This window comes from Eschrichtius robustus, chromosome 20 (genome assembly GCF_028021215.1).
Source record: "Eschrichtius robustus isolate mEscRob2 chromosome 20, mEscRob2.pri, whole genome shotgun sequence".
In the NCBI taxonomy this organism is placed as follows: Eukaryota; Metazoa; Chordata; class Mammalia; order Artiodactyla; family Eschrichtiidae; genus Eschrichtius; species Eschrichtius robustus.
Window position 1 is genome coordinate 12,472,984 of NC_090843.1, and position 279,786 is coordinate 12,752,769.

The 279,786-nt window shown below is 53.2% G+C and overlaps 8 protein-coding genes and 1 non-coding gene across 32 annotated transcripts in view; 2 read left to right on the forward strand and 7 right to left on the reverse strand.

The window, feature by feature from the left end:
• Nucleotides 1–1,107: 1,107 nt before the first annotated feature.
• RFNG (RFNG O-fucosylpeptide 3-beta-N-acetylglucosaminyltransferase) lies at nt 1,108–4,634 on the reverse strand. The gene is made up of 8 exons (XM_068531171.1): nt 4,326–4,634; nt 3,614–3,662; nt 2,946–3,048; nt 2,660–2,813; nt 2,270–2,358; nt 2,015–2,180; nt 1,388–1,473; nt 1,108–1,314 (listed from the first exon to the last, which is right to left on the reverse strand). Exons 1-8 carry the CDS (start codon nt 4,617–4,619, stop codon nt 1,233–1,235), a joined length of 1,023 nt encoding a protein of 340 aa, XP_068387272.1. The 5' UTR covers nt 4,620–4,634; the 3' UTR covers nt 1,108–1,232.
• Nucleotides 4,635–4,714: 80 nt separating this feature from the next.
• On the forward strand, nt 4,715–9,971 carry GPS1 (G protein pathway suppressor 1). 5 transcript variants are annotated; one of them, XM_068529732.1, is made up of 14 exons: nt 4,715–4,791; nt 5,667–5,759; nt 6,264–6,445; nt 6,885–7,049; nt 7,219–7,354; nt 7,457–7,534; nt 7,717–7,774; nt 8,217–8,302; nt 8,520–8,614; nt 8,723–8,828; nt 8,909–8,989; nt 9,073–9,210; nt 9,281–9,415; nt 9,498–9,692. In XM_068529732.1, the coding sequence occupies exons 1-14, from the start codon at nt 4,759–4,761 to the stop codon at nt 9,570–9,572; spliced, it is 1,461 nt and encodes a 486-aa protein (XP_068385833.1). In that variant the 5' UTR covers nt 4,715–4,758; the 3' UTR covers nt 9,573–9,692. The 5 variants fall into 5 exon arrangements, with proteins under 5 accessions (XP_068385833.1, XP_068385837.1, XP_068385834.1 ...); XM_068529736.1 differs by having other exon boundaries at nt 4,730–4,791; nt 7,714–7,774; XM_068529735.1 differs by lacking the exon at nt 4,715–4,791 and adding an exon at nt 4,948–5,170.
• Nucleotides 9,972–10,217: 246 nt separating this feature from the next.
• Nucleotides 10,218–17,245, reverse strand: DUS1L (dihydrouridine synthase 1 like). Of its 2 annotated transcripts, none has more exons than XM_068531399.1 (14): nt 17,117–17,245; nt 16,010–16,256; nt 15,421–15,529; nt 14,854–14,904; nt 14,331–14,383; nt 13,698–13,780; nt 13,389–13,492; nt 13,017–13,161; nt 12,328–12,424; nt 12,160–12,248; nt 11,563–11,708; nt 11,037–11,074; nt 10,706–10,781; nt 10,218–10,604 (listed from the first exon to the last, which is right to left on the reverse strand). In XM_068531399.1, the coding sequence occupies exons 2-14, from the start codon at nt 16,244–16,246 to the stop codon at nt 10,465–10,467; spliced, it is 1,368 nt and encodes a 455-aa protein (XP_068387500.1). In that variant the 5' UTR covers nt 16,247–16,256; nt 17,117–17,245; the 3' UTR covers nt 10,218–10,464. The 2 variants fall into 2 exon arrangements, with proteins under 2 accessions (XP_068387500.1, XP_068387499.1); XM_068531398.1 differs by having other exon boundaries at nt 14,331–14,443.
• A 2,041-nt stretch (nt 17,246–19,286) lies between these two features.
• On the reverse strand, nt 19,287–19,360 carry TRNAE-CUC (transfer RNA glutamic acid (anticodon CUC)). Its single transcript has one exon. It is a non-coding gene; the product is annotated as a tRNA-Glu (tRNA).
• Nucleotides 19,361–28,924: 9,564 nt separating this feature from the next.
• Nucleotides 28,925–47,698, reverse strand: FASN (fatty acid synthase). The gene is made up of 42 exons (XM_068531691.1): nt 47,616–47,698; nt 45,529–45,666; nt 44,585–44,737; nt 43,152–43,325; nt 42,737–42,937; nt 42,500–42,622; nt 42,299–42,414; nt 42,074–42,208; nt 40,973–41,435; nt 40,700–40,887; nt 40,422–40,611; nt 39,677–39,771; nt 39,410–39,544; nt 39,102–39,305; nt 38,838–38,953; nt 38,417–38,589; nt 38,153–38,344; nt 37,991–38,071; nt 37,689–37,874; nt 37,324–37,503; nt 37,044–37,247; nt 36,100–36,404; nt 35,397–35,789; nt 35,150–35,314; nt 34,935–35,053; nt 34,695–34,849; nt 34,337–34,540; nt 34,014–34,164; nt 33,749–33,927; nt 33,544–33,663; nt 33,217–33,339; nt 32,884–33,107; nt 32,604–32,805; nt 32,317–32,468; nt 32,113–32,204; nt 31,753–31,904; nt 31,414–31,659; nt 30,983–31,171; nt 30,481–30,711; nt 30,148–30,368; nt 29,962–30,060; nt 28,925–29,872 (listed from the first exon to the last, which is right to left on the reverse strand). The coding sequence occupies exons 2-42, from the start codon at nt 45,653–45,655 to the stop codon at nt 29,483–29,485; spliced, it is 7,548 nt and encodes a 2,515-aa protein (XP_068387792.1). The 5' UTR covers nt 45,656–45,666; nt 47,616–47,698; the 3' UTR covers nt 28,925–29,482.
• Nucleotides 47,699–51,615: 3,917 nt separating this feature from the next.
• On the reverse strand, nt 51,616–166,705 carry CCDC57 (coiled-coil domain containing 57). Of its 13 annotated transcripts, none has more exons than XM_068529723.1 (21): nt 166,546–166,705; nt 163,602–163,676; nt 162,460–162,585; nt 151,649–152,063; nt 150,348–150,456; nt 141,273–141,374; nt 139,694–139,851; nt 139,456–139,530; nt 137,939–138,139; nt 130,958–131,116; nt 128,791–128,953; nt 128,257–128,391; nt 122,028–122,250; nt 121,210–121,362; nt 115,530–115,633; nt 112,357–112,557; nt 106,930–107,116; nt 90,330–90,430; nt 83,684–83,803; nt 83,037–83,253; nt 51,616–51,956 (listed from the first exon to the last, which is right to left on the reverse strand). In XM_068529723.1, exons 4-21 carry the CDS (start codon nt 152,053–152,055, stop codon nt 51,754–51,756), a joined length of 3,018 nt encoding a protein of 1,005 aa, XP_068385824.1. In that variant the 5' UTR covers nt 152,056–152,063; nt 162,460–162,585; nt 163,602–163,676; nt 166,546–166,705; the 3' UTR covers nt 51,616–51,753. The 13 variants fall into 13 exon arrangements, with proteins under 13 accessions (XP_068385824.1, XP_068385821.1, XP_068385823.1 ...); XM_068529720.1 differs by lacking the exon at nt 166,546–166,705 and adding an exon at nt 164,551–164,581; XM_068529722.1 differs by lacking the exon at nt 166,546–166,705 and adding an exon at nt 164,203–164,540.
• Nucleotides 166,706–178,953: 12,248 nt separating this feature from the next.
• On the forward strand, nt 178,954–190,642 carry SLC16A3 (solute carrier family 16 member 3). 2 transcript variants are annotated; one of them, XM_068529909.1, is made up of 7 exons: nt 178,954–179,065; nt 185,705–185,836; nt 186,543–186,602; nt 186,942–187,189; nt 187,659–187,802; nt 188,100–188,864; nt 189,787–190,642. In XM_068529909.1, the coding sequence occupies exons 4-7, from the start codon at nt 186,967–186,969 to the stop codon at nt 190,038–190,040; spliced, it is 1,386 nt and encodes a 461-aa protein (XP_068386010.1). In that variant the 5' UTR covers nt 178,954–179,065; nt 185,705–185,836; nt 186,543–186,602; nt 186,942–186,966; the 3' UTR covers nt 190,041–190,642. The 2 variants fall into 2 exon arrangements, with proteins under 2 accessions (XP_068386010.1, XP_068386009.1); XM_068529908.1 differs by lacking the exon at nt 186,543–186,602 and having other exon boundaries at nt 178,955–179,065.
• Nucleotides 190,643–193,906: 3,264 nt separating this feature from the next.
• CSNK1D (casein kinase 1 delta) lies at nt 193,907–228,077 on the reverse strand. Of its 4 annotated transcripts, XM_068529911.1 has the most exons (11): nt 227,743–228,076; nt 222,265–222,312; nt 221,376–221,486; nt 204,756–204,904; nt 204,258–204,486; nt 203,765–203,935; nt 203,145–203,293; nt 201,004–201,175; nt 200,274–200,413; nt 197,185–197,249; nt 193,907–196,050 (listed from the first exon to the last, which is right to left on the reverse strand). In XM_068529911.1, the coding sequence occupies exons 1-10, from the start codon at nt 227,816–227,818 to the stop codon at nt 197,217–197,219; spliced, it is 1,278 nt and encodes a 425-aa protein (XP_068386012.1). In that variant the 5' UTR covers nt 227,819–228,076; the 3' UTR covers nt 193,907–196,050; nt 197,185–197,216. The 4 variants fall into 4 exon arrangements, with proteins under 4 accessions (XP_068386012.1, XP_068386011.1, XP_068386014.1 ...); XM_068529910.1 differs by lacking the exon at nt 197,185–197,249 and having other exon boundaries at nt 227,743–228,077; XM_068529913.1 differs by lacking the exon at nt 222,265–222,312 and having other exon boundaries at nt 227,743–228,073.
• A 35,549-nt stretch (nt 228,078–263,626) lies between these two features.
• Nucleotides 263,627–279,786, reverse strand: part of LOC137754499 (uncharacterized) — an 18,395-nt gene continuing 2,235 nt past the window's right edge. The window contains exons 2-10 of one of the 3 annotated variants that reach the window (XM_068530215.1): nt 272,523–272,676; nt 272,023–272,337; nt 271,408–271,440; nt 270,992–271,155; nt 268,435–268,531; nt 267,297–267,371; nt 265,726–265,848; nt 265,349–265,482; nt 263,627–264,551 (exon numbers count right to left, since the gene is read on the reverse strand). In XM_068530215.1, coding sequence (XP_068386316.1) covers nt 264,417–264,551; nt 265,349–265,482; nt 265,726–265,848; nt 267,297–267,371; nt 268,435–268,531; nt 270,992–271,155; nt 271,408–271,440; nt 272,023–272,337; nt 272,523–272,610 — 1,164 coding nt within the window. In that variant the 5' untranslated portion in view covers nt 272,611–272,676 and the 3' untranslated portion in view covers nt 263,627–264,416. Of the gene's footprint in view, nt 264,552–265,348; nt 265,483–265,725; nt 266,041–267,296; nt 267,372–268,434; nt 268,532–270,991; nt 271,156–271,407; nt 271,441–272,022; nt 272,338–272,522; nt 272,677–279,786 lie in introns of all 3 variants that reach the window. The other 2 variants (XM_068530213.1, XM_068530214.1) reach the window with 2 other exon arrangements.

The following is a 279,786-nucleotide window of genomic DNA, read 5'->3' on the forward strand; positions in this document are numbered from 1 at the left end:
CTCACCCACACATGCACGCACACACGCTAGTTCCACAGTGTGCTGAAAAAGCAAGCATGACACTCAGGCAGTTTGCCTCCTGGGGCAAGGTCTGTCATGTTTCCATCGTTCCCTGCAGGTCCCCCCCCACACACACATACTCTTCAACTCACACTGAAGAGCCCAGTGGGCAGCTTAAGGCTTGGCTGCGCTGGCAGTGCCGTAAGGAACGCAGATCTGCCTGGCGTGGAGCTGGTCTGGGGCAGAGCCTTCAGGGGGAGGAGCTGGATGCTGTGTGGCCCTATCGGGAGCTGAGCTGCCAGGTGCCACTGGTTAATTAAGACAATGACCGACAGAGAGTAACAATCAAGGCTTTATTCACTCGTTGCAATAGCAGAGCGAGAGACCAGAAGGCAGGCGCTGGCTCCCCTTGTTCTGTTTCCTCCTCCCATGGAAAGGCACCGTCAAGGTCAAGGTGGGTCAGCTGGTGGGATGGGGATGCCTCACTGCAGAGAGGGCCCCACACAAAAGGCTCCTGCTGTTTCATGGACTTGGGGCCCAGGGCGGAGGAAGGGAGGACAAGTACTGAGCAATGAGTCAGAGTGGAGAAAAGTTCTTCAAGTTCCCTCAGTAAGAACCCCTTGGCCGATGGCCCCCAAGAAGGTGGCCTCTGAATGGAGATGCCCTGGCTAGCAGTAAGCTGTGCCCAACAGCACAGCCAGCCAGAGGGCCTGCATCCTTGAGTGCGGCTCCCCTCGGAAACAGAGAGGCCCTGTCTGGGGTCCAAAGCCTGGTGTGGGGAGGGCGGCTTCCCAAGAGAACGGAGAGTGAAGCATCTGCAGTCACCTTTGCTAAGCTGCAGCATCTCACACACGACCCTGGCCTGGAGTCCCCTCTCCAACAGGTGAGGGGAGCAGGACGGAGCCCTGGGAGTCAGATGTCAGCCCCCTCCCAGGCCCCCAGACCCTAGGGTGAGACCTTTCCTGTGAGAGCTGGGGCTGGGCCCCTGGGCAGGCACACAGCGCTGTCCTCCTCTCCCACAGTGCCAGGTCACCCAGGCCTGCCCGGGGCTGTGGGGAGGCCTCCAAGCCAGTTGGAGCATTTGCTGGGCGCCCTTATCTCCCTGGATGAGGCCATGGCCGTGGCCGCCTGGAGCCCAGGAGGGGAAAGCACTGTTCCTGCTCCCTCAGGCAGGCGGCGCCCACTTGCACCTGGGGCAGAGCCAGAGGCATATTTGGGTCGGACGTCGAGGTTCACCGAGAGGCGAGGTCACTCTGCTTCTGCACAGGACACCAGTCCGTGTCCGGGTAAAGAAGGCAGTGGACAGACTTAAACCTGGGAGGGAAGTGGGAGTCAGGCTGCAAGACGGGTGGGCTGGCCCCAGCACTCCTCCCCACTGCCGGCTCACCGCGTGGGGTCCTGCTGCAGGCTGAAGCCTCCGGCCACGTTCACCACATTATGTGGGTTCTCAGGACCCCCGTAGCTCAAGGTGACCTGGGAGAGAGGAGGAGGGAGAGTCACTCTCCAGGCCAGTGCCTCCCATCCCATCCTTCACAGGAGATGCCACTCGGCCTCCTGGTTCCCTAGCACCCCCCACTCAGCGCTCTCAGGGCAGGCTCAGGAACAGCACTGAAGAGTGATGGGGAATGAGAGGCGTGGCCAGCACAGAAGACACCTCAGGGAGGTGGCTGGCGCAAGTGTAGGGGCGAGAGGTCCCCCATCCCCTGCCCAAAGCTGATCCCCCTCCCTGGGCCAGGTCTGTAACTCCTGTTGCCCCTGAACCACTGCCCATGGCCCTGGTGCCCTGGGCCTGCCCGCCTGGGAAGGCGCAGCAGCTGTTCTTTACAAAAGAGCCCCCACGTGAGCCTGGGAGCCCCCTACAGGCAGGACCCTGGGTCACAGCAGCCAGGGTCCAGGGTCCACGGCAACTTTGCCGCAGCGCTGGAACCCACCCCCGCCCTGAGCCCTTGTTCAGCCGGGGAGCCAAGTGCAGGCAGGGACACCTGCGGAGGCAACAGGGGCCCAGCGCGCCTACCTGCTGGAGCAGGGTGTCGGGCGGCAGCCTCTGCAGGCTCTCCAGGTGGGAGTGGAACAGCGAGCTGTGCAGCAGGCGGGCGCCCAGCAGCCCCTCCACAATGTAGCCCACCGTGCAGTCGTCCGGCAGCCGAACCCGCTCGGCTGTGCTCATGAAACTGCCCAGGCTGGGGAGCGGAGGGGGGACAGGTCAGCGCCTCCTGAGCCCTGGGCAGCTCCACCTGCGGCAGCCAGCGCCTGCCTGGCCTCCACTCACCTGGCCCATGGGCTCATCTTGAGTGCAAGGCCTCTGCTCAAGCAGAACCCGGCCCCTCCGGTAGCAAACCAGAACTTGACCGTGGTCACCTGAAGGGAAGGGAGCCACCAATCAGGTCTCCTCACCCCAACTCTTCATCTGGGCACGCCAAGGGTCATCCTTAAGCTGCTCCTTAATGACTCCCTGGTCGATTGGCAGAAGCTTCCCAGGGCACAAGGGCACTGGGGCTTCCACAGCCCAGTTGCCTGTGGCCCCAGCCCCTCCCGCAGCCCCACCTCACTTACCCCAGTTCCTGAAACACTGCATCTGGGTGGATCGGGCACCTGTCCCAGCCCTTCCCTGCTGGGGTCTCCATGGTCTCAGCTGCCCCTCCCCGGCCCCAGCACTCACGGTTCCACCTCCTTGGACCCTCTCTGTGGCCTCGATGGGGTGGTCCAGGCTGGGCCGCCCCAGGTAGACGTCCTGGCTGGGTGAGAAGGTAGACAGCAGCTGCAGCAGGCCTTTGGGGTTTACGTAGTTGTCATCGTCCACATGGCAGAACCACCTGGGAACGTGCAGTCTCTGGAGCGAGCTGGGCCCAGGGGGTGGGGGTGGGGGAGCCCCTGGCCCAGGTGGGGGCCTGGACTCTCACTCAGCTCTGGGGTCTCCAGGGGGCACGGGTGTGGCCACCACATACTTGCGTCCAGACTCAATAAACTTGTCGTATTCCACTGACATCTTGCAGCACAGAGCCTGGCGTGTGTGCACGGCTGAGCAGTTGGTGTTGACGACGTGGCTGCCTGTCCATTGGAGAGACGGAAGCATGAGGGCTGGGGTGAGGCCCGCTGCCAGCCCACCCCACTGAAGTCGGGCAAAATGCGGCTGGCTGGTCGGCACAGGGCCTGTCCTGTTCAAGGCCCGGAAGTCGGACCCAATCACAGCTCTGTCTTGACTTCCTTCAGCTGATCCTGTTGCTGCCCTCCGAGGTCCGGGCAGATGACAACCGCTTGGAATCTCATGGGAGAAAACCCACCAGGAAATAGGACTGGGGCAGGACCACACTGCTCTGGGCAGGACTGGAAAGGATGGTTCCCTGCTGGCCCATCTTCAGGGGACATAACTCCAGCCAGAGGCCCTGGGAAGTCAGCCAGTGGCTGAGGGAGGCAGAACATGGCTGGTAGGGTGGGGCCCTGGACTCCAGGCTCTGTCCTCTACCAGCTGTGTAACCCTGGGCAGGTGCCTTAACACCCCCCCCCACCCCGGGCCTTTGTACACAGCAGGGGTCCATGTGGCACTGAACCAAGGGATAGCTGAGAAGGAGGCCCTCGGACATGCCAGCAGGGCTCGGCTGGGGAGGGCACTCACCTTCCTGGAGCTGTAGCTCAGGGTCATCCCCGTCGGTAAAGATGAACGTCTATAGAGAAATAGCCTGTGAGGTTTCAAGAGGCACCTCCCAGGGACTCTGGGCCTGGCAGGGCCTTGGCCCTGTGAGCAAGGGTGAAGCTGGAGAGGCGAGGGTGGGCTTGGACGGGATGGGGTCCAGGAGGAGGGAGGGCGGTGTCCCAGTGACAGTCTTCTAGTATCCTCAGCATCCCCAGTGCTGCTGGGGCCAGGCTTGCTCTTGCTAGAGGAGTTTCTGTGGTCTCAGCCCAGTGTCAGCTGGGAAAACCCACCCAAGCCTGGAGCCCGAAAAAGGACAGGAAAGGGTGGGCACTGAGGGTCCTGGGTCCCTGCATACTCAGGCCTGGGGCCTGACTGCCATGCTAGGGACACAGCAGTGGGTAGGGGGTCCTGGGGTGGGGATCCTGGGTGGGGTCCAGGGCGGGGTTGCCAGTTTGGGGATGAGGGAGCGGGGTCCCAAGGCAAGGATGCCGGGGTAGGAGTCCCGGGTGGAGGATCCCGGCGGTGTAAGTCCTGAGGGCGGAGTCCGGGGGGCGGCTGTGCCGGGACTAGGGATGGGGGAGGTCCCGGGCCCGGGGTCCCAAGGTCAGGAATCCGGGGAGCTGGGATCTCGGGGCATGGGAGGGTGCCGGGGGCGGGGGTCCCGGGGTCCGCGGGGTCTCGGGACGGGGCCCACCTGCCGTCGGGCCCGGGAGATCCAGGTGCGCAGCAGCAGCCCCAGGCGCGGCCCGTGGTTCTTCCGGGTGGTCTTGACCGCGATGAAGACGTCGTCGGGCCGCAGGCGGGGGGCGGTGGCGGGCCGGGCAGGGGGAGCGCGTGGGCCGGGGCCGGGGCCGGGGCCGGGGGCCGGGGCCCGGGTCGGGGCCGGCGCGGGCGCGCGGGGTAGCGGCAGTGGCAGCAGCAGCAGCGCGGCCAGGGCCGCGGCCAGCGCGAGGCAGGCCCGGCACAGCGCCCCCCTCGCGCGGCTCATGCGGCCGCGGGACCCGCGGGCACCGCCCAGCCAGGCGCGCCGCGGCCCCTTTAAGAGCCGCCCCGCCCACGCCACGACCCGGAAGCGGCGGCTGCGCTGCCCCGGAAGTGAACGGCGCGCCGCGGCGGGGTGGGCGAAGATGCCGCTGCCGGTTCAGGTGTTTAACTTGCAGGTAACGAGCCGCGGCCGGCGGCCCCCCGCGCTCCCGCCGCTGGGCCGGAGCGGGGCCGGCCGTGCGCACCCCCCCGCGCGGCGTCCTCCCTGCGCCCGGGCTCCGGCCGCAGCGTCCCGCCCGTCGGCCCCGGCAGCCCGGCAGGCCCGGCGCGCTAACGCTCTCTCTCCTTCAGCAGCCAGCCAGCTCTGTGTCAGGGTCGGGGGGTGCAGAGAGTCAGGACAGAATGCGGGGTGGCCCGGCCCCCCGCGCGGCCGCGTCGTCAGTGGCAGATGTGCACTGCGCCCCTCCCAGCGGTAGGTCAGAGCTCTTCCTGCCGGGCACGGCCGGGGACTTCAGCCTGAGCGCCAGCCTGTCGGCCTGTACGCTGCTTTATGAGGTACCTTCCAGGACAGGGGCCGGGACCAGCCTGCACGCCCGCCGGGCCGCGCAGGGCGCCCGGGCGGCCCCCTCCCGCCTCCCAGTCCATCGGCGGTACTCGCCCGGCGCTGCGGCTCCGGCTGCTCAGCCGCGCCTGGGTCGAGGCCGCCCATGTTTTCCCTATGGCTCGGAGGAGGCTGCGTCAGGACGGTGGCTGGGAGCACGTAGGGACCCTCTGGGGTCCCTGGGTAGTGGTCTTTCGGCTCTGGTTCCCGCCCCACAGGTGGGCCATCACGGTCGGGCTGAGCGTTCTGCTCTTGAGCCAACAGTCTCGCTAGGAGCCCCCTCCCTCATGTGGCGGCGCTGGACTTGGCGGGCAGTGGGGAGGGGCTCCGGGGACAGGATCCCACCCGCCCGGGAGATGGAGGGCAGAGCTGAGCGGGGCACAGTGAGGGTCACTCGCCCTCCCTGGGCGTCCCCTGCTCGAGGTGCCAAGGTGCTGGCCCGTGTTGCAGGGGGCCGTGGAGCCTATGCAGATTGATGTGGACCCCCAGGAGGACCCGCAGAACGCGCCCGATGTCAACTACGTTGTGGAGAACCCCACCCTGGTACGGAGCCCGGCGGGCACTCCTGGGGCGTCGGGGACTGCTTGGGTCTGTCAGTCCTGCTGGGAGGTCCAGGCTAGGCTCCCCACTCCCACCGCATCTTTTTCTGACTCAGAAACTTTTAGGGTTTCTAGTTGCGCGCTTATAATGGGTTGCTAGTCGGTTCCAGACTCTGTACCTGCTTCTCCGCCACACGGAGGAGCCCTGTGTGCTAGGCCACCCTGCAGGTCGAGTCTCCCTGCGAGGACAGGTCTTCCTTGGGACCCAGCCTGGGAAGCACTGTCTCTTCACTGTTCAGCTTGGTGACTGGCTGCCCATGTGGCTCTGGCTGTTCACCCCCCAGGGCAGAGATTTACTCCAGAGGCCCTTGCACTGGCCCATCCCGAGTGGCCTTTCATCAGCCCCTGGACAGTGGTTTATTTGGTGCCCACATGCCACTACTCCTGACTCACTGGCTGGGGCTTGAGGTCTAGGGTCCCAGCTTGCACAATCCACCCCCGCCCCCAGGATCTGGAGCAGTACGCGGCCAGCTACAGTGGCCTGATGCGCATCGAACGACTGCAGTTCATTGCTGACCACTGCCCCCCGCTGCGGGTGGAGGCCCTGAAGATGGCCCTGTCCTTCGTGCAGAGGACCTTCAACGTGGACATGTACGAGGAGATCCACCGCAAACTCCTGGAGGCTGCCAGGTGAGGCCGGGGCTCAGTGAGGTGGGGCAGGGATTGTGTGTGCTGTATGGCCAGTCTGGGCAAGGGCCTTCCCTGTGCTCCTGCAGTGCCTGGCCCCATAACACAGTGATCTGGCTTTCTTGTTGAAAAGCCAGGAGTGGCAGAAACGGCCCAACGGGCTAGACTCTCAGTCTCCTCGCTGAGAATTCAGGCTCCCTCCACATTTGCATGCGTGTGCAGTTCCAACACCGAGCAGACCCTGTGGAGATGGCAACGTGCTTTTTGCTTCTCAGCACGGCTGTGTGACTTATTTCTCGCTGGGCTCTCCCGCCAGGCTGCGGGCTCCTGCTGTCACAACTGCCCCTGTGCCAACTGGGCGCCCTCCCGATGGGGGTGAGGGCTGCTGGGAGGCAGCTGCCCGCCCTGCACATGGGCCCCTAATGGCCAGGTCCTCCCTTAGGGAGCTGCAGAATGCACCCGACGCCATCCCTGAGAGCGGTGTGGAGCCCCCACCCTTGGACACGGCCTGGGTGGAGGCCACGCGGAAGAAGGCCTTGCTGAAGCTGGAGAAGCTGGACACAGATCTGAAGAACTACAAGGGCAATTCTATCAAGGAGAGCATCAGGTGTGCCCAGGGGCTGGGGGGGTGGGCTCCATCAAGGAGAGCATCAGGTGTGCCCAGGGGCTGGGGGGGCGGGCTCCATCAGAGGGAGGATCAGGTGCACCCTTGGGGTGGAGGGTTGGGCAGCCAGGCCCATGGACCGACCGGTGTCCACTTGCGGCCGGACCCACAGGCGTGGCCATGACGACCTGGGTGACCACTATCTGGACTGTGGGGACCTTAGCAACGCCCTCAAGTGTTACTCCCGGGCCCGGGACTACTGCACCAGCGCCAAGCACGTCATTAACATGTGCCTCAACGTCATCAAGGTGGGCCCTGGGGTGGGTGGCATGGGAGGGGGGCATAGGGCAGCAATGCCCGTGGGCCAGGAGGGGGCGCCCCGGGCTGAGTGCATTCCACCTGCCCACCAGGTCAGCGTCTACTTGCAGAATTGGTCTCACGTGCTTAGCTATGTCAGCAAGGCGGAGTCCACCCCGGAAATTGCCGAGGTAATGATGGCTCTGTGCCCCTTGGAACTTGCCCCAGGATCCCTGACCACTCCTGGCCCTGGTGGGCCTTGTCCTCCTGGAGTCGGCCTCTGCTGCTCTTAGGCTGGGACTGGGTGCCTGGGGGCTGATGAAGGTATGGAGGGCGGGGGGTTGCTCACAAGTGCGACCTTCTCCTGCAGCAGCGTGGGGAGCGTGACACCCAGACTCAGGCCATCCTCACCAAGCTCAAGTGTGCAGCAGGTGAGGGCCCTGGGGCACAGGGGCAGGAGGGCACCCCAGCTGACCTCATCCCAGCCAGGGAAACCCATAAGCCCCACACCTATGCTGTACCTGACACCTACCCGTCTCAGGTCCCCCTTGGGGAGGCTAGGGAGTGGTGACCAGTGGTTGGGAGTAGAGGCAGTGCCTTCTTTCTGACAGCTGCTGCCATGGCTGGTTACCCCTGCTCCCACCCCTACCCCGTCAGCTGAACAGCTCGGGTGCCCTTTGCAGTAGGAATAGCAGCTGCTCAGCCTCCCTGGGCGCCTGGCTCACGGAGCGTGCTGCCGGTGCTCACTGGCAAGGTTACTCCTCACTTGCCAGCGTTTGTCGCAGGTGCGCGCCCGTTGATGGCCCCCACAGGGCCCTGGCAGCTTCCTCTGGATGCCGGGCTTCATCCTTTTTCCCCCTGCCCCCCCTCCAGGCCTGGCTGAGTTGGCCGCACGCAAGTACAAGCAGGCTGCCAAGTGCTTCCTGCTGGCTTCCTTCGATCACTGCGACTTTCCCGAGGTGAGGGGCATGAGGGTCTCTGGGGAGGAGAACTTCACTGGGGCTTGGGAAGCAGGGTGAGGGCTCGAGAGTTGGGCTTTCTGTTGGGCGGTCACCCCCATGGGGTCCTAGGCATTCTGAGTGGGCGGTGGGTGAGGTAGGGTGGACCCAGCCCAGACTTCTGTACTGACTGCCAGTGACCCCAGGACTCTGACCCATCTCCCTTCTTGCTCCTCAGCTGCTCTCCCCCAGCAACGTGGCCGTGTACGGTGGCCTGTGTGCCTTGGCCACCTTTGACCGGCAGGAGCTGCAGCGCAATGTCATCTCCAGCAGGTGGGTGGAAGGTGGGGTACTGGGCACTGCAGCCCTGCTCCTGTGCCCCCAGCCACCTTCAGGCGGGTGGGCAGGCAGGGCCGGCTCTGAGGAGTCTGGCATCTGCAGCTCCTTCAAGTTGTTCTTGGAGCTGGAGCCACAGGTTCGGGACATTATCTTCAAATTCTATGAGTCCAAGTATGCCTCGTGCCTGAAGATGCTGGACGAGATGAAGGTGAGGGGCCTGGCCTGGCTTGGAGGTGGGCGAGTGCGGAAGGCCTGGGGCAGCTGTCCCTGACTGGCTCTCCTCGCCAGGACAACCTGCTCCTAGACATGTACCTGGCCCCCCACGTCAGGACCCTGTACACACAGATTCGCAACCGGGCCCTCATCCAGGTAAACGCAGGGGCAGAGGCTGAGGCCGAGGCAGGGTGCTATGCATGTGCCTGCGGGTAGCTCATGTCCCCTTCGCTTTGCAGTATTTCAGCCCCTATGTGTCAGCTGACATGCGCAAGATGGCCACAGCCTTCAACACCACAGTGGCGGCGCTGGAGGATGAGCTGACGCAGCTCATCCTGGAGGGGCTCATCAACGCCCGCATCGACTCCCATAGCAAGGTGGCCGGCCTCAGGGCTGTGGGGTGTGGGAGGGAGACTCTGGGCCCCACTGAGCCCTGCACCTCCACAGATCCTATATGCCCGGGACGTGGATCAGCGCAGCACCACCTTCGAGAAGTCTCTGCTGATGGGCAAGGAGTTCCAGCGCCGTGCCAAAGCCATGATCCTGCGGGCGGCTGTGCTACGCAACCAGATCCACGTCAAGGTGCGGGCAGGGGGGCCCTGGGGTTGGAGGGATGGGATGGGCACACGTGCCCCTCTGGGCTAAGTGGCTGTCTCCACTGCAGTCCCCTCCCCGGGAAGGGAGCCAAGGAGAGCTGACGCCGGCCAACAGCCAGTCCCGGATGAGCACCAACATGTGAGGGCACCCTCGGCCTCCAGGATGGTCTGCACACCTCCCACCCTGCCCCGCCCCCCACCCTCGGACTCCTGGGCCTCCCATCTGCTCCAGCAGCACTTCCAGAGGTGTTGCCTGTGGCCCACTTGTAGGGGCCTGGCTGCTGGCTGATGCTAGCCCTCGGCCCCCTGCCTGGGCTTCCATGTGCCCAGATTCTTGTGCCCCACCTCCCCCTTGCTGCACCCTGTGCTGGGGGCGCTGGGGAGGGGGTGGGCTTTCCTGGAAGGAGAGGCCTGCTGGGCTCACCCACGTGGCGCTGGGGCCCCCACCCGGCAGCACTGTCTCCCAGCCTCCATGTTGATGTGTCATTTGGGGTTGTAGCATTATTGAATCTTAGTCCATTAAAGGGCAGCCTGAGAACAGCCCCTCGCACCACTCTTTCCTGTCTCCATGGGGCCCCCTGGCCCAGTCCCCACCTCCTTGGGCTCCCGTTTCTCACACTCCACTTGGCTTTGCAGGGCTGAGGCCAGTGCATGGCCCTCCTTTAAGCAGGTCTCCATGGTTAAGAAAATGAAGGCAGGAGGTGCCTTGCTCATTCCCCCTGTTCTGACGTCCCTACTGGCCCCAACGACACTCAGGTCTCAAAGAACCTGAGTGAGTGGGAACGTCGTGTCTTTGAAATGATTTATTGTTCATCTTGAGCACACGTGGGCCGTGAGGACGGGGCAGGTCCAGCCTGGGAGCCTGCTCCCTGGTGCAGCATCTCTGGGCCCCCAGCATGGGCTGAAGGGAAGACCAGCTTGTCCTTCCGTGTGAAGTAGCAGGAGGTTCCCTGAGTAAAGGAGTTTCCTTAAGCGGGACGTTTCAAGGCTTCAGCAGCGGGCCTGGGGGGTGGCACATGGGGCTGCAGCTGCCCTTCAGGCCAGGGCACTGCCCACGACCTCCGGGAAGCCACCTGGTTCTCCAGGCCTGGCCTGCTGTGGTTCCTGCAGCCGCGGCTGGGCCCCCTTCCAGGCCAGCGACTTCTCCAGTTTGGTTTTAAAAAGCAGTCCATGACCTGGCAGAGGGGCAAGAGGAGGGAAATGGGGCTCAGGAGGCTGAGGGTCCACGGCCCACTACAGTGGGGGCGGGCACCTGGCGGCAGCGGGCACGCCTCACCTGGACAGTCAGCCGTCTCTTTGAAAGCTCGCTTCTTGCAGCAGCCCCGGCACAGGTTAAACACACACCTGTTGCCCTGGACACAGGAAAGCTTGTGAGCCTGGGGATAATGCTCCTCCCCTGGCCGGGCTGCAGCCTGAGTGAGTGGGCCCCGAGCACAGGTGGGGCTCTCCTGAAGATAGGCAGAGCCCCTCACACGACAGAAGCCAACCCACCTTGGGCTGTGCCCAGGCTGCCCCCAAAACAGACAGGAAGAAGACCTCTTGCACAGGTTGCCCACCCCTCCGAGGGCTGAGCTCTGCCCTGGGCGGTGTGGCTAGGACGGACTCACCTTTGGGTTTCCACACTGATCACACTTTGCATATTTTGCTGGGAAAAGAACAAAAGGAGGTGCTGGTTGAACTAGGTGAGCCCACCCACCACAGCCATTTCCTACATGTGGCCCCTGGCAGGTATCCCTGCTCCCTGCAGCTGGCCAGGCCAGGTGGCTTGCAGAGGGCAGAGGACGTAGTACTCACGATTGCGCTGGGAAACCTCATCCCATCTGCCCGAGATGCACGGGCTCCATGCCCACCCCCTCCCACCTGAAGGTCCTTCTTGGGAAAGCTGCCCCAGGCCCCACTCCCTTCCTCTCCAGCTGCCTCAGGGCAGCAGCTCAGGGACCACAGCAGGCAGGGAGGCTGGCTGGCTGTGGCCTTGTGGGACCCGCCAGTCTCCTTGGGGGCACATGGAAGGGTCACAGGGCCCTTCTTGGTGTACTCTCCATGGCTTAGGAAGCAGCAGAGCCACCTGACCCTGGGGGACCCGGGGCGGGGGGCTGGCCTCCTCCCAGGGCTCCAGTGGTGGGAGCGTCTTACGCTTCAGCGAGGGGTCAAAGGTTTTGTGGGGGTTCCTCAGTTTCTTCTTCTGCTTGTTCTTGGACAAGATGTCTGTACTGCCCTCCTCCTCCTCCAGGGCCCGCTTGCTACGGGCACCCCCGCTCTCCTTGCTCCCCTCCCTGGGCCTGAAAGGGAGAAGCAGCGGGCAGAGCTGAGGGACACTCGTGAGAGGCAGCCCGCCAGCTGCAGTCCCCGGGTGAGGATGTGTGTGCAACTCCGCTGAGGCCCCAGCAGCCGGCACGGAGGCTGGGACACCAGTGTCTGAGCCACTGAGTCCTGGGCGGGGCTGTGGCTACAGATGACAGCCTAGCCTCACCTCAGAAAAGCCAGAGGAAGCTAGGGAGGGTCAACCTCTTGACCCCAGGACAAATTCACTCAGGATCAGAGGAGCTTAGAGAAGCATCTTATGAAAAAAGCCGTTTAAAACCTGAGCACAGGCTGACAAGGAAGAGGCCCCTGGCCCCTGAGGGATGAAGCACCCCAGCCAAGGAGGGCAGCAGGCAGAACAGCCCCCTCCACCATGTAACCCCCTCGCACCCCCCCACCCCCCTGCCAGCCCACATGCGGGAGGCTCACCCTGGCCGGAAGTAGGGCTGGCAGATCCAGTGGAAGAAAGGCAAGCCGCCTGAAGGCTTCTCTCCCTCCTTCTGCCTGGATATATCCTCCTGCAAAAGCCCAGAGGGCCCTCAGTCAGAGGCCCAAGGCCCAAGCCTCTTTCCCACTACACAGCAGCCCAGCACCTACCTGACACCGCAGCTTCAGGTCCTGGCTCACCGCGGCAATGCCCTCCAGGGTCTTCACTTTGGCGAGCTCCTCCCGAAGCTGCTGATGCACCTGCAGCCTGATACAGACGCCCCATCAGAAAGCCAGCCCAGCACCCAGCTCCCAACCACCAACCCTGAGCCCTGGGCACAGAGGAGCATGGTCTCTCCTCCCATCCAACCTCACCATGTCACCGCGGCCCTCCCAGACTCGGTGGCAGGTGGTTTTGTAAATGTTTGTGGAGAGCTTGTCTTAAAAACCCCAATGCAGGGCTTCCCTGGTGGCACAGTGGTTAAGAATCCTCCTGCCAATGCAGGGGACAAGTGTTCTAGCCCTGGTCCGGGAAGATCCCACATGCTGCGGAGCAACTAAGCCCGTACGCCACAACTACTGAGCCTGCAGCCCGCGAGCCACAAGTACTGAAGCCCGCGCGCCTAGAGCCCGTGCTCCGCAACGAGAAGCCATTGCAATGAGAAGCCTGCGCACCTCAAAAAAGCGTAGCCCCCGCTCGCCGCAACTAGAGAAAGCTCACACGCAGCAACGAAGACCCAACGCAGCCAAAAATAAATAAATAAAAATTTTTAAAAACTTCAGGAAAAAAACACAAACAAACCCCAATGCCCCAGGCAGGCCTCAGACCAGACACCGTTTGCCCTCGGGGGGCAACTCACGTGTGGTGCCACAGCTTAAAGAGATGGGCCCGGACGTAGGACAGAGGGCAGGGGTGCTGCCGCACGATGTCCAGGTATTCCTCGGCCAGCTCCCACACGGCAGGACTGCGGCCCTCAAACAGGGCAGGGTTGTGCAGGTTTCCCTCTGCAGGAGGAAGGGAACGCGAGGCTCAGGGGCCCCCGTGCCTCGCCACTCCAAGGGCAAGGCTAGCCACTGGCCTGACAGCTCTGGCCCATCAGGCAGATAGAGACTTCAGTGATGACAGCGTGAAGCCCGAGACTCTTCAGCTGGGCCAATGGTGCCATGATGCGAACAGGCCCCTCCAGCATCTGCCAGTGGTGGCCCAGCTGTGGGCAAGGGCACAGCCTCACCTGCACTCATGACCCCTTGCACCCCCGTGTCCTGGATGCAGCGTTCCACGTCCCGCAGGCACTGGATGTTCCCATTGGCAAACACGGGGATGGCCACTGCCTTCCTGTCGGGGAACAGGATGGGCAGACGCTCAGAAGGATGCTGTTTCCCCCCACAACCCTGGGGGGAGGGCCAGGCCCCCAAACTCCATCTTCCCACTGTGCTGCTCACCCCCAGGCCCAGCACCCCTCCTGGTGCCCAAAGGGCTGAGGGCCTTGCCTTGGGGCTGGGCTGTCTCCCTGCCCTGGGTTCACCCCGTGTCCACTCACCGCACAGCCTTGATGTGCTCCCAGGACGCGGTGCCCGACAAGGGCCCCTTCTGCTCCTTGGTGCGCCCGTGGACAGTCAGCAACTAGGACACAGCAGCGCCTGGCTCAGCCCCACTCACAACTGCGGCCCCCAAACCAACTCCAGGGGACCCTCTGCCTTTGGCTTTTGGGGTATCAGCTTCCCATGCAGAGCAGAGGAAAGGCCGCCCTGTGCCTCGCTCACTCAGTGCTGCACTTGAAGCCAGCTGACACCCTGGGGGTGCTGCCTGGGGCTTGCACGTCAGAGCCAGCCTACTACACCACCCAGGATGTGGAGGTGAGAGGCCCAGACCCTTTCAAAGGCCAGTCCTCTCTGTAGTGGCAGCACCCCCGCTGCCCAAGGCCAAAGGTGTGAGGGAGGAACAGGCACCAGCCTGACCCCAGGGCTGGTGGGGGTGGGTGGGAAGGTGGTTGAGGCCCAGCACCTCCCCCTGCCCAATACTGGCCTCCTGGGCCCAAGCATGGGGCTCCCCTCCCCTCGTCAGGCCTCACCTAAAGGTCACTGATTCCTGCCCACCCCAGAGGGTAAACCCTCAAGGGGCACTCCTGGAGGCGGGGGAACAGTGCAGGGCCCTGGGAGCCCATAGCCCTCACCTGGCAGCCAGCCTTTTCCAGCATCTGGGCGTACCTTACGGTCTTGTCAATCTCTGGGAAGACACGGATCTTGCATGTGACAGGGACAGAAAGTTTTTCGTGGGCTAGCAGAACTAGGGAAAGGCAGAGTCAGCTCCTGAGAGAACTGTGGTGCCACCTTCAGGCAGGCTGTGGGGACCCATGGCTAAGCCCCCAAAGGAGCACAGGCCCTGCAGACGCCCCGCGCTGGCTCCCTCTCGATGGCAGCTGAGAGTTGCACCTCTGACCCTAGGGCATTGGAGAGGCCAGGACCGGGCGAGGATGCCGCCCTCCAGCACCTATTATCTGGTTCAACGGGGGGGCAGCAGGAGTGGGACAGGCGACTTCACAGCCACCTTCTACAGTGGAAAGGCGCGGGGGTCGCCACAGCCAAGAGGACTCTGCCAGCCACTGTCCTCTCCTGAACCCTGCCAGGCTGTCTCAGGCCTGCCACCCAACCACAACGCGGCCCCAAGTCCCCGCAGGTAGTGTGTGGCCAACTCACTCATTCTTTGGAGGAGGTCCCACTCCTCCTGCAGGAAGGCGCCATAGTGACCTGCGAAGAACAAGCATGCCCTCTGCACCACCCTCTCGAGTCCACATGGGCCTCGAGCTGCCTGGCCAGGTTCTATTAGCCCGGTGGCCTGAGCTTAAGGGTGCTGAATGGAATGCCCACCCCACACGGTCTCTGACCAACCAGCAACTCCTCAGGCCCAGTGAGGGAGACAGGCTGAAATGCCAGGGCAGCAGCCACTGGTCCCTGAGGCAGCACGAGGGCATGGTGGGGACTTTTCAGCAAAACACATTTATCCAGAGGGAGCCCAACAACTTCCCCGGACGTGATGAGCCCCTGACAACCAGCTGAACCCTGTCCCCCGCCCTCAGTGCCTGAGAAGGGCCGCCCTCCAGAAAGAGGAGCGAAGAAAAGGGCCGGTGGCCCCCTGAGCTGCTGCCATCAGAGGCAGGGCCAGGCCCCTGGCCAGCTCACCCACACACTGAGCACCTCTGGGCTTGGAGCCCACCCCAGCCAAAAGCTTGTGCAATGACACAGAACCCCAGAACGGGAACTCACCTCGCTTGGCTATCATCTGCGGGCAGCCCAAATTCAGGTCGATGGCGTCGCAGTAGTCCTGAGCCAGGAGAGCTGCCTGGACAAACACCTCCGGGTCATTGGCACAGAACTGGAAGAGACACGAAAGTCACCACGAGCCCAAGCCAGTCAGTCCCACACGGGTTCATAGGTGACCAGTGGGGGTGTTGCCCAAGGGGATGACCACAGGATGGCATCCTATCTTAGATGTTTACAATGTAACCAAGCTAGGATGCGTTCCCATGCCACCAGGAGAGCGAGTTATGAATTCACACAGTTCTCCCAGTTGTAGCAGAAAGCCAGTATCACTGACTTTGCAAAGAGCAGAGCCATTCTCTCTAACTGTTCTGATAAAGAGGGAGCACTTGGGGTGATGCTGGGGAGGGGGCTGCGAATCTTCCACGACCTCCACGCACCCAGGTCGTCCGTTCACCAAAAGCCTGAGGCAGCTCCCAGAAGAAGTCAATCTCTGGGAGAACTGGCCCACCCCCGCCCCTCCGATCTCAGGAAGCCTTTTCCGGAAAGGCCCAGGGAGAGGTGCTCGGCCAGCATTCTGGGCCGGGCCGCCCACCTGCACAATGAGAGGCCGGTCCTCGGGGCACACGTCGCAGTACAGGTTCTCCTTGCGGTAGTTGGCATCTCGAATGAAGACCTGGGCGTGCAGCATGGGTGTGTAGCACAGCTGGGCCCCGTGGCGGCGGCTCAGCAGCCTCCAGGCCAGCTCGCTTTGGTCCACCATGGGGGCCACCACGTGGCGGGCCCCCCCCAGGGTACAGCTCCAGAACTCGAAGCCCTGCAGCTTTGGCATCGTCTCCACACTGAGAGGTAAGACCAGGGGCTCAGCCGCAGCCAACGGGGCGCAGGTGTAGGAGCCGACCCTCCTCGAGGCCGCTCCAGTGCTGCCCGATGGTCACAAATGTGGACACTAAGGGTGTCAGCTGGTGCAGGCCAGGAACTGAAGCCCCAGTGCTGGTCGCCTTCCAGTGGAAACCTTGGGCAGGTCACTCAACCTCTCTGAGCTTTAACCCCTTACTTCTTAGCAGGATTAAGATGTCTGCCTGGCAGGACTGGCGTGAAGAGTAAATGGAACAGTACGTCCTGTCAGTGCCTAGCCCAGAGGAGGCTACCTTAAAAGGCAGCTACAACCCAGAAGACTCGGGGACCCCCACCAAAGCAGGACCACCCAGCGGCGACACTGCTGGAAGCCTAAAAATGCCTGCCCTCCCTGCCCACCAAGGGGCCCAGGGCAGTCACCTGGACACTCTGTGCTCTCCTCTGGGTGTCAGGTGTATAAAAGCACTAAGAGTACTTTCCCCTCTGTCTTATCTTACCTATGCCCGGCCAACCTTGTAGGAGCCATCATTCCCTACAGAGGCTTAACAGGTGGTAGCCGAGAAACGATTACAATCCGAAACACCGGAGAACGGACTATGAGGGAGGCTTACTTTCAGAGAACACTCACCTCCTGTACCTAGTTTGGGAATTATTAAGCATGGTCATCGGCTTAACAACTGCCTAAGTGCCCAGCTGTGGGTTTGAGAATTTCGGAAATTGTGAAGTTACATGTAAAAATCACCTAGGTCGCCAATGTGTTGCCCAGCGGGGCACCCTCCACCCCCACCCGAAGGAAGAGCCCCGGGAACCCGAGAACCGCGGGTCAAATCCGCAGGGAACCTACTTGGGCGGACCCGGGCCACCTGAGCGCCCGAGCCAGGCTGAGGCTCCTCCCGACGCAGCTACGCCCTTCGGAGCCGGGGGCGGGGCGGCCTGGAGCTCCGGGGGTGCGGCCGGGGTCCCGCGGGGTGCGGCTCCTGTGGTCACGCCGCGTCCTGAGACCGCCACACCTGGGTTGCCGCCGGACCGCAGCCGAGCCCAAGGCTCCGCGCTGGGTCCGCCGGAAGGTGCTCCGCCAGGGCGGTCCGGGCGGCCCGCGGTGCGGCGAGAAATGCGTCCCCGGGAAACCGCGCCCGGCGGCGGGGGGGGGCGGTGTGCGGGGTCGTGGGTCGCAGGCCGGAGGTTGGCTCCGCCCGGCGCGGTGGGGCGGGTTCGCGGGGGTCGGGCCGGGCCGGGCAGGGAGCATCGAGAGTCGCCCATCGCTCGCGGCGGGTATCGCCCGGCTTGAGCTCCCGCCTTTCCCCTCAGAGGAGCTCGGAGCTAAAGTCCTCGTCTCGGCCCTAAAGTCCTCGCCTCGGCCCCGTGCGCGGAACCTCGTAAAAACCTTCGAAGGACCGAAATCGCTGTTTTATCGCGGAAAGCAAACAACTGCGCGAACTTCCTGGCTCCCATAGCGCGGCGCTCGGCTGCCCAGACCCACAGAATTCTTCGTTTTAAACCCAAGACGTGCGAGTCACCTGCTTAGCAAATGTGATCACAAACTTACCTCCTGCTTGTTCCCCTAAACACCCGCTTCTCTTTCCTAAAGAAACCGATTGGTCTTCTCTTTCCCCTCCGTCCCTTTCTCCTATTACCTGAGGTACAGAAACCCCTACCTCTGATTACTGCGTGCACGTCTTCTGTACCCGCCAGAGGGTGTGAATACACTTTGCTTTCTTCCTGTTCACCTGTCTTTTGTCAATTTAATTTTCAGGACCTCCAAGCACAGTCCCAAAAGGGAAGAGGGAAAGTTTTTCCTCTGGCAGAACCAAGTTTCATTGTATCATTTCATCCTTAAGTATTTCAACATCCCCAAAGGACAGGAGTTTTTAGAGAAACAACCACAATATCATTAACACACCTGAAAAATAACAATTTCCTAATATCAAATATCCATCCTTGTGTGTCCAATATGGCAGCCAGCTGTCATATCTTGAGTGCTCGAATGTGACTGGTCTGAATTAAGACGTGCTGTAACAGTAAAAAGACACCAGATTTCAAAGATTTAGTAGGAAACAAAAAAAAGTAAAAGAATTCATAATTTAAAGAATATTGATGACATGTCGAAATAATATTTTTATATTAAGTTAGGTTAAATACATTATTGAAAATAATTTTATCTTTTTATCTTTCTCAACGTGGCTACTAGAAAATTTATATTTATGCAGGTGGGTGGGATTTCTGGAATAGCAGATTGAGGAGCTCACCAAATCTCCTCCCCAAAAAGCAGTGATAAAACTGGGCAGAACTGTTAAAAGCAACCATTCCAGGACTCTGGAAGTTGACCAAAGGCATACAATATTTGAAAAGCACTTATTAAAAAAAAAGTACTGAACATCTGTAAGAAGAACAATGGGAGTCTGTGGAGTTTTAGTATTGAACTACTTTTATTTCCTCCCTCCCCATGGTAATTCCACCGGAGCCAGGTAGGCCTTGAGGACCTCAAGTTCCTACAGACACTGGAGAGAGCTGGCTTGATTGGGGGAGGGGGAAAGCCCCAAAGAACAATTGCAATCACAGTAGCAAACAACTGGGTAGAGACCTGTATCTCAGCTGCCCGCGGCCATGATAATGGTTGGAGCAAGCAATAGTCCAGCCAGAAATTTAACAAGGAAATTCAGTAAATGAGATAGCCATGGTGGGCCTTGATAAGATAGTAGTCTGCAAGGCTGTGCATGTAGTAAGGAAAGACCAGAGATGCCCCAGTTATATACTCCTCTCTGGCTGAATGTGAGGCTTTGGGCAAGGAAAAAGCCAGGCCCAAATTGTAAACTGCTTAAACCAACCCATACACATAGCTGTCAGCAAAGGGTGGAGGCCTTACTGGTTCAGTAGACTTAAGCATAATCTCTAACCAATAACTGGCTGGCCATTAAACTATAATGACCCAGGGGCAAGTCTTGGGAAGCCAAGCTTACATATAAAAAAAGATTTTTTTTTTTTTTGGCCACGCCGCATGGCTTGTGGGATCTTAGTTCCCCAACCAGGGATTGAACCTGGGCCCTCTGCAGTGAGAGTACAGAGTCCTAACCACTGGACTGACAGGGAATTCCCTAAAAAAAAGATTTTTAAAAAATCTAGTAGAGGACTTCCCTGGCGGTCCAGTGGTTGGTTAAGACTCTGCACTTCCAACGCAGGGGGCAAGGGTTCAATCCCTGGTCAAGGTACTAAGACCCCACATGCCATGCAGCGTGTCCAAAAAGAAAAAAAATCTAGTAGAGTTATCAGTGACCACACACTGCAGAGGGGACAGACTCTACAGAATTCATCCAGGCCAGGTACTGAGCAAACAAATACTAGCTAGCATCAATAAAAACATCCAGTAAGGTAGGAAGGGGGTCAGAATCCAGAGTTTCTACAACATATTATAAATGCCCAGTATTTAATAAGAAAGTATGAGACAGTCAAGGAAACAGAAATTTAAGCCATACACAGGGAAAAAAGTGGTTCCTAGAAACTGTCCCTGAGGGGGCTCAAATGATGGGTTTAGCAGACAAAGAATTAAAGCAGCTGTTGTAAATATGTTCAAAGGACAAAAAGAAACCATGTTTAAAGATTTAAAAAATATATATGACAATGACTCATCAAGTTAAGATTATCAATAAAAAGAAATGATTTTAAAAAGCCAATGGAGGGGGCTTCCCTGGTGGCGCAGTGGTTGAGAATCTGCCTGCCAATGCAGGGGACACGGGTTCGAGCCCTGGTCTGGGAAGATCCCACATGCCACGGAGCAACTAGCCCCGTGAGCCACAATTACTGAGCCTGCGCGCCTGGAGCCTGTGCTCTGCAACAAGAGAGGCCGCGATAGTGAAAGGCCCGCGCGCCGCGATGAAGAGTGGCCCCCACTTGCCGCAACTAGAGAAAGCCCTCACACAGAAACGAAGACCCAACACAGCCATAAATAAATAAATTTAAAAAAAAAAGAAAAAAAATTAAAAAAAAAATGTACTCTTTCATGTTTGGCTTCTTTAAAAAAAAAAAAAAAAAGCCAATGGAGGGACTTCCCTGGTGGTGCAGTGGATAAGACTCCGTGTTCCCAACACAGGGGGCCCGGGTTTGATCCCTGGTCAGGGAACTAGATCCCACATGCATGCCACAACTAAGAATTCACATACCACAGCTAAGGAGCCCTGGAGCCACGACTAAGGAGCCCACCTGCCGCAACTAAGACCAGGTGCAACCAAATAAATAAATAAATAAATAAATAGTTTAAAAAATAAATAAAGTATAAAAAAAGCCAATGGAAATTAAGAGTGGAAAAACACAATAACTACAATGAAAATTTCACTAGAGAGCCTCAACAGCAGATATGAACTGGAAAAAGGAAGAATTAGTGAACTTGAGGATAGATCAGTAAATATTATCCAATCTGAAGAACAGAAAGGAAAAAGCATAAAGAAAAATGAACAGTACCTCAGAGACCCACGGGATACCATCAAGCATACACATACAATACATTCACATCCAGAAGAAAGGAAAGAGAAAGAGGAGCAGGAAAAAGGGTTTTGAAAAAGTAATGGTCCCAAACTTTCCAAATTTGATGAAAAACATTAATTTACCAATCCAAGAATCTTAATAGGATAAATACAAATATATTCACACCTAGACACATTACAGTCAAACTGCTAAAAGACAAACAGAATCTTGAAAGTAGTAGGAGAAAGCAACTCATCAGATACAAGAGAACTGCAGTAAGATAAAAGATGACTTCTCGTAAAATAATGGATATCAAAGAGCAGAGGAGTAATTAAAATTCTGAAAAAAAAACAGTCAAGCAATAATTCTACATCCAGCAAAATTATCTTTCAAAAATGAAGGCAAAATAAAGATATTCCCAGATAAACAGAGATGGAGAGAATGTGTTGCTAGCAGACCTGCCTTACATAAAATACTAAAGGAAGTCTTTTAGGATAAAGGAAATGACATCAGATGGTGCCATGAATCCACATGAAGATAAAAGGAACACCAGTAAAGATAATTACATAGATAATTATCTTAAAATGGTATAGGGACTTCCCTGGTGGCGCAATGGTTGGGAGTCCGCCTGCCAATGCAGGGGACACGGGTTCGAGTCCTGTTCTGGGAGGATCCCACATGCCGCGGAGCAACTAAGCCCATGCACCACAACTACTGAGCCTGTACTCTAGAGCCTGCGAGCCACAACTACTGAGCCCATGTGCCACAACTGCTGAAGCCCATGTGCCTGGAGCCCGTGCTCCACAACGGGAGAAACCACCGCAATGAGAAGCCCGTGCACTTCAACGAAGAGTAGCCCCCACTCGCCACAACTAGAGAAAGCCTGTGCGCGGCAACGAAGACCCAACACAGCCAAAAAAAAAAAAAAAAAATAATAATAATGATGCTGCAATGAATCTGCTTGTGTATGTGTGGTACGGTTTTTTACAAAAATTGCTGTAGATATACATTTAGGATAAATTACAAGACATGGGAATGCATAGGTAATCTTTCTGCAGATTGCCAAATTCCTTCCAGAGGATTTGTGCTCTTTTGCATTGCCACCAGCAGCGCACGAGTCCCTGTCTCCCCACGGCCTCACCATCAGAGGATGTAGGCGGTGCTCTCAATTTGTGCCTGTCTGATGGGTAAGGTATGAGATAGCTCAGTGTGGTTGTCATTTGCATTTCTCTTAGAATGAGAGAAGTGTCTTATTATATGTTAGGTGTCTAAGTGACTTTTATTTGGTATATATATATATATATATATATAAACTTTTTAACAGCTTTATTGAGGTATAATTAACAGTTTAAAACTGCACATAAGGTGACAATGAAATAAGTTTTGACATGTATGTAAACAGTAAAACTACCACAATCAAAATAATGGAAGTATTTATTATCCCCCATGCTTCCTCTACCCCTTTGTAAGTCCTCCCTCCCCTCACCCCTCCTATCCCTAGCAAGAACTGATCCATTTTCTGTTGCAGATTAGTTTGCCTTTCTAGAACTTTGTATAAATGGAGTCATATTACATGGACAGATGGTCCCCAACTTATGATGCTTCAACTTACGATTTTTTTACTTTATGATGGTGTGAAAGCAATACACGTTCAGTAGGAACCATATTTCAAATTTTGAATGTTGCTCTTTTCCAGGCTAGCAATATGCAGTCTGGTCCTCTCCCGTGATGCTGGGCAGCGGCAGCGAGCGCAGTCCCCAGTCAGCCCGCGATACGCGGGTGAACAAGCATCCTGGACCCAGACAACCATTCTGATTTTCACTGTCAGTACGGTATTTAATCCGTTACGTGAGATAGTCAACACTTTATTATAAAATAGAGCTTGTGTTAGATGATTTTGCCTCACTGCCCACTGATGTTGGTGTTCTGAGCACATTTGAGGTGGGCGAGGCTCAGCTGTGATGTTTGGTAGTTTAGGTATAGCAAATGCATTTTCAGCTCACGGCATTTTCAATTTATGATGGGTTTATTGGGCATAATCCCATCGTAAGTCAAGGAAAAGCTGTGCTCTTCTCTGGTCTGGTGTCTTTCACTCAGCATAATTATTTTGAGATTCATCCATCATGCTTCTGTGTGTATCAGTAGTTCATTCCTTTTTATTGTGGAGTGGTATTCCATTTCAGAAATGAACCACAATTTGTCTGCCTATTCACCTGTGAAGGATTGTTGTTTCTACTTTTTGGCTATTCCAAATAAAGCTGCAGGAAACATTCACAGACAAGTCTTTGTGTGGACATATGCTCTGTTTCTCTCGGGTAAATGCCTAGGAGTGGAATGGCTGGGGCATATGGTAGGTGCGTGTTTAACCTTTCAAAGAGATTGCCAAACTGTTTTCCAGTGTGGTTCCACCATTTTGCATTCCCACCAGCAATGTAGAAAAGTTCCAGTTTCTCCACATCCTCACCAACACTTAGTATTCTTAATTTTAGCCATGCAAATACGTGTGCGATATCTCAGTGTGCTTTTAAAAAATATATATTTATTTATTTGGCTGTGCCATGTCTTAGTTGCGGCTCGTGGGATCTTTTAGTTGCGGCATGCGGGATCTAGTTCTCTAACCAGGGATCCAACCTGGGTCCCCTGCATTGGGAGCGCGGAGTCTTAACCACTGGACCACCAAGGAAGTCCCTCAATGTGCTTTTTGGTTTTGTTTTTTTTGGCTGCATCGGGTCTTTGTTGCGGCTCGAAGGATCTTTTGCTGAGGCACGCTGGCTCTCTAGAGTTGCCCTGTGGCCTGCGGGATCTAAGTTCCCCAACCGGGTATCGAGCCAGCGTCCCCTGCATTGCAAGACGGATTCTTAACCACTGGACCACCGGGGAGGTTCCACTCAACGTGCTTTTAATTTTCATTTCTCTATGACTAATAATGCCATCTCTTTATGTGCTTATTTGCTCTCTGTATACTTTCATCGCTAAAATGTGTTTCAAATCTTCTGCCCATTAAAAAAAAATTAAACTGTTCTCTTCATGTTGAATTTTGAGAGTCCTTTATCAGATATGTGATTTGCAAATACTTTCTAACAATCTGTGACTTATTTTTAATCCTTTTAACAGTGTCTTTCAAAGAGTAGAAGTGATCAAACTTTGATGAAATCCAATCTAACAATTTACTCTCTTATTTATTGTGCTTTCAGTGTCCTATCTAAGAAATCTTTGCCTAACCCAAGTTAACAAAGATTTTTTCCTATATTTACTTCTAGAAGTTTTATAGTTTTAAGATTCACATTTAAGTCTATGATCCATTTTGAATTAATTTTTGTATGTGTTGTGAGGGACTGACCTAAGTTCTTTTTCCTTTCTTTTTTTTTTTTTTTTTTTGCATATGGATAGCCAATTCCAGAACCATTTGTTGAAAAGACAATCCTTTCTACATGGAATTGCCTTTGCATCTTTGTTGAAAATCGGTTATCCATACATGTGTGAATCTATTCCTTTACTGCTTCATTCCATTGATCTACTTAGGTATCTTGATATCTATAACACACTGACTTGATTATTGTAGCTTTATAATAAATCTTGAAAAACCTTGAAATCAATCAATGCAATGTCTCCAGATTTGTTGCTCTACATCAAATTGTATTGTCCATCCTAGGTCCTTTGTATTGCCATAGGGATTTTAGAATCAGCTTGTCAATTCCTACAGAAAGCCCGTTGGGAACTTGATAGAGATTGCATTGAATCTATAGATCAATTTGGGAAGAATTTACATCTTAATATTGAATTTTCTTTTTTAAAAAATCAATTTTTATCAATTTCTGGGCTGTTATTTATTTACTTTAAAAGATTTATTATTTTTATTTATTTATTTATTTTTGGCTGCGTCAGGTCTTAGTTGCAGCATGCGGGCTCTTCGTTGTGTCGTGTGGGTTTCTCTCTAGTTGTGGTGTGCGGGTTTTTTCTCTTCTCTAGTTGTGGCGCACAGGCTCCAGGGCGCGTGGGCTCTGTAGTTGTGGTGCGCGGGTTCCAGAGCATATGGGCTCTGTAGTTTGTGGCATGCAGGCTCTCTAGTTGAGGCGCGTGAGCTCAGTAGTTGCGGCACGCAGGCTTAGTTGCCCCACAGCATGTGGGATCTTAGTTCTCTGACCAGGGATTGAACCTGAGTCCTCTGCACTGTAAGGCGATTCTTTACCACTGGACCACCAGAGAAGTCCCAATATTGAATTTTCTAATCCATGAATACAGTGTATCTATTTACTTGGGCCTTCTTTAATTTTTTTCAGTGATGTATTATAGTTTTCAGTGTAGTCTTACACATCTTTTATTGTATTTATCCTTATTTCTTATTTTTTGTTGCTGTTGTAAATGGTGTTGATTTTTAAAATATCAATTTCTGCTTGTTCATTCCCTGCACATAACTATATAATTGGGTTTTATATTTTGATCTCTCCTGCAATCTTCCTAAACACACTCATTAGTTCTAGTAGATTTTGTAGATTTCATCAGCTTTTCTACAAAGACAATTATGTCATTTGCAAATAGGGGAAGTTTTATTTCTTCCTTTCTAATCCGTATGCCTTTTATTTCCTTTCTTGGGTTTACTGCACTGGCTAGAACTTCTGATACAATGTTGAGTAGAAATGGTGACACTAGAAATCTCTGTTTTGTTCCTGATCTTGGACAACATGTCATCTTTCACCATTAAGTTTGATGATAGCTGTATGTTTTTCATAGAAGTCTTATCAGGTTGAGGGAGTTTCCTTCTATTCCTAGTTGGTTGAGAGTTTTTCTCATAAATGGGTGGTGGATTTTGTGTATCTGTGTTCAATAGATCCTGCTTTCTACATCCACTGAGATGATCATTTTTTAAAAAAATTTTTGTCTGCGTTGGGTCTTCATTGCTGCGCGTGGGCTTTCTCTAGTTGCGGTGAGCAGGGTCTACTCTTCGTTGCGGTGCATGGCTTCTCACTGCGGTGGCTTCTCTTGTTGCAGAGCATAGGCTCTAGGTGTGCAGGCTTCAGTAGTTGTGGCACGTGGGCTCAGTAGTTGTGGCTCATGGGCTCTAGAGTGCAGGCTAAGTAGTTGTGGCACATGGGCTTAGTTGCTCTGTGGCATGCGGGATCTTCCCGGACCAGGGCTTGAACCTGTGTCCCCTGCATTGGCAGGCAGATTCTTAACCACTGTGCCACCAGGGAAGTCCCAAGACGATCATTTTTTTTTATTATTAATATGGTGAGTTATATTGATTGATTTTTGAATGTTAAACCAGCCTTGCATTCCTAGGAAAACCCCATTTTGTCATAATGTTTTATACTATATGATTCTATTTGCTAAAATTTTTTTTGAATTTTTGCATATATGATCATGATAGATATTGGTAGTTTTCCTGTAATGTCTTTGTCAGGTTTTGGTATCAAAAGTAATGCTGGTCTCACAGAAGAGTGGTAAATTATCCCCTTGCTATGGACTGAATTGCGTCCCCCTCTCCATTCATGTGGAATGTGACTATTTAGAGATGAGGCCTATCAGGAGGTAAAAAGGTTAAATCAGGTCAAAAGGTCATAAGGGTGGAGTCCTGACCCAACACGATGGACGTCCTTACCAGAAGAGGGAGAGACACTAGGGCTTGTGCTCACTCTGCCAAAGGACACAGCGAGGCAAAAAGGCAGCCGTCTGAAGACCAGGAAGAGGTGCTCTCACCAGGAATCAGATGGGCAGGAACCTTGATTTTGGACTTCCCAGACTCTAGAATTGTGAGAAAACAAATTCCTGTTAAGCCACTCAGTCTGTGGTATTTTGTTATGGCTGTCTGAGCAGGTGAAGACATCCCAAAAATATTTTATATAAGTTGAATTCTTTTGAACTTACCGAGACTCGTTTCCTTTCTAAAATTCTGAGAGTTTGAGTAGAATTGGTAACATTTTCCTGTTAAATAGTGGGTAGAATTTGCCATTCAGGACTGGAGTTTTCTTTGTGGAAAGGTTTTTAACTACAAATTCATTTTCTTCAATAGATGTAGGGTTATTTGGGTTGTCTATTTCTTCTTGACTTTGTGTTTTGTGTGGGATTTGTTCATTTCTAAGTTGTCCAATTGTTTGGCATAAAGTTGTTCATAATATTCCCTTAGTAGCCTTTTAATATATGTAGAATCTTAGTGATGTCACCTCTGTCGTTCCTGGTACTATTGGTAATTTGTGTTTTTTCTATTTTTTTTTCCCAGCTCAATCTGTTTTAAGGTTTATGAATTACTGGTCTTCTCAAAGAAGATTTTAATTTCATTTTCTGTTTTTCTGTTTCCTATTTGACTTTCACTCTAGTATGTATTATTTCCTCTATTCTGCTTAGTTTGGGTTTCATTTGCTCCTTTTTTAGTTTCTTAAGGCAGAATTTGAAGTCATTAATTTGAGAAATTTCTTCTTTTTTGACATAGGCCTTTATTGTTATGTATTTCCCCTACACTGCTTTAGCTGTATACTACAAATTTTGGCATGCCGTCTTCATTTTCAGTCAGTTCAAAATATTTTCTGATTTCTCTTTGATTTCTTCTTCAACCCATGGGTCATTGGAAGTATGTTATTTGGTTTCTAAATATTTGAGGATATTCTAGAGATGTTTTTGCTATTGATTCTAGTTTTATTCAATTGTGGTCAAAGAAAATATTTTATAGAAGCTGAGTTCTTTTCAACTTATTTAGACTGGTTTTATGACACAGAATGTGAACCATCTTAGTAGATGTTCTATGTGAATCTGAAAAGAATGTACATTCTGCTATTGTTGGCTGGTCTATAAATGTCAGCTGGTTGATTGTATTGCTCAAGTCTTACATATCCTTACTGATTTTCTACTTGTTCAGTTATTGAGAAGGGTTTTGAAAATCTCCAACTGTAATTGTAGGTTGCCTGATTTTTTTTGGCTGCACCATGCAGCATGCAGGATCTTAATTCCCTGACTGGGGATTGAACCCACACCCCCTGCAGTGGAAGCATGGAGTCCTAATCACTGGACTGCCAGGGAATTCCGATTCTTCTTCCAGATCTTTTACTTTCTGTAATTTGGAGCTCTGTTATAGGAGTACGAGTTCTCACGTCCTTTGGATTAGTTGACACTTTTATCATTATGAAATGATCCTTTATATCTAACCTATTCTTTGCTCTGAAACCTTTCTCTGATATTAACATACGTGCTCCAGAAACCTTTTCACTATATTCTGATACATGTTGTAGCATGTATCAGAACTTCATTCCTTTTTAAGGCTGAATAATATCCATTATGTGGGTAGACCACATTTGTGTATTCATTCATCTGTTCACAGACTCTTGAATTATTTCCACCTTTCAGCAGTTGTAGATGAGTAACACTGCTTACTATGAGCATTGGTGTACAAGTATCTGAGTCCGTTTCCAATTCTTTTGTTATACCTAGGAGTGGAATTACTGGCTCACATGGTAATTCTATGTTGAACTTTCTGAGGAACATATAAGGGCCCCTGGATGTTCTGGGTTCAACACATCCTTCTAGAAGTCTAGCAGTGGGCCTGCTCCCCTGGCCCCAGATTCAGTCCTGGCCCATTGCAGGGCTCACCTCTCTCCCTGCTCCAGCTCACCTCTGCTGTTGGCCCAGAAGCTTCCAGCCCAGTGTGTCCACCTCATCCCTCGGCTTGGTGAGGTTCAGATGCTCAGGGGCCTCCCTGCCCCACTACTTCCTTCCATGCAGCCTTCATTCCTTCTGCCTAAACCTGTGTGATGGTCAGTCTGCCGCTGGACTAGGCCAGTTAAGCAAACACTCACCTAGGTGTTGCTGTGAAGGTATTTGGTCCGTGTGCTTCACGTCTATGATCAGGTGACTTCAAATAAAGTTTACTCTCAATAATGTGAGTGGGTATCCTCCACTCAGTTGAGGCCCAGGAGAGAAAACCTGAGGTTTCCCTGAGGGATATGGAAATCTGGCAAGGGTACCCTAGGGGGTACCCCACAATTAGGCCAGTGGATTATCAGACTGCATACCTGTCTCCTCCTGGTCAAGCTTCCCTGATAGAGGGGCCCCTGCCTCAAGGTGTCCAGCCTGCTTTCAGGAGCCAGGCGTTGCCCCCTCCCTCCTGATGGGAGCAGAGGGTGGTCTCCTCCAGGCCACCAGGACTTGGCCAGGACAGCGCAGGCTCACAGGGCTGGTCAGGGAGGAGGGAAGAAAGGATGCCCAGAGGCCAGAGCGCACGTGCGGTTTAATCGTGGGGAGGCTCCAGAGTAGATAACATTTCTACCAGGTTGGTGTAAAAATGAAACAGGGTCCAGACATGGTTCTTTACACAGACAATTACAGTAAATTTCAAAATCCAAGCAGCAGTTTGAATGTTGTTTCTTGAAAAATGAACACAGACGAATAGGGTGGGTGCCCAGTGCCTGGGGCTGCTCCGCTCCACTGCCGGCATCATGGGGCCCCGGCCCGGCTCCCGTGTGCCGGCCTCACAGGTGGACCAACCGGCATCTCCCTGGCGACCCAATAAATAGGAGAATCCAAACGGAGAAACGACAAATGGACCCGCGTGGCAGAGCCCGTGCGATTCAGGAAGCTCGGCCTGGCTGGCGGCTCAGCCGACTCTTCACAGACCGGGCAGGTCTCCGAGTCGGTGGCGCGGGTCCCAGCCCCGCGCCCAGGGCAGCCGGGGTGGGGGGTGGGAGAGGGGAGGGCGCTGGTCCTACTGGTGGCTGCACGTGGGGTGCGGGGGCCGGCGGGGTGGGTCCCACATGCAGGACCCTCTGGCCTAGCCCTCCCGCACGCTGACACGTGGCTCGGCCAGGGAGCTGTGGATGATGCTGAGGATGGATTCCAGGCCGCTGCCCTCCAGCAGCGTGCGGTGGTCACCCTCAATGACGTGCACGGACACCTTGCCGTCGCACACCTGGGACAGGTTGTAGTCAGCGCCCAGGTCCTCGCCGTAGGTGCCGCCTGTCTTGGCACGCAGCAGTGTCACGTTGCCATGGTAGGTGGCCTGCGGTGTGTACTTCTCGGCTGCCCGCAGCTTCTGGTAGAAGGAGCGCGCCGCGAAGCGGACGGCATGGCGGTCCAGGCCCGCATGGCTCTGTGCGATCAGCTCCACGGCGGCCGCCACGCGCTCCTCCAGGCCCTCAAGGGGCAGTAGCGCCTCCAGCACCTGGAGGACAGGACAATGAGTGGCGCCAGGCACAGGAATGGGGGGCAGGGGTGTCGGGAGGCCCGGCCACGCGGTATCTGCAGACTCACCCTGCCGTGCTCCGCGTCAGTGAACTGCTGTACGAAGAAGCACATGGCCTCGGCCTCGGCCTCCGCCTCGCAGCCAGGGGTCATCTTGGCGCGGTAGCTCTGCAAAGGGAGGAGGGGCTGCTGCAGTGGCGGCACAAGGGGCTGGGACTCCAGACCTGGCCCCAGGGGCGCCGTTGCCGCCCTCACCTGCGTGTAGGCCAGCACGTAGGTGTGCGAGCCATCGAACAGGAAGAGGCTATTGTTCGTGGGGCCGGCGCTCTGCTGTGCCTGCAGCTGTGAGCACATCTCGAAGGCCACGCAGGCCCCATAGGAGTAGCCAGCGATGCGGTAGGGCCCCTCGGGCTGCACCTGCCTGATGCACTCGATGTAGTAGGTGGCCAGGCTCTGGATGCTGTCCAGGGGTGCAGCTGCAGGGACAGCACGAGGCTTAGCCCTCGTCTGGACGTGCACGTCACCCCCAACCCACTGGGGGACGGAGGAGGCCCGCTGTGGGGACGGCCCCGCAGGACCCTGACACACCTCCCGTGCACTGCAGGCCGTAGGTGGGAATGCTGAGCTTGGCAGCCAGGCTGTGGAACACCGTGATGGAGCCCTCGATGGGGTGCACCAGGAATAGGGGCCGCTCGGAGCTCTGCACAGAGTTGAGCGGAGTCAAGGTCGGGCCCTCGGGGTTCACCAGCAGGGTGCTCAGGTTCAGCTGGGCCTGCTGCCGGGCCGGGCTGTCCTCCTTGGGTGTGGGGGCCACCAGCTCTGTGAAGAGGGGCAGATGCCAGGGAGGGCTGGGGCCACATGGGGTCCCCTGCTACAAACCCCCAGCATGCACACATATACACTCACACACCTGACTGGGGCTGCTGGTGGCTAGGGCAGGAGGTGGGTGGGGGCACTGGGCTCCCACTGAGGGTCTCTCAGGACGGGGCCAGATGGACGAGCCCTGACCTGGGGATGGTCCAGGCTGCTCACAGGCCAGCAGCACTGAGAGGACCTGTGCTGCTTCGGGGATACCCCTCTCCACACCTACCATCAGCTGTGCCAGCCTGCGAGGAAAGTTCCTGCAGCTTCCGGAGTGTGAGCTGCTGGATTTCGCGCATGGACAGCACCCGGTCATGTTCTCGCTCCAGCATCTGGCGCACCTCCACGCCCATGAGTGAATCTAGGCCCAGGTCTGCCAGTGAGCTGTCCAAGTTGACAGTGGCCAAGTCACGGATGCCTGGGGAGAGGCACTCAGTTGGCAATGGGGGATGGGCCTTGGTGGGTACTCTACCCTGGTGGCTGGGTCTTCACAAATCATCACCACTATGGTCACGGCACGCAGCACCCACCCAGCTCTGCACAGACCACCTGTGTCTCTCCCTCCATGAGCAAGCCGGCATGCCCCCTTCTGCAGCCAGGGAGACCAGACTCAGGGGAGCTGAGTGTCTGCCAGTTGGGGGGTGCAGGGTGCTCCCTCACCCAGGATGTGAGCCACAGCCTTCACCAGGTCCTGCTGGCTGCCGCCGTCACCATGGGCTGCGGCCTTCTTCTCCGCCAGCACAAAGCTGCTCAGGACGGGGTGGGGCTGGTTCAGGAAGAGGTCCAGCACCTCCATGCAAGAGATGATGCGTTGGGGCAGCGTCCCGCCAATGACTGTGTCGTTGGTACCCATGGTCTCCAGCACGACGCCCACATCGCCAATGGCGCCCCACTGCACGGCGAGGCCTGCAGGTGAGGGAGGGTGGGGGGCTGGGGTGAGAAGGGGCACAAGTGAGGGTGGCACCGCAGGAGTGGAGGAGGAGGGGCGGGCGGGCCCACCTGGGAGGCCGTCATGCCGGCGCTTCTCACATATGCGCTCCATGGCGGAGTTGGCGAACCCGTAGTTGGTCTGGCTGGCGTTGCCACGCCCGCAGCTCACCGAGGAGAAGACCACGAAGTAGTCCAGCTCGGGGCATGCCTCGCGGGTCACCCTGTGGGTTCTTGAGTCACCCCCAGCCGGCCTCCCCAGCCCACCGGCCGACATGCGCAGGATCCCTGGCTTGCCTGCCAAACCGCCTCCACTTCCCCGGACCCTTGGTTCAGACCCCGGCAGAGGCCTGTGGCCTGGTCTCTGGACAGCAGTGTGAGGGCCGTGTAGGGGAGGGCTGGGAGAAGGAGAGAGAGAAGGGAGGAGCCCACCTGTCCAAGTTCAGGGTGCCACTGTACTTGGGTTTGTTGACGTCCTGGAAGAACTCAGGGGTCTGGTTCTCCAGCATGGCGTCTCTCAGGACCTGGGGTGAGGGGATCTTAGCACCTGCCTTTGCCCCAGGGCTTTGGAGGGCTTGCTCGGGGCGGGGGGCTTCCCTGGGCAGCTGGCTCCAGCCCCTTCAGAGCCGTCCTCACCATGGCCAGGTTGAAGACGCCTCCTACAGGCCCAAGCTGGGTGGCCTCAGTGATAAGGCTCCGGGCACCATCCAGCGAGTTGGCGTTGCTGGTGGACACCAGGACCTGCACACCCTGGCGTCTCCACTCACGGACCTGCCTGGCCTGGTAGCCTGCGGGACACAGATGGTGGGGATGGGCAAATCAGGGCTCTGGCCCTAAGCCCAGGTGCCCGGAGAGCAACATGAGGGGGAGCTGACTGAGGCCTCTCCCACCGCCCCACCCTCGTGCTCCCTGGGGCCGGTCACCTGTGCGGATCCCGGAGCGGGAGGTCAGCACCAGCTTCTGGGCCCCTCGCAGCATGAGCCACTGGGACAGCTCTAGGCCGAAGCCACCCAGGCCCCCTGTGATGATGTAGGTCTTGTGGGCTGGGCAGTAGGTCTTGGACAAGGCCGCCGTCAGGGTGGGCTTGGTCCCTTGCAGCACCGCCTCCTGCTCCTCCTCGCGCACCTGCAGCCCAAGCAGCATCCCTGTTCACACACTGCCGGCAGGGGCCGGAGCTGGGGGTGCCTGGGGCCCCCTACTCACCTGGAGGACCACTTTGCCGATGTGTTTGCCCTGGGCCATGTAGCGGAAGGCGTCCTCCACCTGGGTCTTGGGGAACACGGTGCGCTTGAGGGGCTGCACCACGCCGTCCCGGATGCCCGCCTGCAGCAGCGCCGACACCTCCCGCCAGGTGGCGCTGTCTTCATCAAAGAGTGCGTCCAGCAGGATCCCGTGGAAAGTCACGTTCTTCAGGAAGATGGCCATGCCTGGACAAGTGGGCAGGTGGGGGCCTCACCACTCAGCTGACAGCCCACCCTGTGGACCCCTGCTCTGCCCAACAGCCCCCTGCCCACCCGGCCTGCTGCCCAGCCTCACCCAGGGGGTGGTTGTTGGAAAGGTCAAATTTGCCAATTTCCAGGAATCGACCATGCTGGGCCAGGCACCGCACGCTGGCCTGCAGCTTCTCTTCCGCCAGGGAATTCAGGACGAGGTCAACACCTTGGGGTGGGGGGGCAAGAGGGGTCCTCACAGTCAAGACCACTGCCCAGCCAACGTGGCACAAGTCCGGAAGGCCAGACCCTGTCCCTGCCTGGGCCGGTGTCTCCTCCAGCTTGGCCGGAGAGGCGGGGGGGGATGGGAGGAAGAAGGAAGGGGCTGAGAACATGGGTGGATGGTGGTTGGCTAGTGATGGGAGCCACTCACCCTTCCCGGCCGTGTGCCAAAGCACGTGCTGCTCGAAGGACGTGTCCCGGGAGTTGGCAAAGCTGGCTTCGTTGAGCTGTGGGAACCTGGCCTGGAGGTATGCCCGCTTTTCAGCTGACCCTGGTGGGGAGAGACGCTGCTGGTAAGTCTGGGCTTCAGGCGTTGGAGGGGCAGTCCTGGGCTCCGGGAAGGGCTGTAGGCTTACCCACGGTGGTGAAGACGCGGCAGCCCAGGCTGAGAGCGACGGCAATGGCGGCCTGACCCACACCGCCCGAGCCCGAGTGGATGAGCACTGTCTCCCCAGGCTGCATGCGTCCGCGTACTACCAACGCGTAATAGGCTGTGGTATAGACGACGGGCACTGAAGCTGCCTCCTCCAGGGTCCTATGGGCACAGCGCAGGGGTCAGTTCTGGCCTGACCCCTGGCCACATCCATGTTGGGCCCCAGGTCACAGCCCTGACTGACTCACCAGTTGGAAGGCACGTCCCACAGGAAGTCCTGAGACACCAGAATGGAGGTGGCCAGGCCTTCGGCGGGCACCAGCCCCATCACACGCTTGCCTCTGGCATCTCGGCCGGAGAACTCCATGCCCAGCATGCAGTCTCGAGCGACCCATTTTCCTGGGGGCAGATGGCGGATGTGGCCCTCATCTCCCCAGGAGGACCCCAGTGTGTGAGCTTGGGTTCGAGGAGCCTCCCAGGTTCCTGAGCATTGCGGGGTGAGGACCCCCTCTTCCCAGGTCCTGGCCCCGAAGGTCTCTGTTCTGGTCCCCCCACTGTGTGCTGCCTGTACCTGGGATGGCATCGGGGGACAGCTTGCCCGTGGCCAGCATGATGTCTCGGAAGTTGAGGGAGGCATAATAGATGGTACAGAGCTGGACTCCAGAGCCAGTGGGCTGGGCGTGGCGCAGAGGAGAGCAGACCCAGCGGATGGAGGAGAGGTCCCCTCGGGTGAGGATGTTTACGAAGGCGTGCTCCGTCTGCTCCTCTGGCCGCTCTGTGGGTGACAGAAAGTGGAGCTGCCACAGGGTCATGTGCAGCCCTGGGCTGGGCAGGGCTTCCGGCCAGGGTCCCCCTGCCCTCTCCTTCTCAGCCCACCCAGCTGCGAGGTGAGGAGCCTGGGGGGGCAGGGTGGCACATTGGGGGCTCACCCTTCTCCAGTGGGAAGTGGCGGAACGCCCCCCAGGCCCCGTCCCGGTAGACGTTCATCACCAGGTCCCCCTGCAGCACCTTCTGCAGCTCCAAGGAGTTTGGGTCCATCTCAGGGATGGGGGACGTGCTACTGAGGTTGGACACCAGGACGCACCTACGGGCAGCCAGACAGGTGAGGGGAAGCTGGGGGGGGCTTGGAGGGCAGGAGCAAGGGGCATGCAGCTCAGTGGGCATCTCACCGAATCTGGTGCCCGCCAGGCTCTTTTCGGAGACAGTTCACCATGCCCACGACACCTGAGGTGGTGCAGCCAACGGCCATGAGCCACACGGGCCGGGAGGAGGAGTCAGCCAGGATGTTCTGTAGAACGAGGGAGGGGTTGGCTTCTGGGGGCTCCCCAGGCCCCAGCGTTGGAGCTGCGTCAGTCAGGCCTGGCCAGGGCTGGGAGGGACTGACCTTCAGTGAGTCGACCCATCCGAAGCTGGCGTCCTCCACGGACAGGAAGACTGGGCTGTCCTGCGGGGCCGGCCGGCGGCACAGGAAGAGCACAGAGCCGTAGAAGGACCTCTTCAGGGCCACCAGGTGCAGGGATGCCCCGGTAAATAGGCTCTCCCACTCGTCCTGTGCGTTGGGGGGTCAGTGCTCGGCAGCCTCCTGGCCCCTCCCCATCCCAGCCCCTCCCCATCCCGGCCCCGCCCCACACCTGGCTCAGGAGGTGCTGCCCCCCTTGATGCGGCTCAGAGCAGGTGAGAAAGGCGACAGTCTCCCCCAGGGAGTAACCTCCGAGCAGCGTGTGCAGCAGCAGGAAGCCTCCCTCCTTCAGGGTAGCCGCCATGTTGCCGACGGCCGTGGCCGGGTCACCAAGGGTGGCCAGGGCACAGTTGCACACCAGGAGGTCAGCCCTGCCCAGGCTGCTGGGGGCCGGGTCCACAGGGTCCCACTGGCCCTGGGTCAGGTCGAGCTGCTGCAGCTTGGCTTGGGCAGCCTCCAGGGCCTGGGGGTGGCGGTCAGTGGCTATGTAGTCCAGCTGCATCAGGGGCTGGGTGTTAAGCAGCGCCGGGATGCGGGAATACAGTCGGCCGTCACCAGCCAGCACCTGGGGTGGAACAGCTTCTTGGATCAGCTGCCACGGGGCAGGCGCACCCACCCCCTCAGCTGGGCGTCTCCCAGAAAGACCCACCCACCAACTCCGCTGAGGCCACTGGCCAGCGCTGCCCTGTCCACAGCACCCGCGGAGCCCACCTCAGTCCCTTCTCTGTCCCCCTTCGCCTTCAGTGTCTGAGCGGCCTCAGCACCATCTCAAGCTGGGCAACCTCGTGTCAGAGGGGCCCCGGCCCTCCTTATGCTTGGGGCTGCCTGCGTCTGGGTCCACATGCACAGTGCTTGCCTCTGCGCTCGGCACCCACCTCCACCACCTTCATTCTGAGGCTGGCCGTGTTCTCCAGGGCAGTGTCCACGCACGCCTTGAGTGCTGGGGAGTCGAGGAGGCCGCTGAGCAGGGGGTCGTCACACAGCAGGGGCCTCTCCTGGGCCAGGACCTGGCCCAGTTCCTGCTGTAGGTTCCCATTGAGTTGCAGTTGGCAGGCGGCGGCCAGCAGCCGAGGCAGGCCCTGCTGCGGGGCCTCCCTGGGAGCCTGGGCACTGTCCAGCCCGGGCACCACCATCTTCATCCCCTGCTGGGCCACCTTTGTCTGCAGTGCCTGTGCCAGCCCTGGGGAGGAGAGAGACGGGTGCTAGGGAAGAGCCTCAGCTGGGCTGGGGGGTTCCTGAAGGTCCCCCAGCAACTGGTGTCTGCCTGGAGCAGGGACTCGGAGGTAAGCAGGACCCACAGCCCGGCTCTGCCCACTGACAGCAAATAGAGGGACGGAGTGGGCAGTCCAGTCCTCCAGGGCTAGAAACTGGCATCAACCATCGGGACCACTAGGTGGGTGAAGGGCTGCTCTGCCTCCCACCCAGGTGTGAGCCCCACAGAGGGTGGATTCTGCAGAGGGCGGGTTCAGTGCCTTGACAGCCCTGCTGCCCCTCCCCAGCTCCCCCCACCCACCAGCTTGGGTGTGAGCCCTGTGTAGGGAGCTGTCTCATGGCATTACGCCTGTGCGGCTGGCTGGGGGCACAGATAGGAGGGAACAAATCTGTCACCTATGTGTCCTAGGCCTCCTCTGAAGACATCAGCTCTGGGCGGGGGGAGCCAGGCCTGGGGGCACTCACGAGGGGAAGGCAGATGTGGGCTCCACATGAAGGAGGGGCTGTGACGGGGCGATGAGGGGAGGTGATGAGCTCCCCTTTGCCAGACTGGGCACAGGAACTGGGAGCTGGAACCCGGGATGAAGGGGGTGGGCGCAGGCCTCACCCCTGCACAGCTGCAGCTCCTCCTGCAGGGCCAGGCTCCCAGCCAGGCACCCGCTCTCCACGTGCGGTGTGAAGCAGAACTTTTCCAGGATGGGTGCCAGCTGCTCCTGCTGTCGCCGAGGGGCCACCGAGGCATGGAGCCTCGAGATGTGGACGCTGCCGGCCACTATGCTGTTCAGACACCTGTTCACTACCACGTCGGCCACTGCGGGGACATGCTGGGTAAGTGTGGGCAGCGCCTGGCGCAGGGACACAAGTGTGCGGGGCCAGGGCAGGGCTACCTTGTGTCTCGCCCTGCAGCGCGTACAGCTTCTGCCGGTGGGTGGTGGGGTCGATGTGGATGGCGGTGATGCGTGTGGGCAGGCGCAGGTTGCGATGGCCCGGGACCAGGAGGGACATTTGCAGCATGGTATCCAGGAAGGTCACCCAGTTGTCCTTCCACAGCAGCCGGCCTGTGTTACCTGGGGTGGAGGGACCGTCAGCTCGGCCAGGTTGGGTCTCTCCCCCAGTGGGCCCTCTCCTGCATGTGGCCCCCTCGCACCAACAACTGCCTTCCCTTCACCCGGCTTGGGCATCTAACGCTGGGCAGCAGGAGTTAGCCCCAAAGCACGTTCCTGGGTATAAAGTGGGGCATCCTTGCACCCACCTTCGAGGTTGGCCTCGAGGATGCCCTGGAAGTGGGGGCCGTAGTTGTAGCCCCGCAGCCGCAGCTCCTTGTACACGTCGCTCTGGCTCAGGTGGAACGCAGCAGTGGGGTCTACAGGTGTGGGGTCCGTGCCATACTGGTTGTCAAAGAGCCTAGGATCGGGGTCCTTCCACTGGTGTATCTGCCCTGTGGGCGGGGGTGGCAGAAGGGCCTGAGGGCAGGGCCGGGCTGAGCTGGCAGCCAGGGTCCACCCAGAGACCCCCACCAGGGACTCTGCAGCCTGGGCGGGTGCCCCTGCTCACCGCTCACGATCAGGTTGCCGCTCTCAGACACCTCGAAGGTGCACGAAGCCTCCAGAAGCCGCACTTCCAGGGCTACGGTCCCTGCAGGCAGCAGGGTCAGAGGTCAGCAGCAGGGGTCAGCAGGCAGCACTCCCGCCCCGCATCCTGAGCTGCCTGCCTCACCTGTCTTGGGCAGGATGGTGGCCTGGTGTAGCGTCACGTCCTCGAACACCACAGGCACCTGCTCCATGTTTTGGTCCAGGGCTCGTGCCAGCGTCTTCCAGACCAGGAATAGGTAGCCAGTGGCGGGGAAGATTACGCGGCCGTCGATGCAGTGATCCAACAGGTAGTGGTCAGGGGTCTCAGGGCTGGCATCTGTGGGGCATGGGCCTTAGTGCCAGCGACCAGGAGGAAGGAGCCGCCCCTGCCTGCCCGCATCTCACTCACCGATCTTATAAACAGTGACAGAGGAGCAGCTGGAGCCGCTGGGGAAGTCCTCCACGGCGGGCACATCCCAAGTCTGGCTGTGGTCCCACTTGATGTGGGGGGAAATGAGGGGGGTCCCCCGGGGAGCCGGGAACTCCACGGGTGGGAACAGACCGTTGGGGTTGATGTCAATGCTGGAGGGTGGAGAGGGGAGATGTGAGGAGCACACTTGTCCCCGGGACCACCCTGCTATACCCACTGCCGACCCACTGCCAACCATTCTCCCCTAAGAGCCCAGGGATGACCGAGACAGGGTGGGGTGGGGGCTGCAGCGAGGGTGTGACGGTGGCCCAGCACCCACAGGCCCACTTCCTGGGGACGATCTCAAGGCCAGCCTGTGGCTGAGGGGCTCCCAGGGGTCAAGCAGGGAGAGGGGACACACCCCATCAGGTGGAGCCTGCCCACGTTGCCGAGGAAGAACTCCAGGTTGTCCCTGTGGTCCTTCTTCATCAGCGGGATGACGGTGCAGCTGGACTTGAGGCCTCTCTTCAGGATAGCCTGCGAGGCAGAGACAGGCTGGGCCTCCCTCTGACTAGCTCCCACCCACCCCCACAAGGCCACACGGAGCCCGGCCAGCCTGCCTCCCTGCCATGCCCCCGACCGCCATCCCTCCTGGACCTGACCATCCTGCCCCACCAGCGCGCACCTGCAGCAGGGCATGGGGGGCGATCTCCAGCACCACGGCGTGCTCAGGCACGTGCCTCAGTGCCTCTTGGAATAGCACGGGGCTCACCAAGTTGTTAACGTTGTACTCAGCTGAGAACGTGCGGGCCAGGCGGCCCTGCCACTGGCCCTCGGGGATGGAGGTACTGAGCCAGCACGCGGAGCGGGGCCGTGGCTCCCGGATCACCTGCGCATACGGCCAGGCTGGGTCGGCGTGAGGGAGCTTGGGCCCGCCTGCCCGCCTGTCCTCCGGGAGGCCCCCGCCACGCAGCCCGTGGGGCAGCAACCCACCTTCTTCAGGGCCTGCAGCAGCGCAGGGGCGATGGAGTCCATGAAGTAGGAGTGGAACGCTATGCCACCTGTCCGCACCTCCTTGGCAAACACACCCTCCTGCTTCAGCTGCTGCACGAACTCGGACATTGCGGCCTGGGGTGGGGGCAGGGAGGGGGCAGGGGCGCTGGACGAGCAGTCCTAGGCCTGTGCCCGTCTCCCCATGCAGAGCTCACCCTGAGGGATAGGAGGGGACTTGGGGATGAGGCCTCGCCTCCCAGGGCCCACCTGAGGTCCGGAGATGGTCACAGAGTCCTCAGAGTTGTGGCAGGCAGGCACGATACCAGGCGGGCAGCGCCGCTTACAATCTTCCCAGGACAAGCCTGAGGGCAGAGACAGCCTCAGAAGGTGGCCACAGGGAGCCGGCACCCTCACTTGGCCCCTCCCCAGGAGGAGGAAGACGCTGCCGGGGTGGCCCTAACGACAGAGAGCGGCACCTTTACGAGGCGCTTTCACCCCTGCCGTGTCTGATCTCAGGCAGAGGTGTCGTTAATGCTACCCCACAGGCGGGAGCCAGTTTCGGCTCAGTACTGACGCCAAAGGCTCCTACGTCTGACCAACCACAGAGGACCTTGGCCTCACTCTCCTGCCAGTCCCTCAGGCTTTCTCGGGTGTCCTCCCATCCCCAGCCCTGTCTGCCTGAAGTGCGAACAGGCCCACTCCTTCCCCTGCAGCCCCCTAGGGGTTTAGCTCAGGCTCATGGGAAAACCAGGCTGGCCTCTACTGATGCCCATGGGCAAGTGTGCCGAGCACCAAGGCCATCAGGCTCAGGGAGGCCATACAGGGCACACTGGAACAGGCTGTCAGGGTCGCTCTCACCCTGAAGTGAGGAGGACGGTGACTGGCGAGTCACCCCAGGACCTTGCCTCTGCCCAGCACCAACGTCGGAAGGTGCCAGCGTAGACGTCCCCTCCCACGGAGACCCTCAGGCCCATGGGTGGAGTGGGGTGGGGGAGCACAGGGCAACACCTACCCACAGCTGCCATGGCCCCGGGCGGGATGTTGGCCTCCTTGATGCACTGGGCCCTCCAGTAGGCAGCGAGGACAGCCTCCTCCTGAGAGAGGCAGCCGTCGGCGTAGCCGCAGGCCACCTCGCCCAGAGAGTGCCCAATGATGCCGTCAGGCCGCAGGCCCATGGAGGTCAGCAGGTCTATGAGGGCAATCTGGGGGAACAGGGTGTGTCACGCCAGTCCCGGGGACGCCAGGCTGACTGCCCTGCCGGCCCGCTCACCCCAGACCCCAGGGGTGCACCTGGATGGCAGTGAGGCTCACGAAGGACTGGACGGTGTCATCAAAGGTGGCCTCATCTGTGCTCAGCAACAGGTCCGACACCTGCAGTCCCAAAGGCTTCACGGCCTCGTCTGAGCGCAGGATGGAGTCGCGGAAGCTGTCCAGGCGCATGAGGCTCAGCCCCATCCCGCGCCACTGTGCGCCCATCCCTGTCCCAGTGAGAGGCGTCAGGGCAGGGCTCTGCGGCCCTGCCCCCACTGCCCTCGGGGACAACCTGGGGAGCCGGGGGCTCACCGGAGCAGATGAACCAGAGCGGGCGCTTGCCAGCCGGCACCTGGTGCACCTCCTGGTCGCCGCCCTGGCCGCCCAGCACAGCGTAGCCACGAAAGGGCATGGTGGCCATGGGGGTGGCCGCGATGTCGTTGAGCATGCTCACGAAGGCCAGGTCCTGGCTGTGCTGGAGGCCCTGCTCCAGCAGGCCCTGCACAGCCTCAAGGGTGCGCCCGCTGGCCCGCAGCAGACGGGGCAGGGCAGAGTGCGGGGCAGGCGGCGGGGGCAGCTGGGAGTTGGGCCGGAGGATGACATGCACGTTGGAGCCGCCGAAGCCGAAGGAGTTGATGCCCACATTGCCCCCGAGAACGGGCAAAGGCCGGTCCACTACCTGCAGCTGCCCGTCTTGCAGTGCTGGGATCTGGGGGTTCGGGCTGTGGAAGTGCAGGTTGGGGGCCCAGACCCCGTGCTCCAGGGACAGCAGCACCTATGGGTGCCTAATGGTCAGTGGGGTGGCCAGCCCCGGGCTCCCTGCCCTGCTGGTCAGGGTGGGCTTCAGGTACTTCCCTTCCTGAGGACACTCTGAGGCCACCTGCCCACTGCAACAGACTTCCTTCCCCCAAGCCTTGCCCAGCCCCAGTGCAGTGGTCTGGTGACCAAGCCGCAGGCCCCTTCCCCTCTCGGCCTTGGGCCTCACCTAGGGCCCCTGCCACCTCCAGACTAATGACCATGGATCTAGACACAAAGGTCCCTCAGCCAGACCCCACCCCAGGTCCCGATCTAAGAGCTGCGGACAGGTGGCTACAGTGACCCAGGGAGCCTGAGCAGTGGTGACCCGGATGCTCTGGGTTACCAGTTGGTCAGCAGGCCATGGGGAAGGGCAGCCCCGGAGAGGTGGGGCCGCCCCGCTGCTTCCGCACCCTCTGGCTTGGTCTCTTGTGGAGCAGTACTGGGCAAAATGTCTGGCCCGGTGAACTAGGGCAGGGAATGGCTACATGCTGGCACTCTGCTCTCTGGGTCTCAGTGGCCCACACTCCACAGCACAGCCTGTGGGGATCCTCCCCCGACCGGGCAGCAGGAAGCTGAGGAGGCAGGGGCAGGATGGCCCCAGACCCGCCCGCCTACCTTGACCAGTGCTGCAAGCCCTGAGGCAGGCTCCGCGTGCCCCATGTTTGACTTGGTGGACCCGATCAGCAGGGGGTCCTGGCGGGTGGTACACAGGGCCCGCGTGATGCTGTTCAGCTCCTGGGGGTCACCCACCTGTGGGGGACTCAGGGAGGTCAGGACTCCACCGCGGTGCCTCTCCGGCGTGGGGTGTGGGGTGTGCACAGGGTCAGGCAGGGCTCTCACCTTGGTGCCAGTGCCATGGGCTTCGATATACTCCAGGGACTCAGGGGTCAGCCCGGCCGACTCGTACAGGGAGCGGATGAGCTGCTCCTGCACCTCTCCGGAGGGGAAGGTGACTCCTGTGGGTGGGGCCAGGCCTCAGCACACCACCAATCACCTAACCGTCTGCAGCCCCACCCTCACCCTGCCCAGGCCCACTCCCACCTTGCTCTTTGAAGCCGTCAGTGTTGGTGCCAGCATTGAGGATGGTGGCATACACCCGTCGGGCCAGGGACTTCTTGGTCAGCAAGACGGCCACCACAGCCTCTGCACGGCAGTAGCCGTCCCCTGGGGGCAGAGGGCACCTCAGGCCTAGGAGCTCAGGGCAGAGCTCAGGGGCTGGTGTAGGGTGAAACGGGGGCTGGGGGTGCTATCCTGTGCTCCCACGCCCTCCGCCCTCACCTGCTGCGTCAAAGGACTTGCAGGAGCCCTCAGGGCTGAGCATGCCCAACTTCATGAACTGCACCGAGGTGTTGGGCTTCAGCAGGATGTTGATGCCCCCCACAACGGCCGCGGGGCACTCTCCACTGCGGATGGCCTGGTAGGCGCTCTGCAGGGCCAGCAGGCTGGAGGAGCAGGCTGTGTCCAGGGCAACGCTGGGCCCTGCAGGCAAGGGCATAGTGCAGCTGTGGGACTCCCCCAACCTTGGGGCCCTGGCAGCTTTAGCAGGTGCCCTCCATGTGGAGCCTATGACACCGGGACCTCGCCCCTGCAGGCCTTCCTCGGAGAGGGGAGGTCAGAGTCTGGAAGGTCTCAGTTGCCGTCCGGCCCCACCCTGCCCCAGTCTGAGGCCCAGAGGAGCTGTGTGTGCACCCACCTTTGAAGTCGAAGAAAAAGGACAGGCGGTTGGCCATCATGGCGCGCTGGCAGCCCACCATACTGTAGCCCATGAGGGTCTCAGGGTCTCGACTCAGAGCCTCTGAGGCCTCAGAGCTGCTCACACCCACCCAGACACCGGTGTTCGTCCCACGAAGGGAAGCTGGGTTGATGCCTGTAGGAGACAGAGGTCAGCCCTAGCTGCTGTGACGCGCCCAGCCCACCACCCAGCTCTGGGAGGTGAGGCCTCGTCTCTCAGCCTCTCTGGCTTGGGTGAGAGGAGGCTCCATCTCAGCCTGACCCTGGAGGGGACGAGGTGGGCCAGGGAAAAGAGAGCAGAGCCACAGTGGGGCGGCCAGCCCAGGTCGGGCTGAGGACGGATAACCAGGTCACAAGGAACCGGGGCCCAGGCACGGGCGGGGTGCCAGGTGGGGCTCCAGGCTCTGGGTCAGGCAGCGGCCAGAGACAGCTGGAGGTGGGGACAGAGGGCAGCATTGTCCCTAGGCTACTCCCCTGGCCCCTGGTGTTGCTGGCAGGGTCTGGTGAGCCCTGAGGGCGGCCTGCCCTGGGCGGGCCAAGATAAGAAGACAGAGAGAGACAAAGGCCGAGTGTCCAGGCTTGGGAAGGAGGGAGGGACACTGGCCAGCCCCTGGGGAGCAGCATCCAAGGTCTCCCGGTGGGGCCTGGGCAGTGGAAAGGCCTCCACTTTCCCCTACCAGGGCCCTCTCACCTCCCCTCCACTCCACCCCAGGCAGCACGTGTCCATGACCCCGTCACGCTCAGTGTCAACCCCAGAGACTACTTAGCATCTGCTGCAGGACAAGAGACTGCAAGGTCAGGATACCCACCCTGGGGACCACAGGTGGGAGCAGGCAGGCCCCAGGTTCCCCCTCAGAGCTGAGCTCTCACCACTCACCTACTGAGGGGCCTCACCCACATGGCAGCCTCCCCTCTCCCACCTGGCAGGACTTCTATGTCCCTGGTGTCCCTGGGACAAGTCTGTGCCCCGGGACAAGGGGCAGCTGGCCTCGAGGCACTTGTCCAAGGCCAGACACAACCCGGCGGAGAACAGTGTGGAGGGCAAGAGTCCTGGGGCCAAATCTCACCTCCTACTCTGCCTGGCACCCTGCCCTCGCCCCCAAGATCAGCCATGCAATGGGCAGTGAGGTAACTGGGGCATTAGGACAAGCCTGGGACACCTCTGGTGTGCACTTGTGAAATGTGACCTGCCCAAGGCAAATGCCTCCCCAGCCCATCGGCCCCAGACCAGGACTCCGCTCCCTCCTCAACAGCTTCTATGTTTTGGATGTTTTGTTATGAACACGTGCTGCTCTTAGAAGCAAAATGGAGAAACGCTTTCAAGAGGGGCAGCAGGAACCCCAGGGATGGGCCCTCAGAAGTCCCAGGTTGGCTGTCAGCCTCCTGATGACCCACCTCCGTCCACAATGGCCTCATAGGTGACCTCCAGAAGCAAGCGCAGCTGGGGATCCATTGTGTTCGCCTGCTTGGGGTGGACCCCAAAGAAGGAGGCGTCAAACCGGGACAGGTCCTTCAGCTTGCCTAACCGCCGGGGCAGGCCATACAGTCCTGTGGAACACACGCAGATGGAGGGGCCAGCCACAGAACCTCACAGCCCCGAGTGACTGACAGTGGCGTCCCTGCGGCAACAGGGAGCCAAGGCTCCCCGGGATGGGTGGGCCCACTTCTGAGAGGGGGCCCTAGGGGCAGCCTCATGGGTGGTGCCCCAGAGCACAGCACTGGCGGGGGAGTGCCCCCTCCTCCTACCCACCACTGTCCTGTCCCGGCTGGAGACCCCCTGCCTGGTCTGCCACTGGCCCCAGAGGCTGAGGCCAGGCCAGGCTCCGCCACACTGACTCACATCCCGTAGATCAGGTAGAGCCGCTCTGCAGAAGAACCTACTGGGCGTGAGGGAGTCAAACCAGCTTCCTGGGAGAGCCTGATGTCTTATCTGACAGTTTGGGACACGTGGGCCAGCAGTGGCTGGCCAGGCTCTGCAGGGACCAGGTGGTGGGCAGTGGGGCCGGAGGTGCTCACCCACCTGGCCTGGCCCTGGATCTGCCCCCTAGCAGCTTACCTAGCTCATCTGTGAAGTGGGCAAAGACCATGCCCAGGGCCAGCCCTCAGTCTCCTGCGGACTGGAGTTCAGTCCCTAGCCCACCGGCCAGAGGCCCCAGTTTCTCCCTCGCCCTGAGCCTTCTCCTGGCACCATCTCGCAGGAAGAGCCCGCAACGTGGCCTCACCTTGGGTGACCGTTGGCTCTGCAGGTGGGACGGGAGCTCAGGCCAGAGTGGGCCTGTCCCGGTAGCTTGGAGACTGTGTACCCAGCGGCAGCGAGAGGAGAACCCAGGCCCACTTACCTGCCTTCCACCGCCTGTCATCATCCGTCACCATGTCCACACCGCCGATGAGATTGGCCCAGAACTCCTCCAAGTTCTCCGACTCAGGCAGCTTCCCGGACATGCCAGCGATCACCACCTCCTCCATGGCTGCTCTCTCTGCAGGGAGGGTGGTGTGGGGGTCCGGACACTGGTCAACCTCAGCTCCCACATTCCCAGTCTGCAGCCTCACTGGAGGCCCAGCTGCTCCCCCGGCCCCAGCTTCCTGACCCCCCTCCTCCATCTGGCCCACCCAAGGGTCTGAGAGCAGCAGCTCAGAAAGCCCCACAACAAAGATCCACATGGCCAGCTCCTGCGCTGTGTGCCAGCCGAGACGGATGCCCTGGGTGAAGTATGTGTACGGTGGTTGGGAGGCAGGGAGTCCACTCTGGTCCAGCCTGCCTGCACCTCTCACTGGGAGTGTTGGGCTCTCTGGGCATTGGCCCTGGCCTGGGATGACCCCAAAACGGCCCTGCTGCAACTCCCTGCTGCAGTGGTCCCAGGAGGGGGCCTCACAGTGGGAGGCAGGCAGGGCCAGCCCAGAGAAGGGCCCAAACCCTTCCTAGGAAGGGGCTGCCTGGCCGTCAACCTATTAACAGCTGGCTAAGGGAATTTAGCAGGTGAAGGAGAAAGGGCAAACATGGGGGTGAGAAGGGGCGCCCACGCTGACTGGCCGACTCTGCACTCAGCACCCCACACTGTCCTCCATGCTGGGGCCAACGGCTCGGGCACTGAGAGTGCCAAGGCCTGATGGGGCTCTGGAGCAAAATTGGTCCCTGCCCCACAGTGGACAGACCCAGCCTGTATGGCCACTCCAGTGAGCTCCGACCTGGAGAACTACTCCTGGTCAGGTGCCAGGCAAGTGTTACCCAGACCCACACACCTGCACAGGTTGAGGCCTCAGAGTCCTGCTTGCCAACCTCCAGGCGGCCTGCCTGCCTACCCAGACCCAGGTCCCCAAGGCGCCAACGAGGGAGCCTAGGCTACCGTGAGACTGTGGGTCCAGGATGGAGGCTCCTGTACAGCCCCTGAGGAAGGGGGCAAGGCCAGGGTTGATCCTGCACACTTCCGCCAAGGCTCCAGGGCCTCATGGCGCTAATGACCGCTGGACTCGCCAACCAGCGGCCCTCCAGCGTCTCTCTGAGCAAGGGAAAGCACAAGCAAGTGGAGAGAGCGTCTTCCTTGGGTGCCCTGATCGCCCTGCTGTCCCGGCAGAGAGGGAGCCCCCTCCCCCAGCGCCAAATAAAGAGCCCTTTGCCGGCCCAGAGGCACCAGCTCCCGGGGCGTCTGCTTCTCCAGAAAGCGCCCGCTCTGTTCTCCCCCTACTTGCTATTCACGCGGAGTCCGGCGGGACGAGGCAAGGGGGTGGAGACCCCTGCAGAGCGCACGGCTTCGCATGCGCCGCCGCGAGGCTGTACGGGGCAGGAGCCGCTCTCCCCCCAGAACTTCGGGGGCTCCAAACGGAGCCCACGTGGTGGGGAAGCCGTCCTCATCCGGCCCCGCGCTTCCTCCACCCACCACCCTCCTTTCTTCTTAGGCCCTCCGGTCGGCTGAGACTCGGCTATCCCGCACCCGGAGGTGGGGGGACGCCGCGGATGGAGGGGCTCGGCGGCCTGGCCCGAAACGAGGCCCTTGTGGGCGGCGGGAGCTGGGCGCACAACGGGAGGCTGGGGGCTCCTACAGGCCCTGGAGGGTCCGCAGCCGCCCGGCCCAGCCCAAGACCAAAATGGCTGTTCGCGGCTCTCTTGGGCGTCCGCCCCTCGCCATCCGCCCACCTGCCCCGCCGGGCCTGGGGCATGCCGCGAGGGCCTTTCGCCGCCCGGCCTCGGGCGCCCCGTGGGGCTCGAATATCCAGACCGGGGGCTCGGACCCCGAGACCAGGGCAGGCTGTGCGGGGCGACCCCTCACCACTGCCGCGCCAGACGACGCGCGCCCAAGGCCGGAAGATGAGGGCCGGCGGCGCCCCCTCGAGTCTGACCGCACCACCCACGCCCCGGCCCCTGCCCGGCCCCAGGACTCCGGTCCCCGGCAACCAACTCCCGACCCCGGCCCGGCCTGGCCGCTCGTACCTGGTCTGGGCGCGGGCGGTGGCGTGGGCGGCGGAGGGAGAGCGAGGATGGAGCGCGCGGCGGAGGGGAGGCCGGGCCGCTTCCGTCTCTCTGGCTCCCTCTAGGCCCGCGCCGGCGCTATTTAACCGCTGCCGTCCCCGCGCGGACACGCCACATGGGCTGACAGCTTGGCTGCGCCGCCCAGGCCAATGAGCGTCAGGGCTGCGCCCCGGGACCAGGCGCGCCGCCGCCAGTGGGGTGATGCCGCGCGCCGCCGCCGGACGCCGGGACTCTGCGCGGGGGCGCGCCAGGGGGGCGCCGGGCTGGGGACCCCGGGACTCTGGGGGCGCCGGGGCGGGGCGCAGCGTCACCCCCGCCCCACGACTTCCCTTCTGCGCCCCACGCCTCCCGGGGCCGCCCCCACCCCCGGGGCCTCGGGGGCCACGTGTGCACGGCGCGCAGTGGAAACGGGACGGGGCTTGCTTGGGTCACTCTGGGGGTTATACTGGGGCCACACTGGGGGCCGGACGGACCCCCGGGCCTAAGGACTGAAGGGCCGGCGTCCGGGCCGAGCAAAGCCGGGCCGGGGGCGTGGCTCGCTCTGCAGCCGCAGCCAATCGGGGGCCGGGGGCGTGCGCGCTGGACCAATGGCGGCGCGCGAGTGGGCGTTGCTAGGCGATAGGGTGATGGGCCGGGCGGCCTCTGGTGCTGCGCGGGCCGCAGCGGGCGAGGGCGGTCGTTGACCCGGCCGAGGGCGCCCCGCGCGGGGTTACTGCCGGTCACCGCAGCGCAGCGCGGCTGGTCCTCCCTGCCTCGCCTCCCAAATTCACAAGGCGGGCGCGGGAACCGGGGGGACGCTCCCGAGGCCTGGCGGGGGCTCCCCGCAGCCGGCTGCGGGGACGGGGCGCGGCCATCTGGCGAGCGGGCTCTGTACGGACACCTCTTGGTGTGATTTGAACAAAGGATTCTCCCTGGGCAGAGGCACTCGCGCGCGCACGTGGCCATTCTCACCCGCGGGCGCGCACACGCACCGGCGGAACTCTGCGTCTCCGCTCACCGGCGCGCCCTCCTTTGTAATTCCCCTGCTCAAATGTTTACCGAATTTACAAAAAACCCTTAACTTCCAGACCAAAAAGAAACAGACATCCCGTCTTGGGGTCAAGTGAGAGTCCAGGAAGACGGCCCTCCCGGCCTGGTGGCCACGCCCTGCACCGCCCTGGCTACCTTCTGGGGCCACAGACAGACCCTTGTGAGGCCAGAGGAGCCCTGGCAGTTCCCTGGGGCTAGTGCCCCGCAGCCTCATTGTCTTGAAATCAAACGATGCTGCGCTCCTCGCCTGGCTCCTTGGCAACCCCTCTTGCCTTGCCCTCGGAAGCTCAGGGGCTGTCAGTGGAGTGTGGCACTGTCCGCGGATGTTCAGGAACAACACAGAACGGGACTGGCACGTCAAACCAGACAACATGGCTTCACGTGGCCACACGCCGCCCCTCCCCCACCCCGACACACACACACAGTGCTCCCTAGGCCCCCAGGTAGTCCCAGGGCAGCTCCATACTCCCTGCTCTATTCTTCCCCTTGGCTTCATCATTGGGGGCTTCTGGTTCGCACACTGTGGAATAAAGGGCAGGACAGGAAAAGGGGAGAGAGGGCCCCGAGATCCCACAGCTGAATTGCTGTCCCGAACAACCTTTCTGTGGGATTTTCTTTTCCTTCCTACTTAAGAGCTTTTCAGACACCTGGTAACCTGGACCAGGAGAGGCTGGACCGTGCTGCACAAACACCCTCAAACCTTGGTGTCTTTTTTTTTAAAGACCACGTCTTATTTATTTAAAAATATTTATTTATTTAGGCTGCGCCGGGTTTCAGTTGTGGCACTCGGAATCTTTGTTGTGGCATGCGGGATCGGCATGCAGGATCTAGTCCCCCCACCAGGGATCAAACCCAGGCCCCCTGCATTGGGAGCATGGAGTCTTACCCACTAGACCACCAGGGAAGTCCCCAACTCCTGGTGTCTTAAGCTTTCCTAGGCTCACTTCCTGCTGGTCAGTGGGGCTCTGCTTACTGCAGCCTGCCAGGACCCCAGGTGATGGGACGATTACAGGCTGCGTGGCTGGGATTGAGACCCTGGTTTGCACCACAGAGGGCTGGAGACTCATGGGCTCTGAAGTGCTTCTAGGGAAAGCAACAGGGCATCTCTCCTCACTTTTTCATCTAAAGGAAGTCATGGCAACACCTCACTTAAAGGGCCACATGCCAGACACAGCAGAGCACACAGACCCCTGCCACCCGGCAGCAAAGCTGTTCCCAGCGTGCTCCTTCCTGGCACATCAGAAGTGACCTGCCATTGCCTCCGCAGCTACCCAAGCACTGCGCCCAGGATGAGCAGTGCATCTGTGGTTAGGACATCAATATGCCTGTGTAAATTTTGATCTTCCCTCATTCCACAGAGATCAAAGCCTGAAAACCTGATAAACAAGATGACATTCATGAAAGGTACACTTTCAAAGGGACCCGTGGGGGCTCTGCCCCCAGGGAGGCCAGGCCGGGCACCCAAGCATCGCTGGAGATCCTCGTGGGGAGGGGCTGCCCACCTCTGCACCCAGCCGGGGTGCAGACCGGCAGGCCACACGCCTCGAAGGGCTGCCCTCTGCTCCTTCTTGGCGGGGGGACAGCTGTGAGTGAGGCAACGCTCTCCTCTTCCACAGAAACGTGCCCCCTCGGGAGGGCCGCCAATTGGCCACAAGCACACTGGCTGCCTGTCTTGTTCCAGGCCCCGTGAGTCCGGACCAGGCCCCAGGTGATGAGCCTGAGGACCCTGTGGGCCGCTTTGGGTCCCCACCCCCGCAAACACCACCCCCCCACCCCCTTTGGGAGGAGAGGCCAGCGACAGACGTGCCCTGCAGGGCAGGCAGCCAGCGCTCAGGGCTGGGAGTGAGCTCTGCGCAGACCTACTGCGTGCCCGGTAGCTCCCCACAGCTTCTCTGTTGCTCCCTGTCTGATTTCAGCCCAAGTGGGAGGCCTGAGGCTGGCAAGGGGGCCAGGAGGCCTCTCCACGGGCCTGGGCCGCCGGAACGACTGACCGTGTGAGCAGAAGTGTGGCATTTGCAGAGTGCCGCCACGGTGCCAGGCCTGGCTCTAGGCGAAGCTTCCCGGGCACACACCCGCCTCACGCCTGGCCCCTACACGGGGGCTGCAAGACCTCCGACCTGACACAGAGGTGGTACAGCTGGGCCAAGAGCAGAAGTCCAGGACCGTCACCTGCAGCAGCTAGGCTGGAAGTAAGAATGCAGCTCTTGCCCCTCTGTCAGGCCTCCCTTGGGCACTGCGAAGAGGAGGGCGCCCGTGCAGCTCTGAACGCCTGAGCCACGTCCCACCCCATGAATTGGGAGCCCCTTCTGTAGATGGCTGGGCTTTTCTGCCCATCTGCAGAGTTCCCTCCGTCCCCACGTGGACCAGGGAGGCTCAGCCCTGGTCGTAGAGTGAACCCTGAAACCCACATGTTTGTAGCAGGGTCTGTGGAGAGCTAAATACAGAATTTTACGCTATGAGATTTCCTGCTCACTTGTGTGTGACATCTGTAGTTCAGGATTGTAACTGGCTCTCTCTTTTACACTAAAATATAAACAGAGTAGCATGTGTAATGATGCCAAAAGCACTCACAGTCGAACATTTGAATCACAAGAAACCTGGCCACGAGAGCCACACATGCAAAGCCCAGGAAATCTTTTACTGTCCTTCCCAAGTTAAAAGAACAATTCGGGGCTCTGCGATCAGTCCATGAGGTGCCTTAGCAGCACTGGGGAGGCTGCTCTTCAGTTCACTTTTCCCACCCATGCGCGTGCGCACACACCCACACACACATGCACACACACACACACACACATACCCCTGATATGGAGATAAAGCCACCAAGGAGGAGGAGGGGGAAGAGACCGAGAGATGGATTGGAAGGGAGGAGGAAGGGGAAAAGGGGAGGGGGGAAGGGGGAAGAGGAGGAAGGAGGGGATGAGAAGAAGGGGGAGGGGGAGGGGGAAGGGTGGGGGGAGGGGAGGGAGGGGAAGGGGTGGGGAGGGAGGGGGAGGGGTGGGGAGGAGGAGGGGTGGGGAGGGAGGGGGAGGGGTGGGGAGGAGGAGGGGCGGGGAGGGGTGGTTCGAGGAGGTCAGTCCTTGGAGTTGTAGTTACGAATCTTGGGGGGCCGCTGGCAGCCTTTAGGTTTTGCAGGATGAGCCCTGGGGTGTCTGGCAGGCTTGCCCCTTGCTTGGGCTTTCATCTTCATCCCTTCGACGGCAAAGGCCGCCCATGGCGCCACGGGGCTTCCCTTGGGGTGTTGGAGGCTGTAGGCTGCTGGAGGTGCTGGGTGCTCTAGCAGGTGAAGAGAAAAGAGAAAGGAGGGCGCATCATCATGGGGCAGGAAGGGGCAGGACGCGGTGCGTACAGAGAGCTGGGTTCACTGAGTGCAAGTGGCTGAGCTGCTCGCCAGCAAGAACCAGAGACCCCATGCCTTCCCTGGTTCCTTGCGTGGGCCCATGCAGGCCAGTGTCCTGCTGGGGCAACAGCTGTACCTGGGGGTCCTGGCCCTGGTGTCCCCACACAGAAGGTCTGTGTGGGCACGTGCTCTCCAGATGCTCTGCAGGGCCTGGGCCTGCTCCTCCACTGGGCACTCAGGACATTTGGCCCTGAAAACGACATCTCCTGTCGTGCTCATTTTGCAATAGGTCCCACGGAGGTACCAAGGTTAATGGTTGACTCACGACACTTCCCAGGCATTTCCCAGGCTGTCAACCACCCCCTGCCCTCTGGCCATGCTTGCCGGGCATCTCCAACTGCCCAGCAGCCCTGACACGTGTGGCCAGGCACAGGCCAAGGACCCGGGAGCTGCATCACGTCACAGGTATGGGCCAATGCTCCAGGGCAGCCCTTCCAAAATATTGGCAACAACTGTCTTTGCACTAGGGCACCATAGGTGATTTTTTTTAAAGTTCTTTGAGCTCTTCTCTATTTTCCTAGTTTTTAGAACTAAGAATGTATTTCTTTTCTAAAAGTACAAAGAAGAGGGCTTCCCTGGTGGCGCAGTGGTTGAGAGTCTGCCTGCTAATGCAGGGGACACGGGTTCGAGCCCTGGTCTGGGAAGATCCCACATGCCGTGGAGCAACTAGGCCCGTGAGCCACAACTACTGAGCCTGCGCGTCTGGAGCCTGTGCTCCGCAACAAGGGAGGCCGCAATAGTGAGAGGCCCGCGCACCGCAATGAAGAGTGGCCCCCGCTTGCCACAACTAGAGAAAGCCCTCGCACAGAAACGAAGAGCCAACACAGCCAAAAATAAAAATAAATTAATTAATTAATTAAAAAAAAAAAAAAAGTACCAAGAAGACGTACAAGGATGTACTGTACAACATGGGGAATAGAGACAATGTTTTGTAATAACTGTAAATGGAGTGTAACCCTTTAAAAACTGTATAAAAAATAAAAAATAAAAATAAATAAAAAGCAATTGTGAGATGCAAGCTCAGGGGCGGCTCTCCTTCTTGGGCTGGCCTAGCAGGCAGGGCCGGGGTCTGGAGCTCCAGGAGGGTCTGCACTAAAAGACAATGCTGGGACTTCCCTGGCGGTCCAGTGGTTAAGACTCCATGCTTCCAGTGCAGGGGGCACAGGTGCTATCCCTGGTTGGGAACTAAGATCCCACATACCACGTGGTGAGGCCAAAAAAATAAATAAAATAAAATAAAAGAGAATGCTGCCTCAGGGTGTAAAGACATGGTAGGTGGGGCCTGGCCAACTGGCACTGGCATCTCACACGTGTGACACACACTGCAGTGATGCACACCGTCTACCCAGTGTCACCGAGCCCACCCCCATGGGTCTGGTGGTGGGACACTGTGGGGAGAGGTCTGGAGGGCCTGCCCAGCGCATGGCCGCATGCTGCACAGGTGGATGATAGGAACCAACCTGGGAAAGACTTGAGGCCGAGGACAGGCCAGCTGCACAGCCTCTGGAGGAAAACAACAGCGCTGGTGTGGAGCTGGGAGATGGGAAAGGACTGGGCTTTGAAAGCACACACACAGGGCTGTGTGCCGGGCTTCTTCCAGTGACTCCAGCACCATGAGCTGGGGGTCTGCCACGAGCACCCAGGCCCTGGCCCCCTCTCTCATCTTGTGCTCTTTCTGCTCCTCTGGACTCTGGAGACATCTGGAACCATTCCTCCTTTCCCGGAGCCTCCAGGGGTCGCACCCAGTGGCCTCCCCAGAGCCCTCAGCCCCAAAGCTGGGCCAGGTTCTGCTCTCCTCCTGCCCAGTGCCTCCGTGCGCCGGGTCCTGGAGTGGGGTGAGGATGTGCGTCCCTGGACGTCCCCAGGCTCCCTTCTGCTTCCTCTGGCCATGACTGCTTCTCCCTCTCTGGGAAAGCGCCTGTGTCTTTGGTTCTTAAACCCCAGATGAATTCCTCCTCTCTACACAGAGACACTCCCACCCCAGATGCCTTTACAAGTACTTATAAAGGGATCTCTGGTCAGCTCCATCCTGCTCACTTGGTTTCCTTCTGGAATGCAGCGGCCACTTGGGAGGGGCAGGGTCAGGACCCTGACCACTGTGATGCTGGGGGTCCTTCCCTATAACTCGAGGGAGCAGCCCCTTCAGGGGTTCTGTGGGCATGACCTGAGTCCATCCCAGAGTCTCCACTTGGAGGCTCCTGGAGAAAGTGAGGCGTAGGGAGAAGGGCCAGCCCAGGCCCCAAGACCTTTGCTTGGGAGGCCAAGCTCCCTGTGGCCGGCTGTCAGGAGCTGTTTGCCAGCTCAGCCGGATGCCAGGCAGGTGGTTCCACTGTACGCTGGGAGCACAGGCCAGGCAGACCCACCCATCTGCCTGGGGGCAGGGCCTCTGAGCCGAGGGTGAGAAAAAGCCGGGAGGATGGCACAGCCGGCCTTGCAGCCTCTGGTTTTTGTCCCTCTTCTTGCAGTGTCGCCCGGAGGGGGTGACTGGCTCATCCAGGACAGGCTTTCAGGGCAGGGCAGTCCTGGCTCAGCCATGAAGCTGGACATGTCAGGCCTGCTCTCCTCAGGACACTCCCTGTGCCCGAGCCGTGGTCTCCGCTTGATTAATCTGCACCCTCACTCAGACCAGGAGCTGGTGTGTGGAAGCGAGGCTCCCACCGTGCTCTCTGCCTTCTCTCCCTTGCCTGACCTGTTCTGCTGTCTTTCTGCACTGGTTCTGATCAGGCTTCAGGGAAATTGGGGGGCACAGCACTTGCCTCTCATGGGCTGCTGGTCCAGCTCCAGCTCTCAGGAAGGTTCAGCAAGATGTCGAAGACCTCCCAGTATGAACCCGGGAGCAGGACTGGGGGCCCTGCAGGGGCTGACAGTGCCAAGGGGGGTGTGGGCTTGCACTTTTGGTGGGTGGCCTTCCCCGCAACCTTCCTGGAGCCTGTAATGACCTTGAGCCTGGAAGTTCTCGTGGACCAGCGCCCCGGGGGAAGTGGGCTAGTCTCCTGTCTCAGGGCCTCCTAGGGCTCTTTGAGCACAGCTCTCTGGAGGCTCGGAGCTGCTGCTCAGCTCCCTTCTGCATTGGCTTCTAGGCTGCCTGGCTATCAGGGTGACCCTGAGCACGCCTGCCAGGCCTCTAAGGGCAGTTGGAAGGGCTGGGGACTCAGCTGCACTCCTGAGAAAGGGGATATGGAGCCATGTCTGTCTCCAGAGCCTTCCCTGGAGCTGGGCGGCTGCTCTAGACGCAGGTACCAGTTGTGGCCTTGGCCACAGGGGACAAGGCCTTCTCAGGCTTACTTTAGCCTCAGCTGCTCTAGCCAGTCCTTCCCTCTCCTCTCTGGGTGACCACCTCTGCGTGCTGACGGCCCCTCGTTTCTGTCGAGACCTCTCTCTTGCTTCCCTGGGAGCCCCTTAAGCCCCCAAGTTCAACATTTCTCAAATTGGGGGAATCACACCCCCAGGTCTCCTCACCCTCACCCTGGGCCTCCTTGTGGATCAGTGGTTAAAAGTTAGATTCTGTTACACTCCCCACCCCCAAATCCTTCCAAGGCTTCCCACCACTGTTGGGATAGAGCCCCAAGCCTTCAGTGTATGATGGGTGTGGATGGTGGGTATGACCTGGACCCTGAGCAGCCCTGCCCTGCCGGGAGCTGCTGCTCGCCCCTGGTGCAGAGGCTCTGGGAGGACACTCCCAGGCCTGACTCTACTCAGCAGGGTGGAGGAGGGGCAGGCAGGAAACGCCAGATCCTTCAGGGCCCTGCAGCCACTCCCAGCCTTGGGCTGGGGACGCTGCCCAGACCAACCTGGTTAACAGACCAGCATCACCACTCCTCCTGCCCCCTTCCTGAAGTTAACGCCTGACACTAACCCCTAACTGCTCCTTCTTACCATCATTTTGGGGGGCACCTCCTCCCTGGTTCTGGGCTCATCCAGGACTGTCTGCTAGCGTCCCTCAGTGTGGCCCAGTGTGGTTTCCATCCTGGGCTTTGGGAAGGGCTGCCGGGCCACAGGGTGCCAGGACTTGGGCAGGGGACTTAGCAGAAATACTCTGTGGCAGAGGACGTGAGGAGAGCTGGCACCGCCTCCATGGTGACTCTACCCCTTTTTGGGGCCTGTCTGAGGCCCAGCTCCCCAGAGGAGAGGAGCTGGCAGAGGCCAGGTCAGGTGGGCAGGCGGCAGGCGCATGGGTGCAGGCGTGGGGAAGGAGGAAATGGCGCCAGGACAGAGGTCAGGACAGTGGGGGCTGGGGTCAGGCGGCAGAAAGCAGAGGCTGGGCCACCAAGCCTGGCTGGGTGCCCCCTTTGGAGGGAAGAGGGCTGGCGGGGCTGCCTGGCGGTGGGGGGTAGCCGAGCGCCCAGGCTGCACCCAGAGAGCCTGTGTCCTCTGTAAGGCATGTGTGGGGACAGCAGGGAGGGCACAGATGAGCACATCGGGTGGGGTAGATTCTGATCTGCCTTCTTTCCACAGAGATCAAAGCCTGAAAACCTGATAAATAAGATGACATTCATGAAAGGTACACTTTCAAAGGGACCCGTGGGGGCTCTGCCCCCAGGGAGGCCAGGCCGGGCACCCAAGCATCGCTGGAGATCCTCGTGGGGAGGGGCTGCCCACCTCTGCACCCAGCCGGGGTGCAGACCGGCAGGCCACACGCCTCGAAGGGCTGCCCTCTGCTCCTTCTTGGCGGGGGGACAGCTGTGAGTGAGGCAACGCTCTCCTCTTCCACAGAAACGTGCCCCCTCGGGAGGGCCGCCAATTGGCCACAAGCACACTGGCTGCCTGTCTTGTTCCAGGCCCCGTGAGGACCGGACCAGGCCCCAGGTGATGAGCCTGAGGACCCTGTGGGCCGCTTTGGGTCCCCACCCCCGCAAACACCACCCCCCCACCCCCTTTGGGAGGAGAGGCCAGCGACAGACGTGCCCTGCAGGGCAGGCAGCCAGCGCTCAGGGCTGGGAGTGAGCTCTGCGCAGACCTACTGCGTGCTCGATAGCTCCCCACAGCTTCTCTGTTGCTCCCTGTCTGATTTCAGCCCAAGTGGGAGGCCTGAGGCTGGCAAGGGGGCCAGGAGGCCTCTCCACGGGCCTGGGCCGCCGGAACGACTGACCGTGTGAGCAGAAGTGTGGCATTTGCAGAGTGCCGCCACGGTGCCAGGCCTGGCTCTAGGCAAAGCTTCCTGGGCACACACCCGCCTCACGCCTGGCCCCTACACGGGGGCTGCGAGACCCCCATCCTGACACAGAGGTGGTGCAGCTGGGCCAAGAGCAAAAGTCCAGGATCATCAACCTGCAGCTGCTGGGCTGGAAGTAAGAATGCAGCTCTTGCCCCTCTGTCAGGCCTCCCTTGGGCACTGCGAAGAGGAGGGCGCCCGTGCAGCTCTGAACGCCTGAGCCACGTCCCACCCCATGAATTGGGAGCCCCTTCTGTAGATGGCTGGGCTTTTTTGCCCAACTGCAGAGTTCCCTCCGTCCCCACGTGGACCAGGGAGGCTCAGCCCTGGTCGTAGAGTGAACCCCAAAACCCACATGTTTGTAGCAGGGTCTGTGGAGAGCTAAATACAGAATTTTACGCTATGAGATTTCCTGCTCACTTGTGTGTGACATCTGTAGTTCAGGATTGTAACTGGCTCTCTATTTTACACTAAAATATAAATGGAGTAGCACGTGTAATGATGCCAAAAGCACTCAGGGCTGAACCTTTGAATCACAAGAAACCTGGCCACGAGAGCCACACATGCAAAGCCCAGGAAATCTTTTACTGTCTTTCCCAAGTTAAAATACAAATCCCTCATTTCCCAGGATTAGTTACATTGTTATTATGCTTACTTGAGGACTGAACAGCATTCTTACAGGATGTTGATGGAGGACAGAATTTGGATGAGGCCAAACTTATACAAAAACTTCTACATTTTTGTACTGAATTCTGTCAAACACAAACTTTAAATCCCTACAGGGATACAGGCACGAGGGGTTCTCAAACAAGCGGGATAAAAATTCTGGTTCAGTATAAGGATCCACATTGAGAATACTCTTGGGAGGAGTGCTTACAGAAGGAGAAAAACAAATCCAGAAGAAGCTTCCAGAGACGTTAGAAACAGAGAAATCAAACCCATACAGACCCACAACGACCCAAAATGAGAATTCCAGACACCGTGGCTGATGATGGGGTGGGGTGGCCGGTCACGGGGAGGAGTGGAGTGTGTAAAGAACGTGCCTATGGTGGGGGAACAGGAAAGTGGTAACAAGTGTGAGAAATCAGTAGGGCTGCGTGAACACGGGTGTGAGTGAGTGAAATTATCCTAGGGCAAAAGTAGAATATGTAACTTACAGTGCAGCAGAAGAAAACTTGATTTCTCCAATGAAAGGCAGGAATGTAGAAAAGAAAAACAGAAAGTAAATAAATGGGAAGTAAATAATATGTAGAATTAAGCCCAATGATAAGAACTAAATGAACATAAATGGGTTAAGTTCACCAACGAAGAAAAAAATTCTCAAATTGGATTAAAAAAAACAAACAGGACTTCCCTGGTGGCACAGTGGTTAAGAATCCGCCTGCCAATGCAGGGGACACAGGTTCGAGCCCTGGTCCGGGAAGAGCCCACATGCCGTGGAGCAGCTAAGCCCGTGTGCCACAGCTACTGAGCCTGCGCTCTAGAGTCCTCGCGTCACAACTACTGAAGCCTGCGCGCCTAGAGACCGTGCTCTGCAACAAGAGAAGCCACCGCAATGAGAAGCCCGCACGCCGCAACGAAGAGTAGCCCCCGCTCACTGCAACTAGAGAAAGCCCACGTGCAGCAACGAAGACCCAATGCAGCCAAAAATAAATAAATAAATAAATTTATATTAAAAAAAAAAAACAAGAGCCAACAAGATATTGTATAGAAGACCCATTTAAAACAAAAGACAGGGAATTCCCTGGCAGTCCAGTGTCCAGTGGTTAGGACTCTGTGCTTCCACTGCTGGGGGCCTGGGTTTGATTGATCCCTGGTTGAGGAACTAAGATGTCCCAAGCCATGTGGTGAGGCCAAAAAAAAACAAACATAAAAATTGAAAACAAAACAAAATAAAAAATAGAATTAGGCACAAAGTGTCATAAGGGGCAAAGAAGAACTCTGTGTTCTGGTGAAGGGACAACTTCAAAACATATCAAATGACATCTGACAGAGCTGCAGAGCAAAATAGATAATCCAAAACAGGTAGGTGAATGTTTTAATCACCCCTGTTGATCACAAACCCACACAGAGATGGCAAAGACTTAGTCAATGGAATTAATTACCTTGAGTTATTAAGACACAGAGACGTCTAAACTACTAGGCAGATAATACACTTTTTTTTTTTTTTGCCAAACACAGACCACACACAGAATCAGACCACATATCAGGCCACAGAACAAGTCTCAATTCATTCCAAATAAAATACAATAAAATTAGAAACCAACATCAAAATCCCCCCAAATTTCTTCTGCTTTGAAACTGACTAATGTATTACTGAATAACCCTTGAGTTATACAGGAAATCAAATAGTGAATTAAAAAATATTTAGAAGTGAATCTCAGAATTTGTAGGACAGAGCTGAAACAGCTTTAAATACACTTATCTGGAAATACTAACAGTTAAAACTACCAGGAGATGAGCTAGCCTCCAATGGGAGAAGTAGGAGAGTAAGGAACAGAACAAACTTGGGAACAGGAAAAAGGATGTCACAGCGTTAAAGGCAAGTTTCAGTGACATAGAATCTCCAAGAAAACAAACAGCGCAGAGTATCAACAGAACCCAAACTGCTATCTGCAGAGATTAATAAGATTAACCTCTGCCAAGACTGATCCAAAAAAGGGAGAGAAAACGAACATGGCAGGGGAATAACTGGGTAAAAATGAATGTTATAAAGACCTATTCATGAGTAAGTTAATAAAATCTAGATGAAATGGAAAGTTACAAAACCATTTGAAATGTCCAATAATTATTAAGAAAATTGAAATGATGATCAAAAACTTCCCTCCCCAAAGACCTGTGGCTCAGACGGCTTTACAGGAGGTTCTACTGAATTTTCAAAGAAACCAAAATTTCAAGGCATAGTCAATTTCTACCTTATTCCAATTATTCAGAAAAGTAGAAAAAGAGTGAAAGCTACCCAGCTCATTTTATAAGTAATCTACATTCCCAAACCAGATAAAGACAACCCAAGAAAAAATTACAGGCCTATTTAACTCATAAATGTAGCTATAAAAACTGTATATAAACATTAGCAAATCAAATCAAATAAGTATTAAAAATATATCATTATCAAGTATAGTTTATCCCAGTAATGCAAAGCTGTTTCAATATCAGAAAATCTACCACCATATTTCACCACAATAAGCAAAAAAAAAAATATGATTATCATAATCAATGCAGAAAAACACCTGATGAGGTTTAACACTTACTTATGATGAAAACTCTTAGTAAATCAAGAATGTAGGGGTTTCCCTGGTGGCTCCAGTGGTTAAGAATCCGCCTGCCAATGCAAGGGACATGGGTTCGAGCCCTGGTCCGGGAAGATCCCACATACCGCAGAGCAACTAAGCCCGTGCACCACAACTACTGAGCCTACACTCTAGAGCCCGCGATCCACAACCACTGAGCCTGCGCTCTAGAGCCTGCAAGCCACAGTTACTGAAGCCCACACGCATAGAGCCCATGCTCCGCAACAAGAGAAGCCACCGCAATGAGAAACCTGCACACTGCAAGGAAGAGTAGTCCCCGCTCGCCGCAACTAGAGAAAGCCCACACGCAGCAACAAAGACCCAACTCAGCCAAATATAAATAAATAAATAAATAAATTTATATTAAAAAAAAAAGAATGTAAGGGAAGGGATTTCCTTGGTGGCGTAGTGGTTAGGACTCTGCACTCCCAATGCAGGGGGCCGATCCCTGGTCCAGGAACTAGATTCCACATGCATGCCCCAACCTAAGAGTTCACATGCCACAACTAAGGAGCCGGTGAGCTGCAACTAAGGAGCTGGCGAGCTGCAACTAAGGAGCCTGCCTGCCTGCTGCAACTAAGACCCAACACAACCAAAAAAAAAAAGGAAAAATTTTAACTTGATAGAGGTTATATTTTAAAAACACACAGCAATCACTTTATTTAGTGGAAAACTAGCCTCAATCTCTTCAAGTCAGAGAATGAGACAAGATGTTCATGATGACACTCCTGTTAATATGGTTCCAGGGCCCCAACCAGCTCTGTAAGGAAAGCAAACTAAATAGGACTATAAGTACTGAAGGGAAGGAACACTCACTATTTGAAGACAGCAAGATCATCCACTTAGGGAAAAAAGCACCAAAGACAAACTATTAGTGTTAATGTGGAAGTTCAGCAAGGTGGGTGGACAGATCAGCCTGCTCACTACAGAGCACTTCTCTACAGAACTGTAACCATCTAGCAAATAGCATAAAGTGATGGAAATAGCAAGAAAACTCTAAACCAGCCTGCCACCTGTTCTGTAAATGACGTCTCACTGGGGTGCAGCCGGATGCCTTGTCATCGTTGTCTGTGGCCAGAGGGTGGCCACTGTTTCCACTGCTGCTTCTGCCACCAGCACCTGGGGGCCTTCCCTCAGCGAAGGAGGATCTAGGCCACCCTCTCTTTACAAAGTGAGTGTGAAATCTGCAGTGTTCTCCAGAGAGCAAATGACCGCTTATGAATCAAGAAACCAGAAGTGGGTTTGTTCTATACACTGATTCTAATGGTTTTTAAAGTTGAGGTACTATTTCTTTAAACAAAATCTTGAGTGCAGGCCTGCAGGGAAGGGCAGCTCTGGCTGGGATGAGGGTAGGAAGCCAGAGGCTCCTTCATCCCTCCCACCCCCCAGGGCTCTCGAGGCCCTTCTGAGAGGCCCTGGGGCCCGCTGAGAGGGCACTGTTGACAGTAATGACCTCCCCTAGGAGTCCTGAGTGCCACAGTGGAGGATAATTAAGAGAGCCTGAGTAAACTGATAGGAATTACAAGAATTCTGCAAGGACCCGCAGCGGCCATCAAATGTGAGGCAAGTTGACACTGGTGTCTTTCTCACTTTGGCCCTTCTTGGTTTTGCCTGTGACAGACGCAGATCTCCTAGACTAGAAACTGAGACTGGAAGGGACCATGGGGCAGGAGAGAGACAGAACATAGACAGCAGAAGGCTAGCATTCTCCAGAACTTCCTGGTCCATTGCTGCTCCCAGCTGCTGTCTGGGTGATGCTAAACACAGGAGATCCTTTGCTGTTTTTTTAAAAAAATAACTTCTATTGAGTTATAATTTACAAACAGTAAAATGTACCCATTTTAAGTGTGCATTTCAATGGGTTGTAGAAAATGTATACATCCATGTATGTGGAACATTTCCATCACTCCAAACATCCCTACCCCCGGCCCTAAGCAACCATCAATCTGCTTTCTGTCATTACTGACTATATGGGTCGTTTCTAGAATTTCACATAAAAAGAGTACACTAGGTACTGTTTGATGTCTGGTTCTTCCAGAGATCAAAGAAATGTTTCTGAGTTCCTGTTGTCATATGTATCGGTAGTTCTTTTGCTTGTGGAGTAGTAGTACATCATACGGCTACACAGTAATTTGCTTTTCCATTTATGTGTTGATGGACATTTGTGTTGTTCCCAGTCTGACATTCGTGTTAAGGCCATCCCGTGCGTGGATGTTTCTGTTTCTCTCCCACGGTTACCATGGAATTGAACGGCTAGGTTGTGTAGTAAGAAAGTTTTTTTTTAAGAAACTGCCAAGCTATTTTCCAAAGCAGTTGACCATCCTGTGTTCCCTCAGGCAGTATGAGTTCCAGCTCCTCCACATCCTGGCTACCACTTGATACTGTCATGTTTTTGTATGTTTTCGGTTATCTGAGTGAACGTGTAGTGGCACCTTGCTGTGGTTTAAATTTGCATTTCCCTGATGACTAACAATGAGTATCTTTCATGGGCTTGCTGGCCATTCGTATCTCTTCTATTGTAAAGGGTCTTTTCTAGTATTCTATTTTAAAAATTGGGCTATTTATTTACTACTGAGTTGTAAAGTTCTTTAAATATTCTGGACACAAGTCCTTGATATGTGTTCAAATATTTTTTCCCAGCCTGTGGCTTACCTTTTCATCTTCTTGACAGTGTCATTGGAGAAGCAGAACTTGAACATTTTGATGAAGTCCAATCTATCAAATTTTTTTTCATTTATGGTTGGAACTTTTTTTAATCCTAAGAAATTTTTGCCTATCCCAAAGTCACAAAGATTTTCTCCTATGCTTTCTTCTAGAAGTTTTATAGTTTTAACTTTAAATTTAGGCTTATGATAGATTTTGATTTAATTTTTGTATTTGGTAAAAGAGTTGAGATTTATTTTTTCCCCACATGGATATCTAGTTGTTCCAGCACGATTAATTGCATAAACAATCCATTCCTCTTAAGTTACATTAATTGAAAAATCAATCACCATATGTGTGTGTGTGTGTCTATTTTTTCTGTCCTTATGCCAACAACACACTGTCATGTTTACTAGAGCTTTATAGTAAGTCTTACAATCAGGTAGTTTAAGTGACTTCAACTGTTCTTTTTCAGGATTGCTTTGGATGTTCTGTTATCTTTTGCATTTCCATGTAAATTTTAATTTTCAATTTCAATTTTAAAAGCCTGCTGGGATTTTAATTCAGATTGTGTTAAATCTATAGATAAATTTTGTAAGGAATGACATCTTAACATTGAGTCTTCTGAGCCATGAATATGCTATATCTCTCCATTATTTGGGTCTTAATTTTCTCTGCAATGATTTTTTTTTTTCAGTGTACAGATATTTGGTTTAGTATGTCCCTAAGTATTTCATGGTTTTGGATGCTATTGTTAATGGTATTTTTATTGCAATTTCCAGCTTTTCATTGCTAGATACATAATTGATTTGGTATATTGATCTCATATCCTGGGCCTTTGCTAAAGTCACTCTTTAGGTCTAGTAGGTTTTTTTTTTTGGTAGGTTATTTACAATTTTTATGTACTAGATAATGCAGTGTGTGAATGAAACAGTTTTACTTCTTCTTTTGCATTCTGTATGTCCAGCCTCCCTGCTTTTTTACATGACTAGGATTACCAGCAGTGTGGAATGCAAGTGCTGAAAGTGGGATCAGCCTTTTTACCATCAAGTAAAATACTAGCTGCAGGTTTTTCATAGATTCCCTTTATCAGGGTGAACAAGTTCCCTTCTATTCCTAATTTGCTGAGGGTTTAGAAAATCATGAGTGGATGTTCAATTCTGTTAAATACTTTTTCTGTATTTATTGAGACATATCATATGGTTTTCCTTTTTTAATCTGTTAATATAGCATATTGATGTTTTAATGTTATACCAACCTGTCATTGCTGAGATAACACCCACTGGGTCAGGATGTGCTATGCTTTTCACGTATCATTGGATTTGATACTCTAGTATTTTATTAAGGATTTTTTGGTCTGTATTCATTAAGGATATTGGTCTAGAGTTTTCTCTTCCTGTAATGTCTTTGTCTGGTCTTGGTATCAGGGTAGTGCTGGTGTCATAAAATGAATTGAATATCTTCTTTCATCCTTTGTTTTTTGAAAATGAGTTTGGGTGGAATTAATAATATTTCTTTCTTAAATGTTTTATAGACTTCACCAGTGAAGCCACCTGGCCTGGAGTTTTCTTTGTGGGAAGGTTTTAAGTTAAACATTCAAATGCTTGAATAAATACAGGCACATTCACGTTTCTATTTCTTCTTGAATCAGTTTTGGTAACTTGGGTCTTTCAGAGAACTTACCAATTTTATCTAACTTAATTTGTGAAACTATTGGCATGTAGTCGTTCTTATTATTACATTATTATCTTCTGTTTTTCTTTTGGCCATGCTGCACAGCTTGTGGGATCTTAGTTCCCCAACCAGGGATTGAACCCGTGCCCCCCTGCAATGGAAGTGCGGAGTACTAACCACTTGACCACCAGGAAAGTCCCTTATTTTTCTAGCTTCTTAAGGTGAAGGTGTAGAGATCACTGACTTCAGACCAATGTTCTTCTGTAATGTAAGAATTTAAAGGTATAAATTTCTAAGCACTCCTTTGTGATTTCTTTGTTGATCCATGGATTATTTAGAAGTGTTCTGTTTATGTTCAAAATTTCTGGATATTTTTCTAGATATCTTTCTGTTATTGATTTCCAGGGGAATTCCTCTGTGGTCAGGAAACATATTCTGTATGATTCCAATCCTCTTAAATTTATTGAGACCGGTTGTTATGGCCCAGTATATGGTCTAGTTTGTTGACTGTTCCATGTGTACCTGAAAAGATTGTATATTCTGCTGTTATTGTCCTGAGAGGTCTAAACATGTCAATTAGGTCATGGTGGTTAATAGTGAGGTACAAGTCTTTTCTATCCCCAATGATTTTCTGTCTACTTGCTCTATCAATTACTGATAGAGAAGCACTGAACTCTCCACTTATAATCACGGATGTGTCTATATCTCTTTTCATTCCTGTGAGTTTTCACTTCATGTGTTTTAAAGCTCTCTTATGAGGAGCATACACACTTAGGATTGTTATATCTTCCTGATTAATTGACTTTTTTTTTTTTTTTAATGTTTAATGTTATGTATCAACTTAGCTGGGCCACAGTGTCCAGATCTGTGGTCAAACATTAATCTGAATGTTTCTGTGAAGATTTTTTTTTAATTTAATTTATTTATTTTGGTTGCTCTGGGTCTTAGTTGCAGCAGGCAGGCTCCTTAGCTGTGACTCACAGGCTCCTTAGTTGCAGCTTGTGGGCTCCTTAGTTGCAGCTCGTGGGCTCCTTACTTGTGGCATGCGAACTCTTGGTTGCGGTATGCATGTGGGATCTAGTTCCCTGACCAGGGATAGAACCCGCATCCCCTGCATTGGAAGGCGGATTTTTAACCACTGCACCACCAGGGAAGTGCTTAATTGACTTCTATATCATCATAAAATGTCCCTTTTTATCTCTGGTAACATACCCTGTTGGGACGTCTGCTTTGCCCGATTTTCTTAATCTGTGTCTTCATATTGAAAGTGGGTTTCGGGACTTCCCTGGTGGCGCAGTGGTTAAGAATCGCCTGCCAATGCAGGGGACATAGGTTCGAGCCGTGCTCTGGGAAGATCCCACATGCCGCGGAGCAACTAAGCCCGTGCACTGCAGCTACTGAGCCTATGTTCTAGAGCCCTCACGCCACAAGTACTGAAGCCCGCACGCCTAGAGCCCGTGCTCCGCAACAAGAGAAGCCACTGCAATGAGAAGCCCGCGCACTGCAATGAAGAGCAGCCCTCGCTCGCCGCAACTAGAGAAAGCCTGCTCACAGCAACAAAGACCCAATGCAGCCATAAATAAATAAAAATTTATTAAAAAAAAAAAATAAAAAAATAAAGTGGGTTTCCTGTAGACAGTACAGGAGGCTTGCCTTTTTCCCCCAGTTGGCTTTTTAATGGAATGTCTAGACTATTACATTTAATGTTATTATTAACATGGCTGGTTTTAAATGTATCTTCTTGCTAAATTGTTTTCTATTTATCTGATCTGTCTTTGTTCCTCTTTTCCTGCCTCCCTTTTTTTAAAAAATTTATTTATTTATTTTTAAAGTTTTTGGCTGCGTTGGGTCTTCATTGCTGCGCGTGGGCTTTCTCTAGTTGCGGCGAGCAGGGGCTACTCTGTTGCAGCGCGTGGGCTTCTCATTGAGGTGGCTTCTCTTGTTGCGGAGCATGGGCTCTAGGTGTGTGGGCTTCAGTAGTTGCGGCACTTGGGCTCAGTAGTTGTGGCTCGCGGGCTCTAGTCCATAGGCTCAGTAGTTGTGGCGCACAGGCTTGGTTGCTCCGAGGCATGTGGGATCTTCCCGGACCAGGGCTTGAACCCATGTCCCCTGCATTGGCAGGCAGATTCTTAACCACTGCACCACCAGGGAAGTCCCTTCCTGCCTACTTTTGAATTTATGTTTTTTATCCCATTTTATCAATATCTCCACTACTGCTCTATTAGCTATACTTCTTTGTGGGTTTTGTGTGTTTGTTTTTGAATGGTTGCACTATGGTTTATGCATTTTTAACTTATCACATTCTACGCTGAAGTAACATTATACAACTTCACGTATGAGAGCCCTACAGGAGTGTACTTCCTTTTCCCTTTCCCACCATTTATGCCATTTTGTCATACATTTTACTTGTACATGTATCACAAACCCCATCATACACTGTTATCATGTGTGCTTTAAACAGCCAGTGATCTTTCAAAGAAAAACATAAGCCTATTTCTGTCGTCTACCCACAAACCCACCCTGCTGCCTCTACATTTCTGAGGACCCCAGTTTTCATCTGCTGTCATTTCCTTTGCCCGAAGAACGTCCCTTACTAGTTCTTGTAGCATAGGTCGGTTGGTGATTAATTCTATCTGATTTGTTTGTCTGTGAACGTTTTTATTTTGCCTCCATTTTTGAAGGATATTTCTGCTAGATATAGAATTCTATTTCGGCAGCTCCTTTTTCTTTTGGCTTAGAGATGATGATCCCTTGTCTTCTGGCATGTACAGTTTCTGAAGAGAAGCCTGTCATAATTTTTATCTTCATTCATCCCCATATAATGTGTCTTTTATTTTTCTTTGATTGCTTTTAAGATTTTACTTTATCACTGACTTTCAGAAACTTGATTATGATATTCCCTGGGTTGCATTTGTGCCCATGTGTCTATCCTGATGCTTGGGGTAGACAAACTTCTCAGATCTGTGAGTTAAGAGTTTTCATCAAATTTAGAAAAAAATAGCCATTATTTCTTCAAACACTTTTTCTGCCCATCTTTCTCTCCTCTCTGTTAAGACTAATGGATGCTATCTTCCAGGTTGCTGGGGCTGTTTTCTATCCCCCATGTTTTCTTTCTGTGTGTCATTTTGGGTCGATTCTATTGTTATGTCTTCAAGTTCCCTGTATTTTCTTCTGCCATCTCTATTCTACTGTTAATTCCATCCAATGTATTTTCTTTATAAAATATTGTATTTTTCATCTCGAAGTTTTCTTTGGTTCTTTTTTATATTTTCAGTTCTTCTCATTATGTACGTATTTTCCTTTAAATACCTGAAAATAGTCGTAACAGTCCTTTTAATGTCTTTGCTTGTTTCCGCATTTCTGTCATTTCTGGACCTCTTTCTATTGAATGGTTTTCCTCTTGGCTTTGGATCACATTTTCCTGTTTCTTCAAAAGTCTCATAATTTTTAACTGGCTGTTGGACATTGTAAGTATTGTGTTGAAATTTCGACTTTTTTTTTTTAGAGTGTTGGGCTTTGTTTTGTAGGCAGTTAGGTTCCTCATTTGGTCATTTCAAAGATTGTTTTTAAGCTTTTCTAGGGTAAGTCTAGATGGGCCTGCACTTCAGAGACAGTTAGCTCTACGACCAAGGTGTAACTTCTCTGGGTCTCCACTGAATGAAGGCTGGAGCTTGAATATCTACCCACCCCATGAGAGCTCTGGAAATGGCTGCGCTTATAAGCTGTCTTTCCTTTGCCTGGATTTGTGGAGTTTTATTCTGTACATCTATGGGCTAGTACACAGTAAGGACTCAAGACAACCCCTATTCAGACTTCTGGAGCTCTCTTCTGCATATCCCTCCCCGCGCGTCTCTGGACTCTTCCCTGCAACTTCCAGCCCCTCTGGCTCCCCAAACTCCAATTCCTGTTTCCTCCACCCAGGAAGGCACTGAACCCTGCCTGGTGTTCCCCTCCCTGTGCCTGCAGCAGAAAGCCAGGGGAACCCGAAAGGTGCCTCATTTGTTTTCCTTCTTTCAAGAAGCACACTCCTGTGCTACTTATTTTCCAATGTCGGAAAACAGTTGTTTCATATATTTTGTTTATGGAGGGATGTTAATGTCTAGTCCTTAGCCTGGCCAGAAGCAGGAGTGACTGCTGGTCATGCTGTGGCCCCAGAATAAACATCACTAACGTATAAGCTGATTTGGCTATATCTTAAAGTATTTACTGTGTTTTAAAAGTTATTTCAACACAAGTTTTTTCCTAAGTGGCAGGAAAAGTTGTTTCATCATAACAACTTCAAGAAAAGAGCTAACAAAGATCTATTTGACTATCTGTTTCTCAAAAAGTTTAGAGGATACTCTGTACTTCCTAAAAAGTCTCAGGTTATAATAATCAGTAAAGGCAGGAAGCTGGAGTTGCTCACCTAATTCAAGATACTGCACTGCTCCCTCCTTTGACCAGAACACTGGTTCTTAGATTTCTTTGGCTGCAGTTACAGAGGATACTGACAGGGGGTGCACACTGGTGAACCTGGCTCTCATTCAGTCCCATCTTGAGAGTAGTAATGGGCAGAGCCAAAAGGACAAACGTGATGCTGGCAAAACAGGGCAGGACCCCTTCGTCCCCCCGGATCCTGGAACAGTTCTGGTCACGTTGCTCAGTGAGCCTCTGGCTGTGCTCCCTTGGGCAGTTCCCATTACCATCCACCCCATGAGGCCGCTGTGACAGTGGCTGCTGAGAGTGTGGGCTGAGCCTTTCTGATGGCTCGTGTTCCACCCTCACACGTGTCTGGTGTGGAGGACGGCCCCTCCCCAGGCTCATGCTGGCCTCCCTCCCCATGGATCAGGCTTGCCAGTCTCCGAGCTGGGTCTGCCATCTCACTGTGACGCACCAGGGGCCTGGTGCCCACCTTCTAGGACAGAGTCTCAGACCCAAGGATAATTCTTTGGTTTGCACACAGGTATGAGGACCACAGATGGGGAGAAGAGAATGTAATATTCCAGGTGTGTTTACCCTGGAATCACAGACTGTTCTCTGAGGTGAGATTTCACCTTTTCTTATCACAAGTCCAACCACAAGCAGCTGCTCCTTCCATCTTTCACTCAACGCAGCGCTGGGGCATCTGAATCTGCTCTCCTGTGCTTGGCCCCTAGGTTTACTGAGAAACACAAAGCACGTGTGGGGAGGCCAGATGGTGATACTCCTGGTCTTGAGGGCGTGCAGACTAGGTGACTCTAAGGTCCTGTGTTCGGAGTATGTTTCTATGTCCTCAAGAGCACAGCTGGGCCGGCAGAGCCGTGGCTGAATCACAATCTGCCTTCAGAGAAAGGCCCCAAATGCTGTTTCTGAGTCCAAGCATCCTGCAGGGAAGGTCCGGAACAGTCTCCACTCAAAAACACACAAGACCAGGGTGAGCTGGTGTCCTGGGGGCCCACTTAGCCCTATTCATAGGCTGGTGACACCGTGCAGAATGGCCCACTAACCACGAAGACGAGACTGGGGGACTTGGCGCGTTTGCTCTGCAGTCAATCATGTGTGACTCTCAGAATAGGAGAATCTCAGTTTACTTGGCAGTCATTTTATTCCCGGTCTGGGAAGGGGCTTTGCTGGAGGAAGTCCCCTGGGGCTGGAGGCCACACAGACCACGTACCACTAGGCATGGCTGGATCTGGCTCCCAGGGGTCTGTAGCTCACAGACTGAGCTGCAATTTGGCCCTACTTTGATTTTTAAATTAGTTGCCAATATTCAAAAACCGAAACATTCTATGTAAAAAACAAGATTTCTATCATCTTGAAAAACTGGAAGATCTGGCTTGCGGGACCCACACTGCCATGGAAGGGCAGCCATGGAGTAGAGTCATCAGCTGCCTCTGCCGGACAGGCCAGATGGCCGGGCCGCCACCCGCCTCCACCGAGCACTGCCCTGTAGTCCGCACGGCTCTGCCGCCTTCACTCAGCCACCTGCTGCCTGGTGCCGGGGCACTGGTGTCTGGGACCCTTCTCAGCCAGGTAGGCTCATGGGCTAGAGTCGGACAGCTTGGATTCTGATCCTGATCCATGAACTGGGGGCTGTGTGACCTTGGGCAAGCAGCCTAGCATCTCTGGGCCTGGGTCTCTTCATCTGTATGTCGAGCCCCGGCCTCCAGGAGCTGCTGGGAGAGGAATCCACTGTGGCGGGCAGAGTGAGATCCGGGCTAATGGTGATAACCGGGCACTATGTGAGCAAACACTGGGCTGAGAGCAGGAAGTGGTTGTTTGTTGGCTTCCTGGATCCTCAGAACAGCCTGGCAACTATGATTTAGGTGTCATCCCTACAGTGAGATCTGCATAGAAATGTTCTCACTACAAAGGGCTTAAAAATAACTTCGGATTAGCAACCAGTTAACAGGCCCATGCATGCTCCATCTTAAAATCTTATGCAACCCTCGTTAAAGGAAAAAATTTTAATTTCAGGAGAAACTACTATGATTTTCAGAAGAATAAAAATTTAAAGAAAAAAACCTCAACACTAACATTGTACCCTTTAAAAACTTTATCCCCTTTCACTCCCTCATCCTCAGTGGGTGGGGAGCACCCAGGGGAAGAGTCTCTACCCAGGAGAAAGCAGGGTGCACGGCCGGACTGCTCAGGACCTTCTCAGACCCCACAGCAGAAACCTAGGGACCTCACTCCATGCCAGCCCCAGCACCAGCCAGGCCACAGGGGTGCTGGGCCGTGCTCAGAACACTGAAATGGGGGAAGGTGTGTCCGGCCCCCAGGGCAGGGCCAGCCGGGTGCCTCTCTTTCTGAAGGAGTGCTCGCATTCCTCAGGAGCTTCTGCCCATTATCTGTGTGACCCCAGGGACAACCTTGGCCCCTCCTGACCTTCTGCCCTGAGGATGAGGTCAGGCCTCTCCCCTCTGGGACTCCAGGGGGTGGAATGAGGGTTGGGACTTGGGAACTCCGGCCTTGGGCGGTGAGGCATCCTCTTTTGAAAACGGGACCCAGTGGCTGGATGGCATTGGTTTACTGTGGGAGTGGCTGCCTTAGCACAGGTGGGCACTCAACAAATACTAGCTTCTAGCTGGACTCCTCTCTTTTAAAAAACCCATTCAGGCTGCATTTATTTGTAAAAGTCATGTCCAGCCCCTCCCCGCCTCCCACGCCCAGCCCTCTTCCCAGAGCAGGGGCCACAGCCCCTTCTAGAGCACTTTTCTACCCTCTGTGTCCTGACTTCAAGACCACAGCGAATATGCATTTTCTTCTGTTGCTACTTTTCATAGTCACCTTAAAAAAGGGTACAAACCTGAACGACATACAAACCACACATAAAATGGCCAATCTTACCCATCATTTAAAAACTGCAAATTAAAACCCATATTTTCACCTATCAGATTGGCAAAAAAAAGAAAATGCTTGATAAAAATCCACCAGTATTGGAGTGAGGAAAGATGCTTTACACCCTGTGGCCATGAACATGAATTGCACCAACTCTTTGAGGGTGATTTGGTAACACCTCCCAGAGCTCAGACCACTCACACCTTTGACCCAGCGATTTCACTCCTAGACACTCACCTGGCCACACACTCCCACAAGCAACCACCCACACCAGCAGACTTGCTGAAGTACTGCAAACTACAAGCGACCTGAGTGTCCGTGAATGTGAGACAGGTGAAAGGAAGCACTTACGCAGAGGACCACTGAACTACTGAAAAGATCTGTGAGCTCTGTGTCCACCAAAATGGAGAAACACCGCAGACAGCACTTTACACAGCAGGAAGAGGAAACGCACACACATTTAAATACATGCTTCCGTAGCCATGGAGTGCAGAGCGTGTCCGGAGAAGAGCAGGGAACAGGTGGCCAGGTGGGCAGGGGAGCGGAGACGGAGGAAAAGACTTTCACTGAAAACCCTCTGCGCTGTTTATTTCTTAGCCACAAGGAAGTGTCACTCATGCTGGACGAGGTCTGGAGCGCCTCTGCTCCAATGGACGCGCCATGTCGTGCCAACCTGGGCCGCCTGCACACGCAGCACAGACACTAGGGAGGCTGATGACTCCAACCACCCCTGGGGCAGATTCACCAATAAATGCCCTCCAAGAAGGCCAAGCGGCTGGGCCGCCCCCTCTAGGCCCAGGATCAGCTCTCCAAGGGCTGCTTTGCTGGCAGGTCAAACACTCATATTTTTTGGTACTGCCCTGGCTGAGTGTTTCCACCCCTGTACATCTGGTCAACCTGGATGAGTTATTTATATATGACTGACCTTTGTCATGTTGCTTCAGAATATCTTTCTAGTTGGGTTATTTTTGAGGTTAAGAAAGAATACCTTAGAAATCTGTGATTTTTAAGTCACATCTAAGGTTATAACCTTCTAGTCATTGGTAAATAGTTCCAATTGTGCATATTTTTAGGTTTGATTTTAAGGCATTTAACTGTGCCTGGGCTGCGTTTTAGTGTGTGGTCTGGATGCGGGCAGTGAGGATGGAAGCATGCTGTGTCCCCACCTTGCCGTGTCTGGGCTCTGATTTGCAGGCTCTGCTGGGGAAGGGCTTCTGCTCTGTGCCTGCCACCCAGCCATGAGGCTGGGTCTTGCTACTCCCCCTTCCCCATGCATTTTATTGCTCTAGAACTTGAAAATCCACTTATTTTAGCTTCAAGAGAAACTCTGTCCATATTTTGTTAGAATTACAGTAACTGGTTACTTCAATTTGGAGAAAACAGCTGTCTTTATAATATTTAATACTCCATCCAGGAAGAGTCTGTCTTTCAAATCTTATACTTTTTAGACAATGCTTAGTAGTTTCTCTAATCACATGCGCTTCCTGAGCTTCTAGATCCTTGAGCTGCGGACCCAAGGCCTTGCTGGGCTCCCATTCTTCCCAGTTATCTTCCTGCACATCCTGATTGAGCACCTATTGTGTACCTGTCTGTGCTGGCCAGGGGTCAAGGATCAAGGAAGATGCCCCCACCCCTACATTCTTCCAGCAGACAGAACAGAATCAAGATAAATGAGAAAAACAGCACGTGGTCTGGAGGCTAGTGCTAAGGGGGAAGGAAGCCAGGTAGGGGGTGAACTTTGGCAAGGGAGGGATTCAAGGAACAGGCAGGTGCTAGGGAGAGGAAGGTAGAGGGTGCCTATACGTGCACAGGGGTCTGCAGGTATGGGGTGGGGGTGGGGGTGCGTCCACAGTCCACAGGTGGAGGGAGCTGGGCTGCACGTGTCTGGGGAGGAGGGGAGACGGGGTCGGAGTCCTTGAGCCACTGCTGCCAGGAAACGGGGGCAGGGGGGAGGGGAGGGGGGGAGGGGAGGGGAGAAGAGGGACCGGGTACTGTCCGGATGCAGCAAGAATTAGGGTGAGAGGAGGCTGGGCATGGAGAGGCCACACCCCGCAAACCACAGATCCAAGAGGATGGAGGAGGGGGCTATAGTGGCCCTGGGATCTGGGGTGCGCCGGGGCCGAGGGTGTCAGGCTGCGGCCCTGCCTTAAGACCAGGTTGCAGCAGGACTCGGTCAGGGCGGCAAAGCGGCAGCTCTGTGCGCGTGGGAGGATGCGGGAGGACGTCAGGGAGGGGCGGGGCAAAGGTAGGAGGGGCGGGGTATGAGTAGGAGGGGCAGGGACAGGTGGTGGTGGGGTCAGGGCAGAGGTGGGAGGGGCAGCTCTGGCCCCACCTCAAAACCATGAGGAGTGTGGCCTTTCAGCAGGAAAACCTCCCTCCATCCTGAGAAATACCACGTAGTTATTCATGTTATTAATGCAGATGCCACAAATTGTTAAACTCTCTCGTTATCACTTTTAACTCAGTTCATGACTGCTAGGTCTCACAGTTTGCTACTCAAAATGCGCCGAAAATGTAAAAAAAAATGCAGAGGATAAGACATCCCACCTTCCAGAATGGAGCTTCCAGACTGCTTGACTGCTGACTGATGCCCACGCAATCCTTTATCATAAATACTAACATGCTTACGTCTTAACCAGAGTTGTGGTTATCATTTAAGTCACCAATAAAGTTTTAAAAAGTACTCTTACACAAAGTAGGAATATCAGACAGGTAGTTCAGTTATGCATGCTCAAATATTCAAGATACAAGGAGAGCATAAAGAAGCTTTGCGGGAACTTAAAACTAAACTGCATTAATTTCAACCTTTCTTCCCAACCAAATCTTTCACAGGGCGAACCAAAAGCCTAGGCAGCGATGTATCATTCCTACTCTTTTACTGCAAAGTGCTGCTGAGAAGTAGCAGCTTCAGCCCCTCTGTATGGGTGTCTCACCACCTTCCCCTGCATAGACCCTGCTGCAGGCCCACCCACAGCACAGCCCTTCCCCAGCTTTCTTGCCAAGGAACCCCAATACCGTTTAGTTCCAGGCAGCAGGTTCTCAGGGTCTAAGACAATCTCCCAGTGACTGGTCAAGGGACGCCATGTGACCCTGGCAGCCAGTGAGATAGAAAAGGGAGTCTGGGAGCTCTGGGGAAACATTTCCCTTTCCAATGAAAAGAAACCGAAGCAGGAGGAGAGAAGTATGCCTTCCATCTCTGGCCTTCTGACGTGATGCTTGGAGCTGCTGCAGCCATCTTGGAACCTTAGGAGGAAAGAGTCCCAGAGGAGCTAGCCGTAAGCTCATTTACCTCGGCCTTGATGTGCAAGTTCTTGGTCAGCGTGTCCTGCTGCTGTGCATGCACACTGTGTGTCGGGAAGGCTACCATGATGCTGGCCACCTTGGCTCTCTCCTCCTCATTCAGTGACCATGTGTGATTTTCTATGGGTGCCATGATGAGATAAAGGTTGGGAAACTCCCGTATGTTACTTTCATCAGGCTGTGCTGTGACTTGTAGCCAAAAGCATTTAAACTAATACACACCACCCCCACCTTCCCCGCCCCCCCAAGCCAATTCCACTGCTGGGGGCGGTGTTTGCAGTGACCCTTCCCTCCCCCCCCCAGCACGGTCCCCATTTCCACCTCCAGCCACCAGTGGGCTGTTCTCGCCCTGATCCAGGCCCTGCTATCCATGGGGACCTGCATGGCTGATGGCACCATCCACCCGTACTTGTCCCTGCTTCCTCACATACCAGACGACCGTTTCACACTTCTCTTTCTACCTCTTCCTCCACCTCCTCCTCTCAGAGTCCGTGGCTTTGCCTCATACTTGAAAGGAGGAAATAAAGGGAACCGACCGGCACCTGTTTTCCCACCACCAGACCTGCTGTTGGGACAGTTCTCCTCAGGCCACTGAAGGCTTCTGCTCCTGACTCTCCTGCCTGGGTGTTTGCATGGTCAACAGCCTCAGAAGAAGACAGCACGACTCCCCTGGGGGCAAAGGGCAGATATGCCTGCAGCCCACTATGAAAGATTTGGGTTCTGCCCGTCTGGGGTCACTCAGCTGAGACTCCTGCCCTGGCCCGTGGGACAGGCGTCGAGGAGACCCTTGGCTGCCTGCTGTGCTGCGAGTGACGAGTCCTCCGTGTCTTCAGCCGGTGCCTGTGAGGCTGTGGCAGCTTGCTTGTCAGGTGTGGCCAGTAAGCTCCCAGTTCTGGCTGCCCATCACCTCCCTGCCTCTGGCCTGTGCTATCAAATCCCAGCCCCTTGAGCCCCCCCCACCCCCTTCTCTCCTGGGTTTGCCCTCCCCCCCAGCCACAAGCATCACATCTCGCCCATCTTCCCAACCTGCATATAGACAGGCTGCACTTCCACAACCTCCTCCAATATCGCTCTTTTTTTAAATGTAAATTTATTCATTTGTTTATTTGTTTGTTTATTTACTTGTTTGTTTATTTTTGGCTATCATTATGTCTTCGTTGCTGCGCATGGGCTTTCTCTAGTTGTGGTGAGCAGGGGCTACTCTTCGTTGCAATGCGCAGGCTTCTCATTGTGGTGGCTTCTCTTGTTGAGGAGCACGGGCTCTAGGTGCGTGGGCTTCAGTAGTTGTGGCACAGGGGTTCAGTAGTTGTGGCTCTCAGGCTCTAGAGCGCAGGCTCAGTAGCTGTGGTGCATGGGCTTAGTTGCTCCACAGCATGTGGGATCTTCCCAGACCAGGGCTCGAACCTGTGTCCCCTGCGTTGGCAGGTGGATTCTTAACCACTGCATCACCAGGGAAGTCCCCAGTCGCTCTTTTAACTGCTGCTTTTCAGAGCAAGACATCTTGACTAAGCTGTCCACCCGTTCTTCTCCAGCCCCTTTAACTGGGAAGGCTGGATGACAAGTCCACCACTCCACTGAGACCAGCAGAAGGCCATAGTGACGCAGAGCACTTTTCTGCCCTGACCTTCCCTGACCTCTTTGCAGCATTCCACCCAGTTGACCACTCCCTCCCTCTAAAAACTTTTCATTATAAAAGATACCCAAACTACATCAAGCACATATAACATACATGTATCGTTTAAAGAATTGTTAAAAAATAAAACAAAGAATAAAACAAAAACCTGTATACTCAGCTTGAGAAACAGCATCACTACGGCCTGTGTTTGTCAATAAAGTTTTACTGGTGCACAGCCACACCGATCACTTACACATTGTCTGCGGCTGCTTTTGAGCTGCAGGCAGAGATGAGTAGTTGCAAGAGAGACCATTGGGCCACAAAGCCGAAAATACTCACTATTCAGCCCTTCACAGAAAAGTTTGCCGACGCCTACTCTGGAATTTTTTTTTAGTGAGGGACGGGTGGGGCACAGTTGCTCAGTTTTTATTGTCTGAAAAGTCTTTGTTTTGCCCTCTTTAGTGGGTTTTAGGGTGACAGCTGTTTTCCCTCAGTTCAGACAGATACTGTCTCCCTGTCTTGGGCTCCCATTGCTGCTGGTGAGAAGTTGGCCATCTGTCAGGCCGCGCCTCTTCGAGGGTAACTTGTCTACTCCCTCTGACAGCTTTCAAAATAATCTCATTACCTCTGGTGCTCCTGGGCTTTGTTAGGACACATCCAGGTATGAGTTTCTTTTTAATTACTTGGATTAGGATTCGCTAGGCTTCCTGGGGTTGAGAATTAGTATCTTGTCATAAAATTTCAGTCCTGTCCCTTCAAATGTGGCCCCTGCCCATATTCTCTTTCCTGCTGAGGCTCTGACCAACACGGGTCAGACCTTCCTGCTCTATTCTCCAGGCTCCTGACCTGTTTTTCTTTCTTTCTTTTCTACTTCTTTTTTAAAAATCTGTGTGTGTCTGGGTAATTTATTCATATATAACGCCATTCCATGAATTCTGCAGTATACTGAGTTTTTAATTTCAGTAATTACAATTTTTCATTTCTTAAACCTCTATTTGGTTCTTTCTTAAGTCTGCTTGGTCTTTCTTTATATTTCCTTGTTTCTTCTTTTTCTTTTTTTTAAATAAATTTATTTATTTATTTATTTACTTTTAGCTGTGTTGGGTCTTCGTTTCTGTGCGAGGGCTTTCTCTAGTTGCGGTGAGTGGGGGCCACTCTTCACTGCGGTGTGCGGGCCTCTCACTATTGCGGCCTCTCCTGTTGTGGAGCACAAGCTCCAGACACGCAGGCTCAGTAGTTGTGTCTCATGGGCCCAGTTGCTCCGCGGCATGTGGGATCTTCCCAGACCAGGGCTCAAACCCGTGTCCCCTGCATTGGCAGGCAGATTCTCAACCACTGCGCCACCAGGGAAGCCCTTCCTTGTTTCTTGAATGTATTTTCTTGCTGGTTTTTTACTTCTTTATGAAACACAGTTACTTATACCCTGATCTCCCAGGTCTATTTCTGCTGGCCTCATTCCTGGTGCCTTGCTCCTTGTGTGTGGGATCTTATTTTTCATGGGAATCTGATCTGTGCAAATTTGCTATGGCCTGGAACAAAGGTGATTTCCCCCTGAAGTGACCCGCACTTGCTGTTGCTAGTTCTTGGGGATGCCACCAGCTCAGAATCACTCGATATGAAAGTTCTCAGACACCCAGGGGCTTTAACTGGGACTAAATCATGAGGGCTGACTCTTGGTGGCAAATTATAAGTACGTAACAATCCTCCCGCTGCCACGCAGTACCAGGCCACATCCTCAGTCCTCACAGCCCTGGCCCCTGCTGCTGGTGGGGTGTCTATCTGGTCCACTTGCACATGGAGGCTGTGGTCCTTTGGAGTTCCAGCTTTGAGGGGGAGGTGTTGTACCATCACACTCCTGCCCTGGGGTGGGCCCTGGGTTTTGTCAGTGTCACCTGTTTTCTGAAGCCCAAGAGGCGATGACACCAGATTTCAAGCCCACCCAGGTTGACGAAGCTCTTGGTCAAAGGCAGCTTCAGGCTGCTCCTTCTCTCAGCCTTTGCTTGAGAATTCTTTACCTTCGAGCTGTTTATTGATGCCCCACAAGTGTGTTTTTACTTTTTATTCAGCAGTTTTAGCTGTTTTCAGTGAAAGTGTCAATCCAGGTACCTAGCCTGCTACATTAAGAGAAATGGAAGCCTGGGGTTTTATACGCAACTGATGTGTATTTAAATGTGAGACAAAAATAAAAATACTCTCTCACATATAGGCCTCAAAAAGTTTCCCATATAAAAGTTCGCTTTTAAAATTATCTTGGAAGAAGAAAAATATATCTAAGAGGCTACTATGAGAGATTTGGAAAACAAATAGGATAAATTATAAAGGACTTAGTCAAATTTACTTTTGTCTATAAGACAATCACCCCTTGCCCAACAGCTAACACTTTAATTGATACCAATGGAAAAATCAGAAGAATACAGAGATTGATAAGTTTAAGAAATGGATGGGTAAAATGAAAATAAGCAGGGTCTTAATAATTGAGGAAGAATAAAAATAGAGACTGTAGCTTAAAAACAGGCAGAAGGCAATGGAAATGTGATCTACCCAATGAGACTGGAGGAAATAAAAACTTTTAAAAGCACCTAAGTACAAAACACTATATGCTGTTGGAGGACAGCACTGATATAGGAGCATGGTAGTGGAAACATAGGAGACACTAAACAGAAACACAGGCTTTCAGACTCAGGGAAACAAAAAGCACGAGGGCGCTTTCTACAGGAGACAAGCAGGCGCCACCGGCAGAAGCAGGCACATCAGTAACTGTGGCTGGAGCAGAAATATACTCTCAGAAGAACTGACATCATGGTGAGCTTATTCTCCAACCAAAATGTAAAAATATTAGAAATCACTAAAAGACAACTAAAAAAAGAAAAAAAAATCTCATAACTCTGGAAACTTAAAAAAAAAAAGCCATTTAAGTTAAAGAAAAAAAGTAACATGAGTTGAATCATGAAGTAGCGTAACGGAATGACAAAGGGAAAATCATATGTCGAGGTTTGTGGGGCTAAAGCAAAGCAGAGCTGGAGGAAAGTGCATTTATCAGGAAATAAGATGGACGCGTGGCCTGAAGAAGGCATCATCAAGTCAGCATTTCTCCCCTACTCTTCCTGTAAATCATCCCCAAAAAGAGAAAATTTTCAGGAAAACTAGAGATAAAATTCCAGATGGGAAGAATGGTGGTTCTGCCGAAGGCGGTGGAAATGAGCAGGGGTGTGTGGAAGGACAGGCACGGTGGAAGGCCTCAGGAGGAGCCAGGAGGTGGGAGCAGAACCCCCTGGAGGCAGCGTGCCTGGGTGGGAGGGGAGAGAAGCTGGGCTTTGTGGAAACGGGCAGAGATAGGTCAAGGCCAGACTTAGTTAAAAACCACCAACAAAACTGCTAGACTGGACAATGGCCCTGGCCTCATGTCCCTTATAAGTTTCCTACAAATACCTGGTCAAGGAAAAATCACCTCTTTTAAAGACGAGGGGGAACAAAGGAACAAAAGTGCTACGAGAAAAAGGAAGGAAGGAAACCAGCAAAATGGCAATGAACATTCAGCAAAAACTTCCGACAGAGCCAATGAAAAATACAGCAAAACGTTCCTGAATTTAAAATGTACTGAAGCAGTAGCCTCTCAGATTAATGAGCTCAAGCAGGAGGTGTGAGGAGAACACACCAGTCTGCATCTGAGGAGACTACTCGGAGGCCTCACAGGGGCGATGCTACCGCCAGAGGGGACAGAATGCGGACCACTGGGAGGCTGCGGCTCCTTGCGGGGGCAGAGCCCAAGTTTAGCAAATCCTGAGAAAAGCCACAACAGAGTTTTGGGGCTGGGCCTAAAGACTGTATGGGAAAAAAATAAATAAACAAATGAGAATTACCAGGAAAACTCTGAGAAAGAAGCATAATTGGAGATCCTAAGTCAGTAGACATTACAAGGGACCAGGAAGCAGTACCAATTCCAACAGCACCGCACGTGGACAGACCAAGGCCAATAAACCAAGGCAGAGGTCCCCAACTCCCGGGCCACTGACTGGTACCGATCTGCAGCCCGTTGGGAACCAGGCCGCACAGCAGGAGGTGAGCGGGGGGGCGAGCCAGCAAAGCTTCATCTGCCGCTCCCCATCGCTCGCATTACCGCCTGAGCCATCTGCACCCCCGCGCACCCCGTCTGTGGAAAGGCTGGGGACTGCCGAACCAAGGGACAGAACGAGAGCTCCAGACACAGACTCAAGTACACACAGAACATCCAACGTGATAGTGAAAGCGGGATTTCAAACAAGAGGGGAAATGTGAGTTATTCAATAACGGGTATGGGGAGGGGACTTCCCTGGTGGTCCAGCAGTTGAGAATCCGTCACACGATGCAGGGGACGCTGGTTCCATCCCTGGTTGGGGAACTAAAATCCCACATGTTGCGGGGCAACTAAGCCCAGGCGCTGAAACTACTGAGCCCACGTGCTCTGGAGCCCGTGTGCCACAACTAGAGAGAAGCCCACGCACCTCAACAAAGAGCCTGTGCGCCGCAAAGAAAGATTCTGCATGCCACAACTAAGACCTGACGCAGCCAATAAATAAATAAAATAAATATTAAAAAAAAAAAAAACTGGTGTGGGGACATTTGGATTGCCACCTGGGGTTAAAAAAAAGTTTGGTTCCTATTTCATAACCTACACAGTGATAAATTCCAAATGGATCCTGGATTTAAATATGAAAAAAGGAAACCATAACTGTATTAGAAGACATCATGGCAGAATAATCTTCAATCTTGGAGTGGAAAAAACCCAAGTATGGCACAAAACCCAGAAAGGATTAAAAACAAGAACATTAATTAAATTACATAAAAATAAAAAATACGTGCATGACAAAAACCACCATAGGCAAAGTCAAAAAACAAACGAAAAACTGTGGGAAAATATTTGCAATTCATATCTCAGAAAAGGTCTGATTTCCATTATATATAATAAGCTCATACAAATCAATAAGAAAAAGATTATAAACCCAATATACAAATGGGCAGAGAACTGAAGAAAAGGAAACGGAAATGACTCAAACATGTGAAAAGACGCACAACCTCCTAACCGGAGAAATATGAATTAAAATGACACCTAACAGACTGGCAAAGATTATAGTTCGATGACACTGCTGGAGAGGGTCTGGGGAAAGACGCCCTCTCAGCCTTTGCTGGGTGGGTGTGAACTGGTACCATCTGATGGTGCCCAACTAACATCTTCCCAAACTGGACATGCACATACCTTTGGACAAAACAATACCCCCTCTGGGAATTTACATTTATGCTTTTATGCATGCACTACAGCATGTACAAGGTAATTCACTGTAACGTTATTTGTGACGGCAAAAGATTGGAAATAACCTAAAATGTCCATTGGCACATTGGGCACAGCAGGAGGCATTCATGCATTGAGGCTGAGAGCCGAGAATGAGGGCGCTTGCTGTGAGCTGATCCGGAAGGGGCTCCAAGTTCATTCCCCCAACCCCGGTCTTCAAACAGCCTCCCCTCCGCCCACCCTGCTTACTACATCTTGGTCTCACGCAGTTCCCCCAAAGGTGGCCCTTCAAATGAACTTTCCGGAGAACCTCACAGTGAGCGAGTTTCCCGGGGGTGGAGGACACCCTCTTCGTGGGCTGCCCTGGCCTTCTGAGGCTGAGCAGAACACAGAACACCCGCCTGCCCCAGTCACAGACTGACCACAGTGCCCCCACCCTTGTGGAGTGACGGTCCTCGTGACCTGTGGGCTCTACTCTGGGTAAACGTGGTGACGTGGTCAGCTGGACGCGGGGCTGGGAGACACCCTCTGTCCCTGGGGGACGCTCAGGCACCAAATCAGAGGACAGGACTGCAGAATCTACAGATTCCGTAACCACAGCAGGAAGAACGCCGTGCTCACTCTGTGTGTCAGCCTGCGAGTGGCCACAACAGCCGCCCTCGTGGCCAGCACCCAGACCGATGGGGCAACGGCCTTGGGATGTACGTCTTCACCTACCTGGAGGCGAGTCGTCCTGGGAGGCGAGGCCAGAAGGGCTGGATCCCAGGTCCAGTAACTTCCATGTGTCCTGGAGGGAACTGCTGGCAGGTGATGAGGACCTTTGGGTGTGGTGGCCATTTTCCTCCTGGAATTCTTGAGCCAGGCGTGGCTTTGGGGACTGGTTTTCTTTCTGAGGAGCTGATCTGCAAGTCACTGCGGAGATTCTGTGTTGCCTCTGTGAAAGACAGAAAAGAGAATTATCCTTGAAAGCCACCCTCTCTCCCTGCCCTCCTGGGGTGATAAGACAGTGGACGGGGCCCGAGGAGGGGCTCTGGACATTTAAACATGAAACACGGGGAATTCCCTGGCGAACCAGTGGTTAGGACTCTGTGCTTTCACTGCCGAGGGCCCAGGTTCAATCGGGTTCAATCCCTGGTCGGGGAACTAAGATTCCACAAGCTGCATGGTGCAGCCAAAAAGAAAACATGAAACACAATCCCAAGGGAGGCGAGGGAGGTGGGATTGGGGACCAGGGCCAATGCCCTGAGGTGAAGCCCTGTCACTCTGGGCAGCGGCCACCCTCTCTGACACCAAGCGCTCCGGTTCCAGGTGCTTCCTGGGCCGGGATGTGGCATGAAGACCCGGCCCTGGTGGATCCTGCGTACCAGCCCTGGCCCCGCTGTGCAGCCTGGCTCAGCATCCCTTCTGCAGACTGTCTGTGCCAAGCGGGCTTGGCTCTTTCCTGAGCGTTCGGAGAAACATTCTTTCTTGGCATTCTTAGAGTCCTGTCGTGGAAATTTAAATAAAAGAAATTCAGTGTTCGTGGGTCATTGATGGGGTACCTTACTGAGTTTTCCCTCAAGATTAGGGAGAAATGCTCTCCCCAGATTTCTGATATGAGGGACTTACTCGGCTCTGTGACAAGCCAAAGTGGGCAACCTGCTTGGGTTCACCGGCCAGGACGAATTTAACAGGCCTCATCATGGCAATCTGAGTACCTCCCTGCCCTCGAGGGCAACCAAGCACCTGAGAGTCACACAACCTTCCTGGGGTGCCCAGGGAGGGCACCCTGGGCCCCGCCAGGCACACGAGGGGCCCTGCAGCTCTTGTGTGTGACACATCTTCAGTGCACAACTGAGGCCACTCTGGCCCCCTGCAGCCTAAACACTGACATCTTCCCTCTGAGCGGAAGCCTGTGGAAAAGCAGTCAGGAGGGGGCACCGAGGAGAACCGAAGCCCTGCACTGTGCAGAGCCCTGCACAGAGGGCCACCTGCTGCTGCCGTTTCTCCGGCTCAAGTTTAATTAAGTTTTGAATTTTCAGCCAAGTAATGCACTCATACATTTTTGTTTTAACTTTCAGTGCCTGTGTGGCAGTGACAATGACCATCTTCTCATGTTTGTTGACTGACTCAATGAGTTTCTTCCTCAATGGCTTCTGATAGTATCCTTTGCTTATTTTTCTACTGGTTATCCGTCTTTTTCTTCTTGATCTATAGGCGTTCTTTTATGTATGTTCTTCCTGTTTCTTCCTATGTAGCACCATTTACTACTGGAAATAAAGAGGAACCAAAAAGGGGGCGCCATGGAGTCTTCTTTTCTTGAGTTTTCAGATGAGTTATTTCACTGGATATAATGAATACATGATAGTTTTGTAGTTTGAAAGTGATTGATAAAGTTTAATAAATTATTTAATATACTAGAAAGAAGTGGAGGTCTAGGTGACAATATATGTGTTTTACCACAACAGGTAACAGGCACATTTATTTGACGATTTGGGAGAGATTTCTTCTAATAACACACATTTAGAAGTTTAAGCAATTAATGCAGATGACTTGAAAGTTATTGGTCTTCCCTGGTGGCATGGTGGTTAAGAATCCGCCTGCCAATGCAAGGGACACGGGTTCGAGCTCTGGGCCGGGAAGATCCCACATGTCGCGGAGCAACTAAGCCCGTGGGCCACAACTACTGAGCCTGTGCTCTAGAGCCCACGAGCCACAACTACTGAAGCCCACGTGCCTAGAGCCCGTGCTCCGCAACAAGAGAAGCCACCGCGATGAGCAGCCTGCGCACCACAATGAAGAGCAGCCCCCGCTCGCCGCAACTAGAGAAAGCCCGCGTGTGGCAATGAGGACCCAGAGCAGCCAAAAACAAATAAATAAATAAATATATTTAAAAAAAAAAAGAAAGTTATGAGCAGCCCAGAGAGACAGCCCCTTCGATGCTTTAACACCACTTCCCACAAGCGGCGAAGCGGGAAGGACTCTAAGTTATCTGTGTGCGTGTGTGCACATGCACACATGTGAGAGGGGTCTGGAACAAAGCCTACCAGGTTCCAGCAGGCCCATGCATTTGAGGCCCAAGCCATGGCGCCTGGGGCTCAACTGATTCCTCATTTCTTCTTTCTGGGTTATTTCCTTCTCCCCAGATACGTCCTCCACAGGCTCCTCTCAGGGGAGGGGTCTGTTGGTTGAAAGCACTGTGGTTACTGGGCCCCTCGCAGGGTCAGCCCTTCTCGGTTTCTCAGGCCAGTGTCTCCTGGTCTGGCACACAGACCTCCACAGGCCTCTTTCTCCCCAAGGTCCATTCCTGGCTGACCTCGTGCTGTCCTGTGGCTCAGACTCCTGCCCTCTGCTGAAGACTCCCATCCGGCTTCTCCCTCAAACTCCACATTTAGATGTGCAAGCTCAGACCGGATGTCGGCATGGAAATGGGGAACAGGCATCTAAAATCTAAGCCCGTCCGTCGAGTCTCCACGCCCATCCAGCTGCCCAGGCCTCAAACCCTTTAGGGAATCCTGGCTCCCAATGTCTCCAGATCTGATGCTTTTCCTCAGTGCCCTCCCAACCCCCGCCCATCCTGATCCAGTCCCCACCCAGCCTCACTCCTCCTCACCAGCCCCTGCTCCCACCCTCACCCACCTGTGCCTCTCACCCAGGATGGAGCTTGTCACTAAGAGCGAACTTAGAACTCGTGTCACCTCATGGCATAACAGACCGTCCATCTCTTACCTGACTCTCTATTAACTTACTTTAAATAAACTGAAAAGACAAACTACACACTGGGAGACTATATTTGCAAATCATCCAACAGATAAGGATTAGTATATAGACTTTATAAAACTCCCATATCCTTTAAAGAAACTGAACATTAGTAATTTAAAACAACACACAGACACACATGCACAGCTATAAGGCACATGTGATACATTTCATCAAATAACCAAACTGGCAGAAGTTTCCAGTTGTATTGAAACTCTTGTGAAGAACAGAAAAGTAAGAATGTTCCCCAAGGCAGAAACACAGGCTAAACCCCAGCCAAGACCAGCGTGCACACCTACTCAGAGTGTGACTTGGCGGGAGGACAGTCAACGTCCAACCAGCCAGGAATGGGGTCTCCACACGTGGTTGTCAGGGTAGAGTCAGAAGCAGCACTAGACAGAATTCAACACCTACTCTGAGTAAAACTCAGGAAAGTAGGAGGAGAAAGAACTCCTCTAGGAGTTCCCTGGTGGTCTAGTGGTTAGGATTCGGTGCTTTCACTGCCTGTGGCCTGGGTTCAATACCTGGTCAGGGAACTGAGATCCCATGAGCCACGCAGTGTGGCCAAACAAACAAACTTACCTAAACTGATGAAGAGTCTGTATTAGGTCAAATTATATGAAATTGCTGGTATCTGACCACTATTGACCTATAAAATGGCAATTTTGTATGGTTCAACATAATACTAAAGCCTACAGCAAACATACTACCTGAAGATAAAAAATGGGAAACGCATTCTCTCTAAACCAGGACGAATGTGTGGGTGCCAGCCACTCAGTTTTCCTCCATGCTGTGTGGGGTCCTGCCCAGGACAGTGGGGTGAGAAAAGATGAATGGTGTGGGGCCAGAAAAGGAAGCAGTCCAGTCCTTACCCCAGACGCTACGTCCATCAACACACAAAAGCAAAGAGAAATACTGACACACGTGTTGGCATCAATCAGTTCAGAAGAGTTAATAGATACAAAATCATTTTACAAAAGTCAACTCTGTTCCAAATGACCAGCAACAGTAGGAAAGTGTAAGTTTAAAGGGATGTTGAAGAGAAACAGACTGGTACAGCTATTAGACAGACTATTATTCATCAATAAAAAGATGAGCTCTCAAGCCACGAAGAGACATGGAGGAACCTTAAGTGAAGGACGCCCATCTGAGAAGGCTACTTGTTGTTTGATTCCAACTCTGTGACATCCTGGAAAAGGCAAAACCATGGACACAGGAACAAGATCAGTGGTTGCCAGGGGTTGAGGGTGATGAATAGTGGAGCACAGAGGAGTTTTAGGGCCGTGAAAGTGCTCTGCGTGATGCTATAAAGATGAGCACGTGCCATTATACACTAGTCCAAACCCGTAGAAAGTATGCCCAGAGTGGCCCCTGATGTAAACTGTGGACTGTGGTGATGATGTGTCAGGGAAGGCTCATTGATTCTAACAAATTAACCACTTTGTTGGGGGTTGCTGATGACACGGGAGGCTGTGCACGTGTGGGGGCAGGAGGTACACGGGAACTCTCTATACTTTCTGCTCAGTTTTGCTGTGAATCTGAAACTGCTCTGAAAAATGAAGCCTATTTATTAAAAAAATTTTGATAGCAACAGAAACAGATGACTATATTTTGTTGACCTCTGAAATACCTATATGTGACACACTGTAAAGGATCTTTGTGCATTGTCTGAAGGTATAGGCCAGTATAACAACTTGACAGTGTCATTCAACAATATCTAAGGAAGATAAAATGTACACAGCCTAGAACACAGCAATTCTGATCCTAGGTCCATGCCCGAGAAACTTCTGCACATGAGGACATCTGTAACAATGTTCACACCAAAGAAATGGTAACTGACCCTAAATGCCCATCAGTAGAAGAATGGATAAGTAAATGTTTGTGTATTCACAAAATAGAAAGAAAATACACCAACTTGTGTCTAGACCTGGGGTCGGCAAAGCACAACTTGTAGACCAAATCCTGCCCACCACATTTTTTGGTACAGCCTATGAGCTAAAAATAGTTTTTACATTTTTAAATAGTTGAAAAAAATCAAAAAAGAAGAAAAATATTTCATGACATGAAAATTATGAAATTAAAGTTACAAGGTCCATAAACTTTTACTGGAGCACATCCATGCCCACCTGTTTACATATCTACTGTGCTGGCATTCAGGACAAATGCAGAGTTGAGAAGTTGCAACAGAGACTCTGGCCCTTACAGGCCGGAATATTCACTATTTGGTCCTTTACAGAAAAGGTTTGCCAATTCCTGAACTAGAGCTACATGTACCAACATATATACAGTTGACCCTTGAACAACACGTGTTTGAACGGGGTGGGTCCCCTTATACGCAGAGTTTTTTCAATAAATATGCAGTACAGGACTACATGATCCATAGTTGGTTGAATCCACGGATGCAGAACCACGGATACAGAGGGACGACTGTAAAGTTAAACGTGGATTTTCGACCACTGGTGGGGGGTCCGTGCCCCTAACCCCCACGATGTTCAAGGGTCAACTGTGTACATCAGAAACACAGTGTTGAATGAGAGCATGTGTACAGAACGATGTACACACAGCTGGCTGTGATTTACACAGATTCTTCAAATATCTGCTGAGAGAGAGAAACACCAGACTCGGGAAAGTCTGAAAGGACCATGGATACTGGGGGCAGAACACTCAAAGGGGTTTTAACTTACAACATTTTGCTTATTAAGTTGGATGGTGTACACACAGGTTTCATTATATTAGTCTTTTTATCTTAGAAGTCTAAAAATACTTAAAATAAAAATAAATACATAAATAACAATATCCACCCAACAGAGAATAAATGGGAAAGAACAACCAAGAAAATTTTGTAAAGGAACAGAAACAAGGGCAAGCTGTTATATGTATTTGTAACTTATTAAAATATTACAAAGCTATGGTATTCAGAGCAGGACAGCACCCGCTCAGGAGCAGACAATTCACTGGAACTGTACAGAAAGTAAATGCAGAACCCGAACCTAACAATGCTGCAGCATCAGTCCCATCGCCTACAAAGCAAGGGCCTAACTTCTCAAAAATGCCAATGTTGTGAAAGACAAAGAAGGGCTGAGAAGTCGTCCAGGCTGAAGGAGACATGTGCACATACACGTGTGGGCTGGATGCCATACAGGTCCTGGACGGCCTGCTTGTTGGAGGAGGATGGCTGAAAAGAGGTGACTGGCAAAATCTGAACATAGAATATGTATTAAATTCTAGGACTGCATTAATGTTATGTTTCCTGATTTTGATAATTTATATTTTACTGCAGCTATATGTCAGGAAGTGTCCTTGTATTCTGACATACAGGGGCTTGATGTCTGCAACTTAGATAGATCTACTTATTTCTCTAAAATGTGGAGGAAGCAGAGGGAGGGAAGAGAAAGAATGATAAAGCAAATGTAGCAAAAAGTTAACAATTGGTTAATCTAAGTGAAGGGTATACGTGCTATTCTTGCAACTTTGTGTAAATTTGAAGTTATTTCAAAATAAAAAATTAAACACAAACATAAGCAAGAGTATAGATTTTTAGTACATGATAAAAATGTCAATTCAAAATCAGTGAGAAAAAGGAGGATAATTACTTACAGGGTACTATGACAATTAGTAAAATAGAACAACTAGAGAAACAGATGAATATTTACCTAAACTCAAAATACAGAAAAAACCTCTAAGCCAGAAAACAGTGAAATAAACCTTTAAAGTAGACTGACAGGGTTCATTAGATGAAAAAAAAGTTATCTGTGGATTTTTTAAAAAAAGAAAAATTAAAAGGCAAATGGCAAGTTTGAGAAACATGTGTAACAGAGAAGGAGCAATTTCCTTAACACATAAAGAACCCCTACAAACTAACAAGAAAAATACAAACACAAAAGTAGAAAAATTAGCTAAAAACATGCATAAATAACCCACAAAAGAAGAAATATAAATGGCTGATAAATAGATTAAAAATTTTAACATTGCTCGGAATATAAGACATTTTTAAAAGACGCATTTTTTAAACTATTATGTTGGTAAAGATTTAGAAAATAATACCTAGGTAGGTAAAGCTATATAATAAAACATATATAGATTATACTTTGTAATTTTGAAAAATAGCAGGAAACACACTGATATGTTACCGGTAACTATGTTGAAATGTTAAAAGTTGGAAACTTTTAAAATTGTGTTTACTGTATTTTGAAGTTTCTGTTATGAAATGAAGTATTTAAGCAATCAGTAAAAAGTTATTAAAAATAAGTTTCTTACGTAAAGGAGTGTTACCTGAGTTGTGAGACGGGGTTGCAATGGTCCCAAGCGTGCATCAGGTGCCTCACCTGAGCCCTGGGCCTCAGGGGTAGGAAGGGGGTGATGAGGTGGCTTCCCTATAAATGAGATGAGGGAAATGGTTTGTCCTCTGTGTGCACATCACTTGGGTTTCTCTCGTGCTGAATACAAATACTCAAGAAGAACAGTATGTACCTCTTCAAAACCAAAGTCACTTCTCTTTCAAGAGAACTTGGGGGGTGGACACCTGTGACTTGTACAACACACACCAGCATTTCAGCGACTCCAGAACACACAGAAGCCTTCCACAGCAGCACATACCCCTTATGCAGCTTCTCAAAGTGGCAGTCACGAGCCATCCATTAAGAGACCCAAAGACATACCCTCTCCGCAGCAGAGAAAAATAAGAAGCAAAAGTTTAAGTATATACACTTGAGGATTATTCTTGCAATCAATGCTTCAGCAGTCTTCTTTGAAAATAGGCATAAACATCTTAGATTAACTTTATCTAAAACTTTTTTTTGCGGGGTCGGGGGGACTAACTTTGTTTTGCATGACACAGAAACAACCAACTGTAACTTCTCAGTTGCACTGTTCTTGCTATGAACTCTCATCAGATCTTTCACTTTTGAAAATTATTAGTAAGTTAACCATGGCCATGTTAAGTCTTTGTCATCTCCGTGGACAAAAAAAATGTTGTCTGCCATTTCAATAAACAAAGAATGTTGCCTGCCACCAAGCTATCAGCCACTGCAGCCACCCCAACTGTGCACCCTGAGGGGATTTGGGATGGAGAAAAACTGGATACTGTCCCTACATAGTTAAGATGCATATCAAAGGAATGATTTCAATGGGCCCAAGGTCTTGCATCTTCCCATACGTAGAAAGGCACTAACATCCTCGAGATGTCTGCTTTTTGTGATTAGCAGTGATCTTTTGATGTCTGGCTACACATATATTGTTTCAGCAAAAACTCCTACATATTCTGTGTCCTCCCTGACCTCTTTGGAACAGTCTCTCAGAGCCATCTGACAGGCTACCTTCCCGGACTACAGTCCTCAGTAATGTTCTTGAATAAAACATAATTCTCAACTTTTAGGTTGTGCATTTTTTCTTCAGCGAACATCTACAAAGAGTTTGTTTACTTTAATGGAATAAAAAATAAAAGAAAGAAAGAGAAGAAAAAGGAGAGAAAGTTTTACAGTCAGGTCAGCACAGTGGGAAAAGACTGTGCTACAGGCAATTGCTTAGACCACCGTGAGGCCATCCCAGTGGACTGACTCAGGATTTCCAGAACTCTAGTCAAGAAGCAGATGGACCGTTGAGACCTCGGAACCAAGACTGAGAGGAACAAGGATTAACCACCTAGGATTGAAGGAACCAATGAGGGACGATGCAGCTGTTGTTGGGAACACTATAGATGTGATTTTAATGCTCTCCTTTCTAGATATGCAAGGTTTTTCCCCTTAAGCTGTCTGTAGTCCATACACATTTAGTGGTCTCTGGTTTTGTAAACTGAAATGAAACATTTCTAAGTGGTATCTTGTTCTCCCTGCCTGAGTCCTCCAGAACTCAGAAACTCCTGTTGAGTATTCTTACTTGCTTGGCAATATCGTAATCTGCATAGGTTCAAAGAGAATCTGTCCTTGTTTTTACCAGGTTTTGACTGGAAATGTGGATTATGCAGCCAAGGCCCTGCCTGGGTGGCCAGAGTTGAGAATGATACTCATTTAATCATCAGGACCCATTGCCTGTAAGGATCTGTGGTTGACTTCATGGAGCGATGCTCACAAAGCCCTCCCGGGAAAACTGCCAGGTGCCAGGCTCACAGAGGGTTAAGGAAGGTCATCTCCTGGCAGGTCCAGGAACCTCATAGTATTTTGGAAACCTCAAGAAAAAAGGAATTTTCTCAAAATCACCAAGCAGGTGAAACATGGTGAGTTCTTGGCTTCCTGGACTCAGGACAACAAACAAGAAGCTTTCAAAAGTCCAATCTGAAATCGTGATGGAAAGTTCCAGCAAAGCAAACTCAAGAAGGCTAACACTGTGAATTAACACTCTTGCTGCGCCTATGGAAACGATCAGGCCAAATGAGACCAGCCTTGTTTTGTGATCAAGAATAGTCTTTGAGATTATTTTTCTCTTTTCCTTTTTTCTTTTGGCCACACTGTGCGACTTGTGGGATCTTAGTTCCCCGACCAGGAATTGAACCCAAGCCCTCAGCAGTGAAAGTGCAGAGTCCTAACCATTGGACCGCCAGGGAATTCCCCGAGATTATTTTTTTATCAAAAGCTGAGAAACTGTAGGGAGGGACTTCTCTGGTGGCACGTGGTTAAGAATCCGCCTGCCAAAACAGGGGACACGGGTTCGAGCCCTGGGCCGGGAAGATCTCACATGCCGCGGAGCAACTATGCCTGAGTGCCACAACTCCTGAGCCTGCGCTCCAGAGCCCACAAGCCACAACTACTGAGCCTGCATGCCACAACTACTGAAGCCTGTGCACCTAGAGCCCGTGCTCTGTATCAAGAGAAGCCACCGCAGTGAGAAGCCTGTGCACTGCAACGAAGAGTAGCCCCTGCTCACTGCAACTAGAGAAAGCCCATGCGCAGCAATGAAGACCCAATGCAGCCAAAAATAAATAAATAAATTAAACAAAAAGAAACTGTAGGGAAAAAACTGTGTTTCAATGGAAACTGCATTGCCTACTGTACACCCTGAGGAGCTATCAGGTTCTTGCCTCTCATTGTGCCTGAACTACTTTACAACTCTGGAAGTTGACAGACACGCAAACTACACCTTGTCCCTTGGAGTTTTCATGGGCTCCCCCTCTCCCCTTTAGAGAAACCAGTTCTGCCTCCATTTGCAATTCAATTCCTTTACTCCATATAAATTTGTGTTCTTTTGATTTTTCCTTGGAATTGCTTATAACATGTGACTGGTTTCCTCACTGTTTAATAAATAGAAGAAAATTCTAAACACGGGATCATATTCATATCTGTTTGAGAACCATATTTTACTCCTTTCTGAAAATTACTTTTTAAAACCTGGTTAAAGAAATATTATTAAATGTTATTAAACATCAGAAAGGACACTGAATAATATGAACCATGATAAGCTATTAACTGTCATGAACACTTCTGCTCTAAGTAACACGGCATGAAAATTGATACAACACAATGGTGAGGAGGAGAAGTGGACAGAAATACAAGAGCAGTGCAAGATTTTAACACAAAGATCATGGTTCTTGGCATTTCAAGTTGATGAGTATAAAGAAGTTTAGATAGAATGTTAATAATTATATTTAAGCTGAGGCGTCCCAGCACTGGAGCCTACAGGCTGTTGGGTGGGGCTGGGTCTTGGTGCCAGGGTGGTGGCCTCCAGGAGAGCTCACGCCAGTGGGTGTTCCCTGGTGTCTCCGCCACCAGTGTCCTTGTCCCCACAGTGAGCTGCAGCTACCTCCCACCTCCTCGGAGACCCCCCAAGACCAGCAGGATAGTCTTTGGTATTTTGCTCATTTGTTCATCCATGTGAACATAAAATCCAGTTTGTCCAGCTCCTTGAAAAAAATATGCTGGAATTTTGATCAGTTTGAGAATTGACGTCCTCAAAAAAGTAAACTCTCTGTATTAGTGGACATACTATATCTCTGTTTATCTAGGTCTTCTTTAGCATCTTTAATAAAACTGTAATTTTTTTCCAATAAGAAAAAAATATATTTAACAAGGCTGCCTAATAGAACAGAATCAAAAGTAGACTTCAACTCATGCTTAAAAATAACTGAAGGAATTCTTTTTAAAATAAATTTATTTATTTATTTTTGGCTGAGTTGGGTCTTTGTTGCTGCACGCGGGCTTTCTCTAGTTGCGGCGAGTGGGGGCTACTCTTCGTTGCGGTGCGCGGGCTTCTCATTGTGGTGGCTTCTCTTGTTGCGGAGCACGGGCTCTAGGCGCACAGGCTTCAGTAGTTGTGGCTTGCGGGCTTAGTTGCTCCGCGGCATGTGGGATCTTCCTGGACCAGGGCTTGAACCCACGTCCCCTGCATTGGCAGGTGGATTCTTATAACCACTGCGCCACCAGGGAAGCCCACTAAAGGAATTTTGAAACTCTCTCTTGTGAAAATTAACCAAGGGAATCTCACTAAGATGGAGTGGGAGACCAGAAGGGGAGCCCTTATGCATGTCCCACTCACATCAACACAGATCCTAACAGAAGAGACTACCTTGCATCTCCAGACGGAAGTGACACTGCTTTACTGCTGCCTGTGGGAGGAAGCTATTCTCCTTGCCTGGCAGCAGCCCAACCAATGAGAGATCATTACAGCTCAGCCAATGAAAAACCACTACACTTTGAACCCCCAGTTTCCTCCAATGGACTGTTTATAACGGCTCCTCACAATGTCCCCTTCTCCTCTATAAAAGAGTTTCCTCTCTTTTGCTTTACCCGACTTGCATGTGGTTCACCATAGTTGTATGCTCTGAACTGCAATTCTTTGCTGCTCCTTAATAAACTCGTTTTGCTGGTAAAAATAACTGTTTTAGGTTAACATTACATGGAGGTCCCACCGAGATCCAGAGCAGACCCCTGACAACCCCAAGGCTGGTGAGCAAACAGGTGTGGTACCAACAGAGCCCACTGAACTCACTGTTTTTCTAGTCACCCCTGGAGTTTGAGGGTAAGTTTTTCTCCTGGATCTGAGCTCCACTCTTTTTGCATTTGGAAGCTCTCTAGGCTTTATCTGGGATCTGTTCAAAGGCTTCATCCTTTTTTGTTAAGGCCTTCTTTTGTCTGTGAGTACTCATTTGGCACTTCAGCCTGACTTGAAATCAGGCTGTCCCTACTGGAACTGTGCTGGCATTTGGTCCAATTCCTTTTGGAACTGGGCTGTTCCTATTTGGAACTGTGCCATTCAGCCTCTGGCCTGATTCCGCTGGGATCAGGCTGTCCCTACTGGAACTGTGCTGCTATTTGGCCTGCAGGCTGTTTAAGAATTACAGCTTTGCTTTAGAGAAAAAAACAAAAAAACCTCTCGAAAATGGGATCCCAATTATCTAAATGTCTTGAGGGCACCCCACATTCAAGGACCCTGTCTGATTCTATGTTTAAAAACCACAGCCCCTCCTCCTGCACATTTCTACGGGGAAATTTCAGGCTCCCCAAACTTACCTTTCTTAAAACTATATTAGCCATAGCTCTGAAATCATCAAAATTAAACTGGGTGCCTCTTTTGGTTGCTATTTTGAGGCTTCCAAACATTATCAAGAATTTAAAATTGCTTCCCTGCAAATACAATAATTGCATTAACTGAGGCAAACAAACAAAGAAAGACAAAATGGCTCTGAAGTCTCATGCTCAACTCTCCAACTTCTCTGTCCCTGGTGTCATCTTGTTCATCCTTCCACCCCTGCTTCTTTGTCTCAGGCTCTGCCACCCTCTGAACCTATCAGAACCTGCCCTTTAAAGTGAAATATTCTGAGGGTTCAAAGAGACCCCAGATTACTTATGTTCCCTTGAGGAAGGGTGAATTGCCAGACGCAGTTAAAGACTTTCCTAAAGTAACTGAGGGCCCCCATAGGTTTGCTGGAGAATTTAGCATAGTTATTCAAACCTACCAGTCTGGTTTCTCAGATTTATATCAGTTAGTTTACATGCTTTTTGAGGGGCAAGCCAAACACTGGATGAAATTAGCCCGACGGAAACACCCTGGAAGGGATTTAGAAAAACAAACCCCTAGCTTCTGGCAAGAGGTCAGAACGCGCTGAAAACCTCCACCAGCAATTACAGTCGTCTTTCCTAAGCCTGTTGATGGGAACAAAATTCAGGTTTTCACACAAAAATCTGATGAACCTGTTCATGACTATTATAATTGACTTCACATTGTTTTTAAAGAAAATTCTGGTCTTCCTTCAGATGTTGAAACCACTCAGATACCCCTTATCTCCAAACTTACGAATGGGCTGAACCAGGATCTTTCTCTTTTTCTCTTTTAAAAGGACAAGTGTGGAATGGGAAATTATGTCCACTCTAGATTTAGTTAACTTGGCAAATTAGCTCACTCGAATCCTAGATGAGTCACCTAAAAGAAAGACCACTAAATTCTTAATCTTCAACTCCCGAAAATGAAGGCCCCTTAACGAAACCCAAAACCTTCTAGTTTCTGCTATTACTGTAAAGAGCCAGGACACTGGAAAGAGTGTTACAAGTTTAAGCATTTCGGGCATCTTCAGCCCTCTAACCAGCCTCTCCAATATCCTCTTAACTCCCAATGAGGGGCTCCAAGGAATGACAGAGGCTCTCCCAATCCTCTCCTTGAATCAGCTTGGAGAAACCACTCTCCAGATTGGGAACGAATCTCTCTTTCCTTACAGACACCAGACCACACTCTCAGCGCTCAGCCTCACTGCTAGAAAGGAGCCCCTGCCTCAAAATACTAAAATGGTCCAAATAGTGGGGGATCTCTAATGAACCTCAACAGGGTCCTGTTCTGAACCTATTCCCTTTTGCTTAGACCCTTTAAGAGATACACACCCTCTTCTCCTTAGCTCCTCCGTCCTTATTCATTTAATAGGCTGAGACTTCTTGGAAAAGTATCATGCCCGAACTTCTTTCTCCCAAAAGGGAGAAATAGTTCTAAAATTTGACAGCTGCCATCAAAATAGCCAACCAGGTGAATTAAATGACCCTTTGACATCTTTTATTTGCTCTGTCTCCAACGGTTCTGGAATTGATTCTGGAAACACTGATCATTTGTCCCTATTGAATCAGCTACCACCCTCCTTATGGGCAAACTCTCCAATTGGTATTGGCAAAATCCACAGTGTACCTCCCATCAAGATTCAAATAGATCCCTCAAAACCTCTCCCCAAGTAAAAAAGCCCTTCAAGGTATAAAGTCCATAATAGAAGACTTTGAGGCTCATGGCCTCATTATCCCCTACAGTAGTTCCTGTGGTACTCCTATTTCACCTGTGAGAAAACCCAAGTTTCCTCTCTTGTTTTACTGGACTTACACGTGGTTCACCATAGCTGCATGTCCTAAATGGCAATTCTTTGCTGTTCCCAAATAAACCCCTTTTGCTGGAAAAATAACTGGCCATTTTTTTGTTTTAGGTGAACACTCCTAATCTAACTTGAGTGAAATAGAAAACCTGAGCCCATAGGGGCATAACATCTGGCAACTAATCACCCTGATAATATTATCCCTCAAAATCCGTGGGACATGGCCAAAGTGATACTCAGATGGGAAGTTCGCACCTTAAAAAATGCAATTACTGGTCTCCCCTGATGGCACAGTAGTTAAGAATCCACCTGCCAATGCAGGGGACACAGGTTCGAGCCCTGGTCCGAGAAGATCCCACATGCCGCAGAGCAACTAAGCCCGTGAGCCACAACTACTGAGCCTGCGCTCTAGAGCCCACGAGCCACAACTACTGAGCCCGTGTGCCACAACTACTGAAGCCTGTGCGCCTAGAGCCTGTGCTCCTCAACAAGAGAAGCCACCTCAGTGAGAAGCCCGCACACCACAACGAAGAGTAGCCCCCGCTCGTTGCAACTAGAGAAAGACCGCACACAGCAATGAAGACCCAATGCAGCTAAAAATAAATAAACAAATAAATAAATTTATATATATAAAAAAATGCAATTACTAAACAAGAAAGAATGAAATAAATGTTTAAGAAATTAGGGAAAGAACAATAAAATAAACTCAAGGAAAGGAATGAATAAAGATGAAATGGAAACTTCTGGTAAAGACACAGGAATCTACCCATTGGCTCCAAGCAGTCACCTTTGAGGAAACCCCCTGGGAGATAGCAGAGAAATTTTAAAACACACACACACACACACACACACACGCACGTAAATAAACACATCTAACATGCTCCAGAAGAGATTAAAAAGAAATAGGAAGAAGTGGTATTTAAAGAAACAATGGGTGAATGGATAAAGAAGATGTGGCACATATATACAGTGGAATATTACTCAGCCATAAAAAGAAACAAAATTGAGTTATCTGTAGTGAGGTGGATGGACCTAGAGACTGTCATACAGAGTGAAGTAAATCAGAAAGAGAAAAAAAAATACCATATGCTAACACATATATATGGAATCTAAAAAAAAAAAATGGTTCTGAAGAACCTAGGGGCAGGACAAGAATAAAGATGCAGACGTAGAGAATGGACTTGAGGACATGGGGAGGGGGAAGGGTAAGCTGGGACGAAGTGAGAGAGTGGCACTAACATATATACACTACCAAATGTAAAATAGATAGCTAGTGGGAAGCAGCTGCATAGCACAGGGAGATCAGCTCAGTGCTTTGTGACCACCTAGAGGGGTGGGATAGGGAGGGTGGGAAGGAGACACAAGAGGGAGGAGATATGGGGATGTATGTAAATGTATAGCTGATTCACTTTGTTATACAGCAGAAACTAACACACGATAGTAAAGCAATTATACTCCAATAAAGATGTTAAAAAAAAAAAAAAAAAAAAGAAACAATGGGGACTTCCCTGGTGGTGCAGTGGTTAAGAATCCACCTGCCAACGCAGGGGACACAGGTTCGAGCCCTGGTCTGGGAAGATCCCACATGCCGCGGAGCAACTAAGCCCGTGTGCCACAACTACTGAGCCTGCGCTCTAGAGCCCACCAGCCACAACTACTGAGACCCCGTGCCACAACTACTGAAGCCCGTGTGCCTAGAGCCCGTGCTCTGCAACAAAGAGAAGCCACTGCAATGACAAGCCCACGCACTGCAACGAAGAGTAGCCCCCACTCGCCACAACTAGAGAAAGCCCACATGCAGCAACGAAGACCCAACACAGCCGAAAATAAATAAATAAATTTATTTAAAAAAAAAGAAACAATGGCTGAGAATTTTAAAGAATGGAAAAAAAAAAACCCAAACCCAACCAACCACAAGTCTTAAGATTTAAAAAACATCCTGATTCCAGAGCAGGTAAAATTAAAGCAAAGCAACTCTCATGTAGACACAGGATGGTAAAACAGGAGCACAAATGGATTAGAGGAAATAAATCTGAGAGCAGCTAGAGAGGAAAGGGAGGCCACCCACAAGGAAGGGGCTTGTACTAATGCTGGCTTCTCAGAAGATAGCAGGGTATTGTCGTTTTTTTTTTTTTTAATTTATTTATTTTTGGCTACGTTGGGTCTTCGTTGCTGTGCGCGGGCTTTCTCTAGTTGTGGCAAGCGGGTCTACTCTTGGTTGCAGTGCGCGGGCTTCTTACTGCAGTGTCTTCTCTTGTTGTGGGGCACAGGCTCTAGGTGCGCGGGCTCAGTAGTTGTGGTGCACGGGCTTAGTTGCTCCGCGGCGTGTGGGATCTTCCCGGCCCAGGGCTCGAACCCGTGTCCCCTGCATTGGCAGGTGGATTCTTTTTTCTTATTTATTTATTTATTTTATTTATTAATTTTTGGCTGCGTTGGGTCTTCGTTGCTACGTGCAGGCTTTCTCTAGTTGCAGCGAGTGGGGCTACTCTTCGTTGCGTTGCGCAGGCTTCTCATTGCGGTGGCTTCTCTTGTTGCCGAGCAAAGGCTCTAGGCACGCGGGCTTCAGTAGTTGTGGCTTGCGGGCTCTAGAGTGCAGGCTCAGTAGTTGTGGTGCACGGGCTTAGTTGCTCCGCGGCACGTGGGATCTTCCCAGACCAGGGCTCAAACCCATGTCCCCTGGATTGGCAGGTGGATTCTTAACCACTGTGCCACCAGGGAAGTTGCTATTGTCTTTAAAGAAGTTGTAAGAAAATGCTAATCAGAGGTCTCTTTCCAGCTACGCCATCGCTCTAGAAAGTGGTCAAAATAAAATCATTTTATGAAGACAAAGAGTTTATTGCCCACAGGCTCTTCTTGAAGGAAAGACTAGATCCCTGAACATCAGTTCCTTTCCCCCACAGGCCCTCAGAAGAGATGCGTGAAATCATGCACTACCCAGGGCTCCCGAGGGTCCTAGAGAAGCAGAGTGTGGCAGGTTGCTGACAGCGAGGGGCAAACATGCCAAGAGTTCATAAAATGTGACTGAAAATCACTGCTTCTAAATTAATATCATTTACAGTAGGATTGGAGATCCTTATGTATTATCATAATTAATTAACTAAATGTAAAGAGGTATTTTACTATTTATGTAAGTGTGCCCAATAAACAGCATTGGGTTAGCCAGCTAACTTAAGAAAAAATAAAGGTAGATCCCTAATTTGTTCTTTTTTTTACTAAATCATTTCTAGATGAATCAAAAATTCAGCAGGAAGAAAGTTGGGGGAAGGGACAAAAGAAATTCAGCAGGAAAACTACATGACAATGAGATACAAATGGCCAAAACACACACACACAGAGAAATGTAAATACAAATTAAAACCATGAACTATTTTTACCTAACTAAATTGGCAAAAACCATTTTCTAATGAATGTTTAGTTTCTGTGAAGCTGTGGTCAAATAGGCACTTTACTGTTGTAAAAATGCCTGAGACGCGCTTTGGTGGGGGGTAGGGGCGGACTGGGGGCACGACCATGCCCTCCTGCGAGGCTGGCTACAGCATGAGTGCCGAGCCGCAGGACAGACATGTGATTCTGGCGTGGAGTCTCCTCCCAGCAGGGCCAGCGAGGGAATGAGTGCAGAGCGAGGCGGGGGCCACATGGAGTTCCAACGTGAGGGCGCGTGTGACAGTGCGAACACACACCCCAACAGACAGACAGGCGCCAAAATGCAGATGAGTTCTAGTCAGTAATTTGTGCTTTCCAGTATAAGTTAACAATTTCTCAGCATTCATTTACATTTTTATAGTGAGCAAACAGCCTTTTCATAATCAGAATAAAAGAAGATCTTTTAAGAAGTGCTGGCTATGGGACTTCCCTGGTGGCGCAGTGGTTAAGAATCTGCCTGCCAATGCAGGGGACACGGGTTCGAGCCCTGGTCCAGGAAGATCCCACATGCCATGGAGCAACTAAACCCGTGTGCCACAACTACTGGGCCTGTGCTCTAGAGCCGGCGAGCCACAACTACTGAAGCCCACGTGCCTAGAGCCCGTGCTCCACAAGAGTAGCCACCACAATGAGAAGCCCACGCACCACAACGAAGAGTAGCCCCCGCTCACTGAAACTAGAGAAAGCACACGCAGCAACAAAGACCCAACACAGCCCCAAAAAAAAAAAATTAATAATAATAAATTAATTAATTAAAAAAAAAAGAAATGCTGGCTATCAAAGGCTACATACTGTATGATTCCAACTCTATGACATTCTGGAAAAGGCTAAACTATGGAGACAGTGAAAAGATGAGCGGTTGTCAGAAGTTAGGAGGGAGGGAGGATGACCAGGTGGAGCACAGAGGGTCCAAACCCGCAGAACGTACACCACCAAGGTGAACCCTGATGTAAACTACGGACTCTGGCTGACGCTGTGTCAAAGCAGCTTCACTGATTACGACAAAGGTACCATCTAGAGTGGATGTGGATGACGAGGGAGGAGTGCGTGTGCGGGGTCAGGGAGTGTGTGGGAAAGCTGTGTCTTCTGCTCAGTTTTGCTGTGAACCTAAAACTACCCCCCCAAAATAAAGTCTTTCAAAACTGTTAGATGTTAAGATCCTTAGAACCAACACTTCAAGGAATCCTAGCTGTATACTATAGATTAGGAAAACATCATGTGCAGTTCCAATTTCTGGCAAAAGCTGAATTGGCAGCAGGAGGAAGAACAAAGTAGGAGAGAGGTGGGCCAAGTTGAAGTCCACTCAGTTTGGCTGCATGACCTGCCCTTTTCTGGCCCTCCACCGTGCAGGCCTGCTCAGGCTGTGCTGGCTTCCATCATGGTGTTGGCCTCACCCACAGCAGACGGTGTGATGGCCTCTCAGAAGTGAGGGGTGAGCACTCAGAGCTGGGCTGACAGGAGTGCAAATGGGGACGGGGCACCTGGGGACAGGTGACTCCCCAGCACTGCCACCCACCCACTCGTCTGGAGAAGAGGTGGGGGAGTGAAGAGCTGAATCAAGGGCCACCTGGGCACCTCTGGGCCACACGCCCAACCACGCACGTCTGCCTGTCTGTAAATGCGGATCCAAAGGCCCGCACCTGAGAGGGAGGGACGTGGCTGGCGCAGGAGCCTGACCCTAGGCTGCGGAGGATGCAGGATGAAGCCAGGGCTAGTGAAGGGGCTGCTCTGCTAGCTCCCTGCGGGGATGAGGTCCCTTCCCAGAGGCAGACAGGCGAGGACAAGCCTTGGGGCAGGGGCAGGTGTACCCACCCTGGGGTCGACCCTGCCTGGTGGCGCTGAAACCAGAGGGAGCCAGAGTGGGTGTGGCTCTGCCTTGGCTGTACCGTCTCACATTTTCAATATTGTCAAGTGATGATAAGATACTTCTGTCACAGCTGGTCATTCTGCACCACTTAATGATCGCAGCCACATGACTGATGACCCGGATAAATCATCTTTGTAAAAAAATGCAGACAGACCAGTCTTGCTCACAGCCTTTGCTATCTCCCTATGTGGAGAGTAGAAACCTACCATCGCACGGTGTTGGGGGAGGGTGGCCTTCCCAAAAGGGAACCAACGGAGTGTGCTGGACATTCTTACAAACCACCAGTGACACAGACGTTCACAGAGCAAACCCCAAACCCTTCACCCCTCTCTTCTCACTCCACTGTCCTCCTCAAAGTGCTGGACGTTCTTCCTTGCAGCCCGCCCTGTATGTGCATGCGTGCACACACACACTCTGTATGTTCACCTGGGGCTCCAAGCACACTGTTTGGCGGGTGGCTCCTCTCACAGGCTGACGCGTCTGGGCTGGCACACACAGCGTGTGGTCAGTAGGCCGAGCTGGTCCTTTCAGTGTCCAGGGCCGCGAGGAAAGGACACAAAGTGAGAATACGCGTTAGGACGTTAGGACCTTTGAAGTAATTTGGAAGGAGCACATTTTTATTGTACTTGACAAAAGAATCATCCACAGCAGACTGGAGCTGAATGGGGAAAGCGGGCTGTCTGTCCCTCTTGTTTGAGAAGCGCTGTGCGGAGATGGCGCCTGGTGGGGAGGCGGGCGCCCTTCATTCTCTTGAGGGCTGAGCAGCATCCAAGTTCCGACTCCGATGTCCCACGGAGGAACATCTGGACCTTCCCAATTACTTTCTTACTGTAATAAAAACGCTGTCAAAAATATCCTTGTATGTACATCTTTTTCAGATCTGTGAGAAAATCTTTTAAAAGGATCTCTAGGGGAAGAGTAGCTTATTCAAAGGGTATGAACATTAAAAAATTTGAGAGATGCAGCCAAACTGCCCTCCAAAAAGGCTTCACCAGTGAAGGTTCCCGCGGAGGCAGGGTGTCCCCCACACTCTCTTGGACAACGAGGGTGGGACTTTTTAGTCTGGGCATGAACTTGATGCTGACTTGCCCTCCTCAGACTCCTGCAGAGGCGCGTGGCGTCCATACCCTTGTCAGTTCCGTGGATTTTCTCCTGGACGTGCCATCCAGAATTTTGCCTGTGATCTGCAGATGCCCATTTTGGGTACTGATTCTTTTTACCTGTCAGGTATGTTGCAAACATTTCCCCAGTCTGTTGTCTTTTATCTTTGTTTACGATGTCTTTTCCTTAGAGATATACTAAGATGTAATGAGGGACTTCCCTGGTGGCACAGTGGTTAAGAATCCGCCTGCCAATGCAGGGGACACAGGTTTGAGCCCTGGCCCAGGAACATCCCGCATGCCGCGGAGCAACTAAGCCTATGTGCCACAACTACTGAGCCTGCGCTCTAGAGCCCGTGAGCCACAACTACTGAGCCCGCGTGCCACAACTACTGAAGCCCGCACGCCTAGAGTCTGTGCTCCGCAACAAGAGAAGCCACCGCAATGAGAAGCCCGCGCACCGCAACAAAGAGCAGCCCCCGCTAGCTGCAACTAGAGAAAGCCCGTGCACAGCAATGAAGACCCAACACAGCCAAAAATATAAAAAATAAATTAAAAAAAAAGATGTAATGACATCAAATCTGTTGATTTTTGACTTTTCCATGTCTACGTGGTTTTAAACTTTTTAAGGGGAGCCTTCCTCATGCTTGGGATTGTTGCAAAGATGCACTGAGTCAATGTGTGCATAGCCAATGGGCAAAGGGCAGTTGGAGCTGAATGCCACATCTCTGCACGTACGGAAGTCTTAGAAAATGAAGGAGATACAAGCACAGATGCAGAAGAAAGTAGAGAGTTATGGGCCACTATATGCCACTCTACGGTAGTACTTTAAAGGCTAGGAACTCTGGATAGATTTCCAGCAAAATGTAAATGTCCAAAATTGATCCAAGAAGAGGCAGAAAATCCATACAGACAAATCACCAGAGAAGAAAATGAAAGGTAGTTAAAAGTCTACCACTAATGAAAACACCAGGCGTGGAAAGTTCTACTGCTGAGGTCGCTCCAACTTTCAGAGAAGGCTGCAAAGTTGGTCACTAGGGATTTGCGGCTTTCTCTGATACTGGGAGGCACAGGGAGCAGGCCTGGGGAGAGGAGTTCAGTCAGATTTGGGCCTGGCGATGGAGGGTCTGCACCGATCAGGGGCTCCTCTACTAGATGGATGGGTGATGGATGAGTGATGGATGGGTGGGTGGGTGGGTGGATGGATGGGTGGGTAGATGGGTAGATAGATGGGTGAATGGGTGGGTGGATGATGGATGGATAGGTAGGTTTATGACTCAAATATCTGGCCACGAGGCCAGCTGATTATAGGACGCCACAATGAGGGGGAAAGACAAGTTCACTGGAATAAAAGGTCAGAGGGAGAGGGAGGCATGGTTGTGATCAAAAAGGTCTGGGGCCTCAAGGGCTGGGAGAGGGAACCCCGGCAGTGGCAGGGCTTGGCACGGAGGCCAAGGTTAAGGAGCAGGAAGGTTCAGATGTGGGAGGGAATGGGGTAGAATTAAGAAATGGAGCCATAAGTGCTGAAGGCCATAAAATGACAGGGGTGCGCCGAGGGGAGCACGAGTAGATGGCATGGCCTTTAAAAGAAATGGGGTTTTTAGTGAACTTGGCAGAAGATGGTCTAGAAGTGCCCCTGAGGAACAAGTAAAGCCAACCTTTCCCCCTCGACCTGTGAAACAGGAGGACCGAACAGAAGGAGGGCTTCATCAAGCGGGTCCTGAGAGATGGAGCCAGTTCCCTGCGAAAGATGCCCACTCCTGCTGTTTGCACACTGATGGTATCTAGAAATACACTGAGCGCTGCTCACCCTTCTTCTTTCGGGGGTGGGTTCTTAGAAGGAAAAAGCCTCTGAGGTAAGTCTCTCCCAAGTCCCCTATGTGCAAAGGCGGATGTTTACAGCAGTCTCAAAATATGACAGGGGCTAATTTTACAGTAAGGTTTGGTTTACCTCTGCATCGCAGGTGCCTGGCACACAGCAGCCACTCAGCAAGATGTCTGTTGAAAACACAAGTGACCTGTCTGCTCCTCCTTAGATTTTCTGGGGTCTCTCGCACCCTCTCCCCTTACCTCTGCTGTTTCCTAGGTTCTCCCAAGTCCCACTTCCAATCACTCGGTAATTTCAGGAGGCTAAATATCAATGTATTAAAAGCTACTATTATCGTACACACAGCTCAGTGCTAGGAAGAGACCGGGGATGGATGTTCCGCCCGACCTCCTTCCCCTTCAGTGGGAAGTGCTTTCTGGGCACTGCAGTGGTTGGGGGTGAGGAGGACTCTTGAGGGAAGCCAAGACTCTAGTTAGCCAAGAGGAAGCATTCTGCAGACACCCCATGGCTCCGAGCTCCTTAGAGGCACACTGCGGTGCTCTGCTTCCAACAGGAAACACAAGCCCGGGGCCTTGCTCCTCAAGGAGGTGAGCCGTCATGGAGAGAGGGGATGGCTTCGTTTCAAGCCGACAACACGGTAGAATCCCAAAGCTCCCAGACTCTGGGATCATTACAGTGACTCAAAGCTCTTGCTGGAAAAGGACAGACAAGCAGAAGCCACAGAAGGTGAGGGGTAAGCTGTGAGAAAGCGGCCTGTGCCTCGGCTGCAGGAAAACCAAGGGGCTTAAGGCAGAGGCAGCGCGAGCGCCACTCAGCCAGGCTGGGTGAGCCGGGGGGGTGCTCGTGAGAACCGGGTGGTGCCAAGGCGCCAGGAGAGGCCCAATGTGTGGTGGCTCTGGGGGGTTCCATGGGCCCCTTTCTCAGGAACCAGCACCCAAGACCCCCACGGGCAGCCTGGGTGTCTGCGGCCCACAGCCCCGGCCTCGGCTGCACCGCACACACTGTCGCCTTTATCCCGAGGAAGCCGAGGCCCGAGCCGGCCTGGGAACCCGGCAGCCTTTGCCGTCACCACAAAGCCGCATAGAAACACCAGCTGCTTTGCTAACCTGCGGTATTTTTCTCACAGATGCTGCCAGAGGAGTGGGTTCACGGAACTCCCACTGCAGAGATGAAGCCGAGCTCTGTGCCTGACTCCTGACCTGGCCGCTCCACAGGGCGGCTCTGTTCTCCCTTCTGAACCCCACACCCCCCACCCCGCCAGCCTGGCCGGCCCTCCTCCCTCAGGCCCTCTTCCGGTCCCCCCACCGCGGCCCTTCTGTTGCCAGCATCCCCAACCACACGGCGCAGGCAATGCTGGGGTGGGGCGGGGGGGGGGGGACACCCACCAGTGAGGTGGCCCAGCTCCGCACGCAGCTGGTTCCCCAGCTCCAGGAGCTGCTCCTTCTCCAGGCGCAGCCGCAGGATTTTCCTGGCTGCCTCCTTGAGCTTCCTCTGGAGTCGGGGCACAGACAGGGCCTGAGGGGGCTGTGCCTCCTGGTCCTCGGTCCCTGCGGGTCCTCCATGTGCCGGGCCCTGTGAACAAACCCACACAGCAGAGGCCATCAGATGAGTCCTGGAGGGGAAGGGGAAGTGGGAGTGAGGGTGCAGATGGTGGGCACCACCGCCAGAACGACTGTCCCAGAACCCACATCGCTGGGTGACGTCCCTCCAACATGATGCATCCATGCCCGCCTTCTCTCTCAGGGGGGCGGGGTTGGGCTGGGGGTGGGCTCTGAATGAAGGCCCTCAAGGCTCCCAGGCCAAGGCCTGCCTGTGCTTGGTTACTCTGTGCCCTGCCCCAATGCCTTTGTGTCTTTCCAGTGACGACAATGAGGAGCCAGCTGGCACCCAGGCCTGGGCTCCCTCCAAAGGTGCCCCCGGGACCCATGAGGGCTCCACGTGTGATCGGACCCCCTTCGAGGGCCCCATGGTCACAGGCTGGGTGCCTGCTGCCCGCCTGGTGTGGAAGGTGGCTGGCAGAGACCCAAAAGGTGGCCTGGGACGGGAACCCAGCCTCCATTACTCTCTTCCCCTTGCCCTGGACGTCTGCACTGCTGGGCCCCTCTGCCCTGGGCCCTTCTCCAACACCTCCCCTGCCCTCATTCACTCAGTCCCTTGCCTTCCCTGCCTCCTCTCTGGCTCCATCCGTCCATACTCCTGTCTCAGTCATTTCTCTACCTGCCATTCAGACTCCCCTCCACCACCTGCAGGCCGGCCCAGGTTTCCCAGCGTCCTGACCCTGACGAAGGTGCCAGAGAGAAAGCAAAGGAGGCCAAGGGAGGGAGCAGTGGCCACCTGGAGCCTCCGCTTCTGGGCCTGGAGGCTGCCTTGGGCCAACACCCGAGGTCTGAACCCCGTTGCTCGGGCAGCACCACGCGGCCCTACATCCTACCACCGCCCCCACTATCCCAGTCTGGACTCATGGTCCAACCGTGTGGCTCCTACACAGATGTGTGGTCCCACCCAGAGGGGTATTTGGAAAGGGGTGGGTGTGGGGAAAGGAGAAAGGGAAAAAGGAGAATGTGTGTGGCTGCCTCTGTGCCAGGCAGGGGCCCAGGAGGAGCCAGTGGTGTCCAAGGCCCCAAAGGAAGCAGGTGGCCTACTTAGGCATGGCTGCTCCTGACACCTATGAAAAACTGCATTGTGCTGTCCCAGCCACCTGAGCTGGCGCCAGAACGAGGAATCTGCTCTACATCCCTGGAAAAGACCAGCACGCCCCGTCCTGGCCCTGTTTCTTGATGTGCCTTTCCAGGGCTGGCAAGCACCTGTGCCCTCCTGTGGCCTGGGAGCTACGGTGATTGCACACCGGTGCCTCCAGCACATGCCTGACGTATTGGCATGAAGGGGGGTGTGGAGGTGAGACGGGAAAGGGACCATCAGAGAAAGGCCTCCGCCCCGCAGCCCCGGCTCGGGGTCTCTCGAGTGTACAGGACCAGGGCCGGTGGGGGGCTGTGTCTTGGAAACCTGTAGCGTGGATTCACACACAGGGCTGCACAGGCCCCAGGCGGCTGACCCGACCCGTTGGGAAAGGTACACAACCTCCAGGGATGTAGCCCTGGGATTGGGGGACTGGCCGGGCCACTCTTTCTCCAGGCTTTGTCCTCTACGAGGACATGCTGTGGGATTATCTTGTGTTATTTTAAGTAAGGAAAGAACAATTCTGAAAACAGAGACTGTGCAAAACTCAGAACACTTATTTAAAAATCTCTTCAAAAGCAGGACCCCACCCTGCAAAGATGGCCCCTGGCCTGAGCTGAGGAACGATGCTGCCTGAGGCGTGGCTGAGCTCGGGGATGGGGAGTCCTGATCTTGAGTGGCCCATGTTCTTGTCACACAGTGACTGCGCGCGATGAGCGGGTGCTGCAGCTGGGCCCCACCTCTCTTAAGCTCAGTTCCTGGTAAGATGAAGCTTATTTTGATGACTCTAAAGTCTCACCCCACAATGACACAATGCTAATAATGACCTGAGATGCCCAGGAGCTTCTGCACTGCTGCGTTCAGGGCCCAAGGTCCCACCCCGTGATGGCCCCATCCACCTGCCTCGCCTGCTCTGGTGCAGGTCCCCAGCATCTTGGCCAGAAGGGAAACATCCACGCAGCAGAGGGAAAGCTTGAGGCATCCTAATGACGACTCTGTTCCCAAGGGAAGGGAGTGCCTGGGCTCCTTGAAGAAGCCCTGCAGGGAGGCTGAGGCCCAGGGAGAGGCAGCGAGGGCTCCCTCGGGCAGGTTCCCAAGCTTCCAGGCAGAGTCAGAGGGATCGCCAGCCAACACTGCCCCCCAGTGGTCCGAGGTGCCCGGTGGGGAGGCCTGGGGAAACCCAGCATCCGTCTGTTTGGGGCCTGGGCAGGGCAGCCTGCAGGAGGGAGGGGCCTGGGTGAGCCGAGAACCGTGGAAGTGTGACAATGCAGCCACCTGCCCCACAGGGTCTCCCGTGACTGCGGGGAGCTCCAGGGTCTGCAGGTCCCTTCTGGGCTGGGGTGCTGGCTTTTGTGTGGCAGGGTCCCACCCCCACAGAGCAGCTGCAGGGTTGGCCCGAGGCCCACGCCCCTGTCTCACTGCTGGTGGTTCCTCCCCTCTCCACACACACCTCTCTCTGAACCATCTGAGGGTGAGTTGGAGACATCGCACCCCTTTATGCCCCAATACTTCAGTTTGTACTTTCTGAAAACAAGGACATTCTCTTAATAACCAGTTATTAGAACCAGAAATTTCACAGGGACATGGCATTATGACCTAACGCACAGTCCACAGGCACCTCCGTCAGCTGCCCAGAGGACGTCCTTTAAGGCCTGTTTCTCCTGCCTGGGGTCCAGGATCCTGCATGGCTTCTGCATCCTGGGTCCCCTAAGTCCCCAGCAGAATGTTCTCTACAGGACAGGCTGTGGGTTTAGTGCCCCTTGGTCTGGGTCTGTCTAAGGTCTTGTGCTTGGAGTCAGGAGCGAGGCTGTGTCCCTCTCCTGTCCGGAGGCTCGTGATGTCCGTCTGTCCCAGTGTTGGCAATGGGAGGTGATCTCTCGGAAGTGGTGTCCACAGGCTGCAGCACCAGAAAGTTACTGTTTTCCCTTTCCAATAAGAAGAACTTCTGGGGAGATTCCACATAAACAGCTTGTCCAGAATTTCAGCATCCGATGACAACCTCCCGGCTGTGTCATTCCCTTCATGTCCTTGGTTGATGTTCTAAGTAAGGAAGAGTTTTCCTCTCTCCTTCCTTTCCTTGTCAGTTTATTTGCATCAGAGTGAATGCGACTCCATTTTAGTAGGTAGATGATAACCATGACTTCATGATTGACTGGCTTGGATCTGGTCAGTGGGATCCATTTATGCTGGCTCCTGCACCCCTGTCATGTCTCCGTGGTGGAACTGGCCACTTACCCTGGTTCCTCTCAGTAGAGCAGGAAGTTCAGGAATGCGATCTAGGCACTGGGTGCGCTCACCCACCCTGGGGAGCCACTGCCCCTTGGCTCCTGGTGGACGGAGCCGGGATATGTGCACACCTCTCTCTTTAAAGTAACCCACGAGTTTACTGTGGTGACTCCAACCCCAACCTGAGCCCCAGAGGCATCCTAGCCCTCCTGACCACCTTCTTCCCCAGCCTCAGAAGCCTGGTGCCCACATCCTCTTCTCTGGGCACCCAACACACAGCTGGGCAATTACGAGCAGAGGCTGGGTGGGCCTGGCCTGGGCAAAGGGTTTCCTGTGCCTCCAATTTCTCACCCTGGGAGTGACCTCACCAAGGTCACAGGATGCCTAGACCTGGAAGGAGGTGGGACCCTGATAGCCATGCAGAAACTAAGGCCCAGAGAGCTCACTCAACACCCACCTTGGGAGAGCGGCCTTGGGCCTCAAGTTGCTTCAGCTCCCAGGCTGTCTGCCAAGGGATTAAATACCTCGATTTTAATTTCCACTCATTTGCATGGTTTCTTCCCCCTTCACTCTAAACAAGGGGATCAGAGTTATGCGAGGGCTGCTAACAGGAGAGCTGCAAGGGTCCCTGGGCTGCAGCGAGCCCCTGGCAGCACCTGGAACAGCCGTGGCCGTGCGGGAGAGCAGACACATCACCAATGGCATTTGCTGCCCAGCTGGGCCCAGAGCCTCTGGACTTAACTCCTAGATTACAGGACTGTGGGGAGGTCTGGGGCTCTTGGGGACAGCATCCACCTACCGATGGCACAAGGGTTCAGTATCCCACTTCTAGTGCCCCCTCGGGGCTCAGGCTCCGTCGGCTTCCCCCTCACCAGCCCATCTCCCTCTGCAGGCACTCCTCATATGTTCACTCCTGCCAAGGCACAGCTGCCCCCCCCCCCATCATGTTCCTTAAGCCAGATAGTGTCCTGGGTTGCATCTTCTCCATTCCAGGTCCTTCACAGTCCCCGAGAGTAGGTCCTGGAGCCTGGTCCCTCTTGTGTCCTTAAGTATCACTCTCAAAACTTGGCCCATGGGATGAGAACCACTGGGGGGCATATGATCGATGCTACTTCTGCCTGACGCCCTCCAGACATCATTTTACTGTCCTTAAAACCTTCTGCTTATGAATAGGTCACCATGTGCAACCACAGGAAACACAGGTAATCACAGGTCACCGCAGGTAATGCAGGTAATCACAGGTCACTGCAGGTCACCATCTGTGACTGCAAATAACCGTAGGTAGCTGACAGGTCTCGGGAGGCGTGTCACACGACACCCTGTGAAGAAAGCCCGTTCTTTGCAGCATCTCCATCCCGGTGTTCAGGAAGCAGGAAGGTGGCCTGTCTGGCAGACATGTGGGGACAACGTGCTGCTGCAGAGCTCTTGCCCTGGCATGGGACCTTGGCTTAAACCCAGCCACGGAACTGGAGGGGAACTGGGTGCCAAGGGCCTGACCAGGACCAGGACGCCAGGTGGCCTGGTGGCCCGTGCTCTGGACAGCATCTCAAACACTCTGAGAAGCTCATGAGAACCACAGGATCCATCCCTGAGGGTCCTCTGGAAGGAAAATCCACCATGCTGCATCCATTTCAGGGCTTCCCAGGCCCTTGAAGCACACAGTCAAGGACTCCTGTGTTAGAGGACACAGAACGGTCCTCTTCACACGTGCAGCCTCCCTACGTGCTTTTAAAGGGATCTCAGCGACCTGGAGGACGAGGGGCTTGGCAGCCCTTGACAGCGTCTGCGGAGAACAGCCCCGACAGAGCCAGCCTAGTCAAGGAAGAAGAGGGCGGGCGGGCCCCTCACTGGCCAAGAGTGCACCCCAGACCAGTCCCGCACAGGACGCAGGGCACCCACAGGGCACCCACCTCTCCCCCGACAGCCTCGGCGTCTGAGGCGTGCAGTTGCTGCCTGCCTGAAGCATCCCTGCCTTCCTTCCGGGCTGACCTGAGATGCTTCTCAATCTCAGCCACCTGCTTCCGCAGCTGCAAAACCTCCAAGTGCACCTGGTCCAGCTCGTGGGGAAGCTCTCGCTGAATGGTGTCCATGTCCAGGGGTTCCCGCAGCACCTGGGAGGCCGTTTTAGAGACAATGTTAGGAAGGCGGGCAGCTCTGGGAAGGGGTCTGGAACAGATCTGCAGGGAGGACACGGAAGTAAGAGAAGGGCAGCAGTAGATGGTAGAACGTCCAGAAAGATCAGCAGGACACGTGCTGGTCAGCCTCCCCTCTCTGGCCGAATTACATCACCCACAAACCTGCAGCCCCACTGCCAAGCTGCAGCTCTTCCAGTCCCACCTAACCAGGCTCCCAGGCGGCTCCACTTGTCGCCCCCAGGGTGGGGACGCGGGCACCTGCAGCAGAGCCTACACTGGACCCAAGGTTGGTTGGGGAGAGTCCCTGCACGGAGGTGTCTGGACAGTGGGCCTTAAAACCCTCTTCCTGGGCCCTAGTCCCAGGTGGAGACAAAGGGCACGTGACCGTGGGCAGGGGTGGGGAGGCCCAAGCCTATCAAAAGGCAGAGGTGGATGAAGGCGTAGGAAGGGGCAGGAAGGGAAGTCCTGGCTGCACGAACAACCTGGGGCAGCTGTGGGGCCGCTAGGAGGTGCCCGAGTAGAGTCCTGGCCAGAGCTCCAGAGCCGCCCCATCCTTCAGCTACCTCTCTCGACAACGTCTGCTCTCCCAGCATAAGGAGGGGAAAAGGACAGGCAGAAAGAAAGACACACCTCTCTACACCCTCGACTTGCCAATTTTATTCTCAGGAAGATAAAATATCTTCCTATTCCAGGGACTCCTACAAAGAATTCGTAATGAATATTTTATTCTATTTATTCACATACACTAAAAAAGGTGACCATTTGATAAACATATACTGTTAACTAAAAAACAAACAAAAAACACTTCAAGGTAGACTTTTTTCCTCAGGATAATCAAACCATCTATCATTACCAAGACAGGATTAAAAGCTCTTATTTACATGTTTATTTCTTGTTTCTAGCATGTGGGGGGATGTAAAATCCCGATGGTGGGGCAGAACTGGGAAAGGGCAAGCATCTGAAGACCCCCTCCTCTCATATGTGACATAGGTCTGTAATCCCAGAAACAGAAAAGTGGTCCAGTTCATCTCCACTGCAACAGCAAAAAAGAACTTTCAGCCAAGACAAGGCATCTGATTTCTGGGCATTGCCTGCTCCCCACAAAAGACAGAAATTGCCAAGCAATGTCTGTCACCAGCCAGGTGTTCTGTTCCATGGAAGATGCAGAGTCTGCAGGATGGTGTAACCTATGTACTTATGGACTTGAAAGGGCACATGAAAACGGCCTCATGGGAAAGAAACGTCACAAGGCGACAGAGTGGCGTGACACCACCAGCACCAGCAGTAAGAACTGTGTTCCCAGGGACACTGTCAAGTCCATGAAAAGACAAGCTAGAGAATGGGAGAAAAAGTTTGCAAAGCATATATCTGGGGGACTTCCCTGACGGTCCAGTGGTTAAGACTCTGTGCTTCCAATGCAGGGGGAGCGAGTTCGATCCCTGGTCTGGGAACTAAGATCCCACATGCTGCGGTGTGGCAAAAAAAAAAAAAAAAAAAAAAATCATATATCTGACAAAAGACTTGTATCCAGAACATACAAAGAACTCTGACAATTCAACAACAAGACAATAAACAACCCAATTAAAAATGGGCAGAGGATATTCATGGACATTTCTCCAAAGAAGACATACAAATGGCTGATAAGCACATGAAAACATGCTCAACATCATTTTTCATCAGGAAAATGCAAATCAAAACCACAGGTCAGGTCCACCTCACACCCACTAGAACGGCTAGAGTCACTAGAGTGCTGGTGAGGACGTGAGACACAGGGACCCTCGTGCACCTGCTGGGGGTGGAAAGTGTGCAGCTTCTGTGGAAACATCAGTGGTTCTCCAAAAAGTTAAATATAGAATTACCCTGTGACCCAGCAATTCTACTCCTTCATGCATACCCCGAAGAACTGAAACAGGGACTTGGACAGACCACGTTCACGGCAGAATGTGTCCACCACATTCACAGCAGCCTAACAGTGGAAGCAACCCAAGTGTCCAGCAGATGAATGGGTACACTAAATACTGGGATACTCTCCAGTTATTAAGAGGAAAGAAGTTCTGACACCTGCTACAACATGGATGAACGTTGAGGACATTACGCTGAGTGAAATGAGCCAGTCACAGAAGGACAAGTACTGCGTGATTCCACTGATATGAGGCTCCCCGAGGACTCAGGCCCATAGAGACAGAAAGAGTAGAGTTTACCAGGGGCTGGGGGTGGGGAACAGGGAGTTAGTGTTTAACGCGGACAGAGTTTCTGTTCAAATGATGAAAGAGTTCTGGGAACAGACCCTGGTGATGGTTACACAATACTGTGAATATACTTAACGTCACTGAATTGTACATGCAAAAATGGTAAACTTTGTTATGTATATTTTGCCAGAATTTAATAAAAAACACTAAAAAAAAAAAAAAAAAAGAGATATCACGAATTAATAGCAATAAAGCACAGTTTGTGACACCAGCACCATCATGCCAGGGCGGAACTGCACTGGAGTTTGCCCAGCTGTCCTGCCTCCCCAGGAAGCAGTGGGTCGGCCGAGCACCTGGTGACAACCCGTCCCCCAGGAAGGCAGGGCCAGGGGACTGAAAGGGTCGGCACTGGCCAAGGCATCTAGAGTCACAGATAGTGATGACGAGCACATGTTCTTGCCACAGCTTGGTGCCTGGGTTTAACACGGGTCCCGGGACTCGCCCAGCACGTCCTGGGAGGGCAGAGACGGGGCCCTGCGCATCGACGGCCAGCACTGCCCCTCCTGCCCTGGACTCTCCTCTCTCATCTACCAGGTCCTCACTGCGTGCCTTCTAGGGACACACGAGAGGTGAACCAGCTGCTCCTCACCACCACCCCTTCCTCGCAGGGGTCACAGCAGGTTCCTGGGGTTCAGTGCCACCCCAGGAGTGCCTTCAGTCGGAAGACCTACACAGTCTAGCATCAGAGGGCGGCCATACCTTCTGTCTGAGCTGTGCCACCAGGAAGCTCAGGAGATGTGCCCTGTCTCCAAGCCTCCTGAGCGCCAGTCCCGTGGATGGACCATCGACCGGCACAGCTCCTCCTGCAGAGAGAGTGATTTTTGTCAGACTCACATCTCCTAAAGCCCTGGGAACTTCCAACTGCCTGTCCTCCCTTTGAGGAGATGGACATCTGTGGCGTCCAGGGCATTGGTGTGTTCTTCTCTGCCCTCCCCTAAGGATGCCTACTGTCACTGCTGGTCTGCTGTGACGTTAAGATGTTCTAAAGCTGAGTGGATGCAGCTGGGTGCCCCCAAAGACTGAGATGAGCTGCACATGAAGAACAGTCCTTATGTCAAGAAAGCAGGAGTCTTCGTGGAGAAAAAAATCCAACCTTACCAGCTAGTGTCTGGTAGAGGCCAACCTGTGTAGCCTCCTAGTCGTTTGGCTGGGAATTAAGAAAATGTCCACGAATCCACAGGTCAAAGAAGAAATCACAATGGACATTAGAAATTACTTTGAACTGAATTATCATAAAAGCACTGCTTATCAAAACTTAAGGAACGCATCTAATGCTGTCCTTTCAAAAGTATTTACAGACATACAAGCATATTTAGAAAAGAAGGATGAAAGATAAATGAACTGAACATCCATTTCAAAAATGAGGGAAAAAAAGCAAATAAAGTAGAAGGAAGGACAGAACAAAGTCAGTATTAGATGCTGAGGAAACAGAAAACAACGTGCAATAGAGGGTGAACAAGACCAGAGGAGGTTCTTTGACAAAGTTAAGTCCCTGGTGAGATTAAGCAGGAAAAACGGACAGAGACAATATAGCAAATGGAAAGACTGTTACTTTAGATCCTGGGGGCTGTGAAAACTTGTGGAGAATACACTCCCATAAGCAACTTTATGCCAAATTTTTGAAAATTTAAATGAAATAGACAATTTTCTAGCAAATTATAACATCAAAAAATGACACAGAAAAAGGAAAATCTAGATAGTCCTTTAACTGTGAAAAAAAACCTGAACTAAAAATTTAAAACTTTCCCACAAGGAAAACTCTATGCCCAGGTGGTTTCGAAGTTGAAGTCTATCAATTGGTTAAGGAAAAATTAACATAAATCTAATACAAACTTTTTCAGAAAACAGAGAGATAGTGAACCATCTTCCAACTTACTTATGAGGCCAGAATAATCCTGATTACAAAACCTGACGTGAACATCAAGAGGAAGGAAAATTATAGGCCAATCTTACCCATAACATAAATGTGATAATTCTCAATAAAATATTAGCAAAAGAATATATCACATGTTGAGTTTATTCCAGAAATGCAGGGTTGGTTTAACATTCAAAGACCAATTTAAGCTTCTCATTCTGAACAAAATGAGTGTGTGCATTCCACCCCACTCTTCTCCCTGATTACAGCTGAGAGCCCTGGACACCACACACCAAGCCAGATGAGGAGATTCTGAACAGGGAGGAAAAGCAGGCAGAGAGGCTGGGGACCTTGGGAATCAAAGGATGATCCACAGTGAGTTCCTGGAGTTTTTTCCTTCCTGTATTTCCCAACTTTGGTGCTGGAGCAGCCACGACTCAGAGACACCACTGAGCTCAAACCAGGAACCAAGGCCCAGGAAAAGGGAGACCCGCACGGCTGCTGGTAAAACAGAAGCAGAATTAAAACAGACTCAATGACAATCAGGATTTCATGACACGACACTCAAAATGTCCATGACAGAATCCAAAATTACTCATTATATCAACAACAAGGAAAATCTCACCTTGCATGGAAAAAGACAACAACAAGCTGACAGATTAAAGCGACTCCAACAGGCAATCTGATACACTCTCAAAACAAATGAATACTGGAAGTTTCAGCAAAGGGATAAAAAAACAAAATGGAAATTTTAGAACTGAAACCATAATAAAAATCTCACTGTATGGGCTCTATAGGAGAATGGAGACAACAGAAGAAAGAACTGGTGAACTTGAAGATATAATAGAAATTCTCCAATCTGAACTATAGAGAAAACAGACTGGAAAGAGACAGACAGACAGAGCCTCAGTGACCTGTGGGAGAATAACAAAAGATCTAACACTCTTGCCATTGGAGTCCCAAAAGGAAAAACAGTGTGGAGCTGAAAAAAATACTTGAAGAAATAATGGTTGAAAACTTCTCAAATTTGGCAAAAGAGACACCTTCAGATTCAATGTCAAAAGGATAAGCCAAGGAAATCTATGCACAGACCATCATAATCAGATTTCTGAAACTAAAGACAAACTCTGAAAGCAGGCAGAGAGAAATGATTCACAGGCGATGGACTGCTCATCAGAAATGATCATCTGATTTCTCACCAGAAGAAAATGGTATATTTTAAGTGCTGAAAGCAAAGAACTGTCAACTCATAATTTTATACCAGTGAATATACTCTTCAGGGATGAAGGTGAGATAAAGACAACTCGGATGAAGAAAAACCAAGAGTTTGTCACCAGCAGTCTTGCTGTAAAGGAACTGCTGAAGGAAGTGCTTCAGACAGAAGGAACCTGGAATCAAGAGTCATGGAAAGGGGAAGGATCTGGGAAAAGAATGGACCATACCTTTCCTCCTGAGTTTTTAAAATTATGTTTGACAGTTGAAAGCAAGAACGAGGATCCTGTCTGATGTCGTTCTCGATGTACAGAGGGGTGGTATTTGCGACAATAAAGGGGGTGATGGGGCCTGACTGGTGGTAAGATCCCCACATTCTACTTGAAATTGCAGTGTTGACACGAGTCGACTGTGGTAAGTAAAGATATTGTAATCCCTAGAGCAAACACTAGAAAAAGTACCCAAAGAGATACACTGAAAAACTAGATTAAAGTGGAACACTAAAAAATGTTCAAGTAACCCAGTGGAGGCAGGAAAGAGGAAACTGATGGATAGAAAACAAATGTGAAATGGCAGCCTTGGCTCCTGACACAGCAACAATTACATCAAGTGCAAACACTCTAAACCCATCGGCTAAAGTATCACAAGATGGATTTCAGAACTGCCTAGCTACATGCTGCCTACAAGAAATTCACTTCAAATGCAATGATGGAGGTGGGTTAAAAGAAAATGGACGATAAAGATATACATGCAAACACCAATCAGAAGAAAGCAGGACTGGGACTTCCCTGGTGGTCCAGTGGTTAAGACTCTGTGCTTCCAATGCAGGGGGCTAGGGTTCTATCCTTGGTCAGGGAACTAAGACCCCACATGCTGTGCAGCATGGCCAAAAAAAAAAGAAGAAAACTGGACTGGTTGAATTAGCATCAGACAGTAGACTTGAGAGGAAAGAAAATGACCAGGATGAAGAGGAACACCACATAATGATATACAGGTGAATTCACCAAGAAAACATAAATGTACATACATTGAACAACAAAGCTTCAAAATACATTAAGCAAAAACTGATAGAATCATGACAAAAACATACAGATTTGTATTACCATAGGAATAGGAAGAAACCTTCTTAATTTGACAAAAAAAAAGTAAATATTAAACTTTAAAGTGTTGAAAGTTTTTCTCTGGAATCAGGAAGAAAGCCAGCTATGATCAACATCGTACTAGAGACTCCACTCAGGGGAAATAATACAAGAGAAAAAAGTAAAAGCTATCAGCACTGGAAAAGACAAAAATAAAACATCCACTATTTGGGACAAGATGACTAGGTAGGCAGAGCGTCCTGCCTGCCCTTTCCTTTCCTTCCTGAACAATGGACCCCATAAACGATCAGATGGGCGGTGGCAGGAGGTTACCCTCTGTGGGCGATCTGCCTGGGGGCTGGCGGCCCAGCAGGCGAGGGTGTCAGGGTGGAGGGCAGCCTGGTTTGGCTGTCAGAGCCCGGGAGGGCCTGGGTAAAAGGGTGGGGCCTCCATGTGGGGAAAGGCCTCCGTGCTAGGGAGGCTGCTCACACCCAGGAACTGGATAGAAGAAGTAATGTACTGAGGAGGTCGGGAGCCAGGCTTCTCGTTGTCGGAAAAGGAAGTTAAGAGTAATGAAAGTGGAGACTAGAACAAGCCTGTGATCCTGGACCAACCACAGAGCAACAGACTGACGGATAAGTTTCTCTTAAATTAAGACCTTCCAATGCCTCAGGAGATGGATCCAAAAAAATATTGCTAAGATTTATGGCAGGGCTTCCCTGGCGGCGCAGTGGTTGAGAATCCGCCTGCCAATGCAGGGGACACGGGTTCGAGCCCTGGTCTGGGAGGATCCCACATGCCGCGGAGCTACTAGGCCCGTGAGCCACAACTACTGAGCCTGCGCGTCTGGAGCCTGTGCTCCGCAACAAGAGAGGCCGCGATAGTGAGAGGCCCGCACACCGCGATGAAGAGTGGCCCCCGCTTGCCGCAGCTGGAGAAAGCCCTCGCACAGAAACGAAGACCCAACACAGCCAAAAATTTTTTAAAAATTAATTAATTAATTAATTAAAAAAAATAGTTGCTTATTTATTTAAAAAAAAGATTTATGGCAGGGTGTTCTGCCTATGTTTTCTTCTATGACTTTTATGATTTCTGGTCTCACATTTAGGTCTCTAATCTATTTTGAGTTTATTGCTGTATACAGTGTTAGGGAGTGTTCTAATTTCATTCTTTTACATGTAGCCATCCGGTTTTCCCAGCACCACTTATTTTTTTTTTTTTTTTAATAATGAATTGGCAGTTCTAGGCCTAGGTCTTTTTTTTTTTTTTAATTTATTATTTTATTTATTTATGGCTGTGTTTGGTCTTCGTTTTTGTGCGAGGGCTTTCTCTAGTTGTGGCAAGCGGGGGCCACTCTTCATCGCGGTGCGCGGGCCTATCACTATCGCGGCCTCTCTTGTTGCGGAGCACAGGCTCCAGACGCGCAGGCTCAGTAATTGCGGCTCACGGGCCCAGTTGCTCCGCGGCATGTGGGATCTTCCCAGACCAGGGTGCGAACCCGTGTCCCCTGCATTGGCAGGCAGGCTCTCAACCACTGCGCCACCAGGGAAGCCCCCCCCAGCATCACTTATTGAAGAGGCTGTCCTTTCTCCATTGTATATTCTTGCCTCCTTGGTCACAAAATGAAATTTTGCCATTTGCAACAACATGGATGGACCAGGAGGGCATTATGCTAAGTGAAAGAAGTCAGACAGAGAAAGACAAATACTGTATAACACTTATATGTGGAATCCAAAAAATACAACAAACTAGTGAATATAACAAAAAAAGAAACAGACTCACAGATACAGAGAACAAACTAGTAGTTACCAGTGGGGAGAGGGAAGGGGGAAGGGGCAAGATAGGGGTGGGGGATTAAGAAGTACAAACTATTATGTATAAAATAAATAAGATTCAAGGATATATTGTACAGGAGATGGCCAACTGTGCTGTGTCAGCAGGAACCAGAGCAACGGCTCTCACGACTGCTACTGGGAGAGGAAATGGTGTGAATAGTCTGGAGACAGTCTGACCATCAACCAAAACATACTGCAGCTCAAAAGAAGCCAGACAAGAGTACACACGTGTAATTCCACTTATATGAAAACTCAGCCACAGGGTGAGGAGTCAGGACAGTGGCTGGCTCAGGAGGAGGACAAGGGGCTCCGGGGGTGGCACATTTGCAACAGCTCCTCAGGCTGTGTCACTGGACAGTCACTGGGCAGAGCACATGACACGACACAAGGATTCTCACCGGTGGTGTCCGTGGAGGCCAGGACACTGGGTTGAACGCCAGCACAGGACGAGGTCGTCTTCGAAGGATCTAACACATCTTCTAGTTGTTCCTCCAATGTTTTAAATTTATGCTTTAGAGTTCGCATTTCTGCTTCAAGGGCCAGAACATAATCTTCCAAAAAACCCAGTAAACACACAGGCACATGCGTTTACACTCTCACCCTTTATCTACCACCCCCGCCCTCCCCTGCCTGACCCTCAGTACTGTCCCGTGCTGTCTGTGTGATACCCTCCCCTCCAGAGACCAGCTCGCCATGCTCTCTGAGGGGGCCCCACGATCAGGAGCAAACACTCAACCTCCTTCAGTCCTGCAACCCTTGACGCACAGACACAACCATCTCATCCTGAGTGCAGCCGTCTCAGGCGCTGCCCCTCCACTCACCACCCCTCGAGACCCTGCTCCAAATAGCATGGGGCTGGGCGACCTTTGGGGCTTGGATGCTCCCCTGAGGAAGGGCCTGCTCCCCTAGCCCCACCTGCCCACTCCAGGAGAGCACAACGCCAACCCAGCCCCTGGTCCAAGTCTGGCTCTGGTTTTTAAGTGTGTCAAGTGTGTATCCTTCACTTTTTCCCTCCACTTACCAATAAAAAGTTTTTATTGTATATAAAATATTTGACTTAAGATCCCTTCCCTTGGAGGAAAAGCAGCTGTCATATTTTGAAGTAATCTATCAAAGGGGATGTTCATTTATAAGACTCCAAGTGAAGCCTATTTTGGACCCAGTAGAGATGGCTCCTCATCCTCCCTCTCCCTCTCTCCCTCTCCCCCTCACTCACCAGGTACAGCTGAATCAGCGGCTGCCTTTGGGTCAGGCTGGCTTGTTTGTGAGGTCTCCCCTCCTAACTGGGCAGAAGGAAGAATTTGATCACTTAGAGTTTCCATTTCTTTCCTCATTTGTGCAATAACATTTCGCAAGCTTGTGTTCTGCTCTTGTAGCTGCTGGATCACAGTAGATGGAAAACTTTTACTTATTTCTTCTTCTTGATGCCTTAGAAGCATCTGTCAAATACGGAAAAAAAAAAAAAAAAGAAAAAGAAAAAGAAAGAAGAGAAAATGGTCACAGCCAAGAACCAATGATTCCCTTGTGCACTGAGGCTGGCTGCATCTGCGTCCACCTGCTCCCCGTCCCTGCTCCCCGTCATCTGTCCTGGAGGTGGGTAATGTTGACAGAAGTATGAAGAAACTTTTTCTTCTGTGTTTCATAAAGACAAGACCACTGTTTTTCAAAGATAACTTTTATTGAGAAATTTGGGGACCCTTCCTTTTTAGTCAGAAACCCATCATTCACCCATTAGAGTGGCAGTTATAAAAAAGACAGACGGTAACAAGTGTTGCTGAGGATGTGGAGAAAATGGAATCCTTGTGCACTGTAAAAGGTAAAGGAACGCAGTGGCTTGTAAATGTAAAATGGTGCAGCTGCTGTGGAAAACAGTCTGGCTGTTCCTCAACAAAGTAAACACAGAGCTATTATACGACCCAGCAATTCCACTCCTAGGTATAGACCTAAGAGAAATGAAAACATACATACACACAGAAACCTGTACACATGTTTGGAGCAGCATTATTCATAGTAGCCAAAATGGAAATACTCAAATGTCTACCAACAGATGATGGATAAACAAAGGGTAACACTGTGAAACATTACTCAGCCATAAAAAGGAATGATGTTCTGACACATGCTACAACAGGGAAGGACCATGAAGACATCATGCTAAGTGGCAGTCAAGGACTTTAAAGCAGTTCCCATAAATGTACTCCAGGATTTAAAAAAAAAAAATGAACATAAAAAGAAAAATGGAAGATATCAAAAAAGAACCAAATAGCATCTACAGAGATGGAAAATATACTGTCTGAAGGAAAAATTCACTGGCTAGGATGGGATTAAGAGCAGATCAGACACTACAGGAGAAAAGATGAGGGAACATAAACACATAGCAGTAGAAAGTATTCAAACTCAAGCACAGAGTGAAAGAAACCAAAAAGAACAAATAACAACAGAGCTCTAGTGACCTCGGAATAATGTGAAGCAGACGCACACTAACCCAGATCATTGTGGGGGACAGAAAAGGATTCAGAACTTGTTGGCAAAAAAATTTCCAATTTGATGAAAATGTAAGTCCACAGATCCAAGAAGTTCAAGAAACCTGAAGCAAGATAAACACAAAAAAAGTCACACCAAAGAACACATCATGGTCAAATTGCTAAAAAACAATGATAAAGAAAACCTCTTAAAAGCGACCAGAGGAAAAAAAGACACATTATGTTCCTGCAGAAGAACAAATACAAGAAACTGACAACTTCTCATGAGAACCAATGAAATCTAGAAGACAATGGAACTATATGCAGAAAGAAAAAAAAACCTGTCACCCTGAGTGAAAATCTCCTTTGAAAATGATGGCAAGAGAGACTTCTGCCTTTGACCATGAGGGATTTGCTGCTACGGGACTTGCCCTCTGGCTGTAAACAACTAGAAAACAGGCAAATTCTATGAAACCACTGTCTTCAGACACTGCCTGTACAGAACTGGGTGCCAGAGAAGAGGGGACAGAGGAAGGGAGCCTGTGGTTTGCCTAGTTCTCTGTCTGGGCCCAGCACAACCCAGCCCTCTGTGGATGTTTGCTTGCAGAAAGCACCAGGCTCCTCTCCTCCACGGCTGCCCCATCAGCACACTAACCTCCAAATGGGCAGGAAGGAAGGTCCTCCCCTAGGAAGCAGCACATGCTCACTCCCCACTCAAGGCCTAGGTCCCATCCCAAGACTTTCTGACTTTCCGACTGGTTGCTGGATCCTGCTTACCAGCAAAGCAAACCAGCCAGGCTCGCGAGGACCTTTGACCAGTCCTGCTGAGAGAGACCAAGACTATGTGAACACAACGCGAGCTTCTAACAAGTTCAGAGACGCACAAACATGCCCATGCAGCATTACAAGAATCTGTGCAAATGATCCCAATGGCCATTAGTGAGAGAACAATGAAGTAAACCATGGCATGGTCATACAATAAAGTACACAACCATTTAAGTTGCATTTTTGAAGAATTTTATTTTTGATTTATTCTCTTTTTGGCTGCGTTGGGTCTTTGCTGCTGCATGCGGGCTTTCTCTAGTTGTGGCGAGCGGCGGCTACTCTTCATCATGGTGTGTGGGTTTCTCATTGCAGTGGCTTCTCTTGTTGCAGAGCATGGGCTCTAGGTTCGTGGGCTTCAGTAGTTGCAGCACGTGGGCTCAGTAGTTGCAGCACACAGGCCCTAGAGCACGCGGGCTTCAGTAGTTGTGGCGTGTGGGCTCTAAGCGCGCAGGCTTCAGTAGCTGTGGCACGTGGGCTCAGCAGTTGCGGCTCAGGACTCTAGAACGCAGGTTCAGTAGTTGTGGTGCACAGGCTTAGCTGCTGCGTGGCATGTGGGATCTTCCCGGACCAGGGCTCAAACCCGTGTCCCCTGCATTGGCAGGCGGATTCTTAACCACTGTGCCACCAGGGAAGTCCTGCATTTTTGAAGAATTTTAATGATGTGAGAAATATTTATGGAAAGTTTAAAAAAGAATTAACGTTATATAGCATGACCTGAGCTATATGAACACAGTATGGGCACAGGAACATACATGAGATATGGAGATACAGGTGGCTGGAAGGAAATAACACTAAAACGCCTGACTGTCGGACAGACACGATCTGTTCTCTTCTCTGTTCCAAGCGATGCTGGCTCACATCTGCAGAGCTCACATCCACCCGCAGTGGGCCAAGCGTTCCCAGGGGTACCCGTCACACAGATGAGGAAACAGAGACCCGAGCTCTCGGGGGCCACCCGACCACACAGCCACATGCTGATGACAGACACGCACGTGGCCTCCACAGGTCTGACCCGGCCACGACGCTCAGCCTTGGCATTGAGCAAGCACATGACACACGCTGTCACCAACTTCCCACTAAGGCACCACAGGGGACCCAAGAGGTCCGGCCAAGGAGGAGTTGAGCTGGGGTGAACCTTGGGCCCGCTTGACTCCAGAGAACACTGTGCTGAACTAAAATTGTAAAATTTCTGCAGTGGCCACATATTACTTTTACTTTCAGAATGAAGCTATTTCTTCTGTTACTCACAGTTCCCAGCTTTTCAAGCCACCACTGGCTCTGCTATGCACCTGCTCTGTCTCCTTCCAGCCACTGCTCTGGCCCCACTGCTCCTGCTGCAAACACCCGACCTCCCTCTCTGTGCCCACTGGGACATTTCCCACCTTCTCCGTGGCAGAGCCTCAGGCTGCTCCCACTCAGGCAGACAGCAGTGTGGTCGGGGCCGTGAGTGTGCAGCTGGCTGGTGCTACTCACATTCTCCCTCTGCCACCTGTGGGGCAGGGACCACTCCTCTCAGGTCCTCAGCTTCCTTGTCCTGAACAACAGGATCCACCTCAAAGCCGCAGTGCAGCCCAGCTGCAAGGCGAATCCTCTGTCCCTGCGGCTGTGGCTGCGTCTCTGCCCTGGTAGTGCCTGCCCGACGGTGGTGCCTTGGTCTCCGTGGGGTGATCACCACGGCTCTGCTGAGGCTCCGTGCTCGGAACTAGTACCAAGCGAGGGAGAAGATGTGGCCAAAGCCAAGAGCCTGCCCATCTGCACAGTGGAATCTGTGATGGGCTCATCACTCCCCAGGAAGCACAGTGTCTTGCTCCCTGGCGGCCTCTATTTCTGACTTCAGTGTATGACAGATTCCCTCACTGCTCCTGCCTTAGTGTTTGCCAAGGGCTCATCCCTGCAGAACTCAGCACCAACTGCTGTCCGCCCACACCTGCCACTTTACCAGGTGGTCACATCCTTAACCTGTTCCCAGTATTAAGGCCCTGTAGGGGGAGCACAAGTGTTTTGCTATTATCTGCAGGATTCAAAAAACTTCATTCCATTGGGTCAGCCAGGAACTTGTGCAGCATTCTGCCCCACCCCGGGTCCTGGCTTGGAAGCCACATCTCTCTGTCAAGACCGCCACGCCAGCTCACATTCGCAGGTGCCTGGGATGCTGCTCTGCCGCGCCCCACTCGCTTTGTCTCCGGGGTCCCGTGGCTGGGCCCCTCTGTACAGGACAAAGGTGTGCATCTCCCCACTCTGCATGGGATGGGCGGGGCACTTGTTTCTGACCCCTAGACCATTTCTAAAGCCCCTGTTTACTTAACAAGGCAACCAGCCATGAGAGGCCTCCCTGGCCAGCCGAGCTGGTGCTTGGAAACAAATGACTTCTTTTAAAATGCCAGCCTGGGGGGAAAATACAACAAAGAAAAATTGGGGTGGGGGCTCATTGATTAAAAAAAAAAAAAAGAGGCATTTGTTTTCTCTATGTGTCCTAGGGAAGGCACCCATGCAGAGACTAACTGCTGTGAGCCCCCAGGACCACAGGTGACTCTGGAGGCTGGGGTCGGCCCCACCTCTCCTCCTGGGAACGTGGGTGCTCCCAAGCCTGACCACTGGCTGACGGTGAATCTCCCCGGGGGCTTGTTAACAGATGTGCCTTTCGGAGCTCAACCCCTAAGGCATCGGGCCTAGTAGGTCCTGCTGGGACTCAGAGGGGTGTGTTTCGGAAGCTCCCGAGGTTTCTGAGGGTGGCCAGATTGGGGGCTGCGCAGTCACCTGTACAGAGAGGACAGTCACTGCCCACATAGCATGGCTGGCAGGAGCCCACCTCCATCACATGAACGCTAGGTCAACCCAGCACCAACTGCGGGCAAGTGCCAGCCACAGAGGTCGCAGTGAGGCCCCAGGGCCACCTTCCACCCGCAGTGAGCACGAATCCTCCCAGCAAGGACACATGAGCTACAACCTGCACTCCCGACAGTCTGGCTGCGCGCACATAGGCACAAGCAGGGCCTGGTGGACGCCTGGAGACGCAGCTTGTGCCACGTCCATCCTCCCTCTGCAGGTGGACAGCTGGACAGGTGGGAAGAGGCCAGCACCCCTGGAAACATCCTAAGGATTTCAGTGGCTCCATTATCCTGGACGACCGGGTAAGTGACTTTCCACAGATGGACAGAGGTCAACTACTGAAACAATGGGCCACTGAACCAGGAAGGTCATGTCTGAGACAGGCTCGGGCTAAGCTCTGCTGGTGCAGCTCTGGAAGGCACTTCTCCTTGCGGGTTGCCCAGATTTCATAGCAGCCCGGTGACAGGGCTTCCCTCCAGAGCCCTGGATGGACGGGGGACAAGGCAAGAGGCAAGGCAAGACATGGGCTGTGTTCACTGTAATGCCAAACTCTAGGCATGCGCCAAGGGTCCCCCTCAGTGGAAGCAAGTGCCCCCTCTGCAACTCTGAGTCGAATCCTGCCGCTTCTGGCTTCAGGTTTTACTGGCGCTAGTCCTTGGCACCCCTCGGCCCGCAGACACAAGGCTCCGCTCTCTGCCTCTGTCATCACGTGGCCTTCCTCCTGTGTCTGTCTTCACGTGTGTGCCTTTCTAAGAACACCAGTCCTATTGGGTTAGGCCCACCCTGCTCCCAAGTGATGTCATCTTAACTAATTCCATCCATAAAGACTCTATTTCCAAGGAAGGTCCCATCCTGAGGCACTGAGACCGGAACATGTCTTCTGGGGCCACCATTCAACCCGCAGGCATCCCATAGTCAGTATCAGGCTCTGGCCAGTGCAAAGCAGAAGTCTGTGCTTTATGAGAGGAACGGCCGTCGTCGCATGTTGAATGGCTTACTCACCATGTGTGAAGAAGTGTGTTTTGGGACAAAGCTCTAACCTCTTGGTTCTTTGTGTTACTGTCTGCCACGGTGCAATATCTGAATTTGGGGGGTTTTGATATTTCAGATGCTGAAGATACAAAGATTGAGTGTAGACTCCCGTTAACTGGCTGAGGCTCAGCCTCACCCTTGTTTGTGCAAACAGTCATTTTAAAAGAAATAGGGCTGAAAAGACCTGCCTCCAGTGCTGCTTCTATTTGGCATATTTTCCCTCTGGCTGGGGGAGTGGGTGTCTCCAAGGGGCTTGGGAGGAAGAGCCGTGCGGAGGCTCAGCAGGAGGCGGCCCCTCACCTGCGCCTCCTCCTCAGGGTGGAGTCCGCGTGTCCCCAGCGCCTGCACAGCCTGGTCTCTCTCTCGGGTCACGGCCTTCAGCACCACCTCCTGGCCACACAGCACCCGCTCTGTCTCCTGCAGCTTGGCCGCAACCTGGGGAAAACACAGACTCGGTTCATCCTGGGAGGATTACAAGGAAGCAGTGCCACCTTCAGGGTCCAGACCAGCTCCCCATCCTGCTGGGAAGCAGACAGCAGACACTCGGGTGAGAAACCCCAGGAAATACGTGGCCATCAGAGCCGGCAGAGCACAGCAAGTGCTGATCCAGCTCCAGAGGCAGCTGCACTGGCCGTTAGAGAAAGGCTATGGGCAGGGACTCATCTTATCACTTTAAGTCCTGTTGTTATAAATCAAACTGCTCAGTGAGGCTGAGTGTTTTCAAATGCAAAGGATAACTCGGTGAGGGCCCAAGCCGGGCTCCACGCACCGCAGTGGACGTTCCCAGCCCTTCCTTCTGCAGAAAGAAGTCAGACAGCCCTGGGGAGCAAAGACCTGGTCTCTGGCCACAGTCAGGCCCTGAATCAAGTCCTCAGTCCGCTGGTACTGCTCTCGCTCGACACCCTCGCAGCGGCGCTGCCAGACCAGCTCCAACTGCACCTTGTCACGCTCCAGGCTCTGCTCCCTCTCTACGGCCAGAGACAGCTGCTGCTTGTACCTGCGGGGGTGAAAACCACCAACTTGAACGTTTTCCTGAGGTCCCTTTGGGCTGTGACGTAGCTGAGGTGGGAGGCGCCCCTCCTGGGCCCCCACGCCGGCCGTGTTCACAGGCTTGGCTTACACCTTCACACAGGCCCAGGTTCAGAGAGGAGCAGGCGGCCGGGTCTCCCAACACCGAGAAACCCAGCACTGTGGGAGAGGAGGTCAAACTCAGTAAGAGGAGACAGGAAGAAAGCCAGCAAACTCAAACAAGAAAATGGTTGCACTAGAGAAACGCGAGAGGGTTCACAGCAGAGCAGACACAGCTGGATAGTCAACAGTGAGCTGAAAGGTCAAACAGAACTCAGAAGACCAGCGTCCATCTACCGGGGGTTGGGAGAAATCAGAATGGAAGGAGGAAATAACCATGGAAATAGGAAGAAATCCACCATGGCTGGAGAGGGATGTGTGCCTTCTGCCTGAAAGCTTCCGAGTGCTGGACAGGAGGGGCTTCAGACGCCATGGGGAAGGTACAGACCACCGGCTGGGATGGAAGAAAAGTGCATGGGGGAGAGAACCGGACCCGCACGAGGCTTCTCGTCAGCCACGCAGAGCAACGCAGGGTGAAGATCGCTGGAAGGCCTCTCCCCCGGTGGGCAGGGCTGTGACCAGGGCGGGATGGTAACACCTTCTACAGGGGACACCGAGTAAGGCTCCGTCCTGCCCACTGCAGGGAGATTCTCCTGCTGGCCGTGCTGAGAGGACCACATGGCCAGGACAACCCCGGCTGACAGCCGGCAAGGAAACAGAGACATCAGACCCACAGCCGCTGGAATTGACCTCCGCCGACAACCTAGATGAGCTGGTAAGGGGAGCCCGAGCCTCAGAAGAGAGGGCAGCCCGGCCGACACCTTGATTCCAGCTGAGTGAGACCCACTTACTTGGGGGACCTGGCTGCCACAGAATCAGACCCTCAAGAGAGGTGATGTAATTAGCAGAAAAATACTTTAAAACAGCTACTGTGAATATGTTCAGAGATTAAAGGCAACCACACACACAATGAGGAGAGAAATGAAAAGTGAAATGTCTGAAATAAAAAACCCACCAGCCTTCCTGGCAGATGAGACCTTGTGGGGAAAGCCTTAGAAGCTATCAAAAGAACATCAAATTAAAGCAAAGGAAACAGAAGAAAGACAATAATAAGGATAAGAGCAGGTTATCAGCGAAACTGAAAACAGAAAAACAATTGAGAAAAACCAATGAAACCAAACGCTGGCTCTTTGGAAAGATGTGTAAAATGGATAAATCTCTAGCTAGACTGATGGAGAAAAAAGAGACAGTACAAGTCACCAGTATCAAGAAGGAGAGAGGACACTGCTACAGATTTTACACATATTAGAGAGACAATAAAGAAATACTATAAACAATTTTATGCCAATAAAGTCAACAATTAGATGAAATGGACAAACTCATTGAAAGATACAAATTACCAAAAGCACCACACACACACAAAATAGAAAACCTGAATATTCAAATAAATATCCAAAGAAACCAGACACAAAAGACTGTAAACTGTAGGATTCCACGCAGATGAAATTCCAGATCAAGAGAAACCCACAGTGACAGAAAGCATCCCGGCAGGTGCCAGGGTGTGAGGGGACTTCGGGCAATGGAAGGGTTTTATATCCTGACTGTAGTAGGGGTTATACTGCATACTTATGTACATATCTGTCGAGATTCATCAATTGTACAGTTAAAATTGGTACATTTATTATATTTCAATGATTTCTCAAGAAAGAGAATATATCTTTAGCCAAGTGCTCATTCCAACTGATAGGAAAAGAGACTAAGACACTAACAGTCAGACAAAAGACCTCAGAGGTGATTCCTGACACAGGACCAAATGGCACACACAACTTTTACAGCCCTGGTGCAGACCGAGAACCGCGCTCTGTGGGAAAGGCCTCCTCTGACCACCCACCCCGCCGCCCCATCTTCATCCCCTTCCCCCACCACATGGTACCTTCCAATGTCCTGCTGGCATCTGGCCAGCTGTGCCTTCAGCTTCACCTCTTCTTCCTGCAGCGACTGAACCTGAAGGTCTTTGGAGACCATCTCCTTGGAAAGTTGAGCAATCTGGGCATCCCAGCGGGATTTTAGAGCTGACGCATCTTCCCGAAGTCTAAACAAAGAAGAGAAGCTACATGAATGTGGGCGTGGTTCTCAGTCGAGCTCTCTTTTACAACAAATACACACACACACAGCCCTCAAAGGAAATGCACGCAGCCCTCAAAGGAAATGCTACAGATCAGGGTCTCTTTCACACTCATCAGGGCAGAGACTTCCTTGCCTAAATTAAGAAATGGTCCTACCCTAGAAGAAATATACACCCATCCCTCCCACCAACCCAAGCATCGACTAACACCTGCAGAATGCCAAGCCCACGCCAGGTGCGCGGGGAAACGTGTGCCAGGGCGTGTCTCTCGGAGCCAACGGTTTTGAACCAGTGCCATCTGACTCACCTGGGCACCCCTTGCCATGCCCGGCACAGCCCTTCCACATAGAGACATTCAACACATATCTCCAAATTGAACAGTAAGATAAGGTTCTACAGAATCCCTTTACATTCCTTGGTAGAATCACCAAAAATCTGATAAATCTCCCAAGAAGAAAAACTTTAGGAAAAAACACCTAAAGATATTGACTAGAGTAGCCATGATATTAACCACACAAAGCTCGCAGGGTGGTCACCCTATTTGCAGCCCTGGCCTGTGTCCCTCCTAATCTGTACTCAGCATGCTGTGGGGTAAATGCTGTGGTCACGCACTGGCCACTTCCCAGAGCCACAGGCCCACAGGTGGGCCACGGAGTGCGGTGCAGAGGTGGACAAGCCGTGGGAAGGCAAATGGCTGTCAGCCGATAAGGCCTTGGATCAAAGTCCCGAGTGCAGCTGCCCTGAGCCTCAGACAAAGCTCCATCCAAACATGAGCAGAGATGGGAAGGAGAAGGGAGCAGGTGCCCTCGTGGGAAGCTTCTTTAAACATTTCAGCTTAAACAGGCCTGAACGTCAAGGCTGATGTGCTGGTTTTTTTTTTTTTAATAATTTTTAAAAAAATATTTATTTTTATTTTATTTATTTACTTGGTTGCGTGAGGTCTTAGTTGTGGCTCGTGGGCTCCTTAGTTGTGGCATGTGAACTCTTAGTTGCGGCATGCATGTGGGATCTAGTTCTCTGACCAGGGATTGAACCTGGGCCCCCTGCACTGGGAGCGTGTAGTCTTAACTACTGAGCCACCAGGGAAGTCCCTACTGTGCTGGTTACCCTGGCCTGTTAGGAACCAGGCCGCACAGCAGGAGGTGAGTGGCGGGCAAGCCAGCGAAGCTTCATCTGCCGCTCCCCATAGCTCGCGTTACCGCCTGAGCCATCACCCCCCTACCCCGCCCCCATCCGTGGAAAAACTCTCTTCCACGAAAATGGTCCCTCGTGCCAAACAGATTGGGGACTGCTGGGTTAAAATGCCCTCAGCAAAGGGTCAGCTGACCCCACAGGAACGAGATGGCTCTGCTCTGCTCTTCCTGCCCCTGCTTGTGACCCCCAGGCCCGAGTCCCCGCCTGAGGAGCCCTGTGCTCTCCATTCTCTCGGGCACCCCAGCGCCCTCGTGATGCCCGGCACAGACATGCGGTGGCAGGGTGGGGCTCTCTGCTCACAGGCCAACCCCGCTGCAGCGGGCAGGGGATGGCTCGCGGTTGAGCCAGGATTATTATCGTTCTGAGTAGCAGAGTTCTCTTTTCACAAAAGACTGCAGTGAAACCCATTTGGGAAAATGCTTTAAAGACCAAGGTGGGAATGAAGAAGGGGAATGACTATGGGAAAATGTACAAAACCCCACAGCCCAGAAGAAAGCCATGCTGCTCAGTAAAGCATTAGGATTCTTCAGCTCTATTGCTAACTTAGGAAAATGCACCCTCTTTGAACCTGCCTGGAAACATCATGTAATAAATGTGTCACACTTTCAAAGGATTAAGACATTTCAAGTATGAAATTTCCAGCATTAGTCTTAGCTATGGGAAAAGGTCATTTTTCTTAATATAATTTTTTTTAAGATTTAAAAAAAAATTTATTTTAATTTATTTATTATTTTTGGCTGTGTTGGGTCTTCGTTGCTGCACGTGGGCTTTCTCTAGTTGCGGCGGGGGCGGCTACTGTTCGTTGTGGTGTGCGGGGCTACTCTTCATTGCGGTGTGCAGGCTTCTCATTGCAGTGGCTTCTCTTGTTGCGGAGCACGGGCTCTAGAGTGTGTGGGCTTCAGTAGATGCAGCGCATGGGCTCAGTAGTTGTGGCTCGTGGGCTCTAGAGTGCAGGCTCAGTAGTTGTGGCTCACGGGCTTAGTTGCTCCGCGGCATGTGGGATCATCCTGGACCAGGGCTCGAACCTGTGTCCCCTGCATTGCCAGGCGGATTCTTAACCACTGCGCCACCAGGGAAGCCCATATAATTTAAACTAATTACTTCTAGCACAATATGTCCAGAGTCATACTGACTCTTACCTAAAATAAAATAATATCACAAGGGGCAACAAAAAGTTGGAAACTGCAGAACTTGTCCAGCTAAGACACAGTGCTAGTGTCAGAATGGGGGCTGGAGCTGCTCCCCTCCGGGTCTGCCCAGCACCCTCCCTCTGGGGCGGCACCTGCTCTGGTCCCACGTAGTTGTCGGGGTGAGAAAGTAGCAGGTGGGGGCCCAGGAACCCGTGACAAAGCTGGCCCCCACCTCAGGCACCGACCTGGAGCCAAATCCACGTGGGGAAGTGTGTGCGGGTGGGCTGGTTGCTCACAGCATCCGGGCTTCACCCTGGCTGTGCCCCACCAGACACTTAGCCTTGGAGCCTCGAGTGCCCCATGTCTGATGTGACAGAGGGAAATGAAAGGCTCTCCTCCGATCTGTGTGTCGCTGGAAGACGAAAGGACACGAGATGCCTGGCCTGCCCTGGAATTCCAAAGCACTCCTTCCCCTCTACCTACTCATTGGCAACTCTGCTCCGAGGCCGGAGGACATCAGCTAGGAGGTACTTTGTAACTGGACCTTATCTGATTTTCCGGGTGGGAAAGGGGAGCAGCTGGTGGCCCTGGGAGGTCGACTGCCCAGGCCTCACACATCAAGCAGGACATCCATTCTGAGCTTCCCATTACAGTCCCTGATCTGATCCTTCGTGATTCCATGTGTGTTGGGCTTCCCCAACTATAAGAGAAGGTGCTGGAGCTCGAGAACCATATATTTAATTCTAATGAATTCCCACGAGATGATCTGCACACAGCAGGGGCTTTGCATGTGTCCATGAATGGGATCCTGGTTCCTGCTCCACTTTGCCAAGACCAAGCCAGCATAAGCAGGCCTGTGTTCTGGAGAGCAGAGAGCTTGCCCTCACTGAGTCCTGGCCTCCGACCAGCATTTGGACCAGCGCTGCCCAGCACTGGGCCACGGGCCACATGGGGCTCCCAGGCATGTGGCCAATCTGAATTGAGATGTGCCTTCAAAACTTAGCACCAAAAAATGCAAAGTATCTCAATAATATTTTTTTCAGGCAAGTTTAGTCATCCTTCTTCATTAATAACTTTATATGGATTACTTATTAATGATATGCAACAAGATGGCATTTTGGTTAAAGTAAGTCCCCTACATATGAACCTTCAAGTTGCGAAGTTTCAAAGATGTGAACGTGGAGCTTACTAATGAAGACCTGGTGGAATTGGAGGCCCAGAGAAAGGACGAAGAGAGACACGAAGATGAAGAAGTAACTGAAGAACTGAAGAGATTCACGACGCAGGAAATGGCAAGGGATTTTCTTTATCTGAGGAGGCACTGTTAGTATTTGAGGCACAGGACCCAAATGTAGAACGGTATACGAAGGTTGCAGCAGCCGTTCAGAATGCAATCCAGTGCTACCATGTCATCTATGACGAGAAAAGAAGAGCTACTACCCAGACATCACTGGATCATTTCTTTAAGAGGGTAGATAGAATTGAATCCAGCAAGGAACCGGAACCTGTGCCATTAAGGTCAGGCGTGAGTGAAATTGCAGCTTGCCCTCCATCTCCTATTGCTGACGATCCTTCAGCTCTACCGTCTCCCACCTCCTCTCCCTCCTCCAGTCAGTAACTGTTCTTGCCTGGTCACTTGATGCCAGCCCCTGTATGCCAGCTGTTGTACTGTACTACTGTACTTTTCAAGGTATCATACTATAAGATTAAAAATGTTTTATTTTTTGTGTTTGTGTGTTTTTTATGTATTATTTGTGTGAAAAGTATTATAAACCTATTACAGTACAATACTATATAGCCTATTGTGTTAGTTGGGTACCTAGGCTAACTTTGTTGGACTCATGAACAAATTGGACTTAGGAACGTGTACTCAGAATGGAGCTCATCCATATGTAGGGGACTTACTGTATACTGGGTTAGATATAATGTTATCGGAGTTAATTTCTTTTTTTTCTTTTTCTTTTTAAAAATATTTATTTATTTATTTGGTTGTGCCGGGTCTTAGCTGTAGCATGCGGGATCTTTTTAGTTGCGGCACGCAGGATCTTTAGTTGCATCACGTTAACTCTTAGTTGCAGCATGTGGGATCTAGTTCCCTGACCAGGAATTGAACCCGATCATTGGGAGCGTGGAATCTCAACCACTGGACCACCAGGGAAGTCTCCTGGAGTTAATTTCTCCTATTTCTTTTTGCATCTTACCTCTGGGTACTAGGAGGTTAAAGTGCCATGTGGCCCCATCATATTCCATGTGATAGGTTATACACCTGCACGGACACACACAGTTCTCACAACGCTGTCTCAGGTCATCATTTCTCTACTCCGCCATCCACAAACCAATGGTCTCAGGAAAACTATCACAAATAGGCCCAAAGAGACGGCAAGCTCACAGTATGGGCTGTTTTGTTGCTGATTTGTAAAGAGTATGTCTGGGTATGAAAAGACACTGATACGACACTAAGACTTCTCCTGGGAACCCACTGATGCTGCTTGTCATGGCCACTTGACTGGTCCCACGGAAGAACAGGAAGGAACGCGAGGGTGGACATGCCAAGAGGTGAGAGCAGAGGAAGGAGGCCTGCCCGCAGGAAGCTCTGTGCACCCGGATATTGGTCTCTGAGTCTCCGTCCGTGAGAAGGGCCCAGGGAGAGCCTGTCCAAACGGAGGAGAGGCTGGGGAAACACACGCCCGTCAGACTGAGCTGCCTCACCCCTCCAGCTACCGCTACCTGCGTTTAACAGATCAAACAATAAAACGTGTGACTCTAAGGAAGCTATCCTGAATAAACTTTAACTTCCTGGTATTCTATAGTTTAAGAGCCATTTTCCCCTTAAATAGAAATATAACTTGGCAGAGAATTCTCTGTAAAAAAAAGAGATAGGAATATTTTCCAAACAAAGGAGAAAAGCCAGTTGCTAAACAGTAGGCTCTACAAATGACTTATTTGTCTTAATTGTCTTCTGTAAACACAGCTTCTCTAAAGATCACTTCCTTACTGGCCGCCAAAAGGCTGAGTTCAACTATGACTTCAGTTACAATGGTCCTTTGCAGACACCAGGCACAGTGGGACAGAGTGGCTTACATGTCATGGCCTGGTTAAGATGCCGAAAAAGAAAACTAGGTTTAAAAAGAAACTAGTTGGGAATTCCCTGGCAGTCCAGTGGTTAGGACTCTGTGCTTTCACTGCTGAGGGCCTGGGTTCAATCTCTGGTTGGGGAACTGATCCTGCAAGCTGCACAGTGCGGCCAAAAAAATAAAAAATAATTTAAAATAATGGTTTTTAATTAAAAAAAATAAAAAGAAACTAGTTTATGGAGAAACTGGAACCTTTGTGAAAAATGGTGCATCCACTGTGGAAAACAGTTTGGCAGTTCCTCAGAAAGTTAAACATATAGAGTTACCATATGATCCACAACTCCACTTCTGCGTACATACCCAAAAGAACTGAGAAGAGACTTGAGCAGATATTTGCTCACCCATAGTCATAGTAGCACTAGTCACAGCAGCCAAAAGGTGGAAACAACCAAAATGGCCATCAGTGGATGAACTGATAAACAAAATGTAGTTCTATACAAACAATGCAACGTTATTCAGCCTTAAAAAGGAAGGAAATTCTGACACCCGCTACAACATGGATGAACCTTGAAGCCATCACACTGAGTGGAATAAGCCAGTGACAGAAGGACAGACACTGTAGGATTCCACTCATGTGGAATTCAAATTCACAGAGTCAGAAGTCAAATTCACAGAGACAGAAGGTAGGATGGTGGGTGCCAGGGACTGGGAGAGGGGGAAGGGGAGTTACTGTTTAATGGGCAGTTTTAGTTTTACAGGGAAAAGAGTTCTGGAGACGAATGGGGTGATGGTTGCACAACTGTGAATGTACTTGATGCCACTGAACTTAAAAATGGCTAAGATGGTAAATTTTATGCTATGTGTATTTACCACAAATAAATAAACGCACACATTCATACATACATCTACACATACTAACCACATACTTTCAAATAAAAGAAAAGGAGAAAAGAAAATGGTTAAAAACAGTGACGGGGGGGCTTCCCTGGTGGCGCAGTGGTTACGAATCCGCCTGCCGATGCAGGGGACACGGGTTTGAGCCCTGGTCTGGGAAGATCCCACATGCCGCGGAGCAACTAAGCCCGTGCGTCACAACTACTGAGCGTGTGCTCGAGCCCACAAGCCACAACTACTGAGCCCGCAAGCCACCACTACTGAAGCCCGCACGCCCTAGAGCCCGTGCTCTGCAACAAGAGAAGCCACCCCAATGAGAAGCCTGCGCACCGCAACGAAGACCCAACGCAGCCATAAATAAGTAAATAAAATTAAAACAACAACAACAACAACAACAACAGTGACGGGAGTTGCAGGAGTGACTCCCAACAGCCTGTGCCCACTTCCCTTCATCTGAAACAGGTAACTGGGCAGCCAGGCCCTCAGCCGCAGCTCACTTGTCAATGGCGGCGTCCTTCTCCTTGGTGGTGTCCGCCTGCCTCCACTCAGCCCTGCGGAGCTGCACCTCGAGGTTGTCGCAGTGCCCCTGCAGCTCCAGGGCCCTGGCCTCTACCGCCTGCAGCTGCTCCGCATGGGCGCTCTTCACTGCCATCAGCACCGTGTCCCTCTCCCTGGCCAGACGGTCCAGCTCCTCATGCCTGAAACACAGCGAGGTCCCCAGTGGCTCACATAGGCCCTGCTCAGGACCCCCGAGCCTAGAACCTTCCTCATTCTGCAGGAGTGCTGCACGCATGTCCTCCTGAAGGGCACTTCTGCCCGCTTCTCTCGGCTCCTCACTCCTCACACGAAAACACTGACTGAGAGACTCTCAGACGCTGGGCCCCAGCCCTCCCAAGCTCACAGCCCATGGGAGGAAGGCCCCAGAACATGTGCTTCAGTGAAGGGCCACCAGCAGAACCTGCACCGACTCGGGAAGCAGAAGGCAGGTGTAAACTGCCCTCGCCTCGCAGCTACCCCATTTGCTGGGCTGCTTTCAACCCAGAATCTGAGGCTTCCCAGAACTGGGGGCCGCGGGATGCAGGCTGCATGTCTGTCTTCGCTAGAGATGCCAAACCTACTGGAACTCTGTCAACAGAACATTCGTCTCGAAAATACACTGTTGGGTGTCGCTGACAGCTGACATGATGTCCATGATGTTTTATGCTTTTATTCTATTTGGTTTCGATGAAGAGTAAAAAGCCCTCAAAAAGGTAATTCTACATGATTTCTTTCAGATTCCATCAGCATTGTTCAATGAGATGGTTAAGCCTTATTTAATCAAGTCGCATGCCATACTTTTCATTCCAATTACAATCAATCTTCATCTTACCTTGCAAACTGTTCAGTATTTTCCACCTTCTAGTAGCAAAAAACTATACTCATGCCAGTTGCTGTACCCATCAGTTTCTGGCAGGATATACCTTTCTTTTTCACCAAATCACAACAAAAGTTTGATCATGACAGCTAGTGAAGGGAGGGAGTTATTTCTGCACTGCATTATTCTGTGACCATTGGTTAGCTACTTTCAAAAGGCAAACACCAAGACTCCAGGGCATGGACACCCCAGCCCACACCAAGGAACCAAGGAACACAGGTTTCTTGTCATCTTGGCTCCGTAAATAACGCCACCTGGGCTGCACATGACTCTGCGGGGTCACGCAGTGTGTGAGGACACAGAGCATCCGTGTGCACCCTGCTCCCAAGACTTGTTTCAACGGGTCAAGTACATTGGCTCTAAGTGTCAATCTGGACGGCTTTCAGCAATTCATTTTACAAGGCGTGTTCTGTAATTCTTAGTGTTTTGATGATATTCCTCCAAACACACACAAATATACTCATTTGAACTGAAAAGTGAGGGGAGACCCTGGAAGAGCAGGCCTGACCGAGCTAATGGTCCCACAGAAGGGCTGGGTCTGCCCCCAAGGGGATCAGGGAACATTTTTCCTACGCTGACACTGGAGCCAGAAACACTCACTTCCTCCTAAACGTCTCCTCTTCTTTTTTCCTGGTGAGCTGCACAGAGTGAAGTTTACCCTCTAAGTCTTTTATCCTGAAAGAATCAAATATTAGTGGAAAAAGCAGGTAAGGGGCTACAGCAAAGCCGGCCTGGAATAAGCCAGAACAGGCAGATGCCTCCAGGCTGGAGTCCAGACCATGCTAAACATAGGGCGCGTTGGCCACATCGCCCACAGGGAGATGGGGAGACTCCGCACCGGGCGTCCTTCACGGCAGCCAGGTCCCTGAGCTCCCAGTCTCTGCGCTGCAGCCTGTCCTCCAGCTCCGCATTCACCGCCTCGGCGCTCTGCAGGGACTCCGCAGCCTTCACCCCGGCCTCTCTCAGGGCCACGAGCTCTTTGTTCAGCAGTTTAATCTTTGAAAGAGAAGAATTCAAAAGAAGGATATAAGTGGAACAAACTGAGGTGTTAGAGGTAAGCCTTACCATTTTATCAGAACTGGGAGAGAAGGAAAACTGGAATTTGAGAAGCAATAAAACAGTGAGTCTCCTCACATGCTCCCACAACCTTGAGAGCATGGGCCCCGTGTGAGTCCCTGTCGTACCCCAGCACCCGACTCGGGCATGATTTGAATACTGGAATCACACAGCCAGATGGAGGCTGTAAGAACGTGGCTCCTTGCTGAGTGGCCCCACTCAAACCCCAGCCACACACTCAATTTTTAAATAGCTTCTCCAGGCCTCAGCTTCCTCGACTATGATGCAGAGGTGATGGTACTGCTGCCCCCAAATCAGTTCTGTGTATAACCTGTGATGCCCTCAAGGGGCAGGTGTTCAGGGGACCAGAACCGACTCATGGCAGCTGGAGATGGGAGTGGGGCATCCCCTGGCCCACCCACCCATCCCCCGCTCCTCTGACAGGAGTGCCCACTGCACTGAGGCACAGGTTGGCCCTGCACTTCCCGCCTGCCCTCTCTCCCCTGGTGCTCAGAAGTCCCCAAAGCGGCCTCGGAGGGGGGGGGGGGTCACTGTGAGGCAGCCCCAGCCTCAAGGTCCTACTGGCCCTGGGTGCATTCCTCCAGGGGAAAGTCAGGGAGACTCCCGCAGAGGGGTCAGGCAGGGCCTGGTGCTGCCCCCTGGACTGCAGCCCTGTGGGGAGGCTGGTGGCCTAGAAGAGGGACCTTGCTGACCACTAGGGCAGGGTGTTGATCTTACTACTAACACCTGGCTGGACGCTGCCCGGATGTGACCAGCTGGGGCAGCAGGGCCGGGCCAGGCATCAACCCTGCTTCCTTGTCCCCGGCACAACTCCCCCGCCCCTCCAGGCTGCTCCCTGTCTCGGTGCTAAAGGCCAGGCACGCGTGCTCCTCATGTGTGCCCTGGCCGTGTCGGGGCCAGTGCTTTAGAGAAGTCCTGTTCACGGAGGGGAGCCAGCACCACGGCTGGGAGCACCAACTGCAGACAGGCCTCCTCCTGAACATAGGGGGATGAGTGGCACCTCCTCACAGGCCCATTCCAAGGTGTCACGGGAGTACACAGGCCAAGGACAGAGTTTGCGGGGTGGCGGTTTCTCCTGGGGGAGGCACTTCCTCAAGGTCAGGTAACTAGACCCGGACTGGTGGCACCAGCGTTCCTCTGGCTGGGCAGAGTGGCCGTCACTCCTGACCGGGGCCCTGGCAGGCACAGTGGCAAGCATGTCACCTGCATGTCACCCCCAACTCTGTGTGGCAGAGACCGAGGCCCACGTACAAAGCGGGAGGCCTTCATGTGAACCCTAACTCGCAAGGGCCTTCTCACTTCTGCTGAGGAAATGATCACAGTCCGAGGGCGCCCTCTACCTTGAGCTCGTGTGCTAGGACCACATTGCTCATGCTGTCAGCCTGCAGGCGGAACGCGTGCTCCCGCTTTTGCATTTCAGATTCAAACTCCTGGAGCAGCTCCTGGAACAAAAAGAGCTGGTGGTGAAAAGAGCACGGCGGGGCCAGCAGAGACCCGCAGGCACGCTGAGGGCAGGAGGGACGCAGAGGACCTAGTGGAGGACGAGGTCAAGATTGGGCTGGGGCCTGTAACACTGCATGAAGGACATCGGAGGGCTCGTGTTCCCACCGTGGGCGTGGGTTTGTCCCTCTCCCCTGTGGTCCTGTGGGGTTTTGCTCTGCACAGACGGAGCTGCTAGCGGACCCACAAGGAGAGACACCAGACCCATGAGCCCAGAACCACCCCTCCCGGCAGTTTTGTTGTTGGTTCTGTCTGTCTCTAAACAACACGCCACTCTTCCCTCCGCGCTACTTGCCGGCTTCCTGAGCAGCTCCACCCCACACCCCCGACACGGGGCTCACGGCTCCACTCCCCTGGCTGTGTAAGCCTCACCCACGGGCTGAAACCAAAAGTCCATAAACTATTACAACAATAAAGTGATTCACGGCTCACCCAACAGCGAACGATTATGACGGTTCCCATCTCATCATTTCTCCCGGAGTTTTCAATTCTCTGTCTCTCCCCCCCGACCCCCCACCCCCCCCCACCCCCATCCCCACCCCCCGCCCCTTCTCTGTCTGGTTCTCTCCTGTTTCCTGAGTGGTGTCCGCTTCCCAGGACACACCCTATAATGTGATCCTTTCTTCTCCTGGGGTGTGGTCCCTCCAGGGCCCTCAGTCTCCATGCCCATCTGGTCTCTCCCTGGGCTGCCTCATAGCCAGCATCCAGGCCTGAGACTCACAGCTCCCCCAGGCGGTCCTCGGTATTCCTGGATGCCCTCTTCCTCTCTCCTGGTTTCCTCCTGCTGGAAAGGACCCTCTTCCCCACCTCAAGAGCTCCCATCAGGGTGAGAATCCCACGATCCCCTGCCCCACTCGGCCTTCTCCCAGGGGGCTGGAGCGGGAGCTGCCCTCGGTTTCCCTGCCCCACCTCTCTCAGACTCACGGGCTTCCAGGTGAGGCTGCCAGCTCAGCCCTGTGACTGGCGCCACCCAGTCCTGGGGACCCGCCCAGCTCAGGCCCCCATTCTCCTGGCAGCCTCCTCCACTCCATCTCTTGGTTCTCAATGTTCTGAACTCAGAAGGGAAACAGAGGCAGCTAAAGGCTGACCCCTCGGCCCCGACACACAGCCACGCTGCACAGGGCTCGCTCAGTAATTGCACTCCAGTAACTTCCTGAGAGACTGTCACCCAGCCAGAGGCATCCACACCCTCACACCCCAGGGCCCCGGGCTTACATCTCTTCCCGCAACAGCGCTGAAGACCTTGTCACGTGTCTTCTGTCCCAAGCTGAGGTTGAGGAGTTTGGGCCAGGCTCTGCCTCTACAGGTTTTCTGGACGTTTGTAGCATCTCCTCTTTGTTCCTCTGAAACCCCTTTTGCTCATGGCTCTGGGGGCCTTTCAGTCTGAAGTCCCCACCCTGAGAAGTGGCTATGATGTTTACTTGATAATCTGACGCCTTCCTGTTCTCTGCTGTATGTTTCTGGAATTTGTATTGTTAGATGAATCCTGGATTTATCCTCCATGTCTCTTAAATTCTCTCTTGGATTTTCTGTGTCTTTTTTACATTTTCTGAATTAATTTCTTTATATATACTTTTATTTTTTAAATTTTAAATATTTATTTATTTATTTGGCTGCGCTGGGTCTTAGTTGCGGCATGCGGGATCCCCGTTGCTGCATACGGGCTCTTAGTCATGGCATGGGGGATCTAGTTCCCTGACCGGGGATTGAACCCGGGCCCCCTCATTGGAAGTGTGGAGTCTTAACCATTGGACGGCCAGGGAAGGCTCTATACATATATATTTTTTTAAATTTATTTATTTATTTTTAGCTGTGTTGGGTCTTCGTTTCTGTGCGAGGGCTTTCTCTAGTTGCGGCAAGTGGGGGCCACTCTTCATCGCGGTGCGCAGGCCTCTCACTGTCGCGGCCTCTCTTGTTGCGGAGCACAAGCTCCAGACACGCAGGCTCAGTAGTTGTGGCTCGCGGGCCTAGTTGCTCCGCGGCATGTGGGATCTTCCCAGACCAGGGCTCGAACCCGTGTCCCCTGCATTGGCAGGCAGATTCTCAACCACTGCGCCACCAGGGAAGCCCTTCTATACATACTTTTAATTGTCAAAATTCTTTCTTGTTATGATTGGCCCTTCCTCCTGGCATCCTGAGTTATGGATGCAAAATACACCCCTGGGGGCACTGATCTCAGCAAGCCCCCACAATGTGCCCTTAGACACTGAAAATGAAGATATAATGGGATGAGTGTCTGGCTCTGTCACCACCCCATTCCCGAGAGGCTCAAGTTCTCACCTTGGGGGAACGACACGGGAAGATCCTCATGGGAAGGAGGGAAATAGCCAGCCCCTGCCCTGGGAGCAGGAAGGTGGCTACTCTCCCGGCCCATCCTCCAGGACTGGGCTGATAGGAGTTGCAGGATCACTGGGACCGCCTGTGGGGCCCAGGAGGCCAGAGCACCAGAGCCGCCCACGCAGACAGCTAGACCAACACAGACAACCAGACGCCATGCCCGGGCAAGCCTAGCATGGGCAGGGCCACACGGCCCACCGTGCTGCCTCACACCTGAGCTGATCACACAGCGGCGGGTTTTAGGATCACTGTCTCGGGAATCATCTCTGTCCTACCCCGGGTCATTTTCCCTGTTCCTCTGGGCCTCTTCTTATGTTGCTGGCATTTCTCTGTCTTGTAATCCTGCCTCAGTTATATGCTCCTACTCAGGAATGAGGCAATAAAAAGTCCACTGGGATGCTGAAATTAAAAACACCTGCTATTCATAAGAGACTGTTACAAAAAGGGAAAGGAAAAGCACAGTCTTAACCGCTGGACTGCCAGGGAAGTCCTGGAAGAAAACATTTGAAATACATATACCTAAGAACTTGTTTCTGGAATATATATGCAGAACTCTTACATATCAGTAATGTGAAGACAAATAACCCAATTTTTTTAAGTACAAGAAAGCTGAATAGACACTTCACAAAGGATATATGAATGGCCAGTAAGCATGTGAAAAGATGCTAAATCTTTGATCATCAGGGATAAGCACACTAAAACCACAGTAAGACACTACTACACACCCACTAGACTGGCTAAAGAGAAAAAGACTGACAACACTAAGTGCTAGCAAGGACAGGGAGCGACTAGAACGCTAATCTGCTGCTGGTGGAATGTGACGCTACAACCATCTTGGAGGATAGCTCGGCAGTTTCTTAAAAAGTTACTCACAGGGCTTCCCTGGTGGCGCAGTGGTTGAGAATCTGCCTGCCAATGCAGGGGACACGGGTTCGAGCCCTGGTCTGGGAAGATCCCACATGCCACGGAGCAACTAAGCCCACGTGCCACAATTACTGAGCCTGCGCGTCTGGAGCCTGTGTTCCACAACGGGAGAGGCCGCGACAGTGAGAGGCCCGCGCACCGCGATGAAGAGCGGCCCCCGCTCATCGCAACTGGAGAAAGCCCTTGCACAGAAACGAAGACCCAATGCAGCCAAAAATAAATAAATAAATAACTTTATTAAAAAAAAAAAAAAGTTACTCACAGGGGCTTCCCTGGTGGCGCAGTGGTTGAGAATCTGCCTGCCAACGCAGGGGACACGGGTTCGAGCCCTGGTCTGGGAAGATCCCACATGCCGCAGAGCAACTAGGCCCGTGAGCCACAATTACTGAGCCTGCGCATCTGGAGCCTGTGCTCCGCAACAAGAGAGGCCGCGATAATGAGAGGCCCGCGCACCGCGATGAAGAGTGGCCCTCACTTGCCGCAACTGGAGAAAGTCCTCGCACAGAAGCTAAGACCCAACACAGCCATAAATAAATAAATAAATAAATAAATTAAAAAAAAAAAAAAAAAAAAGTTACTCACAGCCGTAGTACACATTGCAGAAATTGCACTCCTGGTCATGTAGCCTGTGTCCATTCAAAGACGGCCAAGAATGCTCACAGCAGCCTCATTCGAAATGGCCCCAAACTGGAAACGACCCAAGTGTCCAAAACGTGCGTTGACAGAGAACGGAAAGAGACTGGCACCTCCACACAACACAGCACTGGCACCGGGAAGGAACAAGCTGCCAGCTACATGACAACTATACGCCTCAGACACGTCATGCTGAGAGAGAAGTCAGACAAAAAGGGGCACAGTGCGTGGCTCCATTCTCACAGGACTCTCCGAAAGACAGATCTCACTGCAAGCGGCAGGAAGCAGGCCAGTGGGGCCGGTGCCAGGGGTGCTGCTCCCTGACTGCAAAGAAGCACGTGGAACTTTGGGTGGCAGGAAAGTTCTGTCTTGGCTGTTACTCAAGTACCTGTGTTAAACCTTATTGAACTGCACGCTTAACACGGGTGCATGGACTGTAGGAAATTACAGCTCAATTAAGTTGAATCTTCGCAGAGCCGACTGAGGGCGCTGCTTCCCTAATGTCAGATCTGCGCTGCAGACACCAGGGCCCACACAGCCGCCTTCCTTCTCCCCATGGGTAGTTCAATTTCTGTAAAGAAAACTGTGCTGAGCTTCTGCCTGGGGAAGGAGCTCCTGGCTGCTGGGAAGTCCATCTGCACGTGAGGGGCGTGGTTTGCGGCCCCAGATACAGACATCCACCTGCACGTGCATGGCCCCTGGTGTCCCAAGGCCTAACCTCTCTGAGTCTGTAGGCCCACTGGCTGCGTTTCCCACAGGCCCGCTCCCCAGCTGCTGCCGCCGCCCTCCCGGAAAGGCGCAGGCTCACTCATCCGTGTGCTGAGGCCCTTCTCCTGCTCCCGTCACTGCTGTGGGTTCTCACTGTCTTTAGTCCTTTATCATCTTGTTTACAGTGGTGACAGGAGAGCAGACACTCGTGGCTGATGTGCCCTATGGACGGGAGGTCTGGATACAGATGCAGAAATCACACATTGAGGGACAGAGTCAAACTGAAATGCACGTGCTGGAAAGCACAGCGCATGGAGAGCCCAGCACACTAGCAGGATTCCAGGTTTCTGACCAAGTAATGAGGCCCCTGCTTTTGAAGAGACTTGGACAGACTCAGCTACCTGAAGGAAAGAGTCGCGGAAGGCTGAACCCAGCCTGAGCGCGCCGGCAAGAATGGGCTCGTCTGCCTCCGCCCTGCAATAAACTCCACAGCAGCCTCCCTCCCCTCCTCGGAAGGTGGGGGGCCTCAGAGACACCATGCAGAAGTACAACTGAAAACATACTTTTTTTATCCCTTGAGAAGCAAGACGAATTATAAGGGGTCACATGAGTAACCCCTGTTGGGATCAGAATATGAAAATCATTGAGATTCACTCCTAACGCTACAAAATACTGAAGCACTTGGTTTCTGCTCAAAGTTCTGCAGTCTGTGGGCTCCAGGGGGCAGGAAGCCCTTGCACAGGCAGAGCCTGGCCCAGACCAGCGGGCAAGCATTTAGTGTCCTTGGTGAGGAAACAAGAAACCCACCACCCCTGCAACGCGCTGCTGCGTCCAAGTCCACTCCCCGTCCCCACTTCACCCCAGAGACATGCAGCTCAGGCCCGCCTCCCGACCACCCTCTTCTCTTGCTCCTGGGGGCCCCTCTCCTGCTAGTCCCCCACCCATGCCCCTGCCCTGTGCCGATGTCCCCGGCTCAGCCTGGATGGCTCCTCTGCCTACAGTCACCCTTTGGGGATGCCCCAGGTTCCCAGCTCTGTACCCTGTGGCCCACCCCCTCCATCCTGACCTCCCGGTTTGTCCAACTGGGAGCGCAGGAGCCACTTCCTATGCAGCCCAACCAAGCGCCCTTCCCATCCTCCCTGCGCAGTTCCCCCATCTCCAAACAGGGCAAGTCGTCCCGCCAGGCGCTTAGCCCCAAACCAGATGTGTCCTCGGCGCCTGCCTCTCACCCCATCTGATCTGTCAGTGTGTGCACTGGCTCTGCTGTCTAGGTGTATCCAGAACCTGCCAGTGGCTCAAGCCCCCCACCTCTCACCTGGGGCTGTGGCAGCCTCCTCGTGTTTCCCTGCCTCCCCAGTCCCACAGGCTGTCCTCAACCCAACAACAGAGGATCTTTTAAAAACTCAACTTGGCTCACAAGCCCCCAAGAGTTTCTCACCTCACTTGGAGCAAAGGCCATCCTCACGAGGGCCTGGGAGGCCTACACTGCCACTATCTCAGCCCTCTTGAACTTGAACTCTGATGCCAACTGAAGACGGGCTCACAAGTCCTCTTCTCAGGGTGCCCTTCCTGACCTGCCTATTAAAAGATCAGCCCCATCCACCCTGCCTCCCTGTGTCATGCAGGTGATGTCCCTAGGATGCTACAGCCAGAGCCTGTAATGTTCGGGTGTCCACTGTGCCCCCACAAGGGCCAGCTCACTCCCAGGGCAGGTGGGGCCCCTGCTCAGCCCTAACCCCAGGGCCCGGGATGTTGTCTGGCAAAATCTATTTGTTAAATGAATGAATAAATCAATAAATCATTGCTTCTCCTCCAGTGGCTTCTAATCCTGTGACTGCTAACCAACAGTGAAAAACCTTAAGTCCACAGTCTACAGCTTGCAGAAATAATAAACATTAAACAAACTCAACTCCCGTCATCTTATACTTCTTTTTTGAAAATAAAAATCACTATTACCATTGAATCAATTCTACCTTTGACAAGTCAATAATGAACACAAAGATCTTCAGAAAAAGGAGACGGGAAACCAGCCCAAAGGAAGCCCACAAAGCTGATGAGCACATAAGGCCCTTTCTTCAGTCACAGAGAGTCGGGCGTGGGCAGCAGAGCCCTGAGGCTGGCGTGAGCCACAGCTGTCCCTGAACCACACTAGGCAGCAAAGGCTGCCCAAGTTCCTGGCAGCAGCTCTGGACGGAGCCCAGAGCTGGAGAGTCCAGACGTCAAGTTTCCTTCCTTCCAGAGACAGGGCTGGTATAAAAACTCCCATCTGGAGGTGCCCTCCTTGTGGACAAGGGGGCTCAAAGCCTGAACGAGCCTGAGTCGCAGCAAGGGCTCTGAGTGTGGGCAGGCTGGGAAGCCACCCACAGACCCAGCCCAGCGACCACAACTCCCACCAGGGCACTACTGCCTCCAAGTGCCACTGACTGTCCTGCTAACTGGGACAGTCCCACCGCTGCCCAGAGCCCTTCCGAAACTCCTTCTTTGGAAGGGACTCCAATGCCACTTGAGGAAACCTCATGACTTAGATGAGTCACACCTGGTCCTGATCACTCAGCTCAGGCCCCAATGACCTTGGACTGTTTCCAAAAGTCAAACCCGCCCATAATGGAAAAAGTTCTTTGGTCCCTGGGGACTCCAAAAGAAAGTCCTCTGCAGGAAATTTCAAATGTTCTAAGCGATGATGGCATCATGGACAGTAAAATTCAAGCTTCCAAGAGGGGAAGGAAAGGGCAGGGCCCCCTCCTCCACCAGCCATGGTTGGTAGATGCGGCCGTGCCTGAAAGCTCGGTCAAAAGGACAGTTGTGTCCATGGGCGCCTTCCATCCTGATGGGTACAGCACATCAGGATGCCGTCCTATCTCAGGGCACTGACGCTATGCTGTGGGACAGAGGGCCCAGCAGTCAGGCCTCAGTCCGCCAGCTGACAAGTCTGTCCTCCTTGAGAACCGCTGACCCCAGGGCCCAAAAAGGAGCCAGCACAGGCAGGCACACCATTCACATCTGCCCAGTGGCACATCCACTGGGGAGTCTAGGGGCCAAGTTCAGAGCTCAATGGCTCAGTCAGCATCACTCCAAGGAGGGCAGAAGTGAGGACACATAGGTTGACTTCTAGATCCACCTCCTCTCCAATATCACAGACACAAGTCTAAAAATAAGGCGTGGGCTTCCTTGGTGGCGCAGTGGTTAAGAATCCGCCTGCCAATGCAGGGGACACGGGTTCGAGCCCTGGTCCGGGAAGATCCCACATGCCGTGGAGCAACTAAGCCCGTGCGCCACAACTACTGAGCCTGCGCTCTAGAGCCCACGAGCCACAACTACTGAGCCTGCACGCCTAGAGCTCGTGCTCTGCAACAAGAGAAGCCACTGCAATGAGAAGCCTGTGCACCACAATGAAGAGTAGCCCCTGCTCGCCGCAACTAGAGAAAGCCTGCACGCAGCAACAAAGACCCAGTGCAGCCAAAAATAAATAAATAAAATAAATAAATTTATAAAAATAAGGTGTGAGTTGTTATCCTGTGGCAGGATGACAGTACCTAAGAGTTCTTGCACTGGAAGTGTCTTGGACTCAAATTACGGCTCCGCCACTTACTGAGGGGGATCTTGGGCAGGTTACTTAATGTTTCCCCTATCTGGAAAATGTAGAACAAAATTGTGTCTCTGTTGTGTTGAGCGGATAAATTCACACACACGCACAAGGAGCTCCATGAGGCAGTTTCCATAAACACCAGTCACTGCTTTGATGACACAAGCTTGGCACATCCTGGGAGGAGACCAAGGGTACCCATGTCCTTGCATACACACAGCCCTGCCAGACATGGACTTCGGCCATAAGTGTGAAGGATATCCTTCACCGAAACCCCAACATAGCTGAGTCTCTCAGACATGTAGGCTGAGTTTCAATGACACCAAGGAGAAATTTTGGTGACAGGTTTAAGTGTCACCTGTCAGTTGATACATCTATATTTAAACTTATTTACTGCTTTGTTGAAAGAAGTACAATTATCACAACTTGAGCTCCCAGCTCTTTTCTACAGTAAATAACTCAAACTTTAACTTCATAACACTTTTTTCTAAAATAAATAAAGGAGGAAATGTTTATTCTATTTCCAAGGAAAGAGAACCCTGGGGGAGCTACTACAGAGGAAGATTTAGACATCCCATCACATTTCCCCACAGATCACCATAAAGTGGAAATCTGTGATCCCAGGATACCATATGGCTAACAAAATGGTCTTCTCCACCTGGTACAATTTTGGTTTCAGAGAGGGCGGGCAGGGCGGGCACCTGAGGAGGAACTGGACCCCACGCCCTACCTGCCGCTGCAGGGCAAGTTCGCTGTCCAGCTCCTCCAGTCTCCTTTCCAGCTTCCACTTCAGGTTCCCATACTGCTCCCGCTGCTGGTCCAGCTCACCGTTCCTGTCACTGTGTGAAAAATGCCGTGTTAAGAAAAGTAACACTGAATAGTCTCCAAACTACACATTTGCAGGGTCACCTCTGCAAACATGAGGTGACAGGTGATGCTTCACTTTTGCGGGGGTGGCTTTGGCAGGACCCAGGGGACCTACACGCTGCACCTGGACAGGTGACTGCCTGCAGAAGAGTACGTGACGTGGGATCCAGGCTCTCATGACACAATTCCCAAAGTGCCTAAGATACAATCAAAAGTCACCGGTCATACCAAGAACCAGGAAAATCTCTACCTGAATGAGAAAACACAATCCACAGATGTTAACACCAAGATGACGCAGATGCTGAAATGATCTAACAAGGATTTTAAAGCAGCCGTCATAAAAATGCTTCAACAAGCAATTTTGCACAGTTTTAGGACAAATGGAAATCAGAAACTCTCAGCAAAGAAAAAGTAACAAAGAATCAAATGGAAATTTGAGAACTGAGAAGTACAATAACCAAAACAAAGGACACCCTGGTTGGGCTCAAAGGCGGAATGAACATGTTAGAGAAGAGAACCAGTGAAAAACAAGAGTTACCTGACCTGTTAATAGAAAGAAACAGACTGAAAAAAATGAGCAGAGCCTCAGAGACCTGTGGGGTAACAAAAGATGTAACACTCTCATGTCATCACTGCAGTCCCAGAATGGAAGGAAAAAGAGGGTGGGGCCAAAAATGTACTTGAAGAAATAACGGTTGAAAATGTCCCCAATTTGGTGAAAAAGAACGGGCAGAAGACCCGAGGAGACACTTCACAAAACAGTGTACAGCACTTCAGGGCTGCAGCAGAGCGCGCAGCTGAGGCCTGTCCTTCCTTCTCACCATGAGCGGAGCCCACAAGCCTGACGGCAGCTTCAGGGTCTCAGTCGACTTGCCTCAAGTCAGCTCACTTAGTTTTGGGTTTAATATATATTTCACACCATTAAAATAATCATAAGCTCAAATATGTTTTATTATAATGATATAGATTTGTAAATCATGGGGAAAAATTCCAAATAGTTGAACCAATGTCCACTAATTTCAGCCGCACTGGGACCCAGAAAAAGACATCCAGGTGTGGCCCTGCCTGCCTTCCCTTGACAAACACCGGACAGGTGGGCGCCGGGCAGCGCTGTGGGGCGGGAGGCGTGTGGAGGGTCGGGGAGTGGGGTCCGCTGGCCCTCACCTGTGGACCCGCTCCAGCTCCAGGCGGTGTTCCTGCAGCCTCTGCTGGGACTGCTGCTGCAGATCTTCCACCCGCCGGGCCTCACCGGCCAGCGCCTGCCTCAGCTTGGCCACCTCGATCTTGAGCTCGCTCACCTCGGCCTGCCTGGCCTCCTCCAGCCCACGGGCCTGGGCAAACGCAGCATCGTAGCGCTCCAGCTCCCGGTCCCGCTCCTCCAGCACCTGCAGGTTGTAGACGAAGTCCTCCCGCAGGCGTCGCAGCTTCCCCTGCGCCTCCTCCAGCTGGCGCTGAGCGTCCTGCAGGGCTGCCTCCTGCATCTGGGAGTGCTGGGCCTGCAATGCTCGCCACTCCTCCTCCTTGCGAGCCAGCAGGGCATTCAGGGCCTGCTCTGTGGGCGGGGGCAGCATGTCGGCAGCTGCAGCAAAGAGGAGGCGGGCAACGGGTTCACCGTTAGGGACCCTGTCTTCCACAACACACACCTCAGATCCCCAACTAAGTGATCGCTGTCACCAAAGCAGGAGGATGCTCTGGCCAGTTACTGGCTTTCTGGTCACACCCTGAGTTCTGGAGAGCCAAAGGCAGCTCCCCTAGGGTCCAGCAGGGCAGGGGCATACTAGGCCCAGACCCCCAAGGCTCTTTCTACCCTATCCTCACCCTACAGCAGAGGGAACAGACAGTAAGTGCAGGATCACCGAGGTAAGAGAGGAAGGAAAGACAGGGAGTGTTGTTTGCTCACCTACAAAAGCTAGGTTCTTTAAAATAGTTTCATAAAGTGCTCTCTCCATTTTGCAAATAAAAAAATGAGGCCGCTCAGTAGCTGAGCTGTGCCCGGCCGCAGGTGGCCCCTGAGCCAATGCCCCTTCCCACCCCCATGCTCTACTCCCGGAGCTGGAATGCAGGCTCCTCTGTTCTTGTGTTTCCAGTCCATCATGCACTGATACTTTTGTAAAACACAAAAAAGTGCTAGAAAACAAATGAAAATTTAAAAAACGAAGATATATAACACGCAACTCCGATTTTTAAATGATTCAACAGCATAAAACTACTTTGTCAAATTGCCAACAAGTGTCTGAAGACCTCTTGCCTCCCGTGTCCACAGAGGATGGCCCACAAGGGGCAGGGCTGGTGAGGGTTGCTCCCCACCGGGGCACCTTCACCACTGTCCTGGTCCCATCAGCTGGCAGAGATGGGGTGGATTCTGATGTGCAAAACTGCTGGTGGGGGCGGGGGAGGGGATCTCCTGGGCTTGACTTATGCAATGGGTCCGAGGCCATGGGTCAGGCCCCGCCAGCTACACAACAGGCCCAGAAAGCATAAAGGCTGGCACAGGTGCCACTGGCATCTTCTGGGGCAGAGGGTGGCATGTGAATGATGCCTGGCTCTGAGAGTGCTTTTCCAGGAAGGCCAGGTGGGGTCTGAGGCAGGCATCCAGCAGTGACTTTTGTGTATCATTGTCCCTAAAGAGTCTGAAATGTCTGATTCATTTTAAGTGGGTCTTTTTTAAGATGAAAAAGACAAACTGTCCCAGGCCATCTCAACCCACAGGGTCAATACACATTCATAGAAACCCTCTTGGACAGAGGAACAAGATTTCAGGGGCCTGTGAAGACACCCTGTAGGTGTGGCGGTTCCATGCAGCCCATCCCAAGGGGCACCATCAGCATCAATACTGGTCCCCCTTGGTCAATGTAAAGCAAATATCCACAAACCAACTCAGAAACAGGAACAGGAGAACCTGAGGGTCATTTTTTGTTTTTATTTTTAACATTACATTTACAGCAAACACTCTCTAAACCAGAAAGAGCACAACTTTTTTAGAGACTTGAAGTTCATTTCACTCCTGAAATTACTGATAACAAAAACCAACAACAGGGGGACTTCCCTGGTGGTCTAGTGGTTAAGAATCCGCCTAGCAATGCAGGGGACACCAGTTCAATCTCTGGTCGGGGAACTAAGATCCCATATGCTGCCGGGCAACTAAGCCCACGTGCTACAACCAGAGAGCCTGCGTGACGCAACTACAGAGCCTGCGCACTCTGGAGCCCACGAACCACAACAAAGAGCCCCTGTGCCGCAACGAAAGATCTTGCGCACCGCAACTAAGACCTAACACAGCCAATAAATAAATAAATAAATAAATATTAAAAGAAAAACAAACAAAGTTCTACAATGAAACCTTACTTTCTAAAACCCAGTGGAGGTAAGAAATGAACAAATTTTTCATTTTACACAACGTTTTGATGGCATCAGGTTTACTGTGATTGAACTCTTCGTAGGACCTCAATTCAAACATCTGCAGAGTTGCTGCCACCAGCACTGCTGTCCTCAGACAGCCCAAGTCTTGCTTAGCTTATGAGTTGTGGACTCTTTGCCCTGTGAAAGGTGATCACTAATAATAGAACACATAAAGCTCTAGAGAAAAGCAACAAAAAAACCAAAAAACAAACACACACACACCCCCCACCAAAAAATTATCTATGTAATCAAAATTATTACTATTAACATCTTGGAAACAAAATGAAAAAAAAAGTAAAGTAGAAATCGTCAAAGTGGTCTAGGTTAGTATTTAGAGACTCCCAAAATATTCTGTCAGGACTAAAGAAACAATAAGGGTGCATTTTCTGGAAGAAGATGCGTGTTATGTGCTGGGCTATCCCAGTAGATAGTGGGAACATGAAACAAGCTTTTTAGACATTTGTTTCTCACAGCTCAGCAGAACAGTGCTCAGAACACAGAAAGTAAAATAAGAAACACACGATGAGGGACTTCTCTGGTGGCGCAGTGGTTAAGAATCTGCCTGCCAATGCAGGGGACACGGGTTCGATCTCTGGTCCGGGAAGATCTCACATGCCGCGGAGCAACTAAGCCCGTGAGCTTAGTGTGCCACAACTACTGAGCCTGTGTGCCACAACTACTGAAGCCCGCGCGCCTGAAGCCTGTGCTCCGCAACACGAAAAGCCACTGCAGTGAGAAGCCCGTGCACTGCAATGAAGAGTAGCCCTCACTCGCCGCAATTAAAAGAGCCCACGTGCAGCAACGAAGAAAGCCTGCGTGCAGCAACGAAGACCCAACGCAACCAAAAATAAATAAATAAATAAAATTGATTAAAAAAAAAGAAACACACGATGAACGTTAGGAATGGGCAATAAAGGCCAGGTAATTATTAAGTATTGAGCAATGCATCTGACTAAGGGCTTGCTGGAAGGTAAAGCACAAAGGAAAACAGGATCCATCACAGGATTTGCGTCTTTCATAAGGAAAAAGTAAGGCAATTTCCCAGGTGAAGCCATCGGCATTTAGATCTAAATGAATTCCTTACGTAGTTTTTCCTATAAGGGAAACAAATTGTGCAGGACAGGGCCTGGCAAGCTTTCTCCCTTTACCGGCCAGTCGGTAAATATTTAGGGCTTGGTGGGTCATCGGGTCTCTACTGAAGCCCCTCAACTCTGCGTGAAAGCAGCCACAGAGGACAGAAAAAGTATAGGCTGAGTCTCTCCCACAGGCCTGCTGTGCCGACCCCCAGAAACTTGTGCAGGGGACGCTTTTATCAGCACCTGTGTGACAAATACTATCATTTCTTAAGGCTGGTCCTCGCAGCCCCTAATCCTCAGGGGTCCGAGATGATCTCAATCTGGACACAAACATCCGTCCACAACTCCCCGGTGTCCACTGGGGGTGCAGGCCAGCCTCATGGAGGGGAGGAGGCACATGCACTTCCAGCCCAGCCCATCTCGGGGTGACTGCACCAGAGATGAGGAGCAGAGGGAGAGGGCACAGACACGAGAGGCTGAGAGAGCAGGAGGAGACCGCAGGGCCTTGTGGTGTTGTGATACAGTAACATACACTGGTCTTCATCCATGGTTTCTGGCACAAGACTCCTAAAACCCTTATTTCCTGAGTGACAGAAGCTACAGGGGCATCTTTAGTTAGTTTTTGTTCCTAGTTCCTGAAATAACTCCAGGTGAAAGGATGTCTCCCATTATTCATAACAAACCTCTTTCAACCACACCTGAGTCTATGTTAATGAGGTGATTTTGGAAAGCCCCTAGATAACCAATGGTTGGGGGCTGGTTGCCAGGGGAACCAGAGGGTTGGAACTTGCAACTCCACCTCCCAACTTTCAGGGAATGGAGAGGAGCTGGAGGCTGAATCAATCACCAGTGGCTAATGGTTTAATCAATCAGGTTTAAAAATACTGCCGGGTGGGCCTCTAACCCACAATCTGGACAGGATTGGCAAACAATCTAGGCATGTTGCAGCAAAAACAGAAATGAAGTTTTCCCTCTCCTGAGAACAACAAAAATAAAGGGAACAGTGAACAGGCTAGAGAAGAAACATAACCTAGCCTAAAAGAGTTAATCACTCCTAGTTTTAACTGTTACTAATCTGTAGTGTCTGTAACTAGGTTTGTACTTCACAAAGCTAACCTATCACTCTTTAACACTATGTGAATGACATCCTGCACTCCCTAGTAGCATTTGCATTTCAGAAAGAAGGTTGCAGGCCGTTAACCAAGAGACAAACGGACCCAACAACCCAATTACCAGGCTGCCTGACGCCAGCTGTGACTGTTTTGAAATAATGCAGGAAGAAGAAGAATGCAAGACCTTCACTACTTTTGATCCTTATCATATAGGCTGGACTGCAAGCCCCACATGTAAAATCTTCTCTGATTCCCCGAGGAGCAGGGGCACAGTTCTTGAGGCGCTAGCATGCTGTGTCTCTCCTTTGCCTGGCAGAGAAATAAAAGCCTCTCTATTTCTTTTCCTCCAAATCTCTGTCTCCGTATTTCTATTCCGCATCGGTGCGCAGGGAGCCAAGGTTTTTGCCAACAGGCACAGGTGCGTTTCTTTACGGAGGTTACTCACCCAAAAGACATCTTCTGAACACAAAAACTCAAAACCCAAAACCTGTCTCTTTGCTGCAAAATGAAACTAAGCACTGAAGGTCAGCAACACCTCCCTGGGGAAATCCAGGGGACGGTCCCTGGAACAAACAGACCAGGCAGCTGCTCACTCATCCACAGGCTTTCAGTACTGGCAAGGGGCCGACGAGGCACAGGCAAAAAGTCCCTCTGGACTTACCTTGTGGCTGGCAACCAGGTTCACTTTGCCCCCCACACAACAAGCCTCACTTAGACACCGAGGTTGCAGCAAAGAGGGCGTTTATTTGCAAGATAATAAAGAGAAGAAAATGGATCTCAAATCCACCTCCCCAGAGGCAAGGGGCTCGGGGTATTTATGGGATCAGGAATAAAGAAGCAGGGCGGTCAGAGGCAAGGTCATGAGGAAAGGTGATTGAAAAAAGGTTTGGTAATCGGTCTGCACAGGTATAACTAGGCTACAGGCCTCTGCACGTTTTGAGGGTGGAGTTTTCGACCCTCCAGTGTTAAAAGGTCACCAAGCGGACACTCCTACATGCCCAGTTGGAGGGTTGGTGGTCCTATCCAGTCTTAACTGGCTCAGCTTGAACTAGACGCAGCTGACTCCAAGTTCCTGGAAAACAACTCGGGCAAACATCTTATTGTTTAGGCTACGTGCTGCTCGGAGGACATGCAAGTCTTAAAACTACCTTGATTAGTGAAGGCAGGTGAATTGGTTTGACTAATTATTATGCACGGTTTCAAAAGCATCCATAAAAATCCCTGAACCAGCAGGTTTGGAGAGCTTCTGGGCTGGCGAAGGCGTGGAGATGTGGAGGGCAGTGTGCTGGGCAAGCGAGCATGGGAGCTCCCGGCCCCTCCCACCCACCTTACCCTGTGTCTTCCATCTGTCAGCTCTGAGTTGTATCCGCTTATAATAAACTGGTGATCTAGTAAGTAAAGCGCTTCCCAGAGTTCTGTGAGCTACTCTAGCACATTACTGAACCTGAGGAGAAGGGTCATGGGAACCCTGATTTACAGTAGTTGGGCAGAAGCATAGGTGACAACCTGGACTTGCAACTGGCATCCAGAAGTGGGGCATCTTGTGGGATCAGCACTAACCCCAGGCAGTTAGTGTGGGAACTGAGTTAAATGTAGGACACCCACTCGGCGTCCACCGAGAACCTGAGAATGCTTGCTGGAAGACGCGCCCCCTGACATGTGGCATCGGACAGGAAGCAAGCGTTCTGAGTGTGAGGGCAGGGAGGGAGGACGAACTCGGAAGCAGGGTCCTAATCAGAAGGGACGGCCGAACTCCACAAGTGTCCTGATAGAGCTGTCCTAACCAGGGACAGCGGGGTGACCTCCCCGCAGGGCTCTGGGGCAGAGCAGAGCTCTGCCGGGGCAGACCTTGGGCACAGCCCCGGTCTCCACCACGTCTCCGGCTAGGCAGTCGCACCCCGCCTCGCCCAGCACCCACAGGCCCAGTGCGGCCATGTCAGCCTCTCCTTAGCTGCATCCATCCAGGGCCTGCTTGCCATCTCGAGTTAACAGGGTGCTGACAGAAACCCTGAGCCCGCCACCCTCAATTCTGCACGCCCCCGCCCCCGCCCCCGTTGCCCTCAGCTCGCCAATGGCACCCCTCTCCACACAGTTGCCCAAGCTGAACACCTGGAACTAGCCTGAATTTCCTGCTGTCTCTCATCCCCCCACCACACCTCAGCCACCATCATCCCTCACCTGGAGTCTCACTGACACCAGATCCTGAACTGGCCCCTCTGTTCCATACTTGCCCTTTCAGAGCCACCAAAAGAATCTTAAAAAAAAAAAAAGCCTAACTGCCCCCCACCCAGCAGGGCTTCCCATTCCTCGGTCCACTTACAACACCTGGATCGCTACATTCAGGGCTGGGATGTGCCGAATGGTTCCCCCTCCCACCCCGTCAGTCAATCTCAATCCAGCTGCCCCTCTGCCTGGAATGCTCCTCCCAACCCACATACAGGCTCCTTCGTGTCACTGAGACCAACTCAAGGATCACTGCAGGAAATCCCCCCTAAACTTCGACTAAAGCTGGTGCAATGCCATAGCCCTATCCAAATTCTCTGCGTGGCACTTATCAGGAGCGGGTGGATTATTACTTATGTTATCATTCTTCTCTACACGTTCCACATGGTATCCCATACTTGGAACTCCAGCACACAGGAGGCGCTCAAAAGTATGTACTAAATAACTAAATGGTAAAAACTATCACATGACAACACATAAACATGGGGCTCTGGGGCTACAGCAGAGGAACTGGGGAGGCAGGTATCTTTGTTCCTCCAGGGCCATTCCAAATCACTCCTCCTCCTCCCTCCTCCAAAGGCTCGGCTTCCTTAAAGTACCCACAACCCTGTGTGCTAGGTGGTCTCAGAGCCCAGGTGGCTCTACCACAGAGGATGGCCCTGCATCCGTGAGGTGCCTGGCCCACCTCTGCTACCCCGTCCATGGTTTCCCCCACTCCAAAATACCCAAGCACCCCACACTCTGATGGCCAGCCCTCTCCCTTCAGATTCGGTCACTCTAGATCAACAATAACTTGATCTTTAAGTGTGTTATTGGATGTATCAATGAACTACAGGAAAACTAAGGACATTCACTTTAAAAAGTTTTGAATTCAGTAAAAACTGGAGTTACTGGCTTCCAATTCAGTCAGTTGCCAAGTATTTTCCCCAGGTAGACAGCCTAGGGGATTCCCCAGGTATGTCCTGAGGTCACCACACTCTGTTCTGTACCCCAATCCCTGGCACCTTGAAGGAGATAACAAATGTTTGTTACTACTCCATTTAGGATGTATATCATTGTAGCCAGAAAAAAAATGATACTAAGTAATGTACAATTCTCATAGACATGGCAAACTTTCTTAAATTTATTCATTTAACAAGTATTTATTTAGCACTTACTACATGTCAGGTGCTGTTTCACCTGCTGGAGACATAGGGGCCAGGTCCCCACACCAACGGGTTGTCATCCTTGCTGGGACAAGACAGAGATGCACGGAAACAAAGGGGCAGAGGAGGTAACTTCCCACATCACTAGCGTGGCCGGAGACGCAGGGCGGCTCGGGTCAGAGGTCAGGGAGGCCCTGCCCAGAGGGAAAGGCAGGAAGGGGCTCTGCTCAGCCTTCAGGAGGCTTACACATCCTGTTCAGTCCGTGGCCCCTGCCCTGGCTGCAAGCTTCCCAGGACCACTGGGAAACCAGGGTTCCAGCAGGTCAGCCTGGCCACCAAGCTCAAGAAAAGCCCGGAGTGGAATAACAAGGCGACTCGGTGACCTCCACAGTTGGGCGTTCACCCACACTAACTGACGTCTAATGGCTGGTCCCCCAAACCCCAACATATGCACAAAGCCAGCTGACTACAGTGGGGCTGCGTGAGTGCGAGCTGGTGCATGGCCTAGTGAGTTCTGGGGTCTGGCATAGTCTTGTGAACAGAAATCGGCGTACACACAGACCACCCGCATGCCTGTGCACACTCACAGGCAAAGAATCAGAATTTAAGCAAACACACAACTTCAAATGATGCCGATGCTACTGTGACCTTTGATGAAATGCCTATGAGTCATCACTGCGGTTCTTTGCAGAGAGAGCACACGGAGGTCTGTGAGGTCAACGGGCCTCCCTCCTCTGAGGACCGTCCGCAGGCCCGCCTCTTAAATGCATCGGTCACACAGCCACCCATGGAAATTACCCTTCTAGTACAGAAATCTGACCACGTGATACTGTGCCCATGGCACGTGGCCTTTTCAAAAGAAAGTTCAACCTGTTTGGCACAGTATATGAAGACCCCTAGGATGGGGCCTGGCCCATCTTGCCCACCACAGCTCCCTCTGGACCTCCAGCTGGTCCCCAGAGAGAAACGAGCTTCTACGGTGTACGCTCCGCTGGACCTCGACATGCCCTGTGCTCATGCTCCTTTCCCTCCCACCCCATCACAGACAGCCTGCCCTGCATCCGTCACAAATCCTAAAAGCCCCAAGGCTGAGATTAATCGGCTTTTATTAAAGGTCACAGATTCAAAATCTGGACCCAATCTGTCTGTCAGCCAGCAGGCATCCCCAGCAAGCACCCAGTTTTCAGGAGGGACCACACAAAACTTCTGGGGCAACTGGAGAAATCTCCGGGAAGGGCAGGGGGAGCGCACTGTCAACTCGTCTTGGCCCACGGCATTCACAGTCTTCTAAGAGAACCAGTGGGGTCACCAGGGGATGGACCAGGACCGTGCTAGGTCATCTCATCACTCTGATGTTCTCATCTGTAAAATGCTGACCTTTCTAAACTTTTTTATTTTTTATTTTTTTTTTAATCTAAGGGGGATATTTACCTTAGATTAAAAAAGTTAGTTAGTTAGTTAGTTCTGAAAGGCACTTGGAAATTCTGGGTCTTAGGAAGATGGAAGTTACTCCTCATGAAAGCCATGGTTTCCCAAACATGGAAAATTTGCAGGCTGCAAACAGACACAAGCAGCAGAGGCCCTATCTGAAGACCACATCAGTCATGAGTGAGTTCGAATGCACCCCTGGTGTCAAGACGCCACCACAGATTATACAGTGGGGTGTGGAAGAGCTCGGGCACTCACTTACTCTCTCACCCAAAACCCAGCAGTGGTCTGCAGCAGTTGACCCTGACCATGCAGGCCCAGCCTTGTCAGATCAAACGGAGCATTGAGAAAGAGGCTCAGAAACTGGTGCATCCAGGCAGTGAGAGACTCTGAGGTGTCTCTTCACAGATTACGACAGGACCAGGGCTGCAAGGAGGATCTACAGCCAAGCAGCTCCTAACAGCCAACATCATACTTAAAAGAGTTTGGGGCAAAGGATGAGGCCTAAGAAACCATATATGAAAAGGAGATCCATGGAAGAGAAAGAGCTTTCCAAGCCAAGTGGGCTCTGCAGAGGGGCTTGCCCCACCCTGGCAGGGCCCCACCTCTCCAGCAAGCTGGCTGCAGTGACTACGAGCTGGATATACAGGAAGGAGCCTGGGAGGATGACTTCATCCTTGCCAATCTCACCCCTTGCCAAGATGACCAAATCAGAGAGGAACCCACAGGCTACCCAATTGCAGATATGACAGTAGAACTAATCACACTTTTGTTTGTCTGACCAAAAACTTGGAGCAATTGTTTTAGAATAAACACTTGACAAGTACTTTACTGAAAAAACACCTCAGTAAAACATAAGCAGTTGCAAACTCTAAAATGTACAAAAAAGGACCATTTGTAAAGGCTACAAGTCAGTGCCTAGACGCTCACAAACAAGCCATTTAGGCACAATGGCTGGTCAAAGAGACACCTAAAGCAGAGGTTTCTTTTTATCCCCTTCCTCTGAAGGACTATGGCTCCAGATACATTTGGCTTTCCACTCAACCATCATTCCTAATGCAGAAAACCCAAATCTACTTCGGTAAGGCATGTTGTCTTACTGGTGCTCTGTAAATATATTGAATAAGCTGAATTTATAAAACATTTTTGGGGGACTTGAAATAAAGTCCAGAGGTGGCTCATCTCTGCACTCAGGACAGGGGACTCAGTGCACCCTCTGGAATCCCAGCATGAACTAAACTCGGTGCAGACAATTTTTAAGGGGATCGAGGGGATGAAAATTAGGGGCCTATGACCCAAGCCTTTTCTCCTGTCCTTCACTGACTGCCAAACAGTACCCATGACCATTTGTAAAACTTGAGAGAGATGAGCAGCAGATAGATCTTAATTCAATCACTGGTACTTGCTTGGGGTGAGGGATACTGCTACAGTGAGGGGAACAGAGTGCTTTTTTATTTGAATTTACAGCTGCCAAATTCCCTTGCCTCTCCCCCCAAAAAAGCGAATAAATGATAAAATAGAAGTTTGAAGAGTCTTGTAGTTAAGAGCTGACACTGTGCTCACTTTCAGAACCACATAAATGTTTCACATACCAAAACTTAAAATCAGTAAGGACTTGGGAATTCCTTGGCGGTCCAGTGGTTAGGACTCCGTGCTTTCACTGCCAAGGACCTGGGTTCAATCCCTGGTCGGGGAACTAAGATTCCACAAGCCGCGCACTGCAGCACAAAAAAAAAAAAAGAAAAAAAAAAAATCAATAAGGACTCAAAGTGAAATATAATCAGAAGCAAATGAACATCATTTTATTACAAATTAATAACATAAACACACTAAGACAACTTTGTAAACAGCATTTTAATTATATATTCTAAGGAAAAAAACAAAAACAACCACATGCAAATATTATACTTTAGTAGGTTTGTTTTTCACAGAAATATGGATTGGCAATACTGAAATTACTTTATATGTGGTCTAGGATTGAGCAAAAAGGTAAAGGTACTGAGGACAATAGGAGCCAGAGTTAGAAGAAAAGGAATGTAGAATGAACCCTGTGGTGATGGATTGGAATTGGAAGTATCAATATAAACTCAGTTTTTAATATGTACAGATATATGGATACAGAAATAGATACGGATGTATATAGTGTACACAAATATATGTTTCCCAGCTCACCCTTTGAGAAAGCCAAAAAGCAATGACACTCCAGTAGCAATGAGCATACCTCCCCCAGATCTTGGTTTCTAAAAAAAACATCTCAACTAAAAGGAACCAACACTCCTTAGAGAAATGACTGACTCCAGGCTAGGTCAAGGAAAGCACAAAATGAGTCCAGAATATCTTGTGGTGTCAGAAAATAAGTGTGTGCTCAAAATGTTGAGGACAGGCTAAAAGGACAGAGGCCAATTTGAATGGGCCAAATCTGGACAACAGTGCAACAAAATAAATGATAGTAATGGATTATAACCTATGAAATAAAAATAAAATTAAAATGCCTATACCAAGGTAAATAACTGAACAAATTAAAATATGGAAAGTTCTTCCTTACAGTACAATTCCAACTTATAAAAGCAGAAATAATGGAAATGGAAAAATTACCATGTGGCAAATGCAACACTTATAATTGTTTCAGAAAATGCTCACTTCTGGATGCTAAAATTACTCGTTGGCAGTATGGTTATAAACAAGATATTTACTATTTAGAAAGGGAAAAATGGTAACTTGATGAGGGAAACACCTTGTAGGCAGCACCTAAAACACACGACCGAAGTTAGCATCAGCAGTAATGGGACAAATCAGCATCAGATGACTCCTAATAAGATGCAGAGAAAAACACAATTTCACTGGTAAGGTTTTTCTTAATAAAAATGCGTAACTTAAAAGTAATCATAAAGGAACATCAGATAAACCCAAACTGAGGGGCATTCTACAAAATAACTGACTCATAAAAGTCAAGGAAAGACAGAGGAAGTGCTCCAGATTAACGAATAAGAAGACAAAGAAAACACGGATGGTGCTGGATTGGATCTTGTAAAAGAGTAAAGTCATTCGTGGGATAATTGCTGAGTGAATAAATCCTATACATTAGATCATGGTTTTGTATTAGCGTTAAGTTTCCTCAGTTTGCTACAATGAACTATGGTAAGATAAAAGGTTAGCATTTGGGGGAATCCCGGCAAAAGGTACAGAGGCGATCTTTGTACTCCTTTTGCAACTCTTTTGTAAGTCTCAAATAATTAAAAAAAAAAAAAAAAAATCACTCTGGGCCAGGCTGCCTGGGTTTGAACCCGTCCTCACTGGCTGTGGAACCCGGGTAAACTCATCTCTGCAGCGCCCACCTCTTCAGGTTCCTGGAGGGGTCGAATAAACACTAGAGCACTCGAAACAAAGCGTGCCGGCAGCGAACGCCCCCGGCGCTCCCACCCCGCCGGCGGCACGGGCGCTGCAGCGAACAGCCCCACAGGGAACAGCCCCGGGTCGGTGTACGGGGTTCCGCGGGCCCGGCGGGGTTGGCCGGCGGGCCCCGCGCGAGCGCACTGCGTCTGGCAGGACTTGAACGTCTCGGGTCTTTCCAAGGAAAGCGACGACGCCCGTGAAAAGCGAGCCGAGAGGCCGCAGCCTCCCGCGCTGCGAGCTCCTGAGGTCCCTCGGCGGCCCCCCGCGTCGCCCCCGCGTCCGCGCCTCACCCAGAACGCCTGCTACGAGCAGCCTCCGGTCCCGCCGCGTTGCCATGGTGACCCGAGTCCGTCTGCCACTATCCGGGCGGGCTCGGTGCACTGCTCGGGTCCCGCCGGCTGGAAACGCGAGCCCCGACGCCAGGTTCCGGATTCCTCCCGCCCCGCCCGCGCGCAGGTGCAGCCGAGGGAGGAAGGCCTAGGACTATCAGTGGGTTGCGGGTGGACGGGAGGCGGCCGAGGCTTCCCGGCGCGACAGCCCCCCCCACTCGTCCAGCTGGGCTCCGCGATCCCGCCCGTCTCGCAGCCCCGAAGCTGTTGGCGGCTCCGACGGGTCGGGATGTGGGACTGCACGGAGCGGGGGCGGTACTGTACCTGAGAGGGGAGGGGCCCGGGCTGCACAGAGGCAGTGATGGGCACAGAGGCGGGGGGACATAGTCTTTGGTCCAGCCTCGCCTCTCCATCTGTGTTTTCTCCACCCTGATGGCTTTCTGGCTGCCCAGAGCCAGTCGCCAAGCTGTTCCTGCCAGTGCTGGACAAAAGTCCCAACCCTCTGTTTTAGGAGGCAGCTCTTGGAGGGAGGTCCAGAGGTTATTAAATATCAGGCAGATCAATAATTCAAGCCTCATGGAAAATGAAAGATGTGATCCTATCAGTGCACAGAAACCACGTGAAAATAGTCCTGCCTGCCTGGAGGAGCCACAGAGGGTCCCCATGACCTTTAACCTACATCCCATAGGCCCTGGGCAGCCTCACTGCCTCCAGACCAGGGTAACCTGCTTGACAGTCCAGCTTCAAATCCCAATTCCGCTCCTCTTGTTACAGCTTTCTGAGACTCTGTTTGCTTCTCCATACACTAGGGATAACACCCTCCATTTCTCATAGATTTGAGGATCAGAAACAACATGGGAACTACATGGGTGCTAGTTCAGCCCCAGTGAAGGGCCTCTGGGGTGTATCTATGTAAACCCAAAGGGCCAAGAGGATACACCTCTTTGAATAAAGACAAATCCTAACAATAAATATGAGCTCTGCACCTCACCATCTATGCCCCAAAACCTGACCCACCCCACCATAACCGTATCCCTGCAATCACCCCAACAGTAACCCTAACCCCAGCCCTGAGCCTGACCCCAACACTAAACCTAACCCCAACCCTCACCCTGACCCTAACCCCTAACCCTGTGACAACACCAACACTAATCCTAACCCCTAATCCTGACCCACCCAACCGTAACCCTATCCCTGCAATAACCCCAACCCTGACCCTGACCCTAGCACTAACCCTAAGGGTGGCCCAGGAGCAGCGTGGCCTTGATTCCTGTGGCAGGGCCAGCTTCTACCACTTCAATCGCCCAACATCCCAGAACTTCTGATTCCCTCACCTGAGCCCCAGTTAAGGCCTCTGGGGTGCTGGGCCCAGAGAGGTATGGTACTCACCTGCCCCTGCACATCACACAGCCCACAAAATGATGGAGGCCGGCAGTGGGCCCTGCTGAGAGCTCAGGGCCTCACCACCCCAAGAGGGGCCTTGTCACTCCTGGCGGGCCCCACAGGCCCTCTAAGGTCTGCAAACTTGTCCACTTGGGCTCTGGAGCTCGGCCCCTTATCTGTGCCCCACGTCCGGGAGCCCAGTAGATGCCCATGGAGGGGAGGAGGGACATGTTGACTACTCTCCACCCAGCTCTCTGCCTGGTCTCCACACAGGTCAGGCCAGACCCCACATTCTCCCAGTCTGTCTCCCCCAACCTGCCCACCATCCTGTCCAGACCCCCTCCTCCACCCAGAATGCCCTCTGCGCACACTGCAAGGCAGGTGACCCTTAGGCCAGCCTACTGCATCCCCACTGTTGCCAATGCTGACTGACCGTGTGTCTGTCCTGGGGCCACTATAACAATGACCACAAACTGGGGGCTTGAGACAGCAGTTCTGGAGGCCACAAGCCGAAATCAAGGTGTCTGCAGGGCTTTGCTCCCTCCAAAAGCCCTGGATAGACTCCTGACCCACCTTTTCCAGCTTCAGGTGACTACTGGTGCTAGTCCTTGGTGCCCCTCAGCCCATTGATGCATCACTCCACTCTCTGCCTCCGTCGTCACGTGGCCTTCCTCCTGTGTCTGTCTTCACATGTGTTCTTTTCTAAGGACACCAGTCCTATTGGGTTAGACCCACCCTTCTCCCATGTGACTTCATCTTAACTAATTACATCTATAAAGACCCTATTTCCAAGGAAGGTCGCATCCTAAGGTACTGGGACCAGAACACGTCTTTTTGGGGCCACCATTCAACCTGCTACAGACTGCTTTCCCTGGGCTCATATCTGCCCAGGGCCAGCTCCCCACAGGCCACCCTGTGGTCACCCCTCACAGATGTGGTTACAGAACAGTGGAGGTTAAGGGACCCTGCCCAGCCCCTTCGTGACTAGCATAGCCAGGGTCAAACTGCCCCCTCACGCCAAGCATACAGCTGGAGCTTGTGAGGGTACAATGCTTGTGGGATAATAACAACATTGCAGGGACACTAAAGGGCCAGCAAAGGGCTAGTGCTGGACCTTCCTGAGAAGCCAGTGGGCTCTGAGGGGGCCCTGCTTCCCGGCCTGTCATGTGGGGTGGCCCCTATATCACACGAAGCCCTCAAAGCCACACTTCGGGTGATTCTAGAACTCTCTCCACTTTACAGATGGGGAAACTGAGGCCAGGGGGCTCAGGAGTGGGCCAAGTCTGCTGGCCTGGGCGTGGTCAGCTGTCCTGCTCCCACTGGCGCCCCCAGCACCTAAGCTTAGAGCAGATGTCAATACTGGGTGGCAAGCTGGCTCGTTGTGGGGTGGTATAAACCAGGACGGCCACGCATCAAAGGGCTGGGCTTGGGCTGTGGCTCCCAGATCCCAGAATACAGCCTGACCTTGGTGATCATCAAGTGACCCCTGTGTGGGCAGCCTGGCCTGGCAGCTGGATGCCCTCCCAGGACAGTGCCCCCCAGGGGAGTACCAGGGGCTGCCCAACGAGGCCCCCATTCTGACTGCCCATGACTCCAGGTCCTTCCTTCAATTTTTGGCCGTGGGGCTCATAGAGCTGGGAGCTGACCTCACTGTGGGAGCCCTGCTGCAGGCCTCTCATGGGGTCCCAAAAGCACAGGGATCTGGGTGGGGCCAGCTTAGGCACCAACCTGCATGGCCTTGAGCAAGTCACTTCCCCCTCGGATTAGGAAGGTGCCTGTGTTAGGCTGCGATGACCTAGCCACTTGCTCACAGGCCCCAGGGCAGGAAAGGCCAGGCTGCCACCTGCTGCCTGGGCCTCTGTGTGCCCCTCTGGACCACCAGAAGCAGGTGGGCAAATTCCCTGGTGGGGTCCTGAGGAAACAGGGACCAGCTTGGAGGCTTCAGTGGGAGAGATGTCCTTCACCACCCCCCCGCTACCAGTATGTGCCAGGCCATGGACAGCCAGCTGGATGGTCCCTGCCCCCGCCGAACAAGGGGTGCCCTGTGAACCGGGCGGCAAGCTGGGGCAGGGGAGGGCGTCCTCATGGCGCCACAACCAGGAAGGGACTCTGGTGGGAAGTACAGCGCTCCTGGAAGGGACAAGAGAACCAGGGGGCCCAACATAGCCATTTCCTAGAGGTTGAGGCCTGGAGGCAGAGGCAGGGCTATGGACATGGGCGGGACAGAGAGCGGTGTTCCCTGTGAGGCCATGGTCAAAAGGACAAGCTGCCCGACAAGTGGGCACCAAGAGGGGGTGCACCTCGCCAGGTCAACCGACCCCCACAGCCGTCTTGCCCGGAGGGCTGATGTCCACCTCACTTTGCTGCCCACTGCGGCCTCTGAGGGGATTCGGTGGGGCTGAGGGATTCCAGTAACTGAATCCCCAGAGACCGTGAGGTCCACCCTCTGGAGTGAAAGTGAGGAAACCAAGGTGAGGGAAGACGGGGGCTCGAGTGGCCAAGCAGAGCAGGGACAGGACCCACCCTCATGCCTCCCTGGAAACCACCCGTGAGCTGGCGCTTGAGGGGCAAGGGACTGGCTTCGTTCCACCCTCTCCTGAGTGCCCCCAGACATTCCGCCGAGCTGTGCTGAGTCACCCGGAAGAGGAGGACTGTGGTCAGCACAGGAAGGCTGGGCAAGGCCTCGCCCTCCTGGCGGCTGCAGGGACGCTTAGAGCTTGGCACGCAGCCCAGCCCACTCTCTCGGCCCCCTTGGTGGCTCCCGGGCCTGGTTCCTTGCCAAGGCCTGGCTGTGTCCTCCAGCCGTCCATTCTGGCCTGGTGAAGGCCAAGGGCAGGGTCAGGCTGAGACTTCCATCCTCCACCTCAGGAGAACTTTCCCGGGCCTCCGTGTGCCAGGCTGGGTCATGACCTCTGTCCCCTGGGGCTGAGATGCTCCAAGTTGAGATTAGGGGTATTAGTGGGAAGCTGTAAATCCGGGTATCATCTGGGAGGGGGCAGCCCAGGTGAGCCGAGTTTGAGCCCTAGAGAGCAAAATCAAGTAACGAGGCGGGCCCACACCCAGCTCAACCCCCCAGAGGGTACGCAGATCCCCGGTGAGTGTAAGGTCGGGAGAGGCAGCCAAAGCAAGGTCAGGTGCAGGGTGCGTGGCTAGGGCTAAGTTACCTGGGCCACCAGGCAGCCCACCTGAGCAGGTGAGACCTGAATGGTAGCCAAGGAAGAGAGATAGAAGCCTGGGCCAGGGGTGGTTTGGTAGTCTGCCTCTGGCCGCTGTGTGGGAAATGGGCTGCAGGGGTGGAGAGGAGGCTGGATGGTGTGTGAAGGTGCCCTTTCCCGAATGTCCTCACTCACCTGCATTCCTGGAGTTCCTACTCTGTTCCAGGCACCAGGGTGGGCAAAGGCTCTCCCAGGCTTGGGGGTCCACGGCCTAGGGCATGAGGAATTGCAGGACTTGCTCAGGCCTGGATGTGGGAGTGAGGGAAAGAGAGGACCCCAGAGGAAGGCCCCCGGTGCAGGGGGCGGCAGCAGGGAGTTCCAACTGGCCCAGGGAATTGAGGGTCCTCAGGGAGTCTGGGCTGCAGGGGTGCCTTGGGGTCACCAACACAAGGATTGTCTTGAGGGCCCTGAGAGGGGAGAGGCTACCCCCCCAGATGGACAGAGAGAGAAGAGGGGGCCTGGAGGCTTGTGGTCTGAGAAACGGCCACTGCACTTGGGGGTTGGGGACCCGGACAGGGAGTGTGGACAGTGGGCGTTTGCCAGATGCCCCCTGGGCAAGGTACCTAACTGAGCGGGAGTCTGTGCAGTGTTGGGCTCAGCCAGCCTCCTCAGCGGCCCCGACCTGTGAAGGGGCACCTCGCCTCACCTGGAGAGCAGGTGAGGTTGCAGGTATAGCCCGGCCGCCCTCAGGCTGTGCACAGGCCGTGGGAGCAGCCACTGCCAGCAGAGGTTGTGTGGTCGCCAGCTCTGTTCCAGGCCCCCGTCTGAGGAGGCTGTGCCAGACCCGACAGCAGGGAGGCTCCCACCGCCAGCCCCCAGTGGTCTTCTGGCCACCAGTCCTTCCCTGGCTGGCCACTCCACTGCTCTCAGCGACACCTCACTCAGGCCACAGGTGGGGGCAAACGGCGACAGGCAAGGCAGAGGGGGGCACAGGGAGGTAACGTCCCACAGCAGCAGCCCCCAAGCCTGCGGAACCTAGAGGGAGAACGGGCCTGCGGGCAGCAGACAGAGGAGCCGTATGTTGGGCGCCTGGACTGTGTGGCCTCCAGGAGGAGGGGAGGGAGGAATGGGTAGTAGGAACCACAGGGAGCAAGGCTGGAAGGGCTGCCTGTGGGGTCTGGAGGGCACAGGTGTGGGAGGACCCAGGGAGAGGAGGGGGTGTGGACACAAGGAGCAAAGAGGGAGTTGGGGGGCTCTAGCCAGTGGAAAGCACGAAGTGACAATTCCAACCCTGACCCAATCCCACCCCCAGGACCTAGATTGGCTCCAAGGAGGGGCAGAGGGAGACCTGACCCTCCTCCTGCCCCCAGCCCACAGCTCAGGATGGGGCAGAGATGGCAGATCCCCAAGTGGCCGCCTGTGGGACCAAGGGCAGGTGGAATGAAGCAAATGGGAGGAAAAGTTGGGGGGACTGGATCCAAAGGGCCTGGGGCAGCAGGTGGGGGCAGGGAAAGTCCAAACCCTAGGGGCCATGCCCTATCCAGCCTCCAGGCTGAAAGGTTGAGCTGAGAGGGGAGGAGCTGATCACTAGCCTGATCCCAGAGAGAGATGGGTCTCTCTGAAGGCCTGACCCGACCTGGCCTGGCTTCCCCAGGCCAGGTCAGCCCCGCAGAGCCAGTGGCCTTTGCTGCAGCCAAGGCTCCAGACACCTCATGCCCTTTATGTCAGGGTGGGCTGCTCCTCCCCCAGCACCCAGGTGAGCCTGCCTCCTACTCCATGCCCATCACTAAGGCCGCTGGCTTGAGGCTGGTGATCTGCCCACTGACGTGCGAGTGCTGGAGGGGGCAAGGGTCTAGGGCAGGGCTTTGCTGCCCCAGGGGTAGGAAGGAGAGACCAGGGCAGCCTCTAGACCCAAAGGGTGGCCCATGCCGAGCAATGCCTACTTCAATTTAAACACAGGAGCAGGCTTATATTTTACCTATTTTTGTAATTATGAAAGTAATAGATCAACAAGTGGTGCTGGGACAACTGGATCTTCACGTGCAGAAGAATGAAGTTGGATCCCCGCCTCACACCATACACAAAAATCCACTCAAAACTCAACAGCCTACACGTAAGAGCTAAAACCATAAAATTCTTGGAAGAAAAGATAGGGGTACATCTTCATGGCAATGGATTATTAGATATGACACCAAAAACACAGCAACCAAAGAAACAAATATAAAACTTTTCTGTATCAAAGGACAATGTAAGAGTGAAAAGACAACCCGGGAAATAGGAGAAGCATATATCTGATTAGGCTCCAGAACACATAAAGAACTCTTAAAACTCAAGCAAGGGACTTCCCTGGTGGTCCAGTGGCTAAGACTCCAAGCTCCCAATGCAGGGGGCCAGGGTTTGATCCCTGGTCAGGGAACTAGGTCCCACATGCCACAACTAAGAGCCCGCATGCCGCAGCTAAGACCCCGCACAGCTAAAAACAAACAAACAAACAAAAAAAACTCAACCAAAAAAAGAGAATCCACTTTAAAAAATGGTACAGGACTTGAACAGATATTTCTCTAAAGAAGATATACAAATGGCTAATAAACTCATGAAAAGATGCTCATTGTCATTAGTCATAAGGGAAATACAAATCAAAATGACAGTATGATACCACTTCTATAAGATATCACTTCACACCTATGAGGATGACTTTGATTTTTAAAGAACAGAAACTAACAAGTGTTGGCAAGGATGTGGATAAACAGGAACTCTTATACGTTGCTGGTGGGAATGTAAAATGGTGCAGGTGGAAAACAGAAAACAGTTTGGCAGTTCCTTAAATAGTTAAACATAGAATTATCATGATCCAGCAATTCCACTCCTTGGTATATGACCTAGAGAAATGAAAACTATGTCCACAGAGAGACCTTATAGGAATGTTCATAGCGGCATTACTCACAATCTCTAAGAGGTAAAAATGACCCCAATGTCCATTGACAGATCAATGGACAACCAAATGTGGGACATTATTCAGTCATAAAAGGGAATGAAGTTATAAAGACAACAACATGGATGGACCTTGAAAACACTGTGCTGTGTGAAAGCAGCCAGACACAAAGGCCACATACCATGTGATGCTTTTTATGTGATATACCCGGAGCAGGCAAATTCACAGAGACACAATGGGGGAGGAAGAAATGGGGAATGATGACTTAATGAGTACAGGGTGGTATTTTTATGGGGTTTTATGGGGTGATGAAAAAGTTTTGAAACTAGAGAGAGCTGGTGTTTGCACAATATTATGAATAAAGTAAATGCCACTGAGTTGTACACTTTACATATCCGTTGCATGTTATGTGAATATCACCTCAATTGAAAAAAAAAAAGTCAACTAATAGATATTCCCTGCAGGAAAACTGGGAAATTCTAGAAAAGTGTAGAGGAGAAATTGAATGTAGCCTTACCTGATCCCGCTTGGGGCGTGTACCTCTCCGGAGGCATGTGTGTATTTCTAAGAGCAATCACGTGACCTACTTTGATTCGACTCTGCACACTGCTTTCCACCTCAGAGTCTGTCGGAAACCTTACCTGCAGTCATCGCCTTCAGAAACATGACCGGCTAGGTAAAACGAGGATGACTGCAGCGTCCTTCATCCTTCAGGCTGTTCTCAGTGGCCGAGGGCAGGAGAACCGTCACACCTGAACCCCCAGGGCCCAGGAGAAGAGGTGAAGGGGCAGACCTGTAGCTGCGTCCTGTACCCCAACATCAGGGCTGGGCAGCTGGAGGGGTGCGTGGCGGGGTGGGGGCAGTCTGCATAGCCCTCAGGTCCAAATATCAAGTCCACTCACCCCGCTGAGACCTACCTGGAAAGGGCCCTGCCTGGAGACTTCTGGGCTAGGGGTGGGGAGGGAGGAGTAGCAGCCCCCTCCCCAGGGGATCAGTGGTCGTAGCCCTGACAGCAATTGTGGTCTGGCTCCACACCTGCCCCCCACCCCTTCCTTCCAGGGTCAAGGGTTGGTGTCCTCTGGGGCCTCTAAATTCTTTAATCTTCCTTCAAAAAGTGGAGACAAATTCCCCACCTTTTGAGTGTGGGCTGGACAGAGTGACTTTAACAGTGGAAGCTGCAGGAGGGATGATGCTGGATTTCCAGGACTGGGTCCGCAAAGCCCCCTGGCTGTCTTGGACCACTCACTCAGGGGAGGCCAGCTGCCATGGTGTGAGACACTCAGCAGCCCTCCCAAGAGGCCTATCTGCAGAGGACCTGAGATCCCCTGCCAACAGCCGCATCCTGGAAGCGGGTCCTCCTGAAACCTTGACCACCCAGCTCAGGCGCCCCCAGATTCCTGACCCTCCGACACAGGGCGAGTAATAAATGCTTACTGTTTTAAGTGGCTAAGTTTTGGGGGTGATTTCTTGTGTAGCAACAGAGAACGAATACCTCTCTCGCCTGTGGGGGGTGAGAGGGGGCCCCGACACAAGGCACCTTGTCTTCTCCCATTGGGGTCTCCCCTGGAGCCGAGGCTCCACATCTATAGATGTGGGCAGGGGGAGGCAGGACATTTGGACACCAGTGTTTTGACAGGATCCTGCAGAAGGGACGTCATGGCTAAGCACCGGGCACTTTTGGACAGCCCAGGCCTGCCTCCACCTGCCCGGGATCCTCCCGCACTCACCTGGCCCCTGAGCTCTGGCCCCCAGTCTCACCTGGGGAGGAGCCACGATCCAGGTAACAAAGCCACAGCACAGGCTCACTGGCCTCCCCCGGGAAGAGGGCATAGCACGTGCAAAGGCACAGAGGCCTGGAGGAGAGCCGACAGGAGTCCCAGGAGCCTCTCAGCCTGGTGGGGTCGGGGAAGGCGCTGCTCCACTGCACCCCCAGTCTCCAGCCTCCACAGCCGTGTCATCCACACCTGGCCAGGCCAGGGGCCTCCTGCCCGCTCCCCATGCCCTGCCTCTGCCTGTGCCCTCCCACATCTAAGCTCAGGTCTGCACTTGAGTTCCGCCTCCTCCAGGCCAGGCCCATTTCATCTATGGGGGTTGGGGTGGGGGGGAGAGGAGAGCTCCCGAGGGCGTCACAGGGTGCCACAGGGTGTGGCAGCAGCCTCAGGACAGAGGCTACCTGTCCTCAGAGGCTGTGGCCCTAAGAAGTTCCCCCTTTCACCCCTTGCAGGTGCCCCACCCTCGATGCCCTCACTGGCTGTCCAAGCAGAGCTCAGTTGAGGACCGGGGTGGGCGTGACGGGTGCAGGGTGATGGGTGACTTTGGGAAGGTGGAGGAAGATGCCGAGCTGGGGCAGGCCTCAATCTGAAGCCTGGCGGATGGATGTTGGCGTGGGTGGGGCGGGGGGGCTTGTCCACATGGGAGCCCCCCCGACCAGTCTGGCTGGACGATGGGGCCGGGGAGACACCCCTAACAGGTGAGCTGGGTGAGCTTTCAAACCCTCCCAAGAGTGGTCAGGAGGGCTTCACTGCCACTTCACGGATAGGACACTGAGGCCAGAGCGTGTCAGGGTTGACCCGGGCTGCGGGCACGACTTCCTCTCTGCTAGGCCCCTTCACCCCACCTCGACAAGAGTCTTGGGCACGCCTGCCCAGCTGCCCCACTGACCTTGGGTGCTGAATGTTTCGGCAGCAGCACCGACCCTGTCTCAGTCCTGTCTCTTAGTGGCATGGGTGAGTTCACTGCGGCCACCGAGGAGGGGGGCCATTGCCCCAAGTCTGCTGCCACCACCTGGACCCAGCCTCCCATGCTGGGTTGCTGTTCCTCACCTCCCAGGTGAGACCCTCGCTTCAGGACTGCTGCAGGGTCAGGAGGAGTGGGCAGCTGGGGCGGCCCCCCTTGTGACTGACCTTGGCCCGAGGGGCAGCAGCCAGCCGGGTTCCGCAGGGGAAAGCCAACGGCTATCAGAGGGATCACCCACCAGGGCCCAAGCCAGAGCCCACCCACCCCCAATCCCAGCCACACCTCAAACTCCTGCCACAGACACCCCAATATCCACACAGAACCCCACCCCGGACACTCCCACCCCCCACAGACACCCCCAAGCCCCACCCATACCCTCACCCCAGTGCCCAACACCAGCCCTGGGTGGGGAGGGCAGGTGATTCAGGCTGGGCTGGGCAGGAGTCTGGCCTCTGCCGCCTGTTTCTACCTCCGCCCACAGCCTGGGCCAGCCAAGTGGTCAATATGTTTATTTTTCAGGGCGCCTGAACTGACTCTGAGGAAAAGCCAAGGGGCAAGCAGGGAGGAAGGGGAGGGGCCTACCTTGGGGAGGGGCCTGTGTACCACTGGCCTCAGTCTTCCGGAAAGGCGGCCTCTCCACCCTGAATCATGGGAGGTGTGGCCCAGCTGTGGTGTGAGTGAGGACCGGCTGCGACAGTCCTGCCTGCCTCCAAGTCCCTAAGGACGGTGGGGTCAGGAGCTGGACCCCAGGGCTGGGGGGTCCAGGCTCAGCCAGAATGTCCGTCCCATGACTCGGCTTTCTTCAACCGACCCAGCCTGTGCTGGCCCCGAACCCGTCCACGGGGTGCTGGCAACCGATGCTGGGTGGCACAGGCAGTCCAGGGGCAGGAAGAATGGCCCGGCTGGGGCCTGGAGCCCAGTGGGGGTGCCCAGGGCTCAAGGATGGGGCCTCTGCATGGCCCCATCAGACCCTGGAAGTTTCCCTGATGCCCGAGATCTGGCCCTGCATAGGAGCAGGAGGCCTGTCCCACCATCCTCCCCGGGGGGCTGCCACTGAGACCCTCTGAAGTCTCTCCAGGTTTCCAAGATCATTTTCAGAGACAGTGGCACGGCGGAGCCTGGCTCCCATCCACCATCTGGGTGGAAAATGGAGATCAGACTCTGAGAAGGTGATGGGCCCAGTAGACACCCCTGCTCCATATCCATCTTCTCTCCTTGGGGAGGGTGGAGCACAGTCCCCACCCAGGAGCTGCAGCAGCCGGGGAGAGGGTGCAGGCAGGCCTGGAGGCCCCTCAGAGCACGTTCTAGGGCCTGATGGGACCTGCAGCTGTGATTTGGAACAACTGGAAGAATGAGAATCCAGGAGATGGAGCAGGTGGGGGCACTGGCAGGGGCGTGGTGGACCGTGGGGAAGGGCAGGGCCAGAAGCAGGTTGGGTCATGAGGGAGAGCATCCCCCCCACCTCGCCAGGGGTGGCTGCACCTCCCCGGGTCACCCACCCCCTCCCTTTCAGAAAAGGGGAGCTTGGGTTGGGGGGCTAGCCCAGGGCCACTGCGGGGGACGAGGCATCGGAGTCAGACTTGGGGTGGGTGTCCCTGGCCTTCTCCGCCCCTCCCCTGCACCACAGAATTGCACCCGCTCCTTCCCTGCTGTGCTCAGGGCTCCTGGCCCTGGAAAGTGGACTGAAGCACCCAGGGGGAGCTTGGGGTCTGGAAGGCCGAGGGTCTCAGGTTGTGGAGGTTTCTGGTCCTCCCCTGCAGGGCCCTGGTCCAGGGGAGGCCCTGGGGGGAGCCTGCTCTGCCCTGCCGCTGACTGTCAGCAGGTGGTTTCCCACGCAGGGCCACACACAGAGGCCATCACTCTGCCACCCCACTTTGGTCTTCCTCCACTTCTCCAGTCAAAGCACACTCCCTGGAGCCCTGCTGGGGTGGGGGCAGGGGCTGGCAAGCCGGTGCCTGATCAGCCTGCCCCCGCTGTCCCTGGGAGGGGGGAGCCCACACTTCAGCTCTGCGTGAGCAGCCAGGCTGGCCCTGGGGCCCACACCCATGGAAGACCATGCCTGAGGGGCCCTGGGTCTGGGGTACTGTCCTCTCCCTCCTCGGGGCTCCTGCAGGACCACAGTATCTCTGGATAAACACCCCCAGCCCTCCCAGATGGAGCCTTGGTGTCCCTTTCCTTCTTGGGGAGCAAGGGTGGATCCCAGGCACTCCCTCAGATCACTGGGTGGGGGCTCTCGGGGGCCCTCCCCGGTCGCAGAGCTCAGAGAAGACCCAGAGCTAGTCTGAGGGAGGCTGGGAGCAGGTCGGAAGACCCCAGCCACCCCACATCTGTCTCCCTTTTTGGGCCGCTCTGAGCTCTTCCATTTTGGGGTGGGTGGGGGCAGGAGCGGGGGGGTCGGGGCTCGAGGGCTGCACAGCTCCTACCTAACAGGAATCTTTGGTTCCTGGGGTGAGGGGCACTAGCTGCCAAGCCTCATGAAGATGGGTAGGGCATCCAGGTGGTGGCAGGAGGGGCCCACGCAGGGCAGGGTGTGGGTCTAAATGATCTGAGGCAGAGGAGGGAGGTGCCCCACCCCAGAGGTTGGAACTACCAGCACGGGTGAGGGATTCCCTTCTGCAGCTCTGCCCTGCACCCCCCTCAGATGCCCTCCCATGCTGGTGTACCTTCCACCTTCAGCCGTGAGGAAGCCAGTGAGTGTTGTTGGTACAGGCAGTTGGGGGTACCATCTGATACCCCATGGGGACCCCCTTCCTTCCCAAGGGCCCCTATAGACACCCAGGGTCCAGGCCAACTCAGTAGGGCTTCACCTGGAAGGCCTAGGCCAAGTTGCTGTTGGAGGCTTGGGCTGTGCTTCCTGCTTTCTTGTGTGTGCATGCCTATGTGGCAACTTCTTTAGCATTTGGGGGTGAGGGTGGTCGGGTCCCGGGCCGGGGTGGCAGCTAGACCCAGCCCAGCCTCCATGAGTGCCAGGGCTCTTTTGACAGGGGGTGGTGGTGGGGTGGTCTCCCAGCATCTGAAATAAAAAAAGCAGAAGGCCTCAGTGGACTTGGTGTCTCAGAAGGGGTGGTCGAATGGTGAACTCTGGGCCAGGAGGCCAACACCCCCACCGTTCTGCCCACCCCTCTGTACTGTGCCAAGGGGGGTGGGCCACCCCATAGGCCTCTGGAGGGGGGTAATCCTCCAGGGATGCTCACTCTGTCACCCTGTCCAGGATGAGCTGGAATCTTTGCCATAAATCCCAGAGACACCAATGCCTGGCCTCCTGTAGTCCCAGAAGACTCTGGTGTCATTTTGAAGTAGGTTCAATGGAAAGTGGTCCTGTGGCTCGGGGGCAGCCACCAAGTGGTGTCCTGGGCCCAGGCCACCAATGGCCACACTCCCTGGTGCCTCCTCAAACCTTAGTTCTTTCCATCTTGCAGATGAGAAAACCCGGGGTTTGAAACACCTTGCCCAGGATCAGCCAGGATCAACGCTCCCCTTAGGTGAGTGTCTGCGGGGTGTGGGGATGTGGAGCATGCCTTGGGGCCCCCCCCGCCATACCCCCAGCACAGCCCAGTTCTGGGAGCTCGAGAGGAGGGGCAGCGGCTGTTGTCTGGCTCAGCAGCGCACAAAGCCACAGGGGGAAACGGAAGTCAGAGAGGATGGAGGCCTTGCCCAAGATCACCCATGCAGGGCGGGGTGGGGGTTGGGGGGCCGGGGCGGGTGTCGGCCCCGAGGTTTGGATGGGGGCGCAGATCGCAGGGGGCTTGGCCAGGGAGGCCTGCAAAGCCCCAAAGCTGAGCCGAAAGGCGGGAACCCCACGGGGTCCGCGGGCACTTCGCGGCGTGGGGTGCGCCTGGATGCGCGCGCTCACCTGTCAGAGGGCGCGGCCCGGGGCGCGGGGGCGACGGGGGTCACTGCGGGACCCAGTCGGGCTCCCATCAAGCCCAGGCAGAGGGAAGCGAGCGAGCACAGGGTGGGAGATGGAGGGGCGGGAGGGGGCTGCGCGCCCGGGCTCCCAGCCCAGCGCCAGGGGATGGCGAGGCTGGGGGGCCGGTCTGAGGGCGCGGGGGAGCGGGACTGGTCGGGAGAGAAGGCACAACCCGCGCCGGTGTCCGCGCCGTCGGGGAGCACTGGGGCGCCCCTCCCGCGGGGTCCAGGCAGGGCGGCGCCAGGCGGCGGTGACGTACACTGGGGAAGTGCCGCGCGAGCGGCCAGAGCACTGAGTCGCCCCCGGCACCGCGCCCGGCAGCTAGGCGAGCAGAGGCGCGCGGCGGCCGAGCGGCAGCAGGTAGGCACTTCCCGGGTGCTTCCGCGGCTCCGGGACTGGGACCCTCTGAGTCGCCCCGGCGCTGAGTCTGCACCCGGCGTGGGAGCGGCCTCGGGGTCCGCACTTTTGCCTTTCGCCCTCCTGGTCCGGGGGCGCCCCGGGCACAGACGAGCCCCCCATCCCGGGCGGCCCCCACTGAGGGCCCCGGGGAGCCAGCCACACCCCTCCGCGCCCTCGGACCCGAGTCGCGCGACCTCGACTTCCCCGGCTCGTCTGGGCGCCCCTCCGTCGGGCAACCCTCGGGCTGCATCTCCGGTTCCGGGTATAAATAGCTCGGTTCGCGGCGAGCGTCTGGGGCTCGCCGGCTATATTTGGTGGGGCTAACGCACCCTTGCCGCGGCCCGTGCCCCCTTGCCGGGGGATTGGGGAGCACGTGCACTCCAGGCCGGGGCGCCCGGGGTGGTGGTGCCCGAGGGCCCGTCCTCTCTCTCACCTCCTCCCTGTTCTCATCGCCGCCCTAAACACTCACCAACCCAAACCTGCCCTCAGGCAAAGGCTTCTGATCCAGACCCTGGGCAGAGAGATGGGGACTCACCTTCAGGATCAGACTGGAGTCCCTGAGCTCGCCTCACCCTTCTCCCAGGCCCCTAGCCCTGGGAAAACCAGGTGGGGCCTCAGGGGCCTTGGTTTACTTACCTGAAAAGTGGGTTGACAACTTACCTACATGGATGCTGGCCCAGGCCCGTGGCTGGCAGGCCTGTGAGTGGAAGGGGAAGCAGTTGGGGTCATGGCCGCTTGTGGGGGGTGGGGGTGCCTGGATTCTGGGTGAGGGACAAAGGGGCAGCCCAGGGCCCAGAGTGCTTCTCTGTCCCAGATGCACTAAGCTGCACACCCAGAGGTGCCTGGGCTGACAGGATCACTCTGTGTGATGACCATGGCCAGGCTGAATGGTCTGAGGGGCAGGAGATGGCAGCTGGACCAACAGCCTTCATGCAGCCCAGGTCAGACGGGCTTGTCCAAAGCCAAGGGCAGGTGTGGGTGCTGTGTGGGTTAGGGGGTTCAGGGGTCCATTGCCTCATTCTGAAGGCCCAAGAGTCTGCAGGGGTCAGATGGGCGCTGGGAGGGACAGGGACAGATGCAGGAGTGTGTCCTGGAGGATGGACTGGGCCCTTTGGGCTCAGCTGTTAAGGAGTTGCTCCCATGGTGGGAGGTCTGCCCCCAAGGGGCTCTGAGGGCATGGGTGGCAGTGCCCAGACAGGCGTGGAGCCTTCCTGCCCAGCAGTCTGTGGTGTAGACAGTGCCTGGGGTGGACATTGGGAGGCCTGATCCCCAGACAGGCTCTGTAACAACCCCATGTGACCTTGGGCAGGGCCTGATACCCAGGAGGCAACCCAGCTCTCACCCACTCCAGCTGGACACCTCAGTTTGAAGGGCAGCAGGAGCGGGAGGTGTTCATGCTCCTCAGGACACTGGCCAGGGAGAGTGTGTGGAGCGGGGTCTGTGGGGTCCCACTCACTGGCTGGTGGTGTCCGTATGACAAGGCTGACTTGCTCCAGGGCGGTCCTCGCAGAGACCTGGCAGGTGTGGAGGGGGCCAGTTCAGCCTCCTCGAGGTGAGGAGCCCAGCAGAGCCACCCCAGGGCCCTGGGCTGGCCCTTCTGGGAGGTGACCAGTGGAGAAGACAGCCAAGCAGAGCGATCAGTCCATTGGAGACACCTCCGGATCAGGCAGGATCAGGCCTCGGGCGCACTGGGCCCCGACACAGGGGCGGGGCGGGGCGGGAGCGGACAAGGCATGGGGCTCCTCATGGCTTCGCCTCGGCGAGTGCAGACCTCCCGGCTTCAGTCTCCATCTGTGAAACGGGCTGTGCGGGGAAGTGGGTCCCGGAGACCCGGAGTTCTCTGTCAATGTTGCTAGCTCCAACTCGCGCCCACCTGGCCCAGCCCCAAAGGGGGGACAGTGAAGCGGGCCCCGCTCTGTGGGAGCCGCGGGGTCCCCTTCGGCGCTCGGGGACGCCCAGTGTGGCTCCGGGGCTCGCTGATCCGGGCAGCCGCGCGCCTTGGCTGTGCGCTCCGGCCAATACGGTAGCGGGAGGGAGGGCGCCTACTTCAGGCAATACGGCGGCGGCTCCTCCCTTGGCGCGGTCACGTCCCCCACGTCCCGCGCGCGGCCAAGCAGCGGGGCTGGGGCGGGGCCGTGCGGAGCATCCTCTCTCCCTCCGCACCTCCCAGCCCCCCGCTGGCGGCGAGGTCGGCCTGACCCCCACCTGCCCAGCCAGAAGCTGGAACAGGAAGGAGCGTCCGTTGTCCGTCCTGCTCCCTCGGGTCGGGTGGGGGTGGTGGTGGGTGGAGCTCAGGGTCCCTCCACATCCCCCTCCCCAGCCCTTCTCCCCTCCTCAGCCACCTCCCCCCTCCTACTTGTTCCAAAGGCCCTATGTGGTGGTGGTGGGAGCTGGGAACCCAGTTTTGGTGGAAGGGGCCCCTCTTGGCTGGTGGGGCTTGCCGACACAGAGACCACCTTCTGGGCCTTGGCCTTAGGTTACAGGCTTTCGGGTTGGGGGGCTGTAGGGAGTTGAGGAATGGGACAAGGTGGCCACGTGGATGGGCAGGCCAGGCACTCCCAGGCTGGGCAGGGTTGGGTCCAGGCCTGGAGGGGGACAGCTTGGGCCTGCTCAACTGCCTCCTGGCCCCTCCTCATTGCCCACTGAGCTCTCTAGAGGAGGGGGCTCCAACAGGGTAAGCACAAAAACATCCCCAGGGCCACTCTCGAATGGCCTCCTCCTGTCATAACGGGGTGATGGTGGTGGAGCGGAGAATGACTCAGAGCCAGGGGCTGGCCTGGGGCGCAGTGTCCAATCTGGTGAATGAGGCCACTGTTTCCACCCCACCGACCCCTGCAAGAGGACGTGAGCCCACCTGAGAGTTTGCAGGGGCACTGGACATGTGGTGGAGAGCTGTGTGGTCAGTGGAGGTGGGGTGGAGGGCCCAGGCCAAGCTGAAGAGGCCTGGACCAGACCTTCACCCACTGCCCAGCTCCCACCTCCCCAGAAAAAGCCCCAGTCACCTCCCTCCAGTCACAGCTCCAAACACAGGTGAGGGCAGGGCTGAGGTGGGCATCTGGGGTCCTTTCCCCCGTCTTGGGAGGGAGACAGGCACTCTGACCAGTGGTGGATGGGTGAGAGTGTCCTGGATCTTCTGGTTACCTGTTTGCACAACAGGGGCAATGGGAGAAGGAAGAAGGGGAGGTTCTCCCTCCTCCTGAGGGTGCAGCACCCTCTTGCCTGTCAGCTACCCCCATGGGCTTCAGGGGCCTTGGGGCTCGAGGAGCCAGGTGCTAGCCACACTGGCCCGCTTCCCTGTTGCTCAGGCATGTCTCCCAAGCCACCTGGTGCGGGAAGAGTCAGGAAGAAATGTAATTGCCCCTTTCCTGCCCTGCCCACCTGGAGCTAGTCTCCAAGGACTAGAAGTCCAGTTAGGTAACTGGCCAGCCTAGAAAGTGCACCGACTTAGCACCTGGGACAGGACACAGGCTCTAGGGCTGGGGGCCCCCCGCACTGAACCCCACTCCCTGGGTTCATGGCCTGCCCTGGGGACTGATGGGCCACAGACCCAGGACCCAAGGTGGGTGAGGGGACTGCCAGTACAGAGGCCTAATGAGCAGCGGCAAGCTGTGGCTGGATTGGAGTGGCAGAAGGGGTCTGGGAGGTGGTGAGGCCAACAGGATGTGAGTTCAGGGCTGGCTCTGAGGTGGGCGTGTGGGGTCGGGTTGGGAACACATTGGTATGAGGTTTGCACTAGCTCTCCGGGTGGATATGCGGGGGTGGGGGTGAGGCTGGGCACTGTCACCACCAAGATGGCATTCAAAGCCGGTGAGTGTAGGCAGAGAAGGGCGGCACTGGGGAGAGGGGTAATGCAGAAGCTGGAGCCTGACCCCAGCTAGGACTCTCACCCAGATAGCCAGTGGGCCCCTGAGGGAGCAGCTGGTGGGAGCCCTTGATTTGGGAGGGCACAATGGACGGGTCATTCTGAGGGACCTCTGTGTACATTCCTCTTTGGGCCGGGACCTGGGGGCAGTCCCTGGAGCCTCACCTGACCCAGAAGCGGGCACATACACCCCACCTGGGAGATCAGCTTTCTGAGGCCCAGAGGGTGGGTTATTTCTGGGCCACGTACATGGTTTGCATGCTTCTCTGGGAGACTAAATGTCACTGAAAGGACAGCCGGCCGGCATGTGCTCACAGATGTGCTGGTGCCACCTCCCTCTGCGCTGCACTGAGGGTCTCCGACCGGCCCCCAAGGGGGCTGCTCCTCCCACCCTGGGTTTTCCTTGGAACATCAGCCACCTGTACCCAAGCCTGCCTCTTCAACATGACGGGCTGGGCTGATTGAGGACATTTTGCTCTTGGAAATCCCAGCTCCTTCTCCACCCACCCCATAAATACACAGAGCACTGCTGAGCGAAATCCCTTTGCCCCCAACCTAGAGCCCCCCAGCCCTCCATCATCTTCCCTGCTTGCTCACCACCACCTACACCTCTGTTGGCAAACTGAAATTCACTAGAAACCTCAGTTTGAGGACCATCTGGTGTGGGGAACGGGTTGAGGGTCATTTCAGTGTGGCTGGCACCCTGGGCTGGGGGGTTAGCTGGGAGAAAGTAGTGTCTGAAGAGCTTCTGGGGCATTCAGGGGTTGGTGAGAGAGATGACCATACTGGGCCTTGGTCCAGGCACAAAAGATGGCCCCCTCCCCACATGAGCTTCACGTGGCAGCCCCTTGGCCCACGCAGGTCCCAGAACACGCTGTACCCTCCTGCCTCTGGGCCTTGGCACCCATCCCTCTGCCTCCTCACCCTCCCAGATGCTAGTTCTCCTGAGGATCCTGGGGGCCTCCAGGGAGGACCCAGCCCTGGCGGGAGAGAATGGGGCCTCAAAGGTTGGGGTGCCCATGATCCCCATGGTGCACCAGGCATGGCTGGTGGAACCACGGAAATCTCAGAGGGAGGCCCTCCTTTGTTCTGTTTTGGAACCTTGGGTTTATAAGAGTTGGGCTATTCCTAATTGCTCGGCCCAGACACACTCCCCTCCTTGGCCTCTACATGGCCCACTTGATTTACTTTAAGAAGCCCACAACCCCAAACATGCCAGGATTCTGAGGACAACCAGCCCCTCAGTGCCCCCATGACCATGACCACTGTCCTGAGTCCTGGGTCTGGGGTTCCTGTGCTTTCTGCCTTAAATAGTGTCACTGCATCAATAAGTATTGCTTAAGATAAGTATATCTTAGGAATGTTCCCATTCCTAAGATACACTTATTAGTTTTTTGTTTTTTTTAATATCACTCAGATGCACGTACCTTAGAGACCTTTTAACCTTAACGCTATCAAGGGGAAGGGACAGCAGCTCGGTACCCCCACCCGGGAAGTTTGGCTGCGGATGACCTTTGTCCCTTTGTCCCGTTCCAGGCTCAGGCACCCGGCTGTGTTGTCAAAGGCAGGGCTCTGGAGGAGAAACTAGGGGTGGGCCACACCGAAGCTGTGCTCAGACTGTCCCGTTCCAGGTTCTGTGCAGCCTCAGATGTGGAGGTGGCCACCCAGGGGGCTATGCCAGGTCACGGGTCTGTGCACACATTTGCAGGAGGATGGGGGGCTCCCTTGGCTGGGGTGCCCCCGTGCACCCTTCAGCTGTGTCCCCGGACGGCAGCGCAGCCCTTGGCGTCGGACGCACCCTTCATCCTGCTCACTGAAGCCCAGGAGCCTTCCAAGCACTGGGACAAAGTGCTTGAAAGAGCACTGGGGTCTGAGTGCCGGGAGAGGTGAGGGCTTCTCCTAGGTTTCCCAAAAGTGGCGCCTGTGGCCCTGGCCCAGCTGAGAACCAGCAGAGGCTCTGAAGGTGGACCTCTGGCCCAGTCTGGGGTGGGGGGCAGGGCCGCTGTTCTGCTCTGGTGGGCTGTTGTCTGCCTTGTCATCACCCTGACAGCCAGCTGGCTCCTGGAGGTCTGGTCATCAAAGGGTGATGCCCACGGACAGCAGCTACTTCTTAGAATCACCTAGGATGCCCTTAAAAAACAATCCCCTCCAACACCCTTTGAATCAAAGCCCAGGACCTCCCTCCACTGCTGAATCAGAACCTGGATACCCACCCGTCCACTGAATCAGAGCCCACCCCCCGCACTGAATCAGATCTCAGACGCCCCACCACCGCTAAATCAGAGCCCAGATCCCCCCCAGACTACTGAATCAGAGCCCCCAGAGGGCACAGCACCTGTGGCTGGGGTGCTGGGGGGCAGGCTGGAGGCGGGGGGGGCGAGGGGGGAGCAGAGAGTGTGTCTTATTTTCCACATTCCTTTCCCGCCACACTGAAGCTGTGCTCAGACTGTCCGGGCATAGAAGCCCTTGTCCTCATTCCAGAGCCCTGTCCCAGGTTCTGTGTAGCCTCAGATGAAAGAGTGGCCACCCGGAGGGCTGTACCAGGTCAAGAAGGATTCAAGGAAAAGGGGCAAGGGGTGGAGTCAGGACAGATTATGAAACCCAGGAAGGCGGGCTGATAGGAAGGGGGCTGTGGCTCTGCGTGTGCAGCTCGTGCAGGAAGTGCTCAGGCATCGCGCAGGTGGAGTGTTTACACCACTAAGTCGGCAGATACTACACATCAGCGCTTCCCCCACCAGGGAGCTGGTTTATAGCTCGCTGCTGGTGGGGAGACGCAGCTTCAGTGGGCAGCAAGCGGCTGGATCCAACAAGCCCTCCCTTCCCCGCGCCTGCAGCAAGGTCTACTCTGTCCTTGGAACAGCTTCTGCCAGGTGAGGTGGGGGGACTAGGCCACCAGGCTGATCTCTGGGATTAGAGGGTTTCTGGAGCAAGGATCAGGGAAGGGTAGGGGATGAAGATGGGAGGGGAGGGGAGGATCTCCAGGTGGAAATCTGGCTGCAGTGTTTCAAGTTACTGGGCCTCAAATGAGCTTAGTTCCTGGGGTTTAAAAGAGGAAAGTTGACCCTGAGCTTCTTCAGGTTTTGGGCCGGCAGTGGGTGCGGCCAGCTCCCTCCTTGGCAGCCTGGGGGCTAGAATGGTTTGCTCTGGTAGGCCGGGTGGAAGCGTGTCCCTCCTGCCCTTCCCTCGCCAGAAGGGTTAAACTCCAGCGGCCGACAGGCACCTTCCACCTGGGCCGGCCCTGCTGCCCTCAGGCTCCCAAAAGAGCTGAGGCAGGTGGATGATAACGAGATGGGACGAGTCGGGGCCAGCACAGTGACCCCCGCCCTCCCCACCTGCTCTTCCCCGCACAGCACAGCCTGTGTGAGCCTCTTCTTCAGACTCTCACTTCTTGTGCAGTGTGATCAGAGTGGAAAGGACCGGGGCGCCCTGTCCCCCTGGGGGTGGGAGAGCAAGGCTGGCCACATCTAGATTGAGGTCTCAAGGGACTGCAGCCTAGATCGGGCCCCAGGTCCTCACCAGGGCTGGCTTCACTGCCCGAGGTGCTGGCTGCTAAAACCACACTGCTTCCCAACACAGGGTCAGGCGGGAGGCCAGAGCACGGCTGACTTCCCCACTGGGGTCTGCCCTCCTCAGGAGGTAACTTGAGACCTGGCTGAGCCCAAAAAAGCCACTGCCCTTTAGAGCCAGCTGTATGGGAGCAGGCCAGGCCTGAGCGGGGGAGGGAGGAGGAGCTGCAGCTGCTGGTCACCCCAGACCTTCCTGCCCTGCACCCAGCACAGGTGAGGGTCAGAGGCAGGGCTCTCAGGTAACATCGGGCAGGTGGCCTGGCCCAGAGCTGAGCTCCTGCTGGGGGTTGAGGCCTGAAGGGAGGGGTGGCCGGCCCGGGTGCCAGCCCTCAGGTGCTGTCCCCACACTGCAGGGCTGCAGCTGGGTGACTGCCTGACAACCGAGTCAGCCTGGCTTCCTCTTTCTCAGGGACGCGGAACCAGCCCTCCTGGCCATGGGAGGGGCAGTGGTCGACGAGGGCCCGACGGGCGTCAAGGCCCCAGATGGGGGCTGGGGCTGGGCCATCCTTTGGGGCTGTTTTGTCATCACAGGCTTCTCCTACGCCTTCCCCAAGGCGGTCAGTGTCTTCTTCAAAGAGCTCATACGAGAGTTTGGGATAGGCTACAGTGACACAGCCTGGATCTCCTCCATCCTGTTGGCCATGCTGTACGGGACAGGTGAGGGGCCGTCATGCCAGGTGACTGCCTCTGGGAGTTCAGCAAGTTCAGTTCTGGACAAAAAGGCCTGGGGGTCGGGAGTTGGGTAGCGCACCCAGCGTCTTCAGCCCCGGTCCCCAGGGGCACCTGGTGGGGAGCCCTCGAGGATGCCGTGGTCTCCAGAGTGCAGACGGGCACAGGCCAAGGCTGTCTGGGACCCTGTCCAAAGGGCTGTGTCTGCACAGCTGTGCTGGATCCCGGAGCCGTTCTTGCTGCCTGCACAGACCAACCAGAAAAGACCCCTCTAACGGGGACCGTTCCTTGTGAGCCATGCTTTGCTTAAAAGATGGGCGAGCGTGACCTGCACACTGGGCACCTGGTGCCCCTGTGTATCCTGAGCCAGGGGCAAGGGGGCATCAGGGAAGGGCAGGTCTCTCTGGGCATGGAGAGCCTCGGTCCCGCCCCTCAGCTGCTGTCCCCCACCCCCCAGGCCCGCTCTGCAGCGTGTGTGTGAATCGCTTTGGCTGCCGGCCCGTCATGTTCACAGGTGGCCTCTTGGCATCCCTGGGCATGGTGTCTGCATCCTTCTGTGGAACCATCATCCAGCTCTACCTCACCGCTGGGGTCATTACCGGTGAGTGAGGCCCCGCCAGAAGTGGGGCGGCCGGGTGGCGATGGCTCATGTTGATGGAAGAGAAAGGACCTCCCAGGAGTGGGCAGCTGTGGGGTGTACCCACCGGGTGCCATCCTGTCCCTCGTTCCCCGTCTGTCTCTCCCGGGCACGTGGGTTGGCAACAGGGGCTCTGAACACACGCTGAGTCTCCTCACGTCGACGCCTGTCAGACCCACACATACAATCATTCAGGCGGGAGCCCGTGCTGGGGAGAACTGGGGCCGGGCCACCTGCGCTCACCCACCCACTCTCCTCCAGGCTTGGGTTTGGCGCTCAACTTCCAGCCCTCACTCATCATGCTCAACCGCTACTTCAACAAGCGGCGCCCCATGGCCAACGGGTTGGCGGCAGCGGGCAGCCCGGTGTTCCTGTGCGCCCTGTCCCCGCTGGGGCAGGTGCTGCAGGACCACTATGGCTGGCGGGGCGGCTTCCTCATCCTGGGTGGCCTGCTGCTCAACTGCTGCGTGTGTGCTGCACTCATGCGGCCCCTGGAGGCGCCCCGGCTGGGTTCAGGTTCGGGGCCTGGGCCCCAGCGGCCGTCCCGGCGGCTGCTGGACCTGAGCGTCTTCAGGGACCGCGGCTTTGTCATCTATGCCCTGGCCGCCTCCATCATGGTGCTGGGGCTCTTTGTGCCGCCTGTGTTCGTGGTGAGCTACGCCAAGGACCTGGGTGTGCCCGACACCCAGGCGGCCTTCCTGCTCACCATCCTGGGCTTCATCGACATCTTCGCGAGGCCCACCGCCGGCTTCATCACAGGGCTCAAGAAGGTGCGGCCCTACTCTGTCTACCTCTTCAGCTTCGCCATGTTCTTCAACGGCTTCACCGACCTCACGGGATCCACGGCCAGCGACTACGGTGGCCTGGTGGTCTTCTGCATCTTCTTTGGCATCTCCTACGGCATGGTGGGGGCCCTGCAGTTCGAGGTACTCATGGCCATTGTGGGCACCCAGAAGTTCTCCAGTGCCATTGGCCTCGTGCTGCTGCTGGAGGCCATAGCTGTGCTCATTGGGCCCCCGTCGGGAGGTGAGTGCTGGGGGCAGGGCGGGGAGCGAAGTGCCTCCCCTCCCTGAGGCCTGGCCAGGCCTCCAGGCAGTTCCCACACCTGCTCTTCCTGGGGAGGGTACTCACCATGGGGGCTCTTAGCTGGAGGGACCCCCCCCCCCCGCCCCTGCTCCCAGCCTTGTCTAGCCAGGCCACCGTGTACCTCAGCACATGGCCAGCCGGTGTCAGGAGAGAACATGGCCTCTCACACACTCTGGGTCCCCCTTGGTTCATTGTGGGAGGAGGCCATGGGCTTGAGTCATGGGGACAGGTGATGGCTCCAGGGTGGAGTGCTGGTCCTCCTTTCTGGCTGTCCCCACACGCTGGGGAGGCTCAGAGCTGAAGGTCGGGTTGGCTTCTGTTACGTTGGGCTTTTGCTTTATTTTTTGATAACTGAGAAAATAATGGTGTGCGATTAAAATGGCGTGCACAGTGGGAGCAGTGTGGCCAAGGCCCCACCGAGCCGCTGCACCTGGGTTTGGGTCTCTCCAGCCAACCCTGTAGTCCCCCTGCTTCCCACTTGGCCTTGGCCTCTGGCTCTTCCTGCCTGGAGAGGTCTGGGGCGAGGGTGAGGAGGTGCCTGGGTCGTCACTGTCTCGGGGTCCCAGGGTCCTTCCGGGGCCCAGGTGGTTCCTACAAGGGCCGCCACAGTGACAGGCAGCGGGGCCAGATCCCTCCAGGTGCCTCCACCTGGCGGGGGATGAGGCCCCACCGGAGGCTCTGCTCCAAACCCTCATCGAAGCCACTCTGCTTTAGCCTCTGGGTCTGCGCTACCCGGGGGAAGGTGGTGGGGGTGTGGGTGGCTGCCTCAAGGGCCCTGGGCTGTCCCCGGCAGGGCACTGGTGACTGGGGGGATTCGGTGGAAGCTGCAGCCCTGGGCTGACCCTGTCCCCCTGCACTGCAGGCAAGCTCCTGGATGCGACGCACGTGTACCAGTACGTGTTTGTCCTGGCGGGGGCTGAGGTGCTGGCCTCCTCCATCGTGCTGGTGCTGGGCAACTTCTTCTGCATTGGGAAGAGGCCCGAGGCGGCCACGGAGGAGGAGCATCACAAGCCCCCCGAGGACGTGAGGGTGGACTCTCGGGAGGTGGAGCACTTCCTGAAGACAGAGCCTGAGAAGAACGGGGAGGTCGTTCACACCCCAGAAACGAGCGTCTGAGCCGGGGGAGGCCAGCAGGGGTGGCAGGGAACTGGACAGAAACCATCAACGCTCGTATTTATTTCACAAACAGGACTAGCTTGGGCGGGGCTCTTGGCTCCACGCCGGCCGCCCGGGCAGCGGATCATCGCCCGATCAGTGTTTTTCGGGGGACGTGGCAGGGTGGGAACGTGTCATTCCAAGGTGGATCTGTGGTGAAGCCAAGCCGTGAGGTTATGAGCCGTCTGCACCAGGGACCCCACCTGCTGACCCCAGGGAGCCCGGTGCCCACCGCTGGGCTCAAGGACCCAGAGACCCACGCTTTGGAGACAACATGATTTTAATCAGGGGGCGGGGCCGGGGACAGCTGCGGAGCGGGCACTGCCACGACAGGCCTCCCTGCGTGCCCATGAGCGCCCCAGCCCACCCCTCTTTGAGCGTCCAGTGGACAAAGCTCCCTCCTTCACTTCTGAAGGTTTGAGATAAACCTGCATGTGGGAGGTGCCGTCTCAGAAGGAATATCTTCCAGGAGCTGCAGGAGTTTTGCTCTACGTAGGGGCAGTAGTCTAACTGTTCACCCCAAATCTCACTTTATCAACAAATAGCCTGGTTATTTTTACAAAGTGGTTCTGGTCCTTGTTAGCCACGTCGGCCTTCTAAGCACTGCTGGTTCTGGACCCTGCCCTGATGGACCCCAAATGGCTCAGAGTGTTCACACAGCACCCTGGTGGCTGGCAGGGAAGGGGTCACGCTGCAGGGGTGTGTCCACTGAAGCTGAGATATACGTGTGGTTTCTGTTCACTGGTGTGTGTTTAAAGAAAATGATCTGCCTGCCTTTTGTTTATTCGCCCCTCAGTTAGCTGACAGTCACCGCATGTGGTCAGCGTCCTGGGCTGGTATCTGCTCCCCATCCTCCTCGAACAGCCCCACTCAGCCTCACCCCGGGTACTTCACACCCACCTGCCCTTGTGGCCAGCGGCGGCCTATGTGGCTGGGAGCCCGGTCAGAGGCCGCTGGGGCCGCCTCAGTAGGTGGTGCGTCGAGGGCGCTGGGGATGGCAGCGGGCACCCTGGCGGGCCGCGTGCAGCCGGAGAGATGCCACGTCCCTGCTCCTCTGCAATGAAAAGCAAGCAAGAGCTCACATCTTGGGTCCGCCCCAGAGATGTCGCCCCGAAGGGGCTGCTGTCTCCCTCCTCCATCTGCCCCTTGAGCTCTATGAGGGAGCCAGGCACCTGCCCGCAGCCCCCTGCCCCATCTGTCATCCTTTCTGTCCTCCCTTCCCCTCTGCCAGGGGCTTGGGCTGTGGGTGGTGCTAGCAGTCACAGGGGTCAAGTGGTAGCCCTGCATCCGCTGACCTCACCCTGTAATAAGGTGGGCGAAGCAGGGCCCCCAGGCCAGCCCCTGGGCAAAGCTGAGCCATAAGCGCCCCACTTGTCAGGTCTTAAAGGGCGAGCCCCACCTGTGGTCTCTGCAACCACCTACCTGAGCCGGAGGGAGGCAGGGAAGAGGATGCAAGTGGGCAGCCTGCTTGTGCCCCTCCCCCAGCCACCTCCCAGCCCTCATCACACCGCCCCCTTCTCTCCTGATATGAGCTTGGCCTGGCTGTCGCCAGTCATTCAGTTATCCTGGGTCTCCTGGAACCAGCTGTGGTGGTGACCAGGGCCCCAGTATCCCGCGCTAGTACCCCCTCATTCTCACCCGAAGCTGCCTCATGCGTTCCCCCCTCCCTACTCGAGGACTGGCGACTCTCTACAGGCATGCTCTGGGGACACTGTTCAGTGATTCTGAGATGGTCAACATGTGGGAGTTGCTCTGCTGGGGTTGGGACCCACAGCTGGTCTGGGGCTGGACCCATGCACCCCAGGGTGGACCTGAGGCCCCCTGCCCGCACAGCAGCAACACCAGCTGGTTAAAGCATCCAGGGGCTCTGCCAAGATTGGAGACTGATCCGCAGGGGCCCTGGGGGAGAAGGTGACCAGACCATCTTGACTGCCTAGTTTTCTGGTTCCAGATGTTTCCAATTGTGCCCAAGACACAGAGAAAAAATACTTCCTGTCCTCCAAGTTGTGGCTGTCAAGAGCCCTAAGAGCAGTTGACGACAGTTGTCATCAGTGCTCTGGCGCGGACGGGGCTGCCCCTAACCCTCTAGACGTCCCACTAAAGGAGACTCACACCCAGCATCCTGTGAAGACCCAGATGCCCGTGCTGAGCCCACTCTCACGGGCCCCTCAGCACCTCCTTGGAGGACACATACACAATCAGCCTAAATTGGGGGGTGGGGTACACGAGCCAGGCACCCTGGGCTGCTACCCCCACCCTGGCCAGACCTCGGGGCACCTGCCACCCTGTGCGGAGAACACCTCGGGACACGTGTGCAGGCCCCACGCTAGGAGAGCCTGGCAGGAGGACAGACCCCACCGTCAGTGGCTGCCTAAGGGTCCTGCCAATGGCGGTCTGGAAGGCAGCCGCCTAGACCTGCAGGGCCCCCTCATGGTTCCCTAAAGGACACTCCCCTGTAACCCTAAACACCCCTACAGGTAATGGCGCCGAAAGGGGTGCTGCTTCCAGAGCTCCCAGCAGATGGAGGCGGGGTGGGGGGCGGGGCAGGCAGCGGGAAGGGCAGGAGGGGTCCCCTCCCCCAACACAGGGGTTTCCAGGAGGGACTCCAAGCACCACTCTTAGTGGTGATGGGGCCTGGGGGAGGGTGGGAGGTGGAGGCATGGGCCCGGAGCTTGCTCTCCTGAGTGTGGAGCCTGCCACGCGGGTCAGGGGGCGAAGCTCTCTGTGTCGGGCAGACAGAGGTGGCGAGGGGGCTGGGGAGCAGGACAGGCAGGCTCTGAGCGGAAGATGACAGGGTCCCTGTCCTGCCTGTGGTCCACCTCCTGGCAGGAAAACAAGAGGTGGCTCAGGGCTCGCCTCGTCACCATTTCAGCTGGGTCCAAATGTCAGCAGGCTGGGGTGGGGAACCTGCAAAGAGCTCAGGCCCTTTCGGAACCTCAGGGACCACTGGCATAGCCATGGTGGCTTAGGAGGAGCAAAAGCAAGCCAGCAGCAGGTGGGAGATCCACCTGCCCCACCTGTTCCCCATGCATGTGGGTGGGGCCGCCAAGCTTTCCCGGCAACGCACGCAAGGCCAGCATGCTCAGCTCCAGGACAAGTGGGGGTGGACCAGGAAGTGGCTGATTACCACGCATCCGTGGGAGCACATCTGTGGTCCCAGTTCAAGAGGGACGGACCTTCCCACCCGGCCAGCCCTGCAAGTCACCGTGGGCAGGAGAGCCTGCTGGGGGCCATGCTTTCTCACTCAGCGCCATCTGGAGCTCCCAGGGGTAGGAATGTCTTGGGCTCCAACAACTCCAGGGGGAGAGGGAAGCGGAGGCCATGAGCCCAACAGATGGACGGATGATGTCCCCTTGCAGACGCTGCCTTGATTAGAAAGGACAACGCCCGGGGCATGGGGCATGCAGGGTGGTGTTCTCACTGGGATGGCAACTGCCAGGTCCAAGCCCCTGGGTCCCAGCAAGGGCCCACTCAGCAGCCACTTCGAGCACCCACCACGGGCAGCAGGAACATGGCTATGTGTCAGCTACCGTGCTCTTCACGCCCCAGAAAACCCAAGGTGGGTGGAAGCACCTCCTTCCCATAAAGGTAGTTAAGGCAGGGGACTGGTATGTGCACATGGCCTGCACCGGCGACAACTCAGCCACATCCCTGCCACGTCCCACAGGCTCATTCCACCTACTCCTGATCAGCTTACAAAGTACACCAACAGGCTTCAAAAGGACAGACACGAACGCCCAGTCTCAGAAAATTAGTTTCAAATAGTTAATCTAAACAAATCAAAACTCAAACTGATGAAATAAAGACCACATGGCAGGGGCAGGGAATAAAGGTAGAAGTCGTCATGAATTTATTATTTACACGGTAGTTAAGGACACAAATACAGTGGTCATACAAAAGCGCAGTTCAGAGACTTGGCAACGGATACACAGGTTGATACAGACATTCCAACTATGTTTCCTGCAAGTCAGGATGGGGAGTTAAATAAGGGGGGACACAACTGTCCACAACCACACTGCTGAGGACCCGGGGTCAGAGTCCACTTCTCAAATGCCATCTGGCAATTTCAGGTGGAAACCTGGATGCAGAATGTTGGGGCTGCGGCTGCTAACACCTTGCTGGGAAGGGGAAGCCCACCTCTGCAGAAGGCACTGGGCCACAATGAAAGCCCCCAACTCACTCTGACCCACGCGAGCTCCCTCTGCACTCCCAGAAACACAGCCTGACCTGGCCAAGTGCCCACACCCCAAAACACTTACAGAGTAGCCAGCTCAGGAATCAGAAAGAAGTAAACAGCTGCATTCTGTGCCATCAACACAGCAGTCAGGGCGTCCTAGGACCAGCATCCCTGTGCTGGGACTTTGGGGGCAGGAAGGGAAAACGCAGACGTGGACACCTTTTAGGTCCCTATCTTCCTACGAGTGTCCCAGTTTCCAAACAGAACACACTGCAGGGGGATGATGCGAAGAAATGTGAAAGTACCTATGAACATATATATTGCACCTCGTTTCCAGAGACGGGGGCTCCTGTCTACCGGCCACCACTACTACCTGGTGCCTCTGCTACTGCAAAGTGAGGGAGAGTGTCTCAGGAAACCACCTGGAGCTGGGCTGCCCCAGAAGGTCTTTCTGGGGAGACTCAGCCCTGCTCTGCCTCTTGGCCTCTGTGGGGTCACTATGTCCCAGGGAAAGTCACAAAAGCGGGTGACCCTTCACCCTCCTGGACAATCAGGTCATCAGAGTCACCTGCTTCTTGGCACTTCAGAGTGGATTTCCTTGGGCTCGCTGGCCTTTCTGGGCAACGCTGGCACCTAGGGCAGACACCATGGCCCTTGGTTTTGAGCACATAGATGTTAACACAGATTAAGGGCCAATCTGCACTGGTAATATTGACAGCCTATTTAGAAAATCTCTCAGATTCAAAAGCATTGAGGCAACCGCCACCAAAATAATCACACACGACTCCACGGAGGGGCCCAAGTCTCTCAGTTTGAAATCCTCTCCCGAGGGATCAGCGACACACGACGCGAAGCCACAGCTTCTGCAGTCTTCAGGCTCAGCTTCCTTCTTGCTGCGTCTGGGAAGGTCAGATCGGCGGGCTGCTCTGTGGGGAAGCACCCGCTGCGCCCATGCGTGTAGCCAGCATTTTCTAACTGCTCTGATGATTCAAGAATCCCAGCGGGTCTGCAGTGAGCAGGCATTTCAGTTTACGGTGGGAAAGGAGCATGACAGCCAAAACCAGGTTAATGAGGTCACGAGACACACGGCACACACGGACACACACGTTACTTACACACACATATACACGTGATAGAATTTCTGATGAGAAAATCCCTTCTCCACAGTGACCACACAACAAACCACGAGACGCAGACCACGGAAACCCACGTGCTCTGCTCCCTGCCTCACTCCTTCTACACGAACTCCACACCAGTGCCTGCTTTAGAATTCTTTAAAGTCAGCATCTTCAAGACCACAAAAACAGACATGAAAGAAACAATAAAGACAGATTTCTTTACACAGATTTAAGCCAATAATTTTTAGCAAAATGATACAAAACTGTCTTAACCAAGTAGAAGAAGATCGGTAGTTACAGTAGACTCGGCAGGGACATGGGTGCGCCACCACGGAGGGGACTGAAAGGCTCTTGAATGGGAGTTTGATTCTCTCTGCAACCGGCTCACTGCTTTCGTCCCAGCCCCGCTAGAACCAAGTTCACGGGGGCTCAGTGCAGCCCCTGGCGATGGCAGCGCTTGGAGTCTGTCCGGCTGGGTTTGTGTTTTGTTTCCCCCATGGGCGTCGCTGGGTGGGTGGCCTGGAGAGGTCCCGGTGTTAACATTTCGGTTCTAGACCGGGGGCGTGTCACTAGTAACAGAGTAGATCAGCCATGCATTGTCTGCCCTCAGCAAAAAGGAGAGTTCTCATCGGTGCACGACAGACTGCAGACCACTGGACGCCACCCGACCAGGAATCTGTCGGAGCCAAAGCACAGGAGAAGGTCAGCGTGAGGCCAGAGGAACGGAGCCAGTCGGGCTTGGGCACAAAACACCAGTGACAGTGCCCTGGTGGGCAGGGGACAGATGCCGCCTAGCCCCTCTGGACACGCGCACCCCCAGCTGCTCTGGAAGGTCCCTCGAGTCCAGGATACGTGCAGCAGAAAGAGTGACAGGAAGACGGGGAAGGAAGAGCCATGCAGGCAAGGAGGCTGTGGGGCCGCGAGCTCGTGATCAGTCAGACCAGAGTCCAAGCGGGCAAGAGATGCTTACTCCCAGCCCCTCTTCCTGGAAAGTAGCCTGGTGTTCCAAAAACAGGGACCAGGCCCCAAGCGGGCACTGGGACTCCATGTGGGGCAAGACGTGAAAAGCATTTCCCATCAAGATGTCCCCAAGAGTGCAGTCACGTTACAACTGCAGCTGGTCTCCCACCGCAGCGCCGAGTGGACAGAAGCTGCAAGCCCTCGGCCGGGAGGAGCCACAAGAGTCGCCACCAAGAGGGGAGCCTGGCTTGGATGCCCAGCCATGCACCAACGGCAGGGAGCGGGTGGCTGTGGCTGATGGGTGAATACAGACGAGAGCGTGGTGGACAAGATGCTAGGCAGAGACCAAGTTCAAAAAGAAAAACAAACGAGGAGGACAGAAATCAGTGCTAAAGGAAGAGAGATGACAAAGCCGGGACAGCAGGGACCATCAGGAGTGTCTCACGCAGCAAGAGTGCAAGAGCCCCTGCCAAGCACGGCCCCCACAGCCAGCACGACACGACACACGTCCAGCGACCGACCTGGAACCACGCGGCCCCGAACCTTCTAAGGCCCCTGGGGCCACTGGAGCCGAGACTGGGCTCCTGCTCCCCACGCCGGCTCCCGACTGGAGACCACAGCAAAGGCCAAAGGCCAACAGACAGGATTCTGGGGTCACCCCAGACTGGACAGCCCACCACAGCTGCGCTAGAATCCACGTGAGGAGAGGACCTGGGCCAGGGGCCTTGCTCTACCTGGGGCACCTGGCATGCAAGCCCGACCCCCTGCGTGCTCCCTCCGGTCGGCGAGCGGGCGGCAGCTCCCACCCCGCCCGGCGCCTGCTGAGGAGCCCCGCCGTGAGCACACTCACCCAGTGCTGCCTTCCGACGGGGAGACGTGCAGCTACTTGCCGTGATGTTCGAAAGGAATGCTATTCTGAGGTGGGGGGAAAAGACAGCTGTTGGTAAGGGTTACGCTGGCCGGACCAGCACGTGAGGCCCTCCTGTTTCCGCAAGCACTGCCTCGCCTTGCCTCAACCAGGTCCATGACCACTGGCCAGGGCCACTCGAGGGGACTCAGGGACCACACAGGAGCTCAGTCTCGCCTCTCGAGAGTGGCCCCTGGACATGCAGCCGCTGCTGCTCCTTGAGGATGGATCTGTCAACGGGGCCAACAAGGGAGACCCTTCCCAACTCTCACGTAAGAAAACTGGATGCCCAGACGGCAGCCCCTCCATCAGCTCTTGGCACCAGCGGCTCCCCAAGACCTGTGCTTGGCAGGTGGAGAGGACACCACCTCCCTGTGACAAAAGGACTGGACACATTTCCTCACTGACACAAGGAAGAGGACACGGTTGTGGACCTTACTTGGGGCGCAGGGATTAAAACGAGTAAACCTGAAGGAAAAACTGGCACCACGGACCAGCATCACGCTCTACCAATAGCACTGGATGGAGGAGGCCCTCCTCACAAAGAGAAACGTTACAAACAGGTTCATCCACCAGGAGCCCTTCAGTCTCCACGTTATTCCAGCTAGAGAGGCCAGATTCGCAGGCCGGGGTCAGGGATGTGGGGACTGTGGTCCCTGGAGAAGCACATGGGGGCGAGGAGGAACGGCCAGGACAAGCGACACATATGTCACGCCCTCCCACCTCCAGCTGGAGAGGGTCGGCAGGGCCCTCCCCCAAGCAGGCGGGCGGCTCTGGGTACTCTTGTGCTGAGGGTGAGCTACTCCTTTGCACTGGGTGCATCAGCACAGGACGCAATCTCTCCTCTTCGAGGGGCAAAGAGGAAGCTGGTAGGAAGCAGCCCCCGCCGGGCCACAGAGAGGCCAGGGTCTGTGCACACGTGGTGCCGCCCCCTGGACTGGTGTGTCACTGCCCCTACTCCCGCTCGCATCTTTGCTGGGGAGGGCGATGAATGGAGGCCATAGAGTTGTAAAAGGCGGAGCAACTCTGACCACGTCCTTGGTGGACAAGAGCCTTTCAGAGTCTCTTAGGAAGAGCGCCTGGGGGATGACCAGAAAAACCCAAAGGACCGAGCTGTCCCCAGGATGGAGGGCACCGGGGACACGCCCTCAGGGGCTTTGTCCTCAACATGAAGATCCTAAGGAAATCCCCAGGGTGACCAGGGTGCTTCTTTTGGGAGAGGATACCCCCAAATCGAATCTCTTCAGAGACTTTCCGCCAGTGCTCAGGCCCACATGACACTTCTTCATATGGAAAGCAGAGAGAGAACCAGAGAACAAAGACACGTGATTGTGAGGACAGACCCTGGAGCTGCGTGTGCTCAATGCTCATGGGTCGGTGGCCTGAGGGGTGGACACAAGCTGGAGAAGAGGCTGGACTAAGACCCATAACTACCTGGCACCCTCAGAACCCTCTGCCTCTTCCGTTTCCCTCAACGATCCTCAAAGCAAAAGACGTTTTCTTGTGTTAAAAAAAAAAGTTAAGCCTGTCCCTTCCTTGGTCCTTGATGGCTGAGGTGTTCCGGGGCCCTCAGCCAGGCCCACTTGGCCAGGGGCGGCAAAACACCTCCCAGGACCTGCTCCCAGCTGCTGGCTCATGTGTTCCAGGGCTCGTGGAAGAAACGTGTTAAGCCCTTTCCGTGTCTTGTGGTCACAGAGGAGGGGTGTGGGGCCGGGAGCCCTAAGAGGCCCAATCTCATCACTCTGGCCAGACCTGCTGAGCCCCACAATTCAAACGACCTGCGTCTTCAGCCTCTTTGAGAGAAAATCACCATATAAGAACCCGTTTCTAGTAGAATTACTAGTAAATTCAAGTGTTTGGTAAAGATACTAGTTCACTTGATTAAAGAAAAATGGTCAGGAGCACTTCCTCTGCCTGGGCACACCTTGTTCCTCTGCCAGAAGACCAGCTGGACGCCACAGGACTGAAGTTCTGAGCAATTCTCACAGACCCTGTGCCCTCCTGATCAACATGCTCAGTCCACCACATTCGGCAACAAGCTACACCTACTGCCCAGCAAGCACCGGGGGAGGGCAGGGCGCTAAATGTAAACCTGAGGCATCGTGGTGAAGCAGACGGATGCTGCCCCAGTACATGGCCAGGACCTGGGCTTCCGTCATTCCTGAACTCACCCCCTGCCCACCCAGCAGACACCACCGGGTAGTCCCGGCCCCCGCAGGACCCCTGCCCACCCCCACTGCCCACGGGAGGAGACCCTGAAAGCTAGTTGAGGAAAAACGTCCGCAAGCAGGTAAAGAGCTGCTCTGCTGAGGGAGGCACGTTAGTGAGAACAGAAAAACAGCGAGGAAAGCCAGATGGGGAAGACGACGTGGGTGGAGGAGGCCCCGGGGCCAGGCCCTGCACCTCTGAGCACACTCGCCTCGCCAGAGAGAAGACAAACGTCAGAAGGGGCCTCAGAAGACAGGAACCCTCGGCCCACGGCACGTCGTCAAGCGCTGGGCATGACACTGCAGAGTGACCGCCGGCAATACGCCACCCCCACCCCCCCGGGTTCTCTGCTGGGGCAGCACCTGGCCAACGAGAACAAGGACAGAGTCCCAAAGGCTGGACGTGCCCACGACAAACGGCGTGAGCGGGCTGGCACTTCCAGTCTGCCCAGGGAAGACGGCCAAGACTCCAAAGCTGGCCGGGGGCTGGGGGCCACATGGAGGGCAGCCGGAGAGAAAAGGTCCCGTGGCACATCCCAGCACAACTGCCGGGGGGGCGGGGGGTGCTGGGTGTAGAGCCCTTACCCCACAAAGCTTGTCACAGAGGCTCTCAACCAATGGGCCAAACTGCGAGGGGCACAACATTCCCCCAATGGTTAAAACACCCAAAAATGGGGAGAAAGGGAAGGCAGGAAAGAAGGAAAGCATTCGAAACTATCATCCCACTCTGCTTGGAGCCCGTAAGACCAGACCAAACATGGAGAAGCCAGAGGCCTGCAGCGCCCAGCCTGGGTGAGATCAGGCGCCGGCCCGCGGGGCGCGTACCTGTGAGGTGGACATGCGGGAGGTATCTTGCCGGCCCGTGAGGTCGGACGAGGAGATGTTGACCGGGGCACCGCGGTGCAGCCGCATACTCACTTTCCGCTCTCTTTCCATGCCGGACACGGGCCTAGGAGAGGTGTTCGCTGGAGGAGAGGGAGACAGGGGCGAGCATGAGGCCTCGGAATACGGCCCCACGCTCCAGCACGGGGTATCTCCTCAGGAACCACGTTTAACAAGGACTCTCGGCTGCCTGGGTGTCGGGCACAGGACAGGCTATTGCACCCTAAGACTAGGCCGGCACCACGGGCTCCACTGATGCCCCGGGAGCGAAGCACCAGGTGTCCAGTGGGAGGGCAGCCGGGGCCTCTGCCTACAACGCTTGTCTTGACAGGCAAGGAAGAGGCTGGAGAGGTTTGTGGTGGAGGATGTCGTGCCATGAGAAGAACAAGAGGCAAAGCAACAGAGCTCGCAGGGAACACAATCCTTCAAGAGGCCAACGTCTGGGAAACACATTCCTGAAGGCACTGTCCCAGGGCGTTCCCTGGTCTGTCTAACTTCGGAAATAAGAACTGATCAGAATAAGGATGCACGTGTCTTCGCCCACCAGGCACTCCTGCCCAGACCCCACGAGGTCACACACTGGAGTGTCCAGAGCAAGTGACGCTCAAAACAGAACCCCCACTGCCTGCAGAGCAGGGGCCGGGGTGCAAGCTGCAGCCCCGGGACCACTCACCAGTGTGTGAGGTAGGGGTGAGGGGGGTGGGAGGAGCCACCTCCTGTGTCCCCCTCAGCCGGCCCGAGGCCGTGGAAGGGAGGCCGCGTGTGGCTGGATTTCGGGAGTGTCTCAACCGCTCCTCTCGGTCCCGGCGTTCCCGCTCAGCATCGTCAGCTGCCCGGCTGGCTCCCTACAGAGGAAAGAGGGTGAGACCAGAACTGAACTGGGTTTGGTGAAAAACCACCTGAGGCCCTTGGCTGCCACTCGAGAAAACACCAGGGTGTGTGGGACAGTCTGCCCGCAAAGCCGTCCACAGCCTCGCGGCAAGCCAGGCGTTCTTCCCTCTGGGTCCACACATGGCCCGTCCCACGACCGTGGGCGAGCAGAACCAGGCTTCTCAGTCTCCTCTTCCCAGCACAGCAGAGGAAACCCCCACCCCATCGCCTTAGCACTTCCTCAGAACCCAGACACCAACGGCACCTGGCGGCCCTCTTCTCTGCGACCATTCACACGGGGATGGGAACCAGCCCAGGTCAGAGGTGGCCCAGTGCGGCAACAGTTGGGGGAGTCCGCAAGGCAGGTGGGAGGGACAGCATATGGTTGGCTGAGGGGTCCAACTGGAGCCCAGACGCCCGGGCCAGGCCCATGTCCTGTTGGTGCACTTGAAATAAGGAGGCCGGCAGCCAGGCTCATCCATGCGGGCCATGCGGTGGGCACCGCCTAGGCTAAGCTAGTTGCTCCCAGAACAAACAGCTAGTTACACTTTCAGTGAATATCACACCAGAAATACGGGGACATTTGATTTTACGTGGTGACGCTAAGAAACCTGCCCTCGTAGAGGTCACGTCCTAATTACCAGCGCTGTAAGGCAAGAGTCTGAAAACTGCAGCCCACAGGCCAAATGCAGCCACACCCATTCCTGCAAATACGGTTTTCTTGGCACAGTCACGCCCACTCACTGCCGCACTGCTTGGGCGGCTCTCCAGTTACAACACAGAGTTGAGCGGTCGCACCACTGTGCAGACGGCAAAGTTAAAATTATTGACTGTCTGGTCCTTTACAGAAGAGGTTTGCTGAGCCCCTGGGAGGGATGACAATGTTAGAACAAAGAACTTATTAAAGTGGCTCTGGCAGGAGGCCCACCCTGATGTCCAGACTCCAGGTAACCTGTGGCACCACTCCCCAAGGCTGTCCTTCGAAGGCCATCCTAACAGAGGGGCCTGGCACCAGGATGGCATGGGTGAGGTCCAGGGCAGGCTGGCTCTGCGGGCTGCAGCCCCCCCACCCCTACCTGGTCCCTGTGTGAACACCCCTGCACCTGTGAGGCCATGGGATAAGGCTTCCTGTTTTGCACCCTCTGAAGAGGAGGTTCTGTTCCTACATCAGATTTTGTCACCCTAGAAACGAGCCCATTTTTGTTTTAAGCTCATAGAACACATTTTTAATTAAAGAGAAAGTGGAAATTAAAAAAAAACTGGAATTCTGGCCGTAGTGTTGGAGATTAAACAAACTCATACAACAGTTTCAGGGACAGGTGGCCTGTTTTAGAGAGGAAAACAAATGAAAGTTCAAGCCCCCCCACCCCCAGCCCCGGCAGCGTGCGTGCGCACAACACAGGCTCACACTTAATGAACAAACTAGCTGACAAAGGAAATCAAATATACATCTAGCTCATCACAAGGCCAAACGCAGACCTAACACACAGCGCCTCCCAGGCCACCCGCCCCCTCGGAGGCCGGGCCTCGGCACAGCCTGGTAGGGGGAGGAGTAGGGAAGTCTTCACCCAACCTGGCGGCAGCCACACCCCGTTGACAAGAAACTCACAGGCCAGCGCAGCCACAATGTCCTTCGGATGGATGATGATGATGATAAAATGACCTCAGTGTTCCAAGTAAGAGCCTTGGTCTGGGCAGACCTGCACTGCGGACATACCTCAGGCCCAGGAACCCCGCAGCCCCGTTGCAGCCTTGAGGTGCCTTCTTCACTTGCCAACAGGCATCTGGCTTCCCAGAACCCCTCGTGCTCCCCGTGTGGCAGCCATGCCTCCTGAAGCCCCACCCCGTGTAGCTCCCAGGAAGGGACGGCAGCAGCTAGTGGCCTTCTGCTGACTGGCATGCCCCTTCCACGCTGAGCGGTCAGTGAGCTGGGGGCACACTTACGAATTTGAGCATGTTCCAGTCGAACACGTAGTCATAGGAGAAACCCTGGCGATGGAACAGGTTCCTGAAGAGCTGTCTCAGGTATGAGTAGTCAGGCTTATCGTCAAAACGCAAGGAACGGCAGAAATTCAGGTACGTGGCGAATTCAGCTGTAAAACACCAGGAAACTCGGAGGTAACCAGCAGTACCCCTGACTGGGAGCCAGCATGGTTCTGTCCACAAAACCCTTGACCACTCCCAGCTACCCAAACAGAGGGTGTGAAAGCTGGAACCTGAAACACCGAACATGCTTTGAGGAAAGAGGCTGAGAAAACTGAGCACACAGAGCAAAGGAGAGTTTCATCTGAGGCATTTATCACAGGGGCAGTCCCACAAAAACAAAAGGAAAACTCCCCGAGTTACGGCTCAGGAAGGTAGAGGAGCGCCAGGGACAGAAGGCTGAGGCCAGTTAAAGGGCAGGCCACCTGCTCACTCTTCACCTCCCCAACCATGCAGGACATCAGTGGGGCCTCGGCAGCCAGCCTCTGGGGGGCTTCCCTGGTTCCTTTCCCAAGCCTCACAGGCCCCCGTCCTCCCACAGAACCACAGGGGTGGCTCGCTGTCCAGCTGAGGACACTCACAAGGGTAGCCTTTACACAACACCTCAATGGGAGTGGACATCTTCTTCTCACTGATCCTCTCATACTTCTGCCTCTTGGTAGCAGCCTTCAGGCCCTGCCAGGGCAGCGAGCCCAGGTTGAAGTACATGAGCACATAGCCCAGAGACTCCAGGTCGTCCCTTCGAGATTGTTCTGGGGAGAGAGGACAGCGGGTCAAAGCGGCAAACACCCCGCTTCCTGGGGATGAACTCAGAGCCACAGGGAAGGACACCTGGATTCCTTGTTTCAGCACAAGTGCCCCTGCTGTGCTGTTCGGAGACGCACCGCCACCCGTCAGGAAGCCCCAACACATGCCTGTCTCCCCACGCCCCACAAGGTAAGGTCTCCAGGCCCGGACACCAGCCTCTGCTACAAAGGTTTGACGCCAGCCTCCACACCCAACGTGCTGACCACCCTCAGGGCCCCCAGGAGGCTGTAGGACAGCCGGGCCTGTGGCCGGGGCAGGAGGGCTCACCGATGCCGAGGTGCGTGTTGATGGAGGCATACCGCGCCGTCCCGGTGAGGTTCTTATTCTCGCGGTAGGGGATGTGCTGGTGGGTGCGGGCGTCCCGGTACTTCTTGGCCAGCCCGAAGTCGATGATGTAGACCAGGTTGCCCTTCTTGCCTAGCCCCATGAGGAAGTTGTCCGGCTTCACATCTCGGTGGATGAAGTTCTTCGAGTGAATGTACTCAATACGACTGATCTGCAGGTGGAGAAGCAGGGGTGAGAGGTTGAACCCCAGGCAGTAGCCTGGTGGAGGGAACCCAGGGAACTCAGGCCCACACGCAGACGCACCCTGCCCGCCGAGGGTCACTATCTTTCACAGAGTTAACGAGCTTCCATTTTCTCCCTGCGCACTAACAGCACAATAAGGAAGCAAACAGCCCTGAAGGCCTCATCAAACTGATGAATCAAACCAAGCTTGTGCTGAGCATGCAGGCTGCCCTTCACTTGAGAAAAATGAAGTCTTACCATTTGGTCAGCAAGGAGCAGGACAGTTTTGAGACTGAACTTCCTAGAGCAAAAGTTGAAGAGGTCTTCCAGGCTGGGTCCCAACAGCTCCATCACCATGACGTTGTAGTCCCCCTCAGCCCCGCACCACCGGATGGTGGGGATGCCCACTGCAAGAGAGCCCGCGTCAGCCTGCCTCCTGCGCACCTGCACTGAGGGCACCTGTGCCCACGATGCCAGCAGAGGGCTGGGCAGGAGCAGTCAGAAGTGACGTGCAGAGAGGGTGGGAGGCCAACTTCACGGCAGGGGTGAGACGAGGGGCTCAGGAGGAGGAGCCGCGCTCCCTCCCATACCCCCAGTCTTCCCGTGACTGACATCCTGCACCAGTGCGATGCTTAATGCTTAATTAATGCTGATACACTGTCATTAACTAAGGTCCACACTATTCAGGTGTCCTCAGTTTTAATAACCTCATGTCCTCCTGCTGCTCCAGGACCTGTCTCAGACCCCACATGACATTTACTCACCACATCTCCTCCGGCTGCTCTTGGCCGGGATGGTCTCTCAGACTTTCCTGGTTTGAACGACCCCAATGGTTTGGAGGAGGGCTGGGAAGGGATGTGCAGACTGTCGCTCTACTGGTTTGTCTGATTTTTTCTCGTTATTACTCTGGGCTTGGGGGAGGGAGACCACAGAGGGAAAGTGCCCTTCCCACCACATCCTGTCAGGGTCTGTGCTCTCAACACGACTCCTCACCATGGCTGTGCCCTTGGTCACCTGGCTGAGGTGTGCCTGTCAGGTGTCTCCGCTGGGGAGATCCTCTTTCTCCCCTTTCCATCCTGTTCTCTCTGGGGGGACGTCACCATGTGCAGACCACACTTAAGGGGGGTGTTTGGGCCCCCTCCCAAACACTTAAGGGGGGTGTTTGGGCCCCCTCCCAAACACGGAGGGCACAGCCATCTATATATATGACTTGGAATGCTTCCACACAGATTTGTCTCTTCTCCCCATTTACTTATTTGGTATTTTTTTCCTATCAGTGTGGACCCATGAGTGTCTATTTTATACTTTGGTCTGTACTCCAACACTATGTCACTTATTCTGTTGCACCAAGCATCCCAGCCTTCGTTGCTCCTCCGTGGCTCCTGTGGCCCTTTAACACCCCATCACTGCAGGCTCTGTTTGTTTTGAGCACTGCCCTCCTTTCTGGCACTATAAGATCCTAAACAGTTTTAGTTTTGATATCAACAGGGCAACTTTTCATTTTTACAATTAAATATTTTTAAAATACATTTGCACATTAGAACAAATTTCTCACTCATTTGCACGTGAGAACAAATTTAACAAATCCATAGGTTATAAGGCATAATGTAACAAAAGCCTGTGGCCCACCACACAGACCAGGGACGTTCCCAGTAATTGCATCTACTTTCACTCCCCTTTCCTCCCACACCTGCGCCCCCCAGACAACAAATGCACAGGACTGTACCCCTTCCTTGCTTTTAGTAAAGTGAGAGTGTGAGCTGTGAAATACTCCACTTGGAGAGGACAGCACACTTCATCTATTCTTCCCTCATCTGCACTGTTTAGGGTTGCTTTCCCCATTATAAACAGTGCTGCTAAATACATTCTTATGTTTGTCCGCTGGTGAAAATTCTCACATGTGAAATTCTTGTTCTTAGCTAGTTTCCCCAGGTATAGACCTAGAAACACAGGGTACAAATTATCTGACTATACAAGATCATGTCAAACTGCTTTCCAAAATAAATAACCCACTTTACAACCCCACCACAAATGCATGAGTTCCTACTGGATGCAGGGTCTCGTCAGAGCTCTTAATTTCTATCAATCAAGTGGTAGATGTAAAATGGTGTCTCACTGAACTCTCAATTTGGATCTTTTTTCATTATTTATTGGCATTACATGTTTCCTCTTCTCTAAAATGTCTATGCATATCTTTGTCAATTTTTTTCTATCAGGGTGTTTTTTTCCTATTTATAGCCGTTCTTTTATAAATTCTGGATATTAAACTATTATCTTTTTTATGTGAGGAAAATACCTTTTCTCAGTTAATGGCATGTTTTTTATTTTCTTTTGGAGTCTTTTGATGAGAAGAGATGCTAAATTTTAACAAACATGAATGTATCAATCTTTTCCTTTATGAGTAATGTTTTTGGTATCTTACATAAGACACCCTTCCCTAACTCAGAGTCAGAAAGAGATGCTTATTATTTTAAAAGTACTTCTACTTCCAGCCAAGATGGAGTAATGGGGACCCAATTTACCCTCACATCCACAATAACCAAGAAGAGAAAAGAGAACAAAGAACATACAGAAAGACATAGGTTTTCTAAGACGCTGAACATGAGGCAATGAATGACACCGACACCTGAGACACGATGAGCCCAGACTGCCCAAGTCCTGCCTGAGAGTGTGAGCAGAGAAGCAAAAACTGAGCAGATGAAAGTACCATCATCTCATAACTAAGCTGAGGAAGAATTTGAGGAACATTAAAATACCCAGCACACAAGAGGGTAAAATTCAGTGTCTGGCATCCAAAGATTACCAGATATGCCAGGAAGCAGAAAACGTGATCCACGTTGAGATCAACAGAAACTGAGTTAGAATCATTAGAGAAGGGCAATAAAAGTTACTATAAACTGTAACTGTATTCCATGTCAAAAGAAGTTAAACAAAGGCACAACATGACAGAAATATAAAAGACCCAAATCTAGGGACTTCCCTGGCGGTCCAGTGGTTAACACTCCACGCTTCCAATGCAGGGGGTGCGGGTTTGATCCCTGGTCGGAGAACTAAAATTTCATATGCCGCGTGGTGCAGCCAAAAAAAAAAGCAAAGACCCAAATCTAACTTTCAAAGATGAAAACTACAAAGTCTAAGAGGAAAAATACACTGGGTGTGATTAACAGCAGACCAGACACTGTAGGAGAAAAGACTCGTGAACTTGAAGGCACAGCAGTAGAAATTACTGGAAAAGCCAACATGAGCTTCAGAGCTGTGGGACAACTTCAAGGTACCCGCTGTCTGTAACTGGAGGAGAGAGGGGAGGAGGGGGACAGAGGCCACACTGAAAGAAAGAGCTGAGGAAAACGACCCACAGATTCAGGAAACTCAACAGGCCCCAAGCACAAGTACCATAAAGAACACAACACTGACATAGCTGACAGTCAAATCGCTCACTAGTGATAATCATAACACCTTGAAAGCAGCCAGAGAAAACAGACATGTTAGAGCACAGTGGAGGAACATCTTCCAAGTGCTGAGAAAAGAACTGGCAATCTGCCGAAAAACACCTCAGCAGAGACATTTTCAGATACAAAAAGTGTGCCGAATCAATCACCAGCACTGTGACATATGTAAAAGGATGTCCTTCAGGCAGGAGGCAAATGATGCCACATGGAAGTCTGGGCCTACAGAAAGGAATGAAAAGCAATGAAAATAACAACATAAGTACCTAAAAAATTATTTAAATTTAAAAGATATGACTGCTTAAACAAAAATAACACACTGCAATATTTACAACATGTAAATATAAACACATGACACCATCACGCAGGCAGGTGGGCAGGTGGAAGCCCGCAAGGTCAGGTTCCTCTGCATCCTGCTAAAGAGATGATAGACCCTAACTCAACCACTAAAGTAACAACACAGAGATAGTGACAGAATTCAACAAAGGAGATCATCACAAGAAAAATCATTAAGAAATGTAAAAAATACTTGATTAATCCAAAATAAGGTAAAAAAGGGGGGAAATGAAACAAAGACCAGATGAGACAAAAACTAACAGCAAACCCAATCCTGTCATTAATCACACTGAATGTAAACACCGCAGGTTAAGGCACACTTTCTCAGATTAGACAGAAAAGAAAGGACCAGCTGTACTGCCCTGCCCACACCAAACATCCTTCAGATACAACTAGGTCACAAGGAGGACAGTGTATCACACCAACATCAGACAAGAGAGCAGAAGGGCTATGTCAGCATCAGACACAGTAGACTGTGCAGAAGAATATTTCCAGGGATATTACCAGTCATCTCACAGTGATAAAGGCATTGACTGATCAAGAAAACATAATTCTAAACATGCACGCAGGTAACAAGAGAGCTTCAAAATACATGAGGCAATACTGCAAGGAGACAGAGACAAATCCACAATCTGACTAGAGATGCCAATCATCCCTCTCAGTAGCAGAACACACTTTTTTTCTCAGGTACGCAGGGGGCATTTATCAAGACAAACCACATTCCTGACATAAAACAATAAAGCTAAAAAGGATTCAAATTATACAATGTATGTTCTCAGAAGACAGTGGAATTCAATTAGAAATAAACAACAGCTCTCTGTAAAATCCCCAAATATCTGGAAGCTAAATAATACAGTTCAAAATAACCCATGGATCAAGGCAGAAATCAAAAGGGGAATCAGCATTTGAACTACATGAAAATGAAAACTCATCAGGATTTGAGACGCTGCTATGGTAGGGGGAAAATTTACAGCCACGAAATATCTATACTACAGAAAACAGATCAATGATCTCAGCTTCCACCTTAAGAAAATACTTAATTAAACCCTAAGCAAACAGAAGTGAAACAAAAGATCACAGCAGAAAACAATGAAACAGAAAACAGAGAAACAACAGAGAAAATGACTGAGACCAAAGCTGTTTCTTTGAGAAGATTGTTGATAAATCTCTAATCAGACTGATCAGGGAAAAAATAGAGAAGGCACAAATTACCAACATCAAGAATGAGAGGGAATTCCCTGGCGGTCCAGTGGTTAGAACTCTGAGCTTTCACTGCCGAGGGCCCAGGTTCGATCGCTGGTCGGGGGAACTAAGATCCCACAAGCCGCATGGCGCGGCCAGAAAAAAAATAGGAATGAGAGGTAACATCACTGGATTCTACAAATATTAGAAGTCTAGTAGGGAAATATTATAAACAGCTTTATGCCAATACATTCAATAACTTAGATAAAACAAACAAGTTATTTGAAAGACTCAAACCACCAAAGCCCTTGTATGCTGCTGGTGGGAACATAAGTACAAGCAGTCTGGCAGTTTCTTAAAGAGGAAAAACATTCGCTTACTTCTGTTTCAGCCATTCCACTCCAAGTCACTTACTCAGGAGAAAAAGAAATGAACGTCCATATGAATATCTACACAAAACTTCATAGCAGCTTTGTTTGGAGTACCTGAAACCTGGAACCAACCCAAATGAACAGGTGCAGGGACAAAGAAACTACCCACACAAGGGAGTACTTCTCAGCAATAAAAAGGAGTAGCCATTGATAACACACACAAAATCTCAAAGAAAGAACACACAGTACTACTCCCTGCACAGGAAACTTTGGGAAATGCAAACTAACCTATAGCGACAGAAGCAGATGACAGAGGGCGGGGGTAGAGGAACCACAAAAGGACCCAACAAACTTTGAAGGGCAATGGATGTGTTCGCCGCCTTGATTACGGCAATGGTTTCATGAGGGGACACAGGCAAAACTTCTCAAATCACACACTCAAAACACATGCAGTTTGATTCACCTCAATAACGCTGATTTAAACAAATCAAAATGTTTTAGTCTTCCTCTTCACACTGAAGTCACCTGATCCACCTGAAAGTGGAGTTTGGGGTGAGGGGAGGCAGGCCTCCCAGAGACCTCAACACCGTGTGTTCACAAGGCCCTCCTCACTGACCGTTAACACCTCTTCCGTTGAAGTCAGAATTCTGTGCCCACGAGGGTCTTTCTGTGTCTGGAGTGTGGGTGGCACAACACTGCAGGTGACCACACGTGACATTCCAAAGACAGACACAGTCCACACTCACATTTCCCCAACTGCATGTCCAGTAACGTCCTTCAGGCTAGTCCCCCTGCCCAGGGTACAATCTAGGACCATGCACTGCCATGTTTAAGTCTAGAACAGTTTTTAAATCTTTCATCACAGAGACATATTTGAGGAGTTCAGGTCAATTTTGAACGGTCCTAAATTTGATTTGCCTGATGGGTGGTTCTGATCACCTGTCAGACGGAAATCTGCCAGATTTCTCCACCAAAAGATACTTTTCTCTTTGTTATTGTAAGGTTTTTTTGGCCGCAACGCGGGGCACGTGGGATCTCAGTTCCCCAACCAGGGATTGAACCTGGGCCCTCAGCAGTGAAAGAGCAGAGTCCTAACCACTGGACTGCCAGGGAATTCCCCTCTTTGTTATTAATAAGTAATCTGTGGATGAAGCTTTGAGGGTAGTGTCAATACTTGAAGTTGTACGTTTGCATCCACCTTTGATTACCATCTAAACCAATCAATAATAAGTGCCCACAAAGTGGTGACTTTCCATTTCTGATTGTTCCTTCTGCCTGTGAAGCTTAACGTGTGTGTGTGTGTGTGTGTGTCATCGTGGACTCGTGAATTCTCCTCCGCTCCTCCATGTGTTATGTAAATTTAAGGATTATTTGTTCTAGGTTTGTGAAAAATGTCATGGGTAATTTGATAGGGACCACATTCACTCTGTAGATTGCTTTGGGTAGTATGGCCATTTTAATGATATTCATTCTTCCAATCCAAGAGCATGGTATATCTTTCCATTTCTTTAAACCATCTTCAATTTCCTTTATCAACGTTTTATAGTTCTCAGCATATAAGTCTTTCACCCTCCTTGGTTAGGTTTATTCCTAAGTATTTTGTACTTTTTGATGCAATTTTAAAAGGGATTGTCTTTTTACCTTCCCTTTCTGATATTTCATTGTTGGTGTAAAGAAATGCAACAGATTTCTGTATGTTATTCTTACATCCTGCTACCTTGCTGAATTCGTTATCATTTCTAGTAGTCTTTGTGTGGAGTCCATATATAGGGTTTTATATATATATATGTATGTATATAGTATCATGTCATCTGCATATAATGACAATTTTACCTCTTCCCTATCAATTTGGATACCTTTTCTTTTTCTTGTCCAACTACCATGGCTAGGACTTCCAATACTATATTGAACAGAAATGGTGAGAGTTTCCTCCACGTGTTATAATCCGTTGTTCATTTTGAGGCTTCAACTGTCCCAAATTGGGGCAACAGATGCCACTTCAAGCTCTCTCCCGTGTCCTGTGGACTCATGCCTGTCAGTGTCCGAGCACTTCTTTCCTTTCAGCCACATGCTCCAGACTCGCCTTCTTTCTTCCTGCCTCGCCCTGGAATCTGGGCTCCTCTCGGTGGGGAGTGATACTAGGAGCCCAGCACCCAACTGGGTGCTGGGTCGTCACTAGCGTTTTCTGTGAGTGTGGCATTTACACCTCGGTCAACCTGGCCCTTCGCTGCTCTGCGGATCCGTCAGCCTGTTCCTGGGAGGAGAGCCCTGCTGGACCGTGACTGGAATCCCCTGAGCCCTCTGAGCAGCTCTGGGAGACATCGTGCCGAGTCTTCCTCTCCATGAACAGAACATCTCCACTTGCTTGAGTCCTCATCAGCGTTCTCCATGGAAGTTTAAAAATTTTCTGCATGCAGGTCACACCTGGCTTAGGATTTATTCCTCTATACTTACAGTACTTTAAGAATGAAACTTTGAGGGGCTTCCCTGGTGGCACAGTGGTTGAGAGTCTGCCTGCCAATGCAGGGGATACGGGTTCGAGCCCTGGTCTGGGAAGATCCCACATGCCGCGGAGCAACTAGGCCCGTGAGCCACAACTACTGAGCCTGCGCGTCTGGAGCCTGTGCTCCGCAACAAGAGAGGCCGCGACAGTGAGGGGCCCGCGCACCACGATGAAGAGTGGCCCCCCACTTGCCACGGCTAGGGAAAGCCCTCCCACAGAAACGAAGACCCAACACAGCCAAATATAAATTAATTAATTAATTAAAAAAGAAAAAAAAGAAAAAAAAAGAAATGCTCCCAGATGCTTTAAAAAAAAAGAATGAAACTTTGGCCTCTGGACTCCTCTGGGGCCAGCAGCCACCTGACCAGGGATCTGGGCTCCGCTACTGCAGGCTCTGTGTCCAACAGCTGCTTGCAGGCAGCTGTTCCAAGGAGCCAGCAGAGCTGCTGTGCGGTACCGGCACCTCAAAGTGGGTCACCATGCACCTGGTTCAGCTTCCTACCCACGAGCACTGGGGTCACACTTGGCCTCCAAGTGGACGTCTGAGCCCCAGAGTCAGCTGCACACAGAGGGCTTCCAGAGCTTGAAGGAGGGAGAAGCAGTGGAGCTAACCTTTCAGAAGTCCCCCAAGGGCCTGGAGTCTCTCCAGTTACCAGTCCTGGTGGGTGTTCTGTGCGGGGAGCGAGAAGCACCAGAGGGCAGAATTGAGCCACAGTGGGTGGTGCTTTCTGCGATCACAAGGTCTGAGGAACAAAGTGGCAAAAGCAGGGAAAGGGTGGGTAGGGGCACTGCCACCCCTACCACAGCACCCACCCACTTCCCTCTTGGCAGGGGGAGGGGTGAGACAGAGGAACGCCAACCATGCTCCGTGCAAGTGCTCGAGGGTGTGGGGGAAATCCCTCCAGAACCTGCATACTTATTGGTCTCCACCCCCAAATTTCCAGCTTTTGAAAGTGGCCAGGATAGGGAAGTGTTTTCCTTTTAAAGGCTATGTAATAATAACACTTCCTGTGTCGGAGTGAGAAGACTGAGCACAAGACCAAAGCACAAACCACTGCTCTCTGGGAGAGTCTCTCAGGGCTGAGGCAGGGCTTCCCCTCCTCCTGACCCACTCTTGGGACAGGACGCCAGGCTGAGAGCACAGGCAAAGGGGTGGCTGGTGACAGCTGCAGACCTGCTACCCACCCCCTCCCCCCTGCAGCCAGCACCACTTGTTTACTGCTCCTTGGGGTCCCACGTTCTCAGGATGCCAACTGCACTAGCTGTGTGCAAGTGACCCATCTTCTGCATTTTAACTTTCTCCTTGATAGAAACGTTCTGTGTGTTTTAGTCTCAGGCAGTGCACTCTCAAGCCCTTGAGCAATCCCAGGCAGAAGGCAGCAGCTCCAGGACTGCACAGCAGGAGTATCTTTTGATGTTCTGTTACCAAGGAGAACAATGTTTTGGAGGGCAGGGCCTACTGAACCACCTCACTTTTCCTGATCAGAGGTGGCTTGTGTGTGTGTCCTCTTGAACCCCTCCACCTTCAATGTTCCACAGGAGACGAGGTTTTAACTGCTGCCCCATGACTTGATCTCCTCCTACTGGAAGGGTGGAAATCAGCCTGAACAGGAAACATGGTGTGGACAGGTCAGGACAGGCAGACCTAAGTGCCGGCGCCAAGAGGAAGGCACGGCTGGGTGAGGGATTCCAGTGCCGGATCTCCAACCCCAGGCATAGACTTGCTTCATTTCCCCGATCCTTCATTAGGGTTCCTGTGTATCCATAAAAAAAGGGTTCAAAGGGTACCTCTGCACCCACCTCAAGCTGCCAGCTGGCCAGATGAAGCAAAGACCAAAATCCTTAAGCTTTAATAGTGGGTTTCTTGCCCCGGCTTCTCGAGACCACAGGCAAGGGCTTCTCTCTAGTGCCTGGTGCCAGCATCCTGCCCGCAGTAGCAATGGTCAGTGTTGAAGCAGCTGAAGGACAAAGGGCTCAGTTCACAGGCTGGGACTCGCGGTGATGGAATGGGGTGAACGCACTGGAGCACACAGGTTGGGGGGATGTATGTCTGATGCCGGGTTCTGTCACCCCAGCTGCTGCCCTTCTAGTTACTGGAGGCTTCATAGGACTTCATGAGCCACTGATCTGAAATGAACGCTAGGTAGCCTAGTTGGTGTAAATACAATGTGTTGGTCTTTTTCCATGTTCTTCTGGGGTTTCACTGTTTACAAACTTCCTACTGTATTCAAAGAACAGCCAGACAAAAGGTTGTGCACCAGGCAAAGGATCTGAAACATAAACTTGGGGAGGGCCCCACTCAAAATGGGGGTCCTGAGCCATCCTTTCTTTCGTGCCCCCTTCCCCCATTTCAGACCAAATCTTCTGTCCTAAAAACTTGACTCCTACTCTACTCCCTCCTCCACCCCCAATCCCCCAGAAGTCCACACACCTGTACATTTAGCTTGTGGGGTGTCTCTACAACTCTTAAATGATTTGTGCAAAAGTGCTGAAGCAGCTAGAAACACTCCATCCCTTGTTCCCAGCTCCAAGTCAAGACTGTTCCTTGACATGATTCATGACAAACACACTGCTGTAATTGGATGGATCAAACCTACTTTAATCTCAAATCCCAGGGTAGGGACTTCCCTGGTGGTCCAGTGGTTAAGAATCCATGCTCCCAATGCAGGGGACTCGGGCTCTATCCCTGGTTAGGGAACTAGATCCCGCATACCGCAACTAAAAGATCCCACAGGCCGCAACTAAAAGATCCCGCATGCGGCAATGAGGATCCCACGTGCCACAACTAAGACCCGGCGCAGCCAAATAAATAAATAAATATTAAAAAAAAAAAAATCCTTGGGTAGAGAAAAGCAAGGGGGGCCTTCTATGTAGAAAGGGAGGTTGGGAGACCAAGCAGGGGAAGATGAATGTATCTCGAAGTCACTGAGGAGCTTCTGTGCAAGTGCAAGAAATTTCTGTCAAAGTGGCCACATGATTGTTTAACAGGAAACAGAAATATAACTCCATGCTCACGGCTAGACACCAAAGCTTTGTTTGAAATGCTGAACTTACGAGGAAGGAGGAGTCTGTCCTCTCCTGTTCCCCTCCCCTTGCTCCCAAACTACAGGAAACTAAGCCCTGGGGTCTGGAGAACAAAGACTCAGTGGCTGACTCTGCCAGGCCAGCACTTCCTTTCCCACTTGCCAAGTCCTGTCACACATGTTGGCCCTTTCCCTCCCTTTTCCCTGTCAAATGCAATGAATAAAGACTTACTCATACTGAGGGGAAAAAAGAATTACATTTCCTAACTGACCGTTATCGGCGTAATGAAAGGAACTGATTTTATCCTTTGATCTTAAGCTATCTGGCTCAATGCTCTAACTTGTCTTGTGGGTTTCCTATGTAGGAAGTTAAATCACGCGCAAATAAGTTTTGTTTCTTCCTTCTCCATCCTTTAAATTTTAAAATTCTTTAAAATTTCTTCCTTCTGTGCTAGCTTCTGTGCTAGCTGGGACACCCCATGACACACTGGAGAGAAATGGTAATGGCGAGGCTGAAGATGGTGTGGATCCAACAGGAGCGCCGAGGCTGTGCAGGCAGGAAGGTAAATGTGCCACACCACCTGGGAACACATCCCTGTGGCCTGGGTGCCACCCTGTAGGCCGAGCACCTGCCTGCTTCACGGAAAGCAATTCCACTAACAGGCTTTGCACCAGACGTGGGTGAGGGAGTCATTGCGGCACCATCCTTAAGAGCAAAACACTAGAAGCCAGCCAGCGCTCCTCAACACAGGGAGGACTGTTTATGGAGACACAAGAGTCTATAAACAACAATGAAACCCATCAAACCACAACTGTGTCAAACATGGAAGAACCTCAGGAACACAGTGGATCAAAAAAGAAAGTCGTAGAACACACACGGCAAGATTGTATTACTCATATTCAAAAGCGTATGAACTGGGACAACAGGGGGCGTGGACTTGCCACTCGTCTGCTCTGATGGTCTGTTTCACTGGCAGCACCTTTCTTCTTACTGGCAACACCAACGCACCTCATCACCCTAAGATAAGACACAACAGAAGCAGGGTGCTCCTATTCTCAGTTCTCTGGCCAGAAAAGCAGGATGCTGTGTAGCCTGCTTCATCCTAAGCAGACTGTCTGTAAACTAAGTGCTGAGGCCCCAGGCAGAAATCAGCTCAAAAGCCATTCACAAGAACAATTCCGCCGCCTGTGCACAGACTGCTGCTCTGTAACCTCAGACATCTGATGCAGTGAGACCAGGAAGCTAAAAATGCACCTGTGCCGCCAGAGTGCTGCTCCTGGGGCCGGGGAAGGACATGCGAGGCTATAGGTCAGACACACAGCCACCAGAGTGCTGCCCTGTGTCCAGGCGACCAGTCATGCCAGGGACACCCAGCTGCCCCTGCCCACATGCCCTTAATATGGGAAATGGGTCACTTGGACTCTTATGTGCAGCTCTGAACACTTGATACTTTTTCCCTCATCGAGTCCAAAGATACCAAAACATATGCTTGGGGGTGAAAAATGAGGGAGAGTGCTAACTAAATGCTTTCTATTTGATTTGCGGGAAGTTTCAATATAAATATGGGGACTCAGTATTAACGCAAATAGAATTTTTCATGAAGTGTTTGGCAATTCAACCTTAAAACAATTGTAAATACAATGGTCAAATGTTTCTGGACAATGTCATTAGATTTTTAAAAACAAATTTCTTGCAGGATGATGAAGAATCAAAACTTTAAAAACAAACTAGGCGGGACTTCTCTGGTGGTCCAGTGGCTAAGACTCTGAGTTCCCAATGCAGGGGGCCCGGGTCTGATCCCTGGTCAGGGAACTAGATCCCACACGCCGCAACTAAAGATCTCGCACACCGAAACTAAAAGATCTCGCATACTGCAACAAAGATCCCATCTGCCGCAACTAAAACTCGGCGCAACCAAATAAATAAATATTAAAAAAATAAAAACAAACTAGGCAAGGGCATGCGGAGACAGGCTTTGGGCAGCTGCAGAGAGGGCGCCCTGGGGTGGGCACACAGGTGACGAGGGCCGTCCTGCTCCCTCTCTCAAGAAGGTGGGAGTTCTGGGGGTTCACTTTAGTATTCTTGATAGCCACGAGCTACATACGTTCTTAAGTACTGTAAAACATTTCATAGCAAAAAGACCGTGATTGTCTCAAATACACTGCGGGAACTGGACAGGCACATGAGATGAGAGAGAGTGAACTCGGGTGAAGCTGCCTGTTTCTACTCACTGGTGGCCCCACAGCCACATTGCTGGTGGCATCCACCCACCCTCAGCGCAGAGTTCCCACCCTCACCCCTGGCCTGGATTCTCTGATACAAAGGGCCCACACTCCTGTCCCACACCCGCCATGAACCTTGACCAGAAGCAGCTGTGAACTAAACAAAGGATCTCCACTTGGAGTTTCCCGAAGGAGGACATGGTCTAAAGACACTTTGTGGGGTTATCAGGATTGGGAAGCGCAGCCTCAGCCTTAGCCTTAGCCTCTAGGTTCTGCCTGGCAGTCCACTCTGTTTTGATAAAAACTTGGCGTCCACCCATGTCCTTCACTAACATAATTAACTTAAAATTATTTCTGCTATTTCAGGTTTTTTATCTATTGCTCCAACTAGACCTGGGGTACTTTCTTCTTCTTCTTCTTTTTTTAAAGGTATTTTTAAAAAATTTATTTATTTAATTTATTTATTTTTGGCTGCGTTGGGTCTTTGTTGCTGTGCGCAGGCTTCTCATTGCAGTGGCTTCTCTTGTTGCAGAGCACAGGCTCTAGGCGCCCGGGCTTCAGGAGTTGTGGCTCGTGGGCTCTGGAGCACAGGCTCGGTATTTGTGGCGCATGGGCTTAGTTGCTCCGCGGCACGTGGGATCTTCCCGGACCAGGGCTCGAACCTGTGTCCCCTGCACTGGCAGGCGGATTCTTAACCACTGCTCCACCAGGGAAGCCCTGGGGCACGTTCTTGATCGTTGACCACCATGGAGGGCCACTGTGCAGGAGTGGCCTGGAAGCTACAATGCTCAAGTTCAAATCTGTGTCCTTTGGACACAGCCTCAGTTTCCTCATTTGTTACACGAGGCTGATGATACCTACTGCACATGACCGTGTGGCAGAGAACGTGCCCGCATGCTTAAAAACGCTCTTAACAATACCTGACACTAGCGTGTGTTTGTTTTTGTTTTTATTGAGTTAAAATTGGTATATAACATATTAGTTTCAAGTGTACGACACAATTCAATCTTTGTATACACTAATAAAAGGTGATCACCACAATAAGTCTGGTTATCAAATGTCACCATACAACTGAATCCCTTCACCCATTTCATCCACCCCCAAAACATGTTTTTCTTTTTAATACTAACCCCTCCCCTAGGGGACCTGAGTGACCCAGCTCAGCAGCTGTCTCTAGCCAGGCACTGCAAGGCCACCATCATGAGGCAGCATCCTGGGCAACCCTGTACTACGAGCTAGAGAGGGCAAGGCAGGCCCTGGGCTTCGAGCTTTCTCCTACGATGCCGTCAATATCAACCACCTGCAACAAAGCCCAGAACGTAACATAAGAAGAGCCACGATCAGAGAAGATGCACCCACATGAGATGGATGCAGAAGGCTGGTCAACAGCAGAGCTATGAGGTTTCTGCGCAGAGCCGACCTCTATCTCCTCTGCCATCCCAGCTTTATCTTGGCTAGGACGAGCTCACAGAACAGTAGCAAGATGGTGCTCTCTGCTCTCCTGGAGAGAATCTGTTTTCTAAAAAAGAAATTTACACCTTGATAGTATTCACCAAGTGTGTATCTGAAACAGGAGTAAAACCTTACCTATGTGTGGGGAAGGGCCAGACAGGAGAAGATCTATTTCTGGAATCCCAGTGGGTTTCCAGGATCCTAGAGAAGGGGCATGGGAAGACCAGGAGAGCAAGTGATCCTTTACGTCCTAAACCAGGGGGTCAGAACAGGAAGCGATGCTGCACCCAGGGGCATTTAGTGGGGTCTGGAGACATTTCTGATCATCCTAACTTGGGGGCGGGGGGCTACGGGCACCTAGGATGCTGCTCCCTGTCCTCCACGCAGAAGACAGCTTCCACGACAAACGGCTATGCTTCTGAGGAGAGACCTTGCTCTAAACCAAATAAACTCCTTTCTGTTGAGTTTTTTTTCTTTTGGCTGCGCCACAGGGCTTGCAGGATCTTGGTTCCCTGACCAGGGACTGAACCCATGCCCCTGGTAGTGAAAGCACAGAGTCCTAACCACTGGACTGCCAGGGTATTCCCTCTGCTGAGTCTTTTTAAAAAATTATTCATTCATTTCTTTCTTTTTGGCTGCGTTGGGTCTTCGTTGCTGCGTGCGGGCTTTCTCTAGCTGCGGCGAGCAGGGGCTACTACTCTTCGTTGCAGTGCGCAGGCTTCTCGTTGCGGTGGCTTCTCTTGTTGCGGAGCACGGGCTCTAGGCACGCGGGCTTCAGTAGTTGTGGCACACGGGCTCAGTAGTTGTAGCTCGCGGTCTCTAGAGTGCAGGCTCAGTAGTTGTGGCGCTCAGGCTTAGTTGCTCCGCGGCATGTGGGATCTTCCCAGACCAGGGCTCGAACCCGTGTCCCCTGCGTTGCCAGGCAGATTCTTAATCACTGAGCCACCAGGGAAGTCCCCCTCTGTTGAGTCTCAATCTACTACACCAGCTCCTCCCTGGGAGTCAGCTCTTCTTCCCTCCATCCCTGGGGGCCCAGCTTCCGAGTTCTCAGAGATGCTGCTCCTCAAACACACAAGCTTTTCAGTCAGAAGGTTGCATCCAACCCCCAGCACCAAGCTCCTCCCACCATGAAGGCCACAGACCAAGTCACCTCTTCCTACTCATCACCACCTTAAAAGCTGTGTAGACCATCCCCGATGCCTGAGAAGCCTGCTGAGGGCCGCCAGAGGACAGACACACTGGCAGGGTCCTCTGCCAATGTCTCCCTGGGCACAGGAGGGGCCACAGAGTTTCCTCCCTATGTGCCACCTGAGAACCCACAGCCTGCTCTGGTCCCATAATGCCCAGGACAAGCGGCACTGGACACCCCCTTCTGCAGCCGTCTCATAGGACTGTTTGTGTTGCTTTAAGATATATCTGCTGCTAAAGAGACACCCTGTGCTACGTCAACTGAGATATGCTGGTTTCTGGTAGTAAGTAGCACAGATTAAACTGCTTTGTGAAGCAAAGATGTCAAGAAGTCACATCACCAGTCCTCCCTTTCCACCTGACCAAAGGACCAACACAGACTCTGAAGACAAGCTTTCTTTTGGCAAGGTGCCAAGAGCCTTCCCCACCGCCCCCCTCAACTATGAAAGTATCATGGGGGCTTCTGCTTCGAAGGGTATCCAAAAGGAAATAACACAGCTATTCTTCACACACGAAGCCCTGTCCCCAGAGAAAGCTCAAGACATTCAGGGCTGTGCCTGGGCTTCCTGAGCTCCTTGGGGAGCAGCACAGGCACACCCTTCAAAATGCTGTGGTGTCTTCAGGACTCTGAGACCCCCAATAAAACCCCCTCCTGCTCCATTAGCCAAACAATCTCAAAGTCCAGAGAATTCTAAAAGGTAGACTCTGAAATCAGGATGGGCACTCTGATATCAGGTACCCTCAGGCCCAAGGGGAGGTTTCACAGAATGGGGACAGTAACTGAGCTAGAAGCAGTCTCACTCAGGAGAGTCTGCAGGGACCATCCCAAAGATGCGGGCATGACCAAGGCGGCACAGGAGGACCAGCAGCAAGCTCCAGGTCAGCGTTCACACAAGTCTGCATTCAAAGACACCAGTACGTAATATGAAACTAAGGAAGGGAATATTTATGCAAAAAGCATAAAATGATGTTTCTTTTTGTCGAGTGAGGCCCTCTGCAGGCCTCTCAGACAGTATCTGAAGGAAGCCACAGGATGGGGTCAAGGGTATGAACGCTTCTGCCCTTTTTCCTAATTAACCAGACTGTGATTCATGACATCTGCATTCTCCCTCATCAAACACCACCTTGATTTTCTTAACAGGTAAAGACCATACCTCCTCCCTGCATCATTTTGTAGATTTTGCTCTCAATGTGGAGCTGAGGGTGTTTGGTTTTGACACATTCAAGCTTGATGGCAACTTCTTCTCCTGCAGCAATGTCCGTACCTTGGCAAAGAAAGAAAATCACAAACGTTAATCGTTTGGTGTCTACCATCTCACCCAATGTTACAACACGCTGGAGAAACAATGAGTGCTATCTGAATCTTCCAAGGAGGACCAGGTGATGGATGCACTCCACTTTCTACTACAAGATGGTGTCAGTGGTAGATAAACCCCTGTGGGAAAATATCCTTATTTTCACTTTTTAAAACAGGAATATTTGATACGTATAGAAAAGTCTTATTTGGTATTACATCACCCACTTCCATATGGCTCTACTCTGATCACCAGGTGACCGAAAGACAGGGTATGCAGTTCTCTCCATAGGACCCCCATCTGGTCTGAACCTTCTCATCCAGCCTATTGGTCAGCCCTGTATTCACCCACCCAAAGCCAGACCGTGGGGAGTCCCAGGGCAACACATTCCGTGTGGGCCCCATTTCTCCATGCTGCCTTGACAGGTCTCGGGTATGTGTGAGCCTCTCTCCAGAGGGGTGGCTGGGTTTCCACTGAACTCCCACATGGCCTCAGCCCATCCCAGTCCATGTGGCCCAGGTACCAAGCCGCATACAGCAGGGCCCTTCTCAAGGGGAGTCGGTTCCCAAGACATGGCAGGAGCCATCACTCAGCCATCACAGGCCAGGCCAGGCCCAGGGAGGCCCAGCACACCTCTCCCCTCCCAGGGACCAGAACATACTGTGTGTCTCCTACGGACACTGGAACAGGACTGGGCTCTGTTTTCAAAGCCCTAATCACATCTATGCAACGTGTACTTGTCACTCACCTTTTGCTAGTTTTCTGCTAAAACCGGCAATACATCTGCTCACACCTCCTGGTTACAGATCGTGATTAAAGATTAGAGTTTTAACCTCAAGGTGCCGTCCTCTTCTTTACTACAATATGGACCTGCAAATGTGACAACCGCTATCCCTCCAGGCTTCACACACGAATGCTCCTGAGTTCCAATCTGACCCAAAGCTATGCTACAAGCCCTCCCTCAAGGAGCATTCACTGGAGAGAATGGGAAAAGCAGTCTTTAGAAAGCACATACCTAGCTCTCCCCCTGCTTTCCTCACCAGTTCCTTCTAAGTATAAAGCACTTTAATCCTTCCCAGTAGTATGGTTATTTGTGAAGGAATTAACACTGGCTCCAGCAGCCCAGAAAGAACCCAGACCCATCCTGCTGGGCAAAGCAATGTTGCCAGTCCCTGGCGACTCAGTTTCCCTCACCATTTGAGTTCAGCAGGGAGACCAGCAGTCTGTTTCATGAGGGAGTTGTGGGATGAATGGATTACTGGTTACAGAGAATGTTAAGACTCTCGGATAAAAGGCAGAGTAAGGTCAGCAAGCATTAGAACAATGATGACCTGCAGGAGAGCTGTCTGCTGATATTCATGAACCCAGTAACTGCCCAAGAAGGACAGAGAAACTTTCTCCTCCAGTCTGCTCAGACAGCTGCTTTAGATGCGGCTGCTTCTAGCGGGCCTGGATCCAAAACCGGTCACCAATGCTGGGGTTCCATGGGAATAACCACCATCTGATCACTGCCAGTGACCATTCTAAATTTAAGAACTCCATTTACCATTCCACAAAGACTCCTGGGCACTCAGAAGAAAGACAGGTAATACGTTTTGTTCTTCCTCCCTGAGGCTGGGATAATCTATCTAGCTACAAGAGAAATTACTTCATTGTAAAACGTACTGTGCAAACGAAAAATGAACTCTGAGTTCCTGTGAGGACCTGGCACTCTGAACTGAACTCACCAGCCCATGAGGAACGGATGACTCACCTTACTAGTTACATCAACAACTCCCCCCACCCCAAAGCAGGAGCAGAGAAGCCTCTGATGATAGCACTCTTGCTCCTCCAACTATGTCAGCCCTGTCACCTTTGCCAGGAGGCAGGTTCTCAGTGACAACACAGTCTGGGCCCACACAGGCTACCTACTGAAGTAGCACCTTCAAGAAGGCTGAGAACACTTCTGGTTCCACTGTACTGTGGCTGGTAAAGCTAATATCTGAGTCACCCTGCAGCAATGACAGTCTTGGGGACAAATGACCACAGGCAACTCTGGAACACAATATGAATTCCAGCCTCCCCCTGGATCACACCAGCAGATGGAGCCAGCCTCCCCCAGGATCACACCAGCAACAGAGCCAACATTCCCTAAGATCACACCAGCAACAGAGCCAACCTTCCCTAAGATCACACCAGCAACAGAGCCAACTTCCCCTAAGATCACACCTGGAAACACAGCCCACTTCTCCTAAGATCACACCAGCAACAGAGCCAACCTTCCCTAAGATCACACCAGCAAAGGAGCCCACTTCCCCCAGGGTGACACCAGCAACAGAGCCAGCCTCCCCCAGGACCACACCTGGAAACAGAGCCCACTTCCCCCAGGATCACACCAGCAACAGAGCCAGCCTCCCCCAGGATCACACCTGGAAACAGAACCAGCCCTCTACAGCATCACAGTTGTGAAGGTTACCCTGAGTCTGCTGACTCAAAGAGGAGAGGCTGGGTTCTCTGCCAAACAGACTTGAGGGCAGCACACACGCAGGCTGCCTCCTCTGAGAGGTCTTCACCACTGGGTGAAGCAGCAAGCGCTTCAAGTTCTGGGTATTCCATGGGAACCAAACATGAGACCACTGAGCAAAACTGAGGTGGTCCACCACTGTAGCCCTGCAGTCCTGTCCCACCTCCCCTGGCTGACAGCAGCCCCTGTGCTCTACTGGCAGTGCTGCTCCAAGTCTTGTCCTCAAACTGCCACCAGTCCACAAGGGGACAAATACAGGACAGCGAGGAAGCACCCAGGAGCTCTGACAGCAACATGACATTGCTGCAAGATTTTAATCCTATTTTACAAAAGTGCTGATCTGCCACAGAATGGAAATTACAAAACCTGGTCCTTCACAACAGGTAACTTTTAGAAGTACTTCTAGATGGGGAACAAAAATCTGAAAGATACTATTGAGCTCTGGGTTCCAGATTCAGAGCAAGTCAAAACCAAGTGGCACATCACGTTTACTCAGTGTGTTTATAGTGAGGTCTTTTATCACCCAACAACCTCAGCTCTTTTGTGCAGCTCCAGTGCCAGACAGGAGTTCCCCCTCACTAGACGAAGATGTTAGTCTATGTTTAGACACAGGCTAATGCCGGTCCTAGGAAAACAAAATTATGTCCCTCAAGTTGAGCAAAGGCAGGTGATAAATGAACTTAACCCCAAGATTGACCCTGTCCTGGGACAAAAAGGTAACTCCCACTGATGACTGTCTTATCGACAAAGAAATAGGGAGAGGCCTCTGAACAGCAGGGCAAAGGGCACTCTCGCAGGGCAACCACTGACAAGGCAGCTGATGCGGTATCTAGAAACACTCCAGCCATCACCCTACAGGACACAGGCACGTGACTACGAAAGCTGCGTACAGGCAACTGCTTTCCTCTCCTGGCCAGCCAGCCACCATTTTGGAACCCCTACTGTGTGCCAGACACCCTGCTAGGTGCCACTGAAGAGAATGAAAGTCAGCGAGGGGAAAAACATGAAAATCAAAAATATGAAGAGGTTACTAAGCTTTAGCTCCCCAAAAGCATTTGTGTATGTGATGAAGCCAAACCACACAGTCCACCTGGGTAACAGCTGGACAGATGAGGCCATCCTCTGATAAACTGACAGAGCAACAGGATCAAGTACAAATGCTAACAGCTGGCAGGAGGAAAACCTCCATTCTACCAAGCATGAATGGGGGGGCAGGGAGGAGGGTCCGAGGTACTGCCACCACCTATAGAAGACAAACATGGAACAAGAACAGAACTCCACGAGAACAGGGGGCTCACGCCGTTTGGGAAGGACTGGAATAACCTGCAGGGCACGCTGCCACGTGCTCATGTCAGCACAGCAGGCTGCTGGAAAGGGAGGCTAGCACTGGGCCTTCTTGGTCCATAAGGTACTCGGCAAGCTGAAGGACAGCTCTCTCTTCCCCCGGCTTCAAACGTCTGAAAGCACTAGAAAGTCCCCGGTGGAAATCCAAGACCCGAAACCCCACATTTAAACCAAGGTGAAGAAGGAGGAGTTAAGAGTGTTCTGACCTATAGCAAAATGACAGTAGTAGGAACGACTTTAACTGCTGTCACACTAGAATACGTAGAACATAATGACTTTTAAGATGAGGACCGAATTCCTCAACTAATGACTAGTTGCCTAACAAATAGAAAAAAAACATGGTACAGAAGACTCAATCCATCCCATGGTCTTTGGATCGGTCATCTTTGACCCTTAACTTCAGTATATAGTGAGCTTCCTCTGACCCACCTTTCCAGTCATATCTCAATCTAACAAGACCACTTCACATTTCCTCAGTGGGGTAGCATGTAGCCTGAAGGGACCACCACATGGGCCAAGAGTCAACGCCGAATCGGTTGTACCCAACCCCACACAAGTAACTCTAAGTGTACTCCAGTGGGTGGGCCATGTGGGTACTCATAACTAGGGCGCAAGAGCCACAGTCTATCCATTTTAGGATAAACATGAAGGAGGAAACTGAGGACAGACCCCTCTGGGACCGGTCAGCCGGTGTCTGGCTGGATCAAGCAACACTGGTGTGCCCAGCACAAAGTGAGGCCCACAGGACACAGTTGTGAATAAGCTTTCAGGGTCTCCCACAAAACTCTCAACTTCTTTGTGAATGACTTGGTGACAACGTTCCACGATTTGACTGTCTGAACGCAGCTTCGGAAAGCAGAAAACCGTCTGGCAAGGTTTCAGACCACAGAACAAAAAGGTTCAAAATATCTACTTTTTCATATCTGTGTAAGGGTGGCTAATAGATTGGTTTTTCAGTACAGCTCCTATATCCTAAGTTAAAACTTTTGCCAAAATCTATTGTTCTATAAATAAGGCAAACAGCTTGCATTTACCCAGCACTTTGCCTCCCAAAACACTGCTGAGAAGGCAACTGCTGACTACTGGACATAAATATTTAAATAGTAAAATGCAAGTATCTCTAAAGTGCGTTTTACTCAGCAGGGCAGTAAAACACATACTGATGTGACAGGATTACACTGTAGGGTAAGGGTATCAAAAGCAATTATTAACTACCCTACGTGTGGAATCCTCTTACGCCGTTAGCCCAGGAGGTCGTGCATCCTCTCTAGGTAACAAGAGGCAAGGATGGGGCATTGAGCACACACACTTGGGACCATCTGAAAGGCATAACCAGAAGCATTACTGACATACAAATCTATTCCTGACCCTCCCTGACAAGTACACCAGCCAAAGAGAGACACCAGAGCGGGCTGCGCAAGCAGAGCATGTTCACCCCCAAACTTGCACAATGACAGTCCCTCTGCACATGCATCGCGGGCCAGGCTGGATGTCCCCAAATGCGGGGGTAGGAGTAACTTACACACAATTTCTCTGAGAAATGCTTATATTTTTAAAACTTCCAACTTTAAGACTCAAGCCAACCTTTTATCACACACATGCATGTGCGCATTCTTTCACCGTAAATCTGAAACAATCCAGAACATTCTAATCCCATTTTTTTCCAGTCTACCTGGAAAATTTTCATAGCAAAAGGACACACTCATGAGCAGAGCTTTGCCACTTTATTTGCCTCTAATTCTCCCAACACCCTAGCGCTAACTTTGTCCCGAATCACCTGAATGTCATTCTCGTTTAAGCCGAGGTACTTAGTACAGAACTTGGATGCGCAACATATTCTCAACAACCACTCTACTGGCCCCCAGACGACCCTGCGCGCCACCTGCGGTCCACGGCCCAGACCCCGGGCCAGAGGGGCTGGTCAGCCGGGGCTGCATCGTCGCGAGGAGCGCCGAAGAAGCCTCGGCCAGCCCCGGACTCTACTCGTGCCCACCGCACGCGCGCAGGACGCGGGGGCCGCACTCGCCGACGGCCCTTTGTCTGCATGGAGGGACACCGGGAGCGGACACAAGGCGGGCGGGCCGAGCGAGTAGCGAGGGCCTAACCGAGGCTCCCGGCCGCTCCCCAAAGGCCGCGAGCGCACGCTGGTCAGGTGCCCTCGAGGGCGCGGGTCGGAAAGGCCGCAAGTTCCTGCCTGGGGAACTGGGAGGCCCGAACCGACGGGGACGCGGCTTATCGCCGCAGGCCGGAGGGGATGCCCGGGGCGGGGGCTGGGGTTGGGGCCGCCGGGGGCGGGGTCGCCGGGGAGGGGGCCGGAGCGGAACCGGGTCCGGGGGACGCCGGTTTGGGGCTGCCCATCCGCGGGGAAGGGCGCCTCACCGAGATAGATGTCTCCGAAGGAGCCGCTGCCGATCTTCCGGCCCAACCGGTACCTGTTCCCCACTCTGAGCTCCATGGCGGCGGCGGCGGCGCGACCGGTTCACTCCTGCCCTCCCGGCCGCTTCCTGGGTCTGAGCTCGGGGAGGCGGCGCCGCTGCTGCCGCTACTGCGGGTCCGGCTGCCGGCTCCGCCCCCCTCACGGCCCCGCTTTCACCATCGCTTTCCGGCCGCCCCGCCGCTCCCAACGCCTCAATACGGGACGGATGGGACAGTCCGAGCGCCGCCGCCCCTGCTCCGGCCCCTGCCCACCCCGCTTGCCCTCTCCCCACCGCGGATGGACTCGGATCTCCCGGGCCTAAACCCCCTTCAGCTGCCGGAAGGAGCCGCCGCCATCGCGCTGTGATGTCACTTCCCCTAGCAACCCGGTGGGGCGGGGCCGCGCTGACCGAGGGGCGGGGCCGCGGCTTCGGCAACTGGCCGGCGGCGGGACCTCACAGCTCTAGGGGCGGGGCTAGGGCGGGGCCGGGGCCTCGGAAGACAGGCTGGGGCGGGGCGGGGCCGAGCAAGGCAGGGCAGGGCAGGGCAGGGCAGGGCGGGGCGGGGCGGGGCGGGGCGGGGCGGGGCGGGGCGGGGCGGGGCGGGGCCCCGGGGGCCCCGGCCCCCGCCCCCCGCCCCCCGCCCCCCGGCCCAGCGTTTTGTTTCATCCTTGCGACACTCGGACGTCCGGGCCAGGCCAGACCTGCTTCTCTCCTTGCCCCCTATTCCCCGCAGCAGTCCCGGGCCGATAGCCCACTGCCTGGCCTCCTTCCGCATGCAGGACCCATGTGCTCTCTCGCAGGGTCTTCGTTTGTCCCCGCAGGTGTCTGGGAAGCCAGCGTCTCCTCGCGACAGGCCTGGGACAAGCACACAGGCAGTGCCCTTTGCTGGAGGGAGAGAGGAGAGAGAGCTTGTCCCTCCAGGCCCCAGACCCGCACGTTCGGGACTCTCCAGGAGGGGGCCGCCCTCCCTGCACCGGCGCCTGTGGGAAGTGACACAGGCCAGGCTACAGGGGACACAAGTGTGCACAGGTCTCTTGGGCTGGCCAGGGCGTGCACTGTGCGGTTCCCTTTCCACCCTATGAGCTAAGTCCCGGACCTACAGCACTCTCAAGCCTAAGACGGAAGGAGGAGCCGTCCTAGGGCCTGGTCTCAGACTGAAGGGTGAGGGTGATGCTACCACCTTTCAGAGGGTGAGGCCTGCATTGCCTGCCTCTCCAGTTCCATTGCCTGGAGACTGGATCAATGTTTTCATCTAGTCTGCCTTGGATCTTCAGAGAGGTGCCTGAACCAAGAAGGAATGACTTTCGTGTCGATGCTTCTCTAGGCCTATCTCCCACCCCAACCATAAATCAGGCTGTTAATACATATTTTTGGACAGCTAACAAACATACTACTCTGAGCACAGGGGTTACATAGAGGTGTGGGTGAGATAGCTGCCAGGGCCACCATTCAGGATCATCTTCCCTGGTTCCAGAGAAAGAAAGTGCCTGGTCTCTCCATTCACAAGTCTTCCCTCTCCACCACTCAGCCTCAGTAGTGCAGTCCCTGTTTGAAAATAGTTGGAGGTCAATTTGGGGGAGCGGTCATCAATTCCTGAGCATTACATAGCAGTGTGAAGACAGAAGGAGAGGCTGCAAGGCAAACCGTGATCAGCTGCTAATGAGTGGTGGGCAATTAGGAGCACCCCATGTCCATGCACAGTGGTTAGCCTAGTTTCTCAGTCTTAGGGTGTTGGGAAGATTTTTGCCAAACTAGTAAAACTAGCCTTGCTGGCAGAATATGCTAAGTGTCCAGTTTCCCCACGAGAGAAAGCCATGAGTGGAGACTGAAAACAGAAAGGGGCTTGGCACCAGCTTCCTGGAAATACTGGACTGGTGACTTCCTTAGGTGCCCTGGACTGATCGCTGGTCAGCACTCCCCTACTGAGGCCTCGATGTCCTTTCTCAAAAAGAAACTGCAGCTCTTTGGGCTACCCCCAGGTCCCAGGGTTCTGCCTGCTTCTTGTTTTTCTCAGAATTGGTCAGGATAATCACATAGTCGTCTCCTGTGTGTGCCTCAGTTTCCCATTTGTGAAGCACTCTTGCAGGGCTAGGGCTTGTGGAGGCTGTACTATGACAGCTGCTTCCCCACTTCTGGCCGCCGGAGTGAGGGCTTGGTACACTCTCCAGAATTGCAATCCTCTCTGTGCTCATGTTCTGCTCTCTAGACCTGCTCTTGTGTGACCTTGAGAAGGTGAAAGTCAGTGTCTTAGACCCGCCCTTGGAGCATGGTGTTAGGACCAGGAATAACACGGCCAGAAGGCTGGCATGTGGCATGAAGGCTCCCACATAGGTGAGTGTTCTTTTTGTTGGAAATGGCCTCATTAGTGTCCCAGCTCACACTTACTCCAAGCTGACACCCAGCCTGTGCCTGGCACATAGTAGGCACTCAGTAAACGCTGGCTTCATGAATGACTCACATGGATGAACTCCCAGCTCCTAGCCCAGGCCATTTCCAAGCAGAACTGCCAGGCTCAGACCCCCGCCTTTGCAGCCAGGGTGGGTTTCACCGCCCCCTCCAAGGCTCATGATTCTGCTTCCAGCAGGGACACTGGCTTGTGCCATCTCCCCCTCAAAACTCACTCACACTTAGGATGCCCCAGGTGTGTTCCCAACTGGGCTGGGGGCCTATACACCCCTGCCCGGGGTCTTTTTATTTTAATCTGAAACCACAGAAGGTAAGTCTTACCCAAAAGCCTGTGGGGTGGGGGCTGGAGGGCTGGAGGCCTTTCACCCAATCCCGTCCCTGCAGGCCCCTCCCCATTGCCTGGACTCTCGGCCGGTCCCTGCTACCTCTTTCCATCCCCTGTGTGTTGCTGTCAGGGTCCCACGTCTCTCTCCACAGACCATCCCCATTCCACCTGGCATCGCGGTTTTAATGCAGTTCCAAATACATGGTCCCCTTTGCTTCAACCCAAACCCCCTCTGACCTCCTGGGCAGGTGAAGAAACTTTGGACGGGAGGGGATGCCCAGCCTGTCCTCTGCCCTCGTGTGAAAGCAGAGCACAAAGGAAGCAAGCTGAGACCGTGTGTGTCCTGGTGTGCAGAAGATTCCTGGGCTTGTGCCGTGTGTGATTGTGTGCCTATGTGAGTGGCTTTATCAAGATAGAGTTCACAAACCACACAATTCACCCATTTAGAGCATACAATTCAATGGTTTTTAGTATATAGCAAGCATTGTCACAGTCAATTTTACATTCTCATCACCCCAAAAAGAAGCCCGTACCCCACACCTATGCCCGAACGCCCCATGCATGAACGAAGCCCTTGTGCTTTCTGAGGTCAGGCCAGGGCTGGCATCAGGCTGCAGAGGTTTGCATTTTCCTGTCCCCTGAGAGCACACACCTCCCTTCTCCCATCCCGACCTCACCTCAACCCTCCATGGGTTGTCAGACTCTTTGGGGGAGAGGGATAGATACACACTCCAATCTCCAGAAACAAGAGGCATGTGCATGTGCCCATGTCCTTGGAAGGACACCTGACCTGGGGCTGGGCAGGGGGTGGAAGCTGCTCTGGGTCCCGTGGCTGCAGTCTCTCATGGTGACCCCACACCTCCCAGCCACTCCCTCTGCTCTCCTTCCTCCTCTCTGGCTGGCTACTCTGGCTTCCAGTAGTTTCTGCCCCTGACCTCCCCTGACCTCCCTGCTGTGCCTCCTTCAGCTACTGGCTGGTCCTGGTCACTTGTTCTTTTTCTGCCCCAGGTCACAGGTCACTGGCAAGAGCCAATTAATGGGTCAGGGGCCGGGGTCATTTGCAAATTGTGTCTACCTGTGGCTTCCCCTTGACCAGAGCTTGGGGCAGCCCAGGGTCACCAAGGAGGGGCTTTGTGACCCAGGCTCACACCCTGGAGGGACGGTCGCCCCCCCATGACTACCATCCTCAGCTGGTCCCACGTGAGCACCCAGGGGGTGAGTCTCCTCCCTTCTGCTCCTGCTACATGTTGACAAACCATAAGAATGCTAACTTGCATTGTTCCCTTAGAGATCATCAATACATCATTGTGAGATGCAGAAACAGGCCCAGAGAGGCTATCCTATTCTAGATTTTCCAGGGCACCCGCAATTGCAAATACTCTATGATTTTAGCAAAAGCCAACAGGGACTTCCCTGGTGGCGCAGTGGTTAAGAATCCACCTGCCGATGCAGGGGACACGGGTTCAATCCCTGATCCAGGAAGATCCCACATGCCGCAGAGCAACTAAGCCCGTGCGCCACAACTACTGAGACTGCGCTCTAGAGCCCACAAGCCACAACTACTGAGCCCGCATGCCTAGAGCCCGTGCTCTGCAACACGAGAAGCCACCGCAATGAGAAGCCTGCGCACCGCAACGAAGAGTAGTAGCCCCTGCTCACCACAACTAGAGAAAGCCTGCACGCAGCAACAAAGACCCAACACAGCCAAAAAATAAATAAAATTTAAAAAATAAATAAATAAATAATTTTAAAAACAAACCAAAAAACAAATGTTGATGAAGATGTGGAGAAAAGGGAACCCCTGTACACTGTTGGTGGGAATGTAAATTGGTGCAGCCACTGTGGAGAACAGTATGGAGGTTTCTCAAAAAGCTAAAAATAGAACTACCTTATGACCCAGCAGTTCCACTCCTGGGTATATATTCAAAGAATACAAAAACACTAATTCAAAAAGATACATGGACCCCAATGTTCATAGCATTATTTACAATTGCCAAGATATGGAAGTAACCTAAGTATCCATCAACAGATGAATGGACAAAGAAGATGTGGTATATATATATATATATATATATATATAATGGAATATTACTCAGCCATAAAAAAAGAATTAAATCTTGCCATTTGCAACAACATGGATGATTTGGAGGGTATCATGCTAAGTGAAATAAGTCAGACAGAGAAAGACAAATACTCTATGATATCACTTATATGTGGAATCTAAAAGATACAACAAACTAGTGAATACAACAAAAAAGAAACAGACTCACAGAAATAGAGAATGAACTAGTGGATACCAGTGGGGGGGGGGAATAAAAATGTAGGGGTAGGGGAGTAAGAAGTACAAACTATTATGTATAAAATAAGCTATAAGGATATATTATACAACACAGGGAATATAGGCAATATTTTATAATAACTACAAACAGAGTATAACTTTTAAAAGTTGTGAATCACTATACTGTACACTTGTAAAATATAATATTGTACATCAACTATACTTCAATAAAAAAAGTTTTACCGTGCTCCCAATGCAGGGGGCATGGGTTCAATCCCTGGTCGGGGAACTCAGATCCCACATGCTGCATGGCCAAAAAAAAAAAAAAAAAGTTATGTTTACACTATACTACAGTCTATTAAAGTGTGCAAAGGCATTATGTCTAAAAAAAAAAAAAAAAAAAACCCAGTATATATACCTTAATTTTAAAATAATGCTGGGATTTCCCTGGTGGCGTAGTAGTTAAGAATCTGCCTGCCAATGCAGGGGTCATGGGTTCAAGCCCTGGTCTGGGAAGATCCCACATGCCGTGGAGCAACTAAGCCGGTGTGCCACAACTACTGAGTCTGCGCTCTAAAGCCCACGAGCCGCAACTACTGAGCCCTTATGCCACAACTGCTGAAGCCTGCGCGCCTAGAGCCCGTGCTCCGCAACAAGAGATGCCTCTGCAATGAGAAGCACGCGTACTGCAACGAAGAGTAGCCCCCGCTCGCCACAACTAGAGAAAGCCCGCGTGTAGCAACGAAGACCCAACGCAGCCAAAAATAAATAAATAAAATTTTAAAAATAATAAAATAAAATAATGCTGTTGGAAACTGGTGCCAATAGACTTTCTTGACACAGGGCACAAATGTTCAGTTTGTAAAAAATGCAATATCTGCAAAGCACAATAAAGCAAAGTGTGCCGGTACATACAATAGAATATCATTCAGCCTTTAAAAAGCAAGGAAATTCCAACAAGTGCTAAACATGGATGAACCTTGCAGACATTATGCTAAGTGAAATAAGCTAGTCACAAAAGGACAAAGACTGATTCCACTTACATGAGGTCTGGAGCAGGCAAATTCATAGAGACAGAAAGTCGAGTAGAAGTTACCGGGGAGGGGGAGGGGAATGGGGAGTTAATGTTTAATGGGAACAGAGTTTCCGTTTAAGAAGATGAAAAGGGTCTGGAGATGGACCGTGGTAATGGTTACACAACAACATGAATGTACTTAATGCCATCGAACTGTACATTTAATGGTTAAAACGGCCATGGTATGTTATGTATATTTTAACACAATTTTTAAAAAATCCATGGATTGAAAAAGAGAGAGAGGGGAGAAGAGGCAGTGGAGCAGCTGGTGTAGACAGTTTTCTATCCTAAAGGGTTTGGCAGCCGGTGACTTGGGACCCTTCCTCCTGGAAGACTTGCCCTCCCTTCCTGTCAGCATCCGCTCTGTCTGGAGGCCCCCATGACTCTGATGGCTCCATTTTTCTTGCTTTCCTTACCCGGGTGCCAAGAGCTTCAGACAGCTGCAACAGTACTGTGCTGTCTGCCTGGGTCCTGGTTGTTTGTTTGTGTCTTGACTCTGTAACCTAGACAGTGGATGAGGCCACAGGTGCAGTGGAGATGGTGCGGGGAAGGTGCCGGGTGGGCCAGCCCGGGGCAGCAGCCAGCCCAGAGCAGCCACTAGTCCAGGGCAGGATGATGGCTTTGTCCTCACCCCTGGGGGGGTTGGGGGGGGTGGGCACAGATGTCGAGGTCAGCATCCTCTTCCACCAGACCTGGCACCAACAAACTGACGAAGGGGACACGGACCAGAGCCCAGGAGTCAAAGAGGAAGATCTTCCAGAGGAGGCTGTGCAAACATCCCACCCCTCTGCCCCAGCAGAGAAAACCCATGCTCATACACTTGAACATACACACACACACACACACACACACACACATTATCAGTGTGCTCTCTTGCAGAGAGGACTCCCTGAAACTGAACTAGAAAAATGTCAGCCAGTGAACTGAAGGAGAGGCAGCTGTCAATGAACACCTAGATGTCCAGGTAGAAGCAACACCTCATATCACAGAGGGAAAATGCGAGGAGATGCAAAGCACACAGGAAAAATGAGAGGCTTAGACCTCAGTTATGGATGGAGTCCCAGAGGAGCAAAAGCGACAGGTGGTTAGCGTGACCAGGACCATTGGACAGATATAATAGAACATCTCCAGGAAGATCCAGGGATGTAGGCGTGCGAGGCCCAGAGAGCTCCAGGCAGGAGGCCAAAACAGGCCCCACCCAGGCCCATCCTGATAAATCTCCTAAACCCCACGGGTAAGGAAGAGATTTTCAAAGCTTCATTGAGAAAGCAGTTGCTGACAAAGGAAAAAGACTCAGACTGACACTGGGCTCCTTGTGTGACCCGAAGCCTGCAGAGGCTGGGGAAAAGCATCTTCGGACAGCCTAGACTGCTCCCTGGACTCATGTGCTGGCACCTGAGTTGCACACGCTGAGCCCAGCCAGGAAGGGGCCCAGAGAGGCCTCCTAGTAAACAAGAATGAGACAGAACCCAGTTCTCAGGGCAGAGAAGTAAAGGGACCAGGAGAGCAGTGGTGAGCTGTCTTCCCCCACCTCCTATCTGTACGTATGCATGTGTACACGCACACACACACAGATGTGTACAATGTGCATGCCTGCATGTGTGCACATGTACATATGTATGTGTGCGCTCACATGTGCATATATGCACACCACATGCACGGATGCACTTGTGAGTTCATGTGCCTACATGCATGCATATCTGTGCAGATACATGTGGTTTGTGTGCATATACTTGCATGCATGCTGACATGTAGTGGAAAATAGGTAGTGATAATCTCTCTGGAACTGGGGGAAGTAAGTGTTGAATAAAGATCCTTGATATGGAAGGGGCTGCTACCAGGAAGTCTATCAGTAGGCTAGTGCTAAAAGATCGGAAGTTGGAGGTAGGGAGTCGGGATAGAATCCTTCCTGAGGTCTCATGATAGGTGGGCAGGAGGCAAGAAAACAGGAATAAATTTTCCATAGATTTCATCTTGTTATTGGGGGGAAGGTGAGGAGTAGAGCATCTTGGTGGGAAAAATAGTTTGTGTCTTGTTTTCAAATAACAGCAGAAAAAAGCTGCTTATTAACATCAGGAAGGGGAAGGAACATCAGGGATGAATGCAAAGTGCGCAGGGCTTCCAGGGCAGCAGCAGAGCACGCGGGGTGGAGATCCCATGTAGGGAGAGGAAGGAGTAGGATGGGCTGGGCCGTGGCTGGGCAGCCTGAACCTGGGGGCCTGGGCAGGGAGCAGTTACAGCTTTCTCCCCACCATCCTGAGCCTGCCCTGAGAAAACTGCCCTTCCAGGCAGGATGGGTTTCCTGGGCGGATCCATGGTTTCTGCTCTCTTCATTTATTAAAATCCAAGTCCCTGGTAGGTAGCTTCCAGAGATCCCGGGTCCAGCCTCTCACTAGCCCAGGTCGCGTGCAGCTCCCAGGGGCTGGAGGGGACAGTCCTTTCATCTCCTGAGCCTGCTTTTTTACCCTAGTGTCAGAGCCGGAGGAAGGATAAGGAAAGTGGGCAAACTTCTGGACCCTCAGCGCCCTCTGTGGGGCTCTCTCATGGGGCTGGGTATGCCCACCCCCCCCAAAAACACATGCTTTCTGACCGACGTTCTCCTAGGCCCCTGCAGGGAGCCAGTGCTTCTTGCCCAGCAGGTGCCCACCCTGGAGCGGGGCACCCTGGAGTCCCCAGCCCCACACCTTCCAGGTGCCCACGTTCAGCCCTGGATACTTTGGGATCAAATAGGTACAGACTGTCTCAGTCAGGATGGGATGGGTAAGCCACATAACAAATAGTTCCTAAAACCCAAGGACTGAAAACAAGAGTTTTTGTCTTGCTTATGCCCCACATCCATTGTGGCTGGGAGGGGATTCTGCCTATTGGTCACTCACAGTCCCAGAGAGATGAAGCAGCTGGCCCCTCAGATGTTGAAGGAAGAGAGAGCAGCTGGATGGGCTTCTGTGGGTTGGCAGGGGTGGGAGTGCACTTCTGGACACAATTCACTGTGACCCCTCCCCACCCAGGGGCCTGACATTCGGACTGAGAGCTGGGAACTCTCTCTGGGGCCTCTGAGCAAGTGTAAGAGCAGAGACTCTTGAGTGGGGAGGAGAAACACCCCATTAAGGTCCCCTTGGGCTGGGTGGGGGCATAACGGGTCCGGGGTTCCACTGCCATGAGGACAAACACAACCAACCTTCCTTTTGCTCCCAGGGTAGAGGGGGAGGGGGAGATCAGCCCACACAGACTGTCCCACACGAAGTGCTTACTCCCTTACCCCTCCCCGAGCCAAAGGTGAGGCTCCGCTTCCTTCATGGGGAGCAAATGCCCTTGGCTGATGGAAACCACCTTTGACCTTTAAACAGCAGCCCCACACATCAGCCCTCTCACTCTCTGCTCCAAGTCCACTAGCCTCCCACTGTCCCCGGGGTGAGGCCCAGAGCCTGCTCTCAGCGCCCCCCCGCACTTTTAGAACTTTGCTTGCTGTTACTGAAAGGCATGTCTTCTCTCCCAACAGCCTCCCCCTGGAAGCAGGAAGAGACTCTGGGGTTAGGGAGTGATTCCAGGGCCAGCACAGGGCCTGCCTCAGGGGACACAGACCAGGCCCACTCCGCTTGCTCTCTGGACCTGAGTCCTCCAGCTGTGTCCTCAGCTCCTGACCTTCCAGGGGCAGCTCTGGAAGCACAGTGCCCTCCAGGCTGTGCACCGGGATTCTTTTCTCACCTCAGCCCAGGGCCGGGCCCCACCTCAGGAGCCTTCGGCTCCCATCCAGGGGCAGTCAGGACCGTGCCCACCCCTTGCCACCACTACTAACGATCATCCCCACTTAAGTAACAAAATTTGCCCAGTGAGTCCTTTTCTGGGGGATTGAGAATGCATGAGCCAACCATCGGGAAGTGAACAAGGACTGTGGAGCTCCCAGACAGGCTCCAGGTGGACACAGGGGGCCATGAGGCTGTGGTCTGCGGCTCTGGCGGCTTGTGTGTGCATGTGAGTGTTTCCCACACAGCTAGTACCCAGCCACTGGCCGAGGAAAACTCCAGGAAATGCTGGGGACATCCAGGGCCCTGGCCAGACAGAGCACCCGTGGGACTGGGCCGAGCAGCCTTCCAGGCTCTGGGTGCTCCGTGCCAACCCCATGACTCATCGGGTAGAGGCATGCAGCCCCCACCCACGCCAGGAGGGAAATGGAAGTGAGTTCATGCCCCCAACCAAATTCCCAGGCACAGGCCAGACTGGGGTGGAGGTCAGAGTTGGGCTAGGATTCCAGCACTGACAGGCGTTTGCTGCAAAGGCAGCCACTAGCCATGCATGGCTCTTTAGCTTAATTAAAATGAAGTAAAAGTAAAGACCTACTTCCTCAGTCTCACTAGACACGTTCTACATGCTCAGTGATGCCTGGATCGGACAGCACAGAACAGAGTGTTTCCATCATCCCAGAGAGCTCTCTTGGGCAGGGCTGCTGGAGACCAGAGGTCTCAACTGGAGTAGGGGTGTGGAGGGGTATTTGGCAATGTTGGGTTATCACAATCAGGGGGTCACTGGCATCTCGTGGGTGGAGGGCAGGGATGCTCTCAACGTCCTACAGTGCACAGGGTGGCCCCCCCACAGAGAATGATCCGGCCCCCAGTGTCGTTGGGGCCAAGGTGGAGACCCCCTTGCCTTAGATGGAGCCCGGTGCCTGATTAGCGTCTCTGCCCACTGGATAGAGGCTTTGGTGGGCCTGATTCCCAGACAGGTCTTTTACCTCCGTCAGGTGAGGGTGAGCTTGGAGGAGGCCAGGTGGATGGATGGCTCTGCTGTGCCAGCCCCCAGGGCAGAGCTAAAGAACATCCACAAGTGTGAGTGTTGCCTGTCCATCTGTAAGGCAGGGGATCTGACATTTGGAGTCCTGAGCCTCAGAGCTGCAGGGGCAGGGGGCTGGGGCCCACTCGAGAGGCTACTGGCCACCTGGGCTAGGTACAAGTCAGGTCTTTGGTCTTTGTGTTACCAGGCCCAGCTCGGGAGCGCCCCACCCTGCCCCAGCCCCCCAGGAGGGCAGAGGCTCTGTTGCACAGCCCCAGTAGGTCCTCAGTACTTAGACTGGACAGACAGAGGGCCAGCAGGGGCTGAGGCAGTCTCTCTCTGAAAGCAAGTCAACACTGAACTTTGAGCCCAAGCTCCCCACCCCCTCTTTGTGGTTCCCTGTTTACTTTCCAGCCTCAGGGAGCTGGTTTCCAGCCTGAATCCCTGGCTCAGGAGGGACCGGTAAAGAGCAGATGCTTGGGACTTCCCTGGTGGCGCAGTGGTTAAGAATACTCCTGCCAATGCAGGGAACATGGGTTTGAGCCCTGGTCCGGGAAGATCCCACATGCCGCAGAGCAACTAAGCCTGTGAGCCACAGCTACTGAGCCTGTGTGCCACAGCTACTGAAGCCCATGTGCCTCGAGCCCGTGCTCCGCAGCAAGAGAAGCCAGCGCAATGAGAAGCCCACACACTGCAATGAAGAGTTGCCCCCGCTCGCCGCAACTAGAGAAAGCCCACGCTCAGCAATGAAGACCCAACGCAGCCAAAAAATAAATAAATTTAAAAAAAAAGAAAAAAAGAGCAGGTGCTTTCTAGAGCTTGCCCAGTGTCACCTATGGTCAGTGGATGCAAGAGGGCCCCAAAGTGGTCCCAAGCCCTATTCCTGGGCAGGAAGCAGATCCCTGCAGCCTCTTTTGGAGTCTGAGGGCAGCACCTCTTTGGGCCCCCCAACCCTGCCCTGGCATGAGTGGAAGGATCTCTGGTGGTAGCCCCTCCCACAGGAGGCCTTTCTCCTGGCCTCTCACCTCTGCCTCTGGCCACAAGCCCGAGCCCCACCACTCTCTGTCCACCGTCATCTCCTGAAGGTAGGGTGGGGGTATCCTCTAGTCAGGGTCTAGACCTGCTCCTGCCCCTCCTCGCCCGCAGAGCTCCCTAGAGAGCCCCTTCTCCTGGCCCTGGGGATAGGCAGGGCTGTAGATGCCATCCCAGGAGCCAGAGACGGCAGCCTTGGGCAGGGAGTGATGCCCACACGGCTGGGGCACCTGTGCTTCTGGCCCAGCCAGAAGGAAGTTGGGGTGACCTCCAGATCCCCCTCTCTGATGGGCTGCAGCTGTTGGCCTGTCTCTGGCCTCGGGTGGTCTCCCCTTTCTCGTGGCCACCCTGTGTGCCCTGCAGCCAGGCCAGCTGGGAGAGCCCAGACCCCTCGCCTGCTGACCTCTGCATCTCCAGTTGTGCTGCGCGACTGGGCAGTGAGTCACCGGGCCGAGCTTCCGCCCCAGGTGGGCAGGGCCTCTACAGGTGCCACCCAGTGAACTGGCAGCCATGGGCACTTCCATAACACCCCTTCCCCTGGGGGCCTCACACACCTGGAAGGTCCTGTGGTAAAGTCCCTGACAGGGAGGGGGCTGGGGCCTCTGACAGCAGAGAGACCCTGCAGCAGCCTGCTCCAGCCAGGACACCCCACCATCTCAGCTGGCAGAGGGCATCTGGTTGAGCGACCCAGCCCTGCCCAGCCCGAAGCCTGTTCCCTCGGGAGGCCTCCAGGCGGGGTGCCCTGGGCGCTGGGGCAGGAGCTGAGGATTCTGGGGTCAAATCAAGGCTAGACTTGGAATGCTCTCAAATGGGGCTCATGACACCTGCCTGGGAGCGTGGGGCAGGGGTGGAGGGGGGCTGTGCTACAGGGTCTTGCAGCGCGCAGGACGCACAAACACTGGGAAAGGTCAGCTGTCACTGTTGTTGAAAACAATCTCGGTGACATCGAGAGAGGGATGGGCTGGCAAAGGCAGCTGACTCAAGACCAGCTCTGCTCCAACTAAGCATGGATTCCAGAAATGCAGTTTAATTCCAAGCCAACCCAAAGAAACAAGAAGGAGAAAATACAAAAAGAAATTTAAAAGGGCAGAGATCAATGGAGGAGGGAGAGAGAGGCAAGAGCGGAGATGAACAAAACCCAAAGCTGGTTCATTGGAAGAACAATCACATGAAAACACTCTGGCAAGGAAGAAGGAAAAACCAAGTCACTGCAAATAAAACATACAAAGAGGAAATAACTGCAGACACAGCACAGATTTTAAATAATAGAATTAGGAACACTTATAAACTAATAACACTGAAAACCTAAATGAAGTAGATAATTCCTGGAAAAATATAAAATGACAAAAAGAAGGGCAAAATGAAGTAATGAACAGGAATAGACTAAAAAGTGGTTGTCCAAGCCCTCTCCTCCCCCAGCCTGGAGCCCGGGCTTTATGAGTGAGTCCCACCCTGATTCCAGGGACCAGTTAATTCCTGTCTTGGACAAAATGTTCCAGAAAGTGGAAGAGAGTGGGATGTGTCCAGCTCACTGCGTTTGGCTCCGAAGCAGACAAATGGGAAGAGGATATGAGAGGCTCATTTCACTCAGGAACTTGGGTACAAAACATCTGAAATAAAACCCAATCATAGGAGACTTCCCTGGCAGTCCAGTGGTTAAGAATCCGTGCTTCCTCTGCAGTGGGCACAGGTTCGATCCCTGGTCAGCGAACTAGGTTCCCACAGGCCACGAGGTGTGGCAAAAAAAAAAAAAAGACCCATCACAAGTGAGAAATAGACCTCATGGTCTGGGTTTCTCTAGTTTAACATCAAACACAGCAATGCAATTCATCCCATACATAGAGTAAAGGAGAAAGATCCTATGATTAAGTCGATAGGTACAGAAAAGCATTTGATGCGTGTCTTGAATACAGCGGATTTAGTCTATTTTGTTACTGATTAAAAAGCCCTCAGCACAGTAGAAACAGAAGAGCGTTTCCTTCACCTGATGGGGGTTACACCCCCAAGCCTACAGCACTGGTGGTGCAAAGGAGAATGTGCAGTGGCTCAGACCAAGACCAGGACGAGCTGCTGGGTGACACCCATGTTCCCCACAGTCCCAGAGGCTACAAGATCCGGCAATCGTGCTTGGCTATTGACTGAACGTTGGTCCTCCCCATTTCCTCTGTTGAAACCCCCAGTGTGATGGTGTGAGGAGGTGGGGCCTTTGGGAGGTGATTAGGCCATGAGAGCAGAGCCCCTGATGGGCTCTTCTGAGAAGAGGCCTGAGAGCTCACTCTCACTCTCTGCTCTCCGCTGTATGATGACACAAGAAGACATCTCTGCAAGTCAGGAAGCAGCTCCCACCAGATGCCAGATCTGCCAGCACCTTGATCTTGGATGTCCAGCCTCCAGGCTGTGAGAAATACATGTTTGTTATTTAAGCCACCAAGTCTATGTGTTCTCTTATAGCAGCCTGAACTAAGGCATGCTTCTAGGTATTTACCCAACTGAGTTAAAAACTTATATCCACACAAAAACCTTCATGCAAATATTTATAGCAGGTTTGTTTATAATTGCCCCGAACTGGAAGTAACCAAGATATCCTTCAGTATGTGAGAGGATAACAAACTGGAACATCCATACAATGGAATATTATTAAGCAATAAAAAGCTGTCAAGCCACACAAAGCATGGATGAATCATAAATGCATATTACATTGAAAAAAGCCAGTGTGAAAAGGCTACATACTGTATGATTCCATTTATAAGACATTCTGGAAAAAGTAAAACTATGGAGACAGTAAATAAATTAATGGTTACCAGGGGTGGGGGTGGGGGGAAGGACGAATAGGTGAAGCACAGAAGATTTTGGGGGCAGTGAAACTACTCTGTATGGTACTGTAATGGTGGACACATGAAAGTACACGTTTGTTAAAACCCAGAGGCTGTATGAAGCTTAATGTATGCAAATGTAAGAGAATCATTTAGGAGATGGGGATCTCCAGATGAAATGACAAAAGAATCCAGCTGCATTACAAATAGATGAGACCATCTCACTGTAGGGGGTGGGGGGAAGGTGCTGACCTCAGTAACTTTGGGAATGAGTGGGTTCCTAAGACTAAAGGCAAAATAACAGCACACAGACCTATACTGTAGTTGGTAATGTTGCTTCCCACTGGGACCAGTTAATTCTGAAACCACTGTGCAGGCACACTGGAATTGAACAACTGAGTGCATGATGGTGGATGCTGTGAGCCACTTCTCTCTGTTGGAGTGGGAGTTTACAGATAAGCAAGGGAAAAGGCTAGAATGATCCATGAGGTAATAGAATTAGAGACACCAATAGGAATTCATGCTTATTATGGATACTTGTGGAAACATGTAGAAATATTTATAGATACATGTATATACACGGGTTAGTACACTGAATTGTGGCCACCTCCCCCCCCCAGAAAATCATAGGTTGCAGCCCTAACCTCCCATGTGATTGTATTTGGAGACGGGGCCTTTAAATAGGTAATTAAGGTTAAATTAGGACATAAGGGTGGGTCCCTGATCCTACAGGACTGGTGTCCTTACAAGAAGAGAAAGAGACATCAGGACTGAGTAAATGCATAGAGGAAGGGCCGTGTGAGGACTTGGGGAGGATATGGCCGTCTAAGGGCCAAGGAGAGAGGCCTCAGGAGAAACCAAGCTGCAGGCACCTTGATCTCGAACTTCCAGCCTCCAGATCTGTGAGAAAACAAACTTCTGTTGTTTAAGCCTCCCAGTTTTCAGTGCTTTGTTGTGGTATCCCTAGCAGACAAATATAGCTAGAAAGGAAAGAAGTGCTCAAAAACAAAACAACAACCCACAACAAAGGGGTTTTGTTAAAGGGACACAAAGTAAAAGAGTTCCCAAGGCTAAGGCTGGAATAACTTGAGCAACAAAGTATTAGATTAAAACACAAAGCATAAAAATAGGTATCCATGAGTCCATACTGATATAAAAATGATTAAATAAATACATGAATGGGGAGAAGAGACAAATCTGTGTGGAAGCATTACAAGTCATATATATAGATGGCTGTGCCCTCTGGGATGGAGACCAAACCCCCCCTTAAGTGTGGGCTGCACCTGGTGACGACCCCCAGAGAGAACAGGATGGAAAGGGGAGAAAGAGGAACTCCCCAGCGGTGACACCTGACATACACACCTCAGCCAGGTGACCAAGGGCACAGCCACGGTGAGGAGTCATGTTGAGAGCACAGACCCTGACAGGATGTGATGCGAAGGGCACTTTCCCTCTGTGGTCTCCCTCCCCCAAACCCACAAGCCCAGAGTAACAATGAGGAAAACATCAGACAGAGGAACATCTGCTGAAAACATCAGCAGAGGGACAGTCTGCACATCCCTGCCCAGCCCTCCTCCAAACCGTCAGGGTCATTCAAACCAGGAAACTCTGAGAGACCCTCCCGGCCAAGAGCAGCCGGAGGAGACGTGATGACTAAATGTCATGTGGGGTCCTGGACGGTCCTGGAGCAGCAGGAGGACGTGAGGTTAAAACTGAGGACACCTGAACAGCGTGGACCTTAGTTAAAAAAATAACGTATCAATAGTGGCTCATGAATTGTGAGAAACACATCACAGTCATGTAAGATGTTAACAATAGGTGAAAACTGGATGTGGGGTATATGGGAACTCTGTACTATTTTCACAGCTTTTCTGTAAGCATACATGTGTACTAAAATAAAAAGTTTAGGGAGTTCCCTGGTGGCCTAGTGGTTAGGATTCCAGTCTTTCACTTCTGTGGCCTGGGTTCATCCCTGGTCGGGGAACTGAGATCCTGCAAGCCACACGGTGTGGCCAAATAAGATGTTTATTTAAAAGTTAAAAAAAAAAAAGGTATTTGCTGTAGGCTACTGATTGTTACCATAGCAAGTTAAAGATCTTCCCCATTATTCCTAGCTTGCTAATAATTGTAGTAAGAATTAGTATTTAAATCTATCATCTCTTGAGATGAAAAAAATACATGCACATATAACACATCTGAAGGGCTGCCTATGGGGTCAGGCAAATGAGAGCAGGGAATGAATGAGTAAAATATAAATAGATGAAACAAGAGAGGGCCTTGCACTTAGGAAACACTATCATATTCCATGACCTGAGGTATGTGATGAACTTGACCCTCAGAGGAAGAAGGAAACTGGCTGTGAAATTGGAAGGCTAGCCTGCAAGCTGGAGAGCCTACTTTACTTTCTAGTGAGCTTGGTGAGGCCTCCCAGCCTCAGTTTACTCTGCTGTGAAGCGGGGCAGGGATGGGAGGCACCAGCCACAGTCAGTCCCCACCAGCAGGGCCTTCCAGGTGAAAGGAAGGGTCACTGAGCTGCTCAGAGAGACCAATGTTGCATCGCAAAATTGTGGGAAATGGTCAAAAACAACAACAAAATTGAAACGTGATTTAAGAAGCACACAACCAGGACTATTTTTAAATATAGGGAGAACTAGAAAATATGGAAGGAGGATCATTGCAGAAAAAATATATTCATGAAAGACCTTTAGGGCCTGTGAGACCTGAAATCAACCTAACTGTTCCTCTCCATGAGCCCCTGTACCTTCCATGGAGAGTGTACCAGGGATAGCTCCAGAGGACCCATGCACAGCCAGGGATTGGCTTGATGTCTGCCTGCTTCTTTGGAGTTCCATTTTCTTGGAAACCATACTCTGGAAGTATGTCCTATGGGCAGATCTTACACTCCAGTCGGTGCCTTGGTCACCCTCCTCAGGTGAGGATGCTTGAATACTCCCCCCTTTGGGGGCCAAATTTAGCAAACAAAAATACAAGATACCCAGTTAAACTTGTACTTCAGATGAACAAGGAATTAATTCTTTAGTATGTGCAATATAGGTAAGTCTATATGGACCAAAAGTAGATGAGTGGTTACCTAGGGCTGGAGGGACTGGGACGGAGAATGACTGCTAGATGGGTACAGGGTTTCCATCTGGGGTGATGTAAATGGAAATTCGATAGAGGGGATGGTTGCACAACTCGGAATATACTGACAACCACTGAACCCCGCACTTTAAATAAGTGAATTTTACAGTAAGTGTACTGTTAACTCAATAAAGGCCCAGCATTTAATCCGGAGCCCCCTGTGCTCCTTCCAGCGGTGCGTCCTTGTCGCGTTGTGGGGACCCCAGCGCGGTGGGCCTGCGGGAGAGGCCTGACGTCCGCACCGCCTGTCTCTGGGCGGGTCCCCTGGGCCAGGCTTTCGGAACTAGCGAGTCAGGACCTCAGAACCACATGTGACCAAGCAGCTCGGGGCTGACCACGCCGAAGACTCCGCTCCGGTCCCGACCCCGGGAGACTCATCCCACGTCGCCCTTCTGGGAGATGCAGCAGAGGGCCCCGTCGTCCAAGCGGGCGCCTCTCGCGTCTCGGCAGCTCTCTAGTGTACCCGGAGAACCCCTCCAAGCGCCCCCAACAATCGTAGCTGCACCACAGCCCTGCAAACGCCAGGTGACCGGGCTGAGAGAACGAGGACTGCTCCGCCTTAAAGAGACATCCTTGGACTCTGATTGGTTACTTAGGATCATGTGCCCACCCTGGCCCAATCATACAGGCCACGGCTTGTTGTACTGTGATTGGTCAGGCCCGGTCATGTGCCAGGGAGGCGGTGCTGGGCGGCGGCTGGTAGTCGCGGCTACGACGCCGGGAGGGCCCGGGGTCACATGGCTGGGGTCGCGGGGGCGGGGTTCCCAACAGTTTCCGGAGACTTGGTCCTGCGGGCCAGCTCCGAGCGCTCGAAGCACTGCCCCCCCGGGCACCTCTCCCCAGGCAAAGTGCTCGTCCAGGGTGGACAGCCCAAAGATGAGACCATTGCCTCACGCCAACATGCACTTCAGGGTTTTGTTCAACGGATAATTTCAAACTCAGCAAAGTCTATTTTCCAGTGAACACCACCCAAATTCTTTCATTAGCATTTACATCCAGCAGTCCGTCTACTGTTAGGCATATAAACGTGTTATAAACACGTAAAACATAAATAGCATACAAACGTTGGGGGGAACCCTTTAAAGCAAGAAAATGCTAAATATCTTGGGGAGAGGGACGGGGAGAAGCACACGAATAGATAGATGCAAGTTATTGGAATTGCTCTAGTTTTGGTGCTGGAGGTAGATTTGCAAGTGCTCGTTATGTTATTAAACCACTAGAGTAAAAACTATATAATATTATTAGATTGCAAATATAAGCACAATTCCCCCCACATACTGCAGCACGCATACCATTAACATGTAGTATTTGTTTATAGATTTTTAACGTTAAATTTACAATGAAGTACATAAATCCTAATCATACGTTTGCTGAGCTTTAGCAAATACACACCACTGTGTGAGCCAAGATGCTATCCAGACAAACACAACATGTTCATCACTCCCAGAAAGTTCCCTCCGGCCTTTCCCATTCCATGTCCTCCCCTACCGTGCAGAGACATCCACTGTTCTGATTTTTTCCACCGTAGTTTTGCCTGTTCAAAGAGTCATATAAACGAAGCACAGAGTACACACTCTTGTGTAAGGCTTCTTCACTTAGCATAATGTTTTTGAGATCCATCCATGTTGTTTCGTGCATTGATCGTTTGTCATTTTGATTGCTGAGTAGTGCCCCATTGTAAACATCCTGTTGATGGACACTTGGGCTGACTCCAGTTTTTGGCTATTGTGAATAAAGCTGCTGCAAACATTCTTTTTGCAGTCTTTGCATGGACATATGTTTTTATTTCTCTGGGCAGATACCCAGGACTGGGTCAAAGGATAGGAGTTTGTTTATTTTCACCAGAAGCTGACAGGTCTTCTTCCATCATGGCTTTCAATTTGCACACCACTAACAGTGTATGAGGGTTCCAATTTCTCTACATCCTCATCAGCACTTTAAAAAAAATTGTAGCCATTCTAATAGATGTGAAATGGTATCTCAGTGTGGTTTTTTGTTGTTGTTGTTTTTTAAAATATTTATTTATTTATTTATCTTTGGCTGCATTGGGTCTTCGTTGCTGTGCACGGGCTTTCTCTAGTTGCAGCGAGTGGGGGCTACTGTTCGTTGCAGTGTGTGCGCTTCTCATTGCGGTGGCTTCTCTTGTTGCAGAGCACGGGCTCTAGGCGCGTGGGCTCCAGTAGTTGTGGCATGCGGGCTCAGTAGTTGTGGCGCACGGGCTTAGTTGCTCCATGGCATGTGGGATCTTCCCGGACCAGGGCTCGAACCCATGTTTTCTGCATTGGCAGGAGTATTCTTAACCACTGCGCCACCAGGGAAGCCCCCTCAGTGTGGTTTTAATTTGCATTGTTCTGATGATGAATGACACTAAGTGCTTTTTTCTTCTTTTGAGAAGAACAAATCTTTTGTCCATTTATTTAAAAAAAATTGGGTTGTTTAACTTTAAAAAATTTGTTTTCCAACAGTGACATTTTATTAGAAATGTACTATCACAGGTAACTTCCAGGAGGGCCTTTAAAAGGGATTATTACACGGAAAAGGAATTTTCAAATACCCCTCCCTGTGTTTAACCCCCTGTTTAAGATAGCAAAAGTGTAGTTAGCTAATGGGACCACTTAAACTTCTGTGTTGCAAATAGTGTTGCAACAGAGGACTTTCAGGCCTCTGGTAATTCTGGGCAGGCATACCTCACTCTGCCAGCTTCAGTCACATTGCAGGGAGGGTATTTGATAACTGAAGAGTAACAAGGTTAGTGTATGTTTTATTTAACTTTCTATCATGTAGGCAGTTAAACTGTTACATCTGAAAAAAGCACACATTCCAATTTCTGCCTGTGATATGATACCTTAACTTACATCTGGGCACTTTTGTTTTGTGTCCTTCAGTTAATGACAGCTTCTAATTTACTTTCTTGGGCTGGTTGGCTCTCCTCCTCAAGGTGCAATGGAAATAAACCCCAAACCATGGACTTGATTCCATAAAAGACAGTCGTATTCATGTCCACTCTTTGGCTGGCCCTTTTTCAAATGTGGTCAAAAAAGCAAAAGTGAGATAGGATGGAGTTTTCCAAGTGGGTTGTTTGACTTTGTATTTGGAGCAGTGGGAGTTCTTTATATAGTCTGGAGACCAGTCTTTGTCAGGTATTAGTTTTGCAAATATTTTCTCCCATCCTCTGGATTGCTGATTGTCTTAACAGTGTCTTTTCAAGAACAGACATTTCAAATTTCAATGAAGTCGAATTTCTCTATTTTCTTAGAACTAAGAAGCCTTTGCCTGTCCCTAGGTCAGAAGATATTTTCCTTTGTTTTCCTCTAAAACTTCACGGTTTTAGCTTTCACATTTAAATCTATTGTGCATTGTAAATTAATTTTTGTACATGATGTAACATAGGATTCATTTTTGCCACGTGGATGTCTGGTTATTGTAGCATCATTTGTTGAAAAGACTTTCCTTTGTTTGTTGAGTTGCTTTGGCAACTTTGTAAAAAGTCAGATGGCATATAAAGTGCGTAGTTGACTTGTGCCTGTCTCGGAGAAAGCAGCGTTGGCGCAGACCCTCGGTGGGGGTTTGGCATTGGGCCGTGCAAGGAGCCCCTTCACACCAGGACTGACTCCTGGGCTCTGGCTCACCAAGGCGGGGCTGCGCCGCGGCCCGGGGCCCCTGGGGCTTCGCATTCAGACGAAGACAACGAGGGCCTCCGGCCGGGGGTCTCCCCCCAGGTATGCTTAGCTGCCTGGTTCGCTGTCCACCTGAGGCCGCGCTGACAAACCCGGCCGGAGCATCTGGCTTGGTCCCCAGCCGGCCTCCTGGCCCTCCCGCGATCCTCAGTGGTCCCCGAGGCGCGGAGCGGAAGCCCCCAGCTCAGCAGGCTCCCCCACTTCAGGGGCGCCCCCAGAATGCTCCAGTCCGGAGTGGCCCGGGCACTTGGCCCTCCCCACCCCCTCCGTCCCCCGAGCACCCGCAGGTGGGCGGGTGTTGGGCTCTGAGCCTGCGCCCCTCCTCCTCCCCTTCCCGCCCCCACCCTTCCCTTCCCGTCCTCCTCCCTGCCTTGCCCCTTCCCCCTCCCCGCGATTTCCCTCCCCGACACCGCCCCCTCCGCGTCTAGCGACCCCTGTCTCGCCCTCTTCCCCTTCCTGCACTCTCTCCCCGCCCCTCCAGGCCGCGCCCCGACGCACCCCTGCTGCACCTTCCCGGGCCGGGGCCAACGTCGGTCTCGGTTGCCTCTTTGGCACCCCAGGTAGTGGGCAGTTCTAACTCTTGTGAGACTTTAATTTTTACAGGTCTTCAAAGAACAAAGGGAACACAAGGTTACTTTTGTTTCTAAATAGAGTAAAGCGCCTCCTGGCTTGCACTTAACCACTGTGGCCCACTGACCCCTGTCTTATTTTTCCTGTATCTTGAGACATTTTGCTACTTCATCATCCTAAGAATGTTACCCAACCAAACTTGGGTCCGCTGGCAGGCTCGCAGTAAAGACAATCTACTGACACCCGGTGGTGAAGGAAAGTGCAGCATTTATTGTCAGGCGCCATACAAGGAGTCTGGGACAGCTAGTGCTGAAAGGGCCCGAACTCCCAGTGGGTTTCAGGGAAGCCTTTTTAGAGGCCAGGTGAGGGAGGGGAGTCCCAGGGTGTGTGATCAGCTCATGCACAGTTCTCTGATTGGTTGCTGGTGAGGTAACACGGTGGTGTCACAGGGGTTAACAGTATCCTTAGGCTCCAGGAGTCCTGGGGCTCATGGTCATCAAGTAGTTAACGTCTGCTTTTTGGTGGGGGGTTTAGCATCTATAAGACTACTCTGGAAATGTGTGTCAGATACTGTTATCTAGGTGCTTCAGAGAGGAGCTAAAGCAGAGGATGTGGGGGAAGGCACCATAGGGTCCTGCTCAGTTACAGGAATTATTTCATCATGACTCATCAACTATTACCAACTATGCCCACAATGACTAAACTAGTAAGAAAACGGAAGATTGATGGCATCACCTGGAAGGATGACGCTGCTTCTTCAGTTTCCCACGGGGCCTCGGAAGTATCAGCCTCTTTCTGCAGACGCCGCTCTGTGGCTGCAGTTTGCTCTACTGAACACAGTGGAGGGTCCGGAATCTCCCATTTGCTGCCCTCAGTGCAAAGAGAAGAGACAGGGGAAGCAAGCGCATCAGAAGATTTATTTATTTTGGCTGCACTGGGTCTTAGCTGCGGCACGTGGGATCTTCATTGCGTCATGTGAGCTCTTAGTTGAGGCATGCATGCGGGATCTAGTTCCCCAACCAGGGATCAAACCTGAGCCACCTGCATTAGAAGTGCAGTCTTACCCACTGGACTGCCAGGGAAGTTCTGATGTCTGTGCTTTAAAACCACTTGATAAAAGGACAAAGAGGCTTTCTATGTTTAAATTCCTATTAAAATTTCTAAAAAAGAATTTTATTATCCTTTTATTTTTACTTTTGTGAATTATTTGTGTTGACTAAAAAATTATTCACAACCTAAAAGTTGAGAGTGATGTTTTATTCTATGGGAATTTTTAGGACTTCAAGCCGGGGAGGCAGCATCTCAAGTAACCCTGAGAGAATTGCTCCGAAGAGGCAAGGGGGGCAGCCAGGTTATGTAGAAGTTTTGTAACAAAGGGCAGGTAGTAGGAACAAAAGATTACTATTAATTAAAGAAGACTAGATACCTCAAGTTCAGGAATTTAGCCCTTTTCTATGTATGGGAAGATGCAAGAGACTGGGCTCACTGAAATCATTTCTTTGATATGCATCTTAGCTATGGGGGCCAGTATCCTGTGTTTTCACAACCTGGGTTTCCTCAGGGCTCACTGGCTCACGTTGGAGGGCTGCAATTGCTGATGACTGTGACATCCTTTGTTTACTGATATGACAGGTAATATTCCATTTATCATTTGTAATCTGAATTAAAATACAAAAAGTGAAAGGGGACCATTCTCTGTTTCCTGTCATACTGGGGTGAGAACTGCCCTCAGCACCCAGGGCTGTGCTGGGTGGGTGGAATCCCAGCCCTCCAGGTCCTTTCCCTCTGAGACCGTGGGGTGGGAAATGGAGGTGAGGGACGGGAGGATGAGAGAGTGGTGAGAAGGATGGGAAGGAGGTGTTTGCCTGAAAAAGCTGAGAGGGGTGAGGTTGGGGGGAAGAGTCCAGGGCCGGGGTGGGGGGGCGCATCATAGGAGGGGGACCGGGTGCACGTGTGTAGCAGGTGTATGTGGGGGAGGAGCACACTGTGTGTTTCTGTTTGGGGGCAGACTGGGCAGGCGTCCCTGGGCCTGAGACGGTTCCAGGAACCAGCATGTGTGCCGGGATGTGGGGCTCCTGCCTCCACAAGAGCTTCCTTTCCTATATTTCCAGTGTGTTCTGAATCATCATCCCAGGATGCTTATTTTGACAAGTAGGTTCCCATGAAATACCTGACTCAGCGGATCTGTGCTCATAAGCCAGGCCAGCATCCCCCAGGAAGGTGGGTTGGGGAGCTTCTCTGAGTGTGCCCCCAGCTGTTATCCCCAGACCTTTGTCCAGGGCACTGTGCACCCCCCAGGGCAGGGAGCAGTGTGTAGACTGGTCTGGGGGCAGGAGTGAAGGGTGTGGAATGAGAGGTACATTTGAGGCCCTGTGACCGTGGCAGAGGCTCCTGGACGCTGGTCAAAGTGGTGAAAAAAGATTTGATTCTGTATCTCTGCCAGTAGGGAAGGAGCTGAGCTCCATTCCAGATCTGTGCAGAGATGATGGGATGTTTTAAAGGGAAAATGGGGAAGTAGGGAGGGGGATGGCTCAGTAGAGTCAGAGAAGTGAAAAATTGCAAAAGTGGGAAGGGGCTTTGTCCATGTGAAGCCTATCTGGGCTTGCTAACTGGTGCTTATCAGAGCTAGGCTCCTGCCCTCCCGCAGACGCTGGGAGATGGGGCTCTGTCTTAAGGTGTTGGCCAGAAGCCCCCTCCATGGTCAGATGAGGAGGAGAGGTCAAAGGCAAGGGTCTGGAGCCCTGGAGCAGGATGTCTGGGAAGGAACAGTGAAAAGTCCATTCTGCAGAACACCTGCTGCAGCCACCGTGGGGAAAGGTCTTTATTTCACTCATGAAGGGTGATGGGCCTAGAGGTCTGGGGGTTGGCACTGAAAGAGAGAGGCCGCCCCACGCTGTTGTAAGACCCTTGACATTGTGACAGGCCTTAGCTCAGGACTTCACAATTATAGAAGTTTTCATGCCTAGACCCGTCCCCAGAGCAAGGAAGCCCTGGGCGACCTCAGACCCTCTCAGCTTCGGGGACATTAAAATCCCCAAATGCCATTCAAGGAGCCAAGCTAAGGGCAAATGCGAGGGGCTGGTGGGGGTGGTTCAGAGGAGCAGATGCTCCAGGAGGAGGCAGTTAGAGGTTTAGAGGAAAGGAGGGGCCCAAAGGGCAGGCCGGCAGAAGGACAGTTAGAGGCCAAGGGGGCAGAAGCAGCTGGATTCCATGAGAGCAGCCTCTAGCCTGGATGACGTAGGTGTCCTGGGAAAGAAGCAGACGCCCCTCATCATGGAGCCAAACACACCTTGCCGGTTCCTCCTTTCAGGCTGGTCTGGGGGCCACCAGTCGACAAAGCTGCAGTCACAAATTGTGGCGCCGTCCCTGAGCCTGGAGCGCGGAGCCTGGAGCCCGGAGCCTGGTCCAGGCTGGGCTCGGGCCCCTGCAGAGATTTTGGTGAAACGAACAAACAGTGTTGCCCATGCCCCACACCCCCAGACCTCGACATCGGCTGCGGTTGGACCGTCCAGCCAGTCTGAGGGGTGAGGTGCCCTCCACCTGGCTGGCTGCGTCCTCACGCCTCTCCTGGTAGGCGGTGGTGGCCACAGGTCCTGTGCTGACGGCCACGGGTCTCGGCTTCTGGGAGCTGTAGTCCCCCGTGCCTGTTTTTCTCGCTGAGTTCATCTCTGTAAACAAGACGTCGTGTGTGAGGGGTCTGATCCGCACAGCATTGCCCACCCTGTATTACAGATTTCTGAGACTTGCTAAGTCGTGGGTGAAAATTGCGCTTGACAGCTGCCCTTTGCTTTTCTTTAATTGTGGGTGAGCGTTTTCATGCGTGTCTATGTCAGCTGTTACCTTGTTTGCGACCTGCCTGCTCCTTCCTCTCGTTCTTACCCATTTCCGGAGAGCTCTTTCCCATGAAGAAAATTGGCTCCTTGCCCTCTGTCCCTCTAGCTCCCCAAATCATTGACTTGGGGTGTGAGCCCTGCTGGTCCGGATAACCCCAGCCTCTCGGGTTGATTGTTAAAGTTCCTAAACCCTAGACCCCTAAACCATCAGGAACGTTGTGGGGATGCTCATTTCTTGGGGACAGGGTGACAGTCTGGTGAGAACAGACTGGTTTGTGACCAGCGCCTAGCCCGCTAGGGAAGTTGTCTTGAAGCTGGGGGGCTCCACCTCTTGTCAAAGGCCCCTGCCACCTCTGGGACTCAGTTTCCCCATCTGTCAATGAGGAGCTGAACTCTGGGAACTTGGTGCTTCCTTCCAGGCCTGGTGTGTCAAGCCAGGAACACTAGCTGGGCTGGCTCCCTGCCCTGTCCCCGTCCTGCCGCCAGAGGGCAGGAGGCTCTGCTCTCTGCATCGCTCCGAGGGGTGGCAGCTGCCGCTGCTTGGACCCAGATCGGTTAGGGCTCCACGGGCTCCACAGCACCCACAGTGGCTGGGGACCCTGCTTAGAACCTGACTGACCACCATGCTGTGCCAGGCTGGGTGCTGGGACACCGTCTGGGAGCTCGTCACCTGCAGGCAGTAAAGGCCCTTGAAGGCAGCCAGGGGCCAGCTCTGAGGATTCCAGCAGACAGCGAAGAGAGTGGGTCGCAGGCAGGCCAGGGGCCGGTGAAGGTGTGGGTGTGTGTGCAGGCTGTGCCATGGACACAGCGGCTCCTCAGGGCCCCACTCCTTGCTCAGACCCTGCCTTTGGCTCCAGAGGAAGTGGATGGAGAAGCCTTAGGTCTCACAGAACCAGCAAGGGGTTCTGGGGGCAATGGGAGGATAGCCAGCTGAGATGATGGGAAGGGAGGGGCCAGGACATGCAGGCCCAGCTGGACCTCCCAGCTACAGGCACACAGAATGGACTGGGTGGGGCCATCAGGGTTCGGCTCAGACACCAGGGGGCAGAAATGGGGACATCTTGGGGGCAGATCTGAGCTCAGAGCAGGCTCTCTGGGTGAAGAGGGAGGAGGTGACAGCAGCAGGGAACCAGAAGAGAAATGGACGAGTTGGGAGGGGCAGTGCAAGCTGGCGGGTCTTGGAGCCCTGGCGCTGGAACAGACAAAGGGGTCCAGGCAGGGGTCCAGCATGCTTGAGGTTGACCTGGGGGACATACAATGTCCTGGGAGGGGATGAGAGAGGCAGACCCCCTTCTAAGTGGCCCGGCTACAGACAAGAAGATGTGACCGACCATGTCACAAGAGAGCCCTCCCAAGCTCAGTGACCAGGACCAGGTATTCTTTCTGATGATGCTGATGAGGTCCGAGTGAGGGGCATCAGTGAGTCCCCAGGACACCACGGCTAGAGGATCATAGGGACACAGCCAATGTGGGGGACTGACCGCTGTTCTCCAGCCCTGTAGCTTGGCGAGTGACAGCCCCTTGGCAGGGACCCAAGGAGACGGGAGACTGGGCAGGGGATCTTCCCAGCCTCTGCCCGGTCTCCCAGGAGACCCCCCCACCTCTGGTGTGTGAAGACCAAAGCCTCAAGCCCACGTGAAGAGAAACCCACTCAGGCAGAAGGTGTGTGTGTGTGGGGAAGGCAGTCTACTAGAAGACTCTGAGGTCAAGGTAGTCGTTCTCTGGATGTGCTGAGAATAGCCTGGAACTTCTTGCTATGATGACCAGACTGCAGCCATGACAGCAGCTGCTCCAACCTGAGCAGTACTGAATCTATGGCTAGCACAAGTCCAAGAACTGGCCTCAAGAGAATGGGATCAATATTATTGCTCATAGTAATCTGTATCTTTGAGGGCATCAAAATAATTGTAGCTTGCTCTGCCCATATATGTAAGCGGGCAATTAAAATTGTCAGTAAAGAGATACTACAGGCCCATGTTGACATCTTCCACTCTAAGAGTACAGTGCCTTATATCAGCATGAAGAAGTTATAGAAGATGGACCTTCACCCATGATCTCATAGAAATGGAATGATGTTTGACAGTGGGGAATTGAAAGCAGCTCTTTTGTCCCTTTCCTGTTTGCCCATTTCTGTTCCCCTCCAACCTTAAAAGAACCTAATTATGGGAACAAGATCACTAGGCAATTTAACCAAACTCCTGACTTATGCTCTCCTGAATGCACACCATGCCTTGCCTGATCTGTTGATTTGTTTCCTAGATAAAAAGAATGAAGAATTGAGCAGTTAGGGACTTCCCTGGTGGTCCAGTGGTAAAGAATCTGCCTTACAATGCAAGGGGGCACAGGTTCGATCCCTGGTCAGGGAACTAAGATACCACATGCCGAGGGGCAATTAAGCCCGTGCGCCACAACTACTGAGCTCATGTGCCTAGACTGGAGAGTCCGTGTGCCGCAAACTACAGAGCTCACGCACCCTGGAGCCTGCCCGCCATAACCAGAGAGGAGCCCGTGAGCCGCAACGAAATATCCCACATGCCTCAACGAAGATCCCACGTGCCACGACTAAGACCCAATGCAGCCAAAAATAAAATAAAATAAAAAAATAATAAATAAATCTTAAGGGAAAAAAAAAAAAAGAATTGAGCAGTTAAAAAATGACTAGCTCTCTACCTGCAACAGCCCCCTTAGCAATCCTACAAGCAGATCACGCAGGCAAGATAACGTCTGAAGCGTGCACACAATGGAGAATGATGCAGAACCCAACATCCTCCCTCAATGGTTCACTGAGATGCTTTCCTTTTTTCCCCTTTAAAAACTGTCATGGCTGAGCAGAATCTTCAGAGTTGGTCTTGGGACATGAATCCACTTCTCCCCAGATTGCTGGCTTTTGTGATTAAAGCAACTTTCCTTTCTATTGATACTTGCCTCTTGAATTATTGGCTTTTGAGCGGCGAGCAGCTGAACCTGAGTTCGGTAATAACCTGAAGGGAGCCCTCCTTCCTGGGCCATCCATCAGGGTGGGGGCTGAGGTGGGGACCAGTCACCCACCCTGGCTTGGTTTTGTCCCCGGGGGGGTGGGGCAGGGCATGGCCTTCTGAGGACTGAATGCCTGAAGCCCAGGGCTTGAGTCTGAGAGAGGCAGATGCCATGCGTGTGTCGAGGGCCAGGTCCAAGGAACTGGGGGAGCTCCAGGCTGAGGAGACAGGCCACCTGCCCATGGCTGTCCATCCCCAGGGAGACCAGGGAGGCTCAGGAGGCCCTGAACGCCATCCACTAGAGGGCAGAATGGTCAGAGTACGCAAAGGGATGACATCCCTCAGCCAGAGGACTGAGAATGGGGAGGAGGAAGAGGGGAGGGGGAGGGGACCCAAGAGGGGGAGGGGGAGAGGGGGACTGGGAAGGGTAGGAGGCAGAGGGGAGGGCAGGAGGGTGGAAGGAGCCTCCAGGAGCTGGGGACAGGTGGGGAGGGCTGGCCAAGGGCTCCAGAGGAGGTGGGAGCAGTGCCCAGCTGGTGGCGGCTGGACCCACCAGGACTGTGGCTGTCCCGGTGGCTGGGTGGGGGCAGGGGGTCAGGGCAAGGTGCACAAGCATCCTTGGCCCATGTTGGGGCTGTGGGTTTTCATTTGCCAAGGTGGTGATGGGGGGACATTTTATTAGCCGCTGGTTCCCTGGTTTAGGTGTGAAAGACAGTTGCCTGGATACGGGCACCACTTGTGCTATTGCCCTTGTGGGTGTTGGGGGCTGGGGAGGATGGGGGGCTGCAGGACTGAGCAGGGCTGGGGGCGGATGTGAGGCCGGCGGGGGAGTGAGAATTTGGTGGGGGGCACCGCAGGCCTCGCCTCTCCTTCCTGCACCCAGACAGCAGCTCCCGTCGCGGCAACCACAGCCTCTGCTGGCCAGGCTGACAGGTGCCTGTGAGCAGACTGACATTTCTGTGGCTGCTCACCTCTGCGCCTGTGGGGGAGGGTCTCCTCGTGTTTACCCTTCCCCCTCGCCCAGGCCTGCAGACCTGAGAGTCCTCCACAGGGGCAGTGAGGGCAGCAGATGGACTTATCTACAGCCCTGACCCTCGGTGTGGTGTCAGGCTGAGGCCCTCCCCTGGTGTCCCCACGCTGGCCCCATGGAGCATTGCCGCCCTCCCCCCGCCCCTGGCTCCCTGCATCCCCCTCCTGCAGTATTTCTCACCAGCACCCAGGTGCCTCTTTCCAGATCTCTCTCCTGCCACCTAGGAGTGCTGGCTCCTTGGGGGAAGGGCCCCAAGTTTGTTTACCGCTGTACCCACAGCACCTAGACCTGTGCTCTGTGCAGAATGGCCACTCGGTCAGTATTTGTTGGATGGAGATAAAAGTTGTTCATTTAGAAGAACAAGAACTGTCCCTGGCTCCACCTTTGGACCCCAACCTGGTTACATCACACGGACATCTATAGGGCACAGCCGGCGTGTTCTTCAGGGGCTGAGCACCCACTGCCCCTTAACTGGGTGTCCCCTACTTGGGGAGCCAAGAGCTGACACCACAGCAATGTGGTGTATGGCAGGGCTGGAAAGTTCCTCAGTGGGGTGGGGGCTTGGGGTGGCCTCAGGCCTGATGGTCCAAGAGGCTCACAGCAGACCCTCAGGGAAGCTTCAGGATGTGGGGCTGAGCCGGGTCTGCGACCTGGGATTGGTGCTGCCCCTCAGGTACCTGGGCCCCATCTCACCTGCTGTATAGAAATGACCATCTACTCTGTGGCATCTAGAAGCTGTGCGTAGGTGGCTTGAGCTGGAGCTCAGGGTGGACGTATCTCCCAGAAGCACCCTGGCCGGTGGGCCCAGGCGGGTTTGCTATGTGGTTCTGACACTCAGGCCTCAGCCCCTCCCAAGGCCTGGAGGGTCAGGTGTGACGTAAAACTTGGTAAAGGTGTGTAACCACGGTGGTTCAGACCCCTGTCTCCTTCCAGTGTGCTCGTGTGTCAGGTGGCCTCAGGCTGGCCCAGAGCATCTCTGGGGCCTGGCTAAGAGGAAGTTGGGCTGGGGATACATTTAGTTGGTTAGTGGGTCTACTTATGAGTGTGCAGTGGCTTCAAGATGCATGAAGATTTTGCTATCTATCTGGGAGAGGGATGGTGCACTGAGGGTGAATGGTACCCCCCAAAATTCGTGTCCACCCAGGACCTGTGAATGGGACCTTATTTGGAGACAGGGTCTTTGCAGATGTAGTCAAGTTAAAAGGAGACCATCCTGAATGGCCTTAATCCCGTTATGACTGGTGTCCTTATAAGAAGAGAGAAGTTTGGATACAGGGAGAAGGCCATGTGGTAATGATCTTGGAGAGGCAGCAGTGAGAGGTGGCTTGAAGCGAGATCTTAGTTCCCTGCCCAGGAATTGAACCTGGGTAACCTGTATGAAAACCTTAGCCACTATACCACCAGGGGCTAGAGGCTAAGAAGCAAAACTCCCCCGGCCCTTGCCCCCATTGGGAAAATGCATTTCTCAAGGAGGCAAAAACTATAAAAACAGGTACAAAGTTTACTATTAAAGACACAGTACAACAAGTGGGAGAGCACACAGGGAAGCAGTTTGTTTAGTTAAGACAGAAGCAAGACAGAGATACACACCCGGAGAAAAAGGGTGTGGGCGTCCCCCCTAATGAAGAGGAGCACGGTAAGGAGGCGGTGAAATCATTTATACAGGGCAGTTCTTCCCGGTCTTTGTTTACCTTTGATCAATCATCTGGTTGCCTTTTCCACACCTGACGCCCTAGGACCCTCCCCAACATACGTGTGCAACATTTTTCCAAGATGGATTCCAGCCCAGAGGCCTATGGGGGCCTTGGCATCACCTATTCTGGGGTGGTGCCCCCTCTTTTTTGACCCCCAAGGGCCTTTCTGCGCATATGCAATGTCTCCCTTGCCCCAAGGATTGGAAATATATGACCTCTTGATCTTTTACTTAAACAGGGTTTAGCCCCTCTCTGTTCCTGCCTTGACTGTTATCTTAAAGTGCCCTGGCTATTTACCCTGTTTCTGTTGTTACTTCTATTTTGAAGTGCAAACAGGAGGCTGGCCGTAAGTGTCCGGCCTGAAGCCCATCTTTTTCTCGCCCCAAGGAACGTAAACAGGAGGCCAGTTGTAAATGCCTAGCCTGGAGCCCATCTATCTCCTGTCTCAGTGACAGGGGCAGAGAGCGGAGTGATGCGGCCACAAGCCCAGCAAGCACACATCACTGGCACCACCAGGAGCTGGGAGAAGCCTGGAGCAGATTCTCCCTCGGAGCCTCCAGAAGGAACAAACCCTACCTTGGTTTTGTACTTCTGGCCTCCAGAATTGTGAAAAAATTAATTTCTGTTGTTTTGAACCACCAAATTTGTAATTCATTACGGACTCCACGGGAAACTAAGACAGGTTTCTTCCCTGCACACCCCACCCCCCCCACCCCCGCCCCCGGCTCCTGGGCTGGCTCTCCGGCTTCACGACAGGAAGGTTTGGGTCAAGGGGTGGAGGACGGAGGGAGCCTGTGACTTTCCGTGCCTGGCAGTGCCAGGTGAGGTGTGTAAAACGTGAGGTTGTTGGCAGAGGCCTTGGTGCTCGTCCACGCCGGTCAAAACCTGTTTCACCTCCAGGACCGCCCTCCGTGATGCAGCCCGACACAATTACAACAGCACCGTCCGTCCTCCCTTTTTCTTCTGGTACGAGACTCTTGAAAAATAGAATTTTCTGAAACCCCTGTGTTTGTAGGGAGCCAAGGCACTTGTTCTGCATCTCCAGCTGGCCAAGCACATCCTGATCCAGCGGTGCTTTCAGAAGAATGGTATTTCTCTGTGCTGTTGTTGTTGTTGTTTTTAATATTTATTTATTTATTTGGCTGCGCTGGGTCTTAGTTGCTGCATGTGGGATCTTTAGTTGCGCCATGCAGGCTCTTAGTTGTGGCATGTGGAGTCTAGTTCCCTGACCAAGGATCGAACCTGGGCCCCCTGCATTGGGAGCATGGAGTCTTAACCACTGGACCACCAGGGAATTCCCTCTCTGTGTTCTTTTGTGGTCATATCAAGAGGCCACCAAAGAGTAGGCAGTGACATTATGGAGCATAAGATAGAATTGTTAATGATGTTCATTAATTTTAAAATATTGTTATTTCCTGGATATTTTGGATGCTTTTTAAAATTTGTGATTTCCTTTCTTTGTTCTAAATAAACATTTGCTTTTGTACCTGGTTTTGCACTGGTGATTTCGTGTTTATTTCCTTAGAGAGCCCCTCTTGGTGTGCATGAGCTCAGGCTCCCCTGGGCTGCACCTCTGCCCACACTTTGGAGTGAGCCTCTCTGCCACACCCTGGGGCGAGCCTGAGGTGGTACAGGGGGGTGGCCACATGGCCTTCAGGCTGGGTCCCTGACAGAGGCCCCTCCAGATCGTCCAGGATAACTCACAACCTGCCCCTCCTCAGAAGCCCAAGGCTGAGTTTATCACAGGCGTGTCTAGTTAGGATAAAATGTGCACTACTGTTTTGTGTGTGTGTGTTTGTAGCTCATGTCAACAGCGTTGGGCCTGTAGACCTCATTCTGTTTCTATTTTTGCTCAGCTCCTCTTGATAGTAAATGATCATTTTTTAAAGTTTCACATATGGTGTACAGTCATGTCTATTTTCTGTTCGATGAGTGTGGGATTTCACATTAACTAACAGCATGATTCAGATCTGAAGGAGCAAATTGAAATCTCAGGCTTAATTGGTTGATTTATCTATTTCTCACAGTGGTTACGTCCTTCCTGTTCTTATGCATTTTGCTATTTTTAGATTCATGGGTTCAAACTGGTTATGTGTTTTTGTTCTATTGTCGCTTTGCCAGTATTACTATTTTGCCAGAAGGTAGGATTGATAACTCCAGCTTTCTTGTGGTTCATGTTTGCTTTTTATATGTTTTCCATTCTTTTCCTTCCAACCTGTGGTGTCCTATTGTTCCTATTGTTCTTTGCAGACAATATAGTGTTGAATCTTTTCTTTTAAATACAGTTTGAGACTATCTTTTAATTAGTGAGTTTAGCCCAGGGATTTGGGGCAGGCCAACCTGGAGTGGGAGGGGTGCACCCCTGGGCCAGCTGAGACCCCACCCTCCGACCCCTCTGCCCACTGTGCCGGCCCCTCCCCATTGGCTGCTGTCCCGGGCCAGCCCCTGTGTCAGGAGGGTCAGTGCCATGCTTTGGGGGCCAGAGTGAGGAGGAGCCAGCGCCCGGAGGCCCATGTTTCCACTGCTGCTCCAGTGCTTGGCCAGCCTGGGCCAAGCTGACTCTGTTTCTCCAAGTCTAAAAGCCCCCCACTGGAACCCCCAAAGCTTCGGTCTGAGGGTGGAGGCTGCTGCCACAGTCAAGGCCTTTGCCTCTAGCTGCCGTAGGCTCAGTCCACACCCGCAAAGGTGGTGAAGCATTTGCTCTGCGGAAGTCACTCTGAGGGCTGACCTGAGGTATCTCGGTCCTCATGGCCCCCCCCAGGTAGGGAAGCTGCTGGCCGCATTTTTTATTTTTATTTTTTGTCCGTGCCATGCGGCTTGCAGGATCCTAGTTCCCCGACCAGGGATAGAACCCGGGCCCTCGGCAGTGAAAGCACCAAGTCCTAACCACTGGACCACTTCCCTGCCCCCATTTTACACTGAGGAAATCGAGGCCCAGGAGGCTCAGACCCAGACACAGACATGTGAGAACCAGGACTCAGGCCACACTCGGGTTCTCTGTCACAACGGAAACAAAGCCAGGAGTACTTAAATGCCAGTGTGCTTACATGTATGTAACATGCCCAGCATGCAGTGGTGCTCAACGTGGGGCAGGGGGCACATGGAGGAGGGACCCAGCCCTGCCCTTCATGTCATCACAGTCCTGGCAAAGGACAAAGAAGCAGATGATTAAGGGGTGATCATGCGAGGGGAGGACGGTAGGGAGCACAGCCCCGAGCACGGACCACAAGGAGGGGAGGAGGACCGAGGGGGCACAGCCTCTGGTCGCTGGGGTGGAGTCGGGTGGAGAGATGCCTCCGATGACAAGGGCCTCTGGAGGTGGGCCGATGGTGCTGTCTGCTTCCGTCTCAGGTGGTGAGAAGAGGGCAGAACTACGGTGAGAGCTGAGGGTCAGGGCAGTGGGAAGGGTGGCCAGTGTGGGAAACCACAGAGCCCAGCCCTTGAAGACAGCGTGGATCCCACTCCTCTAATTTACAGATGGGGAAACTGAGGCCCAGAGAGGCAGGACTTGCCCAAGGCCACAAGAGTGGAGACCAGAAGTCAGCAGGCAACAGGTGGACACCTGCTGTATACTTGGCTCTGTAGGGTGGCCTGCCTTTCCTCAGGGCCCTGGGAGGTAGGGGGTACAGGGGCGCTGTGTTCCTTGCCTTTGCCCCTGGTACCCGTTTGGGTCCCAGCTGCAGGTCCCGGTACCCTCCACAAGAACAGCTGAGATCATGTTCTGAGCTGCCCAGCCCAAGCCCAGGGTGTCCCAGTGACTCCCTGCCCCAGTGACACACACCTCACAGCGACAGAGCCAGTGTCAACACCCCATTTGTTCTTCCATTATTTCATCTGTGTAGACATAAAAGTACTGTCATGTGTTTAAACAACTACATACACCCATCTGTGCTTTATAAATGTGGGATCATACACACACTCTGCACCAGCTTGTATTGTTATGGCATCTTGCAAAGGTCCTAGCGTGATGTTTCAGATTCTTCATGGTGCCCTTTTAATGCCTGCTGCATGTGCAAACCATAATCGATATAGCGGTTCTCTTATTTGGACATTTAGGTAATTTCTCAGTTGTTGATTTTTGTATTGAAAGCAACACTGCCATGGATATCACTGTAATCTTGTTTCTATGCCCAAAGATCTTTCCCAAAGATATAATTCCAGCTAAAACGAACACCATTCGCTAATGACACTTTAATCTTTGCAAACCCCATGGATGAAGGGTTATCTCATCTCAGTTGGTGGGCAGCATGGTCTGCTGTTTCTTGGCCCCGAGTCCAGGAGGACGCAGCCATGGTTCACATCCACTCTTGGCGCGCCTGTTTCCCCAAGGTCGGTTCCCCAAGGTCCCATCGCACCCCAACATGAGCGCACACCGGGAGTGGCCCTCTATTAAGACCCCCAGACCACTGCTGCTAGCTCCCCTTCCTCCATCCCCACGTCACCCCATGGTGGAGGCTAGTGAGGCCAGGAGGACTCTGGTTGATTTGCCCCTTCTCCAGCCTAAACAGGGCCTGGAGTGAGTGTGTGTCCCCTTGCCCCTCCCTCCTTCCTGAAAACCTCACACATAATCCCTTAGGCTGTCAAAGTCCTTGGAGACTCTAGGGAGGGTGTCAGGCAAGCCTCCCTTCCTCGACTCTAAGCTGGCTGAGAGATAGACACTGGAGTTGGAAAGGGGAGAAGAGAAGCCCTTTACTTCTGGCAAGGCTGGGCTGGGGTCAGCGCTCAGCCCCCAGCCTCCCCAGACCCCCCAGCTGCCCGCTGCCCCAGGCCCAAGTCCCTCCTTCAGAGCAGCCTCTTCTGCCGTGGAAGGGTCAAGGCAGCAGGACGACAGAAAAGCTTCCTTCCCGGTGGCTCCAAGGTGCCAGCAGCAGCCTCAAGGGTGGGAGGCAGGCAAGGAGGGCTGCCTGGAGGAGGCAGCAGCAGCCTAACTGCTGTGGGGAGCTGCCTGTGTGTCCATGCTGGGTTGGATGGTCTGCCCAGAGCTCTGCTGGACAGAGGGAGGCCTGGGGTCCTGCCAGGCTCACTGGTACTGGTTGGGGATGGACATGGTGTTACAGCGGCTGTGGATGGACATGGTGTTACAGCGGCTGTGGGACATGTCCTCGTAGATCACACACGCCGAGTTCTTATCCCTCGCACAGCAAAGTTTCTGGATCTGAAAGAAAGCCTGTGATCTACCACTGGGGGCAGCTCGCTCAGGGGCACCCTCTATCTTCAAGGCACCTCCCCACAGGAAGCTTTTAGATTTGGGGGCCTGCATGAACCCTTTTTAGGAGGGTCCTCGGCCAGACCCCCAGTTCTCCAGAGCTGCCCAGGCCTGGGAAAGGGTGGGCGAGGCAGGGCCCTCGGGCAGCGGCGGGGAGTTGCAGGTGGAAGTGACCTTGCTCCCTGGCCCTGGACAGGGAGGGGTCTGGCTGTTGCAGGGGACATGGAGTTGGAGGCGCTAGGTGAAGGTGGGGGCAAAAGCTGATGGACCAGGGGCAAGCTGACCACTTCCTGGCCCCTGTCTCTGTTGCCCCCTCCCCTCCTGCCTCCAGCCAATGATCGCACATGGATTTCACACACCCACAGGCCTGACACTCGCATATGCACACCCATGCACATGTGCGCACACACGTGCACACTCTCACAGTCACGCGCGGCATCCCCATGCTCTCCGAAAGGATCTCTCTGGACCCTCCTCTCGCTCCCCCGTAAACGTCTGACCAGGACGTGTCTTCCTGGTCCCACACCCGTCCTTGCTGGGGGCTCCAGTTCTTGGGTTTCCTCCCACCTTGGACCTTGCCGTCCAAACCCTCTGAGCTCCAGGAGACCCTGACGGAGGGAGTGGATAGGTGCTGAGGTTTCCCATGTGGCCAACTCCCTGGGGCTTAACTACTCTCCTTCCCTCCTTGCTCTCTGAGAGATGCGGGCTTATAGGGACGCAGATGACATCTGAGGGTCCACACTGACCTGTGTCCTTCTCAGCACACACACTGCTCCCAGTCCCAGACCGACGAGGAAGAAGCCCACAGCCAGGGCCATGGGGAGGGCAAAGTGTATCTGCTGAGTCTCCTGGCACGTGTTCTCTGTTTGGGGCAGTTTTTCTGGGAAGAAGGAACAGAGAGAGGCATTTGGCAGGTGAGGGAGTCCACGAGAGCCTCTGGGGTTCAGGGCAAGGGCGGGGCTCTGGAGTGTGTGTGCATGTGGGAATCCAGGAGGCTTCCTGGAGGAGGTGGGCTTGTGGTAACTCAAGCAAGGGTAGAGGGAGGATCCTCAGACAGGGGCAGATGGAGCCCGGGCTGGCCAGCAGGCAGGTGGAGTGGTCCCCGGGGTGGCACACTCCTTACCTGTCACCACGACCAAGGTCCCGGGCCCCCAGACCTCGTTATTCATGATGGCCTGGCAGGCGTAGTCACCGGTGTCGGCCAGCTGCAGGTGGTGCATGCTGATGGTCAGGTTGTGCTGCAGCCCTGAGAAGGTGATGCGGCCCTGGAACCGCTGGTCCACGGTGGGCTCCCTCCCGTTTTCATAGTAAATCACGTTGCTGAGCTTCGGCCACCTTTGCTTCAGGTAGATGCCAAGCAGGGGCCCCAGAGTGGAGCAGGTGATGTTGACAGAGTCCCCCTCTAAAGCGATCGTGTAGGTGGGGGACTGCCAGACCTCTGCAAGGGGGACCTGCCACTGTCACCACCAGCCTGGCCAGAGGGGCAGGGACCCACCTCTCTGCCGGGGATGGTGGCAGGGCAGAGGTGCCCTGGGTCAGCCCACTGGGTGTTTTCTGTTTTTGTTTTATTTTGGTTTTGTTTTTTAATTTAAAGAAGGCTTTAATATCTTTTTTTTTTTTTGGCCATACCGTGTGGCATACAGAATATTAGTTCCCTCACCAGGGATCGAACCCATGCCCCCTGCAGTGGAAGCGTGGATTCTTAATCACTGGACCACCAGGGAAGTCCTGGACAGCCGGCTGTTGTCAAGGATGAGGCAACTTTCGGAAGCCTTGGAGCAGCTCATGGCGCCAGCACCCTGGGCTGCACTCAAGTTCCAAAGGGGCCCCAGGGGGCTGGGCAGCCTGTGACCTCTCCCCACCCTGAGGGTCAGGGGAAGTCGGAGCTGGGGCCTCTTCCTTCCAAAGTGGCAGGCCGTCCACTGAGACCTCCAACACCTCTCCCAGGCTCTACACCTTCTCCCCCTCTTAAATGACAGTTCCCGTGAGAGCCGGGGGCACTGTCCTGTCTCCCCGTCTCTTTCCAATGCCTACTGCCTCAGTTTCTCCACCATTTCCAGGCACCTGAAGCCAGTGGCTCCATGGGGTGGGCATATCCTGGCTTGTCCGTGGGACACCCAGAAAGTTCCCTCATCTGCCCAGTGAGGCCCAGCAGGACCCACTTCTAGGTGCAAACATAATCCAAATACCAGCTCTCCACAAACTAAATTCTGCAGCTCTTTTTGGGAGAGACAACACAAGAATTGCACCTGCCGGGTCCCCCATCCCACCTTGCGGAACTAATCTCTCCTTCTTACTGCAGAACTTCGCACAAAAGGTAAACCGAAGGACAATGTTCTCTCAGGACAAAGGCAGCCTTGCTGGTTGTAGGAGAGAAAGTCCCCAGACATTCAGGTAAAGAGAAAGAAGAGATTCAACCATAGTGATTCTGCACCCAGATATCAGCGTCTTGGTGCCCATTGTTTTTTGTCTAAGTGTCCAAAGCTGGACCTTACCCTCTGGAGGGGCTGCCAAGGCTTCAAGGGAAGGTCACACTCAGCATCCCCAGCATCCCCGGGAAGGGGGAGCACCCACTTCCCAGAAGGAGAGTCCAGAGCGGGGAGGGGAGGGCCGCAAGGTTGGCTGGGTGGGAGCGCTGAGCCCGCTGATGGGTGCGGTGGGGGACGGGGGGACGGATGGTTGGGAAGTGCTTACCTTGGGCAGCCAGGTTGCAGGGGAGCACAAGGAGCATGGGGAGCAGCTGGAGCCCCAGGAGCCCAGCCATGTTCACTGCAGTGGGGGAAGAGCAGGGCCCCGCTCAAAGGGCTGTCGAGACTTCCTGTCTGCAGCACCTAACTGCGTGCCACCACCTCACAGACAGCCACTTCCAGGGGCAGTCGGGGCAGGATGGAGCAGGAGGTAGGCAGGGGGACTGCACACAGTGACTGTAGGTTGGGCACTCCAGGAGGGCTTCCTGGAGGCGGTGCCATGAGTGAGGGGAGGCGCTGTGGGTGAGGCTGGGAGGGGTGGCCCTCATCCCCCCTTCTAAACTGCTGAGTGTCTCCAGGTAGACCCATGGTCCTGGTCCTCTGACCCTGCTTCACAACAGGGAGAGGAGAAAGGAGGGTGAGGGAGGGGAAGGCCCAGGAGAAAGATAAGGGGGTCCCCCCGTGGGGACCTGATTTATGCCCAGAAACTTGGAGTATTATGTCAGTCACACCCACAGCGTGGAGGCTTGCTGTGGCTGTAGGGACGGGGCCAGGGCGTGTGCTCAAGGCTACGGCTGCCCTGGTGGCTTGCGATTCTGCTTCCTGTGGGTGCAGGGGCTGGAGGCATCTCAGCTGGACTAGCATCCTATGTTGGTGCGCCAGGCCCTGGTGATCAGCCCCCAGGGCAGAGGGAGACCCATGCCTGGCCCCTGACCCCGAGGACACGGAGTCAGACTCTAGGCAACCAGGAGGTCATTCCTCTGTGGGCCACGGGCCAGATGGCCAAGCCTCAAGTGTTGGGCCCAAAGCCACATGTGCATGTACACAGGTGTGTGCACATGGCTCACATGTGGTCTGAAAGCCTTAAGCTGTTTCTTCCCTGGAAGCCCCCTCCACTGGCCAGATGCTCCTGTCTGTTGATGGCTCAGGGTCCTGAGTGGGGTTTGGGGGTGGGGGCAGATTAAGTCTGCTAGGCTGACCCACAGACGCTCCTTGCACGAGGGGTATCTATTTCGGGGGCAGAATCTTGCCAAAGGCCCCTAGGAACCTAGCAAGTTGTTTGCAGGAGGTGATGAAAGCATAGGGCTTGGCAAAACAAGACCCTTCCTAATCTCATTCTGCCTTTGTTTATCACCAACACTCACCGGGCGCCCGTACGTGCCAGTGACTGCCAAGAGCAGAGGGCAAAATGGACAAGAGGCCTGTGGCCCGGAGCTGACCTCCAGGGATGGAGAAGCAGACCTGCAGCAGGACACAGAGCCTGTGTCAGGAGAGGTGGCCAAACCTCAAGGGGCCATAGGAGTAAAGGACTGAGGAGGTGAGGGAGGGTCACGTGGTGTCTGGGAACAGTGTTCCAAGCAGAAGGATCAGCAGGTGCATGATCCCTGAGGCCAGAAAGTGCCTGGTGTGTCTGCGGGTCTGCACGAGGGCCAGTGTGGCTGCAGAGAGGCAGAGGGAATCAGGGGGAAGGGCTTCTAGGGCATTGCAAGGACTCAGAACTAAACTTCCTTTAGAGAAATCCTTGAAAATACAGACAAGCAACAAGTAGAAAATGAAAATTAGTCAGAGACCCAGATGCAGTATTTCCTTCTAGGTTTCCTGCCTTGGGTGTGCAGGGGCTGAATGACTTACATGAGCCCTTCCCACCATAATACCAATGTTAAAATAACCTTTGAATTACTTCAAATGCATCAACACTTTTTGTCTGTTTCAGGCAAAATGGAACAGATTTCATGGCCCCCAAAGCATGGCGGTCCCAGGTGCTGTACACACTGTGTCCCATGGGCTTGGCCCTGTGGTGGCACAAACCCAGTATTTCTCGTGTGAACGTTACTTTAACCTGAGAGATGCAAATGCAGACCTGGACTCTGGGTGCCAGCAAACTGCTCTGGGGTCATCCTTCTCCTGTGAGGCCACAGTCGTCAGGCACCACGCAGGGTCTCCAGTTTTGAATTCTTCATGGTGAGTGAAGACTCCCAGATGTCTGGTCTTTTGGATGCCTTGGAACTTTTTAGTTTTTAAGACTCGAAGCAGCTTGTTTGAGATTTTTATTTTCTCCACTTAAAAATGTGTTTCTCAGCTCATTTGACGATTTGCTATTTGGTTTAGTTTATTCATCTTGCGGGTTAGCAATACGGATGTTTTGCAAAGCACTGAATGCAGTACTTCTAGAAAAATCTTCTTTTATCACCTTATATGTACCTTTTAAGAATACACTAAACGCACCACCAAACCAGTTCTACAACAAATACTAAGGGAACCTCTGTAGGCGGAAAATAAAAAGCCACAACTAGAAACAAGAAAATTATGAAACGGGAAAGCTCACCAGTGAAGGCAAACACACAGTAAAGATAGCAAATCATCCACACACAAATATGATATCAAAACCAGTAATCATGAGAGGAGGAGAGTACAAATGCAGGATATTTGAAATGCATTTGAAATTAAGAGATCAGCAACTTAAAACAATCATGCATATGTATAGACTGCTGTATCAAAACCTCATAGTACCAACAAACCAAAAATCTATAATAGATATACACACAAAAAAGAAAAAGGAATTCAAACACAACACTAAAGACAGTCATCAAATCATAAAAGAAGAGAACAAAAGAGGAAAGGAAGAAAAAAGACCTACCCCACCACCCCCTGCCAAAAAAAAGAACACACTCAGTGGAGTTACACAGTTTTGATCATGAAGACATCTGGCATAAATGGGTTGGGGACCTAGAAGAGCCAGCAGGTGGGGCAGATGCGGGGGAGGGGAGCCCCAGGGCTAGGGGAGACCAGGGGGCTGGACACAGGTCCCCAGCAGCCACCTGTCCTGCTTCCCTTCCAGAGGGGCTGCTCTACCCCCTGGTGGTGGAGGAGGGGCCCACGTGCCATCTCAGGCCCCTGATCCCCGCATCCTGGTGCCACAACTGCTGGCAGGAGGGTCCCCAAAACTTGTTCTTGTTCATAGTCCAAAGACAGGAGGGTGTCCACGATCAACACAGGACCCCAGACTGGGGTGTCTCCGAGGTGACAGCAGCATGGCCCTCCTGCCCCAGGGAGGAGCCCAGGCCAAGAGGCCTGGATGGGGCAGAGGAGGGGGAGGGTCCTGCTGGGTCAAGTGCTTTGGAACTTGAAACTTTTGCACTTTTGGCCACAGGAGCTGCTGAAGAGCCCTCCTTGGCTTGCCTGTCAGGGTGAGGCCAGGACGCTGCCAGACTTCCTAGTCCTCTGCCTGGTCCTCCCCTCACTTTCCCCCTGTGTAGTGCAGAGTGTGGTGCACAGAACTCCCCACTCTGGCTCAGAGCCTCCTTATCTGGGGAGAGAGGGAGGGAAGGATGAGAGCCGTCGGCAGACACCTGTGCCTACAGGCACACCTGAGGACACACCAACTGCCCACACATCGTAGGTCTCCTGGAAGGAGCAGGGAGTCCAGCTCCCCCCATGCCATCCTCCAGGGTGTCCTGGGGACAGTGGGGACCCGGCGGCCTGGCTGGGAGTGGGGCATCTGTGTTCTGGGCCTGGAACTGGCATAGTGGGCTGGGGTCCTCTGGGGGAGGGGCACCAGCGCTCTGCCACCTTGCACGCTCCCCACTCTCCCACTAGCCCCGGTGGGTACAAGGCCATGGGGCCGAGTGTCCGTGCTGAGTCTCAGAAGACCCCATCCAAGACCCCCTGCTTGGCCCACAGACCAGGCACAGGGGCCCATACCTGCTGGAGCCTGGAGAACTTTGGGGAGCCGGACCTTCTGCACCAGGCCAGCAAGCAGACCAGCAGGACGGAGAGGGCGACCAGGGCGAGGATGGGGAGGACCACCTGGACCTGGCTCTTGTCTTCGGGGTCAGGCTTGAGACTGGGGAGCAGCATCTCCGGGCCTGTGGGGAGTAGGCGGGACCGCCACCCTTTGTTCACTGGTGCAGGAGCCACTGCCTGCCTTGAGGGCACCCTCGAGGGGGACATCACCTCCAGCCAGGACACCCAGAGGTGGGAGAGTGGCAGGGAGATGGGGTGCATGGGATGGGCAGGGTGCCAGGCACAGAGGGTGCGGGTGTCTGATGGGGGGAGACCCAAGGGGGCTTCCTTGAAGCTCCCCTCCTGTAGCCCAGGATGAAGATAGAAACACCTACCCCGGGAAGGTGTGAAGAGTGTGTCTTGGGGCTCTGCCAAAGAGAGATTCCAGATAGGTTGGTGGGGACCTGCCCAGGGCCAGCCCTTATGCAGCCCCTCCACCCCAGGTATCAGATGAGCTCTGGATACAGGAGTCCATGAGGGCCTCACTGGCTTCCCCTCCCAGGGCCCGGCTAGGCTGGGGGTGCCGTTCTCAACCCCTCCCACTGTACCTGGTCGGGGGCAAAGCTGAACCCCTGCTCCCTGTCCCCAGAGCTCGGGGTGACCACGACTGCATTACAACCAGGTGTGGGGGGGTGAGAGTGAGGGGTGGTGACTTGGGGAGTTTTGCAGCAAAGGAAGGGGGGGGGGTGGTGGGAGGTTTTTAGGGAGGGAAGGGACCAGCTCCCTGTGCAGGCAAACAGGGGATGGTGCCCAGGGCATGCGTGCACGGGCTGCCCTGGGGAGAAGCTCGGAGGGGGCACAGATGTGGGGTGGATGGAGCCAATGGAAGCCCTCTTTAGACCCCACCCCCGTAGCTCTGGGCACCTCAGGTGGGCAGGAATTGCTCCTCCCTGGTTGCTGCCCCTCCCAAACAGGAAAGCACCTGGGGGTCAAGGCGCTCCTGCCCTCACCTGAGACGTTCAGGGTGGTGGTTTTGAAGTTTCTCTGGAGCCCCACAAGACTCCACTTGTACTGCCCGGCCTGGGTGTCCTGGGCTTTTTCAATCACCAGATGCGCCTCGCCCCCTTGAACCCAGAGCTGCCATCCACCCTGGCGGAAGTTTCCTGGGGCCTTTACACTGAAGACGAGCTGCCAGCTCTCCCCATGGTAGGTTTGCAGGGAGATGTTGATGTGGGAGAAGAGGTTGGAGATGTTGCAGGCCATCATGGCTGGCTTGCCCCTGAACACAGAAACCGCGTCCTCGGTGCAGCTGGGGCTGTCCCAGCCTGTGTGGGGATACAGTCCAACATGTGGGTCACGGCTGGGCCTCAGGACATCCACTGATTGCCCTCTCTGGGGTCACTGACACTACCTGGGGCCTGGGCCCTCCTGGCCTGACCTAGGTCTCTCCTTCCACCCCTGTCTCACCCCCGGGGGGGCCCCCCTAGCAGAGTGGGACCACGAAGTTTACCTCTACTCTGAGCACTCCCAGAGGTGGCCAAGAGCAGGAGGGCGCAGAGCATGCTGGGCGCGGGAAGGGGAGATGCCGAGGTCAACATGGCCGGCAGGACGGAGAGCAGGCCTCAGGGGTCCCTCGTCTTCCTTAGTGGTTTTTGGGACACTCCCTGGAGGAAGGAAAGCCGATGAGTCAGAGGCCCCCTGGCCTCCTCCAGAAGCCAGTGGGAGCGGCCACAGCCTGGCCAGGGCGGGTGGGGGTCCCCAAGCTCCTCCCTGACCGCTGTGCCTCGACCCTTCTCTGTACCTTTATGATGTGTGCAGTGGGGCCAGTGTCAGACAGATGAGAAACATGGACGAGACAGGAAACAAGTCCCTGGGAGACAACCCCATTTACATCGCAGGGGTTATCCTTCAATTTTATATAAAACATACAAAACTGCCTGAGCCGTGTGTCCTGTAGAGACGGGTCGTGACACACAGAATCTCGCGTAGCCGCTTGAACCTGACACCAACCTAAGACCACCCTGGAAGCCCCCAGCCCCTCTCCCGCTCTTGCATTCCACAGCTGGGCATTTGGGGACATTTGGCCCACTTGCCAGATTTATTAACAAAAAGAGTCTTCCTGTGGAACTCGTGAGTTCTGATCAGGAAAACTGAACTTTCACTTCCTCTGAAACAAGTGCCCATCTCAGGCTTCAGCCTCCAGTAAAAGTGACATTTATCCTGATTAGTTTAAGCTATTTAAACTATTGACCCTTTGATTAAAATAATAATAATAATAATAATAATAATAAATAATAGACTTTTTGGTTTTGTGTTTGAGCAGTTTTAGGCTTACACAAAAATTGGGCAGGAAGTGCAGACAATTCCCACACCCTCCATTACTGGCATCTACAGTCAGTGGGGCATTCATTACATCTGATGAGCCTATAGTGCTTTGTTCTCACTGACTGAAGTCTACGCTTTACATCAGGGTTCACTCTCGGTGTTGGACATTTAATGGGTTTGGACAAATGTATAATCACATGCATCCACCATTAGGTAACAAACAGAGTAGTTTCACTGCCCTAAACATCCTCTGTGCTCCATCTATTCATCCCTCCTTCCCCCCAGCTCTTGGCAACCACTGATCTTTTTACTGTGTCCATAGTTTTGCCTTTCCCAGAACGTCATAGAGTTGGGACCCTTCCGTTTTGAATTCAGCCTTTCTGAGTTTTTTTCCACTTTGGGGGGAATTGGGCAGAAGGGCCAGGAGCAAAGAGAACTGTGAACGCAATCGCTTCCAGGAGCTTGGGGCCGTCGGTGAACAGGCTCGGTCCTGACCTCAGGAGGCTCTGGGCCGAGCAAGGAGAATGACATTGGGAGGGACAATCTCGGTCGTCCCCCCCCACTGTGGCCACATCGCACCCTCATTCCAAGCACTGCATGTGTGGAAACTCGTCAAATCCATGGGACTTTGACCAGGTGGGGCCTGTGGTCCTCCCTGTTGTCCCATCTCCCCATTCTGCCCCAACCCCCTCTGGGTTCCTGCCTCAGAGCCGAGCTGACAGCTGACTGCCTGTAGTCTTGCCCCCTCTACCTGCCTCGCCCCTGGGACTCCTGTTGGGCTAGTGGTCTTTGGACCAGCAGGTCCTGGCCAGTGTACTGGTGGCCTTGGGAGCTCCTGGTGGGAGTGGGACAGGGTGCACGGCCCTGCTGATCTGGGGGCCTCGGAGCAGCAGGAGAGGGAGGCCCACTCTACCCTGGAAGGAAAATGGCTACATCCAGCTTTTGAAAGAAACATCTAATTTGAGTCGGGAAGGGTTTCGAGAACGTAAAATGCAAACCAACCCATGCTCTCCTGTCCTCCTCCTGAATGGCTGGGTCTGCAGGGGCTCTGGGTTGGCGGCCACACTCCTGGGGAGGGCAGGGGTGGACCCTAGCATGGGTGTGCCCATGGGCCCAGGGCTGGTCCCAGACGGCTCACCCTCCAGGGGGATGGACCAGGCAGAGCAGACAGACAGATGGCCAGGCTGATGGATGGGTGGTGCTTTCTTTCTCACTCAATCCACATGGGATTCTGGAGTCCCGGGGTGGGGTGTGTACAGGGTATGGTGTACCAGTGACAACGCATCCCCCGCCCTTAGGTGTCTTGGTGCTCTGGTCTCTAGTAGATGGTGCTGACCCTGGGTGCATCCTGGATGAGACCCCATGGCAAACCCAGAATGGACTCTACGTGGTATGTGCCTATTCTCTTAAGAACAGGGACCCTGAATCTCCCTGAGGTTTGATTAATCGCTGTGCTGCATGTGCCCAGGCATCTTATGACAGTGCTAGCAGCAGTGTTCCTAAACTTCATAAATCAGAGGCAATTGCTATACCCTGGATGCCAGTTTTCCATCTATGCATGGATACCTGTTTAATCTAAGAGCACACATGGCCCAGAGCTGCGTTACTATGATTCCTGGTGTGTGTCTTCCCACCACTGGCCCAGCTCATTCATTCATTCACTCCCAATAATCAGCGCCCATGAGCCCACCTCCCACATCAGGCTCTGGCTGACCTTGCCCCTAACCTGCACCCACCAGGCAGCCCCGCCGGCCCCACCGCTGCCTCCCCCCACCAACCCTCCACATCACTCCTTTGCTTTTGTATGCATTGTTTTGCGCCTCTGCATTCCTAAAAAATAGAGAAGCTTTATTTTAGCTGTTTTTAATAGTATGATAGGCTACTGGCCAGTTTCCGCTGGGGAGCCTCCTTTTGCCATCCTTCCAGGCTTAGCCGGCGGACCCGGCTGCCAGGAGGCAGTGGCAGGTCCTGAGGCAGCGGAGGTGTAGGCCACCCTGGAAGCTGAGTTGCCAGGCCCCACCAGGTGTGGTCCCTTCCAGTGGCTCTGAGCTGCGTGGGGCCGGGGTCGGGTTCCAGAGTGGTCAGTGGGCCAGAGTCTGAACTCGTGTGACCGGTGCTGCTGTTTCCCAGCTTCCTTTGTTTGATTTTCTAAACTTGTTTCTATTCCTAATTCACTGTCAGAAGGACAGCCTTCTTTTCTCATATATGTACCATATCTGTAGCTGAGGAAGAAAGAAGCACTGAAAGATGTCAACTGAGAGACACGTATTCTTGTGCACACGTGTGCACACACACGCGAGTAATTTTACATATGTGGAATCATATTAGACGAGCTTTATCAGAGATGCCCACTGCCCATCCTCTCTCCTTTCTCCCTTCATACTGTATGTAGTGGGGTGAATGGTGACCCCCAAAACACATGTCCATCCAGAACCTGTGAAGGTGGCCTGACTTGGAAATAGGGCCTTTGCAGCTATAATTAAAGATGAGGTCGGGGACTACACGGGGCAGACCGGCTCATCCTGCTTTTGGCCCTTTGGGTTTCTGCATTGCCACTGCCTTTGCAAGCCCTTTGCCCATTTTCCTGGGATTGTCTGTCTTCTCCTTACAGGTTTGTAAGACTTTCACGCCTTACAGAAACAAACCACCATCCATGGCAAGTGCCTCCCCAACATCATTTCTCCCCTGATTGTTTCTGGAATAAAGACTCCACATGTTTATGTCATCCTGTCTGTCTTTTCCTTGAAAGTTTCAAGATTTTGTTTTAAAGTGGTTTTTGTTTGTTTAAAGTATCCTCTTAAAAAGGCCTCCCAGGACTTCCCTGGTGGCACAGTGGTTAAGAATCCACCTGCCAATGCAGGGGACACAGGTTTGAGCCCTGGTCTGGGAAGACCCCATACGCTGCGGAGCAACTAAGCCCGTGTGCCACAAGTACTGAGCCCGTGCTCTAGAGCCTGTGCTCCGCAACAAGAGAAGCCACCACGATGAGAAGCCCGCGCACCGCAACGAAGAGTAGCCCCCGCTCGCTGCAACTAGTGAAAGCCCGCGCAAGCAGCAGTGAAGACCCAACGCAGCCAAAAATAAAATAAATAAATTTAAAAGAAAATAAAAATAAAAAGGCCTCCCAGACCGTTGAGAATCCGTCATGGCCAAATTTTGTCTATTTTTATGTTCAAATATTAAATCCATCTCAAGGTCCTTTTGCAAGTGGCATGTGACAGGGTCTAATTTTGCTTCCTTCCAGGAGGGCAAGTGGTGCCCGAGGCACTGAAGAGTGAAGCACCCTGTCCCCTCTGGCCGAGGGACCCCCACCAAGCGGGGCCACTCAGAGCCTGCCAAGCCATGCGGTCCAAGCCGCTGTTGTCCATCATGTGTTTTCACCCCTGGGATGGCAGGCTCTCTCTACCGCTCTGTTTATCTTTCCTTGGAAGCTTGTCTTCCATGAGAACATTAACATAATTTTAATCAATTTTTTTTTTTAGAACCAAGTTTTTGATGATTGAGTGGAGAGGGGCCGTTGTCCCGATCCTGCCCGAACCTGCTCAGCATAACACAAAAGAGGCTGAGATTTCACAGTTGGACACAATCCAGTGGCTACCTTTCTGATTTCACTGCTAGTCAGCAATTGCCAGGATGGGTATAAATAGCTCATCACCATTACATGTTGCTGAGAGCCTTATGTGACAGAAGGTTCTAGAAAGAGGTTTTGCAACTTTCTGTGCTGGGGCTTTTCCTGGCACCTCAGATAAGATCTGCTCAGTCCTTTTCCTGAGTATTTTTGCAAAACAAGTTTTCTTAAATTGGAATACACAGAACGGTGCCGAGCAACACATGGGGCCCAAAGGCATCCTTGCTGGTGGTACACAGTGACTCCTGGCCCCCTGGCCAGAGCCCTCAGGGCTACCTGGAGGGAGACCCCTGCACAGGTGTGTCCTACCCCGAGCCTGGCTGAGCAGACAGGAAACTCATCTTGTGTGGTCATCTCTGGCCACTGGCCCTCCCTAGAGGAAGCCTTGGGCAGGACCCCCAGCATTTCCAGTCTCCTCAAGGTCTCCCCCCCCAACTCCTGCCACTCTGCTGCCTCCACCGACCTCAGAACAGTCTTTGGTCCCCACACTTCCCCGGCCATCCAACGTGGGTCTGTGTGCCCCATCGACGGGGAGGCAGGCCAAGTCTCCCCAGGCTGGAGATGCGGGAGGACATGCTCCCAGGGAGGCCCGCCTGCTGACCCCCAAGGCTGGAGCGGGCAGGTGTCCTCAGGGCCACGTGAAGGATTCACCCCCAGGGGACCAAAACATGAACGCCACCTAAGCCCATGCTCTGGGAGCCTGGCCCTTCAGCGGCATGCGTGGTGGAGCCCCCTGCTGGTGGCCTGGCGTATCCACCGAATGCCCAGTGCACGGACTTGACACCTGGAGTCCTCTGAACGCGAATTTATTTCTACCACGTTCCTTCTGTGCAACCTCGAGACTTAGCAGGCGTCTTCTTTCTCGGAGGGAGATACCCAGGGGTCTGTAGTATCCAGAAGGAAACCCTCCCCCTCAAAACCTTTCCTCATCACATGTTTTCCTGACTCTTGTCCGGCGTTTATCCTTCCTATAAATTTAAGAGTCGTGTTTCAAGTTCCAAGTACACTTTCTGGGATGTTGATTGAGAATAAATGAATGGGTGGGTTAGTTCACAATCCTGGACCGTGCAGGGCCTCACCAGCCTGGAGAAACCACCTCCTCTTCAGAGGCTTCCTTGATCCTACTCCCACTCCCTGTGAGGCCCAGCCCTCCACATGCAAGCAAGCACACAGGGCACACACACACACACACACACACAGTGCTGGGCGGAGGGCCCCTCAGGGCCTCCCACTTGCTCTGCATACAGTAGGTGCTCAATCCCTGCAGACCTGCTCAGCCTCCCCTGCAGGGCCATTCCCATGAAGGCTGCAGTCAGTCCCCCATGATGGGCCCTGGGCAGGGGCCTCAGCTGAGCTAGGAGGGTAAAGGTCAGCCTTGGTTCACACCTGGATCAGGTGACATGGAGAGGGGGTGACCTCAACAAAAGTGTGTTCACGTAACAGAGGCTGACCTGCCTGGCTGGACTTTGGGAGGGAGCATGTGTGTTGACAAGTAAAAGGAAAGCAAAAGGAAGCAGCAGGCTGAGGTCCAGAGGTTGGCTGGGAGGACAGCCAGGGACCTCCAGCAATGAGGACGGGGCCCTCTGAGAGAGGTGTGCGGGGGTTCCCCGAGCCTGAGTCAGGTCTGCCAGGCCACCCTTTGCCCTCAGTATTGGTATGTCCTATTTCACCTGCCTGCCAGGGAAACACCCTAGTGAGGCCAGCCCACCAGTCTCCCGATCCCGCCAGCCTCCCGCCCCAACCTCTGTGGTTTTCACCACACTATATACCCCAGTATCCTAACAATTATTTTGTTTATTTTTTTATACGTCTTCATTGGTGTATAATTGCTTCACAATGCTGTGCTAGTTTCTGTTGTACAACAAAGTGAATCAGCCATAAGCATACATATATCCCCATATCCCCTCCCCCTTGAGCCTCCCTCCCACCCTCCCTATCTCACCCCTCTAGGTCATCAAAAAGCACCGAGCCGATATCCCTGTGCTATGCTGCTACTTCCCACTAGCTAACTATTTTACATTTGGTAGTGTATATATGTCGATGCCACTCTCTCTTCACCCCAGCTTCCCCTTTCCCCACCCCCCGTGTCTTCAAGTCCATTCTCTATGTCTGTGTCTATGTTCCTGCCCTGCCACTAGCTTCATCAGTACCATTTTTTTTTACACTGACTCATTTTTTTAAACATTAGTATTTATTGTAGCCTCACCTTAAGAAACACCCATCTGTAGTCATTAGATGTGCTATTTATAGGTATGTTGTCACACACAATGAAATGACCAGAAGACTATTAAACCAGGAAGTGTCACAGACCTCCTACCACCACCTGGTGTCCTCCTGAGGGGGTATGACCTGTGTAAAGGTGACCCCTGGCCATCCTCTGTCATGTTGTCAGAGGGAAGCCAGAGGCTGCTGAAGGTGTGGGCTCCCAGACAGGCCCTGGTTGGGACTCCAGGCTCCTTTTCCCACTGCCCAAAGCCTCCAGTCTCCTCTGAGCCTTCCTCAGGCCATGGGGGGGCTCTGCCCTCACACACAGGAACCTCTCAGTCAAACTTCATGTGCTCCCTGAGGTTCTCCTCACCAGGAAATCCCCTGCATGGTTCCAGAATCCAGATAAGAGACACCTGGGTCGCACCCATCTCTGCCCCCAAACCACAGCCACCTTGGGCCTGGCTCCTCACCATCAGAGGATACAGCCTAAGAGCTGGGAAGACCTCCAGCTCGGGGCAGATCCCCAAAACTGTGGACAAGTCTTAACTCAACTGAACAAAATCTATAAAATGGAGACACAAACTTCCACCTTATAGAGCACAGAAGGGCTGTC

Excerpts from the sequence above, each read along its gene's own strand:
- RFNG (XM_068531171.1), bottom strand. The coding sequence starts at position 4,619 with ATGAGCCGCGCGAGGGGGGCGCTGTGCCGGGCCTGCCTCGCGCTGGCC. Across the intron at positions 3,049-3,613 it reads TGAGCTACAGCTCCAGGAAG|GCAGCCACGTCGTCAACACC; the intron begins GTGAGTGCCCTC and ends TCCAATGGACAG. Across the intron at positions 1,315-1,387 it reads CTGCAGCAGGACCCCACGCG|GTTTAAGTCTGTCCACTGCC; the intron begins GTGAGCCGGCAG and ends CTTCCCTCCCAG.
- GPS1 (XM_068529733.1), top strand. The coding sequence starts at position 5,018 with ATGCGGGGTGGCCCGGCCCCCCGCGCGGCCGCGTCGTCAGTGGCAGAT. Across the intron at positions 5,171-5,666 it reads CCTGTACGCTGCTTTATGAG|GGGGCCGTGGAGCCTATGCA; the intron begins GTACCTTCCAGG and ends CCCGTGTTGCAG. Across the intron at positions 8,829-8,908 it reads AGATGCTGGACGAGATGAAG|GACAACCTGCTCCTAGACAT; the intron begins GTGAGGGGCCTG and ends TCTCCTCGCCAG.
- DUS1L (XM_068531398.1), bottom strand. The coding sequence starts at position 16,246 with ATGCCAAAGCTGCAGGGCTTCGAGTTCTGGAGCTGTACCCTGGGGGGG. Across the intron at positions 15,530-16,009 it reads ACCGGCCTCTCATTGTGCAG|TTCTGTGCCAATGACCCGGA; the intron begins GTGGGCGGCCCG and ends TGTCTCTTCCAG. Across the intron at positions 12,425-13,016 it reads TTTAAGCTGTGGCACCACAC|GCTGCAGGTGCATCAGCAGC; the intron begins GTGAGTTGCCCC and ends CGTCTGTATCAG.
- FASN (XM_068531691.1), bottom strand. The coding sequence starts at position 45,655 with ATGGAGGAGGTGGTGATCGCTGGCATGTCCGGGAAGCTGCCTGAGTCG. Across the intron at positions 34,165-34,336 it reads GTCCCCCGATGCCATCCCAG|GAAAATGGGTCGCTCGAGAC; the intron begins GTACAGGCAGCA and ends ATCTGCCCCCAG. Across the intron at positions 33,928-34,013 it reads TGGGACGTGCCTTCCAACTG|GACCCTGGAGGAGGCAGCTT; the intron begins GTGAGTCAGTCA and ends CTGTGCCCATAG.
- CCDC57 (XM_068529723.1), bottom strand. The coding sequence starts at position 152,055 with ATGCTGCCCCCGCCCACAGAGCAGGCCCTGAATGCCCTGCTGGCTCGC. Across the intron at positions 90,431-106,929 it reads GGAGCTGGGCCACCTCACTG|GGAAGCCACCTCATCACCCC; the intron begins GTGGGTGTCCCC and ends TCTCATTTATAG. Across the intron at positions 83,804-90,329 it reads AACCCCGTCTCACAACTCAG|GACTCTAAGAATGCCAAGAA; the intron begins GTAACACTCCTT and ends TTTCCACGACAG.
- SLC16A3 (XM_068529909.1), top strand. The coding sequence starts at position 186,967 with ATGGGAGGGGCAGTGGTCGACGAGGGCCCGACGGGCGTCAAGGCCCCA. Across the intron at positions 187,190-187,658 it reads GGCCATGCTGTACGGGACAG|GCCCGCTCTGCAGCGTGTGT; the intron begins GTGAGGGGCCGT and ends CCCACCCCCCAG. Across the intron at positions 188,865-189,786 it reads CATTGGGCCCCCGTCGGGAG|GCAAGCTCCTGGATGCGACG; the intron begins GTGAGTGCTGGG and ends CCTGCACTGCAG.
- CSNK1D (XM_068529910.1), bottom strand. The coding sequence starts at position 227,818 with ATGGAGCTCAGAGTGGGGAACAGGTACCGGTTGGGCCGGAAGATCGGC. Across the intron at positions 204,905-221,375 it reads CAAAATGATGCAGGGAGGAG|TGGGCATCCCCACCATCCGG; the intron begins GTATGGTCTTTA and ends GCTCTCTTGCAG. Across the intron at positions 201,176-203,144 it reads ACTGGAACATGCTCAAATTC|GGAGCCAGCCGGGCAGCTGA; the intron begins GTAAGTGTGCCC and ends TTTCCTCTGTAG.